The following is a 254,197-nucleotide window of genomic DNA, read 5'->3' as shown; positions in this document are numbered from 1 at the left end:
TACAATACTTGAATGCACTGATAGGAAACATCAATCACAATATATATAGTTTATGTTTCTTTGTATTTATATTTGTATATAGTTTCTTTAGATTGAAATTATATTGGAATTGAATGCAGCATTCAAATTGATTTGCATTATTCATTTCACATTTGTATTTGCCATTCAAATACATGATTTTCATTTGATTTGGCTCTTGTTATTATTTATGTTTTTGTATTCGGTATTTGGAATTGCATTTGATTTGTTTGTCATGTGTATTTAAATGCAACGCCTCAATTGCTGCCATAGTCCTCGATGAATGTGTCGATTATGTAGCGCTTCACCTCGTTAATAGATGTCCTTTTGTTGCTGCACTGCAGCCGCTCCTGGTGCTCCGGCAAGACCAGCAATTGCTGCAGTTCCCCCTGTGAATATTTATGGGCAACATGCTAGGATGAAAGTTATACGGCAATTATCTACATATTAAGTATTATTGTGCACCAGCAGCGCTGCGGGTATGCGTTATCGGCTGCATACAGAATTGAAAATGAATAACGCATACGCCTCGTTGCATTCGCAATTGTCGCATTAAATTGTTTGCACTATTTATGATCCGCCCACAGCACTCATCGTGTCGATGCGGCTGCATTTGTGAAATTGCTTGTGAATTACAACACATCGCTTTTCGGAGCGCTGTGGGCGGTACAACAGATAAACTTCGGAATCGGAAAATTAATTTTATAAAACCATTTTAAAATACAAATTTTATAATATAAATATATTAAAACCATGTTAAAATATAAATGCTATAATATAAATATATTAAAACCATGTTAAAATACAAGTGTCATAATATAAATATATTATATGAAACTCAATTAAAGACTAGTTTTAAATAGCTCAATAAGTGTTAAGCTTTCGATGTTAATGTTGACCTTCGACAAACTTTATATAATTTATTGTCGTCAGTGTGGTCAATTACTTTGGAATTTGTCCCAATACTCACATTAAAGCCACGTCCAATTTCCACATCCGCATCCAGGGGCAGCGTAAACAGTCGCTTCGAGACAACAAAACTGTTTGTCCACAAGCAATCGACGTAAATCGATATGAAATCGCCATTTTGTATGCTGTGAGCATGGGAAAACAACAACCACAGAAAAAAATTAACAACAACAACAACCAATGAACAAAATGTGGCAACACGAAGAGCAAATAATTAAAATACACACGAGTATTATATACAGTGGCATAGATAAATGTGCCAACGGCCGATGACAAATGGCGCCCACTTTAACCAAGTGTCAATTTGGTTGCCGGCTGGTTTTGTATTGCAAATAAACGCCCTACACCATCCCAGCCCCACCCCCTTACATACTCAGACACACGCTGAAAAAAGGCGGCACTCGATACTCATATGGATGAGTGCATGTGCGAGTGTGTGTGTGGGCGCGAGTGGGTGTGGGTGTGGGGGTGTGTGGGGTGTTTTTTGGCAATACAACACCCGGGGGGTGTGGGATCCTCGAGTCTCCATATATGCTAATAAATTGAAAATGCAAATAAAATGAAAGTGTCAAAGAGGACGATGGCTATCAAGCCACAAACAAACTCACACATCCACCTACGCACACACACACACCCAGACACACACACACATACACACACACACACTCACACACACACACACACACACACACACACACACACACTTCTAAATACACACAAAGCAGGCAATCTAGCACAACAAAAACAGCCACAACAGTTGCAGCGGTAACAGCTCCCCCCACCCAGTCACACTTACCTAATGGCCACTTGATGCCAACGATAATCATATAAATTGAATTTCACCGGCAACATTTCCGTTGTGTTGTCGCGTTCCAGATACAAACGCAGTCCATCCTGGCAAGCCTCCAGATACAGATTGTGTGTCATATTGCGTATGGAGAAAATTGTTGACGCATTTTTCGTATCATTCTGAAAAAGTGAAACCATAATGAGACTGCATGCTGACATGTAGGAGATTGTAACTGTCATCCACGCCAACGTTTGACAATCATCCGGTAAATGAAATGACAGCGTATCGAAACGATATTACAAACGGTGAAGCCTTTTTAATAATTAATAACTTATGGATGTTGACATCTAAAAATTTCTACTTTTCAATACATGTAGGATTTTTGGGTTATGATTGGTAATGACATAAGACAAATTTACTGAAATGCTTTAAAACTTTTTGAAAAATTGTAATTTTAATTTTAATTTCAATTAAAAATAAAATACATATTATTATTATATAAAATACGATTAAATAATCATTCACCTTTAAGAAGTTTTATAATATACATTTAATATAATCAATAGTATTTGCCGTAAGCAGAGATACTGATTTGAAGTCGTTATAACAAATAGTTTAGTAAAATGTTTTATTTGTTTTATTTATGTGCCAACAGTTTTTGTTGAATATTTTTGCCTTACCTTGGCTCTCAGTGTGATCATCAGAGTGAAGTTAAGCATATTCCTCCAGCTGCGAACGTAGCCCATATTTGAGGGCGTTGACGAGGCGACCACACCCACAGAACCTGCCGTTGTCAGATCTGCCAACTCAGCAGGCAATAAACCCATTGGCAGACTGTCATTGCTGGCCGCAATTGGCAGCTCCTCGTTGGCCGGCATCGGCAGCTTTTTATAGAACTTGAGCAAATCGCTGATATCATCTGTAAATGGGGGCAACGAACGCAAAACTGTAAAGGACATGGCCCGCAGTTGTACATTGACAGTAACTACAAATGTTGCATGCTGCAACATTGCACTTACCGCTGCACTCAAAACTGTTGCAGTTGCGCTGCTCGATGTTGTAGCCCTCACACAGCAGAGTGGAGAACGCCAGACTCTTGGCAGCCTTACGTTTCTTGTGCTGATTATGTGCGCGTGTCCGGCGACCGTCATTACGTGCAACTCCTGCCGCTGGCACAAAGCGGACACCTGTGCCGCCTGCCCCTGCTTCATTACCGTCACTTGTTAGTCCAACTGGCGCATCTGTCGTTGGAGTCAACGAGAATTTTGCTGCTGCTGCTGCTGCTTCTGTTGTTGTCTGTGTGAATTTATGCAGCAGTTTGGTCATCGGCTGCTGGAAGTCACCAACTGCTGGCTGCATCATCAACAGGGCATCCTCGCTATCGTCCTCAACCTCGTTGGCAGCGTCGTCATGGCTGAGCACTTCATTATTATCAGCATTGAATGCGGCTGCTGTTGTTCCAGTTGCAGCTGCAGCAGCACTGACATCATTATTTGCCTCGTCAGCAACCACTTCAGAATCCTCCACCTCCTGTATCTGGTCCTGTTCATCGTGCTGCTGCTGCTGCTGCTGCTGCTGCTCCTCCTCTTCCTCCTCCTCCTCCCCGTCGTCATCGACCTCATCGTCGTCGTCCAAATTCAGATTCATATTCATGTTTATGTCTACGAGAGGATTGTCCAGCAGACAGCGCCGGAAACGCTGTTGCACACCTTTGCCGCAGGTGACGCTGCACAGCGTAAAATCGCTCCAATCGTCCCAGCCTATAATTGATAAATTGCTTATCTCTCGAAAATTGATTCACTACTTAATAACTATCAAAATACATCATACCCTTATAATCAATGACAATGTGCTCTTATTTTCAACTTTATAGTATATATTGAATTTATAAAAGTGGAATGATTGATTGAAGCCTATAAAACATATTAGTTGTTGGCCTTTGTGTAAGTATAAATAAATAAGAAAATTAAATAAAAATATCTGTAAAAGTTTCTATATTTCTATAAATGTTTAAAGTAAACACAAGCTAATATTTATATATAAATATATTCAAAACTCGATTTTAACGACTGACACAGTTTGTAAAAAAAAAGAGGAAGGATATGGCAAACTAAATGTTTTCGATTGCAATGGAAATAGAAATTCAAGCAATAATTGGAATATCACATTTTAAAATATTTATATATACATTTTTTATTTTATTATTCTACTAATTTACTGAAACGATGATTTGGAAATATGGTTTGCTTTCGTGCTGTTAGCAACAATTTTTGTATACAAACAGATTGAATATGTATATATGTGTGCATGACTGTATGTTTTATATATATTTTGTTACTATGATATAACTATGTTTATCTTCATGTACATATGTATTCTTCTATATATCTTTCTCAACATGTGAGTCACATGTGTTTGTTTTTCATGTTCCTCTATGCCTTCTACCGCAAGGAACTCTTGAATTGTTGCCACCATTCTGTAGTATGTGTGTGTGTGTTGTTGTTGTTGTTGTTGTGGTGTTTGTTGGCGTGTGTTGGGTATGCTATCTGTCTCTTGACACAAAAGTCAAGTGTTGCTTCCCACAAGTGGTGCAGCCTGTTTGAAAGCGCTTCGTGCTTGTAATGTAATATCAGCACGGCAGGATGATCGGACACACGGACCAGCAGCTAGTCGCCTGCTGCGTCACATCGTCGAAGTATATCTGCTTATAGTATATAGTATACTTTTTCTTGGAATTTATCCTATGTCTGCATGCATACAAGCATGACGACAATTTCGCTTAGTAATTTCGATGGGCTGCCAGTTATCAATCTTCATCAAGGATTATTTGATTAGAAATTTGAAAGGGATGAAATCAAAAAAAAAAAGCTTACAACATGAAGTCTCCAAAAGTTGCAACATAATTTACCTAAGCTCTTTCTGTTTATTAAGGCAAGAAAACTTAGAAGTTTTTTTTACCTAACTTACAAATTGTGTATACAAAAAAAATGTGTATAAAATAACTTTTCTTTTTGAATTTGAGATGAAAATATATAAAAAATTTATGCTTTTAGAGAAATAGAAATATGCCAAACAATTTACAACTTTCAGGTAGAAAAACATATTTAGCAAACTTTAAAGTTGAAAAGCTGTGCAATTTGGTTTGATTGGTTGAACTCGAACCGGATAGATGCTCGCAAACTCAACAAACATCGGCAAAGGAGATTTGCTGAACAATGCAACCGACAAGCGAAATGCGATTAACTAGCGGATGTGGTTCCACCAACAATAGCAAATGGAATGGGTTGAATAAGGTCAACTTACCCAAATGCTTCCAGATATGATTCTCGAATTGCGGCGACCATCGATGCAGGCCATTGACGCTGATGTGAAGCACATCCTTGTCAGTGGGCAAGTCACCAGCACCTCCACCGCCCAAGGCTGAGCCCAGTGATGGTCGCTGCATCTGCCTCGAGGCCACACCGGCATCCGAGGTGGCGGGGTAGCCCGTGCCAGTTACCGCTGAGGCAGGCAGCAATTTGCCAAAAGCAATTAATTCCATGGGCAGCATTTTCAGCATATTAGCATCGAAGCATTGCAGTGGCTGCAATGTGGCATTCAGTTGTCTATAGTCGAGAGAGAGAGAGAGACCGGGGAGAGGGAAAAAGAGGAAAAAGTTAGTGTGTTAAAGTTAGCCAATAAAGAGTCAGCACAAAATGAAATACCAAACTTTCAGCAAAGGTACGCTCTGTGGCTCTGTTAAATATCCAGCAAACTAACCAATTAATTGTGCACCTCTTCAAACTGCATGCGTTATTTATTTTGAAACTTTTGTATTGCAAAAGCGCAGAGAAGAAGGCACCTGAAGACTACAAAATTAATTTAAAGCCATTTGTGCTACAAAGAGTGTATCATTTTTCTTTCTTTCTTTTTTGTTTAATTCAAACATGTGTAAAATATGGTTTGAATAACTGAGTGCCACTCGCCCCTGATATAGATTTTTAAACAACAACAATGCCTGATATCTTATACAGATTTACTTCTTATTAAATCAAAAGCCTTCTTCGCTTCTCCGAATCTCTCAGTATTTAATTTAAAGAAATTATCATTATCAATAGAGTATCATTTCTTTCATCTTTTTTTCTTTTTTTAATTCAAGCATGTGTAAAATTTTGTTTGAGTGGCACTTACCCCTCAGCTTGATTTGTAGTTTAATTCGAGCATATGTAAAATGTGGTTTGAATAACTGGCACTCATCTCTCATATTGAATTTAAAATAATAGCAATGCTTATACATCTTTACTTCTTGTGTAATCAAAAGCATTCTTTTCCTTTAAAGTTACACTTAGTGTATCACATTTCCTTTTTTCTTTTTTGTTTAATTCAAACATGTGTAAAATGTGGTTTGAATAACTGAGTGGCAGTTACCACTCATATTGTTTTTTAAATAAAAGCAATGCCTGACAACTTCTACATCTTTACTTATTTTTAGATTGAAATCATGCATCTCTTTTCCTAAACTCTAAAAAATGAATTTAAAGAAATTCGCTTTAAAAAAAATAGTGTATAATTTTTCCATTTCATTCGTCTTTTTTTTCTTTTTTGTTTAAATCAAACATGTGTAAAATGTTGTTTGAACAACTGAGTGGCACTTACCCCTCATATTGATAGGCAGCACCGCTGCCACTCCAAGCGCTAGAGCCGCTGACGCTGCCAAAGCCGCGTCGCACTCCGCTGCCGGAAATTCCGTCAGCAGCCAACGTGCCATCGCTATCGCCATCGCGGGCAACGGCGCCGTTAGCCATTTTGAGCAGCGAAGCACCTTTGTATATCGTTTCCGGTGTTAATGTTATTAAAATTGCGGCAGCATGCGACACGGAGACGGACGCCCCAGCTGCCTGCTCGCTCAGGTCCGCATCGGTGAAAATGCGAGCGGCGAGAGCCTTAACAATAACGGGGCTGGTGCGAATCAGCTCCGCGATGCCTTTGTGTGCACAGCGACGCCGATCTGCGGTCGACGCTAACGTCGATGTTGGCGTCGCAGTCGGCGCTGCCGTTGTCGCAGCTGCCGCGAGCAGCGGCAGCAGCAGCATCCAAATGGCGGGGGAATGTGTGGGGGAGTGGCGATTATGTCGCTTGGCTGCGCTCATTCCTGATGCAGCTGAAGTGGACTCCATTGGCTCTGCCCTAACTGTATATTGATGTATTAACATATATATATATATATATATATATATATATATATATATATATTATCTATTTGATTGCACCAGCGAAATTCGCTCAGGTTGGCATTGCAGTTTTTTTTTTTATCGCACTGTGGCTTAAAGTTACATTCGCCAAAAGTCACGTTCCGGTCCAGATTCCTTTATGGACCCCCACCAAGTGCTGAGCGCACTTAAATCGCGTTGACATTCATTTCTGTGCTGCAACGATAGAACGCACACAGAGTTATAATAAAAGATAAACGAAAAGAATGATAGATGGGAGAATGGAAAGAATCATTAAAATAAATTGAATGTTATGCTTAGGTAAACCAAAATTTATGATTATGATGAAGCGAAGTTGTGTACAGTCTGAGAAGAGATGACAGTTCGTCCGATAAGCAGTGCAGTATAATGTTAATATAAAAGAGAAAAGAAAAGAAATAGTGTGGGAAGCAAAAGGAAAAAGAACAGCAGTTAGATGAGAAGTGAAAAGCAAAGCGTGAAGAATGAAGCAATGTGATAAGGTTAGTGAATTACAATGAGAAATGTTGAAAAAAATACAAAGTTTAGCGAGAATTTCAGTAAAGTAAACATTAGCTCAAAGTGAGAAGCCAAACTAAGCAATGGAGAATCTAAGCGAGAAGAGAAACAAAACAAGAAGTGACAGAACTACAGTCAGAGAACTGCAAGGATTAGCGAGACAATTTTAAGTATATAAATATCGCAAGCATTTGCTAATGAATCTCCAAGGTGCGGTTACCAAGATAAAAATATCTGAAAAAGTTAACCCATCTCTCTTGATTACCCTCTACTTCTGTATGAAACAATTTGCTCTAGCAGAACGCAGCTATTTATTAGCATATTGTCTATGCAACTGGCCCATTTACGTTAAGCACGCTTCCCCTTTTGGGGTCACATCCAACTCTTAACCCATGCTCCTGCAGTGTTGGCTCATGTGTAATGTTTCAGTATGCAATTTATTGCAGCCATTAAAATTGAGGATACATAGTGTGTGTGCCTTAACTTCGTGTAGCTAAGGCCTGCCCTGGCTCCACTCCCCTTAAAATGACCAGAGAAATAATTAAACGCAATCCTTTGGTGCAGTTCATTTAAGATATTTGCTCTGCACAACGTTCAAACTGATACGGTATCGTCCCCCTCGCTTTCTCTCTCTCTCTCTCTGTTTATCTGGGTATAGCTTTGTGTATTGGCCATCAAAGTCAATGCATTCGCTTTCATATCCTGCTGCAGGAAATAAATATCTCGATTAAACATTTAAGCTATTTCGTTGAACTAAACTGGGCTAACAGCAAAGGGAATGAAATGCATTGTCCTAGCCATAAGATTGCAGGATGCCGACTGCTCTGTCCAGTTTGCTGGTCCATCTTTGCCAACATAAACGTGCAATAATCAAATAGAATTTTTACGCACATAAGCGCTGAACCCCTGCCTTCCTTATCCGGCCAGCATATCCTGAAGCCTGATGCCCGCTGCCTGCTGTCTGCTCCTGAAACAATGCGAGTAATGGAAGAGCAAAACATTTTGCCAGATAAATGTTGGATCCTGCCTCCTGGCATTGTGCGTGTGTGTGTGTTTGTGTGTGTGTGTGCAGGGCTAACAAAGTTACGACTGGCACTGAAATTATTTGGTATGTGCATATCCTGCGCTGCAGGCGCATCCTTTTTTTCGCCAACAGAAGGAGTTATGTAAAATAAAACCAACCGGCCGTGCAAAATTGAGCTCTCAATTGTTTTATAGCATTGCCTGGTGCAGAAAAAGAGAAGGCAACAAAAAACAAAAACAATATAGACAGCAGTCTACCGTAGAAGCGACCGAGTTATTGTCAATGGATTGCCCGTATATTCGTAGAGGGTACGGGTTCTCCATACCATTCCGTTGGCATTTTCCATTTCCATTTCGTGACCATTCGTCAGGTCACTTTCAACTTTCAGCATAGTCTCCGAGGGCAGCAATCAGTGTAATTGTTATTGTTTTTTGGTTTTTCATTGCCTTTTGTATTTGCAGCACTTTTTCATTTAATTTTTTTTTGTCTTATGTATTAAACTTTTTTGCATATGGACAAAAGTTTTCTCTTGTCACAATCTCTTAGAATCAGTTGAGTTCAAAATAATCTAGTTAAGAGCTTAAGCGATGCAATTTCCAATTACATCTTGAATATTTACTAATCAGTTAGATTCCAATTTCAAACAGAAGGAAGCTTTCGTAAATCAAAAATTATCCGTTGAAAGCGTTGTTATGGCAAACGTTATTTTATGAAATGCACCAAACTATTTGTGGACGCATCAGATTTAAAAATAATACAATAGAGAATTTGGTCATTTTTATATTTCTTTGGCGTCATTTCTTTGTTCACTTTTAGCATTTGTCACATTTGTACAGTTTGTCAAAAAAATTATTTTTATATTTTTCAATCAAATGTAATTTTTATTTCTTTTTCAAATTAAATATATGATAAAAAGTTTTCGTTTCCCAGGACATTTTTGCCTCAATCAATTTGATGTGGGACCAGTCGTTGACCCGTAAAAAAACATCGACTATTTCAGTTTTTCAACGAAGTGAAACCTATAAAAATAAAATAAAACGGAAATAAAAAACATTTCGTATGCGATTGATTAATAAGAGGCAAAGCAGACAACAAACTCGCTGGCCAAAAAAGGCAACATTAAAAAATGAGAGACCATTATTACAAATAAATTGAAGGCCGGCTAAAAGTGTCCTAACGTGTGTTATGGTGTGTGGCTGTGTGTGGGTGTGTGTGGGTGTGTGTGATTGCGTAAGTTGGTCGTTTTGTTAGCAATGCTCGACATGATTGAATATCAAAAGCCAGTTGCCAAACGCAAATCTCTAGCATGTTTCGAGCGACTCCCCAGGCACCAACTCAACCCCCGGCCCCCACCACGGAGCAACGATGTGAGGGAGCGATGGGTCGAAAATTTAACAAGTACGACTCTCAAAGGACTCGTAAAACAGATAGCCACCCGCTCGCACGCCTGGCCAGAGTTGAAAAGCGCCGCACGTTTTTCGTAAAGTTCTACAAGTGGCGCAGGGAGATTTGGGCTCGGAACTTGGCCACCGGCTGGGTCTTACATCTCTCTCCGTCTGTCTCACAGTGTCCCTTGCCTGTCTGTCCGTATTTCTGTCTGGGAGGCAAATTTTCTGCATAAGCCAGCAAATATATATTTTGTGCACAAATTATGCCTTAAATGCCCCTTGGACGAGTCGCTTTGCGCTCGACATTTTGTTGGGGGTCTGAGGTCCTTGTGCGTTCCACACGCATACGCAATTATCCTCGGGGACAAGTGTCGTCTTTTATCAGCACGAATGATTAAGGCCGAAATGTTTTAAAATGAATTTTATAGTGTCACCTCAAACAGCCAGACATTCGTTGAGCCGTAATCTGCCTCACCATTATGCGGATTACGGCAACTGATATTCGTGTCCTGTGCATAAGTAATGCTTTTTGCGTTTTCTCTACGTACTTAAACCACAATAAAAATAGCTATAAAATATCCAATTGCCCTCGCATATGCTACACAGATTTTCCGAGCTCAGGGAAGGAGAATCCAAAAAAAAAACGAAAAAAACACAGACAGACATTAGAGCTCCACTTTAGTGTCGCATACACATGCCACATGCCACACAAAATGATATAAAAAGCACATCACAGTAGTTTGATAGGTGTCCGTATCCGTTGTCAGGCAACAACAGCGACGACCGCCTTCCAATAGCATGGTTCCCGTTGCCGTTCCCGTTTCCATTCGCCACGCTCTCGTCCAGCTTTTTTTTTTATTTCTTCTGGCATAATATGTAAATTATTTTGCACCCATCACAATTGAAGCACTGTCAAGGGGTCTCGAAAGGAGCTGCTCGTTGGATGCGTTGGATGATTCCCTTATTCGCTGAAGAACTTTATCAATGAACGCAAAAATTCCTGAATAACATTTCGTTCGCCTGTTTTGCTCAACTCAAATACCCTTTCACAGGGTATTCTTGCTTTGCCATTTGGAATGCAGTTTCAAAACTTGTAGACCAGTTTTGTTAGTTTTTAGATTTAAAGCTTTGTTCGCATATTGTACTACCTCAATAAAATGCGATAACAATGAAAATCTGCAATACTATGGCAACAACTGCACAAAAACTTCTTTAAAATGTCCGTAAGAGTATTTCAACTTTGTCATGCTGCATTTAGGTTTTCTCGGCTGTCTTCGTCTGTTTTTTTGTTGAGCCACGCATTGTGGCTATATTAAATTCCGATTTTATTGATTTATATCTCGTGCCTCTCCTACTTTTTATTCACTTAGACAGCAGCAACAGCTTTGCGCATCTGTCTTGGCATTGACAATGATAATATAATCACTAAAGAGCGTTTTCCTTTTTATTTTATTCTCGCTTTAAATAACAAGTGCTCTAAGCGTAGATTTATTGAAAAAAATGTATTGATTTTCCTGCTATGATTTGTTTTCTGTTACTCTTGTGATTGTTATTACAAAAACTTTGGTGTGTGCGAAAGGTTTTCATTTATTTATGACCAATTTACGGACTTTCAGTTAAATAAATAATTTTAGGCATTATTTGCAGAAAGCTCAAACCTTTTAAAAGTTAGGCAACTTATCTAATTTTCTGAAAATTTAAAAAACTAATGGGCTTGAAAGGTTCGCAGAAGGCAGTTTTCTTGTTATTTACTTTTCCTATTTATCTCACTAATACAATAAAAATAAGTTCTTACGGCTCACTTAAGCACAGATTTGAAATATTACGAGTATTTAAAATGCGCAGAAGAACTCACACTTCTCACTAATGCCAGCGTTTATCTGGCAAATAAATTAATTTCTCTGAACGCCAAATTCAACAATAATGATTTTGCGTAAATCCACTTAATAACTAAACAAATAAGAGAGCATGAAATGAATAGTCGGAGAAGTCGAATATATTTCAATTTTCAGCTTCTGTATTATGCAAAGTCATTTGAGACGAAAGTAAATTTATAGCCCATCAGCAAACAACAGCAACAACAGCAACAAAAACAAAATGCCAAAAGGTTGTGTGCTCCATTAACTAAAAGCCCTGCCACCGGAAACTGAAAGGATGTTGAATGTGGCCCTGTGCCCGGAGCGCATTTCAGCAAATTTATGCGCACAATTAATTTTAAAATCCTAATCTCAGACAATATCAACATGGTTAGAAGAGAAATTGGATTCATGCGGCAAATACCGCATCGAGTTTATAAAATAAACACCTGCTGTGTGCGAGTATTATTGATATACCCAAGAAGTAAACAATTAAGTGAGGAATGCTTAAGTGTACTCGACTAATAGATATCCCTTAGAAATGTTGAGATTATTTCAACATTAATTGTAGTCAGAGGAATCGAATTCAATCTGACAAATAAATTAACATCGACAAATCATATCAGCATGCAGAGCTGATCCCAAATACCAATGCAGTTTGCTACACATTTCTATAAAAGGCATTATGCCCATTGAGGACCCGTTTTTGTTACAGGGTTATTATTATTTTTATTCCTCTGTCTCGTCAGGCCAATTAATTACAATCCAAGCGGCTTATTTACTAATTGGACTGGGGTCTTAATTTTGGGCGAGCTCTGATTAGGCTCCATCCCCAAATACCTACTGAATTTGCTGGCTGATAAGGAGAGGCAAGCAGCAACGGCATAAATGTTAACTGTTAACTGTTAACCCGTGCGATTTAAGTGGCCTCCATCATGGTTTAATGAGCACATCAAATTGCGAACTTTATAGGTAGAGGTGCCCGCTTAACTGGAAACTGCTCCTTTTGCTCTCTGCACTTAGTGCTGCTCCTCTACGCTGTGCAGATGATAATTATAATGCCACTTAATGGTATAAGAGCTATAACCATGGTTCCCGCTCTTGTTGTCTGCCCCTCCACCCCCCCCCCCAACCCCCCCTTTTATGCTTGGGGCCTTATTCGCTTATGGCTCAGGAGCGTTCAAAAAAGTTAAGTAAGTGTTGAACAATTGGTTAACTAAATTACCCCCTAAAATCGTGATTTTTAAACCTAAAATAAAAAAAAAATTTATGTATTTTGAATTGATTTTTTTTGTTGACTAAACTAAAATATTAATGTTAAACACTTTTAGGAAAAACACTTTATCGATTGTTAAAAACTGTTGCTCAAACTGCCCGCTTGGTGGGCACTCCGCTCCTGTATTGTTGGTGCTCGTAAATTATGAACATTATCGCTTAGGACATTTAACTTGCAAATTACCATAGATCAGAATACCACACAGATGCGGGCGCTATGAGGGCACGCACACACACACACACACAGACACACTCGAAATGCTTTTATTCAACATTATGTATACATTATTTTTATTGCGTTTCACATAGAAGAATCGTGAAATATTTTGCAGATATCAGTGCTAAACTTTTCACATTACAAAAGGGGTGCACATTAACTGGCTACCTTTGCTATTCTTATCTGTTCATACTGACTCTGTCTGCTTTTATTGTGTATCACATTAGCAGAGTTTGTCTGTTTTTTCTTCAATACCATTAGCCATGCAATCTTTATGTCTAAAATAAAATAAAGACTGAAAAATTTTACAAAGCATCTGCTAAATACGAGATTTCTGCTGCTCCATATTCAATTATGCACAATGCGGTACATGTGTTCCTTGCAACTTTTTCCTGTACAAGCGCTTAAGTCAATCAAGCAGGCTTTGAGGGACCAAATGCCACACAGAGTCATATATTAGTTTGGTTATTTACTTTTCGCATTCCTGGTATATTTATTATTTTTATGCTGCTGTTGAAAAAGAAAACTAAACTCAACTCAAGTCGACAGGAATTTTCAATTAAAACTTGCTATGATGCTCATCTAAATAAACAAAATCTTTTGCAATACCCATGGGAAAGTCTGTGTACACAAAAAAGACATTAAATGAATTTTGGATTATAGTTTTAAAAAATATAAAAATAAAATCAATGTATCATTTAAATATTTGTAAAATGTTTCTTTTGGCATAAGTGTGTATAAGCGTTTGAAGATGTTACCTTATATTGATACTCACAGTGTGCTTGTTATTTTAGCTGACCTTGCCACGTTTTTATTAAGTATCCATCATAATAAATTTCTGGCTTTTAGTTACTAAGTCGTATGTTGGAATTGCGTATAAATAACATTTGCAACTGTCTGCAGTGTACACCGAGAACGCACAGATAAAATACACACACTGAATTATGGTGTTGTTTATTGTGGCAGGAGATTTGCAATTTTATTCCTGTTGTCTCTTAAGCTGCTCATTGCTTGAATTTCACACTTGAAGAAACACACACTCACCTAGAACTGTATCTGAGCGATTTTACTTGGTTCACACAGCAATATTTTTTTCCACAAAGTTTGCTTGCTTTTAATCTGAAAGTTTTAATTAAATAATTTGTTTGTCCTTTGCAACGTATGCGATTTATGTTAGAATAATTTATAGTTTGCCATTTTGTATAATTTATGCAATTAAAATGTTCGGGCATTTATTTTAATTTACCCAAACAAAAATTTTAATTAGTTTTTAACACACATTTATTGTATGACCGAATTTAATTGACCAGAAAAATGAAATTTTGTTAAATGCTAATGAAAAATATGATAGGCAAATTAAAATGGTCCGCACTTTTAAATAATAAGAGATAAGACAAATAAAATGTAGTAATTACAAAGTTAATTATAATGCGGATGTGATCAGAAAGGATAATATTTATTTTTAATTAAGCAATTATCAACAGTTGGTAGCCCACAATGAGGATTAGTTTATGGCTTTGTCGTTTATTGAGCGCTTTTTGCTTTGTTTCGTCAACGTTTTTTTTTTTTCTTTTTTGCCCAGCTAATTAAATTGCACACAACCACAATCAAAAGCTAATTATAGTTTATTTGATTGTATTTCGTAACATGCTGCAAAGCAGATCCGGTTCGCGCCACAATTTGTTGCAAATTTAATTAAAACTTCAAATTGAAATTTGAATTTCAAACTTTTGATAGGCTAGATATTTTTGTCTTGATTTTGCCGATGAGTCGAATTGTTGTCATGGCCACAAGAACTGTACACTTTACGCAATAACCATCTACAAGTTGTCCAACACAATTTAAAAGTGCCAACTTTTGATCTTAGTCAAGTTTTCTTTTTATCTTTTGGCGGCATTCAGTGAACGCGAGACGCAAGTCAACTAATTGCCAAATGCTTGGGGCAGCTGCTTATATAGTGCGTCAAGTGGATTGCAATGCGACTGCGCGGATAAAGCCAGTCTTGGAGAGAGAACTTGGAGAGTGGGTGCACAAGGTGCCGGCTGTATGGGTTGCTCTTTTAGCCAGCTCTTGGCACTGTTTTGTTTACATGGCGACAGCTGAGGCCAAAAGCAGCCAGAGACTTGGCATTTCATCGTAATGTTGTTAAAGATGCAGCTGCACATGAGTGTGTGTGTGTGTGCGTGTGTGTGTGCTTGTGTAAGTATGTGTGTATTACATAGAAGTTTTAATTGAATTGCGGCTGCAAGTTTTTAACTGCATTTCGCAGAGAGGAGCATTGCTGCCACAAAAGGTGTGAGCCAAGTTTTCGCCACAAAACTTTACAGCTTTAAAGTTTTTCACTTTTGACGCGGGGTTTTTTCTGTTCTCTGTTTTATTTTGTATTTTGTTAATTTTTGTTGTTGTTTTCTTTTGCTTTATTTCTTATGCCTTTTGTTTTTTATTTATTTTTGTTTGTTTTGCTAGTCCAAAATTCAGTTGAACAAATGCTAGCTTACAGCAAAAGTAGGCAACATGCAACACGCATACGTCGTGTGGTACATGAGAATGCGGCTCTTTAAAGTAGGCAACATCAAATGTTTACTCTTGGATGTATGTGTGAGTGTGTGTGCGTGCATGTGTGTTGAGCACCTGTTGTAATTGTTGTAAGCCACGTTGTTTTTGCAACTGTGGCTGTTTTTGCCTTAGCTTGTTTCTTACTTTGCCTTTTCTCTAGATACCGCCTGCCTCAAAAGTTTTGATTTCGCTTTTGTTTCTGTTGCAGCACTTGCGTCCCCCATTGTTTTGTATTGCCATGGCTTATAAGCACCCTGGCAGGTGTTTTGATTTATTGCGGTTTGGTTAAGTGCAAGAACCAACTTCATTTTAATCCCCTTAGCTGGCAAACGTTTTGTGCATTTTGCCCAGTTGCTTTTGTTCCCCGCTTCATGAATCAAAAACCGAAACAAAACAGATTTGGAAATGAAGATTATGGGTATTTAAAGAGAAACAAAATATGAAAATATGTATGGCAATGATTATGCAAACTTAAATATGACAGATGATATGATATATGGTAATTAAGATTTTCTATCTGCAAGTAAACGACTTTAATGCTTTAAGTACTTGGGCATATTTTGCTTAACACTTACTTAAGAGCTTGTCAAAAAGTTATCCAGTGATGCTTTCAAGGGATACACTTGAAACAACTTTTTAAGATTTCTGAACAAAGATCTAAGGACAGAGAAATAAATTATTTAAGTATATGTATAATTTATTTGCTATGCAGCACAAGATGCTATCGGTTTCTGCAATCCTAACTCATTTCGTATGCTCTTTATCTGTTGTGTTAACCCACTTAGAACAATTTAAGCACTGTGTGCCAATTTCACACCCACAACGACTACGACAACATCAACCATTCGATTCTTTGTGCGACTGATTCGTTTCAACGCTAATTACAATTACGTTCCCATCCAATTGCCAGGGGTATTGCCGATTTTTTCCGATTTTTTTGTGGAGCTTCTCGTGACAAAGTCCCATCAAGCCCCCAAACATACCCATGCATATTTTATTCTCTTTGTAGTCCAGAATTTTCTGGCGAATTGCCTACACCCATTTACCATTTGCACCACTTGCCTATTTTTGCACTCGGAGCTCTGTTTTAGACACTCTGCTGTGTGTTTTTGTTTTTTTTTTTTTTGGGTTTTTATTCGCTGACCACGATTCGTTTGGCATTTTGCAAGTGTAACTTAATTTGTTGGCCCAGCATTGCTGTCGGCATCGGGGTTGTCCGCTGTAGCCAAAAACTATCTGGTACATGCACAATTTTGACACTCAAACCCGCCCCCGCCACGCCCAATAACAAGTATATATGGACCGGGCTGGACTGGTCTGCCCTCGCATTTTCATTAGTACCCAATTAATGGAGCATGATCTTAATGGCTTTTCAACAACAGGCAGTCCAAATCGAACTAAACCGAATCAGCCTAACACCACCCGAAAGGGGAGAGGGGAAACTCGATGACGAGTGGGGAGTCGAGAGATTACAGTGAGGGATGGGGGGTTGCATGAGGCGTGCCGTTAGCTAAGTGCGCCAAATCAGCACATCTCTAATTGGAGGCGGACATACAGGATGCGACGGAGAATTGGGCTGAGCGTGCATTGTGAGCCTCGTTGTGAGCCGCAGTCAGACGCCTGCAAAAAGTTTATTACTGACCAAAAAGCCAAAAAAAAGAAAAAAAAAGAATATTTGACCACAAGCACTCAACAAGCAACCCACCCTTATACCAAAAACACAGAAAAAAAAATAAAAGAAAAAAAGAAAAACGATGGAAGATGTGTTAACGTATTTGCCTTGTGTGCTTGGGTTGAGCGTTTGCTCAATTATGTGTTGTGGGCGAGACGTCAATATATATCCATGACTGATTGAGGCAGTCGTCCTGATTGAGGCCCGCCTTCATTTGTTGATGAGTCGATTGCTTTGAAGTCTCATTTAGCCCAAACACCAAATGATTTATACGGGTATACGTTGCGCCAAATTGTGCTTAGTTGCCAAATGTAATGGAAAGTGCTAAAGCAATTATTAAATATAATGAGTGCGTAACGCGTTTTCGTTGATAGGATGGTTGTCTATTTGGAAGTCTAGTTTATTATTGCTACGAGTAAATTAAGGGTTCCTCATAGGCCTACCTCAATTCAATTTGTTGCATTCATTTCTATATATACTACTTCTGAGAACATCTCATATACGTACGTACAATTTTAATATAAAATTAAATTAAATATTAAATTAAATGGCTTTCATATATAGAGCTCAAGGAGGATTAACACAGGATCCAGTGCAATATTTATAAATAGCTCAATTTACTCCACTTAATATTGGCCTTAAGAGAGCGGTGAACAACTTTAATGTATAGCTACATCAATTTTTCTCGCTACATCCATTTTCGGTTTCTGTAATACCTGCATTTCATTTCCTTATGCTCTTGTCAAATATCGTTAAATAAATATTTGCATTACATAAGTTTTGCCAATCAGCACTGATCCGACCGTTCCCTTCTCAATTACCTGCTTAAATTTAAGCCGGCTTTACAAAGTGCGAGCAAACATAAATTTGAATGAGTTACTCTTAAAAAATTTAAATATTTATTTTGGCAATTCGTGCACAAAATGCTCAATACCTCTTTTTAGAGCGCTTGCGGCCCTACCAGATGTTTGGCCATATTCAATCAGTGTAAAATATATATATATATATAAAAGAAAAAAAATAATAAGAAAAAGAAAAAAAATCGTTGGTGTGCGTTGCCTCTCCACCTTAACTTGGCGAAGAGATTGTCAGGGGCAGAGTTGGATGCAGGGAATGCCGAATGAATAACAACTGGTCCTGCAGTCAGTGGATGCCGTCTGGCTGGGCCGGCGGGCAAACGAGGCTAATATTTCAGCGGCTCGAATGGCGTGAAGCAATTGCTTTCCGGTTATTGTGTATATTTACGGGCCATATTTGTTGCCAAGCATCTGGCAGCCGATAAAATACAATTTCAAACATGCATTTGCCATAAGCGAATTGTGCGCGTTACCTTTTACAAATGCATGAAAATGATAAGCGTGAGAATACCCCCAATGGCCAAACACTTGGTTTGGATAAACGAAAACTGCTTTGGGATAAATTTATCTTTAGTACAATTATTTGATCAACGCATCATCGATGAGGCGGCATTTTGCGGGCTAGAACTAAAGTTTGATAAAGCTATTGATTGATATTTTATGACAGCTTAAAGGGATTGGTTTATTATCTACTTGTGTTTATTATTATATGTTTGCCAACAGCCACATAAAAATTGTTGTTTTAAGGCAAAATTCAGCTCATGACAAAGTTGATTAAATATTTTTTAAATTCATAGCAGTTCGAATCTCATCCTAATCAGATCTTATCAAGAATCAAACAAAACACAAGCATCCAATAATCATAGCTGCACAGCTTTACCTAATTTGTGGAATCACATTTTGAGATTTTCAACAAAAGCTGAACAATTCTAAGAAAAGCAAACGAACACTCCAAGCAATCAAAATTGTATTTTGTTTGTGTTTCTGTTCCCAGTTTGCACACTCGAAACCAAAAATTCAGTTCTGTCAGCCAAAATTGAGTGTTTTTTTCACTTCTTTTTTGGTGCTGTTGTCTGCCGAACGTTAATGAGATTTATTATAAATAATTCTTACAATATTTTGTTGATGAGAAAACAGCGAGACAAAAGCAATTTAATTTTTAATTTTCCAAATGAATGCGCCCAAATTAGGCTCATTACTGTGCCATAATACCATGTGTGCTTCATCCATGCTGCGATTTTCTCAGGGGAGGCAGGCGCTGGTGGCCTCTTTAAAGATCCTTAAATAATACTTAATACTTGTAAGAAAGTTTCTTTAAGCTATTGCCCAGCTTTGAGCCTAGTTGAATTTTATCGTTTTTCAAGCCGTTAAGCAGAATCTCCATAACGGACAAGCAATGGCAGGAGGTTAGCTCATAGGTAGAGGGTGAGGCAGCGATCGAAGGGTGAGTGAGAGAGCAAGGGTAGGCAACATGTCCCTATCCAATTTCAGAGCTGTCGTTCACACTTGACCAACTTTCAATTACCCTACAAATAAGTATGCGTAGCCCCAGCGGGCATTCGTAATACATTCACACGGGGTATATTAACTTTATTTTAAATATTCATTGGGTATAAAATGCGAATATTTACAGAAGGATTTTACTCAATACATAACTACCAAAAATGGATAAGCAATATTAAATACCATAAGCTATGATTAAGTTTGAGTAAATATGTAATTACTTCACTAATAGCTTGAGAAGTTATAAAAAAGAAAATTAATAATTTATAAAATTTTGTTTAGCAAATACAGCTATTAAAATTTTCCAATTATGAAATATAATTACTTGAGAAATTTTGCAATTTTTTAGTTTAAATTTGAATATTAAATTTTACTTCTATTTTAATTCAGCTTTTCCTTTTTATATTATTCTCAGTCGACAGATATTGGTCGACATTAAGTAAATTAATTTAAAAAATGGAGTTTAAAAATTAAATAACATTTCAGGAAAACTTTTATTATCCTTGTGATTACGTCAAGTAAATAAAAGACTGTCATCAGTCTTATAGAGTATTTAGAGAGTATTTAAAAATCGTTCTACTATATAGATCGTTTGGTTCCGTGTTTTTTAGTCAACTTTGTAGTGCATGGTGTCCATTATTTGTTGGCCATTTAAAGCATCGACTACTGCCGCTTGCTGCCCCGTCTCACCGAAACCTATTGGCCAGTTAGTCGCTGACGTTGCTGTGCGTAAAATGCTATAACAAATGATGTTTAATGCTGTGGCTGATGAAGCTGAAAAGGCCCGAACGCATTCCATGTGGCCAAGCATGCGTGTGCAAATGGAATGCTTTCTGGCATCTTCACCCAACGCATCCACACCCCCAACCTCATCCTTCACCTCATCCCCCCTTCACGTTTGCAGACGCAGAAAACAACCTTTTTGGTGCAAAACCTTGCGGGAAAATACGCTGCTCATTTGGTTTGATAATTTATTTTCGCATATTAATTTTGCACGACTTGTGCGAGAGAGAAAGAGAGAGAGCGAGAGAGCGAGAGAGAGAGAGAGTGCGAGTGAGAGACATGGAGAGGCAAATGAGAAATGTGTGATAAATGAGCGGCGCTTAAGTGCTCAAGGATACAAGAACTGCTTGCCACAGGCAGGCAGCAGCCAGAAAATTATTATCCCGCACAACACACACACACACACACACACACACACACACACACACATACACGCATTTGGCTTGTGCGCTTAAAGATATGAGTACAAATATAGGACATATGGGATATATATGCATACAGATAAACCACGCACATTGACTGTCTGCTGTTTAATTGCTTTTAGTCGCTTTAAGGAAATATTTCGGCATGACCAACCTATATTGGTTTATATATATATAGCGCATAGTTCAGTTAAGAATTGTTTCGGTTGCCACTTGACGAAAGTGTTGCATTTATCAGGCTTAGGCAGTTGGATGCTCGAGAACAGCAACATAATTAATGAGATCTCAAATGACGCTAATGGGCAGCTGTTGAAGTGTGTTTGCTCTCAGTTCAAGTTCTTAGCACCGGTTTTGAGGTCAAGCAGCTGACTAATACCACGATTAATCTAGCCTTAAAAGCTACTTACCTAAAAGTATCTTTTGGACGCAATCCAAAGAGATTTCAAGTTCTTATCGCTTATCTCTTTCCGTCACTCTCTCTCTATATATACATATATATCTTTTTTTAAATATACCCTATTTGTAGGGAATAAATGTAGATAATTTGAATGTAATTTATTTAAGTTTCTATTTTTAATTAAATGAAATGTATTCTTTTTTTCTGTGTCGATTGATATCTGAAAATCAAGCTATTTACATTTATAGTTTGCCGCAAAATTAAAAAGGCTGCATCAAGGATATAAATCATAAGAATAATTTAGCTGACAGTCATTTAAAATAACTGCACCAACTTAATTACAAACTGCCCACAACTAAGTTATGGGCGAATGAGTACGACAATTTGTAATTATATATTTATGCCAAGTCGCATTGACTGTCCAAATAAACAGGTTTATAAGCTAAATGCGCCAAACGCATTGCCAAGTTGTAGAAAATCAGCAAGCCTAAAATGGAGTGCAACAAAGTTGGGGAAACCAAACCAACAACATCAATGGGCCATGAGAAACTTTTGCTGCAACACTTTAAATTTGGCTTGCAAGTGGCATGCGGCAAGTGGAACATTTTATGTGGCTCGTTAGAAGCCGCAAAGTTCATGAAGCGCGCAAGTTGCCACTGGGGCAAAGTTAGCATAGTAGCGCCAAGTGAAGTGAAGTAAATGCAAATTGGAATTAAAATATCTTCAAAGTGCCCACAAGCACTGATGCATATGTAAAAATTAATTAAGCCCAAGAAGTTGGCTAACCAATTCAACAATTGACACACGTAATTGATGAGCCATTGACAGATGCTGCAACAAAGCAAACTAGCAATTTTAAAATAAATAACAGTATTCAAGTCCAGAGTGCCCGACCAAGAGATACCCTGTATCCAGCCCATGTGTGAATAATCCAAATTGCAAAATCAAAATGTAGGCTAAAGGTGAAATATCATCTATCAAGTTGTGCCCAAAAATCTAGAGTCCAAAATAAATACTCCTCTTTATTTTCAAAGGGATAAGTAATCGTATACACAATACTTCTCTAGCTTTTTTTAAACAGGGTGCAAAGGGGAAAACATTTAAGAAAATGCAACACACATGCAATAAAAAGACCTCTGTGAAAATGTATTTGTGTGTTGCCACATCTTGACCTCATAGTGCCTTTATAAATGCCTCTTGGTGCCACATGCGAAGCATAAATCCTTTTGAGGCATGCAACAACAGCAGCAGCAACAGCAACTTCTGGCAAATGAATGTATCTTATGCTTATTTTGTTTTAGTGGGTGGGTGTGGTGTGGTTGAAGAAACCCTAGTAAATGTAATGAGCTAAATTATTATGCAAACGACGGCTGCATCATAAGTCGGTATGTGTGTGAACATCACACACACACACACACACAGACATAAACCAACAACACTTGGAAATGTGTGCCGGGGACAAGCAGCTCCGGAATCTTATGAAACTGATGATCATCCTGATGCTGATGATGATGATGAAGGAGCTGCAGCTGCTGCTACACTTAGTGCAAGTGTCACTTAAAGCACTTGCAATTGTTAAAAGCACCAAAGCACCTTATAACATTTCCTCAGCCCCCATTTATTTCCCCCCAACGTCCTACCCCAAATAATGCTTCACATATTATTCATGACATTTTGCACATTATAATTGGCTAGTTTCACATTTGAAAGCACAGCGATTCCATTGACTTTATACAACAGGTGCGCAAATTGATGAGTATTGACAAAAGGCCAATTTGTTGAAAACACATGAGAAACTTCTATTGACATGCTATCAAGCGTCAACAAACAAAGGCCATTAAAAAAAAGAACATTTTATACGGGAAATTGGAGACTGTTGAGAATTGCAACAATTGATATGTAATGTGAGTTTGTAGTGCAAAAAGAGGATATCATTAAAGGCATTTAGAGATATAATTAAAGAATTTGAAACCGATTGAAAAGGTTTCAAATATATATAGATGTAGAACACATGGTTAATCAATAACATACCGTATTTGAAAGTTGAGCATTTATAATTTTCAGGAACTATGATTGCTATCTTTTTTATTAACTTCATTCATTTTTACTGCTTTTATTTTTGTTAGACTTTAAGGAGATTATTATAACTTGGGGTTTATATTTATTCAGAGCTTTGTATTTAATACAGAATATATGTCCGCTTCATGCGACTTATACTACGCGATTCAAGCGACCAAAAGCGACTGACTCTTACTTCATGAAAATAGCTTAAACATAGCATCGAAGAAGGTCTTGATCATAAGGAACTTACAATTACCGTTGCTCGCAGGCAACAACAGATTAAGACTACAAAACGGGAATGCAAGACATGCTGCGGTGTACATAGGCAAATACAGTTATTTCCAACAATAGTATTATAACTTGGGGTTTATATTTATTCAGAGCTTTGTATTTAATACAGAATATATGTCCGCTTCATGCGACTTATACTACGCGATTCAAGCGACCAAAAGCGACTGACTCTTACTTCATGAAAATAGCTTAAACATAGCATCGAAGAAGGTCTTGATCATAAGGAACTTACAATTACCGTTACTCACAGGCAACAACATATTAAGACTACATAACGGGAATGCAAGACATGCTGCGGTGTACATAGGCAAATACAGTTATTTCCAACAGAGAGTATATAAATTCAGAAAATCTAATAGTTAAGAGCTAATGGTTCAGAGTTAAGTCAGTTAAGATTTTTATAACTCTTTTGCCTTTTCCCTCACACAATTGCACAATTGAGCACTTAACCCACACAATAATGTTAGCGTAAAGCCTTTCCTGTTTTGCTTGCTTTTATTTAGTAATATCTTTTGGTTTTGAAGAAAAATACATATTTGTACACTTAAATATATATACTTGTGTCTCTTAGTTGCCATGCCCATCCAGCTGAAGCTTAAATTCTGTTTCGCTTATTTAATAAATAGCTGTCTTCGGCTTCTTCAGTCGTTGTACTATAGTATATTTTGTGTCCTAAACTAAGCTGGCTGCAGGAATTCATTTACCGTCGTTCACTTGGATGTCATCTATTTTTATGCGCCCTTCTTTTTGCCTCTTTTCAAGTGGGTTCTTTCATCCATTCCGGTTGCCATTCGCGCTGCTCTTTAATCTCACTATTCGGCTCAGTGCGACACCCATTTTTATTCCCTTTCCATCGGCTATGTGGAGCATTTCCTTTGGCTGAGCTGCAGTTCTTGATGCAACAGCAATTCACTTAACTTACTCAAGTCGTTGTCGGCATAGCTTCCGCTGCACATTCCACTCCTCAACAAAAATAGAGAAAAAAAAAAATGAAGAAAAAATCACAATACTTGGAAGTAGACGAAGCGAACTTAAATCCTGGCAGGATAGTCATCATCCCACACGCTGAGCTCTGCGCTTAGTGTTTTAATGCCAATGCTCACACATTTTATACAATTCCTTATATGTGTATACATTTCGAAATCCGTTAGCTAATGCAGTTGTGCGTTTTATTCAACCATTGAGCCAAGAGGGGAGTGTTGCATGGTGGTAATTGTGTGGGTCGAGTTACTTGTTAGCTGTAATGCGAATGCTAGACGAAGTCGTAATAATCTACTATAAATAAAAATAATATTGATATTGATATTTACAATTGCCAACACTACAACGTATGAAACTGCAAATCTGTGCCAATGATGTGAAAATCTCTGGAAATTCTCATAGAATTTGTTGAATTGAGACTGAGCCTCTTGAGACACTCAAGAGCCTGAAACAGTCTGGAAAGTTTTCGTGTTTAAATAGATTTTGTCTGTTGAATGTGGAACGATGTAGATACTTGTATTACATACACATTTAAAGAAATAAGTAACTTACAAAGCTTTTAATTAACTAAAATTATTTCATATTAACTAGAACAGCTTGAAATAATTTTCAATTGCTTAGGTAAAATATAATTAAAACATTCTTTAAATTTATTTCTTAATTCGATGAGTGTAAGCCAAACCTTAAAGTTTTAATATGTTATTTGCTTTATTTATTATAATTGTTAAAAGAAAATGTATTGAATAGTTGCATTTACCATGAAAACGAAAACCTAACTACTAAAAAGGTTGTGATTACGATCTGAAGCAGAAAAGAACTTTCAGTTGAGTAAACAGTCATCTATTTACCATTTAGCATATGCAGTGTTAACTAGAAGTTCATTAATCTTTTGTAAGACTTTTATGATCTTTAGTGAAATTGATTTTTAAGTAGATCAGTAAGCTGGCTGCTTCAACAAGTGACAATCTGTTAAATACTTGCTAATTGAACTGGTCAAAAAACACTTCAACCCTCCTTGCTTTCTTTGTTACTTAAGCAAATGGAAAGCGTAAGCGAACACCCCAAAGAAAGTGATCACATCGCTGGCAGGTGTGAGAATTCGAGAGTTATTCTGGATCAGTTGCGCATTAGATCTTCAACCTGCTACTTCAGAATCTGCCGTCATGTACAGAGCAATCCTAGTTTTTTATTTCACAACTCTGGCCATATCCACAGGCTTGAGTAGCGATAATAATCATAGTCTCAAACGCTTCGGCAGATCTCTGCTATTTCCAGCTACCTCACCGACCCGTGTCCAGTTCATTGGCGGCATTGGCATTCCCGTCGAAGATCTGCCTTTCGAATCCGTCACCTCGGGCTATGTGCTAAAGACGGAGTATTTTCTGCCAACTACCGCTCAGGAGATAACCAGAGTTTACTTCAAGCCCCAACCCATTACGGCTAGGAAGGATATCCTACAAACAAATGAGCCGATCAACACGGGCTCCATTTACCGCTGGGTTCTCTATCGAGGCATCGAGATGGTCCTGCAGAACATTGACCTACCCGGTCGCAGTTGCCTGCTCCGCGTGATCTGTGAGCATGCTGCGCTGCCCTTGACCCATGAGAGTGGTCTACTTGGCGAGCTCATCCACATTGTGCTAACCCCATCGAGCTCCACGGATCGATATGCTCTGCACTCGGATCGGGAATACCTAACCGCAGAGCGTTTTGGCAAACGTGGCGGCAACTGTGAGGCTGCCTATAGCAGAAAGTGTCCAAAATCTGCGCTGGCACTGATAACAACTATGCTGTGAGTGTGCTGAAAATAAACATGGAGTTGATTTCAATTTTACAACGTGTATTTTAATGATGGACAAATATATACCAGCTGATCAGATGATGCATAATTAGTTTGGTTAGATCTGTTAGGGTGTACTTCTGAGGTCTTCAATGGGGCACGTCATGCATCTACCTCAAATCGTAAAAACGTGAGGACTGAGGCACAAATATGATCTCAATTTGTGCTCCATGTGTCGTCGAATTTTGTAACGTGGAATGGGGCATTCTAGGAGTGTTATGCACCTTCATTTATTATTATCAGCAGAGCGATTTGGTGAAAGATTGAATAGACTAGAAGTTATCGTCAATTCAATAAATACAGTTCAATCTATCATTTATATTCCGAATACTAATGTTATTATTGACAAAATACGAATAAATATAAGTAATGAACAAACAAATGAACAAATTTTTGGGACATGCAGAAATTGCTTTGCTGATTACGTTTAACATTTAATTTTAAATTATTCATAGCCACAAAATGGTTCATTATCTATGGCAATTATTTAAAATATTTAACAAATTATAAAGTTATTTATGCCTGAGGACTGACAAATGTATTTAGTTTTAATTTCGCACAGCCATTTCAGTGTTGTATTATTGCTGTCAATGACATTTGGCATACATTTCACATATCAAACTGACAAACATTGTCACAGCTATTTGCTGTTGTTGTTTTTGTGGCTGTTGTTGTTCTTGCATTGGTCTGTTTAAATCACGTATGTATCTATGTTGGTGAAGGTGTGATAATTACAAAGTTGATAAACATTTTAATTAGTTTTGGCAGTAAGTGTGATCCGCATAGCAATCAGCATCATTGTAATATAACACATGTGTTATTTGGTTTAATGTGTGTGTGTGTATGTGTGTGTGCGTGTCTGTGACTGTGACAGCGCTTAATAAACATGATTAAATTTAAATGGTAAATATAATTTATATGAATTAAGTAGCGCCTACATGCGAGTAATACAAATTTATTTCAACGCCTCTCTCATTAGTACACATTCAGTACACGTACAACCCCGTCGCACACACCTCCACGCCTGGCACGCCCACTGGTAATGGGCTTAAATACTCTGGCACGCAATCGCCTTGACCATGTCCATGTCCCAAACTCACACAACCGTAAAATAATTACACACATTGAATAAATCGCGACATGAAACAGAAACAGAACATCACATTCAACTCCTGCTATGAGGAGGTTACTTACACTGGCTGTCAAGGCGGTCCAGACTGGACAGGCTGGACAAACTCGAATCGTTTGCTTTTGGCATTTCAATGCCGTTGACCAAATGGATTTAATATTAATTAGCTGGATGACAACGTACAAGGCAAGTCAATCGACAAAATCCTTCACAACACATTGCGCATACGCCCTGTGACTGGGTGGTTTATCAGATGGTAAATTAAAGCAAAATATTGCTTGGTAAACACAGCCGTAAAGCCTCGTTTGTTGTGCTCAAACATTTTACCCCATTTTTACCCCTTTTCCTTCGGCTATGTGGAGCATTTCCTTTCGCTGGGCTGTACTTTATGATGAAAGAGCAGTTCACATAACTTACTCAAGTGACGACTTCACAAATGTGATTTAAACAGACCAATGCAAGTACAACAACAGCCACAAAAACAACAACAGCAAATAGCTGTGACAATGTTTGTCAGTTTGATATGTGAAATGTATGCCAAATGTCATTGGCAGCAATAATACAACACTGAAATGGCTGTGCGAAATTAAAACTAAATACATTTATCAGTCCTCAGGCATAGATAACTTTATAATTTGTTAAATATTTTAAATAATTGCCATAGATAATGAGCCATTTTGTGGCTATGAATAATTTAAAATTAAATGTTAAACGTAATCAGCAAAGCAAAAGCAATTGAACATTGCATTTGTTCATTATTTATGTTTATTCGTATTTTGTCAATAACAACATTTGTATTTATTGAAACAACGATGACTTCCATTCTGAATTCTTCTTCTGAACTTTTAGATAGAGAGTTCTCTATTCTGAATTCTTATTTGATTAATTCTTAATAAATAATTCCACGTTAATGCTTTACACTCTTTCTTAAACTAAACGTTTTTACTAATTTTTAATTATTTCAATTTTATTTTTAATTGTTTAGCAATCTGTCCTTTATGGTAACACAGAAGGAAAAACATTATCTCTCACCGAATCACTCTGCTGATTATTTTCAGCACACTCACAGCATAGTTGTTATCAGTGCCAGCGCAGATTTTGGACACTTTCTGCTATAGGCAGCCTCACAGTTGCCGCCACGTTTGCCAAAACGCTCTGCGGTTAGGTATTCCCGATCCGAGTGCAGAGCATACCGATCCGTGGAGCTCGATGGGGTCAGCACAATGTGGATGAGCTCGCCAAGTAGACCACTCTCATGGGTCAAGGGCAGCGCAGCATGCATGCGGAGCAGGCAACTGCGACCGGGTAGGTCAATGTTCTGCAGGACCATCTCGATGCCTCGATGGAGAACCCAGCGGTAAATGGAGCCCGTGTTGATCGGCTCATTTGTTTGTAAGGTATCCTTCCTATCCGTAATGGGTTGGGGCTTGAAATAAACTCTGGTTATCTCCTGAGCGGTAGTTGGCAGATGATACTCCGTCTTTAGCACATAGCCCGAGGTGACGGATTCGAAAGGCAGATCTTCGACGGGAACGCCAAAGCCGCCAATGATCCGTAGACGGGTCAAAGAGGCAGATGGAAATATCAGAGATTTGCCGAAGCGCTTGGGATAATGATTATTATCGCTACTCAAGCCTGTGGACATGGCCAGAGTTGTGAAATAAAAAACTGGGATTGCTCTGTACATGACGGCAGATTCTGAAGTAGCAGGTTGAAGATCTAATGCGCAACTGAGCCAGAAGAACTCTCGAATTCTCACACCTGCCAGTGATGTGGGCAGTTACGCTTTCCATTTGCTTAATAACAAAGAAAGAAAGGAGGGTGGAAGTGTTTTGTTTTAACCAGTTCAATTAGGAAGTAGTTCACAGATTGTCACTTGTTGAAGCAGCCAGCTTACTGATCTACTTAAAAATCAATTTCACCAAAGATCATAAAAGTCTTACAAAAGCCTAATGAAATTCTAGTTAACACTGCATATGCTAAATGTTCTCGAAGCCTCGTTTGTTGTGCTCAAATATTTAATGTTTATCTTTAATGCCCCCATAAGAACAAAAAGTCGTTCTCTCTGTCTGCCTTTATATTTGTAAACTTTTGGCAACATCAAAAAATAACGATATGATAATTGAAATTAAGCAGCTAGAACAAAAGTCGTCTCATATGCACTACTCCGATAGCTGAGTGCCATCTGCGTCCGTTCCAAGGCCACTCGAAATAAAGAAAGGGTTAAACATATTTGGTAAATTATTTAGCCAAATGCAAATGAAATTCTGTCTACTTTATTCTGCATGTACACTAAAGTGGAGATAGCTTTTACACAAATTTGGAAGTAACCAGCCACAAGGGTTTCATGAAATGGTTGTTACAATTTTTATTATGGCACGCTGCCAGTATCTCTATCTGTACACTGTTGAAGAATATACATAATATTTCTTTATTCTTTAAATAACAATATAATAATTATAACAATATGTATTTTTCATAATTATATGATAATCCGCTCAGCAAGCATATACTGACTGATATAACAATTAACAAATTTTCACATTGTACTCAATTTAAAATGTGACCTCAAAAATGTTTTAAATATTTTTAGGAGTTCATCATAACTTCAATTCAACTGATAAGCTATTCATTCCCTTGACGTATAGTAAAGGCATGTTGACCTCATGTTTTGAGTATGCCAACTCTAGAAAATAGCTGACTAAACTCAAAATCCTTTTACGCAAGCAAATTGTTGGGGGTATGGAAGGAGTTGAATGTCAAAGATTTGTAATTTTGTAGTGTGAAATTTATGGGCAGACGTTAAAGATAAACGTACTGTCATTGATTAACGAGTCGTTGTCGGATTTCTGGCCAGCAACAATGAGTGCATGGACTATGTGTTTGTGTTTGGGTTTCTTTTTTTTTTTTTGTGTTTTTTTGAAAACATTTTGACTGGAAATGATTGCGTCGAAAACTTAAGAGATAAAACTCTGAAAATGGGAAGCGCACATAAATCAGTAGGTAAATGTGACTTCCTCAGTGGCAACTCTGACTTTGTCGAACACTTGACGCGCAACAGGGAGGCGCAAAAGGACCACCTGGCCTGTCCTGTCCTGTCCTGGCTTGGCTCGTCCTGACCTAAGTGAATGCTGCACGGACGAAGGTAAAAGGACCAAAGTCCAAATGCAGCCAGCCCGGCCAGATCAGAAAGAAGCTCTCGCTGTGCTGGAGGCAGTGTGCCATGGCTTAACGGAGAGAGAAAGAGAGAGAGAGAGAGAGGGAGAGAGAGAGAGATAGACGGAAAGGACGAAGGACGAAAGACGAGTGCACATAGATTGGCAACATTTGATGGCAAAAGTTAGACTCACATTTATCTTTCGTGCAAGTGTCACTCGTGAGTTTCTTGAACCACAGCCAAGAGACTACTGCCGCAGATAAGAACAGAGGGGATGCGAGAGGGGTCGGAAATAAGAGACAGAGCTTTTGCGCAACAACAAAACAAACAGCACGTACTACTGCAACAACAACAATAACAGTCGCTGCTGGCAGCTCAAGAGCAACAAAGTGGCAAAGAGTCAATGTTATTAAATTTTGTGGCACAACCTTAAAAATTGGCTTTAAAGTTGACATTGACAAATGAACTGACGCAGTTCCGCCACCGGAACACCAATTACCCAGCAGCACATTTAATAAACAATTGTTGCTCGTATTGCTGGCCATTTAATTGCCGTAAATGTAGCCCTTCCAATCCAGGTTAAATACTGGGATAAATGCCGTCGTTTAATGCAGCAGTTCCTCCTGACTTTTACCGATTGCCACAATTTACTTGTTGCGGTCCCTTATGCACTTTAATAAAAGGCCCATAATTGCCCCATTCACAATGATTTATTCTTTTACGTAAATTTATCGAATATTCATTAATTTTGTTGTATAATTGGAAGGCTAAAGTAAATGGAACTGTTAATGCTATTTAATACTTCGCTGACATTTGCGTACAAATAATAATGGAGACATTAAGTTAACGACTTAAAATGAAGGAACAAAATCAAATAAAGCATTTGACAAATCTGGGAGCATTAAAATGTGATATTATTCAACATGTATTACAAGAATTGAAGAAGCCCAGAAATAAGCCACTCATAAAAACAATTTTTAAGCGATTGTAGTTTATTAATAAGGAAAGTAACAGAATGGGACAGAAAATAAAGGAAAATCTCTAAGCCTGTGGAGCAAGATAAGATACCACAGCTAAGCATTTTCCGAGAGAGTTTTATTGTGACTGCGGAAAATATGGCTTTGTATGATTTATAAGTGGCACGAATAAAATTATTTTATTTTGATGTACATAGATAAATGATTTTTATGTTAAAAGAGGAAGGAGTCCAGTAAAATTATGAATAGTGTCTGTTAAAGCATAATCAGCAGTTAAAGCAATGTTTTAGTAAATTAACTACCCTCAAAATATTTAAGACTATTAAAAAAAACGTCTGGCAATGAAAGAAATCATTTCAATCAAAAATAATAAATAAATAAATGTTTTCTTAATACCGCATTATCGAATAAATGTTAAATATTTGGAAATATTGAGTAACAGAGCAGCCAAAACGGCCACATGACTCCTCAATTAGCCAACAACTGCTTAACCACTTTAGCCGCCCTCCCATTTACCGCAGCTGATTCACCTGATGCTCTGTTGCTGAGTATTGAGCAGCACCTGGAAACCACAGCATCAATTTCCGATGCTTCATATAAAAGTCATCATATTCGCTGTTAGGTTTCGCATCCGTTCTTGGCAATTTGAATGAATGACAAGGTAACTTCCATTCCCTAGACCAAAACCAGACTCCCCAGATGCCAGATGGGGGCTGAGTCCTGATTTCCCAGTTCTCAGTAATTGTGTTGCATTGATGTAATGACAGAATGTTACAACTCGAACTTAACGTTTGCCATTTACGCGGTGCGTTGACAAATTGGCTGTTGATGCCGTAGTTGTTATTGTTAGTGGTTGTTGTTCTTGTTGTTGTCGTCGGTATTGTTGTTTGCTATTTTGTTGTATGTGATTAGGGGCGTGTACCTAGCAAATTGGGCGGCGGTGCTACAGAGTTTATGTTTCATGTTGTTGTCTACTCTCCTCCCCTCTCCTATCATCTCCTCTCCCATTTGAATTGCTCTCGTGCGCTTTGATTTATGTGGCATTGAGTAATTTACAGTCTCGCAAAGACGAATAACTAAGGTTGTCAGTTTAGCGTAAATTATGGACACGCATATAATGCAGCAGCTTAACTTGGCCCTAATCACTCGCAACAATGTTAGCGGAACTAAATTTTGGCAGTTTATCAGATTTATTACGTATGTATGCATTTCTCCACAGAAGTAACTCGGCACTTAAGTATCCTATAAATAAAATATAATATTTCTATATACATATTGACAATGAATATATTATTATTTTATTTTTCCGACATAAATCGACAAGCTTTGTTGTATTTCTGTGTAATCAGTGGACCCGCCCAACCAAATATGATTTTTTTCATTGCCAGACATTTATTTACGAGTCAAACATTTTTTGAGGGCTATCATGACTTTAACTGTTCAGTTTGTTTTAAATCATACTAAGCATAATTTGAGTGAAGTACTTGTTCCTCTATTAACACAATAAGCACTTTGCAATTTGAATCACATCGCTTCTTCATACGCATTGTCTGTGCTTATTAGCATAATAAAGTAGCAACAGCAGCAGTTCGTGTTGCAAATAAGATATTTCTATACACAGTTACGACATTACGTGATAGCAACACGTCGTATGCGCAATATTAATTATTCAACGAGACGACCAGGCGGAGCGGGTAGTTGAAAGTCATGGAGAGATGGGCGCTTCTTCATTTCGCCATCTGATTTTGCAGTGTTGAATTGTGAATGTTTAAAGTTGAATGTTGAATGTTGAGACACAAACACACGATGCGGCAATAAACGTGCAATTTTCTCAAAATTACAAAAATGTGAGCAAACATTTTATTTGCGCTTTTAACTTTGTTGCCAGTTTGCCAGTTTGCCAGTTGCCAGTTACCCGTTGCTGACTGCCGCCTGTATGCGAAATGGCATAAATCTTTTGGCAATTCTTACCGCCAGCTGGCTTTTCTTTTATTTTCATTTCATTTCGCCTGCTATATATACAAATATGTATATGTATATCTCTTTTTTTCGGGCTGTGCGTGCTGCAGTGACAAGAATTTGAATAATTCGCCAAATGTGCCAAGTTGAAATGTTAAAATTCCCAACGACTTTGGCCGTTGTCGGATGTTGGCAAGCGTCTGGCTGCTTCCGGTTCGGCAAAACTGAAGTCACGACTGCCAAATGATTGCAAATGAACGACACAGCATGGTGCCCCCGGGGGTGTGCATAGGGGCGTGGCAGCGACTTGAAACTTTCGCGCCTCTGCTCATTCCCCCTCGCTAAGCTAAATGCATCGTTAAATTTATAGCTGCGACAACAATTATTTAACGCAATTTCGCTAATGCGTCGTAGCCAAGAAAACAAACAAAAAAACACACAAATACAGAAACGTTGCCTCTCATTACAAGAGGGGAGCCAAAGGAAGCTCCTTGATTGGCTGCCTGCAGCCCATTAATTTTTTGCCATCTTCGCGTTGCATTTTCTTTTGCACCGTCTCAAGTAAATGACATGTTTCCCAACTGGTTGTTGCCCTCATCTAGGGCCCTATTCACTTTGATGGCATCAGAATTTTTCAATAAGCGAACGCATGCACAAATATGTCAACGTTCATTGTCTTTTCTTCTGCGCGGCTGCTATTGGAAGAATTAATAAGCAGCATCAGGAGGAACTTCAACAACAGCAAAAGCAACAGCAACAGCAGCAACAGCTCTGTCAGCAACTGTCAAGTTGGTTGCTTCTGTGCATGTTGGATGCGTTAAGGCGTGACGGCTGTCATAGTGATGCCAACTTTTGACGAGCAAAACCCATTTCTTTTTATTTGGACGATTGCAGTTAAGTGGGCAAGCGATATAAGTGGACAAGCGTCACAAACAGATAGACAAATGATATACGATTTAAGTTATAATTTAACTAATACAAGTGTCACCAATTATTAAAGGGAAATGATTCTTTCAGCTATTTATATTTAAAGTTTGAACTTGTACTCCTGATTGACACTGCAATGCTTACTGGGCTGATATGTAAGTAATAAAGGAGATTTCGAACGTAATTTTAAATTCCCCTTTTGAAAAAGTTAAGTAAAAAGAGTAACGAATGTGTTCCTTAAAATATTCAAGTTGTTCGCAATTTTATATTTTTATGAGAGATGAGCAGTGCTGGGTTCTGTCGTCTAACATATTACTGCTGCATATGCATATAGTGCTATATATGTACTTATATTTGTTAAATTTACAATAATGGTAAAAAGACCAAGCTGAAATTAGAAATGCCTATTGATAAATTCAACCGTCAAAAAGCTAAATAGGCAACACTGCGAGTGCCTGACTTCTGGACTGGAATTTAAAATTGTTGAAGCATTTTATGCGTGGCATTCTTCGGGGGACAACTATTCAGCACAGCTAAATAATGAACTACCCAAGGGATGGCGGCAAAAGTTTGAAGGCGTGGCACAATGCTCGCATAGTTGTGGATAAGCAATTAGTGAAGTAGTCGAATGTCTGATGACACGCACAAGGTAAGATCATAAAGGACAATGGCATTTGCAGCATATTACTTGCAAATGTAGAAATATGAAATATTATAGTCAATACAGAATAGTTGGTGAACAAAGTTGGAAAGAATTTTCCAATCTAATCAAATATTATAGAACCATAAATCAAGGACACGTTCTTTTCAAATAATATGCTAATTTTGATTTACCCATGTTAAAGATGCAGCTTATAAAAAGAATGTAAAAAATTGAGCAGACATAAACTCTTAATGCTTACCTTAAAATCCCTTTTATATATAATTTGCAATATTACCATTAAAGGAACATAAACAAGGTCAACACCTACATTTTTCAACATGCCCACAACAGCAGCACCGACGAAATCAATTTGCAGGCACAAATATTTGGTCCACACTATTCCCCAAAACTGGTCTAATTATGCGTGGTCATATGCGGGTCAGTTGCCCAATTCAAAGCCTTATGGGTCAAACAAACCGACGCCCCCTCTCCCTCCCCCTCACTCCAAATAAAAAGGGTGCACACGTGGACACGTGTCTTTAATAGAAAAGGGTGAGCGCTTAAGTATCTGTATAAATATATATATTTATATAATATGTGCGCCGTGTGCCGTGTGAAGGAGTGAAACACGGCCGAAACCAGCCAATCGACAGTTGAGATTTTGTTGTGTTTATATTTATACCATGAACCTGTTGAAAATGGGTAAAAAGTGTATATTGGTTTCGTACAAATGTATGCAACAGGATAAAGTATATAAATATCTTTGATCAGGATCTACAGCTGAGACGATATACTATAAGACTATAAGAGCTAGAGACTTAAAATTTTGAATATATGTTCTCGTATGCCCGGTGCAGATCAAATTGACTTCATTTTATCGATAAATGCCTCTGTTTCTCAAATATCGAGGACTTCTAATGTATATATATATATATATTTTTGAGGAACTGTACCATTTTTAACAAGACAAGGTATATGTGAGAATGGGACGGCAGGATAATTAACGCGAGCGTAAATATGTTTACATGTGTTCTACACTGATCCACTTTCCTTTTAGGGTATCTGTTTTATCGTGAAAATACAGAGCTTTGTCCCATGATCAACTTAACTTAACTCCAAATATGCACTTATGTCTAGTATAAAGAAGCCAAAAATATGTTTATATCAATCATTTGACGCTATAAATACAAATACAATACTCACTTCATCTGCAGCGAGCTAATATAGATATTTAATTCATTTTACATCCTCTTTCTTGCTGCAGTTACGTCGTTAATTATATTAACAAGTCTCAGAGGGGAATTTCCAAGCTAATGCGTAATGCTATTAGTGAGATTAGTGGGGGCAATGTAACTATAAATCAAAAGTTACAACACATTGGTTATACATTTATTTCGGGTACGGAAACATTCGCCAAAGAAGCTTCCTTACTTCCTTCAGCAGATTCAAGTCCAGGGCCCACTAGGCTAAGTTACTCATTGACTCGACACAAATATTTGAGTTAGAACTTTTAACTCATTATATTCAGCTCTAATACTCAAGATAGCTTATACCTAGCTGCTTTTACTTGCCGATATGTTGTTGATGACAATGAGTTAGAAACTTTAGTGGCTCTGATGATTTAATATCAAATCTGATATATGTTCCGTGGAATGATGAGAATTTGATATTACTTACTCGGAATTGCGAACTGTTTGCAACTAAAATCTGGACTTAGTTAAAATAAATTTTAACAAAATATAATAGTTTCTTGTAGGCGGAGATATTTTTCAATCTCCGTCCGTTATGTATAATAGTAAGCTCACTCGACTACAACATACTCACATGTTTTAATTCTCCTAGTGGTTCTTAGTATTTTTGCATGCATATGTAAATTTCTTTTTGCCAATTTAATAGAACTAAGCTCAACACTAACAAGGTTAAGTTATTTAAATACCTGTTGCTCGTTTCCAGGATTTTATCTAAAGGCAAATTGAAATTGTCCTCGTTGAGCACATACCATGTAAATAATTGACAAACAGTAAAGAGGGGCTTGGGGAATCTCTTGATATGCAAACTTGTAAATAGCAATTCAAGTTTAATTTCCATATCAAGCTGGCTCTAATACTAAGAAAAATCACTATAAGATAAAATCCGGTCCAGCAACTGCTGCAGTCAACATATTCAGATTTAATCCGATAAAAGAAAAGAGGCAATTCGAAACGTTATTCCGTTGAATAATTTATATTATATAGATTATAAAACTACCAGCAAAGGATTTCTAAATATATTTATTTCATTCCTCATCAAGAAGTTTTACGATTACAATGGACGAGCAAAAATCTGGGTATCAGCTTAAACGTAAACAGCAGAAAGGGGTTTTCCCAGTAGCACAAAACACCAACCCGAACACGAACACACACACACACACACACACACACACACACACATACATACACACACAATACACTCACATTGAAAACAGCTGCGGCAACGTGGACCACTTGCAGTGGCCAGAAAATAGTGGAGTCTCCACAGGTTTCCTGCACCCGTTGCTCGGTTTCGTTGGGACATGGCCGGACGCTGCCGTGTTTAATTGAGTTTGAAATAGGTGCCTCGTTTTTTTTTTGGGAGGCGTTCTATGTCCTGTATACAACGACGCATGAAATTGGCTTAATTTTAAGTGTTATCCATGTGCGTGTGAGTCGGGTGTGTGTGTGCCGATGTATGTGTGTCCGTAATCCCACTAACACCAAGTGGGTTTCACTTCTGCTGGATACGCACTTTTTTGTGAAAAGTTAATTAAGTCAATGCCATTTGGGAATTGTGTGGGACACAAAACTGGTGGACTATTTGATTCTAGTTTTTATAAAACAAAATAAATGGCAAATATGATTTTCAGAACGCCCCGATTGAATATTAAAAATTTCCACAAACAAAAATTGAAATATTGTATTCTTTTTTATTCCCCTCCTCTCTCAGTATTGTAATATGCCAATTTATGTGCGCTCGTCCCGCAATCCTTTCGGCAAATTCATTTATTTCAATTGTTGTTCAAGCTTTGGCAGTGGGGTTGTGGCACGAAAAAATACCGTAGTCCTCTGTACGGCGTAATAAGCAGTTTTTATGCAGAGCGCATTGTGCGACCGGCGTTTTTATTGTTTCCGGCCGCATTGAAGCCCTCAGACGCCAGGGTTAGAAAACAGTGGGCAAAATGTTAAAAATAGCAAAATATATAATTGAAATATAAAAGGAAATATTTATTAATATTACGACAAAAAAAACAGCTAAAAAGTGGAACGAAAACAGGATATCAAACTATTGTAATCTCTATTAAAATATTAAACTTTTCCAAAAATGAATGAAATTTATACTCTCTTAATTTCTTTCTCTTTATAAATAAAATAAATTTTGTACAAATATACGTACATGACATTTGAAAACCATTTATTTTTATATATATGAATGACACAGAGTATTAATTTCTTTGCCCACTGTGTCTGTGAGGGCGTGTCGGGTAAGCGTATTTGCCGACTTTTCAAACGGCGGAAACTTTTGTCTACATTCGTTTCATTTTATAACCCCAAAACCGAATAAAACAAAACAAAAGTTTTCAACTTTTTGCATTGTGCGCCTTTTGCTGCTCTCATTTTGTTTAGCATTTGAATGGCATCGTTTCGAGGCCTGTCTCTTGACTTATTTTTATGAGTGTCTGCCAATGGGCGGTAAGTGAGTTACGCCCCTTAGTACCCCACACCCACCACCAGACCCCACCACGTACAAGCAGCTGGCGCCCAAATTACTTACAAAGTACTTATTTGCCTATTTTAAAAGCCATTCGTATAAATGGCAACAACAATACAAGAATGGGCATTAACTTAAAGCCGACAATGAAGAAGCGATAAGAGGGCAGAGAACTTTGAAAATCCGAACTGGGAGACGAGAGCCAGCTCCTTAAGAATTGTAATAAAGTAATAAAATTAGTTCAAAAGTGCAGCTGTATACGCAACTACCTGATAAATAAAATGTTAAAAACGAGCTGAAAATGAAAAAAGGAAAAAATATCTAAACAAAATACCCACAGCCCTTTTACACATAATCTCGGCAGTATTCCCGAGGTTTCAGGCCCAAAATTGGGCTACTCGAAAATGCGGACACAGGAATTTGCATAAAAAATGTTGCAAGCTGCCCCGTCCACATTGAGACAATCAACGCACTTCGCTGCCCATTTCCTCGTGCGTCGCCCTTGCGGCTCTTCACTTGGCATTTTTATTAAATTTTATTATTATGTTTTGTTTTGCATAATTTTCAAAACACTTTTTTGCCTCGTTTTCCTTTTCTTTTTTTTTTTGCTGACTCGCCAAAAAGAGGCACAAATCACAAACAACAGACTTTTTATAATGGGCACTTTTCCCTTGGAACAGTAATGACTTCGGCTTATGCGGTATTCGGATAATTTTTGAATAGTATCAAATGTTGACATAAGAAGTACTTAAATTTATAGGAAATGCTCTTATTAGACTTCATTAACAGAATACTAAAAACCATTTATTTTAAATACAAACAATACAAACAATTTTTAAAAGCATTAACAAATTTTGTTTTTAATTTAGTCAGCCTAATATCATATTTGTGAAGATGGCGAACAGTGATTTAAAACTCAAAGTGAAAACGGCTATAAACTGTTGCTAAATAATTATATAAGCCGAGTGCCAACTTTGTTTTGGACACATTGTTTCAAGTTTTTTGCTAACTTAAAGTTAGTTTTGGGTTAACAATGGATGCTTGGCAGTGAGCCTAAGCGCTCAACCTTTGCCAAACTCATTTGGCAAACAAACTTGAGAAATTGCTGAATGTTCATCGCAGTGGAAAGCACCGATGACATGTTGGCACTCATTTATGCCTCAATGCATCAGCAAATGTTAGCAGACGTTTGTTTTTATTTTTAGATTGTCAGAGTGATAAGCCCAAATCGAATTAAACTTTTTGATGCGAAAGTTTTTCCGAGCTTTAAGTTGAAATAACGCAGAAGTCATGCCATAAATTACATTTTGAGCAGCGCTTCGCCAACACAAAAAGAAACTAGCCAACTGGCCTTGTCATCAATAATAGTGCTGGTAACAGCCCCCCTGAGATGTATGCGCAAAAAGCGCTATAAAATGGCCAAACTAACTTCTTTTTTTTTTTGGTTTAAACGAAGGGAAACTTGAATGCGACAATTAATTTCAGTGAATTATGAGCGTAGAGTGCAAAAATGTGGCTAATGTGATGCTCACCATTGGCAGCAAACACGAACAGCTGTCAGCAGACACACACACACACACACACACACACACACACAGACACGAACAGCTGACAGAACACACACACACACGCACACTAACACACACTCGTTCCTAGTCGCATGTGTGTATGTAACTCTTCGCCATATCGCCAAAATGTGGTTAAAAAGTTGTCGGCTTTCAACCAGGCTTTTGGGTTAATGCAGCATAATGCGACCACAACTCAAAAATGGTCAACTCCCCAACGTGTCATTTACCAAATGAATATGACAATTTTTGGACTTTGAGCATTCCATGGCTTATCGGCGTATACGTGATTTTTGGTTGTAAACTCGATACTTGCGCTTTAAAGCCAACTGTAAATATATGTATGAATGAGGCAATTTCTGAGGGCCAACTGTCGCCACAGTTGCGATGACATTGCCCATTATTTATGAGCAAACAATTGAGGCAAGCCGGGGTTCAAACTATTGTGCGATGCACGTGCAACACAAAAAGAAAATCACACACACACACACGCAAACACAAAAAAGGCGAACCACAAAAAACCTAACAAAATGGCGGCAAAACAACGCGGAAGTCGCGAGCTCAGTCGGGCTAAAAATGCTCGTAAAGTACAATGAACCGCAAGAGTTGCATTCAATGTGAATGTGTGAGTATGTTACGGATATATCTATATATGTATATATATGTGTGTGTGTGTGTGCATGAAGTTGAGTGGATTTCTGTGAAAGAAATTCCAGAGAAATGTGCTGGCAAAAAGCAGGGTACGTTGTTATTGTTTTGCAGCATTTGGCATCATTTATTTTGTGGTCCAAACAAAGCGATAAGTGGGCTGATATGTGAGAAAAGGAGAATAGAGAGCATATAACGCATATATGTATCTATATAGCTGTCAGTGGTTGCTTCTATGTGGAACATCTGTTGTCTGTGCAAAAGAAATAAAGTTGTTGCTAATGGGCCACAAGACTTCTTGTGGGAATCTGATTTCAGAAATATTATGAACATATTTTTACTATTTCTATGAAAATATGAAATTTTAGAAAAAGTTAAAGAAAAAATATATATTTGGTTTTTGAATGAATAACATAAAGTTAAACATTACTTTTAGTTATGCATAATTTTTTTAGAATAAATTTAATTTAATATAAATTTTACCTTTAGTTTATTTTACAGAATGATTAAACATTAATTTAATAATTTAACTGTATGACATTTTAGATATGTTAATATTTTAAAAAACTTTAATTTTTTACTAGTTCAAGTTTTACAAAAAGTACATTATAATAAATATCTTACAAGCGAAACCGTCTTTAAAATCCCTTGTAAATGGTAGTTTTCATAGCTTGTTGTAATTCACAATCTACGACTTATCGTGACAAAACTTTTAATTAAATTTCAGTTGCACTTGACGTGATACAGTTTAACATTTGAACACATTTTACCAGGGAACAACGATTCTTATTTTATACCATTAATCGACTTAAAATGCCTCAAAAAGTGTATAATGAAGGAATGAACATGTATGTAATAGGCAGAAGAAATCACCAGTGATCCCATTAAGCATAATGAAATATATTTTCTTAATCTTTATTAAAAGCCGACTCGATCTGGACATGTCCTCTTTGAATTTTTCGACTATTTCAGAGTATTGGTTTAAATATTTAAAACTTGTACGACTTATGATGGGTGCAGATTTTTATTTAGGGTATCTCGTAGTCGGTCGCTTGCGACTAGAGCATTCTTACTTAATTCGCCTTAAGCTCTTATTTAAATATGTACTGAATATATGCTGAATTAAAACCACAATAAAAGCGAGTGCAACACACGTTAATTAAGTTTATACTTATTAATACATTACATTCAAACTGCAATATCTTCGTCAAAAATTATCCAATATCCGAAGGCCTTTATACATATATTCCTTCTTGCTATGAAGTAATATAAAGTCACAAAAATGGAAATTACATTTTAAATATTTTAATACTTAATCATATTATATATGTGATGAAATTCAAAGATAGATGCAACTATAAATATTATAAATTTATTATTTTATTTACTTATGAAATATTTTAAAAATATTATTTTATAGATATTTATTATTGCCATTTAACTGTTGATCTTAATCTTTTTTTGTGCTCAATACAAGCTCGCAAAATGCTCGTAAATCTAATCAATTAAGTAAAATAAAAACCGCAAAAATTATCTGCAGACCTCAAACGGCAAACAGTCGTAGAAGAAGAAGCATAAGTAAATTACGCAATCTACTTAAACCCGACCTAAGGTTGCACACTGCGTTCATGGTTACCGGTTCAGGGTTCGGTTCAGTCTTATGAACCGCATTCAGTTTATGGCACCCGCAGTTCGACAAAACTTTTTCATTCAATTCACTTAAGTTTCTGTTTGCATTTTTGTTGCCGCAACATTTTCAACTGGCTGCGAGGTGCTTGGCTTTTTATTTTCTTTCTTTTTGCTTACCTTGTGGCCTCGATTCTTGTGCTACTTTGCTGCAAAACTTTCGTTGCAAAGTAAAACATGAAAACAAGTTCTGGCTCGACTACAGGGTCCCCTAGACCGTTGGTCCTGTTGCCGTTTTGTCGTTGCAGCTAATGGTGTTTATTGCATTTACTCTGTTGACACTTAAATCGGCACCACGAGGACAGAAACGGCATTCTATTCTGTGATACTCTCAACATGCCACGGACTGGAAGCCAACGAAGGCAAACGAAGGCAACAACTGCAACAAAACGCAAATATTCAGCAGCAACCGCAGTTGCACCTACAGAGGAGGCAACTCCAAGTCAACAGCAGTGGCAGTGTGCAAGAAAGTGCTAAGTAAATTCACAACACAAAGTGTACAAGTTGGTCAGAGGTCCTGCGGTTCCACCACTCCCACCCAAAATGCACAATCAGGTAACTCACACTTCCCTCCCTCCGCGCATCAGCTGTCGACAATTACGGGCGAGATTTGGCAGCAGCAAACTTTGATTAAAACACATGACAAACTCATTGCCAGCAGGAACAAAATGTTGAGCCACCGACTCAAGGCTCACCATGCTGGCAGCTCCTGGGGCCATGAATAGACTCAAGTGGTTTGCCACGTAGCTGAGTCTTTGGGTTTTGGGAGGTTGGGGTAAATAAATTCATTAAGCGATTAGCTTCGCTCTGCAGGTGATGCACTATCTCAGAGCTGAGCTTCTTTTTCCCATTTTCATCTCGTTTTTTTTTTGCATGTCCTTTGTGCCATCGTAAATTATTCAGTTGCTCGGATTAAATGGATTTAATGTCAGCTATTATTGCCATTGTTTTCCATCCAACAGCCTTTAACCACCTTAAGCCGGCCAAGACAATGCAGCTGTGCGCAGATTGGCCGACAATAAAATATAAATGGGCAAAATAAAGATACTGCTTAGTTTGACGAAGAAAAAGTTTTAAAAAATATATATAAATAAAGTCCCAGCTCTTGTTCCATATATTTATTATTTGAAAATATCCAAAAACTCTTTAACAGAATTAATGTATTTTTCGAATCCTTATAATCACCAAATTAATGCTAGCATTTTTGCCATCAATTGCATTGCGATTAGTTTGTTTGTCGCATTAGCCCTTTAATGTGCCCATTAACCATTATTCCCAATCAAAGTCCATATGACACTTAGCATATAATCAGATTCGTGCTCTCTGATAACTGCACGTAATTTATCACAATTAAATTTGGATTATAAATTATTAATATTGATTTATGTGGCAATGCGCTTCGCAATTTGTCTGGGGAGAAAGGTATGTGAACTGTCCAACCCTATTCAACGATATATATATATATATATATATATATAGCACTGATTCGTGTCAGGCTGTGGAAAGCTTTGCGCTTTGTTTGCTGCAAATTCATTAGCAAAAGTTGCCGCCAAGCGAGACAAGGATGAAAAGGACGAAGCAACATGAAAATTGCACTTGAAAATGTGGGTTGATGACAGGCTATAAAAAAGATGACTCGAGTTCAAGCCAAATTCCGCCGCGCTGCACTTTTGTCTTTTTTTCCAATTATAGACAAACGTCAAACTTGTGTGCTATGGACAATTTTTGCTGTGTTGATTTTTTATGAGTCGTTGAAGTTGTACCTACGAGACTGTACTTCTCAGTCCTTATCTCCTTTCAACTGAATGTGGACAAGTTGATTCTTAATTTTGCCAATTTCTATGAAAAAAAATATATGTGTCATGAAGCGATTTCATAAGGACACTTTATGATTTAGTTGTGCAATCTCTGATGGCAGGAAAACAGACAGCATGCACTACCCAGGACACGGGACAGACACTTTAACGGCACACAATAAAAGCAATAGCAAACAGCAAACAGCAACCGCCAACTTTGACCTAATGAGCTCCAAGCTTGTCTGCAGACGACGAAATGAAATTGAGACGCCGCTGCGGCGTTTCATTTAATTGTGCAAACTGTGTGGCAGACAGTGAAGTCCTCCTGTTGCCTGGCTCTTAATGAAGCCGCCTGTTGTCGCTGCTAATGTCGATAAGGTCATTCGGGGCGTGGCTCGTAAAGAGGCGACATAAAAGCAGAACACCACTTGGCAATCAACACTCAAAAAAAAAGGGACCTGAATTTATATCTAAAAATCTGTGTGTTTGCTTTGCGAAAAATTAAATCATTTTAAGAAAAATGTTTTCCTATTTTCACAAATTATTTCTAAAACTAAGAAAAACGTACAAGTTCTAAGATTAATTTTTAAAAATTAAGATCGTTTTTTTTCTGTGTATAGGATGGGGAGTAGAAAAAAGACAACGCGTTTTCTGCTTATTAGTGCCGTGTTCGAAAGACGTTATACGTATATATAGAAATATGTCCTTTCTGCTCTAAATACGCCACATATTTTATCAACTCAGGCGCTAAAAGTCGGCCACTCGGGAACTTTGTTCCTTTGGTGACTTTTGTTTAGCTGGCCTCGAACTAATGTCCGTCTATTTTTGGCAAAGCTTTTTCTTTGCTTGTGGGGTTAATGTGGTTGCTCGTTAGTAAAATAATTGCCAACTAATTGGCTCGAGAGGCAGCACTGAGTTGCCAGTCAACTGGATTAGTATCTCCCAGATTGCAACACTTGAATTTGCAAACAACAATAAATGGATTTCTCCGCAGATTTTTGCACATGGCTTAGGTATTTTAGATTATTTAAGACGTATATATAATTTTACTAGTAACAATTTCTTATGAATGAAGTACTATATACAGTAGCAGTGCAGATTATAACTCTTGAATCCATTTCAGTTTATTAAAAAGAGAGATTTAAATACACTATATAAATGTATTTTCGTGTTAAGTATTTTAAACCAACAATTTATGATTTTTTTAGTTTAAGACGCTTGAATATATTATGTTAGTTAATGCTTATAATGCCACGCCAACATTATGTTTTATGCAACTATTTGTATATTTGTAGAAAAAGGTGCAATTTTTGAATAACGCTGAACATCGCTGAGTATTACAATTCTTTTCTCGCCAGCCTTTAAACATTTCTTTATCATAATGAACCCTTATCTTCATGCAACAATTTTACGAGTATTGCATTTGTGGTTCACCTGCTTACTTAAATAAAAAATGATTATATAATTTGCTTTTTTGAGAGCATTAACGGCTCTTTCCTTAACGTTCAACCGTTAAGCACCGTTGCCATAAAAACGTAATCAAACTTTACTGATTAAAATGAAAATGTGCAAAATTATGAATCAATTTCGCACTCAACGTGCGAAAGTGCAAAGTCATCAGCTTATTGCATAAGTAGGGGGTGGTACGCGGGGGGTTTAGATTAATTTAGTTATGGGCTGCTGCAGTTGCACTTTTTCAGTTAAAGCAAATTTTCATAAGATGCTTAATGAAATAGTTGAAAAAACTGTTGAAAGCATCTTTGAAGTTTCTTATGTGGGAATTTATAAATTTTAGGAATATCGGAGAAATACTCAAATGTGTGAAAAACGCACCAGGATAGTGAGATCGATATTTTATATTCGAAAGAACGTAGTTATCCATGACAATTTGAAGAATATGTTTTGTTCAGCTGAGTTTTATAGTATATAGTTTTCATTAGATTTTAATATTTGTTAGGGAACGGTTCGTATTTCGTTGGGTAGGAAAAAATCATTTTACTTTTACAGTTTTTATTAACAATGGATTTTGAGACTGTTGATTCGGTGTGTGAAAATTTATTTTCAGCTCAAAATTTTTTTGCACTGCACGAGCGGCAAGTAAACAAACAAAATTACATTGACATGGTGAGCACGGCGATCGAGGATCTCGACAAGTTCCGCTTGGAGAACGGTGGCGGAGATGCTCGCGGATCGTTGCTGCTGGGCGTCGGCTACTGTGGCAACATGAACGATGGCTCGACTACAGATGCAACGGTAACAGCAGCGGTATCAACAGATGCAACATCAGCAATTGAAACAGGATCAACAGAGCCGTTGACACCCAATGACAATGACGAGGCCACAAATTCATTAGATTTTGACCTTTTGACAATGATGGGCTATTGTGCCCCAACCGATGGCATCGCGCGACTCTGTCAGCCAAGTCCAGCACCACCGACCATACAGATTGCCGATGAAATATATGCACTTCGGTTGGATACAATCTTTGTATTGGGCATGCGTCAGAATTTGACCAAGAATGATATCGTAGTGTTCTTTGGCAAAATTGGCCGCATCAAGATGGATGAGCTGACCATGAAGCCAAAGATATTTGTGTACAAGAATAAGCTGACGGGGCGCTCGAAGGGTCAGGCGACCATTACCTATACGAACGCCTATGCTGCTCAGGCGGCCATACAATATTTAAATGGATCGAAATTTCTGGGCCATGTGCTCAGCGTTGTGCCCGCCTACCTTTCAACACGCCCGGGCAAAAGCGTACGTTTCTGTTACGCCCAGGAAACGGGTATCGAGCAACAGCGTCGTCAGCGCCAGAAGAAATGGAAGCCCGCCTACGACAATTGGGTCTGTGAGCTGTGCAGGAATAGCAACTTTGTGTGGCGCATGACCTGCAATCGTTGCAGGGTCAGCAAGTCGGATGCCGGCGCCATGTCCACAGTTGGTCAGACTCTGTGGCGTCCGCGGAAGCACGATTGGAATTGTTGCTATTGCTTCAATGACAACTTTTGGTATCGTCAAAAATGCAATCGCTGCAATGCACCCAAGACGGATTTGCACTCCATCTCGGAAACAGATAGAGTAACGTGGGAGCTGGCCATTCGGCAGACTTCAGTAGTTTAATTTTTTTATAAATTTTTTTTTTTTTGAATAAGTAACTTGACACTTTTATAGGGCTGGCAGGTTTTGTACTTTCCCATGTCAATGGTAAACAATAAATGAAAAATGAGCTCTCTACATGTAAACTTCTAAAGACATATCAAATTTAATAAAATTTCTAGATGTATAAAGTAGATATTGGGGAGTACATTGCACAAGTTAATTCAGATTGAGATTGAGAATGCAAAATATGTTGCATTAATTTAATCTCATTAAGAAGATTTGCATTTAAAGTTGTATTTAATAATCTGAAAATTAGTTTGGTTGTAATTCGATTATTGTGTATTGCTTCTTTTTATGTCAACATTCAGTTCAATTTAATTCTCGAGCTTAATTAACGAACTGCGACAGTCTGAGTAAGCAGTTTAGTTGAAATTAAAGTATTTGATTTATTCTGTGATATGCGAACGCTTTAGGCAAACACTATTATTGAAAGATGTAGGCGTATGCGTACTGCCTGCGGGCACTGTGTCGCAAAAGCAATTTACCATCAGCATCTGGCGAAAGCCAGAGCAACAAAGGATTTGAATTTAGCAACAGCCGTAGAGAACAACGGGCCAAAAGCAACAACTGCGACAATGCCAACTGGCAATGGCAACTGGCAACTGGCAATGCCAATGCCAACAACATTAACCAACATTTCTCGTTGCTGTCGCTGTTGTTGTTGCTGGGGTTTTGATGTGGCTGATGTGGTTCGTCTTGTTGTTGTTGTCGCTGTTGTTTTTTTTTTTTATTGTAGTTTGGTTGCCATGTGTGTTGGTTGCAGCAGATTTTGATGTTGCGCAGCCTGTGTTAGCTCCTCTTAGTGGGGGTGAATGTGATATACAAAGTCACGGTGTTGAAATACATCCAATAAAATATGTACGTGTCTAAATTTTAATATGTCTGCGTGTCTATTTAGCAATTCCTTCAATCCTCCTCTCTCACTGCCACACTTTCATTTCGATATCTATGTCGAGGCGTCTCTGTTTATTTATCTTGCTACTTATTTATTGTGCGGCATAATGAAATTTCACGTAATCCTCATTAAGACCAAAACATACACAAACAAAGAGACGGCAACCCAAGCGACTCAATGACAAAACTTTGAAGATGCTTTGTTTTTGATGATTGTGCAACAAGAAAATTGCATTTACTCTGTGTTTGTGTTGGGATAGTTGAGTGCACTACTTTTGTTTTCGATTAAAGAAAGTTCTTTGAAATCAAGAAAAGCATAAGTTTAAAACTTTCTTGGCATGCTTCTTAAATCGATAATATAAACATGGGTGAAATATGAATAAGTGAGTAAAACTGTGTCAGCTTAAAACAAGAATTAAGAATTTTTTAATTAAGTGCCAGCATGCCTGAGGCTTATTATTATTATTGAGTTTTAATCTAGAATAATTTAAATTGTGAATTACATTTAATTTACACAGCGTTTAGGTAAAGACATGAGATTAAACTTAAGGTATTCAATGATGTGCTGCATAGTTGAAATGAGCCTGCCGCTGATTGGGGCAACCAAATAAGCAAATATTGCCCCTAATATGTACCTGTTAGCGCTGCTCTCTTCTGCTCCTTTCTACTCTCGAATTTTGTGGCAAGAGGCAGCTCGCAAACCCGGGCGGTCCAAACGGCGCACGTTCAACGCAAATAAATCAAACGAAAGCTTCCAAATTGTATACCATTGTAGCTATATTTTTTCTTTGCTCAACTCACCTCATGCTATCGCATTGTAGTCGTTGCTATTTCATTCCACTCAAGTACTTGAAGCTGATTTTCGTTCTGTATCAAAATTCTAAAATGTATACGAGAAGATATAGAGAGAGAATGTTGCTAAATGTGGGTGGGTGAGGGGGCTCAGGGAGAGTGGGTGGATGGATGACGACTGCTTGTCAGTTCAATTGGCTGCCACGTTGATTTCGCATCGATTTTGACTTTCACTCCATACTCAGCGTCCTTATGCTTAAACCTCCTTGTCAGTTACTTAAATTGCGCAGTCGTTTCATTTCTTTTTTCTTTCTTATTTTTTCAGCGAAAGGGTTGCGGTCTCCAGAAATGTGCTGACAGCGGATTTATTTCGCCGACATTCCGTATACAATATCTTGTCATTTAAATGCACAAATATCTATAGATGTGTGTATGTTGAAGACGCTCAGTGTGTTTATTGAAATACAGCTGTGGCAAGCATCTTAAGTACTCAGCTACAAACTTATTTCAGTCAAAACAATTCTGGCGCAGACAGTTGCAATTACGCACAAATTTATCTACTGTATGAAATTGAACTCAATTCTTGAGCTTACTCTTGTGGCAGACAAAGCTAAATCGAATACTTCACTTCACTTTATTCACAACGTTTGCGCTTATCTTCTTCTAGCTGGGGATCGACATCGATATTGTATATTACGTACACTTTTGAAAGTTATTTTACAGACTGTTATTACAGATCAACATCATGCAACATCAGCAACAGTTGTAGTTATTAGTTGATAGTTGTCAGAACAATTACTGCGCACATAAAACTTAAATTTAAATTTAAATTACATTTTGAAAAGGGATTTGATGTTGTAGTTGCCACTTTTAATGCTCTGCACTGTTTTCCAACATCTGTTTGTCGATAAAGATGAAATGGATGGATGAAAGACATATGCAGATTAAATGTGCAACTGCTGCAAGCTGAGCGCCCAGCGCAAAGAACAAATATACTCATAACTTGTATTGCCTGAAAGATTGTTTCTGGTTTTCCTCAAAATCAAGTCTTGTCAATGCGACTCCTTATTGCATTGAATACTGTTCATTTAAAATATATGTAATTAAAAATTGCAACATTTTAATAGTTATATTCTTGATTTTAATTTTAATGACAAATATTTTTACTGAGAAATACTGACTGCAACAAAATGGTTTACCAATATTGACTATTGATGTAGAAATTATGGTGCATTTTTGAGATGCCAAACCTGGCGGAGCATCATTAAGAGTGTACCAAAAGTACTTAATGCCAGGTGTTGCTCTGTGTGCCTTCAGCATTAGTTCTACATTAATAGTGGCCTACTACTCTCTTAAAGCTAGAGGAATTAAATATTCTCAAAAAATTGCAACCGGCCATTTCTATAAAATGAGAATTATAAGTGCACATTAACTTAAAATTAACTTATTCCCCCTCTCTGCAATTCTCTTAAGCCTTATTTATACAGTATTATATAAAGATATTTTAATATTATATTTAACTCTGTCCCCCTCTCTCTCTCTCTTTCTAAAATCCAATATGGTTTTTGTTTTATAAGCAGCAACCAATTCACTCACTAATTTATTAGTCTAAACAATGCGTGCAACTTCTGGTGAAATTCACAACTAGTTGAACAAGCTGCTGTGGCTGATCCAAGTGAACTTGATGCCCCGCATCCAAATGCTCAACTTGCAAATTGGGAAAATAGGTGCGCATAATCTCAACATTCGCTGGAGTCACACACTTGACTTTATTGCCCGCAATGAGCAGTGTTTCACCATGATAGGGCTCCAGGTGAGAGAGAGTCTGCTCATAGTTGACCATAGACTCCTCCCAGCTATCAATAATGGCCTGGGCATTGACGTTCCAGTCGAATGTGCCGCTCTCCAGCTTCTTCAGATTCTGAATGATCCGCAGCAGATAAAGATCGTTTTTCACAAGTTTACTGAATGCAGGTATTATGGATCTCTGGGCCTCGTCGAGGGTTAAGTGCTTGGGTATTTTCGGAGCTACGCTGAGCATGAGCCTGAGCAACTCCAATGTCCCAAGCACAATTTGGGGCAGCGGTCCCGGCGTTATGTCCACAACCACCAGACGCTCCACAAGCTCCGGCCTGGTCAACGCCAGCGTCATCAACGCTCGCCCGCCCATATTGTGTCCCAGACCAACGACGCGTCCCAGTTTGTGATCCGATATAAAAGCCTCCACATCGGCAGCTATGCTCTCTGGCGTATGCCGCGACCTATGCGGACTGTCGCCGTGATTGCGTGCATCCACGGCGATCACCCATCGTGATCCCAACTTCGCCAAATGTCGGGCAGTGCGACGCCAAATGGAACGGTTCATATTCAAGCCATGCAACAGCAATATGGGTGGCGATTTCAATTGACTGTGCGGCATCTGATACACCGTATAATCCATTTTCACTGGCTCCTCGCTGTTGCTGCTCCTGCTGCTGCTGCTGCTGCTGCTCCTGCTATTGCTGCTGGTGAGCCTGGAATATGTCCTTAGGAGCAGATTTACCCGCACAACATAGTGCAGTGATTTCTCCCCTACAGTCATTCCACCAGCTCATTGATCAGCCAAACGTAATACCGGTTCCATTGAGGAATTGATTTAAAGCTTGTGTTTAGGTTGCAAGGTTTACTACAAGTATTTCCCATCTTCTTTTTTTGAAACTTACTACAAAGCCAACTTGTCGGTCAACAACTGTAGATTTGAGTACTGGGCGAAGTGTTCTGCTATTGACGATTAAGTTCCCTTTAATTAAATATAGTTTTATCAGCAAATATATCTTGTGGCTTAATGGAACATGTAATGACAAATTTGCAATTCATTTTGGTCTCTGAGATCGGTGTATTCATGCAGACCAGTATGACTAGATCAACTCGAATTTTGATACTGATCAATAAGATATATATAGTTGATGGGGGCAATAATCCTTCCATCTGCCTGTTGCAGAAATAATCGTTTCACACATTTTCGATTTAGTACTTATAAACTGCATATAAAATAACAACTGGCTTAAGCAGAATTACAAGATTATAAAATATGAACTATACATTTTGTTATTTTCTGTTGGATGCTAACTAATGAATCTATGACTAACTCAATCCCACTTAAATAACATCAACTTACATGTGCCTACGGCTTAAAAATCCAAAGCAGAAATTACAGCATTTTTTACATGCTCGTTTTGCATTGCTCCACGAGGGCAATAAAAAATAAACAATGCGTAATGCGATAATCCTCTTTAGGTAAGTACGAAACAAGAATAACGCCTCAAAAATGTAGCATATGGCAGAGCTAATCCGTTAGACTGTTTTCTTTACGCATACAAATCCCCAAATGACATCATAAATAAAATGCATTTGTGTGGAAAATTAGATAGAAGCAAATGGCGCTGCAACAAAGCGCACACAAATACAGAAAATCTACTTCTTCTCCATCTTTTTTTTTCTTGATAAAGAATACACGAATAAGCGTATAATATACATTATATGCTATATACATATACATATATAAATATGTTGGGATGTAAGAACATAAATCTTACACAGTGCGCTGCTGCAGACACAAACAAATCGTCTTGAGAATTTTCTTATTTTCACTTGAACTTTGCATTCGCTGGAAATTTGCGAGAATTATTGGGAACTTGTGCATGGTTTGTTCTAGAAAGGTGTCAAGTGCATTATTTATGAATATTATATATATATGTATATTTATATAAGAGCGAAAGAAAAACTTGTTATGCTTTTAATAGATTAACATCAACGAAGGGAAATATAAATTGAGTTAGTTTAACAACCCCCCGTTGGCATTAGATTTCAAAGTGAAATTGCAGTCTGACAAGGGGAACGGTGGAGTTTGGGGAATTGTAGCTAAAGCAATTCATATCCAATTTCAAATTATTGACAGAATAAATGGCCTTTGAATCATTTTCGTCAAGCGGTCATCTCATCAAGCAAAAACAAATTGCCCTATTGATCTCAAAAAGTTAAATCACAAACGACATTAAAAGTCAAAGGAACATTTTTCAATAAAATTCCCTTTCATTGTCAATCAAATATTTATGAATCCCTTAATGCATTTTTAAGTTACCAGTTGAGCCTGAATCTTGTGGCAACTGTAACTATCCAAAACAACATTTACAAATGTATAGCTATTTCTGCTATAAGTAATTAGTCACATCAATTATCATATTTTCTCTTATACTTAGAAGAGCGTAATTGCCGGCAATTTTATCCGCGCCAGCGCTCTATATTTTTCCTCTCCGTGAGAGAATTGCAGACATGATTCAAATATTAGATGAGAGCGTGATTCATGGCAGAGTTTTATAAACAATAACAGAGCATGCAACAGTTAGATGGACAAAACACTAGGGGTATTCATTGTGTTGAAAAACCCATAACCCAAATTAAAAAAAATATATTACATTTTACTCTTGCCTAAAAAAATATTAACTGCCTAACAATTATTTGATATTTTATAAGCAAAAGTACATTTGAAGCAAATATGAAATCTGATCATAAATATTGAATAAAGTAATTTTGTGAAGTGGCCTATTTATACAGATATTTTTGGAAGGATATATTATTCAGACATATATATATTTCAAATTATAATTATGAATGAGAAGCTTTTTCGAATGAAATACCGGTTGCTGCTTTGAACTAACAGAATACTGGCGCCATCTATGAGTCGTCAAAAAATTTAGTAAATACACCAACCATCTACCGAATAAAGGTAGAACTTAAGAGCCAGGGATGCATGGGCAAAATAGTTATAGCTAGAAGTATAATGATTATAAGCTTGCGTAAATAACGTAACTCGATCAGATCTTAAGACATAAATTTACTTCGCAATAAGTTAGACGAATGGTATATTTTTATATATTTATAACACAAATATAATATAAATAGATTCAACCATAAATTATATTCATTTCCATCTTCAACTTTTGCTTATAGTCACGTCAGAATTTTCCAAGACTTTTCATTAAGTTCTAAATTGCTCTAGTTATACGCTTCGACGTAGTAAAGATAAAACGAAAGCCTTGGCATTTCTCCCAACCCCCAATAGCTGCTAGCCAATCAGAACGTCTGAAACTGTTGCCAATCCAAAATGGCCGCCTCAACTGCGTGTGGCAGATGCTGCACATCGAAGGGGTGGCAAAAAAAAAAATCCAATAAGCCAAACGAGGTTAGCTCATTGCAAGGCAGACGGTACAATCAGAATTTATTCCAATTCGGGCTTCCAAACAGAACAGAACAGAAACCAGAAAATACAGAAACCGATCGAAAATCGTAAACGAATAAGACAATATATACTAAAGCCAAATGCAGCATCCGAGCGAGCAACCCACCTATATGTCAGAGGTGCCATTTCAGCCACTGTGGGGCCAGGAGGCACCGCCACCGCCACCCATAGTGCCGTATCAGGAGCTGATAGCCGGATTTCCCTGTAGCGATTTATGTTAGTTTTTCATAGTTTAAATATTATATTCCAGCGAATATCTGCTCATCATTTATAATTTAATTTATTTTAACAGCTCTCTGGCAACGCTCGCAGGTGGCACCGCTGGTCAACCAACGACCGTCCGCCAACGGACGCAGCTCCTCCTCCTCCAACTCGAAGAAGACCCGACGCCGCATCGCCTCCATGGCCCAGAGAAGGGCTGCGAATATACGGGAACGCCGTCGCATGTTCAATCTGAACGAGGCCTTCGATAAGCTGCGACGCAAGGTGCCCACCTTTGCGTATGAGAAGCGACTCTCCCGGATCGAGACACTTCGTCTGGCCATCACCTACATTGGCTTCATGGCGGAGCTGTTGAGCGGCACACCCTCGAACAGCCACAAGCCCCGTTCCGATATGTACGGGGGCATGAACGGGCACCATCATCCGTCGGCGGTGGCCACTGGACCCCCAATGCATCCACATCCGCATCTGCATCCGGTTGCCTATCAGCGTGACTTTGCCTCGCCCTACAATCACAGCCTGACCTAGAGAGGTCGATCAGTGAGCTGGAGAAGGACGACAAACCATATTGTTTCCTGTTTCTGTTGCCCTTATCATGTGTTTAAGCTTAATTATTAACAATATAAATGTGATAGATGTGTAAACTGTGGTGTGTGTGTGTGTCTAGTGTCGGGTTGTTTGATGGATATCAAATGACACAAATTAATATAATAGGGTGTTGTAGAATATATCAACATTTGATTTCTTAAAGCTTATAGATATATCTGCAAAGGCTTCAAAGTTCGTTCGTGTAAAGAAAGTGCCGCAAAAAATAAGAAAAACTGCCGATACGAGATATAGCTTACTTTGAGTGGATAACTGCCGATTTCATTCAATAAAATCAATATGTAAATTACAAATTCCTTTTTAAATAAACAGCCAAACAATAGATTAAATACCTTCGGCAAATTTGATATGGAAATCTCGCTAAAATAGTAATATAATCTGTATCTTATTAGTGTTTAAATTATACCTATTATGCCACTGCTTACTAAATTATTGATCTTCAATTCTGATATAGATAAGATAATACGTTATCAAGCATTTTAATTGTGTAGTATAACTAACTAGTAAGTAAAGTAGACTCTCGAAAACTTCTTCGTAGTCGCTAGTACAATCAATAAGGTGTGTTTTATTTGATCGTATAAGCATAAATAATGAGGTCGGGAATTTTTTCAACTTTGCAAACAGTACACACCTCATTTTGCAATATCTCAGTGCTAAACAACTATTCAATGCACTCAGAAAAAACTCGTCATTCTTTTGGCGCTCAGTGTTCTTCACCTTAGTATTTAGATTATCAATTTCTATAAGATATTGTGTCTTTCTTAAAACCAAGGCTTAAATTTCTACCTTCCTGAGTGGATATTTCTAATAATAAACAAAAATATATGTCTAATTTTCAGGGTATAATATTCTATATGTACGTCGATGACAGCTAATTTCAGGTTTGCATTTCTACCCTTTCCAAATGCAGTTCCTAATAGAAGACAACATTTCTAAAAAAAAAAAAAAAATAAAGAAAAAACACCATATTTTTAGGATTGCCGACTTAAAGTTTCCAATCTTCAGAACACTTTTATCTTAGGGCGATTTTCATTGATGGGCAATTTTCATTGTAGGGCAACTTTCTTTGTATGGCGATTTTCTAAATCTTAAGTCGTTTTTTTCTCGAGTGTATTCTTATCTGGTATCAGTTGAATAGTTGATAAGACTAGCATTGATTAATCGGTAGTTGTTCAACCTTCTGCCAGTATTCAATTGAAAGTGAAACGAAAATGTCGAGGCCCGAGCTTCTAACACAGATCTCGACCGATTATGGCACAGCGCCTGCCTGGCTGGATGAGAAAGTGCTGCTGTGCCTGCTAAAACAGGAGTTTCCTTCATTTCAAAGTATTGAGAACACTCGCATCAGAACGGAGCCGAACTCTCTTCGAGTGCAGATCCAAGCCAAATTAGCGGGTAAACTTTATCTTTCATCTTTTTCGATAAGCGAAAACATAAAACACTAACGGTAACATAATCAAACAGAGAACGCTTCCCGCACAATCAACTTTGTGGTGAAGTCACAGGAATTGAGCAAAGTTACGCGCCTGAGGTTTCCCCAAGCCAGCTTGGGGAACTTTCAGATGGAGCAGCACATGTATAAAGTGGTGATTCCAGCACTAGAAACACTCTACAAGGATGCGAATAGAAGTATATCGTTTAGTCCGACCAGCTACAAGCCCAAAACGTTACCAACCCCAAAGGAGTCCAGTTGTCTTTATCTGGAAGATCTTCAAGCCAAGGGTTTTCGAGTTGTCAATCAGTTAAAGGGCCTAGACCAAGTTTCGATGGAGGTGATGCTTTCCAAATTGGCTGCTTATCATGCGGCTACAGCACGTTATCTGCAACTAAATCCGCATCAGCTAAAGGAGCTATCAAAGTTGGAATCCAATAAGGAACCAGCACAAGATATACAAAATCTTAAAATCTGGCTACAACGCAAATTTCACGAGAGCTTGCGGGCAAATGATTTAAGGGAATATGAGGATAAGGTGGTAAGTGGTAAGGATACTAGCGGTATTCATTGCACATGTGTACATCAAATTGTGTTTATTCACAGAAATCCTTTCAACGACATATAGCTGAAGATATAGATTCGCCAGATCTGAAGAAATCATTTAATGTCATATTGACTGGCGCTTGTTGGTCCAATAATTTACTTGGACAATTTGATGCCTTTGGTCAGCTTAAAGATGTGGCTTTCTATCAATTCGGTAGTGTTACTTATGGACCTGTTGTACAGGATCTGCTGCAGCTCCTTTTGACCGCCCCTGCACAGAAAACTGAACAATTTGATGCATGCTTGCGATATTACCGAGATGAACTAGCGGCAAATCTGAAACTGCTAAAGTTCGAAGGAAAATTGCCGACATTAACAGACATTCAGCTGGATTTACTAGATTATGGACATTGCGGTGAGCTTTAGACTTGACTATAGTTATTACGTATTTGTAATAATATTTGATCTTATTCAGCCTTTGAGGTCATAACGGAAATCCTACCGATTGTGTTGACCGACTTTGGCTGTGAGGATATCGACGAAATGTTTAAGCTTTCAAAATATTCGGAAGAAATTAAAATCCTACTGCCCTGGCTGGAGAATCGCGGCTACTTTGAGGCGTAATGACAAGAATTAACTTAATGATAATGTACAATGTCGTCTTTTAAAAACATTCCAAATATTACCAACAACCACCTGACAATCCAGTAAAATTGTTCCGGACTCTCTACCACCTTACAGCATTATTATGGCTAGATTTACGTGCGAAAATGTGCAGCTGCTGCAGCACATGTTGATGCCACAATGAAGTCACATTAGATACTAGAACACAGAGGAACCCAGAAAAAAAAACCAAAACCAAAAACGATTATACAAAATTTGACAACGTAAACAAAGCGTAAAATTATTATTAATAAACTAATGTGATAGGGCAGCAATACAATGACAATTGCTGCAACATCCCTCGAAGCGAAAAACAAGTGTAACACTTGAAGGGCCCGATTGCACAGAGTTTGGATACCCTATCACCTATAGACATAGCAAACGGTATGGTATGATAATCGATAAGATCGAATCTTTAAAGAAATCAATTATGTCTGATTAACCCCATCAACAATAAAAATATAAACTTGGATTAAATAAGAGAATTTTCGTTTGCATTTCGGTTTGGTCCAACAAATACTGTATATTCTAAACAAACTATATAATATTGATCATAGATATAGATCATGAGATTTTGTATGCTTTTATTTGGACATATTACAACAGCAGCTTTTTTAAATCAGATCTATTTTATTCAGTTTACATAGAAGATTTAATGTTAAAGGGTATCTTTAAGTCAGTGACAGTATTCACATTATTATTGTTTTTTTCTTTCACTCAGCCTAAATACCGAGGAATTTTTGCGTTCAACGCCCATTTTCAACAGATTAGAGCCCCCTTTTTTTGCTACAGCAAATTAATTTTGAGCGCATAAATAGAGAAGAGGGGAGAATTCGTAGCCCTAACAAGACCCACCTGAGGGTTGCTCGTCAGGATCTGTAACATTGTGCGACCCTTTTGGCGATGTGGTTGCTGCTCTTGTTTTGCTATAGATGTATTTAGTTCGGTAGCTGGCAATATGTTTTGATGAATTTGTGACACTTCATGCCGCATTAGGTTGCTCATCTGTATGCTACCCCCCTGCTCTATAAGGGTTGGCTTAACGCGCTTGACTTTGACTTATGAAGTGCCCTCACGTGTCTGCGATTAGCGGCTTATGTCAAAGTCAAATCTATCTGTTGTAGTCTTTAGTAGTTGCACTCTAAAATAAACACTTGATCACCTGCTGTGTGGGAAAGTCGACTTACATTTTCAATCTTGAAATTTCGCAATATTTAAGATTATGAGTCAGTCAGTTTGTCAATGCCACGTGCAGCTAATTAAATGCTACCCATAGTAAATCAGCGTACGAAATTAACAAGTCTATGAACAATCCCTAACTGAGATTTACGTAATTCTTTTGCACTATCCGCACATCCCCTAGATTCTATTGTCCGCATGTCAAATCGCTGTGACAAATTAATTGAGTTTTGTTACAATTTTCGGCATATTTTTCCCAAAAAAAAAATCTATATATATATATGTATATATCGACACTTCTCTCAGCCTGTTAGATTGAAATCCAATATATATTTGACGGCATGATAGATGATTAAGTCAAACCTAACAGATGTTTAGAAATTATTAATATCTTGTGATATCAATTCAAAGTTAACTAAATATAATGTTATTAGAAGAAAAAAACAATTGAATCTTATTTTAAAGAATTATATGAAGGACCGAAAATAATTTGAATATTTATATAAGACTACACTGCTTTAAGCTATTATTTTAATTTGATGACGCCAAATAAGTATGTGAAATGCTTAATCAATTCAATTGAGAGCTTTGTCTGATACCAAACTAAACTGAAAAAGGTGTGCACGAAATAAGAGAACCACTTGATAAGCAAGCACATATAATAATAATAAAATATTACCTTCACACCCTGCACACAATATGTAACAGAGTATATTCATTATTGTTATCAGATCATGAAGTAAAAATCAGTGAATAAGTGAAAGTGAATAGACTGTCGTAATAAAAAAAATGGATTAAGTTTTGTATATAAAAATTGGTAGGGGCAGCAACTGAGTACATTTATGAATGAAACAAATTATCAGCACATTAATTTTATTCAACTCTCGTTCAACGCGTTACAAAGTCGAACTCACTCGACAGCTTTACGCGTTTGACAATATGGCGTAATTGTGTGAAAGCTTTTAGCGTGAAAGCTCTGTTGTTTATAAACAAACAGCGCGCGGCGTATCACTGTATTGTAATAGTATAGACCAAATTGAGAGATCCAGCAATAGCTCGCTCACAGTATAAACGCAATTCTTAAGTATAAACGTCATGGTGAAGGTCAGTGAAAATGCAGAGAAGCTGGAGCTGCCAGAGCTGCCAGAGAAGCTGGAGGTGCCAGAGTTGCCCGACTGGTTAGATGAGAGTATGTTTGTGGAGTTCTTGCAAAGCGACTTCAAAGACTACAAAGCCATAAGAAACTTTAAGGTGGAGCCAACGGGTGGCAAGGGCGAAAACTTTACGTCTTTGGTGGTGCGCGTAAAAATTGTTGTCGAGCTAAATGGTAAAATATGCAAGAGATTTATAAATTAAATAAACTAATAACTCAATTATTTCAACTCCGAAGATGGCAGCGAGGGAGAAACCTCATATATTGTCAAACTGTTGCCGCTAACATTGAGCACACGCGATATGATTGCAAGCTGGAAGGTGTTCGATAAGGAAAAGCTCACTTATGGCAGCTATGTGCCACAATTTGAACAAATGTTTAGGGACAAAAGCAAAGAGATTACATTCGGGCCTAAATACTATGAGCCAACACATGCGGCGAGCGAGGAACTAATCATCTTGGAAGATCTGGGCAATCGGAGCTTTAAGAATGTCAATCGACAGTTGGGCTTGGATGTGGTACACACCAAAGCTGTGTTAGATAAGTTGGCACAGTTTCATGCCGCATCCGCAGTGCACTATGAGTTAAATGGACCATATCCGGAACTCTATGATCGCAATCTATGTAGTCCAGAGGATAAATTTCAGGACTTTCGCGATGGGCAAGCCAAATCTCTTATCAAGGCTCTGCCGCTCTATGATGCTGCATATTTGGAGAGCACGTTGGTTAGTGAACAAAATATTCATTACCTCAACAAATATAGATATATATATTTATTAAATTATTTTCCAGAAAACTTACACCTCCATCGCACCGGATATGTTTCAGGCTTATGCGCCCAAGTTTGAGGGCGAGTTTCGTTGTTTGAACCATGGCGACTTTTATTGCAATAATATTATGTTTCAATATGATGAGCATGGAGACATCAAGGACACCTACTTTATAGATCTGCAAATGAGTCGATTTTGCTCGCCGGCACAGGATTTGATCTACATACTTCTATCCTCTGTGGCGTTTGAGTTAAAATTCACAAAATTTGATTACTTTGTGTTCTACTATCACAGCAAGCTAGTTGAGTATCTGAAATTATTGGATTATAACCAGCCACTGCCTACATTGAGTGGCCTTCACATGGCGATCCTTAATCATGGCGATTGGGGTAGGTTTTGCAATATATACATATATATATATATTATTACCTATTAATTATACTTATCATAAAAAATATTTAATACTTTAGTTTATCCTGTGATATCGCTACTACTGCCACTGGTATTAATCGATCCCAGCGAGAAGACCAATATGGACACCATGATGGATCAAGAAAATGAAGGTGATCAGCTTAGGAACACCATGTTTGGACACAAGCGGGTTGTTCAGCACTTTAAGCAGCTGCTACCCTGGGCTCACAATCGTGGGTTATTTGTGTATACGCCAAAGATGAATAACTAAAACTGAACTAATAATAATAAAATAGAAAAATACTTTGAATACCAAACAACATCTGTATTTACCAGGTAAGAATTTGCTACTACTTTAGAAACGCAGAAGCTCGAAGTCGTTAAAAAGGAAAGGCCTGTAAAATCTTGGAATTTCTAATAAAAAACTGATTATTTATTGTCGTCGTGCGCTTGGGAAAAAATCAAAGCGCAGTCATTGTGAATTCGCATAGAGTGTGCCAAGCTATTCTTGCTACGTTCTTATCGATGGCTCGTGGCAACTGCCTACCAGCATGGGAAGTTTATAAGAATGTTAAAATCATTGTATGCCTCATAAGTGTGCACTTTTTTTGTGATAACAATTTACGTAATTCAGGTCGATAACAAATAATCTCTAATGAATAGATTCATAAAGTGGATTTGACTTAGATAATCAGAAAAATACAAATTGGTCACACGCTAACAATTCTGACAGTCATTTTAGCTGTGTTCAGGTTTGACCACACTCATTTACTGGAAGGTACGAAATATAAACGAAGTCCTTAAAAATCGTGTAAGATTTGGAAGTTAACAGTAACATTACTATTGTTTGATAAATGAGTGGAGTTTGAACTTGTATTTCAACAATTTTGATTGAAACGCTTACTTAATAACACAAATCATATGCTAATTTTTATCAGCTATTTCTTCATATAAAACAAACACTAAAGAAATACATATTTAAAAAATATCATTAATGTTTGCAATTACATATTGTTGACAAAATTAAACTTTTGCTGATAGGATTAAAAAGATTTCAGTGCGTTAAATTTGTGGAGGCCCAAAACATTACCAATACTGATATTAATAAAAGCTATACCAGTATTATTTTTTGGTATAAATATTTTGGTATAATATATTGAGACAGAACTCGGAATAAAGTCAGAAGTGGCAAGGATGAAAAGGATCCTAAATATCCGCAGCTGTCGATAATCGTGTCACAAATAAATGAAATACTCTGCGCATATAAGTGAAAAATATGGAATATTGACTACAAAGTTAAGAGTTGAATTTACTCTTAACTCTTATTCCTAAGAAGCATTCTGAATATTTGTCTTATTCTTACTAGGTCATAAGAGAAATTATTTTATATGATTAGTAGGCAACAACATGGAAAAATAAATAATACAAAAAAATCAACGAAATAAATTTTAGATAAGAGAAAAATGAAGAATTCAAACAGCTAAGACGAATGCGACTACGATTTAGTGATAGTATGGATGTAAGTACTGTAGACATAACAAATGGGTAAAGTATGAAAGAATCAATTTAGATATTCAATTCAAAGTCCGGCATGGGTCAGAACAGCTCCAAACAGAAGAAAGTTGCTAAAAGCAGGTCAACTTCAACGACCCTTTCACTAGAAACCATTCCAAATGATAAGGAAGAAACGCTAATACCAACAGGCAGCACAATGCATCCTGACCGGAAGTTAGTGCCAGAATGGATTCACAAGACACAGTTCCTAGAAATTCTCAATGATAATGTGCCAGAGTTCCAAAGAATCGAGAATTTCTGCATACAGCCAGCTCTGAGTTCTGGCGAAAACTACTCCTCGTTAATCCTCCGCATAAGCATCGATGTGAAGCTAACTGGTTAGTGCGATCTACATTTCAAATTTTGTCTTAAGTCCTTCTCCCCCTCAAGATAAAACCATAAAGCCCATGTCCTTTATGATGAAGGTACCACACGAGTCGGCCAAAATGCAACAGATGCTAAAAACAGTAAACTTCTTCACTGTTGAGAATGCTACTTACGAGGAACTTATATCGAAATTCGAGGAGCTCTATAAATCGAAAGGCATTAATATCGACTTTGCTCCACGCGCCTACAAATTCAAGGAGAGCCTGAAAACGGAACCGAAACTGGCCAATACGGTGCTCATGTATGATCTGGGTCAGGATGGTTATCGAAATTTGAATCGTCTCGAATGCCTCAATGTCGACCAAACCAAATTTGTGTTGCGTAAATTGGCGCAGTATCATGCAGCGGGGGCGCACTGCAGAATTATAAATGGACCATATCCGGAACTCTTTACGCAACCCATGTTTGGCCCCAATAAGGAAAGAGCTATATCTATACTAGAGGGTATAATGGGGCCGTTTAAGAAAATGTTTCTGGAACATCTCTATGGCTACAAAGATGGCGCTAAGTACTATGAAAAATTTGTGAGCAATATTTATCATAGAAATTTTAACTACATATTTACTAAAGTCATATTTTAAGGCAACACTTTTCTCTAAAATGAGCCGACATTTTCTTAGCTTGAGCCAATTCGACGCCACTGAATTTAATGTGATCAATCATGGGGATTGTTGGATCAACAATTTACTGTTCAAATATGACCCGAATGGAGAACTAATTGATATGATCTTTGTTGACTTTCAGTTGCCCAAATATGGCCATCCATCTGCAGATCTTCTCAACTTTATCATGACATCTGTCCACATAGATCACAAGTTAAAGCAATTCGACTACTTCATCAAGTATTATCACGATCAGCTGATTGAACATTTACAATTATTGGAGTATACGAACCGTTTGCCCACCCTCTCGGAACTGCATATGCTGCTATATAAATATGGTATCTGGGCAATCACAGCGTCCGTCATGGTGCTACCCATTGTGCTGTTAGATGAGAAAGAAAACTCCCTGGAATACAAAAGCCAATTGTACACAAATGAACGCTATAAAGCTCATATAGAACAAATACTGCCCTGGCTGGACAATCGTGGTCTCTTAGATGCGTAGCTAAATATACATTCCATTCGATATGTCAAACTTTAATCGATTCTCCTTTGATTTGAAATGCTTAGATTAAGAGACGAGGAAATAACTGCTGAATAATACTTAATATGTGGTACTTTTAACCCACTTAGCAAGCATGACGAGTGTATTCATTCATATTCATATGAATTCATATAATTTGGGATGCTTCAGAATCATTCAAGCAATTAATTATTTATTTAAATTTTATTTTTTTTTTTTAATTTCTTTTATTTATTTAAAATTTTCAAATCAAATCAATTCTGAAACACAATTTACCTAAACTTGTATTGTATTCGGTCATAGACCTTTTAGATGTATTTACATCAAATTGCGCGCTTATTTCCAATTTACAATTATTGCCCGCCATGGTTTCAGCTATCTAATATCAGCAACAAAACTGATTATATTCAGATTAGACAAGCAAGCTGGCTATAAAATATGTATATATTTCATATACATATGTATATTATGTACATAGTCATTGCGATTGTACTTAGAATAGTTCTGGTATTTGTGGAGCTCTCATTAATATAAAATACAAGCAATTTGATATTAAGCAATCGCATTATTAAACCATGAATATGTTTTGCAAATGGAAAAGTTTTGGGTATTAATGAATGTTCAAATGACCTAACTATATTCCTAAAATTCTAATCAATAAATTCAGATCTTAAAAAATTACATCTGTTTTAGTTGTATTACGTATACACAATTAGGCAACAGTTAAGTCATTTTTAAAGCTAACATTTTTAATTTCTACACTCAAAAGCTCTAGAATTGGGCAATTAAAACACAAATAGTTATTTTGAATTTTTTTCTGTTTTGTTTCAGCTTGTATATATATTTATTTGTGTATGCCTGCGCGTAGGGTATCTTCCAGTCCTCAACAGAGTTGGTTAAATTATTTCATCATTTGACAATAAATTTGCGTAAAACTTGAATGCGCCACAATGTAATTACATAGGCGTACACAGAGAGAGATGGGGGATATAACTAATCACGCTTCACTGTATTTTTAGAAACATGTGATTGGTCGCCGAAACAAAGTCAGACGAAACTTCAAATGAGCTTTCCAAAAAAAAAAGGGAAATTTGTTAGTATATGTTTATATCGAATGAAACGCAGTTGTGAAAAATTGGCGGCACGACCTTGAATGCTATAATAATCTAGCTTTTAGTATTCGTCAGCAAGTTTTGTATTCACGAACCATATCAGTTGATAATTTTGTATACTGTTCTACACACACATATTACTATTAAATCGAAGATACTCGCAACAACGCAAAAGCTGCAAATAAATAGTTCAGCAATCAGCAGCTTTTATCGGTAACGAACGTTGGGTATAAATACCGACGAACATTTTAAGGCAAACACTCAGTTTAAAATATTTGCCAAACCGTACGCACATCTAAAAATATCGCGCAATGGGTTCCCATAATTCAAAACAAAAAAAAAGTTATACTGTCGAGCAGGCCGAAGCGCGTGCCCCAACAGCTTTTGTCCCACAATCAACACCGGCACCGGCCCCGACACCTGTTGCCGATCCAGCACCGAGTGTTTTCAACACGGAAATGGTGCCCAAGTGGATTAATGAGTCGCAATTTGTTGAAATACTGAGAGAAAATGTGCCGCAATTCTCAAAGATACAGAGCTTTAATGTAAAGGCAGCCGTGGCTGCTGGCGAGAACTATGCGACGCTCATGCTGAGAGTGAGCATCCAAGCAGAGCTAACTGGTGAGTAAGAGAATGCTGAACGTGACGTCACAAAAGCAAGATTCGACAATAAGGTTGATATTTTTGTTTGAGATAAGCGGTGAAAAGTGGGTGGTCTCTGTTGTCACAATCTTATCAATAAGACAAAAGTGCTGGTAATTGTGGCAGTCACTGTTGGGGTGTGAGAAGCGGGACAAAAAAAATGAGATAACAGTGCACCCAATAAATACTCTTTTAGTTTTTTTTATTATTATTATCATTACAAAGTATACCAAAATTGCAATTATAAACTGAATAATCTAGCGGGTTTATTGCATGACTAAATTGGCCTTCGGCTAAAATACTATTATGTAGCTATCTCTAATTTATTTACAACAATCAATCAACTCAATTGTTGACTTGCAGCTGAAAATCATATTTAGCTATTGTAATCTAACAAAGAATTAATGAAACAAATATTTTATTATTAACGAAAAGGATGAAATTAAATAATACATTATACCAACGTTTTGTACCTTCAATTAAAATTATATTTTTGACAACGCAAAAAAAGGTAACTTTTAATTTTAACTAACTTAAGTTTTATTTCGATATTTATATTTTTAATTTGAGCACAAAAACTATTAATTATTAAAAATTATATATTATTTTGTTTATATATTTAATATTTTCCCAACTAGACAAAACCGTCAAGCCCATTTCTCTAATGATGAAAGTACCACACGATATACCAGGAATGGAACAAATGCTGGAAATGAAGAATTTCTTCGATATTGAAAATGAGGCCTACTTAGATATGCTGCCCAAATTAGAGAAGCTATATAAGTCCAAAGGCCTGGATATAACGTTTGCTCCACGCGCCTACAAATTCAAGGAGAGCCTGAAAACGGAACCGAAACTGGCCAATACGGTGCTCATGTATGATCTGGGTCAGGATGGTTATAAGAATGTGAATCGTCGCGAATGCCTCAATGTTGAACAAACCAAATTTGTGCTGCGCAAAATGGCTCAGTATCATGCCGGTAGTGCCACCTATATGAGCATTCATGGACCATTTAGTGATTTGCTTTCTGAAGGTTGGATAGTCGCGGGCGACGAAAAAGCTAAGGCTATGGCTAATGCAATGTTTGCTCCTATACAAAAAATATTCCTGGACAATCTGAATTGCTATGAGAACTGCGAGCAATATCGTGAAAAGTTGGTAAGTACTTTATAAATGTTGAATTAAAAAAAAAAATAAAACAATGTGTTTATTTTTATATAGGAAAAATATTTCGGCAATATGCTTGAAACTCTATCTCAAATATCACAACCTGATCCCAGTGAATTTAATGTGATGGCGCATGGTGATTGTTGGGTCAATAATCTGCTTTTCAAATTTGATCCCAATGGAAAGATGATTGACATGATCTTTGTGGACTTCCAAAATCCCCGATACGGTCATCCAGCGTGCGATTTGAACTATTTCATCATGACATCTGTGCACTTAGATCACAAGCTCAAATATTTCGATTACTTTGTAAAATACTATCATGATCAGCTGATTGAGCATCTCAAGCTGTTGGACTACAAGGAACGGATGCCCAAGCTGATGGAGCTACAAATGCAAATGTACAAATATGGCGCCCATGCATTCTTGGCCAGTTTTATGGTGCTGCCTATGGTCCTTCTGGATCCTACGGAATCGGCCACATTTGAGAACTTTCTCGGTGCCGACGATAGCGCGTTGAACTTTAAGAAACTTATGTACACCAATAAACGCTATAAGCAATACGTTGAACAAATATTGCCCTGGCTGGACAATCGTGGACTGTTGGAGCCATAGTAAGTGAAATAAGTTACTTATGGAATCTGCAATATATCTATATTTCAATATCCAATGTATTTTATATACAAATTTCAGTGAAACCAACACCCAACCAATTAAAGCCACAACTGTAGCGTCCACCCCAACAGCAACAAAAGCTGACGTGGATTCTATAGTGCCTGACTGGGTTACCAGCGACTACTTTAAGGATAAGCTCAAAGGTCAGATAGCCGATCTGAAGGATATTCAAGATTTCCGTGTGAAAAAGGCCACATCAGCTGGTGACAACTACTCCTCCTTAATGCTCACTGTGGACATTGATTACCAGACCTTAAGCGGTAAAGTTGAAAGCACATCCCTTATGCTGAAAATACCTCCCGGCACTGGACCAGGCAAATCGATACTCGACCTGATGCTCACTTTCAAGAAAGAGATTGCCATGTATAAGGATGTTATTCCAGAGCTGGAGCAACTGTATGCGCAGGCTGGCCACCCAGTTGTCTTTGGTCCAAAGTACTACCAGATCCCAAATGAGCCCGACGAAGATCGCATATTGCTTCAAAATCTGCGTGTTGCCGGATTTAAGAACGCTGATCGCCTGCAAGGACTAAGTACAGAGGAAACAGAGTGTGTCCTGGCCAAGTTAGCACAATTGCATGCGGCATCCGCACAGCTATATGTGACCAAAGGTCCCTATGTGGATTGCCTGGACAAGTCGGTGTACAATGAGCGAACACGTCCAATCTTCGAGAGCCCTATAAATGAGCGTTTCAAGCAATCTTGCATGGACGCTCTGAAAAATATAAAGGGCAGCGAAGACTACGCCCATAAGGTGGTAAGTAAAGAATAAATACAAATAAGAAATACGAAATACGAAAGATCTTCAACGCAAATAGTAATTTTGTGTGTAGTAATTCAAAAAATCTACTAGTTAGAAACATTATTTTTAGTACGAGTATATCATATGTAGCAGGCCTGATGTGGTAATGTAGGTAACAGGCCACTAAATCTGTAATAACATCTGTAACATATGATATCGATATCAATGGATATCGATGATGCGATCACTTAAAGATGAGTTCAGCTTTGTCTGCTGAAAAATTAGGAGTGGGATAAAAAAGTGTAACGCCATGAAAATTAGCACGAAATGCTGGTGGGCTCCAAGGTTAAATGAGTTCGAAAAAGGGGAGCGATCAAGCAGTAAAGCAAAATGATAAAGCTTAAGCGATCTGCTATGCTGCAATGCTTCCGTATCGGCTCCTATCAGCTCCTATCAGCAGCAGACAGTTGAAAATAACGGCGCAGAAAGCGGCCGGAAAATTTCGGCAACGAAAACGACCGTTGTGAAATTAAATATTCAAATTCAATAAGCAGAGTCAAGCTCAGCATCCACGAAGGCGACGCAAAAGGCAACGGCGATAGAAGTCCTATTGGATTTGAAGTGTAATTTTTCAGTAGGAATTTGGATGGATCATTCAATTAGATAATGTTGCCGAGTATTTCCAACTGAGAGGTGCAACGCCGCTTGTTGTGTACAGATAAACTTAATGACAATGGCTGAATGCTGAACCGAATCGCATTGTTAAATAAAGAGAGTAAATTGTTATAATATTTTAGGGTTAGTTTAATGAGTGTGCATTTTAAGATCAAATCTTAGAAAATAAATTGTTATAAAAATAGTTAAATTTGGACACAGTATGGATATTAATGAAATTATGCTTTAATTATATTCTGTGGTTGATAATCCTCTACGAAATTGTTAATTTTGTATAGATGGCAATATATTTCTAATTATCTAAGCTAATCAACAAAAAAATTATATTTTTAAAACTAGGGTCTATAATTTTTTTATAATTCGTCTTTTTTTTTTGTATAGAGATCAGATATGGCAATTTGTGTTTTCTGATAAGATTACAAAAATAATTTATTATGTATAAACTCTATTATTAACAGGAAAAGATCATAACTAACATGTTTGAGTTGGAACAGAAGGCGGGCATCTATGATCCTACTCAGTTTAATGTCATGAATCATGGCGATTGCTGGACAAATAATGTGATGTTCGCTTATGGTCCAAAAGGTGAAATTACGGACACGCTCTTTGTAGACTTTCAGCGCTCGCATTTCAATTCACCTGCTTGCGATCTGTATTATCTGTTGTTGTCGTCGCCCAGTTTTGATATTAAAATCGAGAAATTCGATTACTTTGTGCGCTACTACCATACGGAACTAAAGCGCAATCTGGAACTGCTCAAGTATCCCCGTCACATACCCAGCCTGAGGGAACTCCACAATATTCTGCTGGCGAATCCGCTCCCGGCAGTAACTACGGTTGCACAGGTGATGGCGGCTGTGCTGCTCGATCCCACGGATAATGCGTCTATGGACACCATGATGGGCGACTCTGAAGAGTCCAAAGAGTTTATGTACAAGTTCTACAACGGCGACAGATATCGCAAACATGTCGAGGTCCTCTATCCATGGCTGAATCATAAAGGACTGCTCGACATTGTGTAAGTCTTAGGTGTTTTAATCCTGCACATGTTTTCAAACTTTTAATTTTAGAAAAAAAATCAAGTAAACTGTAAATATGTACATATATATGAATAGTTAAACAATGATTTTTATTGTAAAAGTTACCAAAGAAATGTATTGAAATTCACATAAAATATAAGAATAGCTTTAGCTCAATTGGTCGCATTTAAACAAATGAATAAAGTTTTGAAAATTGTTTGTTACTCTTTTTTAATTGGATCAAATTTATTGGAATATTATTAACTTGAGATAGATCTCATATATGTATACGGTTTTTTAAGAATCCAAACATAATGATACTATTTTAGAACCAATTTTATTGTATTAATCGTTATCTTATCTATATAATGCACAAATTACAATCATCATCATCATTCTTATCGTTATCATTAATGTTATTATCATCATTATATATATTATATATATATATTTATATATATATACATATATAAATATGTATATAAATGTATGCTATATATTATTAGATCCAATTTGAAAATGGTCCATATACAAAACGGAGATAATAACAAATAAATTTATTTATTAGCGATGTCACCGAAAAGTGCTCAGATGACTTGAAATTGGATTGGTTAAACTTTCAAGATTTCAGTGAAATTATTGCTGCCAAAGAGCCTCAATTTGAAAAGATTCTTGGCGGAACTTTGGCCCTTGCTACCAAGCCTGGTGATAATTATGCTTCCAAGATAATCCAAGTAGAAATTAAAGCGCAGCTAAAAGGTGGGTATTGAAAGAGGTAAACCAATCTTGAAGATAACAAACTGTTATATCTCACTAGATCAATCTACAAAGACCTATTCCTACATACTGAAAGTACAGATCAACGATGAAATAGATGAAAACTCCGCATTTAATATGTTTCCCAGGGAGTTGGAAGTGTATGGAAAGTATTTGCCAGCATTTGAACTGCTCTACGAAAAGGCTGGATTATCGGTCACCTTCAGTCCCAGGAGCTACAGATTTAACAAAACAATTGCAGCCGACTATTTGTTAATGGATAATTTGCAGTCGGATGGCTTTAAGATGATGGATCGAACGAATTGTCTGGATCTGGAGCATACCAAAAGTGTGCTCAAAAAACTGGCCCAATGGCATGCAGCTTCACTTAGGTATAAGGAACTGAACGGACCCTATCCGGTCACATATAATGATGGCAACATTAACGACAGAACACGCGACATCTTCATTTCCATATTTGAGCCCAACAATAGAGCTTTCGAGAGGGTCGTTGATGAATACAATGGGGTGGAGGAATATCGTCATAAATTGGTAAGCATTTGTTAACTAAATTGCAAGTCAATAATAAGTATAAATAAATTCAATCCAATTCCCACATTAGGATGCCATATTAGAGAATTTTGTGGACATCATCATAGAAGATGGTCGGGTTGATGAGCAGGAATTCAATGTGCTAAATCATGGTGACTTATGGACGAACAACGTGATGTTTCAGCATAATGAGCGGGGTCAATTGCAAGAGACCTATCTACTGGATCATCAGTGCCCCAAATATGGCAGTCCTGCATTGGATCTATTGTTTTTCCTGATGAGTTCGACACAATTGGATATTAAAATGGATAAATTCGATTATCTGATCAGATGGTATCATGAGAATCTGATAGAACATGCCAAGCTATTGAAATGCACTGGCTTCTTACCTAACTTAAAGGCACTGCATATTATTTTGCTCAAGCATCCCATACTTGGTGAGTTTATAACTTTCTGAAAAATTAGAAACTCATTTTTTTGGCTGTTGTCACTGATCAAGAATTTATACATACATATGTCTTTTGTCTACTACATTTGTACATACATTTTCACAATTATGTGAAGTGCAATTTTTGATAAGAAGTTTTTCGATAAGATAAAATTAAATATAATCCAAGCACTTCTGACGCTGGCAACAACACAATAATCCTCCCATTGTGCTTGCACTGGCGCAGAAAACGCGTATATCACAATTGCGCGGTGATTCTATAATAGTATGTATTTATATATTTAAATATTTAATAACGATACGGATAAGTTCAGTGCATCAACGTTCACAATTTCAAGTGTAAATAGCTCATGTCGCCAACTTATAAAGTTACACCAAGGTTGGATTGTCTTCCAATATTTGTGTTGTGAATATGTTACAGGCAGCAGAAAGCATCCCCAATCCCAATAATTATTTACACACAAATATTCTTTGCCAGATTTTATTAATAACTCTTTAATTGTAGCTGCAGGAACTGTTATAGGCACATTGTCGCTTTTCTTAGAGGAGCCCACAGAGGATCCATTTGCGTCGGATGATGCAATTTTAGAGCATCGATTTAGGAATAAGCTGTACAAGGCGCAGTTTGAGCGCCTTATGCCCTGGCTTAATAAACGTGGACTGTTGGATATTGCATAAGCAATTACAGCTTGATCTGCATTTAACATGTAATTTATTGCCTTTGGTTCAAACAAGCATATATAAACTCTGGAATTAACAACTAATCTCAAATACATATAATAAAATATTTAATTATACAACTAGAACATTACTTAACAGCCAATTTGAAAGCCACATAAATACTGGTTATAAAGACAACAGCAATGGCCAGTTTCTTGAGATTAGCACGATTCACACCTTTGACGGTGCGAAGCAGCTCGATATTCATGCGAAAAACATTGCGACTCTGTTCAATATACTCGGCACGCATCTCATCATCCAGTTTGCCGTAGACGTCATTGAAGATACGGCGTAGCTTGTTCTTCAGCAAGGGTATTCTAATTGGAAAGTATGTGGCCTCACAGCCCACCTGGGAAATGGTGACCTGCTCGGGCATTGGCCTGGCCCGCAGATCGTTTTCATCTTGAATGCCATCATTTTCGGCTGTTGCGGCTGCTCGGGCGGTTGCCGCTGCAGCATCCGTTTCGGCCTGTTTCTGTTGCACCTGCTCAACGCTATCTTTGGGAAATATCCACAGCTTTCGGGCAATCATACGTTTTTTTTGCAGCAACTGACCACCGGACATTAATGCCATGTACATCTGAAAGGCAAAGGCGAAGAGGAGTACCTCATTTTTAGCGGCCATCTGCTCCAGATGGGCTATATACGTTTGGACAGCCGGACGCGGCTCATATGACTTGCGCCAGTCGGACCCATAGAAGTAGTCAAAGTCACGCTCAAAGGCAGCCGTACGATGCAGCTCCTTGGGCAGCAGGCGCTCCGGCAAGTTGGTCTCAAAGAATTTATATAATTCGTAAAAGACCAAAAGTCCATCGTACCAAACCTCATCGTCCGAAAGTGCTGCGCATGTACAAAAAAGTGAACAAATATAATGTTAATTAATCCTAATTATCTTATAGCATATTTACCTATTGCGAATTTGGCATTAACTAATACATCAGTCAACTTGTGGACATCTTTTGTTGCCTGACGAACTTCCTTTGTGAATGTCATATCCACAGTTTCTTCTTTATCTTTGGGTTCTGCATTGTCAGTGGCCTCTTGGCCTAAATTGGGTGTTGGCTCTGCCGTTGACATTTTGCTTGTATGCTGCTTTGTTCCGTTAATGTAATGTTTTATAAATTGATAATGCGCAAATAAACCGCCTCCGTGCGCTTTTACACAATAAAATTCGTTTCGATTTTGCTGTCAGCGATAAGTTGCAATTTATTATCGATTATTATTTAGTATTATATTAAGCTTGAAAAGTCTAGTTTTTTAAAACACATCGTCTTGAGCCACAATGTATTTTAAAGCTTAAAATTAGTAATTTAGTAAGAGCTATATAAGAAAATAGATAGATTTAATAATAATTTAAAAAAATTTTAAAAACTATCGCAAAACCTGTCGATGTATCGATATATATTTTACAGTACTCTTGGGTGATGATTGGCTGTTGTACAACACTAATGCAAGCCTGATGTGCTTGTTGTTTTATTTTTCTCTCGAATTTGCATTTCAATAGTCAAAATTAAGTAAAACACTTGCGTAAAAAACAAATGTAAGTAATTTGTGATTCTTCTGCTCCTGTGAGTTGCGCTTGTTTCCTGCACGATAAACTAAAATGTGGCACCAAGCAAAATATGCACCATGTAATTAACATTAACATTATTATTTTATTGCATGTTTTAAATAACATGCGCTAACACACAAATCATGCACTCACCACACACACACACACGCACATTAATTACAGTACAATACAACATAAACAACTGCAACGCTTTGGTTTCCATCTATTTGCAACACTCAAAACTAACTCGCATTGCTTTAGTTAAAATCACACATCGAATCAAAAAATCATAACTAAATATATATGCAAAAACGAAGAAGAAAACAAAGCAATGTCGGATCTCTTTACCACTTTTGATAGCAACAGCGGCGGGCAACAGCACGAAACGACAACAACAATAATGGCCTCGCCCTCACAGCACAGCCCCATGACAAACAACAGTAACTCATCCTCACAGAACGGTGGCTCAACATCGGCCCCAGTTGGTAGTGGTGGTGGTGGTAGTGGTGTTGGCAGTGGCAGTGGTGCGGGGGCAAGTGGTAAAAGCGCTAGCCACAATACAGCAACTGGCGCTGAGAACACACCAGTAAGCATTCCAATTCCAATTCAACTCAAACCCAAATCTCAAATGATTTTCCCCTTGTTTTAGATGTTAACCAAGCCACGTCTCACGGAGCTGGTGCGAGAAGTGGATCCCGCAACGCAGCTGGATGAGGATGTCGAGGAACTGTTGCTGCAGATCATCGATGATTTCGTTGAGGACACGGTGAAATCGACAAGTGCCTTTGCCAAGCATCGTAAATCAAATAAAATCGAGGTGCGCGACGTTCAATTACATCTGGAGCGAAAATATAATATGTGGATACCGGGCTTCGGAACCGACGAACTGCGTCCCTACAAGCGAGCCGCTGTCACTGAGGCGCACAAGCAGCGCCTCGCCCTGATAAGGAAAACGATTAAAAAGTATTAGAAGTGCTTCGGGTGCTAAGGGGAGTCTCTATGCAGGATTGCTTCTTTTTATTGCAAAGTTTTGGAAATTACACTCCATTTGATTGATTTGTATGCCCTTAAGTTAATAGAATAAGCTAAAAATACAACGGATTTTAGCAGTAAATGCAATGAATATCATCACTGCTCTACAATAGTTTAAATTTTAATCGTATACCTCTTTAAATATATATCAAAAACGTTTTCTAAAAAACTGATATTAATTTCACTGTTTATTTTGCAACTAAATTAATGCAGTAAATTCACTGAATATCATCACTGCTATAAAATAGCTTAAATAAAAATACATTTAAATGATATCCTATATCACTTTAAATGTATTTTCTAAAAAGGCAGTTATTAATTCCAATAATTATCATTAAGTTTCTTAAGAAAACTTACAAAATTGGAACAGGATTATCGAATAAACTTTTATTTTAATTAACCAACATTTTATAAGATTGTATTAACAATTTTTTCAGAGTTTCTAAGGAATATTTGAAAATTTATTCGGCACAAAAATCGTAGATTTTTAGTAAGCTTGAGTTATGTGTATGACATGCAAAGATGACTGTCACTTTAGATGTAATCGATGTACTTACGTGATTAATCGATAGTTGCACGAACTTTTGTCATCACAGTTGCAGTGCACATATGTATTTAATAGATAAGCAAGCAATGGGAATATTGTTTTGTGATTTGTTACTGTTCTTTTATGCCGTTTTCAATGTATTAAAAGTCAATTAGAACGTGACAAAATGAAGCTGCCAGTCATGTGTCGCACTTGCGATGCACGTGAAACGGATAAGCTGTACAAGCTGGCAACGTCCACCAAAAGATTTCCGGATAAACAGCTCGCGGACATTTTGGTCGAATTGACCCACATCGATGTGAGTTGATTTTAAGCTATAATTTGCAGCTAAAATTGCTAATGCATTTGCGTTGCAGCTGGATGAGGCACTGTCGCAACAGCTGCCTCAATGTCTGTGCGGCAATTGTGCCCGCAAATTGATCGGCGCCTATTACTACGTGAAGCAGGCGCTGGCCGCCAACGAGCTGCTGATGCACCATGTGGAACGATTGGACGGCGACAAGACGGGCGCCAACGACTGCCTACGGGAGGCGCCCATGGAGATGTGCGCCGAGCAGCATGTGGAGGTACCAGCACTTGCCTTATACATATATGCCTCAAAATATATATACTAAACAATTATTTGCAGGTCAAGTTGGAAACGGAGGAGGAGGATGCTGAGAATGATATCACCTGCACAGAACTGCCCGAGTTTACCACAGTACAAAATGCAATCGATGTGGAATTGGATGATGAGCTGGATGGCAAAAAGACGGCAGATCCACTCAATATGCTCGAACCAGTTAAGCAGGAAGAGGATGTTGCAGCTAGAGCAACAAATGCACAGGCACAAGAACTTAAGGCTGACCTGGATGAGGAAGAGTAAGCAGCTGTTGATGAGGGACACCAACTGAGGATATATCTATGTACTTATTACTTCTATATATTTCAGCTCTCTGGATGATTTGCCATTGCAAGAGCGCGCCAGGAAGTGGAAGCAAACGTCTAAGTTGCACACTCTCAAACGAGCCATCTTCAAGTGCAAGGAATGCCCAAAGAACTTCAAGCGCATCGACCTATTGAAGCAGCATGCATCCCGGGCGCACAAATCGAAGACGGATTGGTTGTCGTGCTCCTTTTGCATACGCAAGTTCAGTCACCGGGAAGCGTTGCAGATGCACCTCAAGGTGCATCGCGACTCCAAGCGATCGGCGAATCTGGGCGAGAGCAAAAAGGCCAAGGACATCGATGTGAACGTATGCAAGCCGCATGGCTACAAGCTTATCGAATGCATGATCTGTCAGAGTCAATACGATAAGATTGCGGACCTGCGACGTCATCTGGAGCAGCATCCGGAAATAGTTGGCTTTGGGGCACGCTCGAATATGCAACCACATGAGCTGGCCGAGCTCTTCTACCCGGATGCCAAGGGTGTTAGCGAGGATCAGTTGAAGGCGCTCATCCGCAAGGATCTCTCCGCGGGCATCTATCAACGTTTCTACTCGATAACCAATCAATCTGGCTACGAAATTGATCTGTACAGCTCCGAGACGGAGAGCGAGGCTGAACTGGATGCCGAGGAGCGAGATGCGAATCAGCAGCGCAGCATACCCAAAGCCAAATACAGTTGTGAATTGTGCCACGAGCGCTGCCAGCGCAAATATCAGCTGTACGATCACCAGAGGCAGATGCACGCCTGGCTGGAGGCGCCACACGTCTGCGGCCGTTGCGATGCCCGCTTCGTCAGCCTCCAGCTGTTGCGGCATCACAATGAGCTACAGTGCAAGAATGCCCAGAAGCGATTCCTGTGCCACAGGTGTCCGTTGCGCTTCCGCTGGCGGCACAATCTCAAGGCTCACATACGCGAGCATCGCATCACAGTAAGCACAATCAAGCATATGGCGTGATCTAATCTAAAACGAATCCCTTTCAGAATCAAACGTTCGAGTGCAACGATTGCAAGCGTGTCTTTGACAAGAAGAAGTCGCTGACGGTGCACATGCTCAGTGTGCATGCCGAGGAATCCAAACTGATACCCTGCCAATGGTGCACGCGCAAATTCTATCGTCGCGATTACCTGGTTAAGCATCTGAAGCGTCATGGGATACGGGAGCAAGATATACCGCTGGCCGAGACACTTATTGCGGCCACATCAAAACCGAATGGCGCCAAACGGATCACGTGCAAAATATGCAATCTGCACTTTGAGCGCATCAGCGATCTGCGCTCGCACATTCAGCTGGAACTGAAGTTGGCCCTCTCCATGCACCAGAACTATGATTCGCCGCACAACTACTCGATCACAAACGAATCGGGCTATGAACTGCAGCTGGGCGACTCCGAAACGGAGGATGAGCTGCACATGCAGTCGGCATCCTCGCCACCAAGTCCACGCTCCGTCTACATCTGTGAACTGTGCAAAGTGCAATGCAAACGCAAATTCGAAATGATTCAGCATCAGCGTGCGATGCATCGCTTCGACAAGATGCCGTACGAGTGCGAACTGTGCATCTTCAAGTGTGTCTGCAAGGTAAGTTCCTTGTTGATGCCCATATCTCTTTCCTCTTTTTCTAATTGTTAACTTCATACAGAGCATCATGGAGCAGCACCGGCAATCGCAGTGCCACAGCACGGCGAAGCAGTTGTCGTGTGGCAAATGCAGTTACAAATTCATGTGGCCGGAGAATCTGCAACAACACATGATGCTGCAACATGGCAGCATCGCTGACAGCACCAGCCCAGCGGAACCAGGCGCAACTAACGCCAATCACATTCCAGCCATTCCAGCGGATCCTCCTGCAGATAGTGTCCAGCTGTTGCAGTGTCCGCACTGCGATCGCACGTATCAAATGAAGTCGCGGCTCAACAATCACATACGGGACGTGCACATCAATGGGGATCGCAAGCGGAAGGAGGCAGTCAAGAAGTTCCTGTGCTCGCTGTGCGGCCGGGAAACGCAATCGGCTGCCACATTGGTCACGCATATGCGTCGCCACACCGGCGAGAAGCCCTTCAAGTGCGATCTGTGCGAAATGGCCTTTCCACGACACTCGGAAATGATATCGCATCGACGCATGCATACGGGCGAGAAGCCCTTCCATTGCACCGTCTGTGGGAAGGATTTCGCACGATCCGACAAGCTGAAGCGGCACATGCTCACGCACAGTGGACTGAAGCCATACAAGTGCACCTACTGCGACAAGAGCTATCGCCAGGCCAAGGATCTGAAGCTGCATCTCCAGCAGCACACCGGCGAGTGCACATTCGTCTGCGGCACTTGCGGCGAACGCTTCATTCAGGGCACAGCGCTGGAGAAGCATCGCATGATGCGGCGCCATTTCGACGAGGTCGAGGAGCGTGCCACAAGCACACTAACTGCATAGGCCGATTACCTTTAGCTAGAATATAGTAATATATAATTTAAATACAAAATATATATATATATAAATGCTCATATTAACAGACTTACGTCTTCCATGTGAAGAAAATCTATAAACTAATATTTTTGTTCTTATTTTTTATGAGGGAGGAGCTGCTGTCAAAAGTTCGCGACATATTTAATTAATTATTATTAACTATAATTTACTGGTAACTTGTTGATCTATTTACACACTTATTTAATCTTTTGTGAGAAACATTTTCGGTTATGAGAGCAAATGTTTATTAAAAGGGATAAAAAGCAATTGAAAAACAAAACTTGGCAGTTATCATTTTCATATTGATATAATAATAAATGGTTTTTATTTGGAATATTGCTCTCATAAGTTTGCAGCGTAGAATTAATTTAATTAATTGGCATCTTGTTGATCTAGTTGCAATTTTGTGAGACAAATTTTTGGTTAAGGCGGGTAAAAAGCGAGAAAAAACGAATCTGTCAATTAGATTATTCAGCTGTAGAAATATAAATGAACTTGACTATTTTAATTAATGGTTTTTGTTCGGAATTTTGTTCTAATAAGTGGGCAGCTTAGCTTTAATTTAATGGTATCCTGCTGATTTAATTACATTTTTTATTTAATTTTATTAAGAGTGATAAAAAACACTAATCTGACAGTTATATTTTAATTAATGTTAATTGTGTAATTTGGTTCTTATAAGTTTGCAGCTTAGCTTTAATTTAATTTACGTATATGTTTTTGATCTAGTTGCATTATTATTATATTTTGTATGGGAGAAACTTTTGTTAATGAGAGCAAAAGTTTATAAAAAGGGATAAACAAAAAAACGAATTTGGCAGTTAAAAATTACATTGATAAGCTAGAGCAAATATAAATGAAGAACTAACGTGACATGTTTCAATTAAAGTTGTATTTGGAATGATGTTCTTATAAGATTAATTTACTCTAATCTGGTTGATTTAGTTGCATTTCTATTTAGATTTTTTACTAAAGCAAAGGTTTTAATAAAAGAAATAAGAATGAGGAAAACCTAATCTGGCAGTTATATTTTTCATATTGCAGCTTTACAACTGTCAGCAATCTATAAATCCTCGGAGCCACGTGAATCGATTTTCATCATTTCCACATCGAAGATGAGCACAGCATTGGGCGGGATTTTGCCACCACCCGCTCCACTGGCGCCATAGCCCAGTTCGGGGGGAATGGTCAGGGTGCGGCGTTCGCCCTCGCACATGCCGAGCAGTCCCTGGTCCCAGCCCTTGATCACTTGCCGTGCGCCCAGTGTGAATGAGAACGGTTTGCCGCGATTGTGACTGCTATCGAATTCGGTGCCATCTGCTAGCGTTCCCTGAACAAAAATACAAATTGATAAGCCGCAAACCAAAACTGACGTGTCCGATTAGGGATTGTCCCGTTACCTTGTAGTGCACGTGTATCATGTCGCCTCCTTTCGCCTTTCGCGAGCAATTCTCGACGCGTTTCTTGACGCCAATTTTAACTTTGGGCGCTTCATTTGCAATTGCAGCGCCAAAAAGCGCACAGACCAACAATAAGTATTCAAGTTTCATTTTACCTCACAACTTTGGTTTTTCACAACGCAAGCGAATATGTTATCGCCGATGTATCGATAAGTCAGTGTGATTTTTTAAGTCATCGATGCGGTCATTTGCCATTCACAGCGCAATAGGCGCCAAATATTTGAATTGAAATGTTTCATCGTTTTTTTTTAGCTAAATATTTATTTAAACAAGTTACACACATTAAAGCTCTTTTCAAATACAAATTTAGGCCGAAAATAATAGTTGAAACTGTTTTGTTTTCTTTTGTTTTGCATTCATTAAAATTAAAAAAATGTACACAACATAATTGCAATAATAAACAAAGCCTTATTATAAATATGCAACAGATTATTTAAGAGATTTACAAATATACGAATATATCACAATAATAAAGGAATAATACATACATTCTTAAATGAAAATTTCAAGCACTTGTGCACAAAATCAAAAAGAAAACTGCATGTGTATAAAATTATATTAACTACATACATATACATATAATCTAATATACTAATAGAATACAATATAAATACAGACATATATATATATGGATTTAGATATATGGGCTATGACTATAATATGTATACAGCGTGTATATAAGGACTTCAATTGGTGTACTCGAGTCTCGAGGCAAAGTCTCAATTATCATTTGACAGATTTGTGATTTTGGTCGCATACATATTGGCCACCTTATAGATAAATTCGTATTGATCCTTCGTTTGTACGGCACTCGCCCTTCCCCTCCGCACATAGTACACCAGCTGTGGTATGTCCACCGAACGCTTCGGCGTCTCCAGGCTCCTTATAGCCATGTCACAGGCAATAATAGTCCCAGTACGGCCCGTGCCTGGGGAGCAGTGAATCGTTAGCGGTCTAAATGTGGCCGAATCGAGAGCATGTGGAAAATACACAAAGAATGAAAACAGAACAATTAAACGGAGAAAAACGCATGCAGCACAAAACACAGTCACATTGCAATTGTTAATTGACAACTGGATTGCCAACTATATACATACAAACATATAAAATGTATATGTATGTAGATGTATATATATATGTCTCTAGCTATATACATATAGACATACAGCTGTATGTATGTTGCCTGTACCCAATTTTACATAATGCATCATTTTAAAATGAATGGGGCTTAATTAATTCATACTAATTGTTTTTTTTGTTTGATGGAGTTTTTTTCTGGTTTTTCCCAATTTCAAAATCCCCCGAAATCTTATAAATATTTCTTATTTGTAAAATTGTAAATAAATTTAAATTTAAATTTAAAAATAAGTTAATTCAATTTGTTACTCTTTTCATTGTTTGTGTCGACTGACTTTAGTTGACCTTAAATAAAATAAATAATCCAACGTTTAATTATATTTCTACTTATTCCTTACCCAAAATGACTTCTGTTTAGCACAAAAATGATCAAGAAAAAACTGCCCGTTAGTAAACAGTTACGGAAAAAATAATAGTAGATCTTCTGCAATTTTTTTGTCAAATTTATATTTTGTATATATTATCTAGAATTCCCTTTATAAAATAAAATTTAATACTGCTCCTAGAATTCTTTGTGAAATTTGACCATTTTTTTAATTTGATGGGAAATTTGCCACCAAATGGCGAAAACATAATAACACCACTTACATATTTTATAGTAATTTGTTATTATGTCTAATTTTCATAGTTATAAGTGCACATTTCAAAAAATGTGCTATTATTTGATTCCTTGATTCTCTTAATTTTTCGTAAAATTTAATTTTTTAGTTTTAGTTTTAAATAAATTTAAATAAGTTGAACATTTTTTTAAAGTCTTCTTCCACTTTTTAGTTTCTTAGGCTTACAAAATATATAAATATATTTATACAAAAGAGCAATACCAACTTTAATTTAATTTATATTGAAAAAAATGGCAAAACTCTCTGCATTATCAATATCAATATGTATGCGCTATTCAAAGTGGGTACAGGGTATATCCAGCTAGCCGGGTCGTCTCGACTAGAGAATTTTTAAGTTGCTTCAAGTTATTTTTGTACTTACCCCTGTTGACTGTGTGGCATTTTGTTGGCCACATTGCCGTTAATCTCATTGCTTGCCGCACTGGATGTGCTGCACTTTTCGGCATCCGCCCCGTCCGGATTTGTCCGCTTCGATTCGCCCTCGAGCGATTTGAGCGTCAGTGTTGAGGACTTCTCGTGCTTCAGCTCATTGGCCTGTTCGAGGGCGTACGATTTGAGGGAGGAGCGTGCCTCCAGCAACATGGCTATGATGGGCGCCTCCTCGACGGGAACACCGGTCTCGGGCCATTTGTACCAGTAGTGGGTGAGTTCGCGACACTCGTCGCCATCCACACGCTTCAGCATTAGCGTTGAGATCGCATATTTATCCTTGATCTCGCGATGCTTCAACGTCACCTGGTAGTCGCCGTGGCTACTGTGATTATCCAGCGTCACCGATGGCGGCAAATACTCCCCACAGCGCTCAATGCCGTTCTCGTTGAGATCGGTTGCCTGGATAATCACCCGCGACTGCTGCTCCCAGATCATGCGCCAAAAGTCACCAGTTGTGGTTTCCAGGGGCGCCTGGCAGGCTATATAATAATTGGGCGCATCTCGTGGTCCCTGTAGAAAATAGGGATAGAGTTTAACATAAATGTTAATGTGCAGAAGAGTGATATAGTTTAACATGAATGTTAATGCAGCACTGTAATATAATGCACTAACATAACTAGCATAATGTTAACAACTGTTGCATTTTAACATTAATTCAACATAAATTCTACAAAAGTGTCAATCATTTTAATAATAAAGCATCAATGACTCAACTAAAAAAAGCATTCTTTTCCATCAGAATTAGTATTTACAAATGAAATTGAACATTTTCACAATATTGTAGTCAAAAGAGATCCACTGAAGAATTATAGTACCCATTTAGGTACATTTGTACCGCCTGTAATGTTATTATTTAGCATACATAATGCGTACACATAATGTTACACATACATAAGCAGGTGCGCAATGATATAACAGTTAATTAAAATCTTTGCAGCGAATACAAAAGTGATTACTGAGTAATTTTGTATTCGCTCTCGCTTAAGTAAGCTCACGCTTCTTATGTGTACGTGTGTGTGTGTGTGTGGGAGTGGAACTGTGAGTCATTTAATGGCTGCCGTTGAGCTGCGCGCGCTTTTGATAAATTGCTACAGTTGTACATGTATAAGTAACACACACACACATATATATATATATATATATATATATATATATATATATATATATATATATATATATATATATAAATATATAAAGTTAGTTATAAATGTAAATCACAGCATGCTTGGCTTATCGCCAGGTGTGCGATGTTTTTGCTGGCAAAATATATATCTTTAGCAGCCCTTGATGCAGTTGGGCGGCTCAATGAATTTTAGCAGACGTCTGGAAGCGCATCGCACGCATCACGCGTCACGCCTCAATGCTGCTGGTGTAATGAATACCCTAAGCATTAACAGAAGCCTAACAGTTTTGGCAAATGTTTTAACATAGCTTGAACTGAGCACTTTATTTATATCTTCTTTTTTTTGTCGTGATCCAACAATAAAAGTGAATCACTGCCGCTTTTTATGGAAGTAAACAAAATTGTAAAGACGTCAAAATGATAATGATAAATTAGCAGTGGAATATAATTCAATGCTAAAAATAATTAAAAACGAGCGTCTTGCTTTTCTTTGGGCAAAAAAACTCACATTTTTTGCAAATATAATTGCATTTCACGTTGACTAAAGCGGACCAAGCACGTCTCATTCAATTAAAATGAATTAATCATAAAGCTTTTAGTTGTGCATTTAATTTCCTAGCATAATTCGTTTAGGATATTCATACTTCGTAGTAGACTAAAAGCAAAAAACAAACAAAAAAAACTTTCCCCCACTTTTATGAATATAAAGCATAAGGTTTTTATATTTCGTATACGATTATTATGTTGTTGTTATTGTTTTTGGTGTTTTTGTTTTTCTTTTTTGCACAAAACTCATTTGCTTACAACAGGCGATGTAACAAAGAGGTTGAAACAATTTTCTTGGCACTTCGCTAATCTCATGGGCCGTATAATTATGCCCACACACACACTCGCACACACACGTCATGCAAGGCTAGACGTAGTGGCAACTCTGGGCGGTACCGTTGTAAGACATACACACACACTCGCACACACACATACCCACCCACATGTGAGAAAGCTGCTGCTGCTTGTGGGAGGCAGCTTTTGATTGTTTTTTGTGTTTTTCTTATCGTTTGTTTTTGCTTATGGTTTGGGTTTTTGAGGAGATGAAAGAGAGAAAGGGAAAGGGGGATTATTCGTCATCTAACTTACCCGCACATAATTGGCATTAATGTATTCCGTTTTGTCATCGTCACCCTGTCGCTGGAGCACCACACGCGTCTCAGGAAGTGGAATTACGTTGGCGTAACTGCGGTTTCAAGTTTGAGGTTACATTGAATGAATGAATAACGATCCAACGATCCAGCGATTCATCGATTAACGATCAACGATCCATATACATTTTGATTCATTGATTAGGAAGCAAATACAGCAGACAATGCGTACATATAAGGAAAATGATAGATACATAATCTTATGAGAGACTTGTAATACAAGTGAGATTTGATTAATTGAGAAATGAAACCTTTTTAAGATTGAGTAATAATTTGTTGTTTCCCTGGAAAACAATTTGAACTTGAATTTTTTTTTTTTGTTATCTCAATTATGCTCCTTCTGTGACTAAGTAAAGAAGTTATCTTGGAATTATTATTATCAATTAGTCTTTCATTCATGCTTCGTCTGTTTCTATGTAATCAGTCCTCTCAGCTATCTTTACTATACTTGACACAGATATAAACTATATCATTAAAACTTGTCGACAGTTTGTTACCAAAACTTCAGATTGAAAGCCTTATTTTGCTTTTCATATAATCAATTGCTCAAAAATATTGTATATATCTGTTTAATATTATATTACACATACGTATATAATAAAATTCTCATCTGCAAGCGTATTTCCTTTTCGTCACTTCGAAATGAACTTTATTTGATAATTGTTATTTCCTGCGATTAGATAAGATAGACTATTTTTGACAAACATTGTCACTTTTCGCAGAAGCATCTCTCAACTTTTGAAGCTAAACTAAGAAATCTATAAAAGCAATTAACGCTTATTTCTTCCAATTTTATTCTCATTTTATAAAATTCTTCTTTTTATGGCAACAATTTCATTATACTAACAAATCTATGTTTTGTTCCAATAATATTCTTATTTATAAAATTTATAAAAGTATTACTGTTTATTTAAATCTCTTATACGTTTTTATTTACTCAATTTAATAATATCTTAATTATGACTACAATGTCAGTCTTTTAAAGCTAAACTAACAAATATATAATAGCAATTAACGTTTTGCTTTGTTCCCGTTTTGTTAACTTATTATTCTCCTCTTCTAAACTTGTTACCGATTATTTAATACTTTGTTTTTAATATTTTTCGTTACTTCATTTAGTAAGCTCATTTTTTTGTGGCAACTATTTCATTTACTTCTCAAGCCTTTTACTGATTTCTTCTTCTAATTTTACTTCTATATTCATTTATATTTATATTTATAGTTCTACTACATCTTTAACTCACCGATTTTTATCCTCACATCCCGCTGGGACCTCATCAGCTCGCGCAATGATCTGCGGCACATCGCGGAACTCCTCAAAGATGCTCGAGCGTCGCTCGACAAACTTGCCCAGTTCGATGGCGCTGAGCACATTGTGCCGCAGTGAGGGATCATCGAAGGCGGCATTGCCATAGGTGCGCTTCGAGGCACGCAAATCGCGCACCTTGCGCCGCACACTGCCCCCCAGCACGGACACATTGTCCAAGGAGTAGTCGTCGAGACTGACGGGACGACATCGTTGGCCGTAGGATGTCTGCTTTTGACGCTTGCGCATCAGATAAAGGAAGGCAACGAGTAGAATGAGTGCCACAACGCCAATAACACTAACTGTTATCGCAATGATGACGTTCACATCGGTGCCAGTGTGGTCATGCGGCTGTTGCATCTGATCCAATTCTTCAGTCAGTTGTGGTGGCATCAATGTTGTCGTCGTGGACAGATCTACGTTGCCACTGTTAACAACAGTGGTGGTGGGCAGCATGCTGTTACTGTGTATGACAGTTGAGCTGTAAATAGGCTCCGTTGTTGTTGTAGTTGTTGCTTTTGTTGTTGTTACGGCTTCAGTTGTTGTCGTTGTTGTTGTTGTGGTGCTATCATCCAACAAGCTAATAAGCGGCTCTACTGTCGTTGTTGTTGTTATTGTTTTAGCTGTGGTGCTCGTTACTGTTGCTGCTGTTGTTGTTGTTGTTGCCTCTGTTGTCGCCATGTTTGTTTCGTTTACCAACTGTTGCTCTGTAACGGTATCATGCTCAATCTGCTGCTCATCTTCATCATCATAAACTGAGTCTTCACCCTTTGCAGCTGTTACTGCTGTTACAGTGTCATTTGCTGCTGTTATTGTTATTGTTGTTGTTGTTGTTGCTGCTGTACTCTCATCCAAAGCATTGACAACTGCAGCACCTGCTGCTGTTGAAGCCTCTGTTGTTGATGTTGATTTTGCTGTTGTTGTTGTTGTGATTGCAGCCGTTTCGCTTATGTTATTAGTTTCCAGCAATGTTTCATGCTCATTCAGTTTGCCGTTAGTTTTATCATCTATTAACAGCGACGTGGGTGTTGTTGTTGTTGTTGTAAATGTATTGCTGTTATTTATTTGAGTCTTATTGATTTGTAGCGTATCGCTGTTAGCAGCACTGTTATTGATTTGCGGCGTTTGACTGTTTGCAGCACTGTTATTGATATTTTCGGCACTGTTTGTTAGCAACAAATTGTTGATGCCACTTGTTTGCACATTATTCTTGTCAGTTATATCAATTTCGCTATTTTCTTTTGTCACATTCTTAATTGGAATTGCTGGTAAATTCACTTCATTGCTAATTTGGACAATTTCCGTTGGCGTAGGCGTAGTCAACGAAATAGCTGCTGTTGTTGTTGTCTCGAATAGTTCATCAAGCTTTGCGTGCAATAATCCCGTCGTCGTCGTTGACGTCGTCGTCGTCGCTGTTGTTGTGCTCTCTTCGCCAGCTGTTCGCGTACTAACCGTTATTGGCTGGCGCTCAATTGACGCCAGCGTCGTTTGCGCGTTGCTCGTAGCGACCGAGACGTTGATGACGTCGTCGTCGTCGCTGCTGCTGCTGTCGACATTGTTGCTTTTATCACCAGTTTCATTATTTTCATGCGCCGTCGCTTTCATTGCCATTTCATTTGCATTGCGGGTGCCGTTCAACGGACTTGCTAAAGTGCTTGTTGTTGCAGTTGTTGTTGCTGCTGTTGCAGTTGTTGTTGCTGCTGTTGCAGTTGTTGTTATTGCTGGAAGCTCTGGAACAGCTGTTGGCAGTGCAGCAGGTGGCATTCTGGTTGTTGTTGTTGTTTTCTCTGTCTCTGTCTCTATTGCAGCTGCTGTAGTTTTTGGCAGCTCAAAGTTAATCTTTGCAAAGTCTGTTAACGCTGTCTTAACAGTTGCAATTGTTGTTGGTTCTGTTAAGTTTTGTTGTGCTGACTCTGTTAATGCTGGCTTAACAGTTGCCGCTACAGTTTCTTGTGCCAAATTTAGTTGAGCTGACTTAACAGTTGCAGTTGTTGTTGCTTCTGTTAAGTTTGGTTTCACAGCCTCTATTAATGCCGGCTTAACAGCTGTAGTTACAATTTCTACAGCCAAGTCTGTTAACGCTAGCTTAGCCGATGCATTTCCAGTTGCTGTTACATTTGAACTGATCTCTGTTAACTCTGTCTTAACAGCTTCAGTCGTTGTTGCTGTTGACTCGCCTGCTGCCAAGGTTGGCTTCGCCTTAATAGCTTCGGTTGTTGTCACTATCTCATTTGTGGCACTGCTTTCTGTTGTTGTTTGATTAACACCACTTGCTGTTACAGCGCTGCTAGCAGTTGCTTGCATTTCCATCTCCTTTTCACTTAGCATAGCAGCTAATTTTTGGGTGGTGGTTGCCTGTGTGGCTGCCTCGGTGGCATCCAATGTGGTGCTCATCGTCAGCTCTGTTTGATTCTCTTGGCTCGTTTGCATCAATGTTATCTGTTGCCAGTCTAAAAGATTTTTCTCCTTGTGCTGTTCCGTTTGATTTTGGTGCTGTTGCGGCTCAATATCATTGGCTAGTTCTGTGGCATTAGCATTGGTCTGTGACAAAGTGGTTGTTGTTGGTGTTGTTGTTGTTGTGGGCACCATTTTCATGGCAGCTAAGCTCCACACCTCGGCTGCATTGGGCAGCAGCAACTGCTGTGCATTTGTCGAATTTGTCGAGTCGCTAATGAATTTTGCCCGCTTTTCGAACTGCGATTTCAGCTGCTCCTCCTCAATAACATTCTCATGCGACGCAATGTTATTAGGCGTAACAGTGACGCCGGCATGCAGCAGCGCTGCCAGCAGCAGTGGTGTATGCGTAGTTGTTGTCGTCGTTTTTCTTGTCATGGGCAGTGGTCGCAGCTTCATTGGCGTAACGGGGAGGAGAGGGGAGTAGCTTTCAGTGCTGCTTACAAATTGCATGGAGCGTGCATGATCCTCAGACCGACCTGTTAAGGTCGTTGCGGGAGCTTTAGTTGCTTCTGTTGTTGCTGTTGTTGTTGTAAGCTCTTGCTGCAGTTCTGTTTGTTGTGTTAACAGTGGCTTGAGCTTTTGCTGTATTTCTACATTTGGTATTGCTGTTGTAGACTTAAGCTCCTTATTCATATTGAGCTGAGCCTGTACAGTTTCTGCTTGTGCTGATGTTGCTGTTACATTCTGTAGAGTACTGTCGTTGCTAAGCTCTATATTCTGTAGAATATCACTGCTACTGTTAAGCTCCTGTTTTGTCGCTTGGAATGCCTCTACAGTGCTGCTGATGTTATTAACAATGCTTAATTGCTCCTGCTTGGATACTATATTTGCATTAAAAGCTTCCTCACTTCTAGTTTCCGTGTCAGAAATAACAGCAAGCTTTGCCTGTTGCTTTGCAGCTTCTGTTGTGGGCTGGTCTTTAAGCTCTGCCAAGCTGCTACTGTTATCTCCTTTTAAGTTGGGTTCCTCTTCTGTTACACTCTTTGCTCTATTTTCTGTTACTTCCGATCCGCTGGCACTTTCACTGCTTGGCCTAACAATGTCACGGTCAGCTGTGGACGCATCCACGCCTATGTTATCCACCACATTGGGGGTTTCTCTTTTCGCAATGAAACGTGCCTGCGTCGGCGTTGGCGTCGCAGCCCAAAGCAACAGCAGCAGACAGGCGCCCATGGCCCAGTGGAGCGACCGACGCATATTGCCTCCTTCTCTCTCGCTCGCTCTCAATTGAAATTCTTCGTGTGGCTGCGCTTGAAAATTGTTGCTGCTATTTTGCAGCTGTTCTCCTGCGACTCAAAAAAGCTTAAGTTATATTTTTGTTGTTGTTGTTGTTTTTGATGCTGGTTATTGTTATTGTTGTTAAGTTATGTGCCCATTTTAAACGATTTTGTTGTTTCAGTAATTTTGTTATTTGTTTGTTTTTTTAGTTTTGTTTTACTTTTGTTCACGTTGCCATTTTGTAATTATGCATTTCAATGAGCGCGACCTGCAAAAAGCGTAAAAAAACATGAATTAAAAATACAATTATCAATTTAGCAAACATTTTTACTATAAATTATTACAGTTAATTACTAGTAAAGTTTCTAGCAGTGTTTCACTCTTTAAGGTTCCAACTATGAAGGTCAGGAACGTTCAAGAATTCCAAAGAAAGCGAACGACCAACAAAAAAAACCCCCAATAATTTCCCTTGCTTCAACAGGCAATCAGTTAAACAATTTCCACCTAAACGTTTAGAATGTCATTAAGCCACGTACAAAAGTTGCCTGGAACACGATTTAATTATCGATGGATTCCATAAGTGTCGCAAGGTTCAAGGTTAAGGCGTATACAAGCAATGCAAATAGGTCAAGTAAAGTGGAAAGAAATTATAAAAATAGATTTCTTTTTACAGACTTACAACTAAATATGTTGGCTAAGAATACCATATTTGTTTAATGACCATTTGACAACATATATTAATATATGTATATTAATATAATATATATACAATATATACTATACAAATATGTTGATATAAATAAGTAGTTAAAAATAATTTTATATTGATTTCTTTGAACACCCAAAAGGAAATTCTAAAGTCAATTTAGTTTTCAAAGGCTCAGAGCGCTATAAAAGTGATCGAAGAAGTATAGATATGGAAAAAGATCATTTTACTATTATTGAAAAAATAATAATCAATTATTTTCAACACAAACAAGTAGAATTAACTACAACCTTCACAGTCGTTATCATTTAAGCAATACCAGCAGAACCTTTTCCAACACTTCTCTAGCACATTATTAATGTATTATTCCATTCTTATGCACAGTAGAAACTCATTACACGTAATAATGCTTACTTCATCATCATTAGGACTCCAATTTGCTTAGGTAAATGCTCATTTATATAGCAATTTTAGTAATGCCATAAAGCAACTAGCAGAACTTTATTACAATGTTGAGCAATGGCAATTCACTTACGATATGTATATATAGAAATCAAGATGTTAACTTTGACGCACGCCAACTTCGAACTAAACAATTGCCCCAAAGAGTTCAATGTACCTGGTTCGAAGTGGAGCCAAATTATGCTCAAACTTGAATATGACGGCTATTGATGAAATGAAGTGGAGCAAAAGTAAGCAGGCAAGTGTTGGGTTCATTCAACTGCAGTCAGCACACCAGCACAAACAGCACACACGCCATTTTCAATGCAAATTGGCCCAAAAGCAAAGTTCATCGTCTCGTATGTGGCAATAATAACAATTTCATGGCATAGTATATCTATTTATATATATATAAGGCAATCAGGTTCATAATACAACATAGTAGTAGCTATTTGGGGTTGGTTTCATTCACTATTCCCTATTCACCATGGTTATCGTTGCTTTGTTATCTACTGATTCGCCTGATGTCATGTCAATAATGCATGCAACTGTCTCCTGGGCTCCAGGTGCTGTTGTGGTAATTGTGTCTAGGCGTGGGTCACGAGGTGGGCTTAGCCGGGTGCCAATTAACGTTAAAAGCAACTGCCGCACGGTGGTTTATAATATGATGAAATCAAAAGAAAAGCGAATAATATTTTATAGTAATTTAATATGCTCTAAAAGCATTCGTCAATTTTTAAAAGAGCTGTTAAAAAATAAATATTTAAAATTAAATCATTAAAATCTAAATTATAGTAATGACTTCATTTAATTAAATTATTTATTTGATGTGGACTAAAAACCAATCATAATTCTTAAAAGAGGCTTGTGAAAATAAATATGTGAAATTAAAGTTACAAATTAAATTATACGTTATTAAATGGGAGTAGTTAAACTACAAACTTTAAATTAAAAAAAAATTTTAATGTTTTTAAGGAGTTCTTTAGTTATTTAGTCAATAATATACAAAATTTGTATACAAAAATTCTTATATTATGTGCATATATAATTAAGATGCTTTCGAACCAGTGTGCTTTGGTGATAGCGGCACATTGATGCAAGCGTGAGGTGTGGTGTTAAAACAAGTGGGACAAGGGAGTTTCTGGTCGCACATGGGACATTAATGGACGCCTGGGCATATGCACATTTGATGCAGTTGGGAATTATTGAGAAATTTATTTAAAAATATTCAAATTACTCAGCACAAAAGTTCGTTAAAAATGTACACAAAAATTGTTATACGCATAATCTCTGAACGTTTGTTTGCTGGCTAATGCTACAAAAGGCCAAAACGAAAAAAAAAAACATATGACAAACTCTGTGATAAGATTTGTTTGCAGTCGCACAAGCAGCTCTAAACTCATATACAGCTGGCAGTAATATTTTGTAACTTTTTTTTTCTGAATGTCAACTTTGCAGTTGATAAGACAACGGAACGCAAAGGTAAATTATTATCAGTATCATTGGAGGCCGGTAGCCTGGCCGATTGTCTGCCCGCCCTCTTACCTCAAGGTGAATAATTGTGATTGCGATTGCTTTGGTGCCACAACAATTTCCATACCACCGCGCAAACAGTGGCAGCTATCGTTAAAATCATACCGCAATTGGGTTAATGCCCAAGATAGGCGAACAATTTTAGGGAACAACATAAATATATATATTATTAAGTTATGAGGCCTTAAAAGAAATGTGTTTGTTTATGGAAAACAATTAAAGTTAGATTGCTAGATATAGTGTTGACAATGTGTTGACAAAATATTGCAAGAAAATGAAATTTTATATGTGTTATAGAACGAGGAATATAAATTAAATTATCTAACTTCAACATGAAGTTGAAAGCTAAATGATTTAGTAGTCAGATGTTGATAATTTTTTGTCCAACTGATAGAAGCGTAATAAAACTCATAGTTTGTGAATTTGACTGGGAATAATTTGTTTTAACAAACAAGGTTTCTCATACAAGAAATCATCTTTCGACCGATTTACTGCTCCCACTTATGTATGCTGATCAAGAACATATGTATATATATTCCTCATGAGTTTGGAGATGTCCTCTTCAAAGCTTTACATGATTCGCGACATAATTAAAATATATTACAATCGGGTAGATAGATATAGCGAGGGATAGAGCATGCATTTGTAAATAAATATTTCGTATCTAACAACTTTTATATACAAAAGAAACCTAATCACAATTATTATATCTTGAAGTACTGTTTGCTGGGCAACAATACGATACGATGTAAGCCGATTATTGTGGGTCCGAAGACTATCGATAAAAATAGAGCATACTTTTAGGCATAACGTAAAAACATCAAACATAAAAAGTCGAGTAAATGGCTGCCCGCCAAACAAGTATTATTTATAAAAAAAAATTAGGATGATAATTTAAAAAAATAAAACAAAAGAGAAATGGCTTCCTATTATTTATTGAATATATATAAGATATATATAGATATCGTAGATCAATCAAAATATGTAGTTTGCCAAATAAGAAAACCGATTAGATTAAATGGAATCGATTTATAAAAATATCAGATGAAAAGAATATATTAAATAAAAGCATCTTCACAAAAGCCATTTGCATTTATGGCCGCCAATAAATATTTATAGACACTTTAATTTGATTATTAAAAAAATTAAGAGCACAATTAGCGATATTATTTATTAAAATAGTAATAAATCAAACAAAATGTCTAGTTTGGCAAATAAGGAAACAGATTTCAATTTAATGACGTTAGTAACAAATATGGAAATAAATATTATCTGAAAAGAATATCAATATGTAATCATGGTGGATCTTAAAGCATAAATCTCAAGATAATCCCACAGCGTAATCGAAGCCATTACGTACATCCAATTACGAAACTGGCTTGAACTATAGCCAGAAGCAAAAGATAAAGTAACAAAAGAAAATCAGCAGAAGTAGACAAAAGGGAATAGCATTGTGTGCAATTTGAACCCTACACTTAACCCAAATCAAAACAAGTACCGGCTGCTGCGTGGAAAACGTGACTTGCTGGCAAAACATTACAGCAAGTGCAGCTTAGCTTTGCTTAAAGCAACGATCATCATGGTGGTAACCCTGATGAAATCAGCAAACTTTTCAAAACTAGAAGAAGACGAAGAAATAAAGAAAGAATCGTTTCCGCTTCAGCGGCAAGTCGCTGAAGATGAACGAATGGCTTAGAATCTAGAAATAGTTTAGCTATGACTACTACTACAACTACTCTTACTTTATATGCAGAGAGTTCTTTCACAACGATGAATGATCGTGCAGAATGTGAAACCAGTCTGTGCGAAGCTGCTCTTTTCAGTTGAAATCGATTTGCAATTAAGCTGATTTCACTTCAAGTGAAACAGAGATGGAACATATTTAGCTGGAAACTAAGACAATCGACTAATGATCTTACTACCGACCAAGACCTGCCACTTGATCATAAACGTAGTCAGAAGATAGCCAGAGAGTCAGTCATAGGTATTGATTGATGAGCGATACGTGAGTTGAGCAAGAGTTCGAATGTCGATCGTCGATCATTGTGTGGAAAGCTCAATTAAAAACTTGGAAAATTTGAGAAATATTTTGGATTTGTTGTCGGATTTTGTAATGAACAACAGCAACAGCAACATCTCATCTCGCTTCAATTTTGAATCTATGCTAAAGAACGTGAGATATATATACAAATTCTTCTTTTTTTTGTGGTTTACAGATTGCGTGAGAACTGCTCGTTGTGTATTGATCATTATGAGAAAATCTCTGTAGATTACGGAAATGGGTTTGGCTTGCTGTTTAACATCAAACCGACAGCAAACAAAAATTTAAATCAACTCCAAAGAATCCACAATTATTTACAATCGGTAGCCTTAATTGAAGCATTTGCCGCTTTCTTTCTATTGCGCGACTAATCACCATAATTCACAAACCACGTCTAAAGCTAACCCAAATCTTGAACTAGGCACGCACTCCAAACAAAAACAAAATCAAAAAATAAGAAGTGGTATTCTGAAGAATGGCAGAACAGTTAGACAAGTTAATCAGATCTCGGTTGTCTGTGGTTTAGTCTAATTGCTGCGTACTTGGGTATTTCAGGCAGTGCCACAGATACTCGCTTAACATTAATAAATAGGAATTTTTATGTTTTTCCTATCTTTCAACTTTAAAATCAGCCAAGTGAAGAATGGCGCATATGAGGAGGCGTTATAGCAATTGCCAGGCGTTAATTATTGTATAAGATAGAGTTCCATGTTTGCTTGTTTGTTATTTACAGTAGACTGGCTAAAAGCAATTTATAACTGTTTTCCCTACTTTGCTGTTGCTGTCATTATGTGCGTCGAAATGTGAAATTAATTGCTTCGCAAAAATAGCGGACAGTTGCTAAAGAGTTGTGGGTGGAAATTTTGAGGAAAAGTCGCAGGTGGCAAACTGTTATAAAGATACGTAAAAGAGTTCATTCACTTTTGTGAATCGAATAACTTTTGATATAAAAACTTATGTTGAAGCAGAGTAAATTTCACAAAATGCACGGATTAATCATGAGCGAAGAAATATACGGATAGATCATATACTGCTCCGTAGCAGAAAGTAACTTCAAAGAGCACAATGGAAACTTTTTTGCTCTTACTGCTATTGCTCCTGCAAATGACAAAGCGGAGCAGAGGAAAAGAGCATTTATTTTAGTCTTCTGCTACTGTTCAAGTTTGTGACAGTTTTAATATTGGCATTCACTGATTATATGTTATAAATAGTATTATAATTATACGTCTAACTTTGACTGTTTAATACATTTCATTGTAATGCATGAATAAAAAAACGAAGATATAAAATATTTGTATTATATTCCTACTTGTATTAAAAGCGAGAGTTTTAGCTATTGAAATTTTTTTTGAAATAGTTTCGCACTAATATTCACACAGCCAAGATGTGTTTGAGCTGCGACACCAGATCATTATTAAGTTATATAAGATTGGAGAAATGTTCAACAAATTCCAACGGTACTATCTAACTCAACTACAAAACTCTTTCATTTTTATTTATAGATCGTGCATATTTCTTGTTTTTATGTACAACTCACATGCATTTCACTCTTTCTATCTCGAAAATCACTGTTCATTCATTTGATTTCGTTTTCGATGACTCATTTGCATGACATTTGCTTATAAAACAAAATTCGATCGAAATCAACATATCAAATATTTTGTCGGCCCCCTCGGGCTGAACTTTCAACGTAATTAAAATAGAAATCAAAATCCCAAAATCGAAATTGAGTGGTCGCTGGCCAAAAATACCATCATAACTCATAGTTTGCCAAACACACCATAAACATTGACCTTGTTGCCCCTTCACGGCGTTTATTGAACCAGGCAACGACGCCCCCAAAACTGACCGGAGCGTTATTTTTACTTTATTTAAGTTTTTGCCAATGAAAACGCTAATGAGCCTGTTATGCTATATAGCCATATGCTTCTATTTATAGAATTATCTACGATGTAGAGTCGAGTTCATAGTAATTATGACGTCACCAACGTGAAACTATTATTTCAAAGGTAGAAAAAAAGAGGAAATTTGAGCTAGAGAAGAAAAAACTTTATTGATAACGGAGCCAGAATCGCGTTTCCAACTTTTAAGCCAAGGGTTTCGTAAATCAGAGAACTTTTCTCAAGGATATGGCTGTGGAAAGCTTAGACTCTTTCCTATAAACTATTTTTAAGGTACTCATCTTTATATGATTTAATATTATACATTTCAAATTTTGATCGAAAATCCATGTAGAATTTTGAGCAAGATATGACTCATTTGTGTGTATACATAAACTAATCACTTAATTATTTTGTTATGTATACATAAGATTATTGCAATTAATAATGATGAAGTTAAGAGCTCAAAGTACTTTAATTGTCTCATTCTGCCTCTCATACCCATTTATTACCCATTTCAAGAGTACAGAGTATAACATAAAACACACCAAAAAATTTTTAATGACTATATATATATTTATTTGTCAGAATTTTGGCCAAATTATTGCCATTTTTATTTTTGCAAAATAATGATGATATATTATGCGAAAATGAATTTTGAAAAAACGAAACTAATTGATAGAAAATCGAAATTGAGTGAAGCATATTTCAAAAGTGTATTATTGCAGCTAATGAATAAATACTTAAATCAATTGATGTAAGATTTTCAACATTTCAGTTCCAATCAAGCGGGTATTGCTATTAACAATAATGATAATAAATGGAATTGTGTGAAATGATTTATTGACATAAACAACTCTAGTTCCAATTACTTATGTATGGGTGTATAAAGTGCCCGATGAAATCATGCTACACAAAGCATATTCAAAAGCCGCTTAGTTGCCGTCAAGAAATCATTCCACAAATGGAATCACAACAAAAGCCCAGCAAATTAAAAGCGAAAAGCAAGCAAATTTCTCAGTTTCGTATAAAAAGATATATACAGATATATATATTAAAGTAAAGACGTATATTCACTTATAAAGCTGACAAATATTCGCTCTATTTATACATACAATAGCGTGGCCCCTAACTGAGTTGTGACTGTACCAAAAGTTCGCCATGTATGGTAAATGACACAAAAAATGAACAAATGAAAAAAATGAACAGCAATTACACGACAGTCGTGACAAATAAGGGAACCCGAATAGGCCACACTATATAGTATGATAATCATAGAGCATTACAAACTGCAATTGTTGCCTAATTGCTCAACTGCATTAAGAGCAATTATGCAACTGACCAACCACCAACCGCAGCACATTAACAGGCAGGCAAATGAAATTGTTTTGTGGCGCATATCTCGCATATCTCCAGCGATTTCATAGCGCATGTCATTTAACTAATTGCACACAGTAAACAAAATTCAACCAAAACCAGAAGTATGCTCTTGTCGAAAGAGCTCGACGGGGAGTTCCTCTGTACCACTAAGCACACAATTGTCATATGCAATGCTGCTGCGTAATTTTTTTAATCCTGATGTATTTGTAATAGATTATCAACATTATGTATATCATATATTATGTCATTATAGTATTAATTTCCACAGTAAAACGATTTTTATCGATATTTAGGCGTAACAGCGAATGTTATCGAACAAATGAAATGCTGTTATGTGATTTGGTTGATCTTGATAAACGCTAAATAGATCATCAATTATTATCGTTACTATTAGTATGTTAATGTATATTCTCAATGAAAGAGATATATACTTAAAACGGTGGTTTTAATTTGTATCGATTTATATCGAGATATAGGCGTAACGAGTGATTAATTTTGAATAGATAATCTATATAAAGTCAAGGTATATGCAGTGTCAATTATAATGATATATCTTAAAAAATTCAGTTTATATTCCCTTTGAAAATTGAATATTTTTTGCGGATATGTAAGCGTAACGGGGAAATTACGTAAACTTACGTATATATGTATATATCTGTATGATATACTCAATAATATAATTTTATTAATTATAGCCTTAATAGTCTCTATTATAATGATATATCTTAAAAAATGCAGTTTATATTCCCGTTGAAAATAGAATATTTTTTGCGGATATGTAAGCGTAACGGGGAAATTACGTAAACTTGATCAGGTATATATGTATATATCTGTATGATATACTCAATAATATAATTTTACTAATTATAGTAAAGAATAGTAAAAAAAAAAAACAAGCGACATTCAAACAGACATACAGTCGGATATAGCTAAATCCACACGATTGCTTATCAAGCCTATCTACCATTTATGGTGTCCAAGTTGATTCCTTCTGCCTTTCACATACTCTTGCACCACTTCATCATACCCTTTTTAAGCATTCTCAATAGTTGCAGAGTATACAAACAAAGACACAAAATTAGTGTGCATTTTTTTGGGGCAAATACTAAATTTGATTTACTGCGCCAGTTCGGGTCCCAAATTGGGCACGCGACTTGTCGTCTGTTCGGACATTTATATTCATATTTATATGGCTATGGGCTGGGTTGGGCCTAAATTGCATTTGGTGTGGCCAAGATTTTTATCTATGCTGCCTAATGAAATAGCAAGCCGAACATCAAATGTTATGCTTGCTTTTGGGGATGGTTTGATTTATGTTGATGAGGGTTGGTTGTTCCACATAGAACCATATGAGTAATATCTATAATCAAAATAAATTTAAGGTGGACTGAAATAAATAGGTTTAAGTTAATTAAGTCAAAGCAAGCATAAATCTATCTTGGAAACTTAAAATATTTATAAGCTAACTTTAAAAAAGAATTTTTTGACCAGGGGCATCTTTAGGAATTCCTTCAGCCCTCACAAAATAACTGCCAAGTAACCCTTTAACCCAAAAATATTGAAATATATCATTTTGCTAACTATATTAATCTGTTGCAAATCTGTTTATTTGATTATAAGAAGCCCACTCAGCGCAGCCTTGTCGGCGACTTGACACATTCAAACAACTGAAGGACAGGCCATCAATCAACAATCACTTGCACACACCTCCGCAAATAACACACACAACACTGAACCTTTGAAAGTAACCAAAAGTAGACTGCAAATTGGAGCAACAACCACAATAGCAACAACAACAATAGCAACAATGACAATTACCCACTTGTTGCATGTGGATTCGGAGGCAACTAATTTGAAATCGGTGCCCTTTTTACGTGGCCAATTTGAATGTCACGAAATTGAAAAGCTTTCGTTGAATTTGCTACTGACAGACGAGGGCTACCGTTGCACAGTGGGACATGTTGCAGTTTTTAAGGGTTTACACTACAATTCAAATATAATATAACACACTTAAGGCCTTAACTAGTTTCAACTAAAAATCAATTTTCGCCAAAAAAAAATTAGTAATTTTTATAAAAGACAAGCACATTCGTAAGCACTTTTTTTTGGGGGCTACACCACTGTGCAACAACAATAAAAAAAAACACACATTAAATTTCTATTGCTATAGGTTTGAAATTGTTGCTGGACACAATTGCACGTGTATTTGTTTTATATATTTCTTTTTGGTATTTGGTTTACTTTTTGTTTATTTTATTTTTTTGGGGTTTTTTTCGCTTTTGGTTACGAACATAAAAAAAAGTTAGGAGCCATGACGCAGTCGCAATCTGCAGTGTGAACCGAATTGAGGTTATTCCATTACCACAACAGACCAGCCAGTAAACCAGCCAGCCAGATGAGTTAACACTTTAAGCCAAGCCAAGCCAGCCTGCAGCTGTCTGTTCATCTCCCTCTCTGTGTGTGTGTGAGCTGAGTGTGTGCACACTCGAGTGGTGTGAGTCATGTGAGTTCATTCATTGTTGTCGTGTCAGCTGAATGCTGAACGCCGTCGTCGTTGTCGTCGGCGCAGTCGCATAGTTCACAGCATAGCAATGAGTGAAGTAATACGCTGTGGAAACTTTTGGGGGAATCTATGATCGATGCAATCACAACTGAGTTCACTAGAAAGTTGATTGAAGAACTCGTAACTAAGTAAATACTGCCATGCATATTACTTTCAATTAATAACAATCAACATAAATTGCATTATTTCAAATTATTACATTTATTTAATAATGGATGAAAGAAATCTTAGATCGCAACTTGCATGTGATAAATAAACATTTCTTATTTTTTAATTTACATACATGTAAATAATTTTAAATTTTATTTTAAATTTGGTTTAATTACATTTTTTTTAATTTTTGTATTTTTTTTTTGTCGGCCGACTTTAGTTGACATTAAATAAATAAATAAATAAGGGATGTCATTTTGCAACCAAAGGTTACTAATGGGATGCCATTGATTTCGGAAGTCCAGCTGAACAAGGACTCCAAACACACCGGTCCAGTCTCTACAAAATCATTCAAGACGTATAATAGATAGGTGAATAGAACGGCACAGTCTCCAGATCTTAACCCGATTATGAAGTTTTAATGTGAAGTAATTAAGATTGATAACAAGTTCAGTTTTGGCAGACATTGAAGAGACCAGAGCTTGGTGAACTCTATGCAGCATCGCTATGTGGCAGTTATTTAATAAACGCAGTATATTATATCCACACATCGTATATAGATTTTACAAATATTAATGCTAAAAAAATTGCACTTCTAATCCACTACCATTATTTTTAACGACCCATTTGTGATCAATTTAAGAACTTTCAATTTTTTTGGTAATAATTTTATAGCTATCCCATCTTTCAATGCCTACTCCTATTTTGTACTGATTGCTTATTTTCAAATCGAATTTTCTTAATTTTTGAACTGTTTTTTTTTTTTTTAACTTATATATTTTCCATGTTTACTTCTATTATTTTGACCGCAGCTGCACCTCATAAAGTATAGCATATATTAGCCATAGGGCATATATAAGATATTGTTTACTATAGTTTGCACCTTTTATTTATAGTTTCTCTCTTAAATGTTGTTGGTAATTTATTTAATTCAAACATTTATTTACTTAAATTTGTCTTTTTTTAAATTATTTGCTGCTATGCGAGCAATTGTCAAACCAAGAAAAAATCTGTTAGCAAGTACACAATCAAAAATATGAAAGTTGAAGTACAATTTTTTTGTAAATGAACTTTTTATTTATTATTGAAAGTATAGTATGTGATAGCTGATTTTGTTGTTGTTGTTGTTGTTGTTGTTAAATGAAAGCAAAAGTAGGCGCTGCAGCAGCACTTTTACTTTTCAGCTGAGCTCTGCTCGCCGACTGTATCTTACAGATACATTTTCATGGCTAATTTTCACAACGGGCAGCTGTGAGAAGAAGAAATAATAACAACAAAAACAAGAAAGAAAAAAAAACGTTGACAGACAAGTTTTCCCTCAGCACATTTAAATGTGTTAACACTTGGTAGGGAAGAGTGGGGCAGGCAACGTCGACAACTTGTTGCAGAATATTGTGGGCGTTATGCTTGTAGCAACTGAAATGCATTATATAATTTAAGACACGCTTGACTTTCATTTGTGTTCCACTCGATTGGGAGATTTCTCCCACGCCACATGCAACATGTATTGTAATTAATGTATAAATGATTTAAATATTTATTTTTTGTTTGTTTTTTGTTTATCTTTTTAGAAATTTAGCAAACCTTTTTCTCACTCTTAGCAACTTCCCACATGACTTACTAAAATTTTGGAAATTGATTATTGATATATGTCTGTAATGAGTTATTGTATTTGAATATCTTCTTTTCAATTTGTCAGTTTCTTTTATTTTTATTTTTATTTTATATAGTTTTTTTGGGTCAACGCTGTTTTGCTTTTCCTCTTCTGCTGTTGCTGCACACGCAAATTTGTCATTGGCAATACGATTAAAAAAAATATGAATATATATATATATATATGCATTAATATATATGTACGTGATATTTACCTTATATATTAATCTATACCCAGAGTTCAAGGTTTTTCTCAAGTAATTGATTAGCAATGGAGCGTTAACTATGAGCTCAAATAACACCACGGTTTGCGCCCCATAAAACGCTAAAAAATTATTCGCAAACCTTTTGTTTTTACACAGGCCAAGGTCATAGTGGAGTTAAAGACTTATAGCATAATTTATAGTCGACTTAAGGGCATTATGGAATGTTAAATAATATAATAATGTAATGTTATGTAATAAAACGACAAGGAAACTGCCAAATTTACATTAAATTCAAAGTCGGAATCAGACCCTACATTTAACATTTCCTTTAACCCAAATACCGGAACTGATCTTTGTGCCGAAAAAACCGTACCGTAGTGGATCTTCATTAAAATCGATTCTGTTACTTAGTTGTATGTATTTGTATCTTTACGCCAGCGAGATATTATACAAATAAATATAATAATAATAGACTTTAAGTCTCAAATTGGAATAGTCTCTGCAACGGTAGAGACAGACAGAAAAGGCTAGATTCACTCGGATAGTGGTGGGAATACAAAAGGAGATGCTTCATAATTTTGCACCAATTTATTACACAAATTTTACACATTTTAATGAGTTCAGGGCATTGCAAGAAGTAAAGGCTATTCTAGGCTCGCCGTAGATAACATATCTTTGGAGAAATCAGTGTACCTGATGACATCTCATTATTTAATTATATATAACACATTATATATATTGTATAACATTTTTAGAATATCATAGCGTACCGGTACCGTACCGTAACAAATCTGATCTTAATGAAATTGTTATAGTTGATCAATTTTATATTCTACTATCTGGGTATATATCAGGCTATATCTTAACAATTCTGTCTTCTTTGGTTGATGATATTTAAGAATACATACATATAATTTATGTGGTTGGATAACTCGAATAGAGTTTGATGTCCATTTAGGACATGTTTTTGAAGAATTCAAATTGGGATCATAAAGTCAGTTAGATTAGATGTGTAAGCGGAATATATTTTGCTAGCATGGAGTATCTTACTATCTTATATATTCGTTTGAATCTACCATAAGTTTCACAACTTTTCGCAAAACAAAACAAAAAGTGCGGAACTAAATGCAGGCAACTTCCTAGAACGTAGAAATAAATAATGGAATATTATGTTTTCACCTATTATTGACGAGTCGTTAGCTTGCCAAACAATCTGAAAGTGCGCAATTAACTGTTTTGCATATCACGACAATTAAATAATTAACAATTTAATTAGCATTTTTGGGATGCGAGATGATGTACGTAATATATGAGAGTATCAGTGTCGAGTCTGTCTGGCTGTCAATTGACAATAAACAATTTTCTAAATGCAACAAGTTTGCCATACAATATTTTATAATATAAATTATGGACAAATACATAGACTGATAATTATCGTTTTTGCATAATAAATTGTGTGGGTTTTGCCCCACGGCGAGACAGGAACAAATGTTTCTCTCTGAAAACCCGTTTCGAGTGGAGATTAAAAGATTCAAGTGAATTCTAAATGCCAAGTATTAATGTGTCTTAAATTCGGGGAATTTTTGCTGACCAAAGGGCGGTGCAAACAATAACAATAAACAAAACGAAAACCATAATAAAAACCATTAAAACTTTTGAAGTACATTTACATGGTTTACACTTATATTCGAAATATTCAGGTAGCCAATTAGTTACGGCACATGTGGAATATGATTTTTCCTTTGCAAAATAGTTGAACGTGTTCGGACTACAGTGTCCAGAATCGGTTGTTATAAATATGAGCAAATGCACTTAGAGAAAAAATTCATAATACGATTTGAAATATTATTAAATGGAAGTTAGAGTAGAGTTTACAGATCGACCAACAAATTTGCCTGATTCATTTAGCAATAATACTATTAATAATAAACATAATTATAATAATAATAAAAAAATAATGATTGCAATAATATTCATACTAATAATAATAATAATTATAAAGTACAAAATAATAATGGTAATAAAGTTCTTATTAAAAACAAACAGAAATAATAATGATAATAATTATATGAAATTTAAACAAAAGTACATTTGAATAGATTGCATTTTAGATCAAGTTAATTACAACCATTTAATAATCAAGTTGAATGCCATTTTTGTCAGTGTAAGCCACACCTTACACACAGTCACACGAACCATGTTTACCACAATATTGTATGTTTGTGCAACGTCTGACAAATTTGCAAGCATATGGCACATTCAACTGACAATCGACATGGGCTGTTGCTGTTTATGTTGCAGATGCGTGCTGAGGTTTATGAAAGAACTGCAGCGAAAAGCGGAAAATATCTGAGTGTGTGTGTGTGTGTATGTGAGTGAAGCATAAACAAAATACACCAACATATTTACATATATCTATATATATGTGTAAGTATGCGTGTGTTTGTGTGGTTTGCTCTCAATGTGCGCATGTGAAAGGTAAACAGAAACAGTTTGTTTTGTTTTGTTTTTTTTTTTGTACATTTTCATACTTTGTAAGTGCATTTTTATGCCAGCAGCTGTGGCTAAATACACACACACACACACTCTAAGGTAAACACAAAAGGCCAAAACAAAGGGCTTTTGGGCCAAAAGCCAGTTAACAACTCGATACAACAACAACAAAATAAGAGAAACTAGTTCATAGGTAAAATCAACAACTTCCTGCATGCCCATGCCGCAGATTGTGGGGCAGGGTGCCAGGGACGGGTCACAGTTCAGGGCCGATCTAAGCAAATAGAGAATACCCCCCTTCTCTACCTACAGCTGAAGAAAGATGTAACTCATACACACAAACACACACGCGGTTACAACTACAACACATAATTCAATTAAGTTCAATCAGTGCCTCAAAAGTGTTTGACAAGTGTCGAATAATAAAAATGGAGCCTACAATTCCAGAATTGAATTAATTTCAAGCATTCTACAATAGAAACTCAGATACTAGACATAAACGCATCTACATATACAGTGTAAAAGGCGCATGTAAACGATTTATATTTGAATGTGCGAGAATTACCCTATTGCAACAGCTGCCCAATGGTATTCAAAGTGGGTTTAATGCAATTCTTAATAAAATAAATAATTTTAATTGAATTGTTTGTCAACATACAGGTCCGTCGTGATTCCCTGTTCATTTTGCTATAAAATTCGATCACAGATAAGTCTCAAACACGGAAACAACTCATTTCGTGATTAAAAGATTGCATTTGATTAGCTGCATTTTATATAGCTTTTGGAATATTTTTATATATTTTTATATTTACGAAGAGCCAACTTAACAAAAATTATTCAATTAAAAAAGCAATTAATTAAATAGATCCATTCTGCGAACACTTTATGTGGCATGCACCGAGTTATCCATGGTCGGTTTTATTGGAATTCAAATGTGGCTTTACACGAGACGTAAGACGAGGCTTGGAAAAAAAACCTGGTAACTAGAAACTTAAAGAAAACTTTAAATAAGCTTTTTAATTTTATGCAATTTATTTATTTTATTTTATTTTTTTGGCCACCCAAAAGTCATTTCCTAGTTGATGTTTTTTCAACTTAAACGTTCGTTGACTTTTTACGTAATAGTTGCGACTGTCAACAAAATAATTAAAATTTTAATTGAATTAAGCGGGTAGGAGGCATAAGGTATCTAAATAGCTGCTGAAAGATAGAGAGTAGAAGATAACAGAATTTTTAAGTATTATCAAATAACTTTGCCAATTTTATTTATAAGCTTAAGTTTATTCAATAAGCAGAAGTGAAAAACATTTACAGCAATTGCTTTGTCAAGCCACAGCAAAGCTAAAAACGGCCAAGAAACATTTTCTATTTGATGATTGCCAAATGCAAAGTGCAAAACAAAAAGCGTAAGCCACAAAAAGTTTTGTAAGAAGAAACCAGCTAAAAACCGACTAAAAGATAATGCAAAAAAGTCGAAGCAACAAAAAGATGCAGCAACTGAGAAAAAGAAGATAATGCAGAAGACACAGCAAAGAACCAGAAATGACAAACGAAGATAATCGAGACAAAATAAAAGACAACAAAAAACGGCATAGGTCAGGTCTGTGGGTCTGAGTGGGTCTGAATGCGGGGCAACCTTAATCTAAATACAACTTTTGCTTAGCGGTTTGTTTGAGATGAAGACAATGTTGCATAACGCTCATAGGGGCTAAAATAATACTAAAACGGTTAGATATATTTGAGTCGAGCTGTTAACTTCTCACTGATCAAGACAAATTTATCTTCTAAAACAGTTTTGCAGTTTTTCTTAAGTGTTATTCACAGAACTAATAACAATATATTTTTAGGATTTTTATTTTTAAAACTAGTATAAAAAAAAGATTATGGGATATAAGTGCAACTTAACCGGAATCAACTTTTAAAGCGACATCGCTTTGAAATTAGTGATAAATGATTATGGAAAATAAAAGCATCTCTTTTGAATTTATTGGAATCACAAAATAATTAATTATAACCAACCAAGACACATTTAAAAACGATTTATGCTCAAAGCGTTGCATATTGACAAATCACTGTGCAGCAATCGGAGGCATCTCGAAATGAAACTTATGACTTAACAAACGGGAAGGTCGCTCATCAATAAAAATCCATAACTTGTCTAACTATGAGCTGCATTTAAAACGTGGCTACGACAAAGTCTATAAATATATACATACATATATATATAATATATAATATATATATATATTTGTATCTTTAGTTACGACTGCTAAGGTAATATATGCAAAATCGAAAGCCTCAAGCGAAGGCTGGCTCGAATCGTTGCCTTTGCCACATCATGTTGCAGTCAACAATGTATTTTTTTTCTTGTCTTTTTTTTTAATTAGAGACCAGCAACAACAGCAGCTGAGTAAACACAAATGCATTATGCATTTTGCAAGTACAACATAAATCGTTAATAATGGGCCGCGAGTAACATTTTGAATGCCAAATGAGCTGCCGCCAACGACGGAACAGAGACAGACAGACAGACAGCCAGAGAGACAGAAACAGAGGCAGAGTGTCAGAGAGAGGGGGAGGAAGGTAGCAGGGAGACCCAGCAGGCTTACAGACCTACAGCCCCAACCCAAAAATAAAAAACAATTCAAAACTAAAGTTGACTTTCATGGAATGTTGTTGAATTCGAGCCCAGAACGCGTTTGGCTCTAAACCGGTTAACCAACATTAGACGTTGGCTATGGGTTAATGATTACAGTGGTCACTACCAAATTCCAATTGTCCAGATTTTTAAAAGTAATATATTATATTTCTTGTATTTATTCTAATATTTATATTGTTTTTATTATTTTCTTCAATTTATCTATTCCAATCGCTTAACTAATCTTTGCTTTCTTTAAATACGCATTTTGTTTAATTTAATATGAATTAGAATTTTTCAAAGACCTTTTAAATTTATAAAAAGAGAACATTCATAATAATCTGTCTCTGTTGGAGCATTTTTTTTTCATTCAATAAGCCAATTAAAACAGCTTCTGACGATATAAAAAATGTATTCTTTGGTTTTTGAAAAAAATATTTGCTTCAAATGGACTTTATTATGGAATTGTGGCGGTACAAAGAAATCGATTAAAAACACGAATGAAAAATTAAAAAATTTTGGAAAACCCCAACTGAAATGGGTTTTTTTTATACCTGTACAGGATTTATTTTCCGCGCCCACCCTTCCAAAAATGTTTAAAGTCTACCACAATTTTAGAGCTAAAGTTACAAAAACTTGGCAATTAGAACACCAGAAATAATAATAATTTCATTAACATTGTCGTGCGATCGCTGTATTTAATTCCTTTGTCTTTTCTGACAGCTTGAAATTGGTCAGTTCGGAGGTCAGAGTCAGAGTCTAATTTAGGAGATAAGAATTGTGACAGCAGCTAAAGCCGAAAGAGCCGCTCAGCCCCGAGTGCTGAGTCTGAGTCTGAGTCACGTTCAGCACTTTTGGGATTTGCGGTTTTTGTGGCGCCTTACAGACGTGCCCCGCGACTTGTGTCTACCTGAAGCAGATTGAGTAACACTCGCTCGCCTAGTTGCAAACCCAATTCTACAAACAAAGAAACCCAACGACAGCATTCGCATTTCAAATTTTAAGACAGCGATAATCGTGTTTATACAGAAAATACTCATAATTTATGCGCATAGGTTTCAGTTTGCCGTTTGCCATTGTTGTAAGGCATATCAGAAGATTTGTAAAGTTCCGTCAACGATAAATTCGCATAGAGTTAATTAATTCAGTTATCGATAGGTTTATTGGTTGGAAAACTTCCAGTGAATATCAACTATTATTTAATATACAGCCATAAAAAAGAACTGTCAAGGATTTTTGAACACTTAAACCTATAAAAACCATTACATAAATTACACAAGCGAATAAAGCGCTTGCCAAGGCATTGAAAAATATTTCAAACATTTGGCAAAATGCAAACGTTTTGTGCAACAGACATTTTTTTCCACGCTTAGCCACAAAACAAAGAAGCAGAACAACAACAACCAAATTATGGCATTAAATTTATAAATAAATGATTGCTACGCGGACATGTGCGAAAAATATGTTTGCAAACAAAAAAAGTGCTAAATAGCAAATACAAAAAAATGTAGGTGTAATTAAATAAACAGCAGTAACAGCAAAAAAAAGAAGAAAAAAGAGCAGCGCGGCAAATAGAAGTAGCAAAAATAAAAGCATCAGCAATGAAAACCAAACGAAAACAAAAAAAAAACCGCTGAATGATGTTGAAAGTCGTTTTGCAAGTTTCAAGCTGAGCTTTGAGACTGGACAATGCGCGAGTGCGAGCGAGATAGAGAACGAGAGAGGTGACCAAAGCTTTGGCAAGCACTTGACTGCGACACCAGCAGCGCTGTTTATAGAACAACAGCGCGGGGTGACAGATAAAGAGAGAGAGAGGGAGATAGAGAGAGTGGCAGAACTTACCAAAATAAGTAATAGTTGTTGTTGTTGACTCCAATTGACAGACTGAGCTACTTAAGTTAATTATATTTGTTGTTAATATGTGCACACTTCAGCAACTTAAGCAACACAATTATTTCGCGTATGTATTTGTATTTATTTACTTAACGCACAGCTGCGACTGCGACGGTGACTGCGCTGCTTCCGTGTTCGACTGCGCAGCAAGCCCTCTGGGCAGCGACAAAAATAACAAATAGGAGCAGCAGCAGCAACAAATGTGGAATTGAATTTTGTTGTGTATTTCTGACTATGTTTTCACACTTTCTTCATAATTAGCACAATTAAACAATTATTAGCTATCAATAGCAAAATTTCCAATAATTAGCTATTTATTGGAATTTCACATTTATACATACATACATATATCTATAAATGTATTTGTGTATTTCTTTCATTTGCACTTTTTGCACTCCGTTTTTCGTTTTCGATTTCGTTTCGATTTCCACACACGCGTTTCCTCTCGCACTTGTTGCTCTGACTAAATTTGTGGGTTGCGGTTCGATTTTTTATTCTTTCTTTTTTTTATACAGCTTCTATATACAAACATATACACGCACCAAATATTTTTTTATATTTGGTTTTGGTAAAAAATTGTTGGGAACAAAAGCAGAGTAAACGCGCCAAAGTAAACGGTTAGCGCAGCAGCAGCGAACACACGACCGCTTCGTCCAATGCCGCTCACTCAAATGGCGCTGCGAAAACGAAAACGTTGAAAGAGAACATCAGAGAGCAGCGTCGAGCTCAATTGGAGTTGCGTCGCGCCGGTAATGTCGGCGACGTCGGCGCTCACAGCAGCCGCAGCAGAATATGTTAGCTGCGCATGTCCAGCGTGCATTAGGGTGATTCAGGATGCCGATGTGTATAATTTAATATGCGCTGAAATGGGAAAGTTAAATGAGAATACTTGCAACTGTGTGCAATTTTTAAATGCACTCATTGTATTTTAGCACTATCAGTTGATTTATTACGGTATTTAATTTTCTTGACTTTTATATAACCGTGGGCCCAGTGTGCGGAATGCATGCTGCCTGGCAACAATGTGCACCTACAACAAATCACTGAAACCTGTTTCAGGCTGCGACGTTTCCTTTGCTCAGCTGCTGTTTTGTCAAACAAACTGACGCCGATGCCGACGGCGACGTTGACGCCAACGCAGCAGCAGTAGTCGACGGCAGCGACAGGAAATTAACCAAAATACTTTGAAGGGCGGTTGCCCAGCGATAAGTAAATAAATAAACGCCTACTAAATGACTGTCCGTCGAGACCAATCACGACTTTAAATGGAATGCACTCCATGCAAGCAATACACCCACTTTTCACATTTAAATCGAAAAAGAAGAGAAGAAGAAAAAATACAACACGCAATTTGTGTTTCGTGCTAATAAATTTATATATTTATTTAAAAACAACTCAATTAGTTTGTTGTTTAATGCAACATTTATTTCTTATTTCAGCTGGAACATCTAGTGAAAGTAAATGAGAGTTTTGAAGTCCGCCGGATTTGCATGAAAAGTGAAAATTGAATGCACGCAAATTGGAAATTGGAAATCTGCATTTAAAACAGCGAAAGAGCGATAACGACAATGATAAGAACTAATGCAATATGCCATGCTTCCAGTCGATAATGTTCAATTGTGGCTTGAATCGCTTCAAGGGATCTGCAACGATAACAAACAACCAAAATAGTTGCAAATATTTCTGATTAGAATGTGCAAATTACTTTAAATTACTTTTGATTGCATATTTGCAGAAATTAGTAAAAGCTATATTAATATATATTCCAGTTCGAATAACTATACTAATTATTAATCATAAATTAATATAAATCTCTCACATTTTCTCATTTAATCGATTCATAGCCGTATATCCTTGCGAATCTATTTCAAAAACTTTCAATTTGGAATTTCAAAAACTGTTGACTTACATAAAAACACTTATAAAATATTTAAAATTTTTGACAAATTTGGATAAATGCGTACAGGTTGCCCTGTTCAGATTCTGTTCTGAACTAGTTCTAAAAGTTGACTGAGTTAGAAAATTAATATGAAAGAATTGTAGAAAATAACTTAGAAATGCGCGCAACAATATTTAAAGTAAATTTGTCCTCTATCTAAAGATAAAGGAAGATAAATTGATCTTAAATATGTATGATAGAATATGAAATATTGGCATACAAATATAATAATATAATAATTATTTCATACTAATAAAAAATATAAGAGATACAATTTTCAAACATATTCACATATATAAATATAATAAGATAAGCGAAGATAAAATGTTCTTAAATGTGTATCATTAAATTGGATTTTATAAACATATTAATTCATTTATATGATTATAATATGCAAAGAAGATAAGATAAGATCAAATAAATACATAAATCAATTAGAAAACTTTTGCTATAAATGCTACAAGGTGTAATAAATAATAATTTGCTAAAATCATATAAAATACATATAAAAATCTCTAACAAAATGATACTTAATTAATCAAATGAAATTATAAAATAATAATATAAAATATGAAAATAAATAAATATATATATATATATATATAATATATATATATATAATACTATAATTTATTCTACAACATTTGAGATTTCTAGTTGAAGTGCTTTATATATATAAATAAAATGTTGACCCACTTATTAATGCATAACGCTGTTCCTTTCGCAACGCCAGATAGTCGACATTGGGTCCGGTCAAGTGCTGCGCACTGCCGCCCATTAGTTCCGGTATCCAGATCTCGTCCAGCGACGATTGCACCTCCGACAAGATGCTGTCGTATTGACGCTGCAACATTGCTGCTTGGGCATCCTCGGTGTGGAGCTGGAGCAGTGCTTTGCATGTGTCACGCACAAGTTGCTGCTGCTGGAGCTGGCCGATCTTCGTGATTTGGTTGTGCAGCGCATCGATGAGCGCGATATCTTCGAACGGATTGCCCGGCTTCAGACTGAGCAGCTTGCGTTCGTGTTTGCGACGATTCTTACTGGAGCGAAATGTTTTGCTGTAAAGAAAGTGAAACACATGAAAACAAAATATATATCAGATGTGCACTGATGTGCATGATGACTGTCGATTGCTTACCCGGTGCCACGTGAGCTGCCGCTGTGCCTTGAGGATTGCATGCTGCTCGTGTCCGAGAGCAGATCGACCTCATCAATGTCCACATCGTGCTCATCGTTCCCGCCATCAGCGCTTGCCGCCTGACGCTTGCGTATCTCCAGCAGACGCTGTTTGTGCTCCCCGAAGAGCTTGCGATCCGCGCACAGTGAACCCTCCAATTGTGCCACATAGGCGATCAACGCTGGCTTCACTCGTTCAGCTGGAAGGCAGTAACGAAATTGGTAAGAATTTATTTTAATAAGTTTAAAAGAGGTCCGACTATAAAATTGAAATCGATTGCTGCTTTTAATCTTTTTAATCTAATTTTCTATTTTCAAAAAAGAATTCAACTTGAAGAAAATCAAACGATTATAAAATTCAAATCGATTGCTTCTTTTAAGTTTAATATTAATTTTATAATTTTAAACAGTTTAAAATTGAAATCGACTGCTGCTCTTAATTTTCAAATATTTACAGTATCTTTAAGGCAATATAATAATTGCTCTACTCCAGAATTCTATATTAAAAAATTAACTCATTTTGAAGAAGATGAAATCGATTGCTTCTTTTTAATTTAATTTTTAAAAGTTTAGACAGAGGTTACCAAATAATAAAAATTTGATTATAAAATTTAAATTGATTGCTGCTTTACAATTTCTGCAAGGCAATATTTGAAATTTAATGATTGCTCTATTCTAAAATTCTATATTTTAAAATTAAAGTTTCAATTACTCTTATTTTAAATGTATTCTTATAAATTAAGAGGATTTTCAAAAATGATTTTTATTCTATCCATCAGCTTATATATCAATATTTGTTGTACCACATTTGAATCAATTGTTCCAGCATTTAAAAGACAATAATGTGTTTGCTTTCAATGGGGAAAATATGCTTTATTTGTATAATGTTCTTTACGAAACTGGATTACATTTTGCTTTTACTGGACGACACCGACGGTGAAAGGTGGATAGTTTTCGAGGCTTGCAGGATGCCTGCTGGGCGAAGACAGCCGTCAACAGAAGGCCTAAAATTGCAATCAATGCTGTTCTCATTATTTGACTTTTTGAATTATGTGGAAAACCCTCGACTAACAACTTTATATATAGCTCGCAACTCGCTTCGACAGGAATGCATTTTGAGGCATTTTCGTTATCAAAATTTATTGGTTCGAGGCGCAACTGAACAATTTGTGCTTATCTCAGCAATTAAGTCTTATCATTTCAAATGGAAATAGGGCAGAATGCAAGATTGAGTGTGCAAAAGACAAAAGAAGGAACCATCTGCGACAACATTAAGTATATATATATTCCTGATCAGCATTTGCAGCCGATTCGAGTCTCTCCTTTTTCTTTGCTCAATTCCATTGTACATTTTTTGTAAAATGTAGAAAAAATTCGTTGTATATGCAGAAAGGTTTAAAGAATGGATCTTCTCTAAGAATCATTATTTGCATTTCTACTTTTAAGACATATTTTCTATTACTAAGAAATATATTTCTGGAAACTAGAAAGACAAATTTGTTGAATATTTTGCTGTTTATATTTCGAATATAAGATTAAGGAGCCATAGACTTCATATACCATAGGCAAGTTAAGTTTATTTCAATCCTCGTTTCACGCATATAAAAAAAAAAGAATATTTCCGATTGCATTAAAATATGCAAATGTTAAGATGTAGCCTTCCAATTGATATAGAATATATCCAAACAGATTATTGATAAACAGTTTAAACAGTTCATTCGGTTCAAACACATTGAACAACCTTCTTTCCAGAATATCTGCCAGTCGAGCTCTCTCGACTAGACCATTCTAATTTACCATCTGTGTTTTGTAGTTAAAATTGCAAACTTTAATTCATCGCAAGTTATCTAAAATTTGGTATGTAAATGAATGCTGATAATAAATAATAAACGAACTATAGAAAAAAGCAACAAAATTATATATAACTAAGTGCAATAAAAAAAACTCATTTTTTCAGATCGAAATTAAAATATATTTTGCTTGTGGAACCTAAAAACAAAAACTCTTCTTAGAGCCCAAAAATAAATTAATTAATTTTTGCGCCTCTGACGATTTAAATAATTTAACCTATTTCTTCTTTCACAACTTACTTTATGCACTTCGATTTCGAAGACTAATATATCAATGTAGTAATATAATATAATATAATATATCACTTATATACTCAGATATAATTTTCTTGCACAAGTTAAAAATGAGTTTAAATTGTGGATTTCAATTTTGCCTGAAAACCAAATCGAAATGAATAATTTCTTGAGCCGTTTTTAATATGGAATTTTTCATTATCGATCACTTTTTACCATCTCAAAACAACCATCAAAAATTGTTTCCAATCTATTTACCAACTGTTTGTTAAAAAGTAATTCAAATAGACGATTCAAAGATATCTAAAAAAAACTTTAAAGCTTACAAAATAGTAAAAGTAAATCAAAAAATAGGTAATTCAAAGATGCCAAAGTTGACTTACTCAACAGATCAGCGGCGCCAGCGGCTGTCAGCAGACCCGCCTCGTAGATGGCACGCCCAAAAAGATGTCCCCTTATCAGGACATCCAGCGGCTCCTCACTCGCCGGCTGGCTGAAGCGTTTGATCAGCTCGTAGGCCTCCAGATGGCGATCCTGTTGCTGCAGCGGTGCCACCAAAGAATGAGCGATCTCTTCCAATGGTACCGTGCCGTCGCGCTGTGCCAGGAGCAGCACTCGCTGCCAGTCGAGCGTGTGGCGGGCGCTGAGCAGCGCCTGCTGCAATTGGTCGCCACGTTCGTACATGAGACTGGCCGCCTCCAGTTGGGCATTGGCACGCAAATGATCGGCGAAAGCGACACAGATGCGCTTATGGAAAACAGATTGCGACTGATAGATGATCAGCGCCCGACTGTACAGCTTGTGCTGGTCGATAAACTCCAGCGCCAGATCGTAGTGCTCCTCGCCACATGCAGCCAGATGGGTTAAGGCACGCTCGTAACGCTTCAGATGCTCATCGATTTTGAACTTGCGATAATCCAGCGGCAACGATTTCAACTCATTCAAATACGGCAGAAACTCCTTGGGGTCCTTTTGCGATTTCTGTGCGACAAACAAGACCAGTCCGAAGTCATAGGTGCCCAGGGCGACATTGTACAGGTCATTGACATCCACCAGATACAGCAGATATTTGAGCAGCTGGTCGGCCAACGTGGAATCCTTTTGTTTATGCTGCCAGATCAATTGGAGTGCCTGCTCCAGTTTGCCCAGTTTCACATAGGCCGTTATAATCGGCAGACGATAGCGTGCTATCAGCTTCGGCTCCTCCGCCTTCTCCATGCGTCCGAGCATCAGTTGACAAATAAATTCCACTTTGCGATCCGCACTATAGTTGAGGGGAAAATGTTGCTTGGCTGCGTCATAGTTGCTGGCATACATGCCCAAAGCATAGTCCTCGTTCTGCAGCTCGCTGAGGAACAGGCAGAGCCATTGGCTATCATGAATCTCCTCGATGAACCAATCGATGAACTCCACAAATTGCTGCACATCGTGATCACAGATGATGTTCAAATTGATACGCTGCTTGCGCACAATTCGCATCGCCGCCTCGAAGTAATGTGGTCGCAATCGATCCCCGATATGCTGCAGCACCAGCACCCGTGGGCAGATCATCTCCAGATTGCCGCGCGGCAATTGCAACACCAGCCGTGCATCTCCAGCGCCACCAGTCACCAATTTGGCGCCGCGTTCAATGGTGCGCGTGTCGACAACGCGGCGATCCAGCAAACGCACAAAGTGCAGCGCGTTCAGCTGGGTGTAGGCCAGATAGTTGCCCACCACACAGAACGAGGTGACATCCTCCGCCATCCTCTGCTCATCGATCTGCAGCAGATGCTGCGAACGCAGCGTGATCAGACCCTCTAAAAAACACAGAATCGTTATCAAAAAGAAAACAATTTTCAAGCAATCAAATTAGCGTAAAAAAAAGAATAATTCAATATATTATATAAATTATAGTAATTTAAAAATTATTAAATTTTCAATCAATACTTAAGATGAGTAATCATTGAAAGATGGGATAAAAGTGGATGGGATAAAATTATGATCAACAAAAATTCAATCACAAATGCGCCCGTCGAAATAATAGTAGTGAAATAGTAATGAAAGTTTGATATTTCGAAAAATTAGATATGATGTGTGGATATATTATTCAACGTTTATTAGTTGCTTGCATAACACTAATTAAATCCCAAATAACCGCCACATAGCCAAGTTGTGCACTATTTATAGAGAATCATCTCATCTTACAATTCGAAACAGTCTTTATAAGTTCACACCACAAAATTCTCAATCCGTTTAAGATGTGGAGACTGGTCTTAAATGATTTTGTAGACCTGACTGCAGTTGTTGTCCAACTCAATCGCATCTCCTCAGTGACCTTTAATAGCAATATTACATTCCTTACTATCACATATAGTTTGCGATCCGAGATTTCTTTCATACAATATTATTCACATCATTATAAGCGATCAGTTGTGTTTAATTTAGAAACAGATTCTGAGCTGCTTCCTCAATTTTTTCAACTATCAATTCAAATGTTTCTCTGTTGTATTTTTTGCATTATGTTTTTTTGTTAATATACATTTTTTGTTGTTGTAATATAATCTTTCAAGAATGTTTCGCGCCTTTTCCCAAATAATGTCAACAGATCTCTATAATATTATATTATATTATTATAATATTAGGGTAAATCTTCATTTTCCGTGAATGCTTTGATTGTAATTATATTTTAAATCATTGGCCGATGAGAAACTAACTAAATTTGTCTACTTATTAAAGACTTTTAGGAGTGCAATTTGATCCGCATAAAATGAGTCTCATTTTTGTGGAATGCATTTAGAAAACTAAATAAATTAGTTTTGCATTATATTGATCAACAAACTCTTAATAAACTCTCAGTTTTAAATATTTCTTAACTGAAACAGTCAAAACTAGATGAGAAGCAAATAGGAATAGGTTAAATAAATAAGGGAGATATTTTAAAGAGTTAAATGAACCAAGGAATATTATATATATATATATATATATATATATAGAGTTATCTTTGTTATACCTGATGTTTTGCCGCAGCTGTAGAATTGCATTTGATCCGCTGACTGCTGCAGTTGCAAATAGGTGCGTTTCAGCTTCAGCTGATTGGGATTCCTCTCTAGAGCAATTTCGTAGACCTGGCGATTACTCAAAGTCTGCACATAGATGAAATTTGAGCTGACTGGACCCTCGGTTAAAGCATTAATGGTGCCCGTGATGCGCAACGAACACTCAATATGATAATCTTCGCCCACGACGAACGTGGAGAACAGCATGAGCCGCGTATGATTGGCCAAAGTGTGGGTGGCATAGAGATTGCCCAACTTGTCGCAGCAGAAGTTTGCCAATTGGATTTGCGACAGTTCCACATGCGGCTTGGCGCTGTTGTAAATGGAGTGCTTGTCGGAGTTGTACAAGTGAATCGCCCGTTCGCTAGTATAAATGGCTATGTGGGACTTGCAGCAGCCAACGGCATTTATATACTGCCCAGCGGACAAGGCAATAGTGCGCCAGCACATGGGTGGCGGCACCACAGCCTTGTTGTAATCGGTGAGTAGCAGACGTTGCCCATCGATGACATAAACAATTGCTGTGCCCGGCTGGCAATCGATGGCGAAATGCCAACGATGCGTATAACGCTGGCCGCTCTCGAGCAGCACGTGCAGCACATGCTCGGCGCCCAGCCGACTATCCCAGTGGAAGAAGGCAAGCGGATTTTCGAGCTCCTTGTAGACCAACACCTGCTTCAGATACCAATGATAATTGTTTATCGTATATAGATAAATACGCTGGGCATCCGCTGTTGCTGTGTGCAGCGCCAATATATCCGAATCATTGCTCCAGCGCAGCTGCACAATGGGCTCGACATTCAGATCGAAGGGCAGCACAACTTCCCGATGACGCAAACCGTTCTTCTCGAAAAGAGCCACCGTCGATTTGTTAGCAAAGACTTGCGGCTGGGCAATCCAGTTGCCACTGGGACGCCAAGCGAGCGGCGTTTGCATGCCATTCCACTTCTCCGCCGTATGCTGCAGCTTGCCCTCGCTGTCGTAGACGCTGAATGTGCGACCCACTTGGCTGGCCACATACGAGACGGCAAAATAGGCGCCATCGCCACGCCAAGCAATGTGCACATCCTGCAAAGGAAGACATCGATTCGATCAAGTAATCTATGGATCAGCTAGGTATCAGTGACCTCTTACCTGTGGCAACTGTTGCACATCTGTCGGCGGTTGGAACTCGGCAGATTGCTTTGCAGCCTGTTTGCCGGCATTGCCATGGAATTGTGTCTCTTTTTTGCCCCAGCCCACGTTGACGAACTGCTGTTCGCTGGCGAGCTGAGCATCGAGTGGCTGCTCGCCGAGTACATCGTAGGTGCAGGTCATCACGACGACATTCTTTGCCTTAGTTATGAAGACGACCACCTCCTGGTTGGGGGACCAGGCCATGCACTCGATGCCAACGTCACAGAAGGTGCCCTCGCTGGTGGCCAGTGTGTCGGGATTGATGAGCAGCACTTCGCCAGCGGCTGTCGCCACACAGATCGCATTCTCGAGCTGCAGAAACTCGGCGCTGACTATTTCCGCGGGGAGTTCGGCGATTATTTTCGGCTCGTTTGTTTCATCGACGGTGAAGACTTTGTTTTCGGTGATGATGTAGCTGATTTCATTATCCTTGCGATCGATGTCCGGCTGGAGCAACAGTTGCTTTGGATTTTGTATGCCGGTTTTTTTCTCCTTGCAATATTGCAGCTTGAGATTGCGCATATTTTTAACTTGGATTTATTGTCAAATGCAATGACAACAACGTGCGCACAACAAAATACCAAATAAAATAGGCACAAGTAATCGTATATCGATTCAAAGTATATCGAATATTTATAGGTAAGGGTATGGTCGATGACAGTAACATTAAAAACAGCTAAGCAAATATTTATTGCCACATCAAAAATACAATTCAATACATTTTACAACTTTAATAATACTAAAAGTGATTGCACTTAATTTACTATCATAACGATAGTTTGTGTATCGGTTCTATTTGCGCAGCTACGTCATCAATGTAAAAGAAGAAGCAAACTTTGGCGCCAAGCTCAATTTTGAGAGCATCTTAGTAATATTCGAAAATACGTATGTAATATATAAATAAAACAAGGTTCTTAATTCATTTATATTTTTAATAGTAAGATTCTAGGCTATCGACACAATTAAAGCTAATTAATTATTTTCATTGACAGTACAAGCTTTTTAAACAATCAATTAATGATTGATTCAAATCAAACAACAAATTTACGTTGTTTACATTACGAGCCAACAACACAAGTGATAGCCGCTTATCGATAGGTACGCGTGGCGTAATTTAGTAACTCGATAAGTCTTGTAAATTCGGCTACAGGAAAAAACATATCGCGTGCAATAAGACATTGGCGTTAATATCGATATACCGATATAGTATCAACAATCCTAATACTGGGCAAAGATGGCTGCTTTATTTTTCATGGAATTTTTTGTTGCTGTAAAATTAGTACGTTCTGTGCGTTAAAAGATTGTTGTGTGCATATGTGTTATTACCACCAAATAGCTGCCAAATAGCTTTAAAACTACTTAAGCGAAAAGTTAAAAAAAAAAAAAACAAATGTGTGGCAGGTAGACGGAAAAGTGTAGAAAATTCCACAAAAGTCAGCAGCAAGCAAGTTGGGTCAGATATATCACAAAAAAATCTACACAGTTTGTGTGTGTGCGAGTGCCAGTGAGTGTGCGTGCGCGTGCAAATGTTTATAAATAATTTATAATATTCGGAAATCAAAAAAATGTGCATGTGTACGATCGCTGCTTGATCGTCGAACAACGTCGACGTCGACGTCAGCAGCGAAGCAGCAGCATCGTTGGAGGCGTTGTGGAATGCCAGACAGCAGCAGCAGCAGAGCAATTGGAATCAGGTAAGGTGTAAAATCTGAATGTGAATGTATTCGAGTGTCTATGTGTGTGTGTCTGATATGTTTTTTTGTGTTGTTGTTTGACGTAAGGACAACCCAACGCCCTTTTTAAGCGTCGCGCTGTCTGCCAATGCGTGCGTATGTGTGTGTGTGTGTGTATGGGTGAAAGTGACGAAAGCTTGTGCAAAAAGGATAAGATTGCCAATAAGAAGTAACGCAATTTGTGTGCTCTCTTTTTTGCTACATATTCTCTCCTCGCATGCTGGGCGCGCCTTGGCAGCTGCTGTGTGTTGTGTATGCATGTGTGTGTGTGTTTTCTTTTTTGCATAATTTGAAGCTGTAAACTATTGCGTAAAATGATTGCCATCAAATTATTGTTGTCAAACTTGCATGCAAAAAATAAAAGCTTTGTTTTGCTGTTGTTGCTGTTGTCCCATTGATGAAAACTAATCAAAAGATAAATACAAAAGCTTTGATTATAAAATCAAAACAAGCTTCTTTTATATTTGCTTGTTGTCTGAGGTCAATCCATATAAAATATGAGAAATCTGTATATTATTGCCTTATATGTAATCAAAATCGAAAGCAAAAACAACGGCAGCAAAAGCAACCGTAAACTACGCATTTTTGTTCAAGTAACAATAACAACAACAACAACAAAAATAACAGCAGCAAAACAAAAACACGTTTTACAACTCTGCGCTCCAATGGCGCGCAATTTTGTTGCTGTTGCTGTTGTTGTTTTTGCCTTTTAGGCTTATTGTGAATAGCATTCACACACACATACAAACGTGTACACACATATGCACGCATGCAAAACGAGCAGTGGCTGGCTCCATGAATGACCAAATTCAATACACCTACAGCACCAACAACAACAACTGACAGTGGAAGCAGCACAATAATTAACGGCAATAACCGAAGCGTAGCGCATCGTAGTTTCCGTTGGTAGTAGTATATATGTATATAAGCGTAGTTTTTGTTTTTTTGTTTTTGCTGTCGCTGGTCAGTTGTCGGCTTCGGCAAAAATATTCGTGCGCTGACGTCACGCATTGGAGTCGGTAGCTGCTCTTGTTGTTGTTGTTTTAGTTATTGCATCGGCGCCAAAGCTTTTTGGTTTGTTGTTTGCGTGGGCGTTGTATTCAGGCTCCTCCTGTCTGTGTGTCTGCGTCTGTAAGTTTTAGAGTTGAGAATTGCGTGAACTTTTCCATGCAGTTAGTCTTGCTTTGATCATTTGATTATCACTAGCGCTCTCCCTCTCTCTTCGCTCTATTAATTACAATAGCAATGCCAATTAGAATTTGTTTCCAGGCTTAGCAGCTGACGAACATGAACTAAAGGCAAACATATTAAAGTATGGTATTATCAATATAATTATGAACTAGAAAAGATAAGCTAAATATTTGTATAATACGTTGTACATTTATTTAGCACCTTTGCTGTTATCATTATGCAGCATTTAATATTAATAATCAATATGATATTGTTTCTGCATTGTCAACATGATTATATATTATCTCTATGTGCATATATATATATATTATGTGCATTTTATTATCAGTCTTCTGACGCGTGGGCTTTTATGGAATTACATTGCAGCAGCACCTGCCGTTATAGTTATCGTTATCGCTATCGTTATCGCAAGACACGCAGCATTGAGAAGAAGACAGAAGAAGCGTTTCATTATTCCAATACACTCACACACACACATGTAAATAGATTTCGCCGTGCTCATTTTTTGCATGTGTTTGTCTTTTGACTCTCGCTGCTGCATATTTTTGAAATGTGTCTTTTGCTTATATTTGTTTGCGCTTGTTCTTCTCTTGTTTACATTGTATGGCGGCATTGTTTATTTTTTCATGAATTTGCACACGATTTATTTTTAGCACACTTTGGCTGCTGCCTGCCGCTTATATGTATATATGTGTATGTGTTTCTGACTGTGTGTGTACAAAGGGCTTGCTTGTTAATGTGTTGTTGTTGTTGTCGTGCGTCGAATTCCATTTGACATTCCAATGTAATGCAAAAGGCATCCTGTAAATGCTGATGACGTCAGCCCACTCTCAGCGCGCACTCTTTTTTTCTGGCATGCTGCGAATGCAATTTCTCTATTCACATTTGACTGCTAATCGTGCACAGTTGGAGATGAAGCAAACTTTAACGGGAAAAAGTGTTAATGGGAAGGGGGTGGGGGTGAAGTCATTAAGTGCTAAATGCATGCGCTTGAAATACTTACATACATTTCATTTGTATGTGCATAAAATGCCAGCAGCGAAAACTGGCGAAATATCACGAACAGAAAACAACAAAAAGCGCAAGCAGTATAAGCAACAAGAACAACAACAACGAATTAGTTTTTTATGTATGTCTGAAATGTGTATTGTTTTTTATTTTTGTGATTTTCGAATGCGATACGTAAACATGCAAAAGCAAAAGGGACGCAAATTGACATATGACACATGACAGACAAACACAGACTACAGCGAACGGCAAAATTAATTAAAATGGCCAGCAGCAACGGGAAAAACAATTAGAACGTTTTCAAAACGCAAAAAAGCACGAGCGCAAAACGCAAACTGAAGAAAAAATAGGAAATGTAGAGCATAAAGAAGACAACAAAACAAAGTGGTGCCAAAATATATATATATATTAAAATAAGTGAAGCCAAAATATATATAAAAAAGTTAAGCATAAATAATATAATAAATACAAATGTCAAAAATTAGTATTTTTCGCTTTCGCTAAAGCAACGATCTTTTTTTTTTTGGGATAAATGTCATTTGACAGAAAATAAAAAGAAACAAAGAAAAAAACGCAACAAAATCAAGCGCTGTAAAATACAACAAAACACTGACTTAAGTATGTAAGATCAACAAATTTGGTCAAAAGCAACTTGAAACACCAAAAACAGAATCGTCGCAAATTGAGCAACCTTTGTTATTGGTAATTAATTTAGACGCCAAAATGCTACCAAAGCAGAGCACGATGTCATCTCTAGCATGCGATAAATATATCGATAGCTGCCTGCATACGTGTTTATGTCGCATGCGAGTAAAGTGCAAGCTCCCTCCCATGCAAGAGTGGGCAAGACCAAGTGCATCACTCACCCAGAGCTCAGTGAGAGAAGCTCCATTTTTCGTCGCTCTTTTCTGTTAGGCTACTTACCGTTAACGTTAACGTTGCAGAGAGGCTTATCTCATGCGAGAAAAGTGCACACTACAGTAACTGCACTAATACACATACATATATGCAGTGCTTTTAAGACGTTAACGCACTCACACACACACAAAGTGTTTAAGTAAAGCTCCCAACTCATCATCTCGATTTCTCTCTCGATGCGTTGCGCTCTCTTTTGCGCTGACTTGTACGCCGGTCGACCGAGCTTGAGTCAGTTTGTGACTTGCAAGCAAGTCGCGCGGTTCGCAGAACTCCTCGCTTTGTGCGCGTGCGCCAACGAACTTTCCAACGTCGCGTGTCAAAATATGATTGCCAATCCAATAGTAATAATCTAATCGCATAGCAATAACATCTCAGCTAATAACAATAATTGGCAATGTGTGCAAATTCCTGATAATGCAAATACATACATGTATATACATATATATATAACTATATATAAACCCCTACAAATGCGAAATTGTGTAACCAGCTTAAAAAATAATAATAAAACATATTTATAAATGTGTAATCATTAATTCGATGCATGCATGCGAAATATCACTTCTTTTTTGCTTTGATTTGCCCGAAGCGACAACAACTCTTTCAATATGCAAATTCCATGCCAAACTATCATGTAAAGATTAAAAAAAAAAAATTTGACAAAGATGTGATAAACGAAATATAGATGATATATGACTTTTGTGTCTTTTTGTGTGTATTTTTTGTGAACTTGAGTTGTTTTTTTTTTTCTTTTTTTGGTGGCTCAATGACCTTTTGTTTGGTCTTTGATTGCTAGTTTAATTATAGGGTTTTTTGGGTCAGCCATCGATTGCATATAATCGCAAATGGTTTGCATTCACCGAATGAGGTGAAATCCGTATATTATGTATTGTTTTTTTTTGGTGATTTTTTTAGTATTTGCAAAAGTTGAACAAAAAGTTGTTGAAAATTGAACTACTTTTCATTGCTTTATTAAAAAATTTAATTTTGTTGAAAGCAAAAGAAAATTTGACCCGAAACTTCATCTCCTGTTTGTGTACTATTTGGCAAAATTCGACCAGAAACTTCATCTCTTATTTATATAATATTTATCATTCAAGTTGTATTTACACAATTTCTAAGCTTACTCTCCCTGTCTTCCTCTCTCTCTCTCTCTCTCTCTCTCTCTCTCTCTCTCTCTCTCTCTCTCTCGCTCTCTATCTCTCTCTCTCTCTATCTATCTATCTATCTCTCTCTCGCTCTATCTCTCTCTTCGTTGCGCATCGTGTGCCGAGAACGCAATTTATGCTTAAAAGTCTTCTATCTACAGCTACAAATAATTATCTTCACTTCCCCTATTCCCCTATCTCTGCTGTAATGCTAGCATATTTCATCTGTTACGCCTCATCTCTAAGCGTTTTTTTTTCTTTTTCTTTTTTTTTTTTGCTATTCCACTGCTTTACCCACTACTTCTCTTCGCTAGTAATTTGCTTAAGTCTCGTCCCCCTCGCACTCACACTCGCTGTGCTTAGCATTGCCGCCTATTCCAATTGCATGAATCATTAGCTTTTCGCAATTGATTTCCACGCTAATTTTGGCGACGTGCACGCGGCTCTCGAGACAAGTCTTTGACAAAAAAAAAAAAACAGAAAAAAGCTCGTGGGCTGCTTGCTGGAAGGAAGCTTATTCTGCACACACACACACACATTCGTATATAACTGTTGTGCAGTTGTCTGGCGTGTCGAACGTCTAAGAGCGATTTTCAATTTTCCAGCGCATTAGTCACCGCCATTGCGGCTTTGGGCCTTAAATTGTAACTAGTTTTCATGCGCATTTCCCCCTTTTCCTCCTCCCACCGCCTTTTCCACTCCTTGGCAATTTTAATCCACACTTGAAACGTCATCATCCTGAGAGAGTTGCCCGTCTTGGCCAAGTGAAAGTGGACAAAACAGCAACAAGAGCAACAACAAAATGCTTCAACTGCAGACGCGTGAATTAATTTTTAATTTTTTCTTAAGCGTTTTTGTTTTTGGTTTTTACACACACAGATATTTTCCCAACTACTTAGGCAATTTGCCATTCACTGCACACGACTCAAAATCGAACCCAACAAATAACCAAACGTATCCCCAACAGCCAACAGCAAAATAGCCAATTGCCAATGGCGCATTTCATTTTTCAATTGCATTGAATTTCTAATTTTTTCCTCTATTTTTAATGTTTTTTTTTTGTGTGTCTTTATATTTTCTTTTTTTAAGTGTACGTGTATGTGTAAAAAGTAAATGGAATTTCATTTGTTGTTTGTAGCGCTTACTTTTAGAGCTATAGATTTTATCTGTCTTTACTATAGATTAATTGTATTTTCATTTATTTTTTTTAAGTTTTTATTTTACTTATTTGATTGCCAAATTTCCATTTGATAAGTGCATTAATTTTTTGCTGGAGAATGTATCCAACTTTATGGACTCCTTAGCGATTTTCTTTGATTTATCGTAAAATATTTTGCTATAAATCTTGTAGTAAATGTTGCCAGTATCAATACTTAATTAGTCGTTTCTTTTATTGTTATTACTACTACTAATTTTAATCCCAATTTAAGTGTATAGAAATTTCGTTGCATATATTTTTCTTTCTTTCTGTATTTCATTTCGTTGTCCGTTTTCTTTTATGCGTGCCGAGCTTTAAATGAATTGTACATTTTTCAATTAATAATTAATCTTAACTACAAGACGTGGCTCTCCAAACTACTGTGCAACGCCCTACAAAACCTCCACACAAAAAAACTTACTAACTAAAACAAAAAAAAAAAACCCAACTTTCACTGCACACACTCGCCAAAAAATATATATATAAAATATGTGTATGTATTTATCATATAATGCAACAGGTAGCGCTGCGGGCTTCAGAAAAAAAAAATGATAAAAAAAGAGTCAAGTGGAGCCTGAGGATATCCGTTGCGGCGCCTCACGCATTTCCAAGTTGCCCCATTGTTTTGCTTGTTGCTGTTTTTTATAAGCTTATTGTTTTTATATGATTGCCGACTTTGTTTTTACTCAAGACAGGTTTTTTTTTACTTTTCTTCATTTGCTTTTATTTTGATTTCGCTTTTCATTTTGCATTTTGTCTACGCGACACCAAAAACAAAAACTTGTGTCATATTTCAGTTTACATTTTTGGTGTTTTTTTTTTTGGTTTTTAAATTAGTTTCTTCATATTTGGTTATTTATTCCGTTTGTGTTTTTCTGGTTCTTTTAGTGTTGCCGGTAATTCAACAGGGCACGTTTTTTCCGTACCTGCTTCCCGTTTAAAGAATGCAAAATTTGGGTCTCTCTCTCTCGATAAGCAATCACTTTCCACGTGCCCAATTTTTGTGTCATTTTTTTGGCTCCAACTCATTTCCATAGTTAATTGTCTACTTGCTGGTTGTTGGTTTTCTGTGGGGTTCAGCATTTAGTGTGTGCCCCACAACTCGACGACATTTGTTCTGAAGCTCTCCCAAAATGTAAAAAGTGAAAAGCTCTTCCAAAAACGTTGACATTATTGTGAAATCACTAATTAAAATGACTGACTGTCATTAAATGTACATTGCTAGCTCTTTTGCAAAACAAGAGATGGTCACACAAGATCAAGTTCAGCGGAAAATGAAATTAAAGTGTTTTAACATTAAGTGCACTATATTTAACTTTTATTTTTGAGCTAGTTTTTCTTTTGTGTTTGTATCTTTCGCTGAAGAAGGTGTTTGCGCTCAGGGTATATATTGAAAATCCAAGAAAATGTATATAAGCAATAAACAAGCCGATCTCAGAGAATATAGGAGCTACAGACTTCAAATTTGGAATATAAGACTTCGTATTATCCATTCGGATCAAGTTTTTTTTTTTTGTTAATATCGATACAAATACACAATTTTTTAAATCATTTAAATTGATATATAATTTATTACGATCGAAACCAATTAAACAAACTATTATCTACGTCTTATTATCTAAATAAAAGCTTTGTTCAGAATATCTCCTAGTCTAATTCGAGTCTTAATCTCTTTCAACTCGTAATCTGTTGAAAATATGTTCGTCAATTGCTCCCTAAGCGTTTTAAAAGCAGTTTTGCGTCAAAGATCAAAAACTATTTAAGTTATAAAAGTTGATAAATATAATTAGTTTTGGCAAATACAAAACTGGCTATAGAAAATGCATTAAATTTATTTTCATTTTGAAAATAACCCAGTCTCATATTGAACAAACAAATATCTATCACCTTCAATGAATTAAAACCTAGATTTAGAGTATCTCTCTGAGGAGCTCTCTCGACTAGATCCCTCTTATTTGTTTCTATTATAAATTCTACGTATAAATCGAGTACTTTGAGTTAATTTTCTTATCTAAACACTGCTCACATATGTTTATTTATTTTTTCGGAAACAATGCACTATATCAGCTATTCCCATCCAATTAACATCATATAGATATAGGAATATATATAGATATATCTACAACACAACTGTTTCGTACATCTTTCACTTACCACTTTATCAGCACATTGTGTCGACATCTGAGCAACTGTAACATTTCACCTGGCTTCGCATTTTTCACGTACTTTCCCAAGGTGTATTGTCTGTCTGTCTGCCTTGAATAAAATATATAACAGCAAGCAACTAAAAACAATGGGTGTTGTCTGCGTTCTCACGACGAAAAAAAAATAGGCATATATTTATATTGTATAGTATTTGCACAAGCTCATACATACACATATATATATATAGGTGTATATACGAGTATATGCACACACACCCACAATTCCAGTAAATTCCAATTGAATTGAAGCCACTGACTTAGTTCGTGTTTTCCCAACCCACAAATATCAAATGCTGCTGCGCACACAAAAGAAGAAATGCTAAGCAAACAAGGCAATGTTGTTAAGAGCTTTACTTTTGGTTTATTATTGCAACTATTACTATTTCGACCATTTACTGCTCCCATATATATATATATATGTTACCATATATCCAATTTATAAACAAGATGTTTGATTTTTTCTTTTTTTTGTCGTTTGCTCTTAACTCACTTACAGTTAAAGTGGCAAATTGACTTCTGCAAATGCCACAAAAAAAAAACAACAACAACAAAAAGACAATTACTATTATTACTACGCTGAATGTGCCCCTCCCCACTGCCCCCCAATCTGCTGTTTGGGCCTAACTAGTTGACAAATATGGAGCACGCTCTCGGAATGAAGACAATTTCTGTTTTGCTGGTTTTTGTTTCACTTGATTTTTGTTTTTGCTTGCTTTGGATTTTCTCCATAGATATTTTCCAATTTGCGCTTTTTGTTGGCCTTTTTGTTTGTTGTGTGTTGTTGTTTGTTGTCTGTTGTCCGCTGTCTGTTGTCCGTCTCTGGTATTATCATTACTTGTAGTTCCTTTATTGCTTCACTTCACCATTGATTTTTTTACCATTTTTATTTTCTGCCTGCCTCTTTTGTTGGTCGTTGTTGGTCGGGTCCAAATCGAAGCGCTTTAGAAAAAATGAGAGAAAAAAACAGACTTTAATTAGTATGATTACAAAAGAAAACAATTTTGCAGTGTGCACATTGTTTGATGCGGCATTAGCCTCGATTCAACTAGGGCAGGCCCCACTGTACCGTACCGGGCATGTGAAGAGAGTAGAGCTGATTTGCCATTGTCGATGTCGATGTCGATGATATTGATGATGATGTTCTTGTTGAGTTCAATGTTCTATGGGTTTTATAGCCTTTCAACTGCTCGCTCAACTTAAAATCACTTTGTACATCTGAATTATCTATAGAAAAAACCAGCTACACTCATAAAAAAACCCCCGGAATTTTAGAAATTGGGCATACTTTTGGCGCGAAAAGCGTAACTAACCTTATTATTCCAAATTTTTGTGTATATTTTTCTAAAATTCAGAAAAAAGACGTATAATCTATTTATGTTTTTTGCATTTATACTATTTGAGTGTAGTAAAGTAGTTAATTAAATGCCCATATTCAATGGGAAAACTGTTTATGAAATAGGTCATTAGGCGTTACCCAAAAACTAAAACTAAACAACTCCAACACAAAGCCACAGCAAAGTGTATTCCATAAGCATAAAGTACTTTAAGTGAGTTCGGGGAAGTGAAGGCAGACGAAATGCCACGTGGAACATGGTGACAACAATCAAAATTACCTGCGATGGCGTCTTCATCCAATCCAATTCATATCTCACGCCCACGCAAACGAACACGACGATCTCAGTGCCAAAAGAGGAAGCAGCAGCAGCAACAACAATCACTGAGAATAATAACAACAACAGTTTGAGCAACGAGAGCGACAACTCGCAGACAAGCAGTGGCAGTCAAACCACCGGCTGCACCATCATCACCAACAACAGCAAGAACAACAACAACAACAACGGCTGCAACAGTAGCCACAGCAGCAATAGCAAAAAGTCAACACGCTCCAGTTGCAGTCGGCATCATCGTGTGGCAGGATTAGCCGCAGTTACTCCTGCTGGAACGTCACAGGATACGCGAAGGCGTTACTATTACTTTGGCAGCAAGGACGTCTACTGGTGCAAACAGAGTCTGGCACACAGTTTAACGCGCAGTGCCAGCAGTCTCAACCACCACAACAACAACAACAACAATTACACCACCAATGGTCAGGCGTCTGCTGGCCAGTTGATTGCCAAGGCACGCCGTCGTCCGTTGCAGTTGTGCAGCAGTTTGAGTGCCGCCTATGCGCCGCCCAAGCGCAAAGAGTTCTACTTTTGTGATAAATATGCGCCAACAATTAGTGGTGGCACCACCAACACCAAAGCGGCGCACCAAACGGCGGCAACAAACGCAGCGCAGCCCATCGATGTGCGTCTATTGAATTTTCTGCGCAACGCACAGCGTAGATTTCAATCAGCAACAACAGCAAGCACAGAAACAACAACAACAGCAACAGCCAAAGCAAAGTCTGAAAACAACAGCAGCAACAACAGCAGAAGCAACACCAAAGAGCGTTCATCATCTAGAAGCAGGAGCAACAACCACAACAACAACAACAACATCAGCTCTCTGCCGCCCATCATCAGCACCGATGATTGGTTTGGTTAGTATGCCTAAATTGACAATAACATTCGGTTCGAAATCAGTTCATCGTTGTCTCAAATCTACTTTAAAGTTTACATTTTAAATATGATAGATGCTTAAAACGGTTTAAGGCATATTTTAATATTTTTAATCAAGTCTCTGTTAATAACACAAAATTAGGCTAGACCTCTGTTAAACTTAACAGTTACTTAACATAACGATTGCAACTCTCAAAGAAAATTCTCCTCAATTTTCAAATGCAAAGTATAATTAAAGTTGTTAATTTTCTGGCAAATTTAATTTGGCAAACAAAAAAAAAATAATTATAAGTAAAAATGCTGCAGTCGAGTAAGCTCGACTAAGAAATACCCTGAATCCAGCTGTTAAGTATATAATTGTCTTATTGCGTGTTTTTAATGTTATGCAGTGCTTCATATAGATATATCAATTGAAGCCTCTGTCAATTGTGTATTTACTTCATTTAAGGAGAACTTATCGGTAAAATGAAATAAGCTTGATTTGCCCGATGCGAAAGCTTATATACCATATATGCTTAAATGGCTAGATCGACTCGGCTACAATTGTTGATCAAGAAAATATAAACCGTATGGTGTTGGAGATGCTTTCTTCTGTCTGTCACATAGTATTGCGCAAAACCATTATACTCTTTTCGCTTATTTTTTATGGGTTCAGGGTATAAAAACCATACCAGGTAGCCCTGTGCCCAATGTTGCAAGTGCTCCACTGCATATAAAGTTACCGTCCATCGTTGCGCTTGGCAAATCAGCTAACATCGGGCAAACATCGAAACCAGCAGACAAAGAGCCAGCCAGCAACACGTTTGGAACGCCTTGTTTTTGGTTGACATTGATGCTAGGTTTTGGGTTTTAACAAAACCATAACAGTTAGTATCCAATTGCAAGAAGTTACCTTTCAAAAGCGAGTGGGGGTCTACCACAAATGCGGCAGCGTGTTGCCAATGAGGCACTACCTAAAAAAGCTGTTATTAAAAATTTAAATTAAATTTAAAAAAAAATGCTAGAACTATAAGTTAAGCATCTTAAAGATAAATATCTTGCAATTGAAGCGAACTACTTTATAAGGGCTTTCTTAAGGGTAACCTAATCCATAGGCAGATGCCTTATGCCATTAAGCACTTATCTACCCTTAAGTTGAGCGTCTTTCATACAATATGGCTGAGTGCAAATATTTCGCCAGCTAGTATTCTAAAGAAGGTTGCTGATGTGTGCCCAACAAGCTGTTAGAGCCAACCAACTTAACTAACTGACTGACAGAATGCCCGTGAGGCAACTCACGTCACGGAATGGCAGCGAAGGGAATTCTATATGCATGCTACAGTAAGTAGGAAGAGAACTATATATATATATATATATATATATATATATATATTTATATACAGTTCAACACCTATAGAGGTAACAAGTACGTGAGAATCTTTTGTATTGCTTCCTCATTGTGTGTGAGTCGTCATGGAAGGAACGGATCGGAACGGAACCAAACCAACTTGTGCAGAAGTGAGGAACAAAAAAAAAAATGGCAGAAATGCAAGCATTTGCAAGGCGGCACACAATCATTTCGTGGTAGTTTCGAGCTGGAAAGTGTAAAACAATAATAATGAAAGAAAGAAAGAGGTAACTTTAGACAACTTTAGTTAAAGGAGCATAACAAAAGGCATGAATGGAACAAGACGCTGGATGACGATGACGATGATGGTTATGGTGATGGCATGAATTGCGTGCCACTGCCACATAACAAGACTATATATTTATATTTATATGTATATAGATGTATATGTATATGTAGGGAGAGACTTGCTTCGCTGGCTTTTTGGCCAGCAATTTGCATATTGCATGCAGAACGGGGTGCGGCAAAACCGCAAGCAGACAACAGGAAGAAGGAAGCCAATCTGCCGCCAACATGCAACTCCACATATATATATTAGAGTGCTAATTACCTGGGATAGCTGTGTGTCAGCTGTGCAGATCAGGGCAAGTGGGCTGAGACCCATCCCCTCGAGACAACTTGTGGCTGAGTTTTTTTTATTTTGACTGTTTGTCATTGACCTCAAACTGACAGACAGGTGTGAGAGCTATATCCATTAATGTCGAATAATTAAGGAACTGCCAACATCGTTCATCATTCAGCGCTAAAGTGCATTCTTTTTTACTCAAAACATGTTTTGTTGCAGTATTTGTGCTTAAATTAGTATAATTTATTCATTACTTTTCTGTTTATACAACTTGTCTTTATACTCAGCTACAAGTTACAGATCATACTTCAACTTATCGATATGTTTTTCATCTATTGATACATAATTGAAACATTTAAATATGTGTTTTCACTGAATATAATAAATATACTTCAACCTAAAACAAATTATTAAATGGTGTATTTCTTCTAAGTATAAGTTTATTCAGAGTAGCTTACTTAATAGATCTGCCTTAAGCCTTAACTTAATGTAATATTTGTATGGCAATCGATAACAAGAGTAGTTCGATAATTTATAGGTTTGTTGAGTTAATTAATACAAAATCTAAAACAGTCTTCCTCATATAATTTACGTACTTGGACCTAATTAAAATGTGAGCATCGTTGTTTAATTAGCCTTGGTTGTTTGGTTTGCGATTTGCACAAGCTAATGAGCATTACCTCATCCACATCCAGCGCGAAGCCAATATTATATAGCCATATAAGTAATCGCCTATCGACATACTGCGCATTTCTCACACACAGACACACACACACACACACACACCACAACAACAACAACATCGCTCTTCCTACAGTACTTTGTAAAAGTTCACGACCGACAAAAACAACTGTCAATGAATCATTCAAGTTTATGGATGCATTTGCACTTATGTCCGGCAGATCATTGTCAATATATAAATAAACCTTTCTTTCTCTTTGTGCTTTACAAAATTTATTTTTTTTTTTTGTGTACTGACAATTTCAATTGTGCTGCATTTTAATGATGCCCACTTAAAATTAGCTGTACGTGTCTCTAATAAAAATATTTGAGATCATTTTTCATTCAATTTAATTATGCGGTCTTGTTTTTTTTTTTGTTCGAAAATTTCCCTGTGTATTTTTGCTTTGTGTTTTAAAAATGACGATTCTTTTTATTTGGCTAACACTTTATAAACACGCTTGGTTAACAGCAGAAAACATCAACCAGCGCCAGCATTATAAATAATAATTTGTTTGGCAATTGCCTTTTGTTGTTTTGTTTTGCTTTTCGGCTTTGTTTCTTGCTTTTCACAATCTCTTTTTTTTTTTTTTTTTTGGTTTCGCAAGATATCTTAATTTTTGTGTTTACATTGCGTGCGTGCCATTGACAGCGTTGCCAACTCACGGCACTGCCAGCTACGATAAATCGATAACAAGCAGACGATAACACGCAATTGGAATTAAACAGGCAGCGGCTAAGCAAACACACTGTGTTTGCCATACAAGTTAAATGCAAATTGGCCGCATGTCAATGCAAATAGATAGAGAGAGAGAGAGAGAGGCAAAAACAAATTTCGAGTTGACTAATCAAGAGTCAGCGAAGTCAAGCGATCATCATGCATAATGTTATCGTATTTGTCTAGCGGGTGTTGTCTACTCTATTATGATGACAGTTAATTTCCACTATTACCCTAACCACTGCGGGGACTGCGTGTGTCATATGTAAATATGTAAATTACGCTCAACCCACTTGCCCCTTTCAATGACACCATCTTATTTACGTTTTTAAGATTGCAAATGCATATATAAACTTATATGTGTGTGTATGTCTGACTCATGCCATTAAATGACATCGATATGCGTAAAATTATGAAAAGCGACAGCATCAGACTCACAGATCCTACTACTACAGTCTGAAGGTCAAGCATCAATTGGCGTTAAGCCTCTGTGTGACAGCAAAAAATAAAACAGATCCATAAACAGATGCCAATCAATATTTGCGTTGGCAATGCTAAAGAACAACAATCGACGAATTCAAGAAGATACCCCTTGCATCTACAGTACAGAGTATAAAAGTATAAAGTTCGCGTCTGAAATTAATATTGCAAATGACTTAACTGGACTGACATATCAAATATGGTATGAGTGAGTAATAATAAAGCGCCCAAAGTTCAGTTTGATTAAACATGATGCATAATAAGTTTTACAGGAAGTTCGTCGCTGCTCAAAAAGAGCTATTTGTGAAATGTTTATTTAAAAAAAAATAATTATGCAAATCAAAGATTGTTCCTTGAATGCAACTCATATATATAAAATAAAGTAGTTTAGTTCGTTTATTTATCACTTGTCAAATGTTATCCATTTGAGTAATTGGCATTCGCTGTTACCATTTAAGTTATGACCATTCGCCAAACAATTGGTCTCTCCAATACCGCATGACTCTGAATCAGGAAACAACAAACAACTGACAATGACAACGATGACTGCATGCAATTTTTGGAGAGTCATGTTCAAACTAATTTACAAGCCAGAGAAAATACGAACGAATGAAACAAAAATGATAATTTATACACACTGTGCATAATTGCATTTGCATGAGTCTGTAGTCTGTGTAGACAGCGGATGTGGTTCAAAACTGTTTGAATTGGGCAAGGTCAACATGGCTAATTTTATAGGCTTTTACTCCCGGATTGCGGCACTCTCCCAGCTGTGTTGTGTTGTGTTGTGTGTTGCTGTGTGTACTAAACCACCTTTCACACAATTAAAGCGTAGCCCACGATGATGATGATGCCAAAGAAGAGGGAGGGTCCCATGATAAATCCGTGACTAGAATCAAGAATTAAATATGCAAAAAGCGTTTCCGCAATGAAATTTACATAAAATTTGAAAATTAAGCAATCAAAAAAGAAACAACACTCTCAAAATTAATTTGAACACAATTACTGTACGAATTGTATCCAGAGAACGGGCAGACAAAATGTACAAAAGCTACAAAACTCGAGACCGAAACTAAAAGTGAGTAAGTTTCGTCTCGCCTGGGAATTTATAGCCTCGTTCAACACAATAAATGCCTTGAGAATTTTAATGGTGTACCCCTGCTGATTCATCGCATAATTAAATTTGTAGCATTTTACGGAATGAAATAACAATTAGAAGCACCATTTCAGCTGCTCGACTGCGGGATGCCCTATCAAATTAAACAATCGATTCTTATTGTTGAGCGATTAAACAATCGAAATGAAAATCAATGCTTAAACTGAGCAATTCTAATTTTATTAATTACATTTATAGTAATTGTTAGTCAGATTTTAAGTTCAGCTTGTACAAATTCTAGCTGCATATATCTTAATCTATTTGTTGAAATATGTTTGAGTATCCCAGTACCGATTAATACTTATGTATTGATAAATCGATTAATATCGATTGGATTGTGTTTTTATTTTTATTGCATTGTATTCTTGCTCGCAATTCTTCAACAAGTAAAGGCGCATTCGCGCTTAATAAAGATAAGCCTTAATAAGAAACTGCGTTATTTAAAAAATTTTTTATTGCAATAGAATAACCTTAAATTTAAGCAATTTTACACGGTATACAAAAGAAAAAAGACAGTAGCTGAAGCTACGCATGTAATTGCGCAGTAAAAGTTTTAATTATGCATGTCACATGCAAATGTTTTACATTTGCCAAAATCTCACCATCTTTCTCTCTATCTCTCCCTCTCTCTCTCTCTCTCTGTGTGTCTCTTTCTAACTTTATCTCTGGTTCTTACACTTTGTCATGCAATTGCCATTCAGTGCATGGGCGTTGCCAGTTGTTGCCGGTTGATGTCTTTGCGTTCAGTTGATTAACATGCGACACTCATTTTGGCCAACAATATACCTTTGGATTTGTATATAGCACTAGATATATATATATATATATATATACAAATATATGGCAGTATGTAATACTTTATTGCTGTCTCGGCAGTTTTTTGCGTAACTATTGCTGACTCTTTTTTTTTAGTTAGGTTTATTTACTGATTAATGAAACGTGCATTGGATTAGCTAAATGTGCAAAACGAATGTCGCTGAAATTGTTGTTACTTGTTGTTTTCTTGGTTTTGGTGTTCGTTTGCTGATAAGCTGTTGTAAACATTTGTTGCCCCATCGATAAAATGCCATTAACAAAGATTGGCAAACAAACGTGTTAATTTGATTTGTATATTTATAAAATGCACTTAAGTCTATATAATAATATTTAATTCCCCATTTGCCACTCTCTCTCTCTGTTGCTTGCTCAATATTTAACTGGCTTTTTCATTTGGCAAAATTTGCTTTCAATTATATAGTACCCGTTACTCTACCGAAACGGACCGATTTTAATTAATTCGATATGGCTACAATTATTGATAAAGGCGTTGCCAGACGTGCGAAATTCGTTTGCCCCATGTTAATTGTGAATGACTCTCTGCGCTGAGCTGCATTTAAATATGAATTTGAACTTGAAATTCTATTTGCGATCTTTTTCGAGTACATACTGCGAATTATCGCTGATGTTGTCATTATGATGTACACACATATATATAGATAGACATACATATATACGTATGATTTGTGCATATTTAATGAGCTCAGCAAATAACGAGGAGAACATTTACAATTGTGGCTGCTTTTGTTGCGAGGCAATGATTAGTTTAAACTGTTAACTCAAGGTGTGCCTGTGTTGCTGTGTGTATTGTTCTGATTAGATAAGCACGAATGCGTACAAATGTGGCTAAACAATGGACTAAATCAATATCATTTCATATATATTTTGCAGACGAAGAAGCAAGCGAAACAAAGGCGAAGGAGAAACAAACGACAAACGGCAAAGGCAGGACGACAAAGTCAGCTGGGGTGGTTGAGCCGTTGATAACCGTTGAAATCAAACAGGGCCAACTGAAGCACAAACAGCAGCGACAGCCGCAAACAACAGCGGCTGCAAAGCCGCCAAAAACAACAGCAACAAAATCGGCCACAGATCAAACAAGAACAGGTACCTCAGGTGACAATAGGTGCGCGGCCAGCTGCAAGGTCGAGGATATGAACAGTCACGCGACCGCCACACAGAACGGACAAACAACGGTAGTTGGGCATCATCGCGGCTTCTCGCAGCCATCGGTCGCCGCGACAACAGTGTCCGGCAGCACATCGGGCGATCCATGGTATCTGCAGGCCACCGGGCATCAGATGCCGCCAACAGCGCCGCTCCGACACAATAAGCGGCCAGCACCACAGCCCAATTCAATGGGCGTTGGCGTTGGTGTCGGTGTGGGCGTTGTGGCCACATCGCTGCTGCAGCATCAGCAACAGCTGAGCCAATCACAGCCGCACATTGTGCCGCCAAGCATACCGCCGCATCATCATCATCATCGCGACAACAATGTGGTAAGTCAGCAGCGCACTCATTGAGCACCGCACTTTTTGAAATTCACTTATTCTGATCCACTTATCTATCGATATAAATTGAGCTCATATTTTAGTGTCAGGTTATTGTAAAATAGGCGACGTCTGCTGGCGGTCAACTTGACAGACAGAAATATAAACTACTGCTCACTTGCCTACCAGTCAGTATAGCGCGGTCGATCTCCCCCTGATCCGATAGCTGGCCTAAATAGGGAAATATGTAAAACACCACACACCTCACTTCACGCTTGGAATATAAATTCATCTAATCAATTTTATGTTATTTTATCGATAACTTGCTACGTTTTTGAGTTATAGATAAAAATCGATTGCCGATAGACTTCAAATTGCATTCAATTGATGCCGTTTAAGCTTTAAAACTTAACAATACTCTTTAGTTTGTAAACACTCCTCTGGATTGTGTCTTGCACTGCGACCTGTTAAATGGATTTAGCCTTCTAAGAATACAGCTTTTCCCTCAATCCGAATCTTGGCCAATATCTTTTAAATATAAGACGCCATCTGCTATTTACTTGCATTGAAGGTTCTTTCTCATTATCACAAAAACCAGCATAGCTGGCTGATGACTGGATCTAGTTTAGTCTAGTTCAGAGTGTCCTGTGAGGGGACTGCAGAGTATTCTAAATTTGTAAATCGTTTTCGATTATAGCCTAAAAGACCTGTGGCTTGTTTGACACCTGCTCTCTCTGCCCAGCTCAGTAGTCGCCTATGCCTTTCTTCATTCTTAGGTTGCACCCGTATTGTGTGTCTTCCTATGCTGCCTCTCTACCCCAATTCTTGTTCGTCCAAGTTCTAAGTACATTTAATGCTGCTTGACCAGCGGATATAATGTGGCTGCACACCTCACCTGCCTCAGCTTCAAATATGCTGATCGGTGTCCTTGTGGGTGTGTGATCCAATTGCGTCATTGCACAATCTTATCAATATTTACGAATTGGATATTAAGTAATCATAATATTCATTATATTATTGGCCATAAGAGCGATAACAATAATCGAATTAATTAACATGATAGCTTAAATCAAATAAAAGCATAAAATCACTAAGAACTTGCCTCATTTTGTTGCAGCACCAAACACCAGCAGCAACCGCAGCAGCAGCGCATGCATTAAATAGTCATAATTTAATCAACAATCATTCGCCCAAATCGCCCAATCAGACGCAACTGCAACTGCAACAGCAGCCGCAGACGACGACAATACAACAACAACAACAGCAGCAGCAGCAACATAGTATATTGTCAACATTTGCGCCCGCTGCAACAACAGCAACACATACACAGGCCGAACAGGCAGCAGCAGCAGCAGCATCTGTGACAGCGGCAGCTGTTGCCGCCGTCGCACAACAGCAGCAGCAGCAACATATGCAGCTGCTGGCCAACTGCGCTTCCAGCAATAATCTAATGTCCTCCTCGCTAACGTTACATACGCCGGTGGGCGTGTTGCCGCCCAAAAGTTTAGCGCTGAGTGGCGGCAATTGCAGCAACAGCAGCACTGGCGGCAACAGCAGCAGCAACAATATACTGCTGCAGTCTACGCAGCCAACAATCGTCGGCAGCAGCAGCAGCGCCAGCAACAGCAATAACAATAACAACAACAACATTAGCAATAGCAACAGCAGCAGCAACAACACAGGCATGTCCACATCGCTGCACAGCTTCGATATCAACGGCGGCGGCGGCAGCATGGACAAGTGGACAAGTGGTTCCACAACGGCCATGAATCATGCATCGCTGTCACCCACAGGCGCACCACAGCTACGCAAATGTGAGGTCAAACTGAATGCAATGCCGTAAGTTTCAACAAAAAAAAAAAGAAAGATATATTAAGGATTAAATTTTAATAGTTAAACACTGCCAGTCAATTCATTCATTCGATCAGCTACTAATTGAATTCGCCTCAATCGTTTATCTTACCGCAGCTGGTTCCATGGCAGCATAACGCGCGACGAGGCGGAACATTTGCTGCAGCCGCGTGAGGATGGACTCTTTCTGGTGCGCGAGTCGACAAATTTTCCCGGTGATTACACGCTGTGCGTTTGCTTCCAGGGCAAGGTGGAACACTATCGTGTCAAATATCTGGAGAATAAATTAACCATCGACGATGAGGAATACTTTGAGAATCTGGGACAACTCGTCGCGGTAAGTTCTTGTTCGACTACTTATCCTCATCACTTCCATTGGCAACACTAATTGTGCCTTTTGTTGTATATTCCGTCACACAGCACTATGAGGCCGATGCGGATGGTCTTTGCACTCAGCTTGTTAAGTGTTTGCCCAAGTTGGGCAAACAAGAGTTTTGCATTAACTCCAAAGAATTTGTGGACAAGGGCTGGGTCATACCGGAGGCGGAGCTGCAGCTACGCGAGAGCATTGGCAAGGGCGAGTTCGGTGACGTCATGTTGGGCATATTGCGCAACGAGAAGGTCGCCGTCAAGATGCTCAAAGATGAGGGCGCTGTGCAAAAGTTTCTCGCCGAGGCATCGGTCATGACGTAAGCGATATATACACATATTACCCAAAAACAATATATATATATTAAAATTAATTTCTCCATTTGTCCAACAGCACGCTGGAGCACGAGAATCTGGTCAAGTTTATTGGCCTTGTTTTTACCAGCAAGCATCTGTACTTGGTTACGGAATACATGAGCAAAGGATCGCTGGTTGATTATTTGCGTTCGCGTGGACGACAGCACATAACCAAAAAGGATCAAATCAATTTCGCCTTGTAAGCCAGCACCAGCAGACTCATTTAATACGATATTCGATTATGTTTATTAATGCTGAAAATGTTTAATGTTTTGTAGCGATACGGCCTCTGGCATGGAGTATCTGGAGGCCAAAAAGGTTGTGCATCGCGATTTGGCTGCACGGAATGTCCTCATCTCTGAGGACTGTGTTGCCAAGGTATCCGATTTTGGTCTGGCACGCGAGGAATGCTATAATCTCGATGTTGGCAAGCTGCCCATCAAATGGACAGCGCCCGAGGCACTCAAAAATGGCGTAAGTAAATCGAAATACAAAGCTATTAAATACATAACTAAATATGCAATGTTTAATATAATAATTTGCTCAAATTATGTTTGAAATTTATTTATGCTCTTAGCGCTTCTCCAATAAATCGGATATGTGGAGCTTTGGCATACTTCTATGGGAAATATACTCCTTTGGACGTGTGCCTTATCCCCGAATCGTATGTATATGTGAAATATTTAAATTATACAATTTATAAACATATTGTTTTTTAGCCACTGGCGGATGTGGTGAAGCACGTTGAAGTTGGCTACAAAATGGAAGCACCCGAGGGCTGCCCACCCGAAATCTACGAGATGATGCGTCAGGCATGGGAGCTAAATCCAGCGAAGCGGCCAACATTTGCGGAGCTCAAAGTGAAGCTGCAGCACCTAAATAATGCAACGGCGTGAGAGGCTCCACACAACAATAACTAAATGAAGGAAACAACAGCAACAACAGTTCCAGCAACTAACGGAAAATAATGTTTTGAAATGACTTTAGTTTGAGGGCAGGAAATGAAAATGATAATACCGCCAATGCAGACCGAAAGATTTATTTAACACTGACACTGAACGCAACAATTTTTCGTACCCATAATAAAATTAATATATATATATATATATAATTCTATAGACGTATATAACTAATTTACAACAATTTATTTACATATATAATTTATGCGATAAGTTTTTTGTAAGCTTAACCGAAAGAAACCCAACACAATCAAGCAATGTTAGTGAGTTGCGCCCAGCTAACGTTCTATAACTACTATATATCGATATCTAAATATACATATATATATGTATATATACATATGCATATGCAGAGTTTCAATTCTGTGTAATTTACTATTACTATTACAAAACTACATAATTGTTTTATCTGAAGTTGGTATTTATAGTTTGTCCCCTTCCAACCAATTGTACACACTATTTTCTCTCACTCTCCCCTTCTCTATAGATATATAAAAATCTGTATGTTTTGAGCTATATAATACTTTTGTCAGCCACTGTGACAAAAAAAAATGTGAAGAAAAAAATGATTTACTGCTTATATTTCAACCTTTTTGTTTTTGTAAATTCCGATTTCGGGCTCTAAAATGTGTTTTGTACAATTTCTGTTAGACATTTTTTTGTTTATAGCACAAGCAACAGCAACAGAAAACTTGTACAACAAGTTGCTGAAGAAGATAAACATTATAAATACATAAAAAGAAAAAAAAAGAAGCAAACCAGCAAATTAGTTAAATTTAATTACATTTATATTAGTATGTCTAATCAAAATGAGCGAAAATTATAGAAAAAAAACGTAAATTAAAAATTGAATTTGACTTGAACCTATCAAAACTAAGAGGGCAGCTTCGACTGTGTGTTTAAAAACTGCAACATTTAATATAACAAAAAAAAAAAACAATTATAAAAAAAACACTTGTGAAAAGATGCATTACATTAATACTATTACATATATAAAAACATTAAACATAAACAAAAACCCTAAATACTTAGCTTATGTGGCATGATTAATGTTTATAATCATTATAATAATAATAATAATAATATATAAATTAAACGCGCAAGTTTCATCTATGTAAAATCCCCAATGCAATTGTTCAGTCTACTTATTTGTTTATAACATTATTTAATTGTGGAATCTCTTGTACCCCTTTTAAATATATAATATACATAGTTAATATATTCAAACGCCGCTTTAAAAACAAAAGGAGGAATCACCCTGCAGCATAAGGGAAATTGTAATTTATTTATGCATATTTTAATATCAATATATAATTTACTTGACGTTTTATATGTTTCTTATTCTATAAGAAACTTGTACAATTTTGCTTTAACACTTACTTTTATTTTATTTTATGTACACATCGACACACACACACACATAAACGTCCACATGATTTACATTTAATTTAATTTTAAAGTTATTACTTTTTTAAAAACAAAACAAATTTAGAGTAATCAAAAAAAAAAAACACTTTTGTCAAACAAATTCTAAGTTAGCAAAAAAAGAAAAATTGTATACAAAAAAATCGCACGAACACGTAATACTTAAAAAGAATGCAGTTGGAGATTGAGATTGAAAAGGATATAAAACTTTTAATAAAAGTGAAAAATTAATTGCTTGTTTTTTCTTATCAATTAAATGTATCTGTAGCAAATTGTAAATTGATAATAGCGATAGTTATTGCGAAATTTTTCAGGTAATTGTATAGATTGCGTTCCGTTTCCGTTCTAAAAACACGTTTATAATGCGATTTTCGATCTAAGATCGCTTATCTAATACGCCATATAACAATAATTGATGGAAATCGAGCAGGTTTTCGTTCTATAAATACCAAACCGATTGTTTTGGATCCATCTGTGCTTTACCAAAAGCAAAACCGTAAAATGTTCTTTGCGTTCACCGTAACAGTGCTATTACTGGTTCTATGTGGCAGTACTATTGGCAAGGTATGTTTATACTACAAGGACTCTATGAGTATAGGAATATATGGATTGCAGATAATTGAGTATAAAACCATCTGGATTACAGATAAATTATCAGATAGAACTGGTTGATGTAACTAGTAACTCCACGGATGAGAGTAAGATTAAATATAATCTGAGAGTCGAACGAATATCGCGAAATAAATCTGTACTTTCTGGACTGGCGTTTTGGCAATGTGATTCTAATGATCTCATGGTAATTGATTGGCCCTACCAATTGTCAAAATAAAATAAAATATGATCTCTTTTATTAACAGATTGAAATTACTTGTTTTCAATCATATAGTGGAGCTGAAAACACTTATTTTAAATTACCCTTTCATACACCAAAAATGCCGTTCTACGAATATATGGATATATACTATAATGATATGTTTTATGGAACTTTCCACGAATGCTCGAATGCGACACTGTTTAAAAATCGATTTGATACGCCGTTTACCGAATCTATAATATTTGATAAGTGTGTTCCTCAGCCGACTTCCGGATTTCCGGAACGTATGCCCGACGGGTTTTTTAAAGTTGTCATTCATTATATCAGCGACTTTGAAGCGTTTGTTGTTTTTACTGTGAAAGTGATCAATAATTATTTTTAAACTGGCACTAAAATTTCATTTAATAATATTTAATCAGGAAAAAAAAATATTTTTTTTGTGAACACAATAAATTTGCTTATAAGCTCGAAGTAATTGAATTAAATGTTATACAATTTGTAAGCAATAACAAAGTTTAATAAATCAATATTTTGAATTGAATACCCCAAGCAGCAGATCGTCTTAAATTTCTATACAACTCTCCTTCTTCAACAACATATATCGTGTATATAAATATTTGTACCATTTTGAACCACTACTGTTTAAAACTTCGATATTTTGTTTTTCAATTTTCATACTATTTGTGAAAATATAGAATTTATGCCTTTCAGCTTGTAAGTACTCCTCTGGATTGCGTCGTTGTACATTCTTATGTTTTTAGTAATCACAGTATTCAATTTGTTTATGAATACGTAATGATCAAAGGACATAAAAATCATTACAATAATCGAAATAATGAACTTAATACCTTAACTCAAATAAAAGCATGACTGAACAAGCTTATAAACAAATTTCGCGCAAATCATTTTTCCTATTAGCTAACTAAGATCTTGATTCATTTTGTTTAAATAGACATCATTTGATCAACAAAAAGAGGCAACTGCAACAGCAGCCACAGACAACAACACTTTTTTTTTCAGATAATTGTAGATTACAAATTCTCTTTTAGTTCTAATTTCAATCTAAGATCGCTAACGTAAAAAGATGGAAATCAATCAAGAAGGCTAAATAATATAAATATAAATATCAACTCGATCTAGCAATAAAATTAGTCAAGTCCGTCAAGTCAAAACCGGAAAATTTTATTGCCACTTACCGAATCAGTGATATTACTTGCTCTAATAAATAGTAAATTAAAATTGGATTGAGTCGGACAGCAGATTGATTTAAATGTCCTTTAAATATCCCAGGCAAGATCGAAAATATCTGCTTTGCTTATTCTTATTTGGAACAAGGAATACATAAATAGATAAAGTCGCTTGTTGTTGTTGTTAAGCACTTAGCATTTATTTACACATCATTTCTTAAGCATTTTTATTTGAAATTCTTTAACAGCGGTCACTCAAACATAATCAAAATTAAAGCTAAAAGAAATTTAAGCGAATTTTGAGCTCTACTTTTGCAGGCGTCGCGTTGCTCGTCGAATGGGTCGATTTTCGGGGGTGCTTGGCGGCGCAAAGAAATTGCCACTGTTGAGCTGCTGCGGTGTGGTTGGCATGCGCGGTGCAGCTGTGGTGCCACCAAAATTAAAGACTCCACTGCTCGCAGGAGATGCTGCTGTCGGCGCTGCGGCTGGGCTGCCAAAAACATTGCTGGCCGTTGCATTATTGTTGGCGCTGGCGCCAAATGTAAACGGCTTAGCGGTATTGTTGCTCTGCGCTGGTGAAGTAACACCACCGAATGCAAATGGTGCATTTCCAGTTGCTGCTTGCGGTGGCGATGCAGCGCTTCTGCTGTTGCTGTTAAATGAGAAGACGCCTGGCTTTGACTGTTGCTGCTGCTGCTGCTGTGCAGCGGCCACAGCACTGGCAAACAGATTGCCGCCCATTGGCGAACTGGAATTATTTTGCGTGGCACTGGCGCCAAATGCAAATGGTTTGTTTTGATTGCCCGCCGGCGCTGCTGGCACCGCAAAACCTCCGAAACTGGGCGATGCTGTTGCTGCTGCTGTTGCTGATGATGGTGTTGTTGAGTTACTTCCAAAATTAAAACTAGGCTTTACAATGCCCGTTGCTGGTGCTGCTGATGTTGCTCCTGCAGCTGCTGCTGCTGATGGTGTTGCTGTTGGTGAGCCAAATAAGTTTGTGGACTCATTTTTCTGCGCCACTGCAGCAAAGGAGAAGCCGCCAGTGCGTGGTTGTTGTGGCGTCTGTGTTCCTGCGGCCGCCTGCTGCTGCTGCTCTGTGGCACCGCCAAATGCAAAAGGCTTTGCAGCAGTTGCATTGTTGTTGCTGCTGCTGGTGCTGCCAAACGTAGGCGTCGCTCTCGGCGTGGCACCGAAACTGAATGTGCTGCTGGGGTTTGGTGTTGTTGCTGCTGCTCTGGCATTAAAATTAAAGCTGGCTGCAGGTGCTGGCGCTGCTGCTGTTGTTGTTATTGTCATTTTGGGTCCAGTATCGCTGTCGCCAAATTTAAATAGATTGCTGGTGTTGTTGCTGCTGCTGTTGGGCAGCGTAAATGGTGTTGCTTTTGCCACAGGCTTAGCTGAATCGCTTGTGGCACCGCCAAATGAGAATAGATTCGCGTTGCTAGCAGCGGGCGGGGCTGTTGCTGCTGCCGTTGCCGCGCCGCCGAAACTAAAAGCTGGCTTTGCAGCTACTGCTGCAGTGGCTCCACCAAAAATAGGCGTTGCTGCGGGCGTTGCAACTGGCGCGGTAGTCGACGCGACAACGGACGTGGCAGCTGGCCCATTCGCTGAACTGTTGCCAAAGCTAAACAGTTTTGTGGGCTCAGCGACTATTGCCGGTTTGCCAAAGACATTGTTGCCGTTGTTGTTAAAGGTCGCGGCTTCTGTGGGCTTCTGCGTCCAGTTATTCAGCTTTAAGGCAGGCACAGCAGCGGCATCAACTGTTGCTGCTGCTGCATTATTGTTGCTGATGTTGCCAAATGTGAATGGTTTGCTAGCTGCTGCGCCTGTTGGTGCCGTTGTTGTTGCTGTCGCTGCACCTGTAGCATTGCCAAAACTAAATATTGACGCGCTTGTAGCTGCTGTTGTTGCTGCTGCTGTTGTCGCATTGCCGAAACTAAACAAAGAAGCATTTGCATCTGTTGTTGCTGCTGCTGTAACTGTTGTTGCTGATGCAACTGTTGTGCTGATTGTTGTTGCTGCAGTTGCGGGCTTGCCAAAAGTGAACATTGCTGGTGCAGCCGCCGGTGTATTGGTTGTCGTTGTTACTGCGGCTGCTGCTTTTGTGGTTGCATTTCCAAATGAAAACATTGGCGCGATGCTTGTTGTTGTGGTTGTTGTTACTGTAGTTGCTGCTGCTGCTGCTGCTGCTGCTGGTGCTATCGTTGGCAGCTGGTTAAAGTTTAATGCAGGCGGCATTGTTATTGTTGTCCCAATTGTTGTTGGTGTAAAGTTAAGTTTTGGAATAAGAGTCGGTGAGGCGCCTGCTGTTTGGCTCGTTGTTGTCGGCAGTGTAAAGGCTGTTGAGGTGTTCAAAGTTGTTGATGATTCCTTGTTGGGTGTTTTGATTACTGCAGCGTTGTTTAATGAAAGAAAAGGCAAAGCATTGTTGTTGTTTGCTGTTGTCATTAATGTTGTTGCTGTTGCTGCTGCTGCTGCTGCTGTTGCCGTTGTTGCTGATGCGGTGCTTTTAGCTGTTGTGTTAAATGAAAGCAACGGTAAAGAGGTATTGCTTGTTGTTGTTGTTATAGTAGTTGTTGTTGTTATTGTAGTTGTTGTTGTCGCTGCGGTGTTTGCTGTTGAAATTGTTGGCGCTGGCGCAATGGTTTTTACACCCAGTATAATTGGCTTTGTGGTTGTGGTTGTTGCTGTTGCCGTTGTTAGTGTAGCTGTTCTTGTTGTTGCAATTGTCGTTGGTTTAATGGGCGTGGTCATCGCATCCGGCTCGTCAGACAAGTCCGTCTCATCCTGGTAGATTTCACCCTTCAAACTGCTTAGCATAAGCGCCAGCTTGGTTTTTTGTGTACGCTCCAAATTGGAATTCTTTTGGGTGCCCAGCGCATTCTGTTGCTTCGGCTTGACAAATTGTATGCCCGCATATTCGCTGGCATCCACATCGGGACTGTCCAGATCAAATTCTTGCTCACGCTGCGACTGCTGTTGCTGCTGCTGTTGTTGTTTTTGATGTTGCGATGCATTGAACAATGTCAGTTTTGGTTTGGCGGGCGTCTCCGGTTTTGGTACCGCCTGCAGATTGGGCTCGGGCGCGGACTGTGTGCGCTGTGCAGGCGTTGCCGGCAGCGGTGTAATCGGCACACTTTGCGCTCTCGTCAAATGCTCCAGATGTAGATTGATTGTGTTGCTCTGATTGCGCTGTATTTTCGCCACCTGTTGGCGAGGTGAGCTTTCCGGCGAGCTGCTGCTGCTGCTGCCGCTAACGGTGGATGAGTTTAATTGGCGCTTGCTGCTGAGCAGCTTGCTGGAGCTGAGAGACCCGGCAATTTCATTGCTGTGACTGCAATTTCGACGTTTGGCCAGCTGCTCCGGCGAAACGCTAACTGAATAATGATGTCCAGACATTTGAAACTGTTGGTGGTGATGCTGCTGATGGTGTTGTTGTTGTTGTTGATGGAGCTGGTGAGACAGCGATATTGGTGAATGATACTGTCGCAGAGGCACCGTAACAGTAAGTTCACGCTGCCGCTTAAGGCCCGACTGCAGCTGCAACATGGACAACTGCTGCTGCTGCTGCTGCTGATGTTGCTGCTGCTGTTGTGGATGATGATGATGATGATCAACGTAATCAGTCATACGACTGCAGCTCTTTTTGAAATCATTCGGTTGTATTTCCTGCAAACAGCTCAAGTCAATCACCAAGCCACGCACTGCGGTATTTAAACTGAGACTTACGCCACTGTTGATTCGCTTGCGCGAAATCTCCTTCAGCTCCTCGAGGACGCTGCGCGTCGGTTCGCTTTCATGCTGCAATGGCGGCGGATGCATTATGGGTCGATTCTCGCGCGACAACTGCTCGGTGTTCTTCTCCACGCCCAGCAGCGAATTCGAGCGCAGCAGACTGGGCAACGTACTGCCGCAGAAAAAACTACGCTCGGGCGGCGCAATGTGCGTTATCGATACCGCAGGCAGTACGCGCTTATTTAATGGAGCAATCCGTCGTGGCAGTGTCATCGGATTGTACACATTGTTGTAGGACATGCTGCGCTGCAGGCCACGACTACTCTCCTGCTGGTAACCAGCAATGCGTGAGGTCAATCCGCTGCTGTGCACATCCGCATAGGTTCTGTGGGGCAAGTATAAATGATTTGATTAGTACTAAAACTCTAGACTTTAATTAGATGAGCCCTAATCGTAAATGAACGACTGATGTATACGCTGTGCCCAACTGCAAATTGCCTTATCATGCATTGGAATATAATATAAAAGCATATTTTTGTTCGAGCAGACATATTTAATGAAGGAAACACATATTAAATGAAATGCTAAAACCAGTTTCCATCAATTTGTATACAAATGGAACATTCCAGAATTACTTACTTGGGATCAAGCTGGCTGAGATTTAGCTTTTGGCGTGTCATTTTAGATATGCTTGTGGAGGTCCTCGATGTCTGATGCAGATATCTGTTTGGCGGCGTTTCATTTGTGTAACCATTGCTTAAGCAGCTGCTCGAGTTGCTGCGCTGCGCGCCACTTAGGTTTCTATATAGCTGGCGCGCCGCTGCTCGCTGTGTGCTATAAAATACAATTTAATAATTTATATACATACACATGTATATAAATATACGCCGTTCTTGCTACTTACACAGGCATGCCATCAATCCATGTGGAATCCGCAATGGGGTTTGTTAAGCGCGGAGAGTTGCTTAGGCTGAAGCGACGCTCCATTGTTCCGTTAACGTCCATATTGGTCAGTGAACAAAAATAACTAATCAATTGCAACTATCTCATCTGCTCTTCTGTCGGATTTAATCAGTTCGATCAGCCAACTATGGTTTTGTTACTTTTCCTAATGAAATGATGGAACACACGCCAAGCAATATATAGATGGGTTGCCGCCTTTGAAATAACTATCGATTGCCTGCCGGTTAGCGTTGCGATAGTCGTGGGATACAACTCTGTAAATTTTAACGAAGCATGGTAACTCTATCAATTTCCGTCCTCCATCTTTCTGCATTGGGTTTTCACGATGGTGAGTTCGGCTGCTATGGTTTTTTATTGAAAATAAATGGTATTCAATGCGAAAGCGGCAATTAAGTGAAGCATTTACAATAATAAACTGCAGTCAAAGTGTTGTGCTATCAAAGAATTTGCAGTTACTGCTGAATTTAATGTATTAAACCCACCGTGCGTGCAGCAAATAAACATGAGAACACCATAACCTCGAAAAGCGATGTTCTACAATCAGATGTGCATGCAAATTATTTATACATTCCCTCCAGCAATCTCTCAATTTATCCTTGTTTATGTTTATGTTCATAACAGCCGCCTAAGAAGGACGCAAAGTCGTCGGCCAAGCAGCCGCAAAAGACACAAAAAAAGAAGGAGGGCTCCGGCGGCGGCAAGGCCAAGAAGAAGAAGTGGTCCAAGGGCAAAGTCAGGGATAAGCTGAACAATCAAGTTCTGTTCGATAAGGCCACCTACGAGAAATTGTACAAGGAAGTGCCCGCCTATAAACTGATCACCCCTTCGGTTGTGTCCGAGCGTTTGAAGATCCGTGGCTCTCTGGCCAAGCGTGCCCTGATTGAGCTGCGCGAAAAGGGTAAATATTCCAAACTTTTAACAGAATTTCAAACAATGTTTGTAATGTATGTATTTTTTTTTTGGGTTTCAGGTCTGATTAAGCAGGTCGTGCAACATCATTCCCAGGTCATCTACACACGTGCCACCAAGGGTGATGAGGCGTAAACATATTTTACCACACATCTTCAGTGTCACGCTATCATGATTACAATTGATTGTATGGAAATAACTAAGATTCTGCTATGTGTAGTGGAAGTATGTTGAATAAACTTGCTTTTTGATGTAAGGAATATGTGTGTACAAATTTTGTTATTGTTTGGTGTTGGTTTGGATTTGTGAACAACAACAAAATTGCTCACTGAACTGATTCATCTGCCTACATTCTGTTATCGGTTAGTTGCAGATGTGGAGCACCCGATGCTTATTATATACAAGTATGTTATTAACAGTGCTCAGTTCTTGTTTGGCTAATGCAATTGGTGCACAACTTGCCAAGCAATGAATGAATTTAAGTAGAAACAGGCACTTAAAATTGGTTTTAATCGTTGTAGTTTCTTATAAATAAAAGTTGAACAGCTGTTTAATCGTTCTGAGTAGGCGAATGCCAATAATTAATCTGCCTCTCTAAGCACGAAAATATATATGCATAGTCAAAACAACTTTGAGCTTTAAAGAATATGTTGTAAAATAAGCCTTGAAATTTCGCAGAACAACTGAACGTCGATGGTTCTGTGTGAATGGCAATTCTGTTAAGTGAAGTGCAACCCTGACTTCTTTTTGTCACAATAAATGTTTACTGGGATACGTAGACGTCTATTTTGATGACAACACGGCAGATTGGTACGGGTTAAATCTTTTTCGATGAATTTCGAAAAATGAATTAAATTACATGTGCTAAATAAAACCAAACAAAACAACAAAAGCCACAACGGCTCTGCCAACACCTGTGCAAATAAGCGGCCGTCAGATCCACACATTGACGTAGCACGAAGCTTTACGTGCCATTTTATTGACACGAAAGTTGCCGCCGACGCCGCAGAGAAATTCTTGAGTGCCGCAAGTGTTGAGCGATTAACAGCAGCAGCAGCAGAAGCAGCGCCAGCTGGAGTGCGGAAACAGCTAAACACAGCGATAATTCCACGTATGCAAACAATTAAAGAAAATATATCTGAGCGTGTGTTTGTGTGTGTGTGTGTGTGTGATAACATGTGTAATTTGTGCTACTTTTATTGTTTAATTCTTTTTATGATACCAGCGCACGTGCCGCCAATATGATACCGTTAACGCATAAGGATCGCAGCAATTTTGGCTATCGCGTCAAGGAGAAACTGAACAGCTGGAAGCGACTCATCTTCTCCGATCGCAATTCGCGCAACTTGTTTCTCTTTCTGCTGCTCAATTTGAGTTTCGCATTCGTTGAGCTCTTCTATGGCATTCTAACAAATAGTTTGGGTTCGTACTTAAACCATAAAGCCTTACAGTGGTTCCTCGAAAATAGCAACTAAATTAGAAACTAGAGTCGAAATTTGAATTTTGAAATTGTTTTGCGTAAATGTTGCATACCCTTTTGTGTAGCCGAGAGTATAACAAAGCTCCAACAAAATAGTGTAACTATTGAGATTGTTTATATATAGAGAAATCCTTAGCATCCAAGGATCGAAAGATAATATCTATTATCTAGAGCTCTATAGGAGTAATCAGTCGCAAACTGAATTTTATTAAATTAGAAATAGATATTTTCGAGTTAGAAATACTTCCAAATCAATCATATAACGATAGCAACATTGCAATAATCAGTCGCAAAATGAATTTGACTAGATTAGAATTAGAATTAGATATTTGTGAATTAGAAGCACTTTTAAATCATAATTTTCAAGAGACCACTGTATAATCTTATCCATTGTTGACAGTTACTTACGCATTACTTATCTGTAGGTCTCATCTCGGACTCGTTTCACATGTTCTTCGATTGCACGGGTCTGCTGGCTGGTCTGGCCGCCTCGGTCATTACGAAATGGAAAGCCAATGATAAGTTCTCCTATGGCTATGTGCGTGCCGAGGTGTTGGCGGGCTTTGTGAATAGTTTATTTCTGCTCTTTATTGCCTTCTTCATATTGTCGGAGGGCGTTGAGCGGCTGATAGAGCCGCCGGAGGTTAAGCACGAGCGTCTGTTCGTTGTCTCCGTGCTGGGGCTGCTCGTCAATCTTGTGGGCATCTATGCATTTAATCATGGCGGTCATGGTCACTCGCACGGCGGCGGTGGACATGGACACTCACACGGTGGCGGCGGCGGCGGCTCCAGTCATGGACACTCACACAGCCACAACGATCTCAGCAATCACAATCATCAGGCAATCTCATTGGATAATGGTGAGTGAACTCTCGGGCATATTGTGGCTTTTTCTGTCTGCTTAAGACTCTAAGTTGCTTTTCTCAGGTCATGGACACTCGCACGATCATGGCAGCCATGGACATTCGCATGATCTCTCCAGCGGCAGCAATTCACAGATAATGCGTGGCGTTTTTCTGCATATTCTGGCCGATACACTCGGGTCGGTGGGCGTCATCATTTCGGCCGTGCTAATGCAAATGTTTGGATGGATGATAGCGGATCCCATTTGCTCCATATTCATAGCGCTGTTAATTGCGCTGAGCGTGCTCAGCTTAATCAAGGAGTCCATATTGATACTGATGCAACGACAGCCATCGGCACTCGATCGCTCGCTACTGCAGTGCTATCAGAAGGTGACGGGATTGGCCGGCGTCTATTCGGTGCAGGAGCCGCACTTTTGGACGCTCTGCTCGGATGTCTATGTGGGTGCCATCAAGCTGGAGGTATCCAAAAATGTGGATCCCACATATGTTGTGACGCATACGCGCATGATATTCGAGGCGGTTGGCGTCAAACAGATCTACATACAGCTCGACTATGTGTGATGATATTGAGCTGAATAATACCCATATATCATATTTATATAAATATATGACTACTATGTACATATTGAGCAGCGTGTGTCGTGTCTATATGTGTGTATACTGTAGAACGATATGATAATTATGTGCTTTTCTACACCTAAATTTTAGTTATTCAAAAATCAGCTGTAAAATGTAACCTTAACTTATACGAGTAATTTTTTGAAAATTTTGTTAATTTATGTTTTTTTCTGCCATCTTGTTAAAATGATGATTCATTCCAATATTATCGATGCGAAAGCACAGTGAACGTAGTGCAACAATGCAGCAATGGCTGCCTATATAGAAACTTAGTATAATTGTAATATATATAAGACCGAAAAACTGTGCATTCATAATGATACATGCAGTTATTTTTTCAATTCAAAAGAACAAACATACATACTAAACATTTATAAAACAAAAATTGACTGAAGCACTTTCCAAAACTTCCATTATCCAAATGGAAATGAAAAAAGAAGCAATTGCAATGAAAGCCAACTGCAATTTACCACAGTTTTGCTGCATCAAAATGATGAACGAAATAAAAAAGAATTTGTTAATAGCGTTTTTTACACATACAGAATTGGTTGTATTTTCATAAATTGGAATGGATTGAACTGGGTGACAAAGTGACAAAGGACCCTTTGTTTTTTTTTTTATGGTGAAATGGGTCGATAACCTTGCAAATATAATTCTCGATTTTTGAAGACATGGCAGGTGAATAGTTAATGTGACGAATCCAATGAAACATCTAAAGGAAGGAACGAAGAACTGTCATTGAATTTCAAAAGGGGGATATTTCAGTATTTAAATTTGATTTCTATATTATATCAGTAAATAGATAAAATGTGAATCTTACAACATATCACTTTAAAGCACTTCAGAGATTGGTTAACTAAATCATACTTGAAATATGTGTATAATATACATATGGATATATATATATATGTAAGTATTTTTTTCAAGACTCGATTAACACAAGTCGGTTAAAAAATATCTTCAATTTGTATTATTTTATTTAATTTTTAACTAGTTTTGCTTTTAATTTTGAGCTTTTGTCAAATTTACACCCTTGTCTAAGTTTCACACATAAACAAATTAAATTCGTTGTAGGCAACTCTCACTGTACCAAACGCACACGCGATCTAACAGGTATACACGTGCCTTCGTATGTATAGGTGCGCATTTACTCACACTCATGCACGTAAAAGTGTAAATGTGTCTGACACAGACGACAAAGAAATCACATCGAAAGATAGCTAATACACACACACACACAGAAAAACAAACACCTACATACACACATTTGTTCAACCTTAAGTATATTTCTGCTTTGCACAGCTAAACAACGGTATGCAGCTGTTTGAGGTTATGTTGACTGCAGCAAATCGCACAAAATGTGGGACAAATATAATAACAGTGGTGCATGAAAAAACAACAGGGTCGAATTCTTGTACATACATTGCGCATGACAAGCAAGTTATATACGGCAACTCGCATGTATCACTGTCAAAGGTCAATAACTCTTTGATTGCCCAAACCCTCCATACAAATACAAATTTGCCTTGTCTGAGTCACTGGCATACAAAGAGGAAGAATTAATTACCGTTGATATATAATTTTCTTGCCGTTTCGTTGACAGCTGCAATCACAACCTGTGTGAAAAATGTGAAGGCGAAAAAGCCGTCACAAAATAAAAATACTTTTCAGATATCAGTTTGTGTATATGGTTTCCGTTTTAATGTTTTTTTTTAGTACATACAAATGTTCTTACTTTCTCCTCTGGTTATCATGTTTTTTTTTTTTTTTGGTTTTTGACATTCCGTATTCAAAACGTAAACGAAAGTATACAAAAATTGCGTTGTTGCTATAAAAATATTAAATTACACCGCTTTGACTTTTTTTGTTTTCATCAATTACAATAGTTTTACCATAATTTAGTTATTTTTTAGCTACTGCGTGACACTGTGCTCGGTCTGGTTTGGTCTTGCTCTGATTCCCTAGTTGACCTTATGCTACAACTTCAAATTTTGCTCAATTTGTTACAATTAACAGTTATATTCATTGATTCCTGTACATAATACATCGAAATTAATCATAAATCGAATCGAAAAATTTGGACTTTGTATAAAACATAAACATAAATTTCGAACTGTTGCCAAATAAAATAGAAACTGTAACTAAAGAAATCCGTTAGAAATATGTAATAGGTTGGTTTGCGTTGAGTATGTTTGTCTGTCTGCTGTCTGTTGTATGTATGGATGTATGTACATTCATTGCTGGCTCTTGTTCTTCTTTTGTGTGTCCGCATTGGGCGTTGCTTGTTGTTATTGTTGCCGCAATGCAAACCACATAGAACATACACACACAGAGAGAGAGAGAGAGGAGAGGAGTGGAAGCGCCTAGCATTTCTCCTCGTCGAGTCCGTGCTTGAAGAACATCAGTACTGGAACGCTCTCGCCATTGATATCACGATATTCGCACATTGCAACCATGCCATCGACGTCCATCGATTCGCCAGTGAAGAATTGCAGCTCCTTGAAACGGCCAAGAATATCCTTCATGGCTTTGTTCATGTTGGTTTTGAAGACATCAACCTGGTCGGGTGATTTCTCCTGCAGCTTTTCTAGCACCTTCTTCATGTAATCCTTCAGGTATAGGGTGTAGGATTTCTTGTCGCCGAAGGCAAATGATTCCATCAGACGATGATTCATAACGACATCAACGCCAGACTCTGTAGTCGCATCCGTGCCCTCATCGGCTTCCTCTGCCGACGGATTGGATCCGGCCAACTGAATGTCGCCTTGGCTGCGACTGATTAATTTTCCATAGACTTCGTAGATAACCTCGTCGACCAGTTTCATTTTGTAGGTGTCTGCGAACATCTCGTCGCCGGTTATGATATCCTTGTAGATTTTCATCTTGGCGTTGGTGTTTTTTAAAGAGATGAGAGTTCAAATTCCTTGCAAAAATGCAATGTACAACAGCACCGAACCGGGACCACAACTGCCACGCGCTGAAACAGCAAAAAGAAGGAACGAGAAAAAAAAATGGCGTTAGCTGTTAACTTAACATTTCGCTCAGCTATTATTAACAGTGAGCACTTCTTTTTCTTATCGAAACAAACGACTCATTTTTAATTGAATTAAAAATTGTGTTCATTATTACAATCTATTGCGAAATGGCTTAAGAATCGAATTGGTTCTAGCTAGCGGCTATCCTTGTAGAAAAACTACGAAGTAGGCTTGAATTGCCACTTGACTTCACATAATTCCTGTAACGATAATTAATCGTGTCATAACAGAACATTATCGATTAATCATAACAGCAAAATAGAAAATGCGACCAAAAATGGTAATGGATAAAATGAATCGAGCAGTGCATGTAGAAAATTCGCATTCGTGAATACAGATATATACATAAATCGATCAATTTGATTGTGGTACATATATCGGATATCGCTCTGGCGGCTTCTTTAAAGAAAATATAATGCAGTCTTCAACAGTTTTATTTCATTTATTCATTTGCTCAGCCGTCAAGCTTGAATTTCTTAGAAAAAAAACCCACGCTATTTGACCTCTGCCTCCATTTCGCATCCTTGTAGAGCAGCCAATATATTTCTGGCCGTGATGCGTGACATCTCCTTGCGTGTCTCGATGTCCGCGCTGCCAATATGGGGCAGCACCACAACATTATCCAGCTTTAGCAGTGGATCATCAAGGGGCAATGGCTCTGGTGTGGTGACATCCAGCCCAGCAGCCAGGATGCGCTTCGCTTGCAGCGCCTCACAAAGTGCCATTTGATCGACGACGCCACCGCGCGCCGTATTGATGAAAATGCAATTGGTTTTCATTTTCTCAAAGGCGGCCGCATTAAAAATCTCCTTGGTGTTCGGGGTTAGAGCGCAGCTGACGACAATAAAGTCCGATGAGCAGAGCATTTCATCAAAGCTGACATGTTCAGCATTCACCTTGGCAGCCTCCTCTGGACGAGCGGTGCGCGTCGTATAGGTGATCTTAGCTGGTTTAAAAGGCACAATGCGTGCCGCAATCTCCTGGCCAATACGTCCAAAACCAAAGAAACCCACACGCGAATTCTTTAGCCCATGGCCACACATCCACATGGGTGCCCACGATTTCCAGCCACCGTTGTAGACCTCTTTGTTCGCCTCAAAGAGACGTCGATTGGTGGCCAGGAGGAGAGCCAGCGTCAGCTCAGCGGTGGCATCGGTGAGAACGTCGGGTGTGTAGCCAACGCGTATACCACGTTTGTGGCACTCGTCCACATCGATGTGCTCATAGCCCACAGAGATTGTTGCGATGCATTTCAATTGCTCCCCAGCTGCATCCAACACAGCAGCATCAATCTTATCCGTTAGGGCGCAATAAAGAGCATCCTTGCCTTTGATCTGACGCAACAGTTCGTCACGTGGCACAGGCAATGCCTGGGACCAAGTCGTCACATTGCAACTAAAATAATAATAATAACAAAACTTATCAATGTATAGTCAAAATATGTAATGCAAGCACCAGCGACTGCAACAACCTTTTCCGCAGCAATTCAAGTCCACTGATATCGACATCGGGCCGGGTTACATAAACCTGGGGCTGAGAACTCATTGCTGCTGCTCTGCTTAACAGCTGAGATACGCTCTTAGCGTGCTGGATAAATTGATGGCGTATTTTATACATGTTAACAGAGGCTTGTGAGTGCACTCCGAGTCATTTGAATAGCGACAATAATATTTGATATTTGTTATGGTGACTTAGAAATTGGGTTTATAATATAAGCTAATTTATACTTTTCAGTCATTATGCTTAAACTAGTTTTGTAAAATACACTGATTTCATTAACGAAATTATTTATCTGGAATTTTTGTTAGCGCAAGTGTTGACTTTTACTTAATGAGGTTAATTTAGTTAGACTCTTTTTTGTTAGTTAATTTATAATTTTCAGCCGCTATGCACACATACAAGCTTAAGATTGTCTTGTAAAATACACAACTGATATTATTTAGGAGTGTTTGTTATCTGCTGCTAGTGTTGAATCTTAATTGTAGTTTGGTCACACCTTGAATTTGTTAACAGTCGCTGTTAAGTATCTGTTGTTAAGTGAAACAGACATTATAAATAGCTACAACTTATTCGAATTTGATAAATAAGTGTTGACAAACTAGCTTAGCCATGAATTGGTACATTGGCAACGAGTGGAGCGATGAGATGCGTGGCTTGCACAAAAAGGTGCTATCGCTGGACTTTCAGACTGTGGAGAAACCACTTGCGGTTAGCAGCGTGCTCTTTACCGTAAACAAATCGTGTGTGGGAAGCAGACCCACCAAATATTTGAATTGCGCCGAGATGCAGCAGCATGCCATGAAGATGGGATCGGCTGTGACCCCAATCGATTGCTATTTGGAGTTGCTGTTGCAGCAGTTTTTGCCCGGCGAAACTGCCGTTTGCAGCATTGCAACCAAAACCGGCGAGCAACTGGAATTCGAACTGAAGCTCGATCGAATTACCAGTAATACACACGTGGAGACATTGAACGCAGCAGAGATTCATAAATTGGCGTTGCGCTACAAGGAGAACGGCGTTGCTATGTTCAAGTCCTATCCCAAATTTGCTTTTGATTATTTTTCACGTGCCGCCCAGCTGCTCATAACATACAAACCCTTCAAAACGCTAGACAAAAAGACGAATGGCATCGATGGAGCCGAGATGGAGACATTGTTTATACAGATCCAAACGAATCTAGCAGCGTGTCTGCTGCTCGAGCAGCGTTACGAGCATGTCATCTACCACACCGACTTTGTGGAAACTCAATCGAATCCGAGCGAGAAGAGCATGTATCGACGGGCGTTGGCCTACTATCATCTCAAGGAATTCGAAAAGGCTCATCAGATCATTGAGCGTGTCCCGAACCATGAGGCGAAACGTGAATTTAGCAAGCTGCGTAGCCAAATTGCGGCCAGCTGGAAGAACAGCAATGCCAACTACAAGGAGGTTGTGCAGCGCATGTTTAGCTGAATGCAACACAACAATAAATATATATATTTATATAACTAGGCATTTAATAAAAATAATAGCTTATATATGTAGTTATTACAGGCGCTACTTGGATTTCCACTTCTTGCCAGATTTGTTGTCCACTTTTGGTTTCTTATTTTTATACTTCATGCCGCCGGGTAGACGGGTTCTCTTCCGAGACGTTGAATTTTCGTGCTTAAAGAGTTCTGGAAAACAGATCGAAAATAATGAAAATAAGCACAGAAAAGACAAAAGAAGAGCAAAGAGAAGGCTCACCTTCATCTGGCTCCTCGCCCACTTCATCCTTGTAATATTGTGCATCATCATCATCGCTAACATTATTTTCTTCGGCCTCTGCTCGTTTTGCTGCTCTATCCTGGTCCTTCTTCAGTTGCAAGTTGCGTGCACGATTCTCGGTTTGTTGCTTCTTGCGCTGCTCCTTCAGTTTACGTTTCTTTTCAACCAATTTGCGGAGCGTGTCCTTCTCATCCTCGGTTTTGATAACATGATCGTGATAGAGCACTTCACCGGTCAGCAAACCTTCCTCGATCTTAATCAGCTGCATCGTTAGACGCGGCCCAATTTCATGCAACTTCACCGAACTCTTACAGTCCTCCAGGTTGCCCTTGCTCTTCAGGGTTTGCGCCAGCACCACATGCGATTGCTCATCGTCCTCGGCCTCCGATTCCGAGGCATAACCATCTCTACAATTGAAGAAATCGTTAATGATCGTAAATGTTATAACATATTTGGTTGTTGCTTACTTAGTGACAAAGTCAACGACCTCATTGCATTTGTTCAGATTTGGCAACTTGGCGCTGACTAATTTTTGAACGGATCGCTTCAAACCCACCGGCACCACCTGCACCGAATAGTGACGCATCTCCACCAGCTTTGTTTCTGGATTGTAGGAGAAGAGAACACAACGTCGTATCGTATCGATGTTCACCTGGGCCAAATTGATCGATGGGAACATATTTTGAAATGTGGTTGCCATTAATTTCAGGTGTTTGCCATCGCCACTAAAGTTATTCATGATGACCAGTGGCGGATGCTTAAAGTGATCGACATCCATCATTTGTTTCTTACTGGACGAGATGACGTCCCGAGCGAGTGTAAACTGATGAACCTGTTGAACGCAACAAGGAATTAGCAAAGCCAAAAGAATAAGCACAACAACAAACCTTGAAAGTTAGCGAGGGACCACGGGGCAGGCGGACCACTTTGAAGGATAGCTGTGTGGAGGCCTTGTTGAAGATGCCCATGTGCGAGACGTGAAAGAAACTGCTCAGGCTAACGAAATCCTTGATGCGATTAATTTTCTTCTCGCGCAAATTCGTCGCCGTAAATGGCTCCATAATGCGCCGAAAATCAAGCGTCAAATCCAATATATATGGACAAGAGAGGCCGCGATGTATGATGAAGGAGTGGGGTGCTTCGACAATTTCGCTGGGTTCGCTCGCCTTAAAGGCCGCTGTTCGTGTTTTTGGGTGCACCTTCTTTTTACCGCGACCCATGTTTATTTAGTAACAACAAATTAAAGCGAACTTGCAATCGCACGTGTTTATTCCCTGTGATGGCATTCACCAAATACGGCAACACAAATATAAATATATCGATAGATTTATTTACAAAACATAGGGTGGTCAGTTAATCGTAAGAATTTTCGCAATATGGTAACACTATATGATGATCCAATATCATTTTGAATCGTTTTTCCGTCCGCTTGTTCTATTTATTATTTTATTCAGGAATCAAAACTAAGCTTGATTTATTTAAATTATATTTATTTAATCACACACAACATAGCAAACACAAATTGATAATTTTGTTTTTTTCCCTTCCTCTCTTTATGTTGCCGTTGCTGTTTCTGCATTTTTCGAGTTTTACAACTGTTATTATTATCAGCTAGTTTTGAAGAATTCGTGTGTGGTTCAGTAGACGTAAAAGTTTCTGCACATGCTTTTTTGTTATATATTATTTGTTAAAACTAATTGCAATTTATAGATTTAAGTTCACTTTTATTTCTCATACGTAAAAAACAGGTATTACATTAACCGAAAATAAAAGGAATTTTGCAACGACAAAAGCAGCTCCGACGCTGACAAATCGGGAATAGGTAAAGAGGTAAATTTCAATTAAATAGACATTAATGATATAGGGCCAGAGTTAAATATGTCTAATTTGCTGGAAAACAATGCGGCGCCTAATAGAACGTACGTAGCAATTGTTTGTGGTTGTTTGTATGTTTTTCTTTGAAAATTACAACTATATATTTAATATGTTGCGAAAATTAATATTAATATTTTTTAATATTAGCATTTATGTATATTTATATAAATTATAGTTACATCTACAGCTTAAACTGAATTTGGAGTGTTTTAGTGGTGTTCTCGTATTTTTTAATATTTTTATTTCAGACATCAAGGAGCCATATAATATTTATATTTATATATATAAAACTTCAGTTTAAACTGCAGTTAACTACAGCCGGATGTTGATGTTGTTTTTTGATGTTGCGGTTATTGTTGGTAGTTGATTTTTTATGCATACATGACAAACTGCTTGTTGTGGCTGTGGCTTAAAAAATAACATCTAATGCCGTTGTTGTTATAGTTGTAATTATTGATGTTGGTGTTGTTGTTGTTGCTGTTGCATTTACTCTTGCTATTACTGTTCTGGCTGTTGTTGCGGGGGGCTGCTGCTGCTGCGGCGGCGGCGATTCCTTGGGGCGGTCACTGACAACACTGCTTGCGTACATCAGCTGTAACAGTCGGCTTTACATCGATGGGTTCCACATTCGAGGGACGAATCACATCGCCTTCCGGTGGATCTCTGATCTGTTTCTGCGACACAATACGATAGATCTCTGCAAGCAAATTGCGATTAATATCAGTGGATTGCCTCAACTCATAATTGTGCATTTCTCAACTCCTCACCTGTGAGTATATTTTGGAATGCGGTTTCAACGTTCGTCGAGTCTAGGGCTGAGGTTTCTATGAAACTCAAACCGTTGCGCTCCGCAAACAGTTTCGCCTCATCCGTCGGCACCGAGCGCAAGTGTCGCAAATCGGACTTATTGCCCACCAGCATTATAACGATATTCTGATCAGCATGATCACGCAATTCCCGCAGCCATCGCTCCACATTCTCGTACGTCAAATGCTTTGCAATATCGTAGACGAGCAGTGCACCAACAGCACCGCGATAGTACGCTGAGGTAATGGCCCGATAACGCTCTTGTCCGGCCGTATCCCAAATTTGCGCCTTAATTGTTTTACCATCGACCTAGCGCGGGTGAGATTAGAGGATAGATTATGTAAGAATGCATTTAAAACTTGTTTTTTTTTTTGGAGAGTGTTTGGATAGTTTGCAGATTGTTTAATATAGTAAATTTTAACATTTATTTTCAAGATTTCAATTGATTCTAATGTGATTCAAATAATTTCTGTGTCTGTTTTTAATGATGATAATAATATCATAGTATTCGATTGAAGACTTTGAATTAAATTGAAATCCCATTCCTTTTTTATGTTATAATTATGTGTTGATAATAAATAACATACATATATTGAGATTTACTATTTTTATGTAATCATTTGAAATTTACAATACTTTTAATCTAAAGGTCTTCAAACCAATAATTGCTGACAGCACTTTCCTCGAATTTTTCGTTTGACATTGAACCCACCCACTTACGTACGGGTGGTGGGGTGGTTGAATGGTTTGGTGGCTTTTCAGCTACTTACCTCTATGCTGCGCGTTGCAAACTCAACGCCAATTGTCGACTTGGACTCCAAATTGAATTCATTGCGCGTGAAACGTGACAGCAAATTACTTTTGCCGACGCCAGAGTCACCGATAAGCACAACTGCAAAATGGGTTAGAAAGTAGAAAGAAAAAAGAAGAGAAACATTAGCAAATGTCGAAGCAATATTGTTCAGGTCCTGTCTAGTTGTTGCATAACTTAACACACTGCCTGGCTGGCTGGTGGTTTTGGTCATGTCCTCGTATACATTTATTGGCAAAATGACGGCGACGCGTGCCTGAAGGTCAGCAGGAGCAGTAAATTTAATGCTTTCGGGGTATTTGTGGGTGACGAGGGCATAATAAAAGCAATCATTTTATGGACTCACCCACCACAAAATTTAGTGAGCGTCTAAAGGTGTTTCATTGGATTAAATATGCACATATTTATTCGTAAAACCATACGAAAAATATTACTGCAACATTTAATTCGATAGTTTTCTTTTTTACAAATATATTTGCATACATTCATATCAGCAGAGTCGGTGGTAAAATGACTGTTATTGTCACGTCTTCTGGTTCTACTTTTGACACCTTCGTCGAGTTTTGTTTATCTGGTATGCGACAATATTTGCTTTGCTCTCTCGCTCTCCCATAAAAAAAAGAGCGCAGCCAGAGTTATCAGCATTGCCTTTGATAGCTGGCTTGACAGCTGCTTCTCGCAAGCAACGGTGATTCATTACGAAGCTTCTTCTTTCTCTCTCTTTACGAGTTCTTTAACGATCTGGAGCTGTTTAGGTTTTTTGTGGCAAACTACAGCTAAATTCAAGCGGAAGCGGTTTGTATTGCTCTCATCATTAAATGTCTATGTACGAACACAAAGATACAAATATATATATATATATATGTTGTAAAGAGAGGTTAATTGAACAACATGGATTTAGGTTGCTTGCTTTGTTCTGTGATTATGCGCTTATCGAAGTTTTTTTTATTTTCTAATGACTCAGACTTCAAAAATGTCAAAATATTATAATGCCCTTGGTCATTATTATTCAGTTGCTAACCCAAAAGAGACATGCATTTTATGCTAAGGCACTGCAAATATCGTTATTATTTCAATGCAATGTTTAATATCTAACACAGAATCTGAAACTTATCGAAGCGGAGCTTTAAAAAAAAACAAGGCTTGAATTGAATTTGTAAAGCGCAGTATAATATCTAGCTGGGGAGTGCTGCTCTCGCATGCAAACTAGAGAACAAAGAGAAAATTGAGAATTCGTGACCCCAAAATACCAAAACACACACAAAAAAAAAAAACATAAATACTTAAAGCTGACAAACAAACAAAGAAACTGACTTGAAAAATGGGGCTGTGGGGATGTGGGAGAAGTTTGTGCCGGTTTAAAAATTAATGGCCCGCATTGCGAACAATTATCTTTATAGGGTTGAAAAAGTATGCGTAACTGTATCTGCAATTGTAATTTAAATGTTTTGAACGAAGAAAATCGATCTTGGCACACAGTGCAAGCGGCTTACAAAATTCACTGGCTTCAACTGAAGTTTCTGTAACAACAACAACAACAACAGCTTTTGGTGTTCATTGAGAGAGTTAAAGCAGTGAGAGAGAGTGACAACAACAACTGAGCAACTCACTCGCACAGCAGATGTGAGCGAAATAAACATATGCAAAAGAAATTGCGAAAATTCAATACAAAAGGCATCAGCAGAAAAAAATTAATATACGCTGCTCTTTAATCGCTGCCAATAGCAACAATACACACACCTGTGTTTATGTGTGTGTATACACACACAAGTAAATATTTACTTCATGTGTTAATTTAAGTGAAAATCTAATCAAAGTAAATATAATTACTATTCGCCTTTTATCACGATTATTATTACGATTTATGCAACGTGTCACGCTGGCTGTGAAGAACGGAACGAACAGCAATGGAAACGCAATGACAAACTGACAGCAGCCAGCAGTTAACGGCAAAGTAGTTACGCGTCTAATGGAATAAGGGGACGACGGAGATGATGTCTGGTTAGACAGAGTACAACAAAGAGAGAGAGAGAGAGAGAGCGCGCAAGAAAAAAAGGGCAGACAAAAGCAACACAATTTTCAAGCTGTATCGACGAATGCAGCATAACAACGATAGGGGGCGTATTTTCTGATATTGCATTTAAGAATTTATCAAAACTACGATCGAGTACCACTAATTCAACATAATTCAATTCAATTAATTTTTTTTTGTATGATTGCCATGTGTACGTTTGTTATTCCAATTAGCTTCAATTAGTGCTGCTGAATAACTGCGTCATAGTTACAGCGGCAGTGAAATCGCAAGCCGAGCTTTGCTCCTGTGTTCAAATTCACCAAGTCAAAATTCTATTCAAATTAACAGAGCCAACGAACCATTGACCGGCTAGCTCATAATTAATTACAAAGGGCCAGGAAATTTTAAGAGTCATGTTCATAATTTACCTTTGAAGAGATAATCGTATTCGTCTTCCCTTGCACCCATTTTGTTGTGTTTTTACTAATGTTTTGTTACTCCTGCTCCAAGCGATTGGGGTGCGTAAGTGTGTGTATGGTAAAATCCAATAATCCTTGCGCGCCGCCGTTTCTTTGTGTTTTTCTTTTTTATTCGTGTATTTTGCTCTCACACTTTGTACACTTTTATTTGTGGTTGTAATCGGGACAATATAAAGAAAAGAAAAATTATATCAATTCGATTGCAAATAGGCGTCGATCAATCGTAATTCTTTATTGAACACAAGGCACTCTACGTGCGTTAACTAATGCAATGGATGTTTGGCCTTTTCTGTGGCTTTTTATGTATTTATTTATAATTTTCTTACTCGCGACACACACTCACTTAGACTTAGTCACTCCCAATATATTTAACGACGTGAAGTTGGCTGCGGCATGTATAGCAATGCAAGTGACAGCTGCAAGTACTCGATACTTATGCCACAACTGTGAACGCCATTTTGATGACGTCAGTGTAGACCGTTGTCGTTGGAGTTTCAAGTCAATTTATTATTTCCTCACTTGATTAAAATATGATGAAGTAGAAAACGACACAAAAATTGTGTTTATTTAAATATAAAATATTTATAAATATGATGTAGAAAATCAATAGATTAAGTATAAAGTGCAGTTAATACTAGCTGTTGCTGATTGTTCAGTGGAAAATAATAAAAACACTTTGTTCTTTTTGTACTTAAAGCACTGTTAGAAATACGTTTTAAATTCGCGCACGCTGCAAAGCAAATGCTGGATAGATAAGCAATAGTCCGCCCGTAATGTATGAGATTTTCGAACCCACACACCAAAATGCTGCAATGAATAAAAAAAAAATGTAAATAAATAAATTGTGAAATGGAGAACAGTAGAGAACATACCTATAGATCCCACCACGGGACCAAGAGCACGTGCGAGAGCACCCAACGATCGGAATATACCTAATACTGAACCCTTTTGATCATCGTTACCATACTTGGACACCAATGTGGTCAAACAGGTGACGGCAAATGCCGTGGAGATGGCAAACAGAATCATGCCTGCATAGAGCATTCGGCTATTCTCTGCGAGGCCAACTAATACAAATGCTGGCACAATTAAATATAGACTAAAGATGGCATAACTTTTGATCTTTGCTTCGGGCAGACGACGCACCACCGAACCCTGCAGCAAAGTCATCACAACTCCCGTGGTCAGAAACATTTTGGCCTGGTCCATTGAAGTGTACCCAAATTTATGATACATTAGGAATGTAACTGTGAATTCTAGGCCCGAATACAGGAATAGGTAGAGGAAATAAATGAGTCCAATTGTGCGCAGCGCTTGTATCTCCTTTCGTGGCACATTTTTAATGGCAGCAAATCTGTGAAGTAATTGAGAAATTTATAAAAATAAGTTTAAATACTTTAGGAAAGTGAGAAATGGCTGGGAACTACAACTTAGTTAATACTTAAGCTAAAATGACGACATTTATGATGTAGTCACAATTGGAACCTTTTAATAGTCAGGTTGTAAGATTAAATAATTGATTTTATTAAATTGCATATAGATATTAAAAATAATTCAAATCTGTGAATATAATTAAAGAAATTAACAAAAAAAAAAAGGTGGAAAAACAGCAAGTTCTCTCAATTGAGTGATTTCACAAATGATATTGAAGCATAGTAATCAAAATTTCTGCATATAATTAAAGAAAATAAATAATAAAAAAATGAAAAACAGCAAATTCTCTCGATTAAAAATTTAGTTACTTGTACATTTTGTAAGACAGCAATTTTGCATATATTACAAATAGATTTGCATTTAAATATATAAATTAAAAATGTATATTTTTGGTAGCTATTTGTAGAGTATATCTATAACAATGCGTTGGGAAATATATTATTGACAGCATAAGGCCGATGTGAAGATTGAGTATTACTTATTTAGTAACTGTTTAGGCAATTTCTATAACAATTTCCAATTAAGCATTGATAAGACAAATCAAAGCAAAGCACACTTAAAACGTGACAAGCTGACGCCAAGATAAAAACCTGTAGATGGGGCAATGAAAAGGCACAGAGGAGAACTTGAAAAGGTCGAACTAACTTGTTCGGCAGATACGCTAATTAAATGAAAACAACTCACCTAAATATGGCGGACACGTTGAGTAATTGTAAGCCATATGACAAGGCAGATGCGATTTCGCGAGCGCGTTTCTCCTGCAAATCAAATAAAAGTGAAATAAAATTGGGACTGCGAATTTTTTCCCTACCTTTGGTAACGTTTCACGCAAACAGCAGACAAGGAGAAGCACATCACCCAGCGCCAAGCCCAGAGCCAGCAGCGAGGGCAGCACAAACCAGGCGCCGCCACTGGCACTTTTATTCGAGAAGATGGCAAACATAGCACCAATCATGGGACCAATGATGAAACCCAGCGAGAAGGCGACGCCAACGAGAGCCATTCCACGACCGCGAGTCCGCACGCTGGACACATCCGTGATGACGCTCATGCAGAGCGAGATGTTGCCCTTGCTAATCCCTCCCACAATGCGTGCCAGCACAAATAGTGCAAAATTCGATGACAAAGCCCAGATGAGATAAGAGAGCGCAATGCCCGACTGCGAAAAGTAAACAAATTCAGGATGAGACAATCATAATAAGTAGCAGCAATTATATTAGTAGTAATTGTAACAAACTTACAGCACAGATCAGCAACACTGGCTTGCGTCCGTAGTAATCCGACAGGCTGCCTACAATTGGACTGGCAAGAAACTGCAGAAAACTGAACATGGAGCCAAGGAAGCCGCCAAAGAGCACCGACAGATAGCGATCCGGTGCGCCGAGTAGATTTTGAAACCATTTGACTCGCGTTGTGAGCGATGCATACAATCCGGAACTATCATTGATACGATAATATTCCAGCAGCGATGGCAACAGCGGCAAGATGATTGTAAATGCCAGCAAATCGAAGAGTAATGAGAGAAATATTATGTATATCATTGGATCACTTTTCTCTTTTTGGCCTGCATTATTGTTGTTATTGTTGGTTTTGTTGGGGTGTTCTTCCGTTTCCGGCGCTGCTATTTTGTTCTGGCGATTCCGTAAAGCTTCCATTTTGTTGTGGGCGTTGAATTGCGTGCGTGTACATAAAATTCGCTGTCTTTCTTACTGCTGGAGCTGCTTACACGGCGACGACAACATAACTGTATGTGCGCCCGAGAGCTTGGTCAAAACAAAAAGCAGTACGCCAAGTAACCGCTAAGAAGCAGCAGAAGTGAAAGTTGAATGTGGCGCTTTAAGCAACGATCAAGCTGCATGATTACATTTATGTCTTTCCAAAAACCATGCAATGAGAGCCACACACATTTCATTCAAGATGATTAAACTACATGTTTACATGAATATAAATATATTAACTTGAACTTTTTACCCATACTAATCACATAATTTACTATTTCTATATTGTTCTATTTGTATAACATATAATTTGCTTTTTAATTCTCTGAAAGAACTTTGTGCAACAGGTGTTGTATCGTGTGTGGACCACCATTTTTGTTAAACAGCTGAGCTGTATATGAGTAGTATCGGCAATATGTGCTGCAAAACAAAACAAAACAGACAGCTGACTGATGCACGTTTATCAACACCTAAGTAAGCTGCCGCAAATAAGAAAAACTTGATACATTTTTGAGAAAAGTGCAATATATAACGCCCAAGGCAAAGTATTAGTTATGTCTAAGGTAACGGTTCAAGACATAGAAGCCGTCGACGACTATTGGGGACCAACATTTCGCTCCATACTCGAAGGTGAGTATCGTTTATTTTATTTTTTCAAGTGATGAACTTTGTCATCGTTTCAACCGATTAACGCCCCAATCCCTGCGCAGGCAACAATAGCAAATCGATCAGTGAGCAACTGGATCAGCGTGTACGGAGCCACGACAAGGAGATCGAACGGATATGCAATTTGTATTATCAGGGCTTCATCGACTCCATACAGGAACTGCTGCAAGTGCGCACTCAGGCCAAGCAGCTGCACGACGAAGTTCACTCGCTGGACACCTCGCTGCGCACGATTAGCGCCTCGCTCATCCAGCAGGGGAATGAGCTGGTGCGCGCCCGTCAAATTGAATCGAATGTGGCCAGCGCGATTGAGGCGCTCAAATCGTGCCTGCCCGCCTTGGAGTGCTACATGAAGTTCACTCAGCAGGCGAAGAATAAACAATATTATCAGGCACTGCGCACACTCGAGACTCTGGAGACGGAGCATCTGTTGCGTCTGCAGCAGCACAACTATCGCTTTGCCACCCAAATGCAAACACAAATACCCATCATCAAGGAGAATATACGCCGATCGTCTGCAGCCGATTTTCGTGAATTTCTGGAGAATATTCGGAAATTTTCGCCACGCATTGGTGAGCTGGCGATCACGCACACCAAACAGCTGCAGAAGCGGGATATCAATGCCATAATCCAGGAGCACAAGCTGCTGGCCAATAACGGCAGCGACGATGATGGGGCAAATGTGAGCGCTCAAGATTTGATTGATTTCTCGCCCATTTATCGCTGCCTGCACATCTATATGGTGCTGGGACAGCGCGAGTACTTTGAAAAGGACTACCGGCAACAGCGTCGGGATCAGTCCAAGTTGGTGCTGCAACCACCACCCAATATGCACGACAATCTGGAGGCGTATAAAACATACATTTGCGCCATTGTCGGTTTCTTTGTGGTGGAGGATCATGTGAAGAACACCGCTGGGGATGTGGTCACGAGTAGCTATCTGGAAGAACTGTGGTCCACATCGCTCACCAAGTTCGTCAATGAGATCAGCATGAGCTCCTCTTCGTGTACAGATCCAAACATTCTGCTCCGCATCAAGAACCTTATTATGCTCTCCATAAATACCTTTAAGTGCTATGGGTACACGGTGCAAATCCTGTGGGAACTGCTCCACGATATGCGGGATCATTACAACGAGGTAAGGCAACAGTAGAACTACTTAAATATCTAATCAGAGCTGAGAATATTATTACCTAATATTACACGACTTTTTTTTTGCAGGTTCTGCTGCAACGTTGGGTTCACGTTTTTCGCGAGATTCTGGACAAAGAGCAATTTGTGCCGATGGTGGTTGAGAATGTGGAGGAGTATGAGTGCATCATTGAGCGATTTCCGTTCCACTCTGAACAACTGGAGAATGCGCCGTTCCCCAAGCAATTTCCCTTCTCACGCATGGTGCCAGAAGTCTATCATCAGGCCAAGGAGTTTATGTACGCCTGCATGAAGTTTGACGAGGAGTTGACCCTCTCCCCCAACGAGGTGGCCGCCATGGTGCGCAAAGCGGCCAATTTGCTACTGACACGCAGCTTTAGCGGCTGTCTTTCGGTCGTCTTTCGACAGCCGAGCATAACACTTGTCCAGCTCATTCAGATCATCATCGATACCCAGTATTTGGACAAGGCGGGACCGTTTCTCGATGAGTTTGTCTGCCACATGACCAACACGGAACGTAGTATTTCCCAGACACCTTCGGCCATGTTCCATGTGGCTCGACAAGATGCCGAGAAACAGGTGGCGGTTCGCATCTGCTATAAAATTGATGAATTTTTCGAGCTGAGCGCCTACGATTGGCTCTTGGTGGATCCGCCGGGCATTGCCTCTGCTTTCATTACGGACATGATTTCGTACTTGAAGAGCACCTTTGACAATTTCTCCTACAAGCTGCCCCACATTGCCCAAGCCGCTTGTCGTCGCACCTGCGAACACATTGCCGATAAGATCTATTCGATATTGTATGATGAGGAGGTTAAGCAGATCTCAACTGGCGCCCTCACCCAAATCAATTTGGATTTGATGCAGTGCGAGTTCTTTGCCGCTTCGGAGCCGGTGCCCGGTTTGCATGAGGGAGAGCTGAGCAAATACTTTCAGCGGAACCGTCAACTGCTCGATCTGCTCATTTTGGAGGAGTGGAGCACGTATTTCCATGACTATGGCAAACAGGAGAATCGCTATCATCTCGTCCAACCGCAGTCAATAATTGCTATACTGGAGAAGATACGTGAGGCGGATAAGAAACCCATTTTCTCGCTGGTGCGCAAAAATGATAAGAAAAAACTGCTAGAAACGGTTCTCAAGCAGCTCAAACATATTGCCGATCGTCAGAGTTAGACATCTAGCCTATATCCTATATAATAGCATATTATAGAATAAACTCTTGGCATAATAGGGAGTTATTTATTTGTAGGCTAACTTAAGAATGTCATAAAGAAAAATATTACTAAATAAAATAACACCCAAAAAGAGAATATTTACAAAAATATCCAAAAAACGGAAAAACAATTCAAAGACGAAATCTTTTTAAATAATTAATTGAATTATATTGTATACATGCATCATGCGATTTAAACTAATTGGCTAATGATGTAATTACGATTTGTAAACATTTATTTTGGGAGTTATTCCTATTTGCTATATCAAGATTATACATATACACCATATTGCAATCTTAATCAATACGAAGAGCTGCCTGTTTTTTATTTGTGTTTGTATTTATTGCTATTATATCAAATTTAAGAACATTCCTTATTATTTATTTGGGCTAAAGCATAATTTCATTATTTCATTCCATGGATATTTGCCTTGTTGATTATTGGAAGTTTTTGTAGCTTTTATATGTGAATTACCCCATAAATGTTTTTAAATTGCATTTTTGTTATTTGGAATTTCATATATATATGTACAGAAAAAGCGAAATATTATTCAGCTTCAAAATTAAATGGGGTGGAAAAAGTAAAAAACACAAACGAAACACACAAACATATTAATAAAATAGAACCAAAGAGCTAATAACAAATTGTATATATAATAATTGTATATGTAGAGTTTGTGTGTGTGGATGTGTATATATATGTATTGTTTTGGGTATATGCCCACAGACAGACATAGTAGTAGTAGTAGTAGTAGTAAATTAATTTCTATATATGCATCATTCCGGATTGCTTTGTCAACTTTTCGTCTCCAGATGCTTGAGTGCGTCCGCATAGGTGAACTTCAAGCGAAATGCTTCGGCGAGCAGCACATTAATTTGGCGATCGGACCAATTATGCGTTGGCAGATTTTGTAGCAGCAACATTAAACCCTAAAACAAAGCAAATCAATTAATACAAATATTAACATAGAGGTCGTTTTTGTTGTTGTTGTATTTTACCTGAAAGTCATTCTGTTGCATTAGCTGCTCCTTCCAGTGCAGCAAAAATGCCGCACACACATACAAATGAAATAGAGCAAATCCATCGGACTCGGCCAGATATGTGTCCCACAAACGGATTGTGCAATGCAGGGGCAGTTCGCGTGTCAGCAAATTGTTCATCCAACGAAATGAGAATTGTAAATAGTCAACGCCATGTGTCTGCAGATGACGATGCAGGTTGACTGCACACACACAAAAATACCTAATTAGTTTTCTATATGCATACAAATAAGTAGTTATCATATGTTTACAAAACAATTACTCAATTATTCGTTTATACACATATAATAAAGCCAGAAATAGTCACGGGTATTATCATAAGATAGAATAAGATAGGTAATTGGATATGCTCTCACCATCAATACGTTGTATAAGATCCTTGAGCTGATTCACCTTCTCCTGTATGCCCAGCTGGGCGAATATGTAGTTATCCTGGATGCAGTCGAGAAACTTGGATAGGCACCAAAATGAATCGGCTTCGATAATGTTGCGTGTCTCCTCTGGCAGCTGTGACATATTATATTTTTCAAGATCAGTGTTGGGTGTGAGTGCCTCTTGCAGGAAGACAATGAAAAAGGGCGTCACCAGATCGTTGATGCCCTGCACATAGCCGGAGGCCGGATGTCGTATCGCCCAAATGAAGAGTATACGCTCAAACATCTCCTGTACGAGCTGCTGCTGAAAGAGTGGGATTTGTGGATTCATGCGCGGCACATCGATATGTATCTGATGATAGGTGTCCTGCTGCGTCTCATCCTGACTGTCCACCCGAAAGTAATTATGTCGCAGATCCTGATATCCCTGCCGCTTACTCTCCAGCACCGCATTTCGTCGCTCGCCCGACGGCGGCAGATACTTCGATAGCAAACGCCAGCTGACAGCGCGCATCTGCAAATTGAAAGCAAAGGGAATCAATTTGTAACTGATATTGATGATGGATGTTTCGAGTGCTTACTTTGCGCGGCACACCTGACCAGCTGAGCTTCTTGAGCGCCGCCAAATCAAGTTGCGGTGAGTCGAGCAACAATTGAAATTTCTCTATTTTCGTCTCATATTCCCCATCCTGCGAGTTGGAGCTAATCTTCTGCAGCTGCGGTCGGCCCGGATAGTTGCGAAAGCGAGATCTGTGCAAATAATTCATCAAAAATTAAGAAATATTCTTAAAATATGGTCGAATAAATTAATTTAAATATCTTTAGCTATCTATAAAAATGAAATAAATCTATTAATATTAATATCTATAGCTATAAATATGTATACATTTTTGGGATGTTGAGGTAATGAGCTGATTTTGATGAGTGTGGGATATAACTTGAAATAAAACTAGAAATTTCAGAGCCTAAACTCCAGGTTTGAGATGGGTTCAGTTTGATGTACTCCCGCACAAAATTAAATTCTACCCATTTACCGCCTATTTTAAAAGCTTGTATGGGTATATATAAAAAATATTAAAAAAATAATTGTTGACATTGCAACAAATAAAATGATTGCTATTTAAACAACTGATAAAGGCAGATGGCTGTTGACAGTTGTTGGGTCGCACCTGTTTTCGTTGTTGTCGTGCGATGATCTGCGCTGCTCCTTGATGTCTTCGACAAAGTTAGCGCCACTTGCAGACAGTTCCGCATTGCCAATATGAACATCGCTGGGCTCGCAGTGTGTGACGTGGTTTTGATTGCTACGCGAATGCGTTTCAATGACATTGAGCGCCGCCGTTTGTGACATCTGCCGCGAGATGCGTGCAGCATCTGCAAATTTAGAGAAAATATGTTTGTTAATCAAATTATCAACGGTGATTTGCGTATTTCTTGTGTTTTGTTTACCCCCCACAGCGGCGGCAGCAGCAGCCTCTGTGCTGCTTATGATGCAGAACTCATCGTCGCCGGTATCCCAGGCATCGCTCACCGACTGCTGATAGTCACGAAAGGTGGACACCATGCCGCTGCCGTTGCCACGATCGCGCTGTCCCACTGCCCCTCCAGTTCCTCCCGATTTGTCGTGAATATCTCGCTTTGGACTGGGCCGTCCGGGCACTGCACGGCCGCTGTTCTTCCAAAACGACGTTGGATTTGCTAGGATGCTCGCTGATGGTGATTTTGCTCTGGTTGCAGCGATGTGTGTTGCCGCTATTAGTTCGCTTGGGTTGGCTGTTGTCGATGCGGTTTTTGATTTTTCTCCAGTTTGCCCTACATTATTGTCCATAATAAATGTCTAAGTACGATGTGAGTGTCAGCGTCATTGCATATGCAACTGAGTGACCAGCTGTTGGCAAAAATTAAAATACACTGTTTACAGCATCGTATTACTGCACTCGACCACTTTCCAACACTGCACATTGAAGGAACGAGTGATGATCAAGCTGTGATTCAACAATCACGGTGACTATCTTAGACACATTACACATAATACACATTTTTTTAATCGGTACGTAATATTATAAAAATCTATTAAGTTTGTCTATTTAGAATATCAAATGTAACGATTTTGACCTATTGTGATTATCGCAACAAATAGCAGGTGCACACTTATTTTTGCCCATTTTTGTCATTCGGTCACACTTCATTTAAAACGAGTATTATTTTGTGTGATAAGGAGAAATATTTCATTATTCTTTGTACAAATTGCGTATCAAACTATGCACCAAGCGCTCCGATACAACAATTAGTGTCAGCTGAACGATGCAAAAGCAAGAAGAGGTCACAATTCGCCTCAAGAAGATCTTCGACATATTCCTGAATGGCAACTTTACCACAACCGACAATGTTTACTTTGAAAAGCTCATATCGCATTTGCAGTCTAAGGGTAAGTGTCTATGTGTCCTTGTCTGTATGTGTGTGTGAATGCAACAGGCGGCAATTCTAATACCAACATCATCTTTCCACAGAGAATGCGTTATTGCTGCAAATGCCGTTTGTCATCGATTGGGTGGACAAATGCCTGACACTGATCAGCGCCGACTTTCACAGAGTACATCCAAAGGTGATATCGTTCATGCTGAATCTGATCAGCTTTATGACGTCAAATGAGTGGATGGTGTTACGGCTCCGCGAGCTGGACATTATGCATAGGTATGGCGTAGAGATGTCGACATGAGCACGAAAATTACAAATTGCGAAAAACGCGTGTTAAAGTATTAGCTTGTACCAATTTTAATTTATTAATAACTCATCGTAATCTGCATCTTAACTTTTGCAATATTTTTTAAATATCATAATCCTTTGACTGCTACTTTAACATGTTGAAGTTGCCACAAAAATAATTATAAGTTTATTTAATTAGATAATTTAACTGAATTTCGATTGCAGAGTTGTGTTCTTTATGCAGGCGCAGGAACGCAATTTTAGTCCATCGATAAAGCTGAGTGGGATACGGGTGATGAAAGCGGTCACCAAGTACAGCATGGGACTGGCCTTTCTGCGGATGCAGCGCACCTGGACACTGCTCATCCACTACAGCAACAACGAGCACACATTGTATGTGGTGCGCGAGGCGCGTCAGTTGCTCTACGAGATGCTGTACAAATTCTGTGACAAAATGCAGGATGAGGCTGTCACATTGGAAATTCTCGCTGAGATTATGAAGCCGATACATGATAATGTTTATAAACCGGATTATATCAATAATGAGAATGCCAGTGGCGGCGGAGGAGGAGAAGGAAATGAGGAGGAGCGCATCCATGTCAGCGTAGATGATCATGAGCTGTTGCACAAGATTTCCGCAACGATTGATCTACTCTGTTATATACTGCAGCAGACGCTGGTCAGCGAGGAGCGTACAAAAATTGTGTCACTGTTGCGCGAACATCATGATCTGGAGTTCAACATTTGGAAACTGGTGGAGATGACGCATAATACGTACTTCACCGAAAAGATGCTGAACACATTGTGCAGCTATCATTTTGCCGTGGTGGTGCATGAGAAAATCCTGAATCCCAATTGTGCTGAGCCGCCGGAAAATTTCACAGAATTTGGCTTATCCTTTTTCAATCTGATGAAATTCTGCATACAGCGCTACGATGCCATCAATTTCGTCAAAATGGCCGAACTGCATCACATACTGTGGAAGAAGCTGGGCACACGGGCGCCCAAAGAGATCATCATTCTGGACGAGCGAGTCGCCTTTGAGAATCAATTGATTTGCTTTCATATGGCACCGCTGCTCTTCTCCATGAAGTTTGCCATGAAAATGGCCGATGATTCCGAGAGTGAACTCTTCGATACGTACGTAAAGAAACTGCTCGAAATGTCCTGCGAGCAGACGCTTCGCTTGTGCTATAGCCTCCGCGATTCGTTCATTACTCCAGAGGGGTATACAAATTACAATTTGTTTACGCCGGAGCTGGCCAGAAAGTGTGTGCACAGCATACTCTCGCTGGAGCACATACTGGATCGGGAGCAGGCGGTTACTGTCTGTCAGGCGCTGCTCTACGCTTTGCGTGAGGTTGTCGCATTGAATAACATTAATATGCCCACGGATCCGGAGGATTGCCATGGCCCAACTACCTCAAATAATTATGTGGACATCTATCCACGCGGCTCGGAGGCCATCATCAAAGATCCAAAAGTTATGCATTCCGTGATGGTTGGCCTGCGTACGCTGATCGAACGTTTCAAGATCACGTGGAAGGAGTCCGTGGAGACCATTGGCCTGGTCAACTGCCTGGCCTTTGTCCTGGAGAACTGCAATATGGATGTGCCGGTAAAAAGTTTTCCTAATAATATTTTCTACTTAATGGAAACTGATCAACTAAAAAAACAAATTTATTTTGAATCTTTTGGAAATATTTGTTTGTTGAATTTCAATTTGTTCGGATAAAGTATATATTTTAATATATTCTATATTTATAGTGCACCGTTCAGGCCCTGAAACTGGTTCAGCTGTCTGTGGAGCACTTTCTGTCGCCGAACATGGCGCTGCTGGTGGACAATCTGCAGGGCTCCGCTTTGGTTTGTCTGGGCCCTATCATTGTGAAGCGGATGCACGATATAGCTTGGGAGGTGCGCGACTCTGCACTAGAACTGACAACATCCATTGCCTGTATCTCACGCATAAGTAGGTGTCCGTCTCAAATCAGCAGTAAATCGTTGAAATATTTAAACTATTTGTGTCATAACAGAGTTTCCCGCATTCCAACAATTTCTGATCGATGTGAAAATACCACCGATTATCTATGAGATGGCCAAGCATGATAGTGAGCCATATGTGCGAGCCTCCGCCTACAAATGCCTGTCCAAAATGGTGCCGATCAATGCGCTGTGGGAGAATGGACTCAGTCAATTGGATTTGGTGGTAAATCTCTGATAAACATACTTAACTACAACTATGTTAATTTATGTTCGCATCTCAGGATCATTTATTGTACGTACTTTATCGTGAGAACGAGGATATTGTGCGCTCCGAGGCCATATTGACATTATCGCTGATCTATGATCATCGCAAAATACCGACTAAGTACAAGAATACGCTTTTCTCAACGCTCAACTATTGCGTCGTCGGCGACCATCATTGGGAGGTGAAGGTGAATGCTCTGTGCTTTTGGCGCATGGAGTTCAGTCGTCAGTTGAACAATCAGGGCATGCTCGATGGCGTCTTTCCCAGCGTCACCTTCTCTAAGGAGCACAAAAAGATTGTCACACTAACGGAACGTGAGATCAAATTGCGCGTTGCCAAAGTGCTAACCGAAGTCCAAAAATATGGCTATTATGGTATTATACTGCATTGTCTGCGCGAAGAATATGCCATCGAGGTCCTCAAAATAATCATCAACGGCATCAAGGTAATGAACGAGAAACTGAATGAATACGACTTTCAGATCATCTTAAGTGATATCGAATCGCTGACAACGTCCGTGAATAGCATCGACAACAGCCTGCCATTTACGCCAGATCAACCCATGTCTGTGGAGCCGGACGAGGATGAGGCTTCTTCCATTATAAATGCCGAGCAGGCAGATGATGTTATCGAATCTATTTTAAATGCTCAGGATGTGCAGCTCTTGGAGAAGACATTTCAATCGCAAATGCAAATTAATTGTGCAGAAACACAGAAGCGTCATATTGATGAGTTCTACTACAAACAGTTTGCGGTCTCCGTCCGCGAATGGCGGGACGAAATTGCCAAATTTGATTTGGATAAATTACTCAAACAGCAGGAGGAGTGGTTCGATAGCAATGATAATTTGGTCTGTCTCTTGGATGACATACTGAACGTGATAAGGCGTAATGATGATATGACATCCGATTGTTATTAGTTAACTCTAGAGAGCTTTGTGATTTCAAACTCTTTTCAATACGTTTTTAAGTTACGCATGTTCTGAAATAATAATAAAATAAAATAATTTGATTTATTAGAAATGAGCGCATTTGGCAATGCAAGACTTATCGATAATTTTTCGCAAAAACTTATCAGACAGTTGAGTAAGGTCACTACACTGTCGTCATAACAGTGAGATAACAGTTCATTTGAGTAGAACCAGAGGTCTGTTGTTCACATGTGCGTACAACTCAAACAAATAAAACTTAAGTGTTCTTGTAGTTTTCTATTATATATATATACATTGTCTTCACATGTGCATAAAATTGCATTCAATAAGAATAAAACTGTTCTTGTGTTCGCATGCTTATTGTATATATCGTGTCATGTGCGATAGCTAAGTTCAACTTGAGTCCATCCCTAATTTTTGTATTTTCATCATGTTATAGTTGGGTCACACTGATTGAGGGTACGTTAGTCATGGTGGAGAATTTGAGGAGAGCGTACCTATGCGCAAGAATAAGCTAAGAAGAAAAGTTAAATATTGATTAAAATTTCTGCAAAAAAATATATATATGTAATTATATATTGTAAATGTCTTTAATTTAAGTGATATAAATCAAATATTTGTGTAAAGTTTAATATTTTAATACGCGTCAAAGTACAACGAGTGGAAGCTAATCGCACACAAAGAAAAACAAGCAAAAGCACCAACTACAATTAAAAAAGAAAAAAAAAAATAGTAAACGCAAAAGCAAAACTTTTCTTGTGTGTGGCACATCGAGCAATTTGCGTCGTCGTGTGTACTTTGCGAGAAAAAACATAAAACATAATAAATATTGCAAAGAAAACAACGTTAAACAAAACCGAATCAGTTAATAGTGTGATTTTTTTGAGCCTTTGTAAGTGAGAGAGGAGAAAGCTTTAAGCGGAATCCCTTTAAGCAAACATCCCGTCGCCATTTTGAAAGTGATTTTACATACATACAAACAAATATATACGTACACACACATATATATAACCATAACCATCAGAGAAAATCAACAATAAACCACAAAAAAAAAAAAACAATCGCAATTTCCCAATAGAGAATAACTATCGCAAAATTCAAATTGAACTGGCAACAGTGAAAACAAGGCAACTCTTAATATATAAATGCAAATAATTTGTAATAATCAGTATAACAAAGTGGCAAAGAAAAACCCCCCGCGCTGTAAAGCAATCAATAACTGCGACACATATACAGTCGTCTTCTTCACTCCCATACCGCGCAACCCATAAAAAAACCAGCGAGTGTGCGAGCGAGCAAGATTATAGCAGCAGCAACCACACACACAACATTGGTGTGAAAAGGTTTACAACTCAAAGTAAGTCGCAATTGTATTAGTAGATTGTATGAGTATGTTGATTCATGAATTTGAGGTATACACGTTTTAACATCGTTGCAGCCGAATCACAAAAACGTTTAATTTATTTTTTAAGCAATGTACGTGTATTTATTGCTAAATAAATGGTACAAAAATATATATACAAAAAAAATTATTAAAAGCTGTTGCAAATTTACAAAGTCTGGCAACCATGAGCGTAAATAGAACACACAAACACATGCTATTTACATACATGCACACACATAGATATGTAAAATGCGGGTCGTCAAGCTCTTGTGCTATATGTGTGTATGTACATGCATATGTGTGCACTCGTTTCGTTTGTGTTGTCTCCACCTCAATTCCTTATGCTCAACATTTTTTTTCGTTTTGTTTTTCTTTCTATTTTCTTCACGTACACCAATGAAATGAACACAGGACCCGGGACCCGGCTTGGATGACAGCAACGACGATTAGGCAAGAGAAAAAAAAGCGTAAGAGCAAGAGAAAGAAGAGAGAGAGTTTGGAAAATTTAGAGCTAATAAGGAAGAAGGAGGATAGCCTAACAAAAAGATAAATCAACAGACTGATAAACAATACATAAAGTTAAAAGTTAAACTATATAAAGTATATAACTAAAGCTGTAAATACAAAATCAATCGATACGCAAACCAAACTGAACGCATCAGCTACAACAACAACAGTTCAGCAACGTACGACGTCAGCTTCTTCCCGTTTGTGCCGCTGAGAGTGGGAAAGAGAAGGGAAGCGCAGTAGCAAAATCGTCAAATTTTGAACCAAAGAAGAGACGAGACGAACACAAGGGAGGGAGGAAAAGAGAGCGATCGACGTAGCATCAGATTCGCGTTTGTTTGTTATCGATACTAAATAAAAAATATAAATTGATTTTAAGTGCGTGTGATATTTAACGTTAAGCATTAATTTAGCGAATATAACCAAAAACAAAACAAAAAAAGGCAAAAAAGCAGAAATTTTATCAAGCAGAGTAAGAAGAGCCAGAATTGGATAGAAGAGAGGAGGAGAAGAAGAAGCACGCGCATTGGGTAAAAAGCTCAGTTAAAAGAAGAAGCAGCAGCAACAACAACAATCAGTGTTGTAAAAGCTTTTAATTTTGATAGAGAAAGCAAGAGGAAAGCAACAAGAAATTACTATGACATACTCGCACAATAGTGTTAGAAACAACATTAAAATGACAACAGCAGCAACAACAACAAAGTCCATTCGCTTGAAAAAGGGCGCCAATACACCATCACCCCCACCCCCAGCAGCAGCAGCAGCAACAACAATAGAATCAACAACACCAGCAACGGTAACTGCACATTCCAACAGTATTGCCAGCAGTACAAACTACAACAACAACAATAATCAGCAACAGCAGCAGCAACACTTCCATCAGCAGCACGCTTTAAGCACATCGCCACCCACCACCCCCAATAACAATCGTATACAGCAGCAACGTCTGCAGAGTCAATCAGCTGGCGCCAATCAACGCAACACTCGCCAGCGCCAATCGCCACAGCAGATGAACGGAGGATCAGCATCAGGAGGAGGCGGTGGCTTCTTTTTTGCCAACAATAGCAGCAGCAGCAGGCGCAATGGCGGCGGTCGTTCGCCACACTCGATTCAAGCAACAACATCGCCTGCAACAATTTTGGGTGGCGGCTTTTTCTCACCTGTTGCAGCTTCGGCGCGCAAGCAGCGACGCAGTCCAACAGCATTGGTTGCAACAACAGCAGCAGCAGCATCATTTGGTGGCAAGATATCGCCACAGCATCCACAACCACTCATACCCACCGCACTGACGCATTTTGCGGGCAGCAAGTGCTTCGATGCACCTGCACCGACGGCACTGCCAAAGCCGCCGCAGCATTGGACAACATTGACACGGCCCGAGGAGAAATTGGTGATGGTGGCCAGCAGCGGTGCTGGTGGCACAACATTGCAGAGTCTACTGCGCGCCGGTGGCAACGACAACAATAAGAACAACAGATGCAGTGCGTCCAAATTTCAGCTGGGTGGTGGCAACGGTGTCAGCGGTGGCGGTGGTTATGGCTATGGCGTCAGGTCATCCAAGCGCAATCTGCTCGATGACTTTGATACGCACAATCTTAAATTGTTGCTCAATGTGCAGTCGTAACTCTCTTCTAGCAACGGCAACAACAACAACAATTAGAAAAACAACCTAAGCGAACTGTTAACAAAACTACTGAACATGAAGGACCCAAATGAACCCGTCAATGACTTGCGAAATGAGAAAGAAAACAAAACAAAACAAAAAACTAAAAAAAAAAATATATATACACAAAAAATCAAAAATATAAAAATTGTAAAACACTACACAAGAAAAAAAAAAATACCAAAAAAAAAAACTACAAATCATTTAAAACTGAAAATTTGAACTTTTTTAAACAAAACAAAAAAAAAAAAACAATAAATAAAAAAAGAGGAAGAAGAGTAATGTTTGTGATCTCAAATGTATCATAAAACAGCAACAAAAATTGAGAAGCTAAATAAGAGGAAGAAAAACACAAAAAACAAAACGAAAAAAATGCAAAATTTAAAAGGAAGGCGAACAAATGGAAACTGTACTCACATAACAACAAATAACAACGACAAAAAAGATACACATCCAAAAAGATGCAAAATTCCCCGACAAAAATACACCCAACAACAAGAAGACAAACAACAACAACTGCAGCTGTTAACTTCAAAATGCTACCTTTTGAAAAGCCAATCGTCAAAGATGAATACAAATTTAACAAAAGCAAAAGAAAATCTTAAGTTTGGCCACAAAAAGAGAGCGAGTAAGAGAGAGATAATGTTTGAGAGAACAGTTAGATGGATGGATGGATAGACGGATGGACAGAGACGGGCTCTATATGTATGTATAACGGATACAAAATTCACACAACTGAACATTGTTTTATAAACGTGATACGCAAATAGACTTGAAAAAAATGTAATTAATAAGTAAAATTATAAATTATATAAATATGTATGATTGTATTTATGAGTAATTAAAACAAAATCCAGACGCTAGAAGCGCAATACATAAGTACAGCTTATGTTTACTTATATATTCCCCAAGCGGACAACATGTGCAACGTACCTTAAAAGAATGAAAGAGCAACAAGAAGAAGCAGAGGAAAAGAGTAAGAACGAAAACCGATAAGCAGTTGATCAGAATGTGAGAGAGCACAGAGACGGAGAAGAAGAGTATGGAAAATCGAAAATGAATATATAAAAAAAAAACCAATAACTCAACATTTACGATGATGATGATAACAAAAGCGATTTATAATAATAATACAAATAATAACGATAATAATACCACCCACCAAATCACAAAAGACTAATTCAACAAAAAAAGAAAAGAAAAAGAAGTAAAGAAAAGAGCGAGAAACGCTCAACGACAAACTCAACGCTGCAGCAGCAGCGCAAAATGCATTCAACTTGCCTATAAAAAGATTAAAATAATAAATTGAACCTTAACTACAACTAAACAAAAACAAACACTAAACGGCCTCTCTACCTTAAGATATCATATAAAATAATACATACACAAAACACTCATAACACACACACACTTAAGCGCCAGCCTCACGTATTTTGTACGCGAAATTTGATATATAGCATTATGTAACTTCCATTTATTTTAGTTTTTAAAAGTAATATTGAAAATGAGAAGAAAAAAGGCAACCATTGTAAAATGAGTTGAAATACACTTACCAAATGGCTTTAAATTCGATTTTAAACATTCTTGAATTGTACATAAACTATATAAATGTAAAGAATAATAAAAACAAACAAAATATTTCAAAAATGTTAAATACAATTTCGTTTTGTAGGTCCTCTGGCGCAAGGGCGCAAACATTTTATTGAAATTCAAATAATTTGTAATTTGCGCCCCAAACTAAGACCGCAAATAAAAAACAATTTCTAAACAAAAAAGAATCGAAAAATCGAAATCTTAAAACAATTGTGAAACTTTGTTGCAATCATCCCCCGATGAAAATACGCTTTATGTAAGAGATGCTGATAATATGCTAAGAGTTAGAGAGGAGGGTGACAAAAAACTACTACTTTTTATGTAAAAATAAAAACAACTATTCGTTGATGCTCATATATTGAAAATAACATATAAAACACACAAAGAAAAGAAAAAACAAAACAAACAAAAAAAAAACACTTGAACCCAGTACCTTATTTTCATTATTAGCATTTAATATTAATTGTTAATAATTAATATGTATGTAAATTATTTAAGCAATGTCCCCAACCCCCCTAAACCTGTATCCCCCTTGTATCCAAAGTTATTGTATTTTGCGTATGAAATGTAAAACAACAACACAAGAGAAGAAAAAGCAGCGTGAGTTTTGTTGTTAAAAAAATCTCTTTTCTTTTCCGATTTTTTTTTTTTTTTTGCCATTTGAATTGGCCTCTTGAGTGATAAGCCAAAAGAAAGAATATACGAAAGAGATGAAAGAAAAATCAAAACAAAGCACAATTTTGAGTTAATTAAATTTGTTTCTAAAATCATTACATACCATACGATGAAAAAGTTTATTGTTTAACTTCCTGCTACAGCTAAATTATACAAAAAAGAAAAGAAAAACATTACGAAATGAAAGAGATGAGATGACGATGATCATAATGATGATGATGATGATGATGTTAGTTTTTAATGTTGAAAAGAAAAGCCAAAAAAGTCATGCACTACTGTTTAGATTTACTTGAGAGCAAGTTGTCATATATTGGTAGCTTTAAAGCTTGTTTCCTTCAAGTTAATATACATAATACACAAACCCAAAAAGAAAAACACATACATACAAACATGTACCATACATACACACATACATATGTACACTATATACTACTACTAAGAGTATTTTATGAAGCAAAACGTTTGAGCAGTGCTCGACAGTTGCCAACAAACTAAAAGTAAATCCCTACACAACACACACACACAAAGAAACAAACATATATACGTACGTACATACATAGAGAAGAGAAGAGAATGTAGGATGAGGAAGGTAGAAAGAAGAGAGATGAAGAGAGAAAGAATAACTCAAAGAACTTGTCGCGCAGAATTTTGCATTTTTTTAAGTGTGTAAGCTATAGAAAAATAAACAAAAATACATTTGTTACTGGACGTCAATTTAAGCAAAACGTACATTTGATATATCTGAAAAAGAAAAAGAAAAAAGAAAAAACAAAGAAACCAAAAGCAAAAACTTTATAATGAAAGAAAATCAACCATATACAAATAAAAATACAACAATTAATAACATAATAGAGAAACTAGACCCGAACCAAAATGACGCTAAATGGTGTTTTTCCTTCTATATACATTTTTCTTCTTTTTTTTACTTACCTTCGAGTCGTTGGCCATGTTTGCGACTTTGATAACTTTTTAAAATAAAAATACACCAATCAGTACAAATTAATTTCCATTTTAAAGTTCGGGGCCATCAAGAGCTGGACCCCAAAGCAAAATCGCACGTAGCAAAGACTCGAAGTTAAATAAAAAAAAATGAATAAAAAAACAATTTAGATTAAATTAAAGAAAAGAGCGTTTAAAGAATTCATTTGATTTTTTTCTTTTTTAAACCAATGACGTTTTGAATTGTATAAAAACAAGAAGCATAATTATTGTATTGGAGTTCGAATATTAATTTTTACCAATTTTAAGCAGAGAATTTTCGTCGGTCTTACTATATACTTATATATTTATATATATATAGTATATATATGTGTATATTATATATATATATACATATATAATTTTTTAATTTCTCCATTGATCTAATTTACAATTTAATTTGCAATTTTTTGTGATACTTTGCTATATAATTTTAAATCCGGTTTATATATTTACAAATTAATTAAAAAACAGATAATACAACAACAACAAAAACCCAAAACCATCCTAATTACCATACATGAATGGACCACACACACACAAACACACACACAATAATAATTGTACAACTGAATGATAAATGTTTCTCACGAAACTTTAAGGAGAAAATTTTGTAAAAGCAATATTGGAATTGTGTTTAAATCAAGTCAACTTGTAAAATTTGAGAAAAGAGCGAAAAGAAAATACGAAAAACTAAAAAAAAAAAAAAGTGAACAACCCAACCAACAAAACAATAGAAAAAAATAAACAATTGTACACGGCTTTCGTAAAGAAATTTATCGAAGCTTTGTATAATTAACCAAAAAAAAACAACCTGATCTTTGTGTTATTATTTGCTTTATTCCAACATTCTTAGCACCCAAACTGCCCCCAGTCCCTCTACCCGTACACAGCTCATCGGCTGATTTCCACATATTTTTATATGAATATATGTATCTACCACAATGGTTTCACACACATGTGTTCCACAACTGATTTGCAACACAATTTTGATTAGTGTAGCACATGGATGTATTTACGATGCAGCGATTTAAGACAAGTTTTATGAAACTAGAAATACCCTTGCAGAGATGACAGATGTTCGATCAACGCAATGGATATGGAGTTATCTTTTCGGTTTCAGAGATGAAACTAGTTTCTGCATAATTATAATATATTTCAATCCTATTATTCTATACCAAAGAAAAGTTTGTAATACAAATGAAAACATTTCAAAGTTAAGTGCAATCATTTCCATAATAGGCTTTTCCAAAATACTTAAGAAACAAATAAATGAGTACACAAAAAATGTTCGAAAGAAACGAATGTTTTTAGAAATATTTCAAAGTTTCTTTTACTTTTTGCAAGACTGGCAAATTGCCAATAAATTCATAGTGTAGGCATTGAAGCAAAATACATGTTGAAAATTCTTGAGCATAACCGGCATGATAAGATTATTTGTGATTACTTATTCATAGAGCGATTTGTATTTTAAGACTATGATTTAAATTATAATTCAATTCAATTCCTTAAAGCCAATCAAATCACACATCCGCTTCCCCAACAACAACCTTACTGCCCCTCCCACCCCCCTCCAAATTTATTAAACAAAGAGATTGAGAAATTTTCAATGAACCCCCGAAACAACTTTTAACGTCGTATGCGGATGCGGTGTGGAGGAGGAACAACGACAAAAACGGCAACGATAAACAGCGGCGGAGGTTATGCAAACGTTGTGAATATTGACTCAGCAGGTAAGTGGGTAAAATATTCCCCAGTGTCAAATCAAAAGGTATACACAATAAATGCATAGCAAATAAAACTGGTCTACTACGCTCCACTATTTAAGTCTATGACTCATGACTAATTTCACACGGTTTCTTTAAAACTAGTATTAGCTGGCATAGTTATAAATATACATACATATACATTACATGCATACGTACGTATCTACAAATGTATGTGTATGTGTGTCTTTGGATCGTTTTTCGTGTTCGTCGTCTCTTCTGACAAAGACCAAACACAGGCCAAATTAAAAAAAAAAATAAGAAGAAAAAAACTGTAAACGTGCCGTGATCACCTTCGCCTCGTCGCCTCTACTCTGTCGCAAAGCTGGAAAACAAAATATACAGCACAATCTACCACAAAGAAGAAGAAATCAACGCTTTAAAGTTGTTTATTAAACGTTGGCGCTAAATAAAAACTGGATTTACGCATACACACAAACATAACTACATACAGTCGTTTGTATACATATGTACACATGTATGTATAAGTGTAATAAGTGTAAAGTGTTTATTCCAACCTGATAAAACAAACGAATTTCATGCCCTGTGGAAATACACACATGCATACATACATACAGATATATATGTATGTGCCTAAAATCGATTTGTAAGTATGTTTGTATGCATAAATATATATTGTTGTAAGTATGTATATGTATATTTTTTTGGCGTTTTGCTGAAATAAGCAAGCTATCACATTCAGATACATACATACATGCACATATGTATGTAGATAAATATATCAATTAATTTATGCACAACATGCATTTTCTATAGCTAAAGCTGCTGATATATACATACATATGTATATATATGTATATACAATTATGATATTCAGATACATATTAATGTATGTATGTATTTATGGCGCATACACAAGTACACATACATGTACATGTACATGTATGTACATACATACGTAATTGTGTATATAATTACGCATGTACATAAACGTACATACATAAATTGTATTGTGTATGTATTTATGTACATACAAAGTATATGTTTGTGGGCTATTTCAAAGCACAAACGCGTAAACAGTTTTTATTTATACTTTGTTTTTGTGCTTCTCTTCTTTTCTTTTATGGCGCTGTGCTTGCGATAATTGCAATCAACAAGCAAAGCAGCCGTGCAGAAAAACACATTTGGCGCAGGGGGTTGGGGACGACGACGACAATGTATGTCTGTATGTAGTTACGCGCAAACAAATGTAAGTATGTAAGTGTGTACATTCATATATGCTTGCCATAGACAGCCCGGCGTTGACTTGCGTATCTCTCCCTCTCGCTCACTCACTCGCTCTTTCCATCCATCTAATACGCCCCCCGCCCCATTGGCCGGCTACTGCCTACGTTCGCCGCGATAGCGAATCCGAGTTCACGTTGTTTTTGTTGTTGTTATTGTTGCTGCTGCTGCTCAACAAATAAAGCAAAAAAGCCTAGAGAAAAACTACATTTGAAAACAAGTCGTATATAGTATACATATATATATATATATATATATATATATATATATATATATATATATATATATATATATATATATATATATATATATATATGTATACATGTGTGCGTGTGGTGGTCTGTAGATTTTTCTAGGCATTTTTAGTATGTAAGATATGTTCATATTTATATGTGTGTGTGTGTCCAAAAGCATACGCATACTTACAATCACACAGACTATGTATGTATGTATGCGTGTATAGCCATATTTTTGTAAGTCCGTATTTATGTACATGTATGTATGTATGTATGTATGTATGTATGTATGTATGTATATTAATATACCCCCACACGCGCACACACATACACATGCACGCACTTGGCTCGTTTTTACAAGCGTTGGTCTCTGACGACGACCTGACGACGCTCAGCGAGTTTTGGATACATACATACATATGTACATATTTATATTGGATATGTACATATGTATATACATAAATATGTATGTATGTATTTACATAAATACGTACGCAATACGTAAATGCTGAAAAATATAAAAATAAGTTTGAATACAAATCCATGTCTGTATATATTTTTGTTTATGCGTATATATGTATGTATGTACGTGTGTATGCCAACGGCTCTTTTTTTCCAAGCTATGGAATAATTTATTTTGCTGCGCAATTTCTACTATTGATTTGCCGTTGCTGTTATTCTGTTTTGTTTGGACTTATTTTTATGTTGTTTTTTATTTTTCATTTTCGTTTGAAATTGCTGCTGCTGCGCTGCCGCTTCGCAGTCGGCGTCGCTGCTGTTTGCTTGAGGTTTGATGCAAATGCATACATTCGTAATTGTGTGTAAGCATGTATGCATGTGTAGTGTAAATGCACACATAGAAAGCAGTGTTCGATAACGTTCACAAGTTATCACTTATAAACATGTGTTTACATACATATGTATATACATACATGTATATATATATACAGTTATATACTTTTTTATTGCACACTTTAACGTTTGTGTTGCAATCAGCACATGTACTTACTCAAAATGGCAGGCTAATCGAAACGCATCTAATAAATACAAGCAGATGCAAACACACTGAGAAAAAACTTGGAAACTTAGCAATTTTAACATTTTTTCATTTGGTGCATATACATTTACCTATCTAAGTAAATAATCTCACGTACAGATACATATACATACATGTATGTAGATATATTTCTATTGTATAGCTTAGTGTGACTTTATTAAAATTGTATATGAGTATGTAAATAAATTAAGCACAAAGCCATCTAGTGGCCTACGTGACTTATGGCAAGCCGCAGTAAAGTAATAATAAATATTTATAAATCGTATTTAAGCACATGAAACATAATTACATACATGTATGTATGTATGTATGTACATACAAATTATCTCTAGGGTGTACACTGTTTATTTTATGTACATATGTGTGTATGTATGAATGTATGTATATATAAGCAAATATGTATATAGATATTTACAAGTGTATCAGTAAGTTGACCATTCGAACTCTAACGGCATAAAATTGCTCAAGTCATGCAGACTTAACCTAATTGTACGTACGTGTATATATGTATGTAAACTCAACAGTTATTGAATGCTCTTACGTTTTTTCATGGTTGTCCATTTGTTTTATTTTAAAATGCAAATCAAAAGCTTCAGCCACAATATTGTGTACCTGTATTCAAACTTATAAATATACAAGTATACAATATAAAACATACATGCATACACATGTATGTATGTATGTATGAACATACATACAGAGTACATTGCGGGACATTTAAATATAGCCTGTACATATTTTTTCTTTTTTGTTGTAATCATATGAAGAAAAAAATATTCCATAAATATATTAAACTGATATTTTCGTTTGTTTTTATTATTCTTTTTTTTGTTTTATATGTATTATAATATTAAATTAAATTGTGGCTTTATTATTCTCGAAGCAGCTATTTGAGTCCTTTTCTTATTTCATCATTTATAAAAGTGTTTATAATATTATATGGAACTGTGGCTTTATTATTCCCGAAGTCTACCTACCAAAATCAAAATTTAATAGTAAGCAAAAAATATTAAATTTATTAAACTGCTATTTAAGTTAATTTTTATTTAATTTCATAATGAAACTACAATTATTATTCTCGAAGATTATTTTTTTTAAATTTCATAAAACGAAACAATTAAATTCAATGTAAATAATTATGATCATTATTATTGATTTGACTAATAGCAATAATTATTTAATTATTGTTTAAGCATGCATTTTCACGAGCTCCATTCACGGTTAAATGGCTTAAATTGGCTCTCCTCTCTCTCACCTTGTAGATTGCATAGTATTTCGAAATTCGTATTGAATGGAAACCACGTGACTTGTCAATAGTCTGGCAGAGGCCTTACACACACACAAACAGAGAGAGATGATTGACCCCTGATTGATGTCGCCTATGAGTGGCAAAATGTGTTATCAGTAAAACTCTGAACTCAGTGTTGGAAGTGATAAGCGGCCTATGATTAAATGGTGTGATCTACAAGCTTGAGTTTAGTTGAACTGTTGCAAGCTGCGTTGCAAGATGTGCTGGCCATTAATCAAAGTTGCCACTTGGCTTACTCTGAGTCTCCTTGCTTTCGATCTGTGCGGGGTAAGTTTAACAATTCTTAAGAAATCATACTCTTAAAATTGGACTTAATAAACTGAATTTTCCCATTGATTTCTAGGCAAATGTTGTGTTTCACTTTTCCTTGGATTTTCATGTGAAGGAGCCCCCAAATTCCAGCGATCCAATAAATAAAACAATCATCGTGGAAAATAATCAGGTGTCGCTGCAGGACAATGAGCCTGGTTCAAGTACAACTGCGCCCAGTGCGTGGATCGAGGAGGATCAGTATAATATGGATGCAGTGCAGCTGCTCGAGGAGACAACGCGTGCCGTGAAACAGTTAAATGTGGAGCTATCACCGCTGGTGGGCAGAAGCAACCAGTTGGCCGCAGTTCTCAAGCAAACGCTGCGCTATGTGAACGATGTGGATGCAACTCTGGAGAATGGCCATTTTGCCCAGCATGTGGATCAGTTGCGCAAGTATCCGCTGTTGATCGACAACCTGAGATTGGGTGGTGTGCGCACCCTCGAATTTGTGCTGCTCAAGCTGGCCATGGAGAAATACAAATTGCTGGAAAAGCAGCAAACAGTTGCCGATTATTTGCAGCGAGCGGATGCGGCTTGGAGTAGATTTAAGAACACACAGGTCGTTATTATCGAGCAGAGCTAATTGAGTGCCTCAAATTCTACGCCTCCATTGAAAAACTCAAAGCTGAGATTTAGTTTAACAGTTGTCTAGATTTGTATTAGAATTCGTTGCGTTGCCAACAAAAGCCGAAAAAACAACAATAAGCAAAAAGGTGGCATTCCAAAAATGGACTTCCTGTCGTTTTCCATGCTGTTGTTTGGTGTTTTATATGTATTCCATTTGATTCCACTGCATTGCCTGCCATTGCTACAGGTACAAAAGACAATACATAAAATACATACACATACAGACACATACATACACATATGCATGCATGTATTCTAGTGGCCCAAATCTACCCTTGGAAAATACGTTACACACGCTGGGAATAAACTCACACACACGCACACAGAGACACATATACGTTATGTGTGAGAGCAGAAGGATTCCAGGTAGACGCAGACAAAGGCAACGAATGAGCGCATAAAGAGTGCCCCGCAAAACAACAGCAGCTGCCAGATCCGTTGCTAATGTGCTGCACAACAACAACAGTGATGACGATCGGCGAGAACACAGACGGTGCAACCGAGGGTATCCTGCCCCTAGGCAGCCCGTCCTTAAATTCCTGAAACTTGAAACCACCACGAAAACGCTCAAAATACTTACAAACACTTATGCGATTATCAGTACCAGTGTTGCCATTTAAAAATGGCTAGTTTTAGGACCAACTGAACTACAGCTGAAAAGTGTATAGTATTTATTTTTAACAGTTTTTCTTTATTATAATATTTTCAGTCTAAGTCCAAATGCATTGTTTTTTTAAATTTATCTATGGTATCTTTTTAAAGTTATATATTTGTATATACCTCAGCAGAGCCTTAAGTCTGTTTTTTTTTTTATTGAGTTTGTTGGTTTAGCTTAAGAAATGATCAATATTTAATATTATATTTGCCGCTAATATATGTACTTAAAAAAGAAGCTAGTTTTTGTAGTAATGGCATCACTGCCGAAAAATAGAAACATTTGTATGTATGTATTGTGCTATGCGGGTCGGTATTACATGTGTATGTATGAATGTATGTGTCTCCATGCATAAGTGAGACTCTTATCATAAAAATGTAGTCTCAATCATTTATTTTGTGCATTTCTCAATAAGAAGCAGTGCCTAATACCATGAGCGTGTGCTTGTGTGTGTGTGTATGCTATATACCCATCCTGCAGAGCACTGGTGAAATCGGTTTTACATTACATTTATATATGTATGTATGTATAAGTACGTCTATCTACTGCATACAACTCGATTGGCAATGTGGGTAAATACAGGTTTATGCTTTTTTATGCTCTAGAAACTGGTCGAACCGCTTTGGATCGCAACTACCATGCAAAATGTATTGATTTCATTTAAACTCTGGTGTTTGCTTGTTTTTGATTGGAAAAAAATCAAGCACGAGTGTTCGAGCTGAGCGTGCATTATAAGCTTATATATAATTCGGTTAAATGGCGTTGTAGGAAATTTGAGTGTGAACTGCAAAAATATCGTTTGAGACCTCACTCGATTTACATATGTATGTTAACAATTGTCACAAAAGAAGCTGCATCTCATATTTGAAATTGTTACGGACAGAAAACTGATTAAATTGATGGAGAATGTATTGGCAATTGGCAAGAGCGTAATGCAAAATTAAGCTAATATGCAAGCTTAAACCTAATATTAAAAATTCCTATTCGTTCTCACATCAATAAAATTCAAATTCTACAAAGTAGTCGAAGACACTACAAAAGTACATATTTCTTGCTACTTAATTGATTTGCAGCATACTCATCCTTAAGTCAGCCGATAGTTGATCGACAATCGATACATTGACCAGCCGGCAACAGTTGGAAACTGCAGTTGCAACAAAATAAGGGAGGCATTTTTAATATTGTGTAGCTTTTCTTTATTGTAAATATAATATATTTATATAGACTTCATTAAATGCTACAGTGCAGCAGAACAGATCGCTTTCAAAACATAACAAAATTAATCGTTAAAAGTTATCGCTGTTACGGCAAACAGCTGTTGCTTTCACTGTTATTTTTTTTTTTTTACATGCGATTGATTTATTACGCGCCGGAAATTTATTATGTTTGTTTTAATTTTATGCTATCAAATTCAGTCAGATTTGTTTTAGTTGTATTTAAAGTTGTTTTTGGATACCAGCTGAAATTGAGGCGGGAGCATCAAATTGGTTTAAATTGCGAAGTATTTTCAAGACTTCGATTTGAAAGTCCAGTTTTTGATCGCTGCTCATGCGTTGCATGTGCGGCTTAATGCTATCAAAGAATGCCTGATCGGGATCGGGATCAGGTGAAGCAGCTGCAGCTGCAGAATGTGTTGTACTATTTGAAGTATCCATTATGAATGAGGAGGAAGTTGCTCTCTCGTTAGCCGTAGCATTGCCGGGCAGAGTAGAGATTGTGTTTGGGTTTGTTGGATAACTGAATGTGTCCAGCACCGACTCCAGTTCATCCTCGACCAATTTGTGTTGCACAGTCTCCGCCTCATCAATGGGATTCTCCGATTCTGAACGATTTCGCTTGGCCGGCGTTCTTCCTATGCTAAGTTTTGCGTTGCGTTTCGCTTTTGGTTGCTCCTCCTCCGACTGCTCCTTCAGTGGCGTCTCCTCGTCCTCTGTCTTGACGTCCAGCAGGAAGCACAGTTCCTTCTCGTAGATGTAGGAGGCGCGACAGATTTCCTTGCTACCTTTGCGCAGGCGATTAACGCGCAAGTAGCTGTCGCGTGTGTTTTTCCAGCGTTTTAGCAGCGTTTTCGCTGTTACAAATTGTAAACAAATGAAATTAGTTCGCTTTGCAGCACTGCGCATTTACTAAGAATTACTTACTGATTTCCTGCTTTTCCACGTCGCTGGATGCTTCGAAATTCTTGCACAGCTGTTGGCCAATCTGCTGCCAGGCCTGATCGCGCAATTCGCGATTGTGGAAGTTTTTGTGCTCTCGATCCCAGACGATGTGATGCTTTTTGACCGCATCAATGAAGTCGTACATCGAATATCTGAGGTTCATGCCAGCGGTTTTCAACACTTTGTGGTTGCCCATCCTCAAATATGGTTTTTGCTACACTTATTTCCTTTTTGTTTATTTGCTTGCTTGTTGTGTGTGCAAGAAAACGCGCGCGCAAACAACGTGCTGGCTACAAAAACAGCTAACAACTGACGCGAGCGACATATGAAAAACGCTAGCAAAGCGCACAGTTCTCACTGGTTGTCGGGCTGCCAGATCGTTGAAATAAAGTTACTTGTGTCCGTGTCCGTATATATGCATGTTTTTCTTATATTTTACTTAGTTGAATTATGGGCATAGGTCAGTTACAGTTTTTGTGTGTGGGTTATAGCAAAATGCGAACTTCAAAATAAATAAAAATGAAGGCTTCCAAATTGCTTACGAACCTAATTGGTTTCTTTCAGGTTTGCTTATCATTGAAAGCTTATTTTGATAAGCTGGTGATTTCCTACCAATATTTGAGGTCGATGACAACGCATTTTAAAAAGTTTTGGTTTCACATGACAAAAAAATGCGCGCTCGATTTGAGCGCCACTAGAGTTGCCATATGGATAATAGAAAAACGACGCTCGTTTGTTGTTATAGAAAATATTTAATTTTCGTTTATTAGACGTAGGCAGAGCGGTCAGTAATTATATAAATTGTTCAAATGGTGCAACGAAAAAGCCTGCAATTTATGACCGGTAAAGTAATACATGTGAGAAGGTGTGTTAAGATACGAGAGAGAAATGCAAGTGAATGTTTGTTGAGTGTGTGTGTGTTTTATGTTGATGTTTAGTGTTGTAGTTTTATAGCTGTTTTGCTTTGTTTTTAAGTATATTTTATTTTGTTTTATTTTCTTTTTTACATGGGCCTGCCCATACCACGACCCATGCCCATGCCGCCACCAGCCATGGGCGGTTCACCGGCCTTGGGGCTCTTTATTGTCTCATCAACGGAGAGGATCATGCAAGCGGCCTCCGAGGCAGCGGTGAGCGCATTTATCTTAATAATCGATGGCTCCCACACACACTGCTCAAAGTTATCGGAAATGTCCTCCTTGGTGATGTCAACGCCAAACCATTGGCCACCTGTGCAAAATAAAAATGATAAAAAATATTAATAAATATAGCTAGGTTAATTATTAAAAAACATTAATAAATGAAATATATCGGCAACTAATTTCGTGCTTGTCACGCACATCGCTAACATGAAAAATCTATTTGCCACACGTTGGCAGCACCGCTGCAAAAAATGCCCGCGCGCAAGACAAAGCTGCAAATATGCCAGCACAATGGGTGCGAAAGAGAACACAGCTCGCTCAAAAAACGTCGAACGAAAGAGCTGCCAACACAAACACGCGCTAGACGAAAGAACAACTTTGCAGTTGAGACAGCAACACAAAGCAGCAGCAGCAGCAGCCGCAGCAGCAAACTTTTAACTAACGAAAGAAAATTAACCACCTAATATATATATTTATATAAATATATATTGAGGAGAAATGTCGACAACGGGCCGCAAGCGCAAGCAGCAGTTAAAGCCGCGCCAAGATGTACATCGCTCGCCGGTGAAACGACAAAGTTTGGATGTGAAAACGGAACCGTTGCTGGCCAGCAGCTATCCGCTGGCCGACTACGATTGTGTGGACATTAAACCCGATTTGACCGAGCTGCAACTACAACTACAACTCGCTGTGAACACAGAAAAAGAAGAAGCAGCAGCAGCAACAACAGCAACAACAACAACAAACACAACAAAAACTTTAGTGGAGGATACAAAACCAGAGCTGGAACAGCAAAGCGATTCGGATGAGGATGGCTACTCAGAGATTAACTTTGGTGCGGCAAACGATGTCTTTTGCGATGGTAATCAAAAAATAAATATTCAAAAATCAAAAATATTCTCGATTGCCAATTTTTCGCTCTCTTTTTTGTTTCAGATGAGGCTGATGACTATGATCCGGAGTGGACGTCACAGCCGACAACGCCACGTTTGATATTCAAATTCAATACGCCGGCGGGTCAAACGGGCTTGAGATCAATTAGAAAACTCGCCTGTCCACGTTACTATTTCAATCAGCTGCTGGGCAATCGAGCCGAGTTCTTTGCCCAGCTCGCCAAGAGCTGCCGCGTGGAGGAGCCGGCCAGCGCCGATGAGATGGAAACATTTGTGGGACTCTGTTTGCTGTTGAGCGATGTGAAATTGGCGCAATTGAGCGACTATTGGACACGAAATATGTATCCCGGTTTTATGGGATTTGCGGCGAAAATGTCGCTGCTGCGATTCCAACAGTTGCTGCAATCGTTGAGCTTTGAGGAGCTGCCTGGCGGCAATGCGGACATGGATGTGGGACAGGCTGGCAAGCTGATTGGCTACTACAATGCACGCATGTCCGAGCTGTATGTGTGCGGGCAGCAGCTGGTGCTGAACGAGCCGATCATCCACTGGAAACAGCAGTTTAGCTACCAACAGGAGTTGCCACCGAAGCAGCGTTGCAATGCTTTGATGTTGCATCTGTTGAGCGAGCACAGTGGTTTAATTCTGCGCATCCTGCCGGAGTTGCAGCGTCATCGCCAGCTGGCGAGGAACTCGCGTCAGTTGGTGGCGCATCGGAATGAGCTGGCGCTGCAGTTGCTCCAAACGCATCTGTTGCATGGCCACAGTGTCTATGTGTGCAAATATTATGGCAGCTACGGGCTGGCCCATGAGCTGGCCCGACTGGGCACGTATTGTAGCGGACTGCTGGACAGGAATCGGTATGGGAACAGCAAGGCGTTGGTCTACCAACAGCTGACGGCCAATAGCATTGCCACCCGATATGCGGCGACGCCTCTGATGATGGCCAAGTGGCGACGACGCGAGAAGTGCGTCTATTTCTACAGCTCTGACTGCCTGGCCATCTACGCCAAGGAGATGTCCATGCAGAAGATTAATGCACGCCCCAAACTCATCCAGGAGCTGGACTTTCAGCTCAAGCCGGCGCAATCGATGCGTCAGCTATTGATTAGCTATCAGCCGAGTTGCGCTGGATTGGAGCGGCAGCAACAGTTGTGCATCTATTTGCTGAATCTGTTCGTGTTCAATGCCCATGTGTTGTATGTGGCAAATGCGCAGCCGGGACGCAACAGCAGTGGCAACGCCAGCTGTGGCAGCGATCCCCACAAACTGAAAACATACGCCGAGTTTCGCATGGCCATCATCAAGTCGCTGCTCAAAGAGGATGCACCAGCAGCAGCTGGGGCAACAAATGTGCCCGACTCAAGTGTCAATGCTGCTGCAGCATCGCCAACCAGTGGCAACCGGCGACAGGAGGCACAATCGAAGCGAGCAGCTGCAGCAACCGTTAATCGATTGGGGCTTTCTGCTGCGGAGTCCACGCATGCGCTGGTGCTCATCCAGAGGAATGGCAAAGCGTTACGCAAGAATTGCCGTCATTGCCACAAGGGCGGCATGTTGCAGTTCACCAAATACATGTGCAACCTGTGCCCCGACACACCTGGCCTCTGTGTGTCGCCCTGCTTTCGACTGTGGCACGAACAGCAGCAGCTCAAACAGTGAAATTTTGAATAAGCATTTAATGTAAATCAATTGAAAAACGACGAAAACTAAATAAATTAAGATTAAAAAGTTAACGCTCCAAATATCTTTTGTTATCTATATCTATATATAGTCGGGATATATCAAGGCTATTTTGAAAAGAATCGCCTATCTAAAATCGAAAAAACTGAGTTTAAAGATTTTCAAATCATTTCACAAAGTTCAATTGGGGAAATTTTGGGTAAAATGGATTTTAAAAGTTTTTAACTACAACTCAAAAAGTAAATAGAAAAACCAAATATGAAGAATCTTAATAAATCAGGGCTTATGCCTACTTAGAGTCATCATTAAATCTGCAATCTATACATTCATAAATGTGAAATCTGAAAACCAAATCAAATATGGAATCTAAATTTGAAAACAATTCTCTAAATATTTCAAATCAAATTTGAAATCTATATGCATATAAAGCAAAAGAATATTTGCTAGTACTAAAACTGATTGGGATTATTTATAAACAGCTGCGGTCAAAATAATATGTTTTGGAAAACGTTTAAATATAGTTTAAAGCACATGCAATCAATACTGAAGACAAGTAAATATGGATACAAATATCTTATTTAAATATTATTTGAAATCATTCCCCGATGAGAAACAAACAAATTGCAGTATTACATTGAAGATTTTGAAGAGATCACGATTTTCAACAGTGCAATTTTATCACCATAAAAAGAGCCACATTTTTATGGAATGTTTTCAAATAAGCTATTAAGTTACAATTGTAGTATTTTGGTCAATAAACTTGTCCAGTGCTAAATAATTAGGATATTTTAAAACAGACCAAAACAGAAGATAATCAAAAGTATAGGTAAAAGAAATATTTGGATATGTCAAAGAGTAAAATGATCCACGGAATTAAAGGAGTTTTGAAAGGGACTATGAAAATATTGAGAATTTTCATTTTATGAGACAGCAAAACAACTATTATTTAAGATTTGAAAATTAGTTATTAAAAATTTGGTAGCTATTCAATTATTTAATGTTTACTTATCTTGAGTATTGATGGCTTGTGCTTAAATACAATTTTAATCATTTTTTAACTATATATTTCTTTTAATATATATTTTTTCAATATAATATATAAATATATTCTTTTCAATCTTTTCTCAGCTGTATATACATAATCAAATCGCTAAACTATATGCAGATAGTGTCTAGTCAAAGGATATGGCTGATTGGGATTATATAAATTTATATATAAATGTGTAGTTGTCTTTTGCTCACCTTGGGCATGCTTCTGGCGCAGCTTGTTGAGAATGTTGGTGGCATCGAAGCCGGCATTGTCGCACAGCTGACGCGGTATAATCTCCAGTCCCTTGGCAATTGCCGCAATCAGCAGCTGCTCCTTGCCGGCAATGGTGCGCGAATAGTCGCGCAACAGCTTGGACAGTTCCATTTCGATGGCACCGCCACCGGCCACAACTGAGTCATGCTTAATTGTGCGACGCACAATCATGATGGCATCGTGGAGCGAACGTTCCGTCTCCTCCAGGAACTGTTCGGCGCCTCCGCGCAGAATCAGTGTGCTCGTCTTGGCATTCGGACAGCCTGTAAGAGATCCGGTTAATATATAGTTAAAAAACATAGCTAATAATTAAACAGTCGCACCTTGGAATAGGTTGAAACGATCACCGCCGACTTGACGCTCCTCGAAATGCTTGCAGTGGCCCAGAACGTTGGCTTTGATGTCATTCGCTGTGGTCATAACAGCGCCGCCGCATGCCTTCATTGTGCGCTTGAGATCCTCGTCGGGAACGCGGCCGGCGCAGAAAATGTCACGATCGGCGAAATACTGTGTGGCCACATCGCCAATGGGCAGCTTGGAGAGCACCACATTGGCGCCGGACTCATGCACTTTGGCCAATTTGTTGTACAATATTTGCCATTCGGCATCGACAATTTTCTGATACTCCTTCACATTGTCCACCCGAATCTCGGCATTGTCGCGTTCGGCCTTCAGTTCCAGTTCGATATTTAATAGGGCAATTTTGCAATTGTCATAGGATTTGGGTGCCATCTCGAAGCCGGCATAGGAGAAGGTCTTCTTGAACGCAACGCCCGAGATTAGTTGGGATTCCTCCAGTGAACCGCCGGCTACCTTCTTAATGCCAATCATGTTCAGCGGCAACAGCTCATCCAGCGAGAGCACAGCTTCCACAACGATTTTGGAGAAGAAATCCTTTTGCTGATGTATCAGCTTTGAAGACATCGCTGTCGCTGCACACTTCTCGAGCAGTGTTCGCTGCTCCGCCTTCGACTGTTTCTCAATGCGCACCGCCATCGAATTGATCTTATCCATGGAGAGCTGCAGTGCCTTGCGTATGGCCTTGATGATAATACGGGGATGCACTCCCTCCTCCACAAACGGTTTGACCTGCTTGAGAAACTCGCCCGCGAGCAGCACAACCGATGTGGTGCCATCACCCACCTGTGGATCAGATGAGTGTAAAAGTCACGTGACCAAAACATGTTTTAAAGCCAATTCTTACCTCGGCATCCTGTGACTTGGCAATGTCCACGAGAGTTTTGGCCGCGGGATGAATGATCTCGAGCAGTTTCATAATGGTGGCACCGTCATTCGATATGGTCGCTTTGCCCTGTGCATCCACAATCAGTTTGTCCATGCCGCGCGGACCCAGTGTGGTGCGGACAGCGTCGACAATCGATTGGCAGGCATTGATATTCGATACCAGCTGCGGCTTGCCCTGCGACGTGTCGGTGCCTTCCTTCAGGAGCACAATTTGTGGCTGCTACAAAAACACAAGTGAAAAAAGTATAAAATTAGTCAGCGGCTTCTTTGACAGATGTCAGTTTTGCGAGAAGCTTCTTTGAAGGTTATGTTTCGATTGCGGCGCATGATGCACAGTTGCATTCCACTGCAAGCAAACCAGATCTTGTTGAATAAACTATTCATTTTATTGCCTTTAATTGTAAAACTATAAAACTTTAATTATAATCACGAGGCGCACATGTTTTCAATTTACTTGAAATACGATTTTTGCAATTAATTCGTTTTTGTTTGGCTTGTGCTGGTTTTGTATTAATTTACACCTTTACTAACCATATTTAATTGATGGTATTTGCCGTTTTGCGTGAATATTAGCTAAAACAATCAATTTTGGTAGCAGACAGGCGGCAATATGATTTTCTTTCACGTTTTCCGCAATGAGTAAGCGGCAGAGCAGCAGGCTATCGATGACGTTATCGATTAAATCGCAGTGTTGCAATTAGCAGATCTTTTTTAAACGACATCGCATGTAAGTTTCAAAACATCGATCATTCGATAATTTAAGAACAAATTCGATAATTGAAGCTGTGACATATTTATTGCGTGTTTTGCGCGCCAATTTGAAGCTAGCAAGGAGCACACTCAAAATTAATGTATTGTCTTCTTAATGTTAAGTTAAATATAACTAAGTAATTTCAGACACTTGAATTCTTTCTATAAGTTAAATTCCTAGCACCTTTTTTAGTAAATAAGGTAATTGTAATTGTCCCCTTTTGTATACAAACTTCAAATATAGCTGCATATTTTTGTTAGCTATTTATATATATTTGGCGATCTTCCACTCGTCGTTGGACACAGATATTCCATTCTAGAATGTGTTGCATGCTTTCAGTTTATTCCGACCGCTCAACTTGAGTGAGTTGTTCGTTTCGAGCAGAGAGGAGCTATTTAAAGGCCAATTTTTATATTATCAACTATGTTCAAATAGTTTCATCTAAATCTAATTCGGTAAAATGGAATTGGAATTTTAGTTGCTTAACGAGAAAACAAAATTCGCCAGACAATTATGTCAAGTGAGTTCTTATCAAATTAAAGTGAATTGATTACGAAACGGAATCTGTGAAGATATTCTTGAATTGACGAAATGTAATGCATATAAAGGGGTAAGTGCAAATTATTATTATATTATATATTACTAATTGTATTCTAGATCTATACTTTTCACTTATCAATCAATTTAATTTATGTTAGTTATGTTAGTCACATTTTTCTATATTTACTAGACCAAATTGAATATTTTTTCTCAATTCTTTACACATACATAATAAAACATAATTTTTTGATTTATTGCAAACGACAAACTCTAATTTTGAATAACTACCAATTTCCGAGGCATCCCCAAAATATTTATGCGCGTAAAACTTTCCACTCAGCAATCAATAAAACTTATTTAAGTCATATTTTTCTATATTTACAAGACCAATTTGAGTATTTTTTCTTAAATTCTTTACACAAACATAATAAAAAGAACACATTTTTTTTGATTTATTGCAAACGACAAACTATATTTTTGAATAAGTTTCAATTTCCGAGGCACCCCCAAAATGTTTGTGTGCGTAAAATTGAGACGGCCTAATTGTGTCCATCATTCAGCATGTCGTTAAGTCATTGTCAGAAATTTGTATGTCATTTGTAAAGCTCCAGCTGTTTGCAGCCCGCTCATAATTTGATTCTTTTTATAGGCATCGAAGTGGGGAATGCAGTCAGTTTTGTTTTGGTTACGAATGCAGTCGAAACAAATGCTTAAGGTTCAAACAATTTAGCCGCTTCCGACACAATGCGCCTGATTCCCGGTCAAAAGCTTTCAACACTTTCCCACCATACCACAGCGCAAGCCGGAGGCAATTGAACCGCTATAAACACACACACACAGACACAGTTATAGAATGCATCAATAAATGCCAAAGCTTTCTTTAATTAAATGGCACGAAATGTGAAAAGCACAGAAAAGCTCGAGACGTCCGTTTAGTCAATCGGTGTCCGGCCGAAACGAAAGATCTCCGCTGCCGCTAAGCGAAACGAAACTCGAGCAACTAGAATAGAACGTTTGTTTGCTATTAGTAATTTTTAAATTGATATATTAATTGTTAAATACTATATGCATGTTTCTCGACAGCACTTAGTAGTAGTAGTAGCAGTAGCTGAAATATTATATATTGAAAGCTACATGTTATTCGAAACGACTTGTGTGAAAAGTTCTTAAAAGTGTTCTACGAAAAAAAGTATCTTTTTGCAATTATATTGAAAAATAATTTCGAGTGTTGCTCTGCATACCAGAAATTTTAGTACGCGCCGCGAAAATTACACATACTGAAAATAACATTATTATATGTGTGTGTGTATATATTGACGTCATTGCGGAATACACTGCAAAAAAATAAACAAGACCGCAAGTAAATAAACAGTTGTGTATACATATTACATATTACAAAACTCGTTAGTGGAGTGAGACAGCGAGAGAGAAAGAGAAAGAGAAAAAGGGAAAAAAGACAGCTGTCAATAAATTTCCCAAATTAATTACGACGCATGCCAAAGTTTTGTTCTAGTTAATAGACAAGTTTATCCAAGGTTTTTTTGATGTTAATGGTGCGTATATGCGATCTTGAATGAATCAGCGTCTGCACACTTCCATATCTATAGATAGTGTACAGTTTAACGATTCATCTCATTTCGAAATCACATTTTCAGTATATTTGTTTATGACACACGAAATACACACAAAAAATTAAGACTCTTTCGAATTGTGCAAATTTTCATCGCAATATTAATTTCTTTTTTTTTTTTCTTTTTTTTTGTGGTTGGAGTTGGATGTTGTGGGCGAGCTGGAAAGGCAAGGCACGTGATGTCACCATGTCGTGTCTCGGCCCAAATAACACTTTATTCATTTGGTCGCGTTTGGGGCCACACATTGTATTTAATTAAATTAAAACCAAAATGTGCAACATGAGCGTTGTAAATTTACTTTTACAGTAGTCGCACGAAAAGTAGAACAGCAATCATAGAAATAAACCTATTCTTCTTGCTTATGGAGAAGTACAGCTAATAAATGTATTCATAATCAGCTTGAACAGCATTTATTAAGTCAAATCAATTCCAATGGCAAATCTCTATATAGTCAGAGCGTACAAGAGTGCATAAATATATATATATATATATATATATATATATAGCTAAGAGCGAGAGAGATCTACGACCTTGATAAAGATGATCTTGCGGAAATTTTCGAGCGCGTTTGCTCTATGAACTCGAAATAATGATGCCCTCAACTCGACTGTACCACTCTCAATCCGCTATATATACATATATATATATAGTCTCACATTCTGTATAGAGCGGATGCATGAACAATGTAAAGAATTCTTGCCCCAATGGCCCATCATAAATTACAATGTTGATGCGTGTTATTGTTGATAGAGGCCCACAGGGGGTACCCCCTAAGTGGTATACACGATTGCAGAAGAGGAGCGCCGTTATTGACGTCATTGTACTAGACATTAAACTAACTTAGTAAGACTAAGACTAACTATCGCTGATGGATTGCACTCGTGCATGTGTGCCACATACTGTTGTTGAAAGAAACGCTGCCACTTGCTGTATAAATCAATACAAGGGGGTTAAACTTGTTGATAGAATTGAGACACAAACAAAACAGCAGCAACAAAAGTGCTTTTGAAGTGAACGACTGCTAAGGAAGCCTGTCAAATGTTCACCGTCCGACTTTCAGAACCAGAACTGTTTACATAGTTGTCTGCTATCTAAACTTTTCAATCTAAATTCGAATCTAAACTACTATTAACTATAGCAAATTGTCAGATTAAACAGTAGAACTACATAAAGTATACCCAAAAACAATTTTCTTACATTTATCATCTATTTAGAAATGATTTTGATAATTACTCATCTACTTTCAGTATTAAACTAATTTCACTATTTACTTTTTATTTAAATATTCAAAATACAAGTTTAGTTTTCGTCGAAATGCAATATAAACTTTTCAAATTAATAATTTCAATTAATATTGAGCATAAACATTTGTTAGATTACACAGTAAACTTATAAATAATTTTCTTACATTTATAATCTATTTAGAAATGAATTTGATAATTACTAATCTAATTTCAATATATACTTTTCAAATTTATAATTTAAACTTAATTATAACAATTTGATTACACAGTAAACTTAAAAATATTTTCTTACAGATAAAGCCTGAATGAAAACTCAGCGGCTACGTGATTGATTATTATAACTTCCAATGAATGTGAAATATATCGAGACTTTCGGTTAGGTCGGACCACACCGTATATGCAGCATATATATTAAACAAACATAAAACAAAAAAAATTACTACGACGGCTACATTTTTTTTTATATATAAAAAAAATGGCTGAAAATCAACTAAAAACGACCTCTAGCAAAGGGATCAATGAGAAAACCGCACAGATCTTAATGCCCCACAATGGGGCCGTGCGTAAATTGGAGCAACCGCAGATCTCCAGAGAGAAACAGTGCTTCCACGTGCATGTGAACGAAGACTGGCAGACTCTTGTCTCCAGCAAAAATAAATTGAAACGTAAGAAAAAATTGAGCGCATCGCTCACCTCCGTTGGGGATACCGTTAACCAGGAGAAACGCACCCGCATCGAGGGCATACATTTGAATATCAAAAGCCGCGCCAAGGATAATAACAGTAGCACTGGCGAGACTGCCAACTTGTCTGTCAATGCGACTGCCAACTCAACTGCAGCAAAAGCACCAGCAGTCAGACAGAATAGCAAGGTCGAACGACCCGTTATAATTGGCGGCGTTAATGTGCTTTCGGCGGCGGCACCACAGCGTTTTAAACGCAAACTCCAAGAGAATGTGGACACAATACAAAAGCTAAACGCACTCGCTGAGCAGCTGCGCTTAGAAGTCAATGAGGTATTTGCAAATCACATAACATATATAAGTAATAATATATATATATAATTTTTTTTTGTTGCTATATATATATATATGTATATTTATATGTAATTAAATAGCATTCATAACATGTGTCTGTATTTCCTATTTATAGCTAAAGTCCAGCCTGATAACCGAACGCAGTGCTGTGCGCTCTTTAAGGTATGTAGTATTTAAATCAAGAATTACGCTTACTGTTTTATTTTGCTTTTCGCTCGAGATAGTAAGCTGTGTCGATAACACACTGTTGATCGATAATTGTGCCATCGACATTGGTAATTGTGGCGTTAATTTGAATTTGAAATTGCAGGGCGCAAAACGATGCCGATAGCCGAAAATGGCGCAACGATGTGAAGAAACTGCAGCAGTCGCTGGAGTCAACGAAGAAATGTAACTTAACGAAGAAACCCAACGAGTTGGCCGCAGAGGCGGTCAACAGCCATGCGGCCGTCGATGGCCTAATCAACTATGAAATCCAAAGACTGACTAATGAAATCGCCGTGCTAAGGGAAGCAAACAAAACCAAAGAGGAGAAGACCCAGGTAATTACAAATTACATAAATTACAAATACATAAATACATACATTGTTATATGTACGTAGAACATGTACAGTGATCGCTCGGTAATTAGAACGGCCTGCAATTATTATTACACATTGTTTGATTTAGCTTGGCATTGAAGAATATTAATAAAATAGGAGAAATGAGCAAAAAATTAAATTTTGTTACATTTTTTTTATGTAGAAAGCATAAAAAAGCAATTAAATTAAAATAAATTATGAATTGATAAAATCAGAGTGACACAAAATATCAATGTTTTTAAATTTTTAAATATTACTAAATAAAAATTAAATTAAAAAATGGTGAAATAAAATAATTGATTCAAAATTGAAATTTTGGTAACTTTGTAAACTTTAAATTTTGTTAACTTTTTAAATGATACTAGCATATAAAAGGGAATTAAATAAAAGTAGGTGAAAAGCAATAAATTGAAAAAATTAGCCAACATTAATATTGTTATTTTTTAAATGTTACTAGAGTAAAAAATTAAATTAAAATTAAAAAAAAATGTATTACTAGAATAAAAAATGAAATTATAATTTTAACATTTTTAATAGAAGAATAAACTCTGCAACTGAGGCGTTCTAATTCTCGAGCGAGCTGTGTGTGAGCACATTATGTGTAATGTGTAACATTATATATATATATATATATATATATATATATATAGTGTGTATATAAAATGTGTTTTAAGTTTGCATGCTTTGTTCGCTTCTGCGCTTTTTTATGGCCCAGTTATGTGCCAGCAACTCCCATAAGAACACAATGAGAGACAGTGCTATGCCAATGGCCCATAGAAAGAACACGGCGGGAAAGTGCTCCAGTTTGAGTACGACCGGATCATCACTGTTGCTGCTATGCTGTCGATGATGTGGCATCTTGGTGCCGGACTTGATAAACTCTGCGTTCATAATGTTATTCCAATAGACATGAAATCCAAACTCATGGGCACCACGAATCAGGGTGTTGAAATAGCCCAGGTAGGGTGAACCATAGGGCACAATGTAGACGCCATGGAATGGCACCAGACAGTTGTTCATCAGATGGAATTGTGGTTGGCCCAGACGCATATGCTGTCGTGTATTCACCTGGAATGCGGCAACGTGATATTTCTCCAGATAGGCAAATCTGCGATCATTGCTATCGAAAGCCTTCGAGAATTGCTCCTCCGACACAGGTAGCATAAGTTGCCGGATTTTCGCCAGATGCGGTTGACTCGTGGCCAGGAATTCTTTGATGTAGAAAATGTGACGCGGTCGAATGAGGATCTTGTAGGTGGATGAGGCGAGCTCGCTGAGATCATTGATATCCGGCTGGGGCTTGCGATAGATCAGCATGCTGGTCAGATTGCCACGAAAAGCGCTGCTAATCAGCATACCAAAGAACAACCAGAAGATCAGGAACAAGCACATCGATCTGCGCCGCGGCACATGGGCCATCGGGTGCGCCAATGTGCAACAGTACAGATCCAGAGCCAAAGTGCTCGGCTGTCGCGTATAAAGTGCCCGGCAAAAGATATAGGCGAGCAGCAAACTGAATCCAATCGATAGCCAGACCAGGTCGCCAAACGATCGAAAAATGTTCCAGAAGAGCAGCTTGTCCGTTGCCTTGGGCACAATCACGCACAGATCATCGCGACTGTTGGCGACAGTCGCCTCGATGCGATTATTGAAAAAACTGGGCACCAGGAAACGTATATTCATGGCCACATCATCGAATTCATGCCATATCTCCGGGTTACAGGCGTACGTGCTTAGATTGTTCAAATAGGACATGGGTCGTGTGATAATCCTTGTGGCATTTAAACGCTGCGCTATATACCCGGAGAGTAGTCCGTCTGTGCCCCTAATTCGGCCATGCGGTCCATAAATCATCCTCACATTGTCATTGAAGATGCACATCCTCAACGGTTTGCGATGCATGTTGGGTATCTGTTTGGAGAACAGTTGCGGCAACGTTGCCACCGCCCCCTGCTCGAGGGGCACCGACTGCAGAAAGTCATTAGTGAACGGATTGTAGCGATAGATATGCAAACGATCATTGCGCCAGTAGATGATGACCACATTCAACAGCCAAATGGTCCAGAATTGACGAAAGCTTGCACGCATCCAGCCCAGCGATAGCTTCTCCGCATCCCGGACGACCAGAATGACATGGGACAAGTGCTTCTTGGCCGATTTCTTATTGAGTAACGATAGTTTTAACGGCTGCGAAATGTCCTTGATTATCATTACCATATACATAAGTGTGCCATCTTTCTGAACGGTATGCAGGGGCAGGAACTGTTTTCTGTGGACACAGAAATATAATAAAATGGAATTAATGTTGGATTATTGAGCTAACAAAGATAACAAAATTGTGTCCAAATTAAAGCATCCAGAAAACGGAAACGGAAGAATTTTTATTAAAAACGAAAATGCAAAAGTTTTGTGCTATTTGTGAAAGATAAAACGAATGAAATGAAATGAATGAAAAATCAATTAATTCAACTTGTATATTGCTTAGTTTAATATTCAACCGTGCTCCAATTTGCGAAACCATTAAGGTTAAAAAAAATTGTGCGTAAATTGGAGCACCAAAATAAGGAAACGGAAGATTTCTTGTTAAAAGCGGAAACGGAAAAGTTTTGCGTAAATTGGAGCACGTACAGAAAAATGTATTCAATTTGAAGCACACAATAAAAGTCGAACTTTAAGCTAAAGAAATGCAGCTAAAGCTAACGTAAAGTAAATTATTATAGAGATTTATGGCCCACCTGAGTGATATGTAGGATATGTTGCACTTGGTCACCGGACGCAGTATTTCATCACCGGAGTGATCGTGTGTCGCCTGATTCTCATAGTAGAGGATGAGTACCGTGATGCGAGCACGACAGAGGATCTTGCTAATCTCTACCATGAGGTAATCCTCCTGAGTGCTATTCGTGGGCAAAAGCAGCTGATTCTCAGCGCTTAACAGCTGGATTCCAGCTAGCAGCTGGAGGAGCAATGTGCACCAAATGATTGCAGGTGCCATCATTGTGAACTACTATGGCAAATTCTCGAGCAGACCTTTGTTTTTATAGACCCCAGGACTAATTTCATTAATGCTTAACCTTATCTGACAGGACGACAAATATTGCTTTTTTGTTTTTGTTTTTATTTATGAGTTGTTTTTTTTTGTTATATTTTTGTTATGTGTCGCGTTTGGTTAATGGAAATGCAGCTAAGTGCAACCAGTAACAGCATGTCAAAAATGCTTACTTTGCTGCCCCAATTTTGTTGTTGATGTTTGATAATGTTGTTGTTGTTAGAGCTACTTGCTGCTGCTGCTGATGATGATGATGATGATGATGATGATGATGATTTCTTGCAGATCATTGGGCAGGCTGATAGACGCAAGGCAGCTGATATGCGCCAATTGAAAACTGCATATGAAAACCGATTGACTCAGATACAAAAGTCAGCCAAAATTGAAATAACACGTTTGGTAAGTTACGCACAGTTGACGACGCGTGAGGAACCCAACATGAAGCCGCCGTAGAAGCGGACGGGCAACTTTTTGTACTACTCATATATATATATAAATATAATTTTTTTTTATTTTTACCCATACACATGTTTGTGCAATTTGGGTCTCGATGTTAAATATACATATCTACATATATATAGACGTATCTTTGACTTGTACGTGTTTTTTTTTGTTTGTTTCTCTGTTTTGCAGCTAGAGGAAATCAAAACCAAAGAGCGTAATATAGGACAACTGAAGAAGGATTTGCAGACACTGCAAAATGGCAAGAGACAAACTGAAGCCAAAACGAAACCCAAAACGAACGAATCAAGCCAAAAGCTTAAGAAGCCCACTACGAAAATACAAACACAAACAAAAACAGAAACAATACCAACAATTACAATAGCCACAAGAGCTGAAAACGAAACAGACACAAAAGATATACAACAACCGAACCCCCCACACCTGGCTCAAGTTACAACTGAGGTGAGTTTTGAATGAATTGCAGTAATTACTGTAGGGTTGCTTCCCTTCTTCCAGCTCTCGCTTTAAAAAGGGTCTGATTAAAACGTGAAAAAAACAACAACTTTTTTTCAGTTTGATTAGTTAATGATAGCTTTTAGTTGGTATTTATCATAATCAAACTGGGTGGGTTTCTAGCGTCTGTTATGTGATTAATAAACATTTAAATAATCATTAATAGTATTTGAAATTAATTCGTAAAGTTCGGCTTCCAATTCCATGTCATACAAATTGTAATAAAACTGCTCTAAAGCTCAATAAAAACTATAGCGATATTAATTAATAACAATTAATATTATTGATTCAGAGCTCGAGCTATTCGTGCAATTATTAAATTTTAGTGCAATTTTTAATGTCTTCATTCCGCACAACTGATTGAACCTAAAACTAATCTAAAGCGCTTTTAATTACGTTTTTAATGCAAACTTAATTTGTAATGGCCATTTTAGTCAAGTGTCATTTGGAACTGTTCAAGTTTAGTACGGGGGCACTTGAACTTGTCCCAGCCAAAGTACAAAAAAAAAACAACAGAAAAAACACTTTCAACACAGGTTAAATGTTAAGCGCTTTTCAAGATCTATCTCTAGATAAATGCATGAAGACATACACACACACACATACATACATACATACATGCATACATATTTATCTGCAGTTTTTACTGCTTCTTCGTTTTGTATCTGCTGCTGGCAGCTGCCGCTGTTATGCGCGATTGGCATGATCTATGATATAATTTTGCGTTAGTTATGAGAACGGCCAGCGACAACAATCGCCGACTTGCGATAAAAACCTGCTGCTGCTCGACTGAAACGTGAGACAGCGAGGCATAAACACAGAAGACGCCGATAAAAGACAGCACAAAAAAAAAAATAACAGAAAAAACTCACTGCTGCAGGCAACTGCAGCGCAAGTGTTGCTAGTTGATTGAGCAGAGACAGAAAGAGAGCGATAGAGAGTAACAGAGAGCGGTCGCGCACACAGAAAAGCCGGTTTTGCACAGACGCACGCACACAGAAGCGCATGAAACGCATGCAAGCCTCATAAACCACCACAGCCGCAGTCGCAGTCGCAGCACACTCACTCACACACACTCACACACTCACTTTCTCTTACCTGGCCGCGAGAGAGTGAAGAGTGAAGAGCGCACAGTTCGCATGAATGAGAGGGCCGCCTAAGCCGAAATAGCAAGCGACGCGTCAGGTTGAGTTCAGTTTCAATTCAGTTCGCAGGCAGGCATCGCAGGTGCGCATGGCCCGTTTCCAGTGCGTTGCTGGAGTTGTCGTTTTTCGTTTTGTTGTTTTTCGTTTTGTTGTTTTTCGTTCGTTTTGTCGCCTGCCAAGTGTCAAGTGTACGCTGTTTGGGGGCATCTAAAAATATAATAATCATAATAATGCACATCAAACACATGCAAAGTAAATTAAGTAAATAAAAAGAATGTTTTTACACTCAACCCAAAAAAGTTGGGTTCAAAACGTGTGTTTATAATTAGGTGAAATTTGTTGGCCTTTTCAAAGTGCCACAAATGTGAAAGAGTAAACCAAGTGCATTGTGTGTGTGTGTGTGCCCAAATCGACCACAAAAAAAAACACCTTTTGTACATCAATGGATACATGCCACATACATACAACAATCGCCAGAGTTGTTGTTGTTGTTATTATTATCGTTATTGTAGCTGTACAAAAACAACAAACAAAAAACATTGTATATATTTACAGTTTGTCTTTCACTTTTCCCTATTGTTTTGCAAAACTGTTAAGTTTAACGCACCGTATGCCTTGCCTGGGGGGGGTGGCAGGTGGGGGCAGCAGATTCACTCATAATTTCACCAAATTTGCAGCTCAGATTAGCTTGCAACAATGATAGACAACAACAACAATAAACAATAACAATAAAAGTGCCATTTGAATTGGAATTAATTTTCTATGGATCGTTCCGTTCCGTTTCGTTCCACTGATTGAATTCAATTTTACAGTTCATTAATCGCGCCCGCCTTTAATTGTTATTCTTATTTTGTGTTATCGATATGCAAACTAATCCAAATTGTGCGTTGAGCTTATCGAAGCAAATCGATGCTTGCAATTTGGTTTTGAATTTTTATTAACTGTTTCGCAGTTCTTTTTCGTATTTAGTATGCCGACAGACTTTCAGTGAGATTAATCATTTGCATACGCTAAGTGCAATCAACAACAACAACAACAACAACAACTAACAGCGATGTCATCTAACAACAACAACAACTAACAGCATCATCAATAAATAAAAGTGTGTTTGTGGGGAGTGTGCGTGTTTGTGTTTGTGTGTGTGTGTGCACAACACCAATTGGGGTCAGTGAAAATCTTTTTAAATGTTAACGCTATTTTAAATACGATATCTACATGCTCATAGGCAAACATACACACACACAAATCGTGGCTGCAAAATTTTTAGCCATCTTCATCTTCATCGTCATCATCGTCAAACGACAGTAAAAGCGTAGCCTTCCGATTATGATCATAATGCTGCTGCTGTTGCTGCTGCTGCTGATGATGATGATGATGATGTCGCTGAAACAAAACAAAAACAACAAAAAAAATGCTAACTGAGTTCCAAGTTTCCAATATGCAAAGTAACCAGTACAACATACAACAACTAGAAAATAAACGGTGTGTGTGAAATGTGAACCATATGCAAATCGCTGTGAATTGCCATTTTTTGGAGGCATACTTTTTCATCTTTTTGCTTTTTCTATTTCTATTTTGAATTTTGTCAAATTTGTGTGCTTTATTCGTAGTGCGGTGAAAACTAATTTTTTGAGAGACAATGTTTTTTGAATAGCATGAATAATCAAATCAATTCAACAATGGATTACTACTACGACTGTCGAGATGTGAAGGTAAATCAAAATCCAAATTCCAAATTTCAAATTCAAATTTATTCTGCAAGTGTGAAACGCCGTATAGTAATAGTTAGCAGCTGTTGTTGTTGCTATTATTATTGTGTGTGTCGAGAACAATCCTAACCTATGACTACAATCGCACTGTTGTTGACATTACTCATGCATTCATTCATTCATTCACTAATTCATTCGTTCTCATTACGCATACAATGGCTGTGTGTGTATTCAATTAAATATCGTATAATGAAAATTATTTTCGGGTTGGTTTACTTAACTTCGAAATTTATTTATATGATTTCTTTGCGAGTTCCCAACTCTCTTTCTTCCAGTCCCATTGTATTTTCATTTGAAATATATAATTAACTGTGCTATTTGGCAAACATTGAAATGCTGCTTTTCAATTGCAGCTCAACAAATTTGTCATACTTTAAAAGTTTTACGATTTCATAAAATATATATACCCAGTACCAATTAAAAATGGATAAAAGGAGTATAATCGTTTCGTGCCAAAGTATGTAACATATATATATATTCTTGATCAACAGTCGAGTCGATATAGCCATGTACGCCTGTATGCGGATCTCAGAGATTTCAAATTTGGAATATTAGCTTTCGTCTACTCCGCGCAGATCAAGCTTATTTCCTTTGATCAACAACTTCCCCACACTTTACGAAGATCGATACATATCGATTTCCGATAGCAATAAAATCAACAATTCAAAAGGCAGACTAAATAATTTATGTAATTGATATATAATATATATACATTGACGTATTATTGACGAACTGCATAAATTAAATTAAAATCGAATAAAAAACATATCAGTTGTAGTTCAAAAAGTATTGTAATATGTTTATATTTTTACATTTGTGTCTGCACAACTTTTAAAGGGAATACTTTGGCTATACAAATATAATATATTTAGAGTATATCGAGCGGTCGAGCAGCTTTCAACATGCTCCAATTTTTCCTATACACTTTCAAATGTTGTAAAACAATCTTTGCCATTCTTTAAATGCTTTCCAATTTATATTTTCATATATATGAATTTCTTATAGTGTCTTATTTATATATTTCTTTTATGGATCCCATGGTTAAATTTCGGGCATTTCTTAAACTTATACATTTTTGGCATATGCTTTTTACTGCTGTAAAACTATCGATATCAGCAAATTTGGCAAAGAATTAGACATGCTTGAGTTGTAACCTTAAAGTTGGCATCATTAATTATATTCTCCATGGCCACTTATCAATTGAGTTCCCCTATAAACATATTTTACACACCTTATTGTGTTAACTTAATTCGTTTTCTGCACAAATTTGTGCCATGCAACGCTTGTATCAATATTGATTTTGATTGCTAACCCACTTTTTTTTTTTTTTTAATTTTTGTGTATTTTTTTCGTCACTTTATGCAAGACAAACAGCTTCATTTGTCCAAGTAGTGATGGGTTTGTGTTTGGAAAATGTTTTTTACAAACTCATCAACTTGTGCAATGAATCATTTCAACTTTAATGAGGAGCTGTTGTGCATATTTATTTAATTATCTGTGTGTATACGAGTATATTTATATTGAAAAGCTTGACTTATGATTATGTGATTAATATCATTTTGGTGTAACAGGGAGTATTGAAAGCTATCGATGATTATATGGGGAGTGGGAAAGGCAGACAGATTGACTGACAGATAGACAGACTGACTTAACTACCGGAATTAAATAAAGACACAAGCAGCTTTGGGCTTATCAAGACGAATTAATTGATGAGCATGTCAACAATATATGCCTCATCCAATCATTTGTTCAATTAGCAATATACAATTTTTTTTTCTTCTTCTTGGATCCAATCGCGATTGGGTGGAAACTGATAAACAATATAATTCATTAGCGCATATAAAACTTTCGCTTTCGCAAGATCAAATCAAAGCAATGCCTCTTTTTGTCTGTCTGTCTGTCTGCCTGTCTGTCTATCTGATTTTTTTTATGCAGACAAACCTGTCTTACAATGCCAAATGTAAATACAAAAAGAAAAAAAACTGATCTTGTGGCTGTGTGCATAAGTCCATATATATTTGGATATAAAGCATCGCTGTGGCTGCGACTGCGACTGCAACTGCAACTCTCTTGACACGTAATCGTGCAAGCAAACGGGAGGGAATCGAACCCGGAACGCAACTTCACCCAAAAACTGCAGTCGATCGAGTGAAACCTGTCCGCTGTGGCAGAAAGGAAAATCATTTCACACAAACAATCACCGCAAACGTCGCCGACGGCCTCTGGCTGTGTTTTCTAGTTGTTGTTGTTGTTGCTGTTTGTGTTGTTTTTGTTATTTGTGTATTTTGTGGCTGTGGCTTGTGCAAACACAACTGACGTCGCAACACAACAACAACATCAACAACAACACCAATAACAACAACAACAACAACAAACAAACTTCAAGACACAAACCAACCGCAAACAACACTTGTGCATTGAAAACCTGTGCGAGACTATATAGCACATCAAGTTGGAACTTGTCGACAGATTTACACACAATCGTTTGAAATTTAGCTGGCGGCAGCAACTGCTTCCAACTACTGCAACGCTTGCAACGCGTCGCAAACGCACACTGCACCAAAAATTGTATGGGGCAAAATCTTGGATACTTAGTCAATTACTATATTTATAGAATTAAGCGGGCTATTAATAGCTAGTTCTCCCACAAATTGGCTAAGGTTGTAGACTGCTTGAGGACTCTTCACGAAAATATCTCTCATAAAGTTCTGGAATTTCGCTTAACAAAATTATGTTTAAATCGTGAAAACTCTTGAAGAAAGTATCGTTCATTGAGTTTTGAAATTTTCTTTACTTACTCATATGTAGGCTGTCTAAGTCTAAGTATCAAAGTGATCTTCAGATCTTGAATATTCTTCAAGAAAATGTCACTCACAAAATTTTGGCAGGCTTTTAAATAAGTAATGTAATAAATAAATGTCTTGCAATATTAATAAAATATTTCAATTACTCTAAATTGTGTAATTTATGGTTTATAATAATTTTTTTGCAATTAGTTACTAATAAACTGTACAAGATATTTTTTATTGCTTTAATATCAATTTAAATATCATCAATATTTCATTTTATTCAAGTTTAATTGATATTAAATAAAATAAAATAAAAATATCAACAAAAAAAATATCAAAAAATTTAAAAAGCAAAGGGATATTTAGCTCGGATATATATTGCATAGAAAGCGCTTCTTAAAGTTAACTTTTGCGTATTAATATCGATAACAATTTATACCAAATCGTAAGACAATATAATCTTACAGCTTGTCTTTTTATAATTAAATTTTATTTTAGTTTATTTTCAGCAATTTGATGTTCTTTCGTAGTCGTTTAACTTTTGAGTACATACTTAAAATCCATTCAAAACCAATTTGTGCTTGAATATAAATGTCGATTGCAATTTATAACAAATCTTAAAACATTTAAGTGACAATATTTTGTTTTCTTCTTATTTTTATACATTTGGTGCATTCTCGAAGTTGCTTAACTTTTGAGTACATATTTAAAACACATTCTAAGCCAATTTGAATTTGGTTGGTTAACTTGAAGTTTGTTGCACAGTGCATCGATGCATTTAGCGCAATCTGCATGTGGCCATCAATATCATCATCAGCAGTAACGAGGTCTGAGGCCTGCCTGAAGCATCGCTGGACAAAGATAGAGTAATCAAATCTGCCTGTCTGTCCGTCTGTCTGGCAGTCTGGCAGTCTGTCCAAGTCCAAGCACTTGCTTAATTTTCGCGGCACGTTGATTCGATTGGGGGTTCGTTAAGTTGAGCGCCGTTACGCAAAATGTTCTTTTGGAATTGATTCAAGAAATTACCATAACGGTTAACAGTTCAAATCGCGTCAGTCGTCGACTGAGCAACGGAGCGACGTGCTGGCATTCCCAGCCACGACTTCCATTTATTTGAAGTCTTGGGTCTTGGGCCCTGCTTAACTATGCACACTGCTCAATTGTGAAACGATACGAAACGATACATACATATATATGTATATATATATATAAGGCGTTTGGTCATTGCACTGAAAATATTTAGTTGTTGTTGTTGTTGTTGTTGTATTTGGTTTGTTGGGGGGTATATGGTTTTGGGTGTAGCCCACCTCATTTCACAATTGATTAATGATTTCACTGGCGCACACCTATTTGCATTATGTTTGTGTGTATGTTTGCGGCCAATTGAATGTAACAAATTAGCATAATGCCTTTCTGCCAATATATATATATATATATGCGTATAACATGACCATAAGCGGTGTTATATAAAAAATCAATTTGACATGAAAGTGAGAGAGAGACATGTATGAAAATTGATATGGAAAATGGGCGTGTTCGATTCGAAAGTGATTTCGACTCTTTATTTTTTTTATTATTATATTTTTTTGATTACTTTTGTGGGTTCAATTAGACTGTCCAGTCTATTGTACGAGAGGTGGGTTTGGGGTAGTCGAGGCAACAATATGGTTCGTGACCGTGAAATTCGTGACATGCTGCAGAGATCTCAGCGAATAATGGCGTGAATGTAACCAAATGTTTTGAGTATTTGTATTTGAGTGTCTAAAACTTGCGTGTAGCTGCTGATTTAAAGGAATCACGATATACACATATATACATATATATATTTATAGATACATACATGCAGCATACAAATGTAAAAGATATCTATCAAATCATAGCATAGTGTGGCAAAGTGGTTAATTAGAAAAAAAACGATAATCAAAACAAGAAATATAGTTATATATAATTTTGTATTTATGGCTTGTCAGAAATTATTACAAATAAAGATAAAATTGGCCCAAACTTTAGTAAGTCGCCCTAAATTAAATAAACTGTTTCTATTTTGTAGGCATAATTTCGTGAAATTAGGCAAAATATTTCCAAAATGTAGAAAGAAAGAATTAGGGCAAATTCGACAGTCCCAAAAATATAGCGATATTTCTATTTGTTCGAAATATATTTTATTATTAAGAAATTTTTAGAAAAATCATTCATTCATTCTACAATTCAGAAACAAGTAATGACATTTACTGACTCGTATTTTAAATTAGAGAATTCTTCAACGTACAAATAGAAATTAGACATTTATTTTTTTTAATTTTTAGAAAAATCCACCCTGAAATTTAGGAATGCAAACTCTATTTTTAGAAAGCCACAACCATAAATTTTAGACATTTATTTTCTGAATATTAGGCTGACTAAACATTGGCATGAGGGCGATTTTTTTTTTGCTGAGTGTACGCATGTGTAATTCACAAGTAGGCCTTTGACTACAGAAATTTGAGCAGATGAAATCAAATTGTTTGTATCAAAGCTCTCAAAATGACAAAATGTGTAATGCATAGTGTATAAAAATAAATAAGGAAAAGATTTGAGTGCTTGAGCGCAATTAGTTATATACCCAATCCTTTGTGGCACAGCGAATGACTCTTGTGTGCCACCTATTTTTTTTCTTCCACTTTTTATGTTGTTAGCCACAACAATGCTGAGCATAACAATAAGTTCTATATGTGTGTGCTTTGGACTAGCCGACAATGGTTCTATGGATATTGTTCTTTGGGGTCAATAGCCTTCGAACACGTTCAAATGTTATATATCAAGCTGTTAGCCGTTTGTAAGAATGAATTGGCAATTTCGTGGCATTTTATGGAGGGCATGAAATCAAGTCATAACTGTAGACGCTGACAGCGAAACGTGTGTTGCCACTTGTTGCACGCTGCTTGTTAACAACAACGGCAACAAGTTGAAAAGACGACAAGATGGCCAAGACAGCGTCTTTTTTTTTGTATTAAATGAATGGCCAAAAAAAGATGCTCATCGACGCAATTTTCCACTTTTATTTCTTGCAGATAACCCAACTCAAGAATATTGAGCTAATCAACAATACGAAGAATGTGCATAGATCAACGCTTGAAATGCGTACACCTAAACCAACAAAGCAACAACAGCAGCAACAACAACAACAGCAGATGAGTCATGAACAAATCATGACTGGAGAAGAGGGCACAGAAGCAACAACAGCAACAACAACAACATGGATGGAAACGCTGCTCACAAGCAGCGCAGCAGCCACAAAGCCAACAACAAGGGAATACAGAACAAAGGTGAGTAATTTTCCAATATTTGTATGCATATTAATATTAATACAAATTCCTGTTTGATCTAAAACCACTTTATGAACAAGAAGGGCATTGATTTTGAGAATTTATTCGATTCTAACAACGTTTCGATTTACTTAAACCCATCCGTGTATGACAAGATTTCAGCTTTCATCCACTTGTTGCTATGGCAGCTATATAAAATAGTCACGCGATCAACATTTTAGTTCCCACACAAAAATGCATTTTAATACACTTGTAGAGGGTATTATAATTTTGTCGTGATATTTGTAATACATTGATAAATATTCCTGATCAACATTACACGTTTGTGTGTCCTTTCTTATTTTTACACACTTTTTTTAACTCGGTATTAAAACCATTGTGCTAAAAACTTGGCATACATTACAACGAATAAAAGATTAGTTTTCTATTTTTATTAAAAAAAAAATTTAAAAAATGGCATTTCGCATAAAAGAAAGCCAACATATTTTTATTTGATTTTAATTTTTCATTAAAAAAAATAAATCTTGTTTGTGATATTTGGCAATTTAAAATTTTTTTTTATTATACAATTATTGTTCGTTAAAAAAATTAAATTTAATTACAAAATAAAAATGTTGAAGAAAAATAAAATGAATAAATCTTTTTATGCCAGTATGCCAGTTTTTCAATCAAAAATAAAAAAATTAAAAATAAGCGGATAATATTTCAAAATCTGGTCGTAAAATTAAATGTCAACTGATTAACTCCGGTTGAAATGGTATGCGTAAGATAAGCCTCGAAAAATATATACAAATTTAAAGCTTAACTAATAAATAAGTTTTTTTTTGTTTGCAGGACCACAACTCGGATTCAGACTCGGCGCTGTCTTCAGCGCCACCCTCAATAAGTCCACAGCCGCCATCCAGTGGCGCCGACAGCGGCGTCATGTGGCAAGCAGTAAGTGCCGCAAACAGACTCAATCAACTTGTATTTAGCTGTGTATATCTATATTAAATATCAACTACTTACAGCTGCAGGACATGGACAAGTTGCAAAAGGAAGTGGAAATCTTTCATAAGGAAAACGAGCGGCTGCAAAGCGAATTGCAGCTGATGAAACAAGAACTGATAGCCGCTGAAAAAGCGGCCCTATCTGCGAACAGCAACAACAATACACACATCAATAAATTGATGCAGCGCATCAAAGAAATGGAGGAGCAGCAAATGCAGCTAAACAGCGAGGCCAATGAGCTGCGGGAACAGAATGAACTGCTCGAGTTTCGCATACTCGAGTTGGAAGATGATAAGGTGAATAGAGCGATAGAGAGAGAGAGAGAGAGAAGAAGAGAGAGATTGACAACAAATGAGACTCACTCAAAAGCCAGTTTGTGAATGCGCTCAACAGAGCAGCTCGACTTTATGAATGAATTGAGTGTAAACTGAGTGATTTGTGTGAGTGTATGTGTGTGTGAGTGTATGTGTGCGTGTGTGTGTGTGTCTGGATTTGTGTGTTGTTTAGGTATTTGTTTATGTGTCAGCTGCTTGAGCTGCTCGCTTCGTGCCTAACAATGGTTTAGTTTTGTTTGGCATCTTAGCCAGTGCGGAAATTGTTTTGATTAACGGACAACGGTAATAGCGAATTAAAAAGAAAAAAAAAGAAGAAAAAGAAAAACTGGAGTTGTTTTTACTGGAGCAAACAATTTTACACTTATCAGCATTATCTCCATTATTGTTATATATGTTTTGCTGTTCGATATTCGATAAACATAAGCAAGTGCTGTAATTGTTAAGTGCCTATTAGGCCAAGTGCTGACCAAATTGGTGATCGACTGCCATATATGTATGTAGTTAATCTATTCATATTTAACTTACTTTATAAGTCTGACTTCTTTATAAGTTTACAAAACATCTCGAAAAGCCCACATCTTCTCTATGGCCATTTGTGTAAGCGCTGCTTTTGTCCAAATTCAAAATTTGTTTTGAATTGTTAGTCATATAGGGGTATCTGCTCTTTAGTAATGTCTCAAGTAGTCTTTGTATATTGAATACTGTATATAGTATATATAGTCTTGATATTACCCACACCTTTTTCCATTGTGTCTGTTTTGGTACGTTTAGTTTTTAGAGCCGAACGCCAAAGCAGCAAAAGTCGTTCAGCTTGAAAATCTAATTCATTCGCTTAATTGCAAATACTCAAAGTAATTGCTGCATGCACATACATATACACATATAAATAAATAAATATATATATATATATTTATATATATATATGCATATAGGTACATTAAGAGGGAGGCTTGCCTGCAAAGTGAAAATAGCTTAAGAAGCATCGTTAGTCAGTGGTGCATTAAGCGAATGCTAATCGCAGCAGTTGCTCGCATTACATTTTCTTTAAATATTGTTTTAACTGCCATTTATCTGTTACTAGCATTATGTTTATGTAGATCCAATGTATATATGTTTTTTATATTTATTTTATTAAGAGGTCATCAAACGAAAAACGATCAAATGAATATTTACAAGTTTCAAATGTAGCAAAAACATCTTAAAAACCTGAGCATTTTCTTTGAATATATTATATTTTGTATTATAAAATACTTAAAATATATTCCTTAATATCGCCAGAAAACGTTTAAGATAAATTTTCTACATGTTTCTTATACACTAAGAAAAAAATTGCGTTGAATTTTAGAAATTCGACATACTTCTGGCGCTAAGCGCCAACTCACAAATTTATACAGAAAGTAATATTTATAAAAACCAGCTTTTTTCGTTTCTTAAAAAAATCTATTAAATATGTTTAATTTCTATTGATATTATTACGAAATATATTTTTGAAAAATAGGGAGAAACTTTTAAAAATTTAGTATTTAAAAATGATTAAAAACAAAAAAATTTTCATTGTAGATCTTTAAAAATTCAGTTCGATTGTTCTTTTGAGTTTACAGTCATAATTGTATACGTTAATTAAAGTTTTCAAAGTAGATCAGCATAAGATTTATGAGATTACAATATTTTAGAAATTTTCTATATACATATGTAAATATAAATATTTATATATATATATATATATATATAAATATGAATGTATACATATATATCACTTTATCTTAAGCTGCAAAACAGCTGTCCAAACCCATATTTTATAGACACTCAACTAGATACACTGATATTGTACATATATGTATACACATAAGTATGTATATGTAACTAGAGGACCAGGTGTTCATTGGGAGCTCCAAACACTCCTTTTCACTCCAGATGACTCACTCGAGTCGACACATCTATGCATGTATATATTACATATACAAATACTTATAATGGGCCATGTGCTTATTCTTACAAATACTCACCTGAAAACTTTTGATTGTTTGATTCTTCTTTGTTATGTATTCGTAATCGTTTTACTTGTTGCATCAGTGCATAAATAAGTTTTGCGGTCAATTTCTCAATTTTAAAGCTATCTTGTTCAAACTTGGCATACATTACAAAAATTGGAGTGCACCACAATATTTATTTTTATATTAAACATTACAATTAAACATTTATTTTATAATGAATTAATATTTTTAATTGATTTTCCGCATGCGTTTTGGTTTGCAATAAATTTTGAAAAAGAAGAAATGGTTTTAATAGTAACAAATGTTAAAGCTACAAATTATGTAATATATATTTATGCGTATTTATCATCATCATTATAACAACAAACCAAAGGAAATATTTTTTTGTATTGATTTTCCGCATTTTTTTGTTTTGTTATACAATTTAAAAAGAAAATATGGCTTTAAGAAGAGTGTGTAAAAGTAAAACGGGGCTTTTAAGTTTTTCAAGCTATAAATATTTTTACGTATTTATCTTTTTTTATTTTTTAATAAACAATTGGATTAAGAAGCTATTGTTATTTGCATTTATTAATTTGTTTTTGTGAGTTTACTAAATGATTACCTATTCGACTCCCCTCAGATGGATGGCACCTGTGAGGACCATTGCCAGCGATTAGAAAATATGCTGCGAAAGAGCGCCCAGCAATTGGAGGACAAGGACAAACGTTGCCTGCAACAGTTGCTGCTGTGCGTGCAACAGCTCGATCTGGATGCGATGGCCGAACAGGATAGCTGGCAGTCAACGGTATGTATATATCCTAACAGAGTGTGTCACCTTAACCAGAAGAAGATACAGCATCCAAGGGATGCATGTTATGAGCTTCAAAGACCTAGAAGTCCTCAACCCAACAAAGATTCTAGCATTTGTGCAAGAGCTGGGGTTGATGGCGGAGCTATGGGCTCAGAAGGGGCCACAATAGATATAATAGGTTGCAGTGCAGGTGCCCCAATTATAATAATAAAAAAACTTTAAAAAAAAGCTGCACTTTTCGAGTTTTTAAGACATTCGGTAAAGAGTTCACCAGTTAAAGACAAATTTAAAAAAAAAATCATTTGTTTTCATTAATTCCTAGAAAGAATAGATCATTTTGGAATATATTTTTATATTTTTATGAGTATGGAAATTTAGTTGACTGTTCAAACAAAATATTACGTTATGCAAAAGAGAAGCAGAAAGACAGTTTTATCCAATTTACTAGAGATATTATTGATTTGTCTAGGAAGTGTTTAAGTCTATCATGGAGCAAAATAAAAAAAAAATACCAGCAAGTGTAGAAATCTGTAGACCTGCAGGAAGACCGAAATATAGTTGAAAATTTTGAGCTAATTTTTGTAAAAACGCATTTAAATAGAAGCAAAGAGAAATTGATAAATATTTATTGAACAGACGAAAGTAAGTAGTTTTTTTGTAAGGTAACTACTGATTGCAATGTTTTAGCATTTTTGGTGTTTTCTATAATGGAGTCGGATTAAAGACTCAATTTATGACATCCTCATTCATTATACTACATTTCAATTGAAGTTTTCAAAATTATTTTGTGTTTTGCGTAGTTGTTTAGTTTCAGTGCCATTTTCCTGAACGCCAATTTATGCATATTTATTTTTGAAAAGGCAGCGAATCAAGAATAACTTTTTTGTCGCTTCATTTTAATACTCAAAAACTGATTAAACTTACTTATAAGAAAGAAAAACTCAACCAAATACTGATTTGTATTGTGGTACAATTTATTCTTCCGCAGCTAGATATGTATATAAATAATGCTAATATCAAAATTAAATATTTGTTGGGCAGAGTTTGAAAGATTTTTACATCAACAAGTTTACATTTAAAGTGCAAGATATAGAAAAACTATCATTTTTGTATAGCAAACACAAAACACGAAATTCAAGTGTCCCTCGAACTTTGTTAATTTTGTGGCAACTTGCAATTTGCAGACGAGAGCGGAGCCACGGGCGAGACACAGCCGGATTGTAGCCACGGTGCAGCCGTATAGCAACAGTGCCACGCCCAGTGCACCAACAACGCCCAGCAAGCGACCAGGCAGCGGCAGCTACAACAACAACTCCTGGCTCAACTGCAGCCTGAGCGAGAGCGGCGTCTTTGTCGAGTGCGACACATCGGAAGCGGAAACGGGAACGGGCACGCCCCATCCCCATCTGCAGTACTATCAGGAGCGACTGATTCTACTGGAGGGCAAGCTGCTTGTCTACGAGAGCAGCGGCGAGACGCAAGCGAAGCATTTGGCGGAGCGATTGCAGCGGGAACTGCAGCTGAACAAGCAGGTCAAGGAGCTGATCGAACGTGTCGAGCAGCTGGTGGAGCAGAACGCCCAGCTGGACGAGGCCAAGTGTGAGTTCGAGGAGGCCGAGAACGATACCCGCTTCCATCTGCAGCGCAACGAGGAGGAGTTGGAGATATTGCGGCAGCGCAACGTTGAGCTCGAGTTCAGCAAGGACGCACTGGGCGCCAAGTATCGCGATTGTCGGGCCGAGTGCCTGATATTGCGCGAGGATCTGAGCGCTGCCGAGACGCAGCTGGAGCATCTGCGCACGGAGCGACAACTGGCCAAGCAGCAGCTGGAAAGCCTGCGACAATCGCTGCCCCTGCTCCTAATCTGCCGTCTGTTGGCCTTGGCCAGAGTTAGCGCAACAACAAGTATGGGCAATGAGCAGTCGACGCCACGCAACCCAGCCGGCGGCTGTTTGCCGGCTGTGTGCAAACCCTGCCCGGCACTCTGCAAGCCAAGGAACAACAATTGTGCCACACGGGATCCGAGTGCGATGCGTGAGATTAACTATTTGAAGGAAGAGGTCAAGACTTTGCGTGGCTCGCTCAAGGAGCTCAATTCGCGGCATTACGAGGCGATGGAAACGGCCGACTCACACTGGGTGGATCTGGAGCGGGAGTACAAGCAGCGCGAGGAGGCGTGTCGCACCAAAGAGGTATGCCTCAAGCAGAAGATCAGCAAGCTGCAGGATTGTCTGCGGGATGATTCGCGTGCCGCCGCCGAGAAGATTCAGCAGCTGGAGGAGACTGAGCAGGGCCTGAAGACGTGCCTGGTGCGCCTAACCAAAGAACATCGCGATCTAATGGATCAGAACCGTGCACTGGAGAAGGAGGTGGAGACCCGTGCAGCGTCGGAGCGTTTGGCCACCGAGCAACTGCAGCCGCTAGCCGAGGAGCTGGAGAATGAGAAGCGACGCAGCCAAACACTGATTGATGATCTCAGCTTTGCCAAGAAATTGCAGCAGAGCATGGAGGAGCAGCTCAAGGCGGAAACGGATAGTCTGCGTCAGCAGATCTATGACCTGAAGAAGGTACTCCTGCACACTGAGGTCACCAACGGTGAACTAAAAGAGGAGGTGGGCACTTTGGAGGCCAAGATCGCCGAAATGGAACAACAGCTGCGGGCGTGCGAAGAGCGTGCCTCTTGCCTGGAAGACGAGCTGCGCACCAAAGATGAACAGTGCCAGCGGCTCGAGCGAAAACTGGGCGTCTGCCCTGAAGGCTTTAGCCTGGCCGACGAGCTCTTTGACACGCCCGAGAAGCGTGCCAAGCGGGATGAGATCCAGAATCTGCAAGCGGCCAGTCAAGGCCTGGGCTGTGCCTTAAGGGATATAGAGGTGGGTTATCGCAACTATACTTTATATACATGCTGTACTCATGTCAAGCTTTGTTTCTCACTTGCAGCGACGCGAACGTGAGCTACCCACGCACAAGGACTTCCAGACCATTGCCTGTAGTGTCAAACAGCTGGCGGATACCATACTCTCCGCCCAGAACCCAACGGTGAGTGAATGTGAATGCGAGGCCGCCAAGAAGCGACCATTAACTATAAGCAAGAACAGTGAAGAACAGGAGAGTGGTGCTGAGGAAAGAGGTGCTAAAGAAGAGGGCTCTAAAGAAGAGGGTGCTACAGAAGAGGGTGCTAAGGAAGCGAACAGTCCCAAGGCAGCGGGTAGTCCTAAGGGAGCGAGCAGTCCAAAGGTTGCGGGTACTCCAAGGGAAGCGGGCAGTCCTAAAGCAGCGGGCAGTCCTAAGGGAGCGGGTAGTCCTAAAGAAGTGGGCAGTCCTAAGGCTGCGAGTACTCCAAAGGAAGCGGGCAGTCCTAAGGCAGCGGGCAGTCCTAAGGGAGCTGCTAGTCCTAAGGGAGCGAACAGTCCAAAAGCAGCGGGCAGTCCTAAGGCAGCTGGCAGTCCTAAAGAGCCAGGCACCCCTAAGGCAACGGGCAGTCCTAAGGAAGTGGGAACTCCCCAGGAAGAGGAGCCCGATGTAGCAAATCCCAGCGGCAGCGCCAGGACGTCTGGAGGCGGTCTTATAAGTCGAGAGCCCGTAACAATGGTCGATAGCATTGTTCTGAGCCTGTTGGGCAAACAGCTTAAGCAGCAGATCTGTGGAATGCCCACGAAGCTGCGCCGCTTGGTCTGTGGCCAGGAGGTGCAACCAATTTTGGTGGTGCAGCAGCAGAAGCCAAAGCTGGTGAAGCAGCCCAAGGAGAAGACACCAGAAGACGAGCTGCGTCGCAAGCGTCGCTGGTGCAAGAGCTTTGTCTATCGGCGCCTCTATCGCAGTCGGGTGCGACGCTGTGGGGCAAGCAATCGCCTCCGACTTCGATTCCGTCTCCGTTTCCGTTCCGACAACAAGGTGAGAGTTCCAAGCCAATCTCAGACCAGTTTCCAAACGGTTGGCTCCATGCACACCGCGCACACTGACCGATCGCTTAGCACTTGCCGTTCGCATCAGGTGCAGATCGTTGATCAGCGTTGGGAGCAGCCGCAGCTGAATGTCGCGGCGCAAACGGAGCCGGTTCGTTCGCAGTGCCGGCTGGTTCAGGTCTCTCCACAGGTGTGCGATTCCCAGTTGCAGACGCAGTGCTGCACACAGGAGTGCGGCACTCAGGCCGAGAATGTGGGCGTAGAGGTGCGCCTACTCCTGTTACCGGTGCGAACCCGTGCCTTCCTCGAACTCTTGCAGCAGTGCATCACCAAAGAGGACAGCAACAAGAAAAAAAGCAGCAGCAGCAGCTGGGGCGTGGATGTGTTTCGGGCACGAGTGCTGCAGCTGTGGGAGGGCAGCGAGGAGTTCCGGGCGCACATTGAACTGTTGCAAGATGTGTGCACAGACCAGGAGCAGCGTCCCTGCGATAGCTACGATATATTCGTTGCCGTCCTGGGCTGTGTGCGCGCCTTGAAGTTCGCCCTCAAGCCGAGCCACTCACCGTTGCTGCTGCAGCTGGAGGATCGCATCAATGAGCGTCTGATTAGCTTTCACAATCAGAAGGTTGAATCCGAATTTTATTGCACCATCTATTATCCGGTGGAGCGTCGGAGTCCCCTCAAGTTTTACCAGGACTCAACGTGAAACCAACCAAACCAAATTTGACTCAGCTGGCGAGGCGAATTCAGTTTTCATAATTTGTTAGTTTTCTTTTTTTGAGGCTTAGTTTTGGGTTACATTTCAATTTCGTAGCAGAGCATTTCAAAATTGTGTGTGTGTATTTGAATAGAACTAAAACAAATAAAATGGAAAAGGAACCCGAGGAGCGCTTCTTTGACTGCTGCTGTGGCAGTGAAAGTGAAGCTGAAAGTGATCTCGAATCTATTGTCCGGACCAATGACTACAACTGCTCCCTGCTCAGCTGTCCCACGAATGTCTTCGAAATGCGCAGAGCATTGGAGCGTGCGGCCAACACGGCTCAGATTCTGCTCCGAGGTCTGGGTGTGCATGGCGATAAAGATGGGGCTGCTGCTGGGAATACGGCTTGCAGCTGCATGCGCTTCTATCCGGCCACATTGGAGATATCCGCACGTCTACATACGGATACATCTTGCGGCTGTCCGCCGCACTGCCAGTGTGTGATGCGTGGCGATCCGGTGACACTTAAACTGCCCATGGAATTGAATCCGGCCAACGGTCATGTCAACGTCAACATATTTCAGCCAAAGCCAACAAAGCCAACAAAGCCACTCGGTGGCGGCGCTGGCGACAGGCCAATCTCCTCCTCCCTAAGTGCTCCCAGCACGCTCAGTCGGCATTCACAGCGCCATGGGGGCGACAGGAAAGGTGGTAGACGAGTGCGTTGGCCGGATGCCATATAGATGTCGATGTCGATGTGGATGGGGATGTGGATGTGGAGATCTCTGCAGATTATGCAAGTGGAGTTTTTGTCATGGATTTCGTTTGCTCATAAAAGTTGGTCGTGTATCTGATTGTGGAGAGTCTACAATCCGAAATTAGTGCTTAAAACCGGAATCTCCAGCGATTATCCTCAAAAGAAATGTATTTCTGTGGATAATCCGGAATCTCTTGTGATATTTCTGTGGAGAGTCTACCAGCCGTAATCTCCTGCGATTAAATTCAAGTGAGGAGTTGCTTAAGTTTAATATAAAACATTTCTATGGAGAGTCTACCAGCCGCAATATCCGGCGATTATCCTCAAATGAGAAACTGCTTAGGCCTCATCTAAAATATTTCTGTGGAGAGTCCGGAATCTCTTGTGATAGTCTTGTGGAGTGTCTACAAGCTGCAATCCCCTGCGATTATCCTCAAATGAGGAGCTGTCAAAGTTGAAACTAAATTATTGTATTATCGATGTGCAAAAAATTCAAGTCCAAACCCAACACATATCGTTGTAAATTGAATAAAACTTGATCTACTAGAATTTTTGCCACATTAGCAAGAGATGCTTGCTTCTTCTTATTGCCTGCTGCAACACAGATTTTCAGAAATGAATTTCACAACAATTTGATGAGTAGGCAGCGCTTTTGTTGCTGCTTCATCTGACAAATGGGTTCGAGATGAGCAGTTCATTTAAATTCTTTCTGTAGGCAACATCACTCCCAAAATAAATTTCATGTAAATTTTTGTATTTGTTGGAATACATTCGAACATAGTCCATATAGCCATAATGGACAGGAACACGAATACAAACACAAACGACAAAAGGAGCAATGCAGCCTGCTCACCGGGTCGCTGCACCAGACCGGATAAGTGCATTCATTTGCGGAGCCTGCGGCAGCAGAGGATTAATCAGGCATCATGCAATCGAGATGCGGAGACGCTCTATCGCATGCCGAACTTCAAGGCGAATGGCAGCGATGAGGACGTGTTCCACGACTGTCTCAGCATCAGCGATTCGGACCGTCCCAGGGAGGGGCAGAGTTTCAAGGACTTCGCCAGCTGTCAGTCGAATCTGAGCCACAAACGCAAGTTGCCTAGCCACCAACACAGCAGCAACGATTACTCCGCCCGCTGCAAGGCATCGATGAGTGGCAATTTCGATGATCCGGAGGCGGTGCGTGCCGCACTCAAGCGTGCCGAGAATGTCACCCAAATGCTGCTCCAGAGCTTTGAGAAGTCGCACAAGGCGGGCGATGATAAGCATCCGTGCACTGCGACACTGGAGATAACCGCACGGCTAATACCCGACCCAAAGTCCGCTAGATCGAAATGTCATTCACAGGGCAGGCCGGTAACGGTGCAAATGCCACTCCAGTTTGATCCGAATACTTGCCAAATGATCACGTGTCAGCCGATTGATGAGCCAAAGGCCACAGGTAGGGATTGCAACCATTCTCATCATCGTCATCATCACAATCAGCATAGCCACCACAAGAAAGAGGTTGAAAATGACAAATTTTTCGGCACTTGTTACACACCAACTGAATGCATCTGTAAGCCTGATCTCTGTCCTAATTCTCGCAGAAAGCCTGAGCCAAAACCGGTGTTAGTGCTGGTGCCAGAGCTGGTGTCAGAGCCAGTGCCGGTGCCAGAGCCGGTGCCAGAGCCGGTGCCAGAGCCAGAGCTAGGGCCAGTACCAATACCTGTGCCCCTTTCGGAACCTAAAGAAATAGAGCCAGTGGAATTAGAGCAAAGAAGAGAATCGAAGGAGGAGCCAGAGTCAGATTTTGATTCAGACACAGAGGAATTGGAGAACATTGTCTCGCTGGCAGTAGCCGAGCCGGATGTGAAACAAGTGTATGATGAGGAGGCACCAGCACCCACAGAGCCAGTAAAAAAGTATTATCTTGCGTATCCGCAACACAAGGATTTCCAGAATTGCTCACCCTGCCGGTTCGAGCCCAGTCCAATCATGGATGAGGAGGGCAATGTGTTCTGTCCGGGCAGTTGTGGATGCTGTCAGTGTCCATGGAAGCGTCGCTCCTTCGATGAGAATCGAGAGCGCATCGATGTGAAGGTTTGCCGCTGTGTCCAGCGCGGCACCATCTTTACAAATTTTGAAAAGCGCGAGACATGCAGTCAGACATCCTATTTCGATTTCTGTCCATGCCGGGAGAAGGCCGAGGCCAAGTTCCTTGAGCTGCACCGCTGCGAGATGTGGTCAGCGCCAAATAAAATACGCGGTCGTCAGATACAGCTCTCCGAGATCAGGGAGCTTAAGACGCTGCCACAACCATATAAAGATACACATAAGTGATCGACAATCTTTGCTAGTTCTTGCTTTCCTGTCCAAATGGCTGTCTTATGAGATTAATGTTCTTAATATATACATAAAAATAGGAATAAACTATTACCATCTATCCAACTAACAACTAACGGTCTCTTCTTGTTGCCGCTCCTCTCATTGCAGATTACCCAGCTCTAATGCATATGCAGGACGAGCGACAACCTAGAGAAGAGAACGGCCCATCATCCGTCTCCAAAAAGATGCAAACCGACAAATCCTATTTGAATGAAACGTATAAGAGCGAAAACATGAACGGCTCCGATCACATATCGCAAACGGACCAACCGTATCCGGAGAGGAGAGAAGCAGACAGCAGCGGGGATAGGGATACCATCGATCCGACTCAATTCTCGCAGACAAACACATCCTATTTATACGATATTCGCTCGCGTCCTTCTAACTTTGTGGCGGACCAAACATCGCAGACAAACCTCAAAGTGGATATCTATAAACTGGGGAAATTTCGTTATCCCACACAATATATGCGACAGCTGGTGGACAAAAATGAAGATGAGTCGCTAAACAATAATGCGGACTATTTTTGTTCAGACCACTGCGGCACCTTATCTCAATCCAAATCTCAGCCAAGTCTTCCATCAAAAACACTCATCCAGCACTCGGTCAGCATGAATACGGCTCCAGATTGCAAAACATCGGTGCCAATCATTCCGATGCTCTCCGAGGCTCAGCGTAATCCCATATGTAATGTGGACAATGCCACCGCCTTCTACAGCATTAAATCCGAAATAGATCCCAATGCAACAAGTGACAAGTTCTGCTCAATGCCCAGTAACTATACCGCAGACACATCCTCTGTCCGTCCAGTTGTGGAGCAGTCTTCCAGGGATAACGCCACAAATTTGTACAGTTTGGAATCTGACATCATTCCCTCTGTACAGGCTTTCAGGGATGCTGACGACGCCACGAATGTTTACAGCATTGAATCTGACAACGCACCTATGGCCAAGGCCTCTGCCTCCACTGCACAACAAATCAGGGATGCAGATGACGCCACAAATGTTTACAGTTCGGAATCTCACAAGGCTCCATTTGGTGGCTGTCCAGATAATATGACTAGGGATGCTACTGCACAACCTTCCAGCGTTCCCAATGCAGCGAGTGATGCCGAAGCGAAACAGACATATCAGAATCCTTGCGGTCTGCCGAGTGGCACTCGCTATTTTCCCTTTGGCACGGATGAAAACTCCACACCTTATTTCAGCTGGAAATCTGCCAAATGCGTCAAATGCCAATCGGTTGGTCCTTGCCCATTCTCGGCTCAAAGTGCCTATGATTGTGAAAGAGGCAATGATAATGTCACAACCTATGACAGCATAAGATCTGGCACAAGTCGTCCCAATTTACAATGCCATTCGGCTCATCCGCCGGCTGTGATTCGAAGCGAGGGAACAGGCTCTAAGTGCACCAGTTGCGGTGCAGAGAACAGCTTTTATCAAGACCCAGCTCGAAGTGAGGGAACACGCTCCAAGTGCACCAGTTGCGGTGCAGAGAACAGCTTTTATCAAGACCCAGCTCGAAGTGAGGGAACAGGCTCTAAGTGCACCAGGTGCGGTGCAGAGAACAGTTTTTATCAAGACCCAGCTCGAAGTGAGGGAACAGGCTCTAAGTGCACCAGTTGCGGTGCAGAGAACAGCCTTTATCAAGACCCAGCTCGAAGTGAGGGAACAGGCTCCAAGTGCACCAGGTGCGGTGCAGAGAACAGCTTTTATCAAGACCCAGCTCGAAGTGAGGGAGCACGCTCCAAGTGCACCAGTTGCGGTGCAGAGAACAGCTTTTATCAAGACCCAGCTCGAAGTGAGGGAACAGGCTCCAAGTGCACCAGGTGCGGTGCAGAGAACAGCTTTTATCAAGACCCAGCTCGAAGTGAGGGAGCACGCTCCAAGTGCACCAGTTGCGGTGCAGAGAACAGCCTTTATCTCGACCCAGTTGTCACTTCGTTGCGCAAGATTGTGTTTTGCCCGTCGGAGCACTGCAATAATTCGCAGATCAAACAATTGGCTGATGTGGGAAATGTGTATTTTGATGCGGACAAGAGTACTATACTGACATCGATTAAGAGTCGTGGCATCGATCCCTATGACTGTGACGAGACCAAGCTTGGCGCGCAACCCAGTGAGTGCGATGGTGCGATTGTGCCCTTCCAGAAATCATCGTTGGGCAACGTGGACAAAACTTCATCGCGCTCGCAATCGGTGATGGCCAAGGTGACGTGCCTGTGCTCCTCCGAAGTGAAGCTTAAGCTGGGCATGCTGGCACCTGAAGCCGCCGCTGGTCCGCCCTTTGTCCGAATGGAGGAGAGTTGTGCTCAGGACGTTGACATCGAGCCAGCCGATCCCTTGTTGATATCCAGAACGCTGCCGTCATCCGATAGCTGCACCAAAGTGGTGTATATGAATCGCCGTGACAATTTCCGCGATTGCCAATCCACATCCGACACATCCCTTAACTGGCAAGCGAAACCACAATCTACATATCACGATGTCGAAGCGGGAGATTGTCGCTGCTACACAGCCTCGACCAGCAGGCAGATGAGCCAGCAGAAGCCACAATCACGCACCATTAGCTACAAGTCTGTGGAAAAATACGGCGTCAATCAGTTGTCGAAGCCGGACTTTAAATCGACTCAATCGTGTGTCGCTGTGCCGGACTTTCAATCCGTTAAATCGTGTGATGGCGTGCCGGACTTTATATCAGCGAAATCATGTGTCGGCGTGCCGGACTTTAAATCGACGCAATCGTGTGCCGCTGTGCCGGACTTTGAATCCGTTAAATCGTTTGCCAGTGTGCCGGACTCTAAATCCGTCAAATCATGTGCGGGTGTGCGGGATTTTAAATCGACGCAATCATACGCCGGGGTGCTGGACTTTAAATCGACGCAATCATACGCCGGAGTGCCGGACTCTAAATCCGTAAAGTCGTATGTCGGAGTGCGGGACTTTAAATCGGCTCAATTATGCGTGGGTGTATCGGACTTTAAATCCGTAAGGTCGTGCGCAGGTGTGCCGGACTTTAAGTCCGTTAAATCGTGTGCCACTTATACCACCTGTGCCAGCGTCTCCAAATATGGCGGCGACGCGTCCATGCCGCAATTGAGCCTCGAAGCCGAATCTGTTGGCGTCGTCATGAATAGCACTGATCACACCTGCCGCGTTGATGACGCCAAGGAGGACCAGGAAAGGTTTTACGAGTGCTCATCAGAAAAACCGTTGACCGCCTATCAGAGTTGCTCAACGGAATGCAGCAATTTTGCCCCAGCCATGCAGCGCATTGTGAGCATCTTGCATATATTGAGCGATGGCAAGGATAAAAGTGCCGATCGCATTGTCTTCATACAGCAATTGTTTCGCGAACTCACCATGCTGCTGCGTCTGGAGGAGGAGGCGAATGGCGATGGCGATAATAATACAGATGATTCACCGCCACTTACCTATGAGGATTGCTTGGAGGCGGTGGCGGCGGGCAAGAAGCCAACGGCAGCGGCAGCACAGCCCAAGACCAAAGAGCAGAAGGAGCGTATCGAGTGCTTGGATCAAATGGAAAAGTATTTGGATAAGTGTTTCCCATTGAAAAAAAAGGGTGTCCCGCAAACATCGGAAATTGCCGCCTTTGAGCCTGATCCTGATTTTGATCCTAAGCGCAAGCTGGGCTCGGGGGATGTCGATTTGCCGGAAACAAAAGATGATTTCTTCGATGTGCCGAGCTCATCCGAATGCCAGACGACAACGTCGACATATGGGGATGCTAAATCGACCACTGATAAATCTCTCGATTCCGAGTACGCTACTCCTAAGTCACGTGACTCAAAGTCACTGGATTCCGAATACGTGACTGTTAAATCAGGTGACTCCAAATTAACCGATTACAAAACTCCGGCTGGCATATCAGTTGACTCAACATCAGTCGACCGCAAATCAGGTTACTCCAGATTAAACGATTCCGAAGCGCCGGCAGCTGAATCACTGCACTCAAAATTACCCGATGCCAAATCACGTGACTCAAAAATTACCGATGCCGAATCAACGGGTACCAAATCACTGGACTCAAAATTACCCGTTTCTGATTCACCCGATTCCAAAACGGATAGCATCTCCAAGTCCCCTAAATTATCCGAATCTAAGGATTGTACGTGCGTTGAGGATTCCAAGCAATTCGCCGGTGAAAGCGCCAAAGGCGAAGTGGACGATGAAAACAAAACATTGCCGGTGCCAGATGAGGTGGAGTCGGCCAAACCGAAAGAGGAATCCGAGCCGACAGATAACCGAGTCATTAAAAAATCAGACAGTGCCTGCGGCGACTCCGATGAGCAGTTGGGTCCACTCACGGACAGGGAGCGTCTGCTATGCGAACATATGCTGCGTCGCATGTGTGAAATGTGTGGGGAGGAGGATCAAGGCGCCGAGGAGCAGACAGATGATAGCCACAGTCACTCGCCACCCTGCCAGCCCTGCGTCTGTTGCCATTGTCGAGCGCTCGTCTGCGATAATCAGTGCAAGACGGTGTCCAACACACTGGATGCCATCCGCTACGATCCGGTGGCCGAAACAGTAAGTTGACCTCTCCTACAGACACAAGACTAGGCGCGAAACTTAGGATATATTCTTATATGTGCGGCCATCAAACAAATTGTTCAAATTGTGTGGACTCTTCAAAAGGTGGACAAATTTAGGGGGTATACTTTCGCCCACAAAATCCTATATATTCCGCAATTTTATAGTTAAAGTTACCAAACTTGAAAGGTAGATTACTAGGTGTCTCCTCCAAACATTCGTTTCCGAAGCCTATATCTCTCGCATCCAGCCTGTTCTGTGGCACTTGTTATCAGCTCGTATTACTTATCGATATCAGAGTATTCCGCAGTTGGTTACGCTCGACTGCAAAGTTTTCACTGGTTTTAATCTGTCATTTTATAATTTCCTGCAGAAATTTTTCATTGATTCCATAATTTGCGATTTACATGCCATGGATCATGTGTTGACCAAGAATAAACTTCAACCCAAGGTAAATTTGATTTTATAATCGCATTGCTTTATCCGCATTATTTTCTAATTGTTGGACTTTGTCATCCACAGAAATCGAAGCCATCGCCTACCATGGGCAGTGCACCGGGTGAGAGCTTTCCGGTGACCATCAAAGATGTCTCCAGCTTGGGCTGTCGAGCGCTCTATGTGCGCTGGTACATTGAGGACTGCGCGGCCATTGGTGGCTATGAGGTGAGCTTAAATCGAATTTAAATCTTATCGGTATCCAATTCGTTAATTAATGCGTCCATTTCAATTGTTAGATCTATGTGGATGGGCATTTGACGAATCGTTTTTATAGTTTCCGACACGAGGCTGGCGTTGTGGCCAATGTGGATGTGACCCGAGGCCATCAAATAATTCTGCGCGCCCTGACGGTGGGTCAAGAGTTTGGCGACGAGCCCGGCTGCGATAAGAATGCCATGGCGCACGCCCATCCCGAGATGCTGGTGGGCGCCAGCCGGCCCTGGACGCCCAGTGTCTTTTTTTATGAACCCTAAGTTCGTGTGCTAGTCAAAAGTTTTATTAGCAAGTTTTGTCCGTTCTCTTCCAGTTATCACCCCCCCTGCCCTTATCATTAGCTTATGTCCCTTTACACCCTTTACTTTACATGAATCAATTGTATCATTTGTAAATCGTGAGGAATCCAAAGTGTTCCTTTTCAAGTGCACAATTCAAGTGCTTCACAAATGTGCCTTAAAATGTTTACTCGTCGAAGTTGCACATGTTATGCGATTTAAACGCGTTACATATATATATATATATACATCTATATATATATAAATATTTCAATCTGTTAGACTACAAACAAAATTAGAGATGGGCAATTTATAGAAATTGATCTTAATCTTGTGTTAATAGAAAAACGTTATACTCGAAAAGTGTTTGTTTAATATTGCAAGTGTTGTACAGTCTCAATTGCACTAAATCACAGTGCTGTGTAAAGTCACAATCGCAATGAAAATCGTAGTAAATCACAGTGAATCAATGTAATGAATGCATGTAATCACAATAAATCACACAGTTAATAACTGTGGTAAAGAATATCACTGAGTGGAACAATGAATCAATGTTAATCACTGGAAATCACACTGAAAATCACACTTGATCATCACAATCGCAATGAGCACCTATATCAGGCATATATTGTCACAATCAATAACAGCAAACATATATTTTAGATAAGCATATTGATCAATGAATTGATTGAGCTATTGTGAAACCCACTAATACACAATGCTTATGACTCGTAATACTCATAAATCATTTGCTGTTAAGTCTTGTCGCCCATCTCTATGAACGTAGTAGGGAGTTATAGTTAGTCTGCCGTTTTAGGCAAGCAAAACTGTTGCATGTTATCGATAACAGTTATTCTAATATTAATATTACTTACCACCTGGAACGTAGCAATTGTGGACCAAGGTTCATTTTTGAATATACGTAGTTTTTACACACTATTTAATGCGCATTATTTTTACTGTGAAATATACAATAAAATTAACATTTAAATGCATGAAATGCACGATGCTATGGACAGGGGGATATACACACATGTATATACATATGTATTTATGTATGTATGTAGTAAGTAAGTATGTATGTATGTATGTATGTATGTATGTATGTATGTATATGTATGTCATCTAATACTAGTTTGCGTAGTTTGCTTCAATGGAACTGAGAGACTTAAAACTTATCGACGCAGACAGGGCTCGCAGGTGCCGGGTAGCACAAACGATGGATGGCACTCGGGGCACTTGGGATTCTCGCCAAACCATCGGATGTTGCTTGAGGAGCTGCTGCTGCCGCTGCTGCTCCCAGTGGAACGACTGCTGCTGGAGCGACGTTCGGGTATCTTTAGCTGAAAGGAGTTGTATAGATCCCCAGCAGCACTTGAGCCCGGTGCATAGCCAGTCCGTCCGATTGCCTCCAACGGAAACGCATATTCCGGTATGAGCAACTGTTTGCGCAGCTGTGTTATATCCGTTGTGTGGGCAATGGTACTGGGGCTGGCGACCACATCGGAGCGACGTTGTGCCTTCTCGTTGCCCCCCACGGCCAGCTCATTGGGCTTGATCGATCTGGAGGTGGGCAGCCGCTTGCTGATCACAGCTGCTCCACTGTGACTGGCAATGTCATTCAGTTTGCTATTGTAGTTGTCCTGTTTGCTGGCATAGTTGCCGGTCGTCTCGGGATATTCACGTCCATCCACCCCAATGGGCGGATCCAGTTTGGGTGGCTCCAAGCCATTAGCTGGCACCTTCCACTCGTAGTAAATGGGCGGACCTTGTGTGGTGGCTATATCGTGTGGCACAAAGTCCACAAACGGTGGCAGCAGATCATTAAACGGCAGCTCCGCCTTCGATTGTACTCTTGGTGGCGCTGTCGTTGTGGGCGTGGTCAAACGGAAACTCTGCGCTGGCGTCGGCGTGCGATGCTCGATCTTAGTTGTAATGGGAGCGGCAGCGGGAGCAGGTCTATAATTGGTGCTCGCTGTGGTGGCCAGCGTGGAATGGGAGAAAGGTAGTCCGGCAAATGTGGTGGGTCGACTCAATGGTCGCACTGTGGTGCTTGGTCGAGCAGCTGCTGCTGGTGCTACTGCTGCTGCTGATGATGATGATGATGCAGTGAAGCGAAACTTAGTCGGAGCGGTGCTGAAGGGCGCCGCTGAAGAGGTGCGCAATGCATCTGCTGCTTGCTGCTGCTGCTGTTGCTGTTGTTGTCCATCATCCTGATTGTAAATGGGATAGACGAATGGTGGCTCATAGATTTTCGATGGAGTCTTCACAAACTTGACCAGCTTTGTGGTGATATTTTTGTACTGTGCCGCTGGCAGCTCAGCTGAATTGAAATCCGCCGAGGTATTGTAGCGTGTGCTGTGACTGGTGCCCAAATCATCCGTGTCCAGTTCCGTGATGCGCTGATGCAGTGCCTCGGTGCGTTTCGCCACCACAGGCGCTGTGAAGATGGGCCTGCGAGTGGTGGTTGTGGTCGAAGTTGTGGTGCTCCTACGAGTGGTGCTAGTGCTTTGGCGGGTGGTGGCAATGCTGCTGCTGCTTGCTCTTGGTCTGGCAGTGCTGCTAACCACCAGTTCAATCTGCGGCTCATACGCCGGCGGCAGGATTGTGCGACTGGGCGGTGGAATCCGCCAGCGAGTTTGACCATTTTGTGCGAACTGAGTATCAAATTTGACAGCGGTCTTTGTGGAATCGTCGCGTATTTGATTTTGGCTCGGCGTCAATTGCTGCGGCACATAATCGAATCAGTGATGTAAACAATTTGAATGCGGTTCAGTTGCGCTCACCTTGTACTGGCTTCTGAAGGATTCGCCGGAGTAGTCGGGCGCATAGGGACGATCCAGCAGATCGGGACGAGGTGTGCGCAAACTGTTCTCCTCATCGTTCACAAAGGGTTTGTCCCGCTGGCCTGCAGGCAAGGAAAGTGGTGATATAGTTAAATTATTTTTGAATTCGTCAATTTAATTTAATTTAAAATATTTAACAGCTCTAAAAATTGTTTACTTTCTTTTTTTATTTCATTAATTTAATTTTATTTATTTAATTCTGAGTAATTCTGCATTAAACATTTTGATATTTGGCAAAACGATGTAAAATTAAATCAAAAATTCAATTTATTTGTAAAAACGACACCAAAAACATGTTTTTTAAATTATAATGTTTGGTGAAAATATCAGTTTATTGGTTTAAGGAAAAATAGTTAAGTCCGAAGATTATTTTTAATAGAGACCTTGAATAATTATTTACACCACATAAGTTTAAAACACATTCTAAAGCTGTCCAAGTTGCCATTTAATAAAAAAAGTTCTAAAAGTGCTAAAAGCTTAAACCTAGAAAATCATTCTTTGATAAACAATTAAATGTAAATCTCACTTACCAATTAGAAGATTGGCCGCATAGTTGCTCTCAGCCTTGGAGCAGTTGACCATGTACCAGTGATCGCAGATGAGCATGCGCTGCTGGAAGAGCGTCGTATTGGGACAGGTATAGCTGAACTGGCGACCCAGGCCATCGCACATATGGTAGACCTAACCGAGAGGGATGATTACATAATGTATACACTCTGCGAGACTATGAGAGATGATGATGCTCACCTGACAGCCCGTCTCCACGTCGGCATAGTAGCCCGCTGGTCGTCCTGTGCAAGAGAAGGAAGTTTTCGCAATGGCGTTTTGACACTGAGAAATAGATGTAGAGATCGAGTTATGGAGGTATAATGAGATTTTCAGATACATGCAGCCACACAATGAGAACTGCTTGGGGTGCATTCAGTCAAGCTAAGAGCGATTAGTGTAGTTAAACAAATGATACGAGTACAACTCGCTGCTGCTGCTGCTGATCAAGATCTTTGAGTACTCTATCTGGGTACTCGTGCCGAGACAGATGTATGCGAATTTAGCTGGCATGTCTATGTTGATGTGTATGCCTCTGGCTATGGTCCACCAAGTGATGAATTGAAGTGATGTCATAACTTGGCACATGTTGCCACGGCTGCTTGCAACAGACAAGCGACCTGCTGCTGTGTGAAATGTCAACTTTGGTGTATGTTGTGTGATTTTCTGTGATTTTTTTTCTTCCATTTTTTAGATGATTATTTTTATGTTTAATTATATAGAAAAAGTCGTCACAGGTCTGTCGAGCGTTGCCAGTCGCAAATTATAGCCCAATGACTTATCGAAATCTGCCACTGGGCCTCTCCACATAACTACGTGTGAATATGTGACGAAGCTTCCGCACCTAACCCACTTCCCCAGTCTCCCGACCCGCCAGCCTGCCAAGTCCGTGAAAGATAATTTTCCCAGCCGAAAACACACATGAACGCTTCCAGCGCAGCGCAGCCCTACAACAACTTAGCTTAAGTCTTATATAATATTATTGAAAAGAGATATAAAAATAGTTTTGCTGGACAACAGATGTTTTCGCTTGGATTTAGTTGTACATTCGCTTTTTTCTGTGTTTTTTTTTTTTTACTAAACCCTTCGCATTGCTAAAGCCTACTTTTCACAGTTGATTCGACAGCTGTAACTAAACTTAAGCATGTCTTTCAAAAGATCAAAAGATGCAACAAAATATTTTGATTTAAGAAAATTCCTATTTGGAAATATTTAATTCGATAATTTATTATGTGGCGCAAATTTGTATTTATAACATGAACTCGTTTTTCTTGACTTTAATACCCTGTATTTCTCAAAAGCGGAATATACAACTATTCAGTTGATGGGATAAAGCTATAAACATTTTGATGTGGTATATTAAATACTATGCCTGATGGAAGATAATTTGTGATATTTCTAAAGTGAGATCGTATTTTATTTCATCACCTTTTGTATTTTGTTATTTTTTTTCAAAGATCAGGGTATTTTCAAGAGAAGCACCCACATCTGGAGCACACTAATTTGTCAAAATAAAACAGTTCTCAACACTTTTACTCTGGCACTTATGTATATGGCAGCGTTTCCCGTTGACTAATAAGGCAATGCGATTAGCATTCATTTGCGATGTTGTGGGCTCAAATTATTTGCATTTGTATTTGCCTTTTATGGGTATATACATTGCTTAGTGGCAGGCATTCGAACAAATCTCTGGATGCTGAGTCAAAGATGTTAGTCTAGCAACTAGGTATGTGACATGTGAATGGGTGACTAGCCAAAAAGTACTCAGCTAGCGATTTATTTATGTAATTTAATCACACACTGCGAATGGTTGTAACTAATTTCATAGTTAATAGCATTTCATTTGTGGTTGATACTTACTAAAATTTATAAAGTAGCGTTAAATGCGTTAAAATGTTGATGGGGCTTTTCAAGCGATTGCGCAACTTCATAATTTTACCTTTAACTTCAACTTCAACTTCAAATTCAACTTTAAATTCATCTTCATCTTCATTTCAGCGGAGCGAGAAAAGCCAAAACAAACTTTTTTATTCAATGTATTTTGTTCCATTTTTTTTTTGTCGACTTTTTTTTACCACTTCTTGTGCTGCAAAAGTGTCAGTAAAAAGGTCACTTGGTCAGCGACTGCGTCAACGTCTTTGTTTTAATATGCTTGAAGACCTTTGGCGCTGCTTTTGTCGTTGCCAGTGTAACTGTTGTTGCTGTTTGTGGCATGTGTGTGAATGAATAGATGTGGCAGTGTGGCAGTAGAAGGTGCACTCACATAGACAGCCATAGAATAAATTAAAAATGAAACAAAGCGTAAAGAGCGCAAAATTACAACATTTTCCGCCGTTGCTCAAAAGCACTTGGGAAGTGACGCCGTATAAAAAAAACTAGACGAAGAAGCTAAAGCAAAGCAAACGCTGCCAAAGCTTTGCTGAGGGGGGTGTAATGTCCACATGATCGCGGGGAGTGGCAGCATTTTGCAAAATAATAAACACCCAATTTTAATGGCTTAATGTGCCAGCAAATGTTGCATAGAAAAAAATAATAAAAAAGATTAATTATCCCAAAAGTTGGCCCTACATAAAAAAGTAAATGTTTTTAATTTCATTTATCGCAACAAATGGGTTAAAACCTAAAACACTATGTGAATTCGAATATTAATTTCCATGTTACTTTACTTTAATATTGTATTGCATCAAACTGCAATTATTTTTAATTAAAGCATATAAGTTTTTAATTTGAATACACACTTATCGCAGTTTTTATATTTATACTCAGGAAACATAAAGGAAAGCTATTTGTCACGAATTATGTTAAGTAAATAATGAATATTTGTAATAATAATAAATTCTCAGTGTGCATTTCCGAGTAGTCTATCTGGATTTTTCAATTAACTGATTTATCGGAATAATAATATCTGCTGTGAATAACTAATCACACCGAAAAAAAAAATCACAAATATCTCCAACGTCATAAACTAAAGCTTTAAAAAAACTTATTATCAATACTCATTAAATTAACAAAAAAAAAAAAAAAACCCAAGAGTATTAAATTAAATAATTAAATAATGTACAAAATAAATTAAAAATACATATAGCTAAAGCCAAATGTTAAAAGTATAAATGAGGCCCACATTTTTTACTATTATTATTTTCTATAATTGCCTATTCATTTTTAGTATTTTTGGTTAATAACTTATTTTTATACTTTGACAAATATCTTAGCTGTTTTTAGATTTTAGTCTTACTTTGTTTTCAATTTTATTCTGAGTACCACATACCTACATTTTTCTATTTTTAATATAGAAATGACAAACTATTAAAAGACAATATTTTTGAATAGACTTCAGTTGGTGAGGAATTTTGCCTTGTCAGCATGTAAGCATTTAGAATTTTATATATTGCTTAAGCGATTAATTATTGCTATCTCTGGCATGCTAATAAGCACTCGTTCTTTGCTAATCTATGTATGTATACAATTTAAGAAACATTTGTATTATTCTATTAAGTGTAATTTGCATTTCAATGCTCACGTGCCCGAACACCACAATCCACAACACTGTGTTAAGATATTTAGATATTTAATTAGCCGCTGGCTCGGAAGAGAGTCGGCTTAACACGAAACTTACCTCACAGCCCAGAAATAGCGTAAAACAGAATATTGCGAGGGTAATGAGTTGAATATCTTTCAAATTTGTCGTCATTTTCGTCATTTCGCTGTCACCTTTTATTTGTTTATTTGAGTTGTCTCCAGTTACCCAATCGATTGGCGAACTTAATTGTTGTTTTTTTTTTGGCTGAAAGTGTAAAGAAAATATAATGTTGTTTTGGAAAGTGTAGACTAATTGACTTATACATTAAGTTCACAAAATAGGTCTTTTTGTGTCCGAGTTGATTTACTTTAGATGCGCGTAACAACTTTCTTCAACTGTTTTTTATTTATTTTAACAATGGCTAACAATGGGTTTTTGCGTTCCATGGTGAAAACAATTTTCGATTTTAAGTTTTGTAATTAATTGTAATTTAAAAAACATTTGCAGTCGATTTCGTTGCTCTCTGTTGTTATTTTTGTTGTTGCTGTTGCCAACAAGCGGCATAAATTGTTGCCATTTTATGGCTAGAAGAATTAGCAACGCATTTAAAGTTGCCTCTGCCTCTGCCACTGCCTCGACCTCCACCTACAATTCAATTTGCAACCTTGCAGCTTCAGTTTACACACAACACACACACACCCACAACACACACACACAACACACACATACAATGTGTGTTGTGTGTCGTGCCATGTGGCAACTCATCCGAAATGCAATTTTTTGCTGCTTTCCAAGCTTTCCAAATATGCCAAATTGAACTTTGAACTATTTGTAGTTTTTTACTTGCTTTCCTTGAAGCAAAACTAGTTGATCCATTTAAACTCACGCAAGTTGATTTTAAAAGCACTGCGAAAAAATTTGCATTTAGAGACGAGTTTTTTGCTCGTGATTTGCATATTTGGAGTTGATTATCTTCTTGATCCAAAAAAAATTGGGATAATTAAAGTCAAGAATTCAATATATAACCAACTGACATAGTTTTAAATTGTTTATTTTTATCAGTTATATTTGGAATTTTCTCATGATCTGTATTAAGTTGAGTATCGCAATTCTCCACAAATTTGAATTGGTTTAAATTGTAGTTTCTTCATACGATTCTTTTAGTCTGGGAACTGAATTTAATTAAATCACAACGTTTTTAATTATCCAAAAAATCGACTAAGACACATATCTATTATATCTTCTATGTAAAGTCATTAATCAATCTATTTGTAACGCACAAAATAATGGATAGTGGATTGTTTAGAAGCCATTCATTTCTGTTTTATAATACCAACATTTTCTGTATATTTTCTAAATAACATTTTAAAATTCAATTTGTAGGTTTTATGTGATCTCTCAACCAGATTCCTTGAGTACTCCAATCAAGATCACGACACTCAAACCATTTATTTATTATTCGAGTATCCGACTACCAACATATTTCAGCTCTCAAAACATTTCAATTTCGATTTCAGGTTTTCTATTGAACTATTAACAAGATCATTTTGTGCGTTTTGGAGTCGCAGGCACCACCATAATACAAACAGCAAAAAGCACTAAAAAAATGCGGTCCATTTGGATGGTTTTTGTTTTTTTTTTGTTGGTATTTTCCTTGTCTTGACCTTTTTGACAACAGCAACAACAAGCAGCAGCAAATATTTGCAACTTGGTCCTCAGCTCGTGATGCTGGTTTCGTTTTTTATTGCAGTTTTGTGCCTGCCAGCATAACAAGCAAAAAAAAAAAAAAAAAGTAGAAAAAAAAGAAATAACCAAAAACGAAAAACTAGCCAAACTCAAAGCCTATTTGACATTTTTGCAATTTCCACAGAAAGAGCATTTACGGGCCCCAAGATGCTTAGAAGCTGCACCAGCAACAACAAAAACAAAAACAAAAACGAAAACAAAACCAAAAACAACAACAATTATACCAATTAGGTGGCATTACAGGTTGATTACGACTCTGGCATTATTTAGTTTCTAATTGTTGGCATCGGCGAACGAAGGAAGTTATTAAGTTACGACCAGTCGACAGAGTGATCAGAAACATTGTTTACGACTCACCTTCGTCTTAAAGTTGACAAACAAATTGCTGCTCTGATCGTAGGTGGGGTTGTTAATCGCATTCCATGTGGTTAGTTCTGTCGTTATTCTAAACACACATCGAACTGTTTACAACTAACTGCGACACGCTGATCAATCGCCGATCGATGATCGATGATCGTTGATCGTTGATCGCCGACGGATCGGTTGATCTTTCCAAAGATCAAATGTCAGCTGCAGCAGATCGAACGAGAAACAAAGTCAAGAGCACACGCGCCAAATTTGATGGAATCACGTTCGGTCGATGGATGATGTTAAAAATGCATAGATCCATAGATCGACAGATCCAGTTGGCGTAAATTAAATATGTATTTATTATGGCATGCCATTAACACTTAATGCCTATCGACGGTGCACAATCAGCCGTTGCAATTGCAAATTGCACTTCAAACGACGCGCGTTAATATTTTTTGTATTATGTTTGCCGCTACTTTATTTCTCTAAGCTGTATCTCAATCGCTGTGTGAACGTGTATCTGTGTATTTTTGTATTTGTTTATATTTATTTATTTAGTTTTTTTTTAGCCGCTACATCGACCGCATCGAACAACGTCTCGCACAGAACTGATGCCTGCCAATGCATTCAACATGGCTTAAAATTCACATTAGGCCGCTGGCGAAGTCCGCCCGCCAGACGCAGTCGCAAAAGAAGCGCCAAATGATCGTCATCAGCGCCGGCGCACAGTGGCGCAAACTTGTTGAAAAACTTGCACTAACATCAAGTTAATTGGTTAACAACTCCAATAGCAATGATATGGTTTCTATTTTTAGACATTTTTTATTTGCTAATATGCAAATGATTTCGATGTGTATTCACGCAATATTGGCACACTGTGCGGTAAGCATCTTCGTTAATAGCCGAAGGCGGGCGAAGCTGCTGCAAAGATCGTCTAAATGTAGTTGATGTGGGCAGCGCAGTTACGAGGCCCGAGCTAGACTCGTTGCCACAGCTAGAGCCAGAGCCAGAGCTTCAGCTCGTGATAGAGCTCTCAGAGTTGGGCAGGCAACAAAGCGTTAACATAACAACTACAATTTCATTTTCATTTTCATTTTCGTTTCCATTTTCGTTTTCATTTTCATTTGCAATGTACACAGTTTTTGGGGATTCGGGTTATTAGTGTCGGGTATGCCACCGTTTAAGCGGGGAGGCCCTTCACCAAATGACGTGCTGTGCCTGTGTGTGTGTGTCTGTGTGTTTATTTGTCTAATTTATTGGATCGCCAAAACAGTTGGCTAAATAGAGCAATCGCGAAGAGCAACAGCAGCAGCAGCAGCAGCCGAACTCGAGCTCGAGATCTGAGTCAGATTAGGCGGGGGATTACGAAAGGCAGCAACTACAGCCTAGTACAGCGTTGGCGTCGACGTCAACAGCGACAGCGACAGTTACAGCGACAGCGACAGCATCGTTTTTAGATTTCAGTGAATTTTGTAAGATGAGATTTTCATTTTCAATTCATGCCGTTTATTTACTTGTTGTGCCGCCTTTCAAAGCCCTTTGTCGTGCAGCGTAAAAAAAAAAATAGAAAAGAAAAACTGAGAACTGCATTGGGTTAATGCCATATAGATGGGGATTGGGAAAGCAGAGGGGCGCTTGGATCGACTGTTTGTTTGGCTGTTTGGCTGTTTTGTTGTCGATTGTCGGTTGTTGGCTGTCTGTTGCCTCATTGCATTTCTAGGTTCATATATTCATATGGAGATGCAGCAGCAGCAGCAGCAACAGCAGCGTTTATTATTTGGGTTTTTGTGCTCGGGTCGTGACGCTCTGGCTGGGCAGGAAGTTGAAGTACGATGCTGTTGCATGAGGAAAACAATCAAAAGATCTATAAAAAAAAAAAAAAAAATAGATAACCATATTGAAAATGTTGAAGAAAAAACCAAAAACACAATTCAATGAAATAAATGCGTGTTGTTAATATTTTCGTGAATATAACGGTGCAACGGTACGTATACACAACAATGAATTTTGTGACGTTTCTCTACTAAAATTGAGAGTAATGTAAATGTTATCAACTGATAAACACATTAAACATTGGGTGATTGCCTGACTTGCTGTGAGTGTTGCTGGAATTCGGTCAATATGCGGCTCCGCGGAATTTCCGTCTCCACACGGCTGCCGGAAATATCGATGTCTTTGTCATTCTTATCATGGAATATGTCAATTGTGATGCGAACGCCTAAAAAAATAGAAGAATTTTGTTACAGATTGCAAATGAGAATAATCCTATTTTGATCTAAATTTCGGATCTCCACTTACCATATTTGCTGCGTCGAATAGTTGTCTTGCTTTCATATGATTTTGCCACTGATTCACCATTCGAGGCATTCCCGCTTAACGATTGACGTAGCGAAGTTTGGTCATCCAATGTGGTCAATCGAAAGTTGTCTTTGCTATTGTGTAGGCAGTATTAATTGAATAGACAAGTAAATGTAGAAAGAATTGTCTCACTTGCAGCTGTTGCCAGCCTGACCATCTGAGTCTGGCATTTTATTGCAAATGCAACTGCAAAATTCCTGCTCCTCAACCTTTGCAATTTCGCCGAAATATATGGACTTAGCCTTATTCAATTCTTGGTTCTTTTGTGTGGCAAAGTTATAGAGATTTATCATATCACGCACACGAATGGGAGTCTCCTTCTGCACTGGACTTGTTGAATGGCAGACATTGGAATTGATGCTGCAATTATCATCCTCGAAGCTTTGATCGCAACTCATGTCTGTCTTGAGCTGGTTGATACTCTTATTAAAAATATAATGCAGAAAATTTTATCAAATTTTGTTTTGAACAATTTTCTTTTGAAATGTAGGAACCAAAACAGCTACACCAAAATTGAGATTGTGATTGACTGCTACGCACAAACTAGTTCTCAATACAATATTTTTTCAACAGTTGCTGGGTTTATACAAAATATGAATTTTAAACGTTTTATAATACGAATCATAAAAAGTATTGTACATAAATTAAAGACGCATTCTCCGATTCTTAATGATCTGCTGAAACTTTTCACACTTTAATAAATCATTAGAAAACGGAAGACAAGGCATTCATTGTTAAATAATACAAAATGTTGATATACAATATATTAGTAAGAGATGCATATGGATCTATCTTATCTACAGATTGGGTAGAGTCTAAGGTCAAATGCTGATATATTAAGTATTATATAATAATGGGTCGGAAGTGCCTTCTACTGTCTGTTACATAGTTTAACCACGGCAAACAATTCACAGAAATATCATTCAGAAGCAACATGTTCGAGAAAACAAAAGAAATATTCCATTGTAATATGTAATATGTAGTTGTACATAGTTTTAGGGGTTTTAGGTAACATCTTCAGTTCGTTAGCAATTACCAACAATAAGCAAATGTAAATGTAATTCATATTTGAATTGAATTTACAGCACGACCTTCGCTGCGGCAATAACAAAAATCGAAAGAAAAAAAAAACGAAATCGAACCGCATCGGCTTTTGGTGGTTATTAGTGAAATTCGAGACGTACAGTGAATGCCACAATGTTGAATTGTCTTAGCGCGGATTTACTGGAACTGGCAGGCGTTGAATGTACACATATAAATGATGTATGTGTAGATGTACATACCATTCATAATTAGATAGAAGTGTGTGTGTACTCTTGTACGAGCTAATATGTTTTGAAATTGGGTGAGGAATGACTTGCAGCGGCAGCATCATCATTATGATTATCAGCATCATCATCAAAATCAGCAGCGCCAGCTTCAGCATCACCATCAGCTCCATTTGGCACACGCTCCCAAAAAGCCGCTGTTAAGGTCAATCAGTAATTGCGTGCGACATGTGACGATTTCGATATGGTCAGCATCTGTTCAGATTTGCTAAGTAATTTGCCTGATCCAAGTCAAGGATGCACAACAAACATACACTCGGATAAAAAGACCTGAAAATTGGTAAATTGGACCCAAAGATATGCAAGTTTTTCTTATTTCTAGAAATATTTTATGAATGTAAGAAACAAATTTATACAAATTAGAAAGACTGTAAGCTACTGTCATTATTGGTTACTTGACAAATTAATGTTTTATAACCTTTCACTAGGTTGATTAATGTTTAAAGTATAAATGCAATATAAGAAATAAAAAATTTATAAAATCACTTTTCTTAAAATTAAAAAGTGGAATTCGATAATCCTCAAATTATGGTGTTGTTTTATATTTTTGGAATTATTTTCTATTATTAAGAAATGCATTTATAATATGTAGATATGCAAATGTCTCATTCTTGGAAAAACTATTTAGAATGTTTGTATGCGTGAAAAAATCTAATAAAGGGATCCTACTATGTACACACATATGAAACAAACAATATTCTGAATTTTACATAATACACATTAAAAAAAAATCAAACCCTTGACATAACCTTCAATTTATGATATATAAATTCTAAATAATAAGATGAGGAACGAAAATTCAGATTGATTTTTTTTATATTTTTCTATTCACTAACGAATATTTTGAGAAAAGTCAACTTTGATCAAATAGTGCAGAAAACGTTTAAAAATAAATTTAAAAAAAAATTATTTGCAATTCACTTTTTGTATATTTTAGGTCATCCTTGTGCTTATCCTTCAAATCCAAATCCAAGTCCAATTTTTTTTTTTACGCGCAACTAAAGTATATTGCTATATGCTTTTGTATCTTATCTTATTGTGTTGCTTAATTGGATTTTTTGAGATCATTATCTATTTCATAGCTAGGCTTTCAACCCACTAATGGTTTTACATACCATAGATGGTTTAACTAATCATATATACTTTTTCTTAACTCACAGATCAGTTTGTATAAAGTTAAAGACAAGGACATTGAAATCCAATTCGTTCAGCTTGAATATTTTGTGGTACAAATTGTACACATGTTGACAATTCGCCATTAGCGGTGACATAATAGTCTTTAAGAAATCATCTGAATGCCAAATTTTTTGGGTTCTATGCATCACGAGTTCAGTCTGCACTTGTTTTGTTGCGCATCTTTTGGCAATTAGCGGCGATGTCAACGGGTTCAATGGAAATCAAGAGAAGGTGTGGGGCCTACAGCCACAATTCGAATGCGATTACGAATACGAGTATGGGTACCCAGTGAATGGTACAGAATGCTACTCCTCAGTAATCGTATATACCACATACCACGAGGTGTGTCATCGACATCTCTCAGTTCTTGTTGCTCTCCCACCGAGCGGGGAACGGAGAGGGTAGGCGAAGGCGTGTGATTCTATTGAAGGCCATAGCACAGTAACAACAATAACAAACCAAAGAATACTCCAAGTGAGAGTGCTCGACTTCGAGATGCTCTCTCACCGTATAAAATATGATGATTTGTCAAGAAATCACACATGATAAACTAATTTTAAAAAACAAATTGTAATATAGAAAATTGAAGTTGGTAATTTATGGATATGTACTTAAAAAAGGCAATTAACTTGATTCGCTGATGAAATAGAGCAGTTACATTCAAATATGTGGTAACAGAGAATTTAAGTTGGTAATTGCTGGGTATATACTTAAAAAGGGCAATCAACTTAAGGAGTAGAATAACCGCATATTAAATTTCATTTTTCTCGCAAGAGCGAGAATAAATCAGATTATGAATACACATATTTATATATATATGTATATATATTATAATCACGCTTAGGTGCTGCTGTCTGTCACATTTAACGAGTACAGGGTATTAAAAAGAAAAACAATTGTTGCTTGCCATTTATGTTGGCTCATTTGTTCTGCTTCTTTCTCGTTTTTTACCCAATGGGCATCATACAGACATATGTTTAATTGCTAAATTGGTGCAATTCGGCATTATTCATGTTGATAGCTAAAGCCCGCCGCCGCATGGTTCTTGTTTTTGAATTAAGCAAGGTCTTCTTGAATCAGCCCAACAATAATAATAATAACAATAACAATAACAATAGCAATAACAACATGAGCCGAAAACAATAATAAACACAGATTCACAC

At 38.2% G+C, this 254,197-nt stretch overlaps 39 protein-coding genes and 1 long non-coding RNA gene across 56 annotated transcripts; 20 read left to right on the top strand and 20 right to left on the bottom strand.

Annotated features, from left to right (window-relative positions):
* Positions 1 to 224: 224 nt before the first annotated feature.
* On the bottom strand, positions 225 to 6,955 carry LOC6563006. Of its 2 annotated transcripts, none has more exons than XM_032737168.2 (7): positions 6,413 to 6,955; positions 5,081 to 5,382; positions 2,797 to 3,537; positions 2,458 to 2,723; positions 1,784 to 1,956; positions 989 to 1,112; positions 225 to 407 (listed from the first exon to the last, which is right to left on the bottom strand). In XM_032737168.2, the coding sequence occupies exons 1-7, from the start codon at positions 6,931 to 6,933 to the stop codon at positions 276 to 278; spliced, it is 2,259 nt and encodes a 752-aa protein (XP_032593059.1). In that variant the 5' UTR covers positions 6,934 to 6,955; the 3' UTR covers positions 225 to 275. The 2 variants fall into 2 exon arrangements, with proteins under 2 accessions (XP_032593059.1, XP_001990381.1); XM_001990345.3 differs by having other exon boundaries at positions 2,458 to 2,696; positions 6,413 to 6,954.
* Positions 6,956 to 7,018: 63 nt separating this feature from the next.
* On the bottom strand, positions 7,019 to 15,163 carry LOC122322509. 2 transcript variants are annotated; one of them, XR_006246661.1, is made up of 3 exons: positions 15,073 to 15,163; positions 14,039 to 14,382; positions 7,019 to 7,182 (listed from the first exon to the last, which is right to left on the bottom strand). It is a non-coding gene; the product is annotated as an uncharacterized LOC122322509 (long non-coding RNA). The 2 variants fall into 2 exon arrangements; XR_006246662.1 differs by having other exon boundaries at positions 15,081 to 15,116.
* Positions 15,164 to 25,921: 10,758 nt separating this feature from the next.
* Positions 25,922 to 26,615, top strand: LOC6564241. The gene has a single exon (XM_001990346.3). It carries the CDS (start codon positions 25,950 to 25,952, stop codon positions 26,580 to 26,582), a length of 633 nt encoding a protein of 210 aa, XP_001990382.1. The 5' UTR covers positions 25,922 to 25,949; the 3' UTR covers positions 26,583 to 26,615.
* A 2,024-nt stretch (positions 26,616 to 28,639) lies between these two features.
* Positions 28,640 to 29,435, bottom strand: LOC6564242. The gene has a single exon (XM_001990347.2). The coding sequence runs from the start codon at positions 29,398 to 29,400 to the stop codon at positions 28,819 to 28,821; it is 582 nt and encodes a 193-aa protein (XP_001990383.1). The 5' UTR covers positions 29,401 to 29,435; the 3' UTR covers positions 28,640 to 28,818.
* A 17,342-nt stretch (positions 29,436 to 46,777) lies between these two features.
* Positions 46,778 to 48,126, top strand: LOC6564243 (transcription initiation factor TFIID subunit 15). The gene has a single exon (XM_001990348.3). The coding sequence runs from the start codon at positions 46,856 to 46,858 to the stop codon at positions 47,954 to 47,956; it is 1,101 nt and encodes a 366-aa protein (XP_001990384.2). The 5' UTR covers positions 46,778 to 46,855; the 3' UTR covers positions 47,957 to 48,126.
* A 3,125-nt stretch (positions 48,127 to 51,251) lies between these two features.
* Positions 51,252 to 52,320, bottom strand: LOC6564244 (protein ABHD11). Its single transcript, XM_001990349.2, has one exon. It carries the CDS (start codon positions 52,260 to 52,262, stop codon positions 51,285 to 51,287), a length of 978 nt encoding a protein of 325 aa, XP_001990385.1. The 5' UTR covers positions 52,263 to 52,320; the 3' UTR covers positions 51,252 to 51,284.
* A 2,719-nt stretch (positions 52,321 to 55,039) lies between these two features.
* On the top strand, positions 55,040 to 55,753 carry LOC6564245 (protein Fer3). The gene is made up of 2 exons (XM_001990350.2): positions 55,040 to 55,175; positions 55,252 to 55,753. The coding sequence occupies exons 1-2, from the start codon at positions 55,040 to 55,042 to the stop codon at positions 55,707 to 55,709; spliced, it is 594 nt and encodes a 197-aa protein (XP_001990386.1). The 3' UTR covers positions 55,710 to 55,753.
* Positions 55,754 to 56,998: 1,245 nt separating this feature from the next.
* Positions 56,999 to 58,641, top strand: LOC6564246. The gene is made up of 4 exons (XM_001990351.3): positions 56,999 to 57,182; positions 57,252 to 57,760; positions 57,826 to 58,180; positions 58,241 to 58,641. The coding sequence occupies exons 1-4, from the start codon at positions 56,999 to 57,001 to the stop codon at positions 58,387 to 58,389; spliced, it is 1,197 nt and encodes a 398-aa protein (XP_001990387.1). The 3' UTR covers positions 58,390 to 58,641.
* A 1,907-nt stretch (positions 58,642 to 60,548) lies between these two features.
* On the top strand, positions 60,549 to 62,776 carry LOC6564247. Its single transcript, XM_001990352.3, has 4 exons — positions 60,549 to 60,934; positions 60,998 to 61,485; positions 61,553 to 61,919; positions 62,001 to 62,776. Exons 1-4 carry the CDS (start codon positions 60,703 to 60,705, stop codon positions 62,210 to 62,212), a joined length of 1,299 nt encoding a protein of 432 aa, XP_001990388.1. The 5' UTR covers positions 60,549 to 60,702; the 3' UTR covers positions 62,213 to 62,776.
* A 605-nt stretch (positions 62,777 to 63,381) lies between these two features.
* LOC6564248 lies at positions 63,382 to 65,025 on the top strand. Of its 2 annotated transcripts, none has more exons than XM_001990353.2 (4): positions 63,382 to 63,460; positions 63,527 to 63,833; positions 63,886 to 64,406; positions 64,465 to 65,025. In XM_001990353.2, exons 1-4 carry the CDS (start codon positions 63,431 to 63,433, stop codon positions 64,987 to 64,989), a joined length of 1,383 nt encoding a protein of 460 aa, XP_001990389.2. In that variant the 5' UTR covers positions 63,382 to 63,430; the 3' UTR covers positions 64,990 to 65,025. The 2 variants fall into 2 exon arrangements, with proteins under 2 accessions (XP_001990389.2, XP_032593105.1); XM_032737214.2 differs by having other exon boundaries at positions 63,386 to 63,460; positions 63,512 to 63,833.
* Positions 65,026 to 66,383: 1,358 nt separating this feature from the next.
* LOC6563556 lies at positions 66,384 to 73,596 on the top strand. The gene is made up of 9 exons (XM_001990354.2): positions 66,384 to 66,740; positions 67,400 to 67,920; positions 67,984 to 68,543; positions 68,623 to 69,361; positions 70,480 to 71,039; positions 71,609 to 71,799; positions 71,858 to 72,348; positions 72,419 to 72,785; positions 73,302 to 73,596. Exons 1-9 carry the CDS (start codon positions 66,431 to 66,433, stop codon positions 73,472 to 73,474), a joined length of 3,912 nt encoding a protein of 1,303 aa, XP_001990390.1. The 5' UTR covers positions 66,384 to 66,430; the 3' UTR covers positions 73,475 to 73,596.
* On the bottom strand, positions 73,465 to 74,684 carry LOC6563557 (heme oxygenase 2). The gene is made up of 2 exons (XM_001990355.3): positions 74,425 to 74,684; positions 73,465 to 74,356 (listed from the first exon to the last, which is right to left on the bottom strand). Exons 1-2 carry the CDS (start codon positions 74,591 to 74,593, stop codon positions 73,605 to 73,607), a joined length of 921 nt encoding a protein of 306 aa, XP_001990391.1. The 5' UTR covers positions 74,594 to 74,684; the 3' UTR covers positions 73,465 to 73,604.
* Positions 74,685 to 74,956: 272 nt separating this feature from the next.
* LOC6563558 (transcription initiation factor TFIID subunit 12) lies at positions 74,957 to 76,219 on the top strand. 4 transcript variants are annotated; one of them, XM_001990356.2, is made up of 3 exons: positions 74,957 to 75,056; positions 75,429 to 75,654; positions 75,718 to 76,219. In XM_001990356.2, the coding sequence occupies exons 2-3, from the start codon at positions 75,469 to 75,471 to the stop codon at positions 76,036 to 76,038; spliced, it is 507 nt and encodes a 168-aa protein (XP_001990392.2). In that variant the 5' UTR covers positions 74,957 to 75,056; positions 75,429 to 75,468; the 3' UTR covers positions 76,039 to 76,219. The 4 variants fall into 4 exon arrangements, with proteins under 4 accessions (XP_001990392.2, XP_032592959.1, XP_032592960.1 ...); XM_032737068.1 differs by having other exon boundaries at positions 74,999 to 75,056; positions 75,252 to 75,654; XM_032737069.1 differs by having other exon boundaries at positions 75,003 to 75,147.
* A 543-nt stretch (positions 76,220 to 76,762) lies between these two features.
* Positions 76,763 to 80,322, top strand: LOC6563559 (zinc finger protein Xfin). Its single transcript, XM_001990357.2, has 6 exons — positions 76,763 to 76,945; positions 77,004 to 77,213; positions 77,276 to 77,508; positions 77,579 to 78,506; positions 78,560 to 79,156; positions 79,218 to 80,322. Exons 1-6 carry the CDS (start codon positions 76,814 to 76,816, stop codon positions 80,007 to 80,009), a joined length of 2,892 nt encoding a protein of 963 aa, XP_001990393.1. The 5' UTR covers positions 76,763 to 76,813; the 3' UTR covers positions 80,010 to 80,322.
* Positions 80,323 to 80,915: 593 nt separating this feature from the next.
* On the bottom strand, positions 80,916 to 81,663 carry LOC6563560 (peptidyl-prolyl cis-trans isomerase FKBP2). The gene is made up of 2 exons (XM_001990358.2): positions 81,443 to 81,663; positions 80,916 to 81,372 (listed from the first exon to the last, which is right to left on the bottom strand). The coding sequence occupies exons 1-2, from the start codon at positions 81,590 to 81,592 to the stop codon at positions 81,106 to 81,108; spliced, it is 417 nt and encodes a 138-aa protein (XP_001990394.1). The 5' UTR covers positions 81,593 to 81,663; the 3' UTR covers positions 80,916 to 81,105.
* Positions 81,664 to 81,743: 80 nt separating this feature from the next.
* Positions 81,744 to 91,229, bottom strand: LOC6563561 (mucin-5AC). Its single transcript, XM_001990359.3, has 4 exons — positions 87,255 to 91,229; positions 85,949 to 86,045; positions 83,621 to 84,201; positions 81,744 to 82,456 (listed from the first exon to the last, which is right to left on the bottom strand). The coding sequence occupies exons 1-4, from the start codon at positions 90,968 to 90,970 to the stop codon at positions 82,222 to 82,224; spliced, it is 4,629 nt and encodes a 1,542-aa protein (XP_001990395.1). The 5' UTR covers positions 90,971 to 91,229; the 3' UTR covers positions 81,744 to 82,221.
* A 20,738-nt stretch (positions 91,230 to 111,967) lies between these two features.
* Positions 111,968 to 120,568, bottom strand: LOC6563601 (putative elongator complex protein 1). The gene is made up of 6 exons (XM_001990360.3): positions 119,940 to 120,568; positions 118,760 to 119,873; positions 116,151 to 117,566; positions 113,646 to 113,883; positions 113,204 to 113,565; positions 111,968 to 112,211 (listed from the first exon to the last, which is right to left on the bottom strand). The coding sequence occupies exons 1-6, from the start codon at positions 120,501 to 120,503 to the stop codon at positions 112,147 to 112,149; spliced, it is 3,759 nt and encodes a 1,252-aa protein (XP_001990396.1). The 5' UTR covers positions 120,504 to 120,568; the 3' UTR covers positions 111,968 to 112,146.
* Positions 120,569 to 121,543: 975 nt separating this feature from the next.
* LOC6563603 (tyrosine-protein kinase CSK) lies at positions 121,544 to 143,377 on the top strand. 2 transcript variants are annotated; one of them, XM_032736793.2, is made up of 10 exons: positions 125,106 to 125,172; positions 130,890 to 131,905; positions 138,658 to 139,265; positions 140,374 to 141,095; positions 141,225 to 141,444; positions 141,528 to 141,796; positions 141,871 to 142,032; positions 142,112 to 142,307; positions 142,411 to 142,497; positions 142,553 to 143,377. In XM_032736793.2, the coding sequence occupies exons 2-10, from the start codon at positions 130,972 to 130,974 to the stop codon at positions 142,727 to 142,729; spliced, it is 3,375 nt and encodes a 1,124-aa protein (XP_032592684.1). In that variant the 5' UTR covers positions 125,106 to 125,172; positions 130,890 to 130,971; the 3' UTR covers positions 142,730 to 143,377. The 2 variants fall into 2 exon arrangements, with proteins under 2 accessions (XP_001990398.1, XP_032592684.1); XM_001990362.3 differs by lacking the exons at positions 125,106 to 125,172; positions 130,890 to 131,905 and adding an exon at positions 121,544 to 121,675.
* Positions 143,378 to 146,397: 3,020 nt separating this feature from the next.
* On the bottom strand, positions 146,398 to 151,092 carry LOC6563604 (mucin-5AC). The gene is made up of 4 exons (XM_001990363.2): positions 150,858 to 151,092; positions 150,593 to 150,787; positions 149,948 to 150,338; positions 146,398 to 149,887 (listed from the first exon to the last, which is right to left on the bottom strand). Exons 1-4 carry the CDS (start codon positions 150,956 to 150,958, stop codon positions 146,525 to 146,527), a joined length of 4,050 nt encoding a protein of 1,349 aa, XP_001990399.1. The 5' UTR covers positions 150,959 to 151,092; the 3' UTR covers positions 146,398 to 146,524.
* A 132-nt stretch (positions 151,093 to 151,224) lies between these two features.
* On the top strand, positions 151,225 to 152,085 carry LOC6563605 (40S ribosomal protein S25). The gene is made up of 3 exons (XM_001990365.3): positions 151,225 to 151,244; positions 151,538 to 151,814; positions 151,887 to 152,085. Exons 1-3 carry the CDS (start codon positions 151,242 to 151,244, stop codon positions 151,958 to 151,960), a joined length of 354 nt encoding a protein of 117 aa, XP_001990401.1. The 5' UTR covers positions 151,225 to 151,241; the 3' UTR covers positions 151,961 to 152,085.
* Positions 152,086 to 152,543: 458 nt separating this feature from the next.
* LOC6563606 (zinc transporter 7) lies at positions 152,544 to 155,328 on the top strand. Its single transcript, XM_001990366.3, has 4 exons — positions 152,544 to 152,936; positions 153,051 to 153,247; positions 153,731 to 154,165; positions 154,233 to 155,328. The coding sequence occupies exons 2-4, from the start codon at positions 153,067 to 153,069 to the stop codon at positions 154,730 to 154,732; spliced, it is 1,116 nt and encodes a 371-aa protein (XP_001990402.1). The 5' UTR covers positions 152,544 to 152,936; positions 153,051 to 153,066; the 3' UTR covers positions 154,733 to 155,328.
* A 1,135-nt stretch (positions 155,329 to 156,463) lies between these two features.
* On the bottom strand, positions 156,464 to 157,997 carry LOC6563670 (translationally-controlled tumor protein homolog). Its single transcript, XM_032736879.1, has 2 exons — positions 157,919 to 157,997; positions 156,464 to 157,766 (listed from the first exon to the last, which is right to left on the bottom strand). The coding sequence occupies exon 2, from the start codon at positions 157,669 to 157,671 to the stop codon at positions 157,153 to 157,155; it is 519 nt and encodes a 172-aa protein (XP_032592770.1). The 5' UTR covers positions 157,672 to 157,766; positions 157,919 to 157,997; the 3' UTR covers positions 156,464 to 157,152.
* A 253-nt stretch (positions 157,998 to 158,250) lies between these two features.
* Positions 158,251 to 159,775, bottom strand: LOC6563671 (glyoxylate reductase/hydroxypyruvate reductase). The gene is made up of 2 exons (XM_001990368.3): positions 159,296 to 159,775; positions 158,251 to 159,219 (listed from the first exon to the last, which is right to left on the bottom strand). Exons 1-2 carry the CDS (start codon positions 159,439 to 159,441, stop codon positions 158,319 to 158,321), a joined length of 1,047 nt encoding a protein of 348 aa, XP_001990404.2. The 5' UTR covers positions 159,442 to 159,775; the 3' UTR covers positions 158,251 to 158,318.
* An 80-nt stretch (positions 159,776 to 159,855) lies between these two features.
* Positions 159,856 to 160,855, top strand: LOC6563672. Its single transcript, XM_001990369.2, has one exon. It carries the CDS (start codon positions 159,934 to 159,936, stop codon positions 160,774 to 160,776), a length of 843 nt encoding a protein of 280 aa, XP_001990405.1. The 5' UTR covers positions 159,856 to 159,933; the 3' UTR covers positions 160,777 to 160,855.
* Positions 160,799 to 162,365, bottom strand: LOC6563673 (protein Peter pan). The gene is made up of 4 exons (XM_001990370.2): positions 161,961 to 162,365; positions 161,541 to 161,905; positions 161,053 to 161,480; positions 160,799 to 160,982 (listed from the first exon to the last, which is right to left on the bottom strand). Exons 1-4 carry the CDS (start codon positions 162,291 to 162,293, stop codon positions 160,861 to 160,863), a joined length of 1,248 nt encoding a protein of 415 aa, XP_001990406.1. The 5' UTR covers positions 162,294 to 162,365; the 3' UTR covers positions 160,799 to 160,860.
* Positions 162,366 to 162,776: 411 nt separating this feature from the next.
* On the bottom strand, positions 162,777 to 167,444 carry LOC6563674 (ras-related protein Rab-11A). Of its 3 annotated transcripts, none has more exons than XM_032736786.1 (5): positions 167,403 to 167,444; positions 167,009 to 167,200; positions 164,526 to 164,647; positions 163,716 to 164,064; positions 162,777 to 163,645 (listed from the first exon to the last, which is right to left on the bottom strand). In XM_032736786.1, exons 2-5 carry the CDS (start codon positions 167,046 to 167,048, stop codon positions 163,512 to 163,514), a joined length of 645 nt encoding a protein of 214 aa, XP_032592677.1. In that variant the 5' UTR covers positions 167,049 to 167,200; positions 167,403 to 167,444; the 3' UTR covers positions 162,777 to 163,511. The 3 variants fall into 3 exon arrangements, with proteins under 3 accessions (XP_032592677.1, XP_032592678.1, XP_001990407.1); XM_032736787.1 differs by having other exon boundaries at positions 167,386 to 167,418; XM_001990371.2 differs by having other exon boundaries at positions 167,009 to 167,425.
* A 154-nt stretch (positions 167,445 to 167,598) lies between these two features.
* LOC6563675 (major facilitator superfamily domain-containing protein 10) lies at positions 167,599 to 170,312 on the bottom strand. The gene is made up of 5 exons (XM_001990372.2): positions 169,735 to 170,312; positions 169,305 to 169,652; positions 169,178 to 169,251; positions 167,932 to 168,413; positions 167,599 to 167,866 (listed from the first exon to the last, which is right to left on the bottom strand). Exons 1-5 carry the CDS (start codon positions 170,146 to 170,148, stop codon positions 167,775 to 167,777), a joined length of 1,410 nt encoding a protein of 469 aa, XP_001990408.1. The 5' UTR covers positions 170,149 to 170,312; the 3' UTR covers positions 167,599 to 167,774.
* A 361-nt stretch (positions 170,313 to 170,673) lies between these two features.
* LOC6563676 (exocyst complex component 6) lies at positions 170,674 to 173,262 on the top strand. The gene is made up of 3 exons (XM_001990373.3): positions 170,674 to 170,841; positions 170,922 to 172,015; positions 172,099 to 173,262. Exons 1-3 carry the CDS (start codon positions 170,766 to 170,768, stop codon positions 173,203 to 173,205), a joined length of 2,277 nt encoding a protein of 758 aa, XP_001990409.1. The 5' UTR covers positions 170,674 to 170,765; the 3' UTR covers positions 173,206 to 173,262.
* LOC6563859 (TBC1 domain family member 22B) lies at positions 173,250 to 176,569 on the bottom strand. Its single transcript, XM_001990374.2, has 6 exons — positions 176,110 to 176,569; positions 175,830 to 176,034; positions 175,242 to 175,410; positions 174,643 to 175,174; positions 174,245 to 174,468; positions 173,250 to 174,175 (listed from the first exon to the last, which is right to left on the bottom strand). Exons 1-6 carry the CDS (start codon positions 176,486 to 176,488, stop codon positions 174,041 to 174,043), a joined length of 1,644 nt encoding a protein of 547 aa, XP_001990410.1. The 5' UTR covers positions 176,489 to 176,569; the 3' UTR covers positions 173,250 to 174,040.
* Positions 176,570 to 176,856: 287 nt separating this feature from the next.
* On the top strand, positions 176,857 to 180,639 carry LOC6563860. The gene is made up of 6 exons (XM_001990375.2): positions 176,857 to 177,088; positions 177,171 to 177,354; positions 177,592 to 178,984; positions 179,134 to 179,338; positions 179,403 to 179,575; positions 179,634 to 180,639. The coding sequence occupies exons 1-6, from the start codon at positions 176,965 to 176,967 to the stop codon at positions 180,534 to 180,536; spliced, it is 2,982 nt and encodes a 993-aa protein (XP_001990411.1). The 5' UTR covers positions 176,857 to 176,964; the 3' UTR covers positions 180,537 to 180,639.
* Positions 180,640 to 181,004: 365 nt separating this feature from the next.
* Positions 181,005 to 185,163, top strand: LOC6563861 (actin cytoskeleton-regulatory complex protein pan1). The gene is made up of 2 exons (XM_032737231.2): positions 181,005 to 181,905; positions 182,344 to 185,163. Exon 2 carries the CDS (start codon positions 183,077 to 183,079, stop codon positions 184,061 to 184,063), a length of 987 nt encoding a protein of 328 aa, XP_032593122.1. The 5' UTR covers positions 181,005 to 181,905; positions 182,344 to 183,076; the 3' UTR covers positions 184,064 to 185,163.
* Positions 185,164 to 192,941: 7,778 nt separating this feature from the next.
* Positions 192,942 to 194,617, top strand: LOC6563862. 2 transcript variants are annotated; one of them, XR_004365153.1, is made up of 3 exons: positions 192,943 to 193,228; positions 193,305 to 194,087; positions 194,160 to 194,617. XR_004365153.1 is itself a non-coding variant. In XM_001990377.3 (2 exons), exons 1-2 carry the CDS (start codon positions 193,160 to 193,162, stop codon positions 193,854 to 193,856), a joined length of 621 nt encoding a protein of 206 aa, XP_001990413.1. In that variant the 5' UTR covers positions 192,942 to 193,159; the 3' UTR covers positions 193,857 to 194,131. The 2 variants fall into 2 exon arrangements, 1 of the variants encoding a protein (XP_001990413.1); XM_001990377.3 differs by lacking the exon at positions 194,160 to 194,617 and having other exon boundaries at positions 192,942 to 193,228; positions 193,305 to 194,131.
* Positions 194,618 to 195,781: 1,164 nt separating this feature from the next.
* Positions 195,782 to 197,020, bottom strand: LOC6563863 (transcription factor Adf-1). Its single transcript, XM_001990378.3, has 2 exons — positions 196,697 to 197,020; positions 195,782 to 196,626 (listed from the first exon to the last, which is right to left on the bottom strand). The coding sequence occupies exons 1-2, from the start codon at positions 196,908 to 196,910 to the stop codon at positions 195,992 to 195,994; spliced, it is 849 nt and encodes a 282-aa protein (XP_001990414.1). The 5' UTR covers positions 196,911 to 197,020; the 3' UTR covers positions 195,782 to 195,991.
* Positions 197,021 to 197,446: 426 nt separating this feature from the next.
* On the bottom strand, positions 197,447 to 203,667 carry LOC6563864 (T-complex protein 1 subunit eta). The gene is made up of 5 exons (XM_001990379.3): positions 203,512 to 203,667; positions 202,940 to 203,200; positions 202,059 to 202,878; positions 201,675 to 201,998; positions 197,447 to 197,944 (listed from the first exon to the last, which is right to left on the bottom strand). Exons 1-5 carry the CDS (start codon positions 203,512 to 203,514, stop codon positions 197,718 to 197,720), a joined length of 1,635 nt encoding a protein of 544 aa, XP_001990415.2. The 5' UTR covers positions 203,515 to 203,667; the 3' UTR covers positions 197,447 to 197,717.
* Positions 198,106 to 200,422, top strand: LOC6563865. The gene is made up of 2 exons (XM_001990380.3): positions 198,106 to 198,718; positions 198,793 to 200,422. The coding sequence occupies exons 1-2, from the start codon at positions 198,355 to 198,357 to the stop codon at positions 200,409 to 200,411; spliced, it is 1,983 nt and encodes a 660-aa protein (XP_001990416.1). The 5' UTR covers positions 198,106 to 198,354; the 3' UTR covers positions 200,412 to 200,422.
* A 1,543-nt stretch (positions 203,668 to 205,210) lies between the features above and the next one.
* LOC6563303 (myosin-11) lies at positions 205,211 to 239,691 on the top strand. Of its 6 annotated transcripts, none has more exons than XM_032737710.2 (13): positions 205,211 to 205,298; positions 207,441 to 208,161; positions 208,298 to 208,344; positions 208,493 to 208,724; positions 212,098 to 212,211; positions 212,446 to 212,718; positions 221,523 to 221,777; positions 222,612 to 222,713; positions 222,788 to 223,063; positions 225,719 to 225,883; positions 227,074 to 228,762; positions 228,830 to 228,928; positions 233,730 to 233,812. In XM_032737710.2, the coding sequence occupies exons 2-13, from the start codon at positions 207,622 to 207,624 to the stop codon at positions 233,742 to 233,744; spliced, it is 3,807 nt and encodes a 1,268-aa protein (XP_032593601.1). In that variant the 5' UTR covers positions 205,211 to 205,298; positions 207,441 to 207,621; the 3' UTR covers positions 233,745 to 233,812. The 6 variants fall into 6 exon arrangements, with proteins under 6 accessions (XP_032593601.1, XP_032593599.1, XP_032593602.1 ...); XM_032737708.2 differs by having other exon boundaries at positions 205,211 to 205,824; XM_032737709.2 differs by having other exon boundaries at positions 205,251 to 205,283.
* On the bottom strand, positions 209,421 to 213,494 carry LOC6563302. 2 transcript variants are annotated; one of them, XM_032737713.1, is made up of 2 exons: positions 213,388 to 213,494; positions 209,421 to 211,032 (listed from the first exon to the last, which is right to left on the bottom strand). In XM_032737713.1, exons 1-2 carry the CDS (start codon positions 213,471 to 213,473, stop codon positions 209,433 to 209,435), a joined length of 1,686 nt encoding a protein of 561 aa, XP_032593604.1. In that variant the 5' UTR covers positions 213,474 to 213,494; the 3' UTR covers positions 209,421 to 209,432. The 2 variants fall into 2 exon arrangements, with proteins under 2 accessions (XP_032593604.1, XP_043071133.1); XM_043215198.1 differs by lacking the exon at positions 213,388 to 213,494 and adding an exon at positions 211,499 to 211,638.
* LOC6563304 lies at positions 230,598 to 231,800 on the top strand. The gene has a single exon (XM_001990384.2). The coding sequence runs from the start codon at positions 230,662 to 230,664 to the stop codon at positions 231,235 to 231,237; it is 576 nt and encodes a 191-aa protein (XP_001990420.1). The 5' UTR covers positions 230,598 to 230,661; the 3' UTR covers positions 231,238 to 231,800.
* Positions 239,692 to 240,152: 461 nt separating the features above from the next.
* On the bottom strand, positions 240,153 to 248,782 carry LOC6563307. Its single transcript, XM_032737712.2, has 6 exons — positions 248,179 to 248,782; positions 246,172 to 246,339; positions 242,757 to 242,840; positions 242,540 to 242,690; positions 241,950 to 242,071; positions 240,153 to 241,889 (listed from the first exon to the last, which is right to left on the bottom strand). Exons 2-6 carry the CDS (start codon positions 246,253 to 246,255, stop codon positions 240,339 to 240,341), a joined length of 1,992 nt encoding a protein of 663 aa, XP_032593603.1. The 5' UTR covers positions 246,256 to 246,339; positions 248,179 to 248,782; the 3' UTR covers positions 240,153 to 240,338.
* Positions 248,783 to 250,102: 1,320 nt separating this feature from the next.
* On the bottom strand, positions 250,103 to 251,085 carry LOC6563308. The gene is made up of 3 exons (XM_001990388.2): positions 250,663 to 251,085; positions 250,471 to 250,604; positions 250,103 to 250,390 (listed from the first exon to the last, which is right to left on the bottom strand). Exons 1-3 carry the CDS (start codon positions 250,926 to 250,928, stop codon positions 250,239 to 250,241), a joined length of 552 nt encoding a protein of 183 aa, XP_001990424.1. The 5' UTR covers positions 250,929 to 251,085; the 3' UTR covers positions 250,103 to 250,238.
* Positions 251,086 to 254,197: the final 3,112 nt, after the last annotated feature.

The sequence above is a fragment of the Drosophila grimshawi genome, unplaced genomic scaffold (genome assembly GCF_018153295.1).
Source record: "Drosophila grimshawi isolate 15287-2541.00 unplaced genomic scaffold, ASM1815329v1 contig_311, whole genome shotgun sequence".
NCBI lineage: Eukaryota > Metazoa > Arthropoda > Insecta > Diptera > Drosophilidae > Drosophila > Drosophila grimshawi.
Note: the sequence above shows the minus strand (reverse complement) of the source record. Positions and strands in the feature narration are given on the sequence as shown.

Excerpts from the sequence above, each read along its gene's own strand:
- LOC6564246 (XM_001990351.3), top strand. The coding sequence starts at position 56,999 with ATGTCGAGGCCCGAGCTTCTAACACAGATCTCGACCGATTATGGCACA. Across the intron at positions 57,183-57,251 it reads GATCCAAGCCAAATTAGCGG|AGAACGCTTCCCGCACAATC; the intron begins GTAAACTTTATC and ends ATAATCAAACAG. Across the intron at positions 58,181-58,240 it reads ACTAGATTATGGACATTGCG|CCTTTGAGGTCATAACGGAA; the intron begins GTGAGCTTTAGA and ends GATCTTATTCAG.
- LOC6563674 (XM_032736786.1), bottom strand. The coding sequence starts at position 167,048 with ATGGGTGCAAGGGAAGACGAATACGATTATCTCTTCAAAG. Across the intron at positions 164,648-167,008 it reads ATACGATTATCTCTTCAAAG|TTGTGCTTATCGGTGACTCT; the intron begins GTAAATTATGAA and ends CCCATTTTGCAG. Across the intron at positions 163,646-163,715 it reads ATTCCAAAATATACTCACAG|AGATCTATCGTATTGTGTCG; the intron begins GTGAGGAGTTGA and ends ATTTGCTTGCAG.
- LOC6563304 (XM_001990384.2), top strand. The coding sequence starts at position 230,662 with ATGGAAAAGGAACCCGAGGAGCGCTTCTTTGACTGCTGCTGTGGCAGT.
- LOC6563561 (XM_001990359.3), bottom strand. The coding sequence starts at position 90,970 with ATGCGTCGGTCGCTCCACTGGGCCATGGGCGCCTGTCTGCTGCTGTTG. Across the intron at positions 84,202-85,948 it reads TTAATGCCAATTATGTGCGG|GGACCACGAGATGCGCCCAA; the intron begins GTAAGTTAGATG and ends TATTTTCTACAG. Across the intron at positions 82,457-83,620 it reads ATGCCACACAGTCAACAGGG|ACCGCTAACGATTCACTGCT; the intron begins GTAAGTACAAAA and ends GGCCACATTTAG.
- LOC6563675 (XM_001990372.2), bottom strand. The coding sequence starts at position 170,148 with ATGGAAGCTTTACGGAATCGCCAGAACAAAATAGCAGCGCCGGAAACG. Across the intron at positions 168,414-169,177 it reads AACGTGTCCGCCATATTTAG|ATTTGCTGCCATTAAAAATG; the intron begins GTGAGTTGTTTT and ends ATTACTTCACAG. Across the intron at positions 167,867-167,931 it reads TCCCGTGGTGGGATCTATAG|CATTTTGGTGTGTGGGTTCG; the intron begins GTATGTTCTCTA and ends TATTCATTGCAG.
- LOC6563670 (XM_032736879.1), bottom strand. The coding sequence starts at position 157,671 with ATGAAAATCTACAAGGATATCATAACCGGCGACGAGATGTTCGCAGAC.
- LOC6563558 (XM_032737068.1), top strand. The coding sequence starts at position 75,400 with ATGTCGGATCTCTTTACCACTTTTGATAGCAACAGCGGCGGGCAACAG. Across the intron at positions 75,655-75,717 it reads CTGGCGCTGAGAACACACCA|ATGTTAACCAAGCCACGTCT; the intron begins GTAAGCATTCCA and ends CCCTTGTTTTAG.
- LOC6563673 (XM_001990370.2), bottom strand. The coding sequence starts at position 162,293 with ATGGGTCGCGGTAAAAAGAAGGTGCACCCAAAAACACGAACAGCGGCC. Across the intron at positions 161,481-161,540 it reads GTCGTTGACTTTGTCACTAA|AGATGGTTATGCCTCGGAAT; the intron begins GTAAGCAACAAC and ends CTTCAATTGTAG. Across the intron at positions 160,983-161,052 it reads GGGCGAGGAGCCAGATGAAG|AACTCTTTAAGCACGAAAAT; the intron begins GTGAGCCTTCTC and ends TCTGTTTTCCAG.
- LOC6563603 (XM_032736793.2), top strand. The coding sequence starts at position 130,972 with ATGGTGACAACAATCAAAATTACCTGCGATGGCGTCTTCATCCAATCC. Across the intron at positions 139,266-140,373 it reads ATCATCGCGACAACAATGTG|CACCAAACACCAGCAGCAAC; the intron begins GTAAGTCAGCAG and ends ATTTTGTTGCAG. Across the intron at positions 141,797-141,870 it reads GCCGAGGCATCGGTCATGAC|CACGCTGGAGCACGAGAATC; the intron begins GTAAGCGATATA and ends TTTGTCCAACAG.
- LOC6564241 (XM_001990346.3), top strand. The coding sequence starts at position 25,950 with ATGTACAGAGCAATCCTAGTTTTTTATTTCACAACTCTGGCCATATCC.
- LOC6564242 (XM_001990347.2), bottom strand. The coding sequence starts at position 29,400 with ATGTCCACAGGCTTGAGTAGCGATAATAATCATTATCCCAAGCGCTTC.
- LOC6563303 (XM_001990386.3), top strand. The coding sequence starts at position 232,047 with ATGGACAGGAACACGAATACAAACACAAACGACAAAAGGAGCAATGCA. Across the intron at positions 238,626-238,696 it reads AGAATAAACTTCAACCCAAG|AAATCGAAGCCATCGCCTAC; the intron begins GTAAATTTGATT and ends TGTCATCCACAG. Across the intron at positions 238,838-238,908 it reads CGGCCATTGGTGGCTATGAG|ATCTATGTGGATGGGCATTT; the intron begins GTGAGCTTAAAT and ends TTCAATTGTTAG.
- LOC6563604 (XM_001990363.2), bottom strand. The coding sequence starts at position 150,958 with ATGGACGTTAACGGAACAATGGAGCGTCGCTTCAGCCTAAGCAACTCT. Across the intron at positions 150,339-150,592 it reads CTCAGCCAGCTTGATCCCAA|AACCTATGCGGATGTGCACA; the intron begins GTAAGTAATTCT and ends CTTGCCCCACAG. Across the intron at positions 149,888-149,947 it reads GCAAGCGAATCAACAGTGGC|GAAATACAACCGAATGATTT; the intron begins GTAAGTCTCAGT and ends AGCTGTTTGCAG.
- LOC6564247 (XM_001990352.3), top strand. The coding sequence starts at position 60,703 with ATGGTGAAGGTCAGTGAAAATGCAGAGAAGCTGGAGCTGCCAGAGCTG. Across the intron at positions 60,935-60,997 it reads AATTGTTGTCGAGCTAAATG|ATGGCAGCGAGGGAGAAACC; the intron begins GTAAAATATGCA and ends TCAACTCCGAAG. Across the intron at positions 61,920-62,000 it reads CCTTAATCATGGCGATTGGG|TTTATCCTGTGATATCGCTA; the intron begins GTAGGTTTTGCA and ends TTAATACTTTAG.
- LOC6563862 (XM_001990377.3), top strand. The coding sequence starts at position 193,160 with ATGTGCTGGCCATTAATCAAAGTTGCCACTTGGCTTACTCTGAGTCTC. Across the intron at positions 193,229-193,304 it reads TTGCTTTCGATCTGTGCGGG|GCAAATGTTGTGTTTCACTT; the intron begins GTAAGTTTAACA and ends ATTGATTTCTAG.
- LOC6564244 (XM_001990349.2), bottom strand. The coding sequence starts at position 52,262 with ATGACTGTAGGGGAGAAATCACTGCACTATGTTGTGCGGGTAAATCTG.
- LOC6563557 (XM_001990355.3), bottom strand. The coding sequence starts at position 74,593 with ATGTCAACGGCAGAGCCAACACCCAATTTAGGCCAAGAGGCCACTGAC. Across the intron at positions 74,357-74,424 it reads TAATGCCAAATTCGCAATAG|CACTTTCGGACGATGAGGTT; the intron begins GTAAATATGCTA and ends GTACATGCGCAG.
- LOC6563560 (XM_001990358.2), bottom strand. The coding sequence starts at position 81,592 with ATGAAACTTGAATACTTATTGTTGGTCTGTGCGCTTTTTGGCGCTGCA. Across the intron at positions 81,373-81,442 it reads TGATACACGTGCACTACAAG|GGAACGCTAGCAGATGGCAC; the intron begins GTAACGGGACAA and ends ATTTTTGTTCAG.
- LOC6563559 (XM_001990357.2), top strand. The coding sequence starts at position 76,814 with ATGAAGCTGCCAGTCATGTGTCGCACTTGCGATGCACGTGAAACGGAT. Across the intron at positions 77,509-77,578 it reads GCTGACCTGGATGAGGAAGA|CTCTCTGGATGATTTGCCAT; the intron begins GTAAGCAGCTGT and ends TATATATTTCAG. Across the intron at positions 78,507-78,559 it reads TACGCGAGCATCGCATCACA|AATCAAACGTTCGAGTGCAA; the intron begins GTAAGCACAATC and ends AATCCCTTTCAG.
- LOC6563859 (XM_001990374.2), bottom strand. The coding sequence starts at position 176,488 with ATGGACAATAATGTAGGGCAAACTGGAGAAAAATCAAAAACCGCATCG. Across the intron at positions 175,175-175,241 it reads GGTCAGGTGTGCCGCGCAAA|ATGCGCGCTGTCAGCTGGCG; the intron begins GTAAGCACTCGA and ends TTCAATTTGCAG. Across the intron at positions 174,469-174,642 it reads TCTTATACAACGTATTGATG|TCAACCTGCATCGTCATCTG; the intron begins GTGAGAGCATAT and ends GTGTGTGTGCAG.
- LOC6563671 (XM_001990368.3), bottom strand. The coding sequence starts at position 159,441 with ATGTATAAAATACGCCATCAATTTATCCAGCACGCTAAGAGCGTATCT. Across the intron at positions 159,220-159,295 it reads CTTGAATTGCTGCGGAAAAG|TTGCAATGTGACGACTTGGT; the intron begins GTTGTTGCAGTC and ends TTATTATTTTAG.
- LOC6563864 (XM_001990379.3), bottom strand. Across the intron at positions 202,879-202,939 it reads CCAAGTCACAGGATGCCGAG|GTGGGTGATGGCACCACATC; the intron begins GTAAGAATTGGC and ends TCTGATCCACAG. Across the intron at positions 197,945-201,674 it reads GCGCCAGAAGCATGCCCAAG|GTGGCCAATGGTTTGGCGTT; the intron begins GTGAGCAAAAGA and ends TATTTTGCACAG.
- LOC6563556 (XM_001990354.2), top strand. The coding sequence starts at position 66,431 with ATGGGTTCCCATAATTCAAAACAAAAAAAAAGTTATACTGTCGAGCAG. Across the intron at positions 71,800-71,857 it reads AATTAAAGCGCAGCTAAAAG|ATCAATCTACAAAGACCTAT; the intron begins GTGGGTATTGAA and ends ATATCTCACTAG. Across the intron at positions 72,349-72,418 it reads AGGAATATCGTCATAAATTG|GATGCCATATTAGAGAATTT; the intron begins GTAAGCATTTGT and ends TTCCCACATTAG.
- LOC6564245 (XM_001990350.2), top strand. The coding sequence starts at position 55,040 with ATGCAGCATCCGAGCGAGCAACCCACCTATATGTCAGAGGTGCCATTT. Across the intron at positions 55,176-55,251 it reads ATTTCCCTGTAGCGATTTAT|CTCTCTGGCAACGCTCGCAG; the intron begins GTTAGTTTTTCA and ends TTATTTTAACAG.
- LOC6563860 (XM_001990375.2), top strand. The coding sequence starts at position 176,965 with ATGCAAAAGCAAGAAGAGGTCACAATTCGCCTCAAGAAGATCTTCGAC. Across the intron at positions 177,355-177,591 it reads GAGCTGGACATTATGCATAG|AGTTGTGTTCTTTATGCAGG; the intron begins GTATGGCGTAGA and ends TTTCGATTGCAG. Across the intron at positions 179,339-179,402 it reads TGCCTGTATCTCACGCATAA|AGTTTCCCGCATTCCAACAA; the intron begins GTAGGTGTCCGT and ends GTGTCATAACAG.
- LOC6564248 (XM_032737214.2), top strand. The coding sequence starts at position 63,431 with ATGCGACTACGATTTAGTGATAGTATGGAT. Across the intron at positions 63,834-63,885 it reads CATCGATGTGAAGCTAACTG|ATAAAACCATAAAGCCCATG; the intron begins GTTAGTGCGATC and ends CTCCCCCTCAAG. Across the intron at positions 64,407-64,464 it reads CTAAGTACTATGAAAAATTT|GCAACACTTTTCTCTAAAAT; the intron begins GTGAGCAATATT and ends TCATATTTTAAG.
- LOC6564243 (XM_001990348.3), top strand. The coding sequence starts at position 46,856 with ATGGATTTTGAGACTGTTGATTCGGTGTGTGAAAATTTATTTTCAGCT.
- LOC6563307 (XM_032737712.2), bottom strand. The coding sequence starts at position 246,255 with ATGACGAAAATGACGACAAATTTGAAAGATATTCAACTCATTACCCTC. Across the intron at positions 242,072-242,539 it reads TGCGGCCAATCTTCTAATTG|GCCAGCGGGACAAACCCTTT; the intron begins GTAAGTGAGATT and ends CCTTGCCTGCAG. Across the intron at positions 241,890-241,949 it reads CCTTCAGAAGCCAGTACAAG|CAATTGACGCCGAGCCAAAA; the intron begins GTGAGCGCAACT and ends TATGTGCCGCAG.
- LOC6563606 (XM_001990366.3), top strand. The coding sequence starts at position 153,067 with ATGATACCGTTAACGCATAAGGATCGCAGCAATTTTGGCTATCGCGTC. Across the intron at positions 153,248-153,730 it reads CATTCTAACAAATAGTTTGG|GTCTCATCTCGGACTCGTTT; the intron begins GTTCGTACTTAA and ends ACTTATCTGTAG. Across the intron at positions 154,166-154,232 it reads GGCAATCTCATTGGATAATG|GTCATGGACACTCGCACGAT; the intron begins GTGAGTGAACTC and ends TGCTTTTCTCAG.
- LOC6563672 (XM_001990369.2), top strand. The coding sequence starts at position 159,934 with ATGAATTGGTACATTGGCAACGAGTGGAGCGATGAGATGCGTGGCTTG.
- LOC6563302 (XM_032737713.1), bottom strand. The coding sequence starts at position 213,473 with ATGCCAATCGCGCATAACAGCGGCAGCTGCCAGCAGCAGATACAAAAC. Across the intron at positions 211,033-213,387 it reads GCAGATAAATATGTATGCAT|AAAACAGTTCCTGCCCCTGC; the intron begins GTATGTATGTAT and ends CTGTGTCCACAG.
- LOC6563863 (XM_001990378.3), bottom strand. The coding sequence starts at position 196,910 with ATGGGCAACCACAAAGTGTTGAAAACCGCTGGCATGAACCTCAGATAT. Across the intron at positions 196,627-196,696 it reads CGTGGAAAAGCAGGAAATCA|CGAAAACGCTGCTAAAACGC; the intron begins GTAAGTAATTCT and ends AATTTGTAACAG.
- LOC6563605 (XM_001990365.3), top strand. Across the intron at positions 151,815-151,886 it reads GATTGAGCTGCGCGAAAAGG|GTCTGATTAAGCAGGTCGTG; the intron begins GTAAATATTCCA and ends TTTGGGTTTCAG.
- LOC6563308 (XM_001990388.2), bottom strand. The coding sequence starts at position 250,928 with ATGAGTTGCGATCAAAGCTTCGAGGATGATAATTGCAGCATCAATTCC. Across the intron at positions 250,605-250,662 it reads CAGGCTGGCAACAGCTGCAA|CAAAGACAACTTTCGATTGA; the intron begins GTGAGACAATTC and ends CCTACACAATAG. Across the intron at positions 250,391-250,470 it reads TATTCGACGCAGCAAATATG|GCGTTCGCATCACAATTGAC; the intron begins GTAAGTGGAGAT and ends CTATTTTTTTAG.
- LOC6563006 (XM_032737168.2), bottom strand. The coding sequence starts at position 6,933 with ATGGAGTCCACTTCAGCTGCATCAGGAATGAGCGCAGCCAAGCGACAT. Across the intron at positions 1,113-1,783 it reads TGGCATCAAGTGGCCATTAG|CATACAAAATGGCGATTTCA; the intron begins GTAAGTGTGACT and ends CCATGCTCACAG. Across the intron at positions 408-988 it reads AAATTGGACGTGGCTTTAAT|GGGGAACTGCAGCAATTGCT; the intron begins GTGAGTATTGGG and ends AAATATTCACAG.
- LOC6563601 (XM_001990360.3), bottom strand. The coding sequence starts at position 120,503 with ATGCGCAATCTCAAGCTGCAATATTGCAAGGAGAAAAAAACCGGCATA. Across the intron at positions 113,884-116,150 it reads TGGCGCCGCTGATCTGTTGA|CTGAACGAGTGAAGCCAGCG; the intron begins GTAAGTCAACTT and ends ACTGCCTTCCAG. Across the intron at positions 112,212-113,203 it reads ACAGCGTTATGCATTAATAA|ATCCCTTGAAGCGATTCAAG; the intron begins GTGGGTCAACAT and ends TTATCGTTGCAG.
- LOC6563865 (XM_001990380.3), top strand. The coding sequence starts at position 198,355 with ATGTCGACAACGGGCCGCAAGCGCAAGCAGCAGTTAAAGCCGCGCCAA. Across the intron at positions 198,719-198,792 it reads AAACGATGTCTTTTGCGATG|ATGAGGCTGATGACTATGAT; the intron begins GTAATCAAAAAA and ends TTTTTGTTTCAG.
- LOC6563861 (XM_032737231.2), top strand. The coding sequence starts at position 183,077 with ATGACATACTCGCACAATAGTGTTAGAAACAACATTAAAATGACAACA.
- LOC6563676 (XM_001990373.3), top strand. The coding sequence starts at position 170,766 with ATGTCTAAGGTAACGGTTCAAGACATAGAAGCCGTCGACGACTATTGG. Across the intron at positions 170,842-170,921 it reads ATTTCGCTCCATACTCGAAG|GCAACAATAGCAAATCGATC; the intron begins GTGAGTATCGTT and ends ATCCCTGCGCAG. Across the intron at positions 172,016-172,098 it reads TGCGGGATCATTACAACGAG|GTTCTGCTGCAACGTTGGGT; the intron begins GTAAGGCAACAG and ends TTTTTTTTGCAG.